General features: G+C 46.1%; 5 protein-coding genes and 1 pseudogene across 7 annotated transcripts in view; 3 read left to right on the top strand and 3 right to left on the bottom strand.

Moving 5' to 3' along the window:
• Positions 1-3,063, bottom strand: part of LOC140215816 (uncharacterized) — a 15,867-nt pseudogene extending 12,804 nt beyond the window's left edge.
• Positions 1-39,634, top strand: part of LOC126542982 (uncharacterized) — a 73,781-nt gene extending 34,147 nt beyond the window's left edge. Inside the window, exons 1-2 of one of the 2 annotated variants that reach the window (XM_055077530.2) lie at positions 4,116-4,292; positions 25,346-39,634. In XM_055077530.2, coding sequence (XP_054933505.1) covers positions 4,272-4,292; positions 25,346-26,830 — 1,506 coding nt within the window. In that variant the 5' untranslated portion in view covers positions 4,116-4,271 and the 3' untranslated portion in view covers positions 26,831-39,634. Of the gene's footprint in view, positions 1-4,115; positions 4,293-25,345 lie in introns of those variants that run through there. The other variant, XM_050190121.3, reaches the window with a different exon arrangement.
• A 9,119-nt stretch (positions 39,635-48,753) lies between these two features.
• LOC126542985 (uncharacterized) lies at positions 48,754-75,816 on the top strand. The gene is made up of 3 exons (XM_050190123.3): positions 48,754-51,002; positions 70,017-70,349; positions 72,479-75,816. The coding sequence occupies exons 1-3, from the start codon at positions 50,563-50,565 to the stop codon at positions 72,732-72,734; spliced, it is 1,029 nt and encodes a 342-aa protein (XP_050046080.1). The 5' UTR covers positions 48,754-50,562; the 3' UTR covers positions 72,735-75,816.
• Positions 75,817-91,989: 16,173 nt separating this feature from the next.
• On the top strand, positions 91,990-97,985 carry LOC126542986 (uncharacterized). Its single transcript, XM_050190124.3, has 4 exons — positions 91,990-93,047; positions 94,982-95,148; positions 96,412-96,598; positions 97,101-97,985. Exons 1-4 carry the CDS (start codon positions 92,790-92,792, stop codon positions 97,419-97,421), a joined length of 933 nt encoding a protein of 310 aa, XP_050046081.1. The 5' UTR covers positions 91,990-92,789; the 3' UTR covers positions 97,422-97,985.
• Positions 97,986-106,086: 8,101 nt separating this feature from the next.
• LOC126542988 (uncharacterized) lies at positions 106,087-136,196 on the bottom strand. 2 transcript variants are annotated; one of them, XM_050190130.2, is made up of 3 exons: positions 135,904-136,196; positions 126,317-126,560; positions 106,087-106,407 (listed from the first exon to the last, which is right to left on the bottom strand). In XM_050190130.2, the coding sequence occupies exons 1-3, from the start codon at positions 135,953-135,955 to the stop codon at positions 106,170-106,172; spliced, it is 534 nt and encodes a 177-aa protein (XP_050046087.1). In that variant the 5' UTR covers positions 135,956-136,196; the 3' UTR covers positions 106,087-106,169. The 2 variants fall into 2 exon arrangements, with proteins under 2 accessions (XP_050046087.1, XP_054933506.1); XM_055077531.2 differs by lacking the exon at positions 135,904-136,196 and adding an exon at positions 129,217-129,358.
• Positions 136,197-137,653: 1,457 nt separating this feature from the next.
• Tmtc4 (Transmembrane O-mannosyltransferase targeting cadherins 4) lies at positions 137,654-229,837 on the bottom strand. Its single transcript, XM_050190113.3, has 15 exons — positions 229,698-229,837; positions 228,308-228,696; positions 215,134-215,314; positions 211,850-211,937; positions 209,602-209,693; positions 202,871-202,960; positions 202,478-202,630; positions 198,741-198,943; positions 191,507-191,684; positions 183,337-183,393; positions 177,109-177,180; positions 176,509-176,696; positions 164,604-164,745; positions 144,491-144,788; positions 137,654-142,282 (listed from the first exon to the last, which is right to left on the bottom strand). The coding sequence occupies exons 2-15, from the start codon at positions 228,646-228,648 to the stop codon at positions 142,131-142,133; spliced, it is 2,235 nt and encodes a 744-aa protein (XP_050046070.1). The 5' UTR covers positions 228,649-228,696; positions 229,698-229,837; the 3' UTR covers positions 137,654-142,130.
• Between the last annotated feature and the right edge of the window lie 635 nt (positions 229,838-230,472).

Here is a 230,472-nt window from a genome sequence, read left to right as displayed (position 1 = left end):
ACAGGGATTCCACAGCTACCTTAATTCTCCACAAGAAAAGTAGGAAGATACCTATAATGAAAGATGTCAGACAAGGAGACACAATCTCTTCAATGCTATTCACTGCGTTCTTGGAAGAAGTATTCAAGCTATTAAAGTGGGAAGGCTTTATAGTAAGGATCAACGGCGAATATATCAGCAACCTTCGATTTGCAGATGAGATTGTCCTGTTCAGCAACACTGGGGATGAGTTAACGCAAATGATTGAGGACCTTAACAGAGACAGTGCAAGAGTGTGGTTGAGGGTTAATAGGCGGAAGAACAAAGATAACGACCAATAACCGGGCAAGGGAACAAGAGTTCCGGATCGCCAGTCAGCCCCTAGAGTCTGTGAAGGAGCACGTTTACCTAGGTCAATTACTCACAGAGGACCCTTATCATGAGAAGAAAATTTACAGAAGAATAAAAATGGGTTGAAGCGCATTCGGCAGACATTGTCAGATCCTGACTGGAAGCGTACCATTATCATTAAAGAGAAAGGTGCTGACATATAGGGCATAAACTTGGAGAATGACAAAGAATCTCGAAAACAAGTTAAGGACCGCGCAAAGAGCGACGGAACGAAGAACGTTAGGCGTAAGGTTAAGAGACAGGAAAAGAGCGGTGTGGATCAGAAAGCAAACAGGGATAGCCGATATTTTAATTGACGTTAAGAGACAGAAATGGAGCTGGGCAGGTCATGTAATGCGTAGGTTAGATAACCGTTGGACCATTAGGGTTACAGAATGGGTGCCAAGAGAAGGGAAGCGCAGTCGAGGATGGCAGAAGACTAGGCGGTGGGTTGATGAAATTAAGAAATTCGCAGGCGCTAGCTGGAACCGGTTGGCGCAGGACAGGGGTAATTTGACATCGCAGGGAAGAGGCCTTTTTCCTTGCATTGGGCATAAAATAGGCTGATGACGACGATGATGATGATGATGACGATAATGTATGTATGTATGTATGTATGTATGTATGTATGTATGTATGTATGTATGTATGTATGTATGTAGACGCGGCGGGCCACTGCCCCGGCTGCCGCTTATTCCCCCCCCCCCTCCCGACTCGTAACTACTACTACAGTGGCTAGAATAGGAGAAGTGTGATGAGCGCGCCTGCTTCGTCGTGGCGCTTTGCAGGGAACGGGACAGGTGGCGCTGTAACCCGCTTACACGTCAGGCGCTTGGAGCAGAAGCGTTGCCTAGGCTGCGCCTGGTTGCATTTCTTTATTCGATTTCGCGTTCATGCTGCTACACAGCCTAAAATAACATGGTGTAGCGCGAGGAAGTGGCAAAATCTTCCGCAGAAGTTTTTAAGCTAGCGAATGCGGCATGCATTTAACGGAATCCAAGCGACGGGCAGTCGCATATTCACGATTATGGCGTTTCCGTTCGCCCTGGATTTTAAGCAGTGCCCTAAAGAAAAGAGTGAGGGCCACAAATACTTTTATTGCCATAACAAGACTAAATTTCCGACTCACAATATAGAAATACAGACGCGAAGCAGTCCTTTTCAACTGAATGCTCATGTAAGACGACTGAGCTTCAGATGCTTTTTTTTTCTCGCAAGAAGATGCGCGTTCCTTGTTCAGGGACTTCGCGAAGAAGTGAAGGCGTGTGATGAAAAAGAACTTTATAATCTGGTTCGTAAGATCGATACCATGGCGTGCACAGCCGACCACGACATAATTTTTCTGCAGGCAGGAGGTCAGCTCATCCATACTGTCTTGGTGTAGTTCATCGTAGCTGAACCATGTCATGAAGGTGATCTCAAGGGCATCCACAAAGGCGAAGAGCTTCTCCGAAGGATAAAGGAGGCAGCCATTATCAAAAAATCTAAGCACAGCGAGATCTCTGTTCACCTTCTGCGGTGATACGAGAAGCTCATCAAAGCAGTCGCTGCAGCCGATTTTTACTATCGTCTTCCTGGCAACATACCCTGCTATGTAAAAGACAAGTCGGGCATCGCTTGTCTTTTCGGGATACACATGATCAGGAATGATCTTTGATTTCTTGAGAACCTCAGAAGCTTCTTCGAGCTTGCCTTTGTCAAGCAGTGAATCTACTTGCTTGGCCTCACTTCCATCGGCTAACAGAGAGGTACGTAAGCAAGCCTCCTGCACAGTTCCCGCTGCTTGGTGCCTTTACCAGATTACAGAAGCTTAGGCAGTTCACTGTGATTAAAAATTGGGTAGCTGTCGGGTGATCGTTGCACCCTGAAAGCTGACGGATAATGCCAAACAACTTTTCTGCACAGTCTTGGCTGAGTCGGCTTGTGAGGACGTACTTGAAACAAAGTTTCTCATTGAGGTACTTTAGAAGGCCCAGAGTAGCATCCAAGCTAACTCTGAGTCGCTCAGGGTTGCTTGCGGAAATGAATCCAAGCTTGGAACTGCCCAAGGAAGCTTCCCATTTATTTAGGTACTCTTGAAAATCGGTTATGTTCTTTTCCTGGGGAGAACCAACTTTCAGCCCTTTTGATGGGATGCGTGCTGTCATGGCCTCAAATAATTTTACCTTCATGAGCACAAATGCTTGTGTTGCTGCCGGTTCACCCCAATGCTTAGATATCTCCCTGTTGTTGAAGAATAGCCCACGGAGAAATTCAGCACTGAACAGGTGGAATGCAAAGTTTACTTTCATCTTTTCAAAGTTGTCGGGGAGAATGTGCGACATCGTGATTTTAGGCATCACTTTCAATGTTACAGCGCATTTATCTTCATCGTACGCCGCCTTAATGTGCTCCATGTAAATAGCACCATATCTGGTGTTTTGTAAGGAGCACTAATAAAGCCATTCCTGACACATTTCACCAAATGTAGAAAATCGAAAATGAAAAAAAAAAGAAAGGCGCCTCCCTATCTCGACAGGATGTGGCACGGATGACTTTATCGACGATGAGGTCCCCGATATCCCAAACTTGCGCCACATGGATCGATTTTACGAGGCTCCATCAGAGGTGATAAAATACACCATGAGGCCCGCTTTCTCTGTAAGCAGCACGGCTTCCATTACGATCTTCGAAAGCAGTGCAGCCTTCACAATTACCCTGGAAGCGAAACAACCCAGCACTTGGTGCCAAGAACCTGTCAATGGTTGAAACATAATGACCAAACCATGATCACAAGGAATGTGTCGTTCGGTGTCAGGTGTAAACTCTCCCAAGTCCACAAGCCCTTTCACCTTTCCTCCTGTGCCAACACGCAAGCATTCTGGCAACTTCATTTCATCCACTATGAGTCCGCCGTGTCGTTTGAATTCAGCCTGTTGTGCACCCGGGCACAAAACAGTGACGCTGCCTTCTAGGCATGAGTGCACAGACGCTAAAGCGGGCGAATTATGGAGTGCACGTACACTTGACACGAAAACTGCACGCACACGACGCTATCGAAACAGGCGGTGTTCTGCGCTGTGTCTGGGCATGACGTGTATGCGGGAGCGAGCGCCCCCACGCGGTTCCCTCTCCGTGGGCTTCAGCGCCTCCCATACGAGCCGCTCGGCGGTCGTCACACTTCCCTATTCTAGCCACTGTACTACTACTACTTAACCAACTTCTCTTTCTTAAGTCCACACGACCATTCACGCTGGCCCTGTGAAGAGAGGACGCACGCTTGCATTCAATCATTGGATAAAGCGGCAACATTTAATAATTGTAACGGACCGTATGTTTCCGGAAATGTGTATTGTCTATCCACGATAGGCCCCAATGCAAAGCTCGAGCTATCCGTCTATACGCGGATGCCAGGCCTCAGTGTCGTCGTGATCAAACAGCGGCGGCTCTTGAAGCAGAAAACGAGCGACGGTCATTTCTAGGCCAGTTTATGCCAAGTTGTCGCTCAGACGGATGACGTGAAAGCTGTCACGGTGTGCTAAAGTGGACATCGTTGTTGACAGCCGAGGCGGGCGCTTATCTGCCGACGACGCGACCGCTGGCAGGCCCAAGCGGCCTGCCTCCTCGCCCGAGGTGCCACGACGCGGCGATTTTTCCGGCTTCGCTATTGTTTCTTTATTTTTTGTTTTGTGCTCCTTCCTGTCTGACTCGGGCAGCGATCTCCTTCGACAAGAGCGTCGCCCGATCGTCGAGCATGTGAGATGACGGCGCAGTGGTCGCTGGCTTCGCGCGAGGATCGTTGGTCGAGCTGAGCACGCGGCCGCCCTATATACGCTGGCGAGCGCTTGCACGGCGTTAGCCTCACCTTATTCCTCCTGTTCGGCGAGGCCGCTGTCTTGGACTACAGGCAACTTGATCCGAGAATGCGTCCTACCGAACCACAGGTAGGACGCCCTTATTTTTTATACGTACGAGCTATGAGAGACATCTGCGGGGCTAGACCGTAATAAGAGGCGCCCCCCTCGGCGTAACTTGTACGTTCGTGTGCTCTGCGCCAGATGCTTTCTTCATTTTATGACATACTATCGCTGGCGAAATGACAGCCAGGCGAAGACACAGACGAGAGAAACAAATCGTGCTTTAAACTTCGACATTAAAACGGATTGTACCACCCTTGTTTCCTGTCTAGTACGCGGTAAAGTTGACGCGCTTCTCTAGTGATGAATGACACTTTTCTCTTTTTTCAACTCCCTTTACCTTTGTCCTAGGCAACTGTATCTCGTACAGAAACGAAAGCAGCTTCTTTCGAGAGACCGGGACAACGACAGAGCACGAACCCTTTCTATCTGCTTTGTCGTAAAAGTGATGGCGTGTACGCGAACGCGCTATCGTGAAGCGTCGGCAATTTCAACTGTGAGGCCGTAGATCAAAAGCACACGGTCGCATTGTGCGAGGCGCTGCGAGCAGCACGTGCCTTGCAGTCTGTGCCGTGTGCTTTCCTCTTGGTGTCTCTGACGACGTAGTGAGGTGAGGTCAACTACTCGCTTCTTCGTATTTTGTCTTAGCCATAAGGCAGTAATCCGCTAAGTATATGTCGCTTCTGTATAGCAAGATGACACCTGTTACCACCGCGATTTAAATAGTATCTATCTATCTATCTATCTATCTATCTATCTATCTATCTATCTATCTATCTATCTATCTATCTATCTATCTATCTATCTATCTATCTATCTATCTATCTATCTATCTATCTATGAGACATTCAGGCATTTGAATTTCGGGCTATGCAGAGAAAGACGCCATAACGGGAAGTCCCGGACAAATTTTGGGCATGTGGGGATCTTTAGTAGTAAAACTCTTGCTTGGGCTAGTTGGTTCATGCTTGAATGAGTAAAGGCAAGGCACAAAAGTCTAGGACTGAAGAAAGACACAAACGACAGGACCGGCGCCTGTCATTTGTGTCCTTATTCAGTCCTGGTCTTTTGCGCCTTGCCTTTACTTATCTTTAGTAGGAACGGATGTTTCTGTACACACGGGCCTTTTACAGAAGCTGTATGGGGAACACACACTGCGGGGTATTACGTCGACGTGATGGTGGCCAGACGTGACATAACTTTGAAATATACAAACAAATAGCAGTATGTGCACAAATACCACAGAGTTATCTGAAAAAAAAAAAATTAATCGACGGTTACGATGCTCCCTACTGCGAAATTTGAATGCAGCTCCTCAGGTGTTTTGAATTCCACCAGTTGCGCGCAGCTCATTGTTCAGAAAGAAGGCGCAAACACGGGAACGCGTGTCTCGCGTGGAGCGCATTCTCGTGCGTATTCTCTAGTGGCGGTAGCGCGCGCGAACTAGCGCAGGTGATGTGGGTCCGAAGCAAAAGCCAGCGCTATGTTTCCATATATGGCATAGGTGCGCGCGCTCGCCTAGCGCTCGCCGCATGCCTTAGTTATGACGCCATTGACGCACTACGGCGCATGCTACTATGGCGCCATCTGTTAGTCTTGTGCGGCACTCTCCGTACTCTTCTCCTCCGCTTTCCTCCTCGCGCTCTCCTCCACATCGCCGTTTTTAATTCCCCGCTGCGCTCTGCGTTCGCTCTTTGATCCTTCGCTGTGCTCGTTGGCTCGGTTACGCCGACGCTGACGCTCAACGTGGGAACGGGCGCCTAAGAGCTGCGCTCTAAAATCGTCATGGCACCCACGACAGTCAAGAGCCCAGCGAGTCGATATTTAATGTGTTTGTCATTTGATGCCCCTACGTCAAATTAGTCACTGATACAAGGACCGCAAATACACGAATCACTGTGTGTCACGACGAAACTATACCGGCTATGCATCATCAACACTCACAAATAAATAAATAGTAAATAAATAAATAAATGAAAATAAAAATAGAAAACATTGCTATACACTTTCCTCACTGAGACTACGGCACAATTCTGTCCGTAAATGGATATATTTGTAACTCATGTTTATCTATTCGCAAAGTGTAACTGCAGAAACAGAGTCGATCCATAGGTCCTTGCACTGAGCTGTACGTAATTTCATTCGGACGCGTTGTCTGGAAAACAGTATTAACGTGTAGATAGCAGAGCAGTTGCACGTTACATATTTAAAAAAAAACAGCCATTTCTTTAATTAAAAAGGGGGGGGGGGGGGCGCGGCCAGAACAGTTCAATGTCTTCGTACGATCACCGTATACAAAAACCACGCAATCATCGCGACTTTTCTTTTTTTTTTTGCTTATCTCACTTTTGTGCTCTGTCTTGGTTGTTTCGCGCCGTATAGAAGAATGTGCAGTAGTCAGCACAATTAAGCTTGTTCTTTTGAGATAAACGCACATCTGTCGGAAACAAAACGGGGCTTCTGAGCATTGGCAGTATCGGAGAAAAACGGAAAACTGACCGCGCGCGAACAGCATGCATCAGCGGTCCGAGAACGGCGTCAAAATAGGCGGAAAGCGAGCAGCTCAGAGAGAGAGAGGGGGGGAGTTGCTCAGTGTACGGAGTAGAGATTCGTGATAGTAATGGTGCTCCGCAAGAAGCGGCGCGTAGAACAGTACGTATACTTTCCATTTCTTCCTTCGTCAGTGGTGGACTTCAGTGACATATGATGTTGAAAGTGTGGTCACAGTGAGTCGAAAGTAGTAAAATCGGTGCTCGAGGCAACTGAGCCGAAAGACTTTTGAGACGCATGAGTGCCGAGAGAGAAAGAGACAGACTGGGAAGAGGCAGAGGCGCTATTTTTCGCAAACCTTTATGACGCACTACTCAACGCCTTGGGGAAGGTGCCGAAGAGGCGCAAGTACGAAGAGTAGTGAAGAAAGAGTACGAGGCACGGGCCTAAAGCGAGCCGAAGGTTGCCGGAAAGGAGCGCGTGCCATTCGGAGCTGAGTAGAAGGTTTTTTTTTTTCTTTTTTCAGGGAAAGCTGTGAAATCCAGTGCGAGGTTGAAGCGGGGGGTTTATCGCCTGTAGATTCTGTTGCCAGGTGGTTCGGATGAACTTATCGTTTGGTAGCTTTTTCATTTCTGGCATCGTCGCCATTCCAATATCTGGGCGGAGCTTGTGCGCGAACGAACGCGCTTAAATGCAGGAAGGAGCGTCAGCACGACACTCCCTTCAACCTGCGCTTGAGCGTGCTCCCGGCAGGCTATCAGCGGCCCTCACAAGCTGGTTAGCCTTCTCTGGACCGGTAGAATGTAGCTTGCTTTCGCTCGATTCTCTTCCTTTCGTATCACTCGCCGGTCGATTCCGGTGATAAGGTACTCGGAGTGGTGCTTGGACAATAAGCGCGAAAACGAGTAGCTTTGAAATAGAATCGCGACATTACCCCAGTCGTGCTTACAGTTTCGTATTACGTCCTTGCTCCCAGCTTTGTGAACTCCCTCTAACCTCTCTCGATTCTGCTACCACTCTCTGTTTGACCCATATGACTTTGCCTGAAGAAGTCATCGCAACCTCTTTAAAATACGTCATCATCATCAGCACCAGCGTCTTCAAGCGTTAGGCGTAATCATGAAAGTGTCTGAGTGTCCGAATTTTATCTTCACGCGAGAGCTCGCAGTAGTCATAACGTACACGTTATGAGGGTATACGCGTGGAGGGTATACGCGAGCCGACGTCCGCGCCTCTCTCAGAAATTCGCCGAGCACAGCGCCATCTTGTGCGCGACACGAATGCACAGTTCAGTATATAACGAAAGCACTGAAAGCATTGCGGAGGCGTAGAAGCCGCACGCCCACACAGTGCATGTATCGGCACGGCGGTGCGGGAAGTGCCGTTGACTCTTCTGCTCCGAAACAATGGTCCCTTCCATCAGCGGAGGCTGCGACACGAATTTGACTTTGGCAGGGGCGGACGCCCGGGGCAACCCTATCTGCGGCGCTTTTAACCGAGACCTTCGAGCAATTTTGAAAAGTTTCGAGCAAGGAACAACCGCGTACAGTATACAGATACAGTATATAACAAGTGATCGTTTAGTGGAAGCAGACGTGAAAAAGTATTACGTGGCAAATGGCGCGATCATTGTCATATCAGCTGCATTGCTTTAAGCATTTTTCCACTCCGTTAAATCGCACAGCGATTTAACGGAGTGGAAACGGAGATTACGGAGTGAAACGGAGATTATTCAATTTAGGCCACATTTACCGATTTGACACAAACTGGTACAAGTTTGAGGATTAGGACTATCGTCGCATCTGTGCTGGCGCAAGCATCGAATAATACTTCAATATAGTTTTGTATGTACGTGTGTGAAGGTCGTCCACGCGTGTGCGCGCGCGTTTTCGTGCTACACTATGCACACATATTTCTGTAATGAAACAGATGACATGACCACCGAAGCGTACAACTGAGGTTCCGAAGTTATTTTCTTTAGCTGCCTCACGAGGATTAACAAAACAGGAGAACAAGGATCGAAATTTCGCCTCTGGTTGCGTAAGTGCTTTTACAAAACGCATCACGTACGTTCTATCAATGGCATCTGTGTCCTTCCTTTCTTCTACGACTCTGCTGCGCCGTCGAGCAGCATGCAGTCACCGCAGTGCGCGTTTTGTTTTGTTCTCGGAGGAGACAAAGACGTACGGTGAACGTTACGCGCACGTGGAGTCCCGCCTCGTCAATAATGTCTGGTCTGCAGATGTGCGCTGGAGCAGAAACAACGTTCGCTTGCCTCAGCATGTCCTCCGAGACCGCGCTACGCCGCCCTAGCAATCTCGAAGGCTTCGACACCACGCAGGCGTGCGGTACCAACTGCTTCGCCGCTATCCGTTCAGCGCGTGCGCCTCTGCACTTCCTCGTCTGCGCTGCTCATGCGACAACGTCGCCCTCGATTCGAGAGACACATCGTAATGCAGCTGCCAGCAGGCTGACTTGAGCACCGACTGCGCGTATAAAATGATGCCTCTGCTGTGAACATCATACGCTACTTAGCGTTGGCTTGCCCGCGGCAAGGCATGCTGACGCTTTAGATTTTGAGCAGTGAAACATCGCAACATCATAGAGAAATGGCGAACGACGACGACCGGCGTGGTGTTTTCTCCGCTTATCTAAGCCAAGAAGCAACCGAGCGACGTAACCACACTTCGACTGCGGTCATGAATGCGCGCGATGGATTGGGTCCCGCCGTTGTCGTAAGTAAAGACCCTTTTTATCACTGAGCTATACCATGTAGAAATAACTGACTTATCAATGCCGAGAGGATAGCATGATATTCTTAGTCACGTGTGAGGACAAGGAAGGGTGTACATAGGGTGTACATAAAAGCGACAGCTCACTTTTTATGCTCAAGTAAAACTCTTGCTTGGGCTAGTTGGTTCATGCTTGAAGTAGGTAAAGGCAAGGCGCAGAAGACCAGGACTTAGGAAGGAGAACACAAACGACAAGACGGGCGCCCGTCTTGTCGTTTGTGTTCTCCTTCCTAAGTCCTGGTCTTCTGCGCCTTGCCTTTACTTACTCACTTTTTATGCTGGAACTTCGTACAGTGGCTTGTATTATACTGCAAGGCTCAGCGACTATGTTTAAAAGTCGTCATCATTAGTCTTAATGCATCGCGCGAAGAACTCGTCGTACCCTAGCACTTCCCTCTCAGCTTTAGAAGACCCGTGGTTAATAATGTATAGCATCGTCGTTGCGATCAGACGATGTTCAGACCGTGAAGTCAGCATTGCACACCTCAGCCCTTCGACTCAGTCCTACGCATTCTTCAGCATTTAGTACACGAACTAGCTTGTCCTGTTTCTGTGGTTAGTGAGTATAGATGGCTACGGATGACACCATTCTGCCGTGCTTACCAACACGTCCTTACAGTCACTACATAGCCTACACGTTACACAAGTTTCCCGCCATTTAACAAAAATGCACAATTTCATCCGGCGCTTTACATAGGACCACCCTGAAATGCAACTTGATTGTCATCGACGTCAACTTTTTCAAGAATGCACAAATACTGTATAAACATGAAGATCGTAAGGCTTCCTCGGCAATAATCTAAAAATATGTATAGTTTACTTTGAGTTGGGTTTCCTGTTCTCGCCGTGAAGTTGGTTTAGCTTACACCCATATCTAGCTTTTCTGGAGACGAGTGTTTAGTTCGCGTGTTACCACGTGGCGTACTGACCTTAAACTTTTCAAACTTCCGGCGGTGACACATTGATGACGTCAACAAAACAAAAATAAAATAATTAAAAGCTATCCCTGTGTATTGAACTTCGCCACAATGCTTGTCCCGCCGGCGTTATCAGTGATCTTGATAAAGCGCAGCCGCTCGTCGGCTAGAAATGACTTATCATCCTAAGAGCGTTGAGTCACGACGAGTGATTGATTCTGGGCTTTCGATATGGTTCTTTCATTGTCCTTTCTTTTTCTTCTTTTCCTTCTTTTTGATGTTACGGAGTAGACAAACTAAGGTAATCGTCAAAGCACTCCGTGGCAGCCTTTCTTCAGTCGGCACACATTCTACGTCCGAACATCGCACAGCGTCTACAAGAGACGCGTGGACGCTCTTGATTTTGACCTATCGATTTCGTTGTAGTGCCGCAAATTAGTGAATATTCTATCCGCATCCATGGGCTACCGCAGCAGGTGCAAATCGACGTGTGCTTAAGTATTAAGATATATAGATGGATATGTTGGTTTTGCACCTTGAGGCAAAAGGAACGGCACAAGAATTGTGCAAACTGTCTCTGTGTCGTCGTCCATTAGCACGATATGGGCGAAGCTGCTCGCAATATTACTTCACATTTACTGGCCACCGGGCCTGGTGGACCTTCGGGTATGACATATATAGTACTCGCAGTTACTTCTCAAGGTAGTCTCCTGTCACGGTTATCCACGTGCGTGAAGGAAGACCGCTATTTAAAATTATTTTGCCGTAATATATGCGAGATTTGTCTGTCCTCCATATTGTCTACCATGTTTCCGTTCCATCTTCATAATATAGCCGCCGTTTAGACTAGCAGACATCGAACGCCATAAAGGTTACCCACATACTCAAAGACCTCGCACACCACTCCTGACATTTACTTGTATTCAAGAGAGAGAGAGAGAGAGAGAGAGGAATACAGGAAGGCAGGGTAGTTAACCAGTCAATAGTCTGGTTGGCTACCCTACGATGGGGGATGGGAGAAGGGGAAGAGAGAGAAGGGAAAGAGAAGGTGTAGATACGTGTACGGACAGCACTTGAGTTAAAGCCGCTCGCGCAAACCAGAAGTTCTGAGAAAACACAAAAGTGCTTGTATTCAAGAGTTGTGCAACTGCCAAGGACATCCTTAAGAGGAAGCTTTAGCTCAGGCCCAACTCCGACGTGGCCTATTCAAATACATGCATGTAAAACGCAAAAACGCTTTTCTTAAGTAACCTTGGACCGATTTTAATGAAATTTGGTGTATTTGAGAAAGAAAGTTAATTTCTAGTGACTGTTGGAAGCGGAATTCCGATTTAGGGCCTGAAGCTTGTTTAAAAATTTTTCAAAGATTCGAAAGCTTGAAAAAAATGGAAGCATGAAGTTTAGATATTAATAGCACTGCATCAAAAACAGATATCGCGGTTCTGTAAATGGCACCCATTAGATCATTGAAAGTGGACAAAATTATTATGTCATTTTATATCTTACATGAATTTTTTACGTTGTACACAAGGGTTCTGCAAAACTTGTATTGACACATTACTAAATTTTTGAAGATTCATTCACAGAATTGTGGTATGATTTTTCCTTGCTGAGTTACAGAGTTGTAAACTTGATAGTTTCATTTTCTGAAAATTTTCGATTTTTGCCAATTTTCAATAAAGAATTGACGACCTAAATCAAAAATTAGAAACCGACAGTACTAGATTTTAAGTTTTTCTTTTAAGTGCAACAAACCTCGTCAAATTCGGCGCAGTAGTTGCCGAGAAGAACGAATTCTCCTTTTACATGTATATATATATATATAGGAGCACCCGAGCTAAAGCTTCCGCTTAAGGAATGTTAAATAATAAATTATGGGGTTTTACGGGCCAAAACCACGATCTGATTATCAGGCACGCCGTAGTGAGGAATTACGGAATAATTTGGATCACCTCGGGTTCTTTAACGTGCGCCTAAACCTAAGTAGACGGGTGTTTTCGCATTTCACACCCATCGAAATACGAATTAGTACATGACCGGGGTAGTTGGAGAAGTATGGGAGAGGCCTTTGCCCTGCAGTGGGCGTAACCAGGCTGATGATGAAATACGGCTGCCGTGGCTTGGATTCGATCCTGCGACCTCGTGGTTAGCAACCATACACCATAGCCACTAAGCAACTGCGGCGGGTAAGGAATGTTGGCAGTTCGAGAAAGGTGACAGTCGGCACGTGAGACAATTTGTTCCCATCCTCATTGCCCGAGAATCGGTACAAGCCTTCGAAGAATGACACCGTCGAGTGCACTGTATTCAATGCGATGGAGTCCGCGTCCAATATTTCAGACCTGAATCACCTTGTCACTACTGACGACCAGGCATCTCGCTTATATGTGCAGTCGCCTGACAGCTGCCGAGCGCTGGCGTCGGCCACAAGACCTACTTGACCTCTCTTCAATACTTGCCGACATTTTCGCCTTATTTCGCATAATCGAGTTTCAGCTCAACTGCTTCAACAACCTACTTATTTGTCCTGAAATTTGGTCACCCTGTCAACGTTATGGTTCTTTTTATGTCATCTTTTATATATTTAAGCTAGTGTTGACCTGACATTTCCAGCGGTTTCACCTTTCCCAAAATGCCCGCATTTTTGTCGTCCTCTGTTCATATTTTGGGGGATTTTTAATAGACCTTGAAACCATAGCACGGCCCCCTGACCACGCTGCTCAAGAATTCATTTTATTTTCCTGACGTCCTGTGCAAGCTTCTTCATTATTGCCGTTCACCAACCTCCTGATTTCCTTGTAATTTGTATCCCATTTTGACTAGTACGATCCCACAGAAGTTGGCAATGATGTAATGGCCAAGAAATTGAAGCCGTTTAAATCAATTCTACCGTGGACACGACAGCAGCTCACTGCGAATGAAAATATTGCATTAATGAGCGCCATCCTTCAGGATACAAATTCACAGTCTAAAAAATTATGCGGATCCCACGCACTGTGCGAATCGATGTAAGCGAAGCGTTCTGTGTTGTTTGCTTCGATTGACAATAATTAGCGGTAATGCTGATTGCGAATGTATAATTCCTTCAGCGTTTGGTACAATACGAGAGTAACGAGTTGATGGCAAATGTCACCTTGCATGCACTACAGCTGTTTGTCAACGTAGTACACAACATACAGCGAGCCGTGTTTGCTTGAGGCGTTGTTCTGCGCCATTGTTTGTAACCTATAAGAGAGTTGAGCATTGTCATTGCTTCACATGGCACATCGCACCGCGGCAGATGTGTTGGCAGAGTTATGGGGCTCTCTACGTGCAAAACCACAATCGGATTATAAGGCACACCGTAGTGGCGTACTCCTGATTAACTATGACACCCTGGTGTTCTTTAACGTGCTCCTAAATCAAGTGCACGACCGTTTTGATCTAACCTAACTGATCTAACTCTGATCTAAATCAAACTACGATCTGATTATGAAGCACTCCAAATTATTGTTAACTCCCAAATCGCTTGAAAAGCAATTCTTTCTCTTTAAAGAAAGACTAATGCGGCTCGCTGGGCAGGCCGGACGTTTGTACGCACAGCGCTACTATTTCTGCGATTTCATCGCCGAAATCCTTGAGACGATCAAAATAAGGTAATCGCGCTATAGCAAGGACCCTTCCGGCTTCGACGAAATACTTCAATTCTACGCCACAAACAAGAAACTTCAGCATAGCACACAGAGCACCAAGCGAATGTTCCGCCGTGAACCTTGATGTCGTATCCACCTTTGTTTATTTGGACAGTGTTGCCAGCACGAGTAATGAATCCTGGAGTTACCAATAAGTTGCCGCCTTGGTGAGTTGGTATCACGCTTTGCAGACCGCATGCAGTTTCCGGCAAGTGAAGCGGCAAACGGGGATATATAGAGAGATACAAAACAAGAAAAGGCAAGGAGGAGATGAACGTCCGGTTTGCTACCCTGCACGGAGGAGAGGGGATAAGGGAAAAAAGAAAAAGCAGAAGGTGAACAGACAGATAATTCACTCGCACTGCAGTTGGCGTAGGGTGTAGCTTTTCCCATTTAGCGTATAATAGCTAGTTCTTGACAAATGACATAGCATTCGCGCGTAAGTACGCTCTGACCGTGTTCGTCGCTGCAAAGCTTTCGCAGCGTAACCGCGTGTGCACGCTGAAAGCCGCTTAGAACATGACGCCTGCGCCACCGTCATTTCTCACTCGTCCGTGTTCTTTTATTTTCTTTTTGCGCAATTTTTGCGCTATCCTAACCTAACCAACCAGCTCAATGGAGGACCACGTGCATTTCGTAACGCGTGCCTTTGCCCGATTCGTGTTAGTTCTAACACCTTGAGTGTAAAGCGCGCACGTTTGACAGCGAGACAGGAACAAGAAGCCGCGAGCACGAGTGCAAATTTGCAATTACGGTGGTTTATCTCGAAGTAGCAACTATGCGGGTGCACACGAGATGTGTCAGCACAGACTGGACCAATCAACTTAGGTAGTTGGAACACGGGCGACCTCTGCTGTGAAAGGTTATCGAAGACTGCGCCCACCTTTTCGGATGGCCTGCTCGGGCAATTATCCGGCGCCCCCGGAGGGCTTCTAAAAACGGCGATTCCACTTCTCATTGGTGCGTCCGGGAATAGACAAGAACGGCACCGAGAGCGGCGCTGCTGCGCCGGCATTGAGAGCGCCGCATGCGAAGCAAAATTCTATTAGCGGGTGGTACCCCTCTACCATCTCTCGTTCGTGCCGCCTTGATTGCCTCCTGCACTGCGCGTGTTTTGGCACGTATCGCGCCGCGCGCGGTGTGTGCCTACGTGTGTGCGCGTAGAGATTTTGTTCGAAGGGCGGTGTACAGTCTGTTTCACATTTAGGGGAAAACTCGCAGCGCATTGCATCGCGATGCGGCGAGCGCTTGAGTCCGGCGGCGGCAGCAGCTCGCGCAGGTGCTCGAGGGGCGGGATCTTGAACGGCGTCGTCTGCTACGGCGGCGCGCGCTGGCCGCATTGTCGGGAAACGTTCTACTATCAGTTGCAGGGCGCCGATCTCATCGCTACGGCGTGAAATGAGCCGGTATTCTTTACTATGCGTTGTGCGACGCCAACTGATACGCCTCGAAGGTAAGTTCATCGCTGCAGGGCAGTCATAGACGACGCACTGATTCCATACATTCTTGACGGCCCGTTTCTGGAAGGCGTCTATATATTCTAACGCGATAGGTCGCCGATCCACACTGCTCGTGTGGTGCAACAACTGCTAGAAGAGCGCGCAGTCACTCTCTTGGAGTGGCCGCCTCAATCCCCGGGCGCCAACATCATTTAAAATGTCTGGGGCTCGTTGAAAGTATCGCTGGCGCACCGTCCCCTCTATCAGTCGCCCGAGGATAGGCTTCGATCCACCATCGTCACTGACTGAGACGTGCTGCGAATGAACACATCCCTGATCAAGTCATTCTGCACTTCACTGCCTTCCAGGATGAGCGCTGTCATCGCTGCCGCTGGGGACATGACGAGATACTAACTGAAGTTCCGAGCGTGACGTGTCCAATTCCCCGCCGGCGGGCAGAGTCTGTCTGGTGTAGCGAATGATTGTCGAGAAAAACCATTTCCAGCTCATTGTCTGAACCTAAAACATTCATTTAATCGTATCCGTTTGTTTCATCGTGTTCGACTCCCATAGTTATCATTGTTGAGTGCTTTGTTTTCCTTTCGAGTCAAACAAAGACTGAACACGTTGCGCGCACATCTTGGTGCGTCTTGTCGCTGCTTATTACGGTAGCACACACAGTGAAGAAATATACGTACACTGCTCCTGACAGTAGCACGCTTCCCGACAATGCGGCCAGCGCGCGCCGCCGTAGAAGACGACGCAGATCACGACTCCGCCCCTCGAGCGTCTGCGCCTGCTCGAGCTGCTGCCACCGCACGACTGCATTGCTTGCCGCATCGCGATGCAATACGTTCCCAGTTTTCCCCTAAGTGTGGAACAGACTGTACACGCTTCTATTTGCCTTTAAGAAGATCTGTAGGCTTGACGATTATTTTTATGGCTGCAATGCGGCGAAAGGGCAGCGTCTGCTTAACCATGTAAGTGACGCTGAGCAGGTGATTGGAAACGACATCGTATGTACCGCCGGAAAAATCGTCAGCACATACGATGCGGCACATACATACGGCACATACGAGCTAAAGTCATTTTTGCAGTTTCTCACAATATGTTTGCTACAAATCCGTGTTGTCTCTGATGGCGACAACGGTCTTCCATCGACACTGTGCGGAAATAAACAAAATATATCGCTGCATAGCACAAGTACGACATGCGCACACAACTTTAACTAGTGCGTCCCCTACAATATGGAATAGAAGCAGCAATGTAGACAGCTTGGCCATTTTTTAACAGTGCTCAAGAGACGGAAGTTGAAAGTATTAGTAATCATTCCTGCTTCAGCAATGCCGGCGCGACCAAGACGCGGGCCGCGTATCGTCCAGTAACTCGATCGATCGGTGCAGTGGTGAAGCGGGAATGAACTCCGGTCATGTTCAATGCATCGTGCTCATATTCAATTTCTCGGCACGCGTGAACTTCGGCCACTGCTAGCGCATACAACAGAAGTGGTTTCCATTCTTGGGCAGCGCACACATAAACGAAACACGAGAAAGAAGACAGGACAAGCGCTCGTCGAACAAAAGTTTTTATATGAATAAAAGGATTATGTACCGAGTAATTATTAAATTCATGTGGGTTACATATAAAAACCGTCATACACTCAGGAGTGATCAATGAACGAGCTCGCTTCGTTTGCCAGTTGTTTACTTCGCTCGGCGCACCGCAGTAATCCATGTGTGTCGTCTGCTTTTTTCGTACCATTTTCTTGTGAACCGGCAGAATTTCACTGGTGGCATCAACCATTTCGTGTTTACATTGCTGTCGTGACAGTTAACAACACAATAATAATTTCCGGTCATCCGAAGAGGCGCCCTCGCAAACAAGAGACGTTTCGCGCGCAGCGCGAACTGAACGCGGGCGCGACCGCTAAGGGAAGCGGCGGCGGAAACCTACACCCGTTGGAGATGAAATCGTTCCGCCAGGGGAGAAACGAGCGCTGGCGTCTAGGGTGAAACTTGGCGTGCGGTCGTCTATAGTTCTTACACCGCCACACGGTTCTCCCCGTAGCCGTGCGCAGCCGCACGCGCTGGTCGCGTGCTGTTAAAGCGGGACGCTGGCTATCTCCAGATTGGCCGCACTCGGAGCGGCCAACGGAGCGGGGCGCGCCTCGGTCAACGAGATAAGCGGAGTGCAGTGGTCGGCCCACCTGCTCCGCGCCTGCCTCGACGCAACCTCGAAAGCCATGGCTCATCCGGCGGCGTATAGACGCGAGCGCACTGCTGCCGTCCGCGAGTGCCTGGCGTTTATTACAAGCCTCAAAAACGATTCTGTGCAGCAGCAGGTGCGACTTCGCGGCAAGCTGTCAGAATAGCCTCCACCCCCCGAAAAAAAATAATAATAATAAGCAGCTCAATATATATATTAAGCAGGCTTTCTAGCCGTTTATTTTCTCCTTCTTTCATTTTTCTTTCGGGTGAAAATAAACGGAGGAGTTCTTGTCGTTTTGTTCGCTCGAAACGGCTTCTCCTTTTCGCTCTGTTCGTTAAATAAGATCACCTAACACAAAGAACACTACATAAATCTTGCATTACGCTGCGGGTGGAAGTGTTCCGGGAAAAGTTGCAGTTGCACCAAAGCCTGCGTACGCGCACGCGCAGACGCACGAATGCAACGCTTGCACGGGTTGCCGTGCCACTCACTGTTCGCCGCCCAACGTTGCCGCGGCCGGAGTGCGCTCGCTCTGCCCGCCGCGCTGTTCCGTCGGCTGAGGCGTTCCTCTGTCGTGCACGCTGCGTGCGCGGGTTGCACAGTTGGGGACGTCGTATAGTTGAGCATCGGTTTAGTCCCCCCGCGGTCCCTGAATGCACCCTAAGAACGGCACGCGAGCGTTTTTGCATTCTGATGGGGTCTCAATAAGCGAGCCTTCTTGTAATTCCGTTTAGGTGCATGTACGGAACCCATATAACTGATCGAAATTATCGCGTAGCTTTCCACTACGACGTCTCTGTGTTTCTTTGCGACGTTAAACGGCACTAAGTAAACAATAGACAGAAAATTATCAGTTGCGAGATAATATCGAGAAGCAAGACGCAGAAATGAAAAGCTTTACCTCACATGCTTCTACGTGTAAATAAAATTTAAAAAAAACTTACAACAAAAAAAAAAACTACTGCTAAAAACCTTACTACTAAAAAAAAGCTTTACTACAAAAATTACTGGTCTCGAGCCGCAATGCTCTTTGTTATCTATAAAATAGCCAAAGCACTGTTGTGCGCGTCATTAGATCACTTTGAGGGCAGTAAATAGCGCAGAAATTCGGCGTTTCCGTTACCTTTATGTGGCTCATGTGGCTGGACTTGTCGAGCGTCGGCCTCCACGGTATCCGGAAGCGCCAGTGATGCATATCTCGGAATTCGCTCTCACTCGTTCTTGAGGGATTGGCGAAGCCGTCAGATTATACGTGTAGACGTGCACCCTTCCGGCGGCTGCTCTTAGATAAATTTAACGGCCGACATTCGCAGGACCGACTGCATTAGTAGGACGACTACTGCGCCGCCCAGTTGAAACTCGTGGTTCAGTCCAACAGGCAACACAACCGCGACATGCCTTCTTGTTGCACCGTAAGCTGCACTGTTTACTTCTCCTGTCAGTATGCTATCCTCTTTTTGTGTGTGCGCTGAATATCGTAAGAAACTTCGTTTTCGAGATTCACTGTTCAAAGTACATGATAGCAGCAGAAATACTCTCAATTTCTACCTGACCGATATTGGCTAGATTCAAAACACAAAGGCAAAATCTACAGACTGTTAAAGTTAACGTCGCTTTAGATGTCCCGCACATGTGACATTTCTTGTTATCTTACAACATTTGTCTAACAATATTAGAAGAAAGAATTAGAAAATATAAACGAAGCTGCAGCATCCAGTTTAGAAACTTGACTCGCAAATAAAAAACATAGTGCACTTTTGCAAGCTGCATCTCTTGGGGAACTTAAAATGTACAAATGTGTCCCTCAATGTAAGTGACTGCAGATGACCCTGTGACATTGAGAATAGGAATCTTTGCAAAAACACGTAACTAAAGTCACAATTTCACGCAATCGGAAAATTAACACATTGAGTTTTCTTTCTCTTGAAGGTTCTATTTCCTTTCTTTTACTTCTTTTTTTTTCAATTGGAAGGCTCCCTAAAACTTGCTTGCATGATTTCTATATTGATTTCTCTTGCGGAGCTGCGACATTATAAAGCTGATGCTTGAACATTTTCTTTTACTTTACTGTCATGTATAAGTTTTCCTCAATGCTTGTAAAGCATGTGAAGCCTCAATATTGTCGCGTTTAATTGACAGGCGACTTGTAAGAGAGGCCGTTAAAGTCGAAGTCGTCGAAGGGGCAGCGCAGCACCGTCAAAAGACCAAGGCGCGAGCTCGTGAGCCAGACCGTCCTCGTCGTCTTCTGGGCGCAAGTGGCCCAAGCGCGTGGCAATATTAGACCTGTTTCCGCAACGGTATAATCAACTGCGATTAAAAAAGTTAAGGACAGGCGAGAATGTCAACGGGATCGCAGCACGCGCGGTTTTCACTCTACGCTGTGAAATGGATGCTTATTTGGGCGAAGAGAGAGAGAGATATATATATAGAAAGAGAGAGAGGCTTTAATCATACGCTGGAGATGTAACGTGGCTGCTCGCCTGACGTGCTACTCCAAGTACTGGGGCGAAAAGAGAGTACCGAATACCATAACAGCAATCACCCGAAAGGAAATTTCGTGATTAAGATCGAGAGTAGCCTTCACAGTGGCCCTCAGTAACCTTTATCGACAATATGGCATACCCTTCACGCAACGGAAGCAACCGACTGTCGTTATGGCGAGGCACGCATGGGTCTCGACACCCATCAGTTCGCTACAACTTCGAATTGAAACCTCGATGCAATTTTTTACAGCGCAAACTGCAATGCCTAAATTGAGAACTGAGAACGCTTCGCCACTATATCAAATAGATCCCCGCATATCCGCCTCATAAGGAAGACACCACAAGCCTCACATGAATTCATTTTATTTTTTTACCTGCACCGCGGAATAATATCTTCAATATGTCCCGTACTACTAATAAATGAGGCTTCAGCTTCTTTCCGGCTGCAGCCAAACGACTAAAGAGGCATATTTCACTCTAATTTGGGCCGAGCAGCCTGTGTCAATTCGCCAAACAGATTCGTCATGTCTGCTCCTCAAGCAACAAGCACCAGTAAATTGCTCAAATGAGCTGAACGTACAGCACAGAAAAGGGAATAAATATTGGTACATTCCTTTCCGTATGCTGCAAACAGCTGTAAGTCTCAATTAGCTTTACTTCAAATTGCTGCCACTTGAAAGTAACCGTAGAAAAACGGCCCAATATTGAAAAGTAGTTAAAGAAGCAAGTGGTCCTGGTAGAATCTAAATTACATGCACTGTTATTCTTGCAGTTAATAAACAAGAACAACAACAATGTGATAAGTCCTCGTGTGACTGCCGAGCGCTACTGTGAAGAAATTCAAACATTCGATATTATACCACGAACTGCTCGTCGTGAGCAAACATGTTTTAGCGGGTTAAAGTCAAGGTAAATGTTGTAGAAGTCATAGATCGCAAGCGTTTCTGAGATGGCAGGTATGATATCCTAAATGGATTCTTATGTGCTATGTGATTGCGTTTATGCTTTTATTATTCACGTGAGCTACCGCTGCAAAGTGTAGATCCACGCCTGAAAAGCCCGCAGTGGGCTGGTCTGAGAGCTGGCACTGTAGCGTTACCTTTGAGAAATATATTGTCATCTAGGAAATAAGCACTTTGAATAAGTTTTCGCGAACGATGACGTTGTAAAAATATATTTGAGACGACCGTCATGAGTATACAAACATAGGGAACGAGAGCGAACAAACCGAAACACTGCAGAAAGGGCCCGGACACCGCCCGAACTGCAGCAGACGACAGGCGCGAGTCCGTGCCCTGACGTCACGCGAGCGGCGGTCGCAGCGTTCCTGTAGGTCGTTATCGGGGCTAATACTCGTGGAACTAATGGCAGATACTCTCATAAGAAAAAAAAATACAGACGAAGAAAATGCTTTGACAGCTGCTAGCATTAGGATAAAGGTTGCTAGCATGTAGAGAAAACGAACTTAACAAAAGCATTTGCTTGTCGCCTCGCAGAGCATGAATCAGAGTTGTTCGCAGGAGTCAATGAACTTGAAGCAGCTGTTGGCAATGAAATCCGAGTGCGAAACTTCTCCAGTCGTGCCAACAATATTTGATTCCTAACTCGCCCATCTCTACAACTTGGGATTATGCAGCTACGTTACACATTTTTACAGCCTGGGATTATGCAGTTCGCCATAATATTAACAAAAAACAAGTGTCATTCAATTTTCATGTATTGGAAAGACCAATATTGTCCAAGCCATTCGGTTCCTATGGTTCAGTTTTTTTTGTGATGCCTAAATAATATTTTGTGCTCAGTAAAAAAGTTACTTTGGAATTGGGCTCATGAGCGGCTTACTGGACTTGCTGTGAACTTCTACATATTGCAAATGAGATGCCGTAGCCTATATGTATCTTGACTGCATGCAAAGAAATGAGCCTGCACCGCTAATTTCTGAACCCAAACCCAAGAGGAATGTTGCCACTATGTAGCAACACTCCTCTACGGTTAGGGTTCGTTTTTTGTTGGTTGTTTCTTGTTGTAAACCAACCATTTCGGTTGGTTTACATTTCTTGTTTGTTTCTTGGAATATTGCAGCTATTGTAAAAAGATACGTAAAAAAAGATAAAATACGTAAAAAAAAAACGGAAAGACAAGTGGCGGATTGGGGGGGGGGGGGGGTCTTTCATAAGTACACTAAGTTTTTATTATTGTTTCATCATGCCTGCTGCGGCGAATGCACTTATTGCGGTCGTAGGAATGTAAACGTATCTTTCTTTCGTGTCACTGCCCTGGATAGGCGTTTGCTTCCTTGACTAAAGTTATTCGAAAGGATTAATCCCTTTTGCAACAACGGGAAATATTGCGTCATATAACGTGAGCATAACCGAAACTCGAAAGCATTAAGTAGTCAATCGAAATTACGCATCTAATAAATAAAAGGACCTCTACTTCATTGGATTCCTTTAATCGCTGCGTCTCGCCCTGAATACATGTAAATATGTAGATACATCTATATTCCTACCAAAGTACGTGATCCTGGACAAGGGCGTGAATGTATGACGAAACAAAGCTCGAGAAATCCTTAATGGGTGACAGTACGTTTTAGCAGTACGTTTTGAAAAAAGTTGCACAACACATTTGTTTTCAGAAAACTGTTCTTAACCTTGTGCTTGGGACCTCTTTGGGTGCCACGTGTGACAAGGGTAGTTCAAGGGCGCGTTATAGGTCCCCGAGTCTACAGAGGTATGTGCCATTGAGCTTGGACCCTTTGTGCACTATCACCAGGATTGGCCCACATGATGGTTTGTTTTTGACAACATTTCGGACACATTTTTTTCCAGATCCTAGCCATAGACAGCTTCGCTGTAAAATGAACACTTTTCAAAGTCACGAAGCCATTTAAAGCCAGAAGGACGAAGTTTAGGGAAATCCATGTACTAGCCATGATTCCCGAGCTGGCTGAACTGCCCTGCTTGCAGATCCCGTATACATACTAGCATACAGTTCCCCCTAGTAATTGTATGAAACTTTATGTCTTCAAGTACTTGTGTCTAGATACTGGCTCGAGTGGGAACCGGCGTGCTCGAACGTTTGAGCGCATGCGCTTCTCCAAAGCGCATAAGTACATATCAGAGCTTGGCTGGACGCATGGAACTAAAGCGAATGTTGATTCAGGCGCGCTGCTATTGTAATGCAAAATGTCGTACCATTTTAGCGGCGGCCTTATCGGAAGGTGTCAGCATAATTCAGCTTCACACTAAAGCTGCCGTTGCGCCTCCTGGCCGGCGCTGGTTCCCCATAAATGTTCACCAATACGATATTGCTTGCAACATCACGTAGTTTTGTGCGATCTATTTGCAAAATGCTACACTAGGTGGCCATTTTGGCCGACAGATGGCCTACCTTATAGCTTCGGCTGTTCGGTAGTAACTGAAACAGATTATCGTGCAGTCATTCGGCACACTGGTTGTGTTTGCGAGACGCGAGCAAGCTACGCGCCCGTACGAAGGCAACGCAACGAGATTTTTGACCTGACTGATTAGTCCTGCAGGTTGTATTTGGGCGCTTTGTTGACCCTGAGCCAAGCCGCACTCGTCTGGCTCCTTTCCCACAGCTATCGCAACCATCTTAATTCCGGCTGCAGAGTCGAAACTCGGCAGAACAACGTGCGTAGTGTGCTGTGTTCTACTTTAGTCTTTAGATTTGCGCTGTTGCTCTTCCTTTCCTCTTTCCTCCCTTCCTTCCTATCTTCCATTTCTGTGTTGCTGTCACCTCCCTTCAGAAGGGTAGGCAGGCGTTGTGCCCCTTCCGGTGGCAGTTGCCAGCCTGCTCCTCGCTTTCCCTTTCCTGTTAACTGTGTATATGTGTTCGAAACAAATAATAATAATAACCATCTCTCTAAGCAAACAAAATAAGTCGCGTGCAGTTTTGTCTCGCTGCTGCCGAACAGCGATACCGAAGCAAAACGGCAGGTGGATAGTCCTCAAGTGCAGGGATCTGTAATACGTATAGCTCGTCGGCTTTGTGCGCCTTCATTTCGCTATTATCTTTCCTTTAAGAAGTATGGAATAACATGCACGTGTGAAGCGTGGTACTGCTGAAAGAACCTTCCTGTAAGGCCGCGTGTGTCATTTACTACGCTGAGAAATGGCTGACAGTGACCTGTTATGCTTCCTCAGAAGGGACGGGTTCCCTCAAGCAAATGGCCCGACTCTCGCTCTCCACAGGCATGTCCAAGCCCACAATTTGCTGCCGGGCGCTGAACCTTTTATTCCCTTGTCCAGCGGGAAGGAGAACGGACCGTGAATCCGATTGTACACCGCAGTCGCTCTAGTGTCTGACGGTCTCGACACCTACTGCCGACTATACGGGTGAAGCAATAGGAAGTCGGGTCAGTGTACGTAAGCAACGCCATAGGTGCGTCGGAATGCGAGAACCGCGAGCACAGAAAAGGGTAGTGCAGTTAGACAACTAGCGTTAGTAGCAAGAGAGGGCCCATTCGCGCTGCTGTTTTCTTTTCTCTAAGCCCCCCCTACCTCCTTTTTTTTTACATTACTTTCATAGCCGCAGTACGGATCACTCGCCGGTAGTCTTGAACGTAACCACGCAGTGGTAGAACGGTAAGGTTCCATGCCTTGTACTACGCATTAGCAGCGTCCCGGGCTCTAACCCCCTTGACAAGGTGCAGAATAGTGAGGGCCTACTAAAGCTCTCCGCATTCTGTGCAAATGTAAATAGTTTGCTTGTACGTACCTTTCAACATAGTTTCTCGACGCCTCCTGTCAACTAGTTCAGCCCCACCGGGCTACAAGGACCTCGTCCCTCAACATCAATGGAAAGCAATCATTACTTTTTTTTCTTTCTATGTTAATTTAGGAACAGAGATCATGCGACTGGAAAGAAAGAAAGGCTGTACAAATACAGCAGTCGAGTGCTTCTGTCTCTCGCTGATTGAAGTTTCCTCTTTGGCACCCATGTGCTGCGTGGAATTCTTTCGAAACAGGGTTCAGAATCAGCGTTTGTATTTTACTGCACGTCATGTGAGCTTAAACGTTCAGCCTGAACAAGGGTCCTCGTTTTTTTCCCCTCGCAGGCACGCGACCGGCCCCATGTGCACGTCCTGCGCGTGACACCTAGGATGCTGAGCCTCCCTGAGCGAAGGAGCAGCGGCAGTGTCACAGCCATGAAGCGCTGCCAGACCTTCTGCATGCGCGTGAGCATGCTCATAGCGCTCGTAGCCGTGCTGCTGGGCGCCATGTGTCTCATCATGCTGCGCTTCCCCGAGAAAGACGTGCACATGGCCTCCACCGACATGCGGCTCGTCGAGGCCGTCTCCAACGTATGGTGCGGCGGACAGGAATTTGTGTCGGCGCACCCGTTCAGTGTTTACCGCGTCAACGACCTTCCGCCGGCTGTTCCGGCCAACCACATCCATCACACCATAGAGCTGTCTGCCAGTGTGCCCTCGGGAAAGTTCCACTACCTACGCTACTATTTGTTGCCGGGCTCCAACGTGACAGCCGACGTGATGGCCGACGGGCCCGGGGGCACGGTGCATGCCATCCGTGGCGAAGAGGAGCTGCAGAGGTGCATCCGCACGCTGCAGGAACAAGTGGAAGACGACTACGGCAGCTCCGAGGAAGACGACGACGAGGACACATCCAGGCGCCTGCCTGCCTTCTACCGCTGGGCTATCAAATCGAAGCGCGTGCATCCATCGGACACGTTGGACGCGGCTCATCTCACCTTTCGGGCCACTGCGGCGGACCTCTATTACGTTCTCCTTGTAAACGAAAACCGGTCCTCGTCCTCGCTGGTGAACTTCAACATCCGCGTCGACCTGAACCGCACCGTGTTCGGCGTGAGCCCCCAGGACGTGGTGTGCCTCGAGCAGACGCACTGTGTGTACCACGTCCATTTCGGCGCAGAGGACAGGCTCATCCTACATGTGCCACGAGAGAGGGACGCCGGTAACGCCGTGTTCACCATAACTACGTCGTGCCGGCCCCGCGTGTTCTTCTACGCGCTTCTGTTCATCCTCATACCCATTCTATTCCTGGTGTTCTTGGGTGCCGTGATACGGGCCTTCAGTTATCTCGCAAATTCATCGACAGACGAAGGGAAGTACCTGCGCTTTCGACTCTTCGGCGAGGACGAGAGGACGCGACGGCGTCGTAGGAGGCTCGAGGAACTGGTAGCATCGCAAAGTCGGGAGGTCCAAGAGTGTGTCGCCGTCGGCAGTGGTGTAGCGGTGTCTGCCGATCCCGCTGCCGAGCACTTCCTCGTGTACCACGTGCCCGGCTTGGACCCGCCGCCCAGGACTCCACCGCCATGTTACGCGTCACTGCGGACTGAGCAAGAGCCTCCCGCGGTGCCTGAGGACGAATCTCTGCTGGGCGATGTTGTGCCTCCTATCGATGCCCCGACGCCCATTCAACCACCTCGCTACTCCGAAGTGCTGCGGCAAGAGAACGCAGTGGACTTGCTCATTCCCTTGGAGCCCACCTTGGCGCCGGAGAGGAGTGCCCGGGAGGCTGGACCCGGAGCACCGGCTGCTCCATCCGTCCAGCCCATGTGACCGGTTGTCTAGTCTTGTGCTCGCGTCTAGCGCCTGCGAAATGGACCCATTCGCACCAAGCCACCGAGACGGTTCGTCCCCAATAAAGAACGCATTTCTCGTCCACATCTGCGGCAGACCAGAACGCAAGCGATGTCCCCAACCGTGTCGCACTTGTGCTTGTGTCGTGCTAGCTGTTGCCAGGACCGGCAAGAAATGCTGGCGAATGCCCACCTTGTGCACGTATAGCTCCCGGCAGAGTGCGAAAAGACATGCCTGTGTGCGTGATCGCAATTTTCAGTCGGTGCAAGCAGTACTACGAAAGCATTGTGGTTTGAGGACACTGTTGAGCGTCCGCAGTGACGCTGACGCTTGACAAGTGCTAAGTAAGCCTATATGTGCCTGTGAAGCTACGAATGAACTTTATTAGTGCGCTGCGCTTTTTTCTTTCACAAGTGAATGTGCCATAACTCCTCGGCAGGTTGCTCTTAGCTATGTGAGAGTCTTGCAAAGTGAATAGTCAAATTACGTCTGGGCAGCACGTCCTCTTGCGATAAATAATATGCTTTCCAAGCTCTGCATAAGCAGTTAGCACATCCTTTTTTTTTTCTTTTTGTTGCCCTCGTTTTTTGTATCACTGTCTAATTAGAGCACCAATGCGAATGCTCGAAGAAGCCACAATGATTGAAATTATTCGGACACGTGACACATTACTCTTTTTTACGTTGCACATATTTCCCTCTTCCTGAAGATTCGGCAAACCAAGGGCATGAAATGGAAACACACAGCACGAAAAAGGCGTCAGTACTCCTTCGTAGACGTATACAAAAGAAACAACGGGAACTGAGAGGAAAGTTGAACGCATTCCGGGTGGCTTTAGGAATTCAGGTGTCCGAATACACCACCTAGGCAAAAGTTGCTAACAGTACACGAACAAGAAAGCAGCGTGCCTTCAGTATCGCACTTGTTTACGAGCTTATGGAATACGCACAGTTTGAGCTCGCGTCTCGGATTTCATACACGAATCATGACCGCGGAATTCTAACGTGCACTCGACAGCAGATGCATTTGTCCTGCGTGCTTCGTGAAACGAGTGGCGACAGCTTGGTGCTTACAATAAAGTGGGAGGCCTCCACAATAAGAACCTTCATGTGCCGTAGTTCGGTACGCGCTTTCTCCACACGTCATTCGAACGGTAAAACCACAGGCTTCCCATAAGGAGCCGCATGCACTAACTGGATACTTCATTGATTGATTGATTGATTGATTGATTGATTGATTGATTGATTGATTGATTGATTGATTGATTGATTGATTGATTGATTGATTGATTGATTGATTCGTGGGATTTAACACACTAAAGCCTCACACGGGCTATAAGAGACGCCGTAGTGGAGTCCTTTGGATTACTTTTGACACTTGTGGGCTTTTATAGCGGGCACTTCAATGCAGGTGCACCTGTTCGTTCTTCCTTTCTTTCTTTCTTTCTTTCCTTTTTTTCATTTATGCATTTCGATACCTGCGAAACCAGCAGAGGCGAGTCGGGAAAGCCCAAATACATGGCGCTTGCTGCATTTGTGCTCATACTTGGGCGATGTTGCGAGAACGAGGGACGGACTCTTGGAACAGACGAAGAGGAAACGAAAACATCATACCTTGCTGGTGAACCGGCGCACTGACACGGACACGGCGAAGAAACACAAGAATACACGACACTCGCCGTGTCCGTGTCAGTGCGCTGCTTCACCAGCAACGTATGATGATTTAGCACCAACTAGCCCAACTTTCCACGTTACTGAGGAAACGAAAAACTTTGTCCACGTACAATATGTTGTTAGGATTGGGGGCTCAGTTCCATCGCTCGTAACCCGTTGTCAAGATTGGAGTCGGGCATGAATTAGAAGGTAGCTGGCCCATGCCGTCGTCCAACTTATCCACGCTGAGGACGTTGTTGAAGGGAAGGACTGCTTCTCATCGAGAACGAGGAATATGGGTTTATTTACAGCATCTAAATCAGTCTAGCATGACTGCGAGAGAAAGTACCTCAGTCTAACAGGACTGCTTGAGAAAGTACACTGAGCATCCGCACAACAGCGGTTTATAAACACTCGGTCCTCTCCCTCGATCCCAAGGTGACGGAAACGTTCGTCCAGCCATCGTAAACTAGCCGCCTCTCTGCGGGACGGCTTACACACACACTTCCGCACAGGTTCGCGGTCCGGAGCCGACGTCAGACGGACTTCGTAGATCTCGGGGCTTGTGTCAGGAAAGGTGCCTTTTATTCCCCGAGCTGACCCCCGCAGCGCGGCCGGGTGCCCATTGTCCTGCGTCTTGGACGGCGCGTGGGAAGGATTGCTTGTTCGTGGCCTTTGACGTGTGTGGGGTAGCCTAGGCGCGCTAGGACTGTTCTTCCTGTTGGTGTGAGGGCTAGTCGTTCTCGTTGGCTTGTGAGGTGGGCGTCTATAATTTCTCTTATAGTATTATGTACTCCTAGGGCTTCAAGCTTGAGTGTCGCTGTTCGCGGTGGTAGGCTGAGCGCTTGCTTGTAGGCTTTCCGAAGAAGTACGTCTAATTGATCTATCTCCTTGAGAGTGAGGGGCAAGTACGGGGCAGCGTAGGCAATGCGGCTGATTATCAGGGCCTGGACGAGCTGTATTATGTCGTCTTCTTTCAGTCCGTATTGTTTGGTGGTGATACGGCTGACCATTCGCATGATTTGGAAGGTGGTCTGCTTGAGACGTTGGATGGTGTATGTGCCTCCGCCGTCCTGTTGTATGTGGAGTCTGAGAATGCGGGCGCGGTTTAATGTGTGTATTTCTTTGTCGTCGAGGGTGAGTGTGATGTGGGGTAGCTCATTGAGTTTACTTCGTGATTTCTGTCGAACGACTAATAGTTCTAACTTCTCGGGGGAGCACCGGAGGCCACTAGTTTTTGCATATTGCTGGACTGCGTCGGTCGCTTGTTGAAGGGCGTCTTGTTTCTCTCCTTCGGAACTAGTGGTGGTCCAGATAGTGATGTCATCGGCGTATATTGCATGCCTGATTCCTGGTATTGCGTTGAGTTTGTTAGGTAATTTCATCATAGCAATATTGAAAAGGGTGGATGATAGAACAGCACCTTGTGGGGTTGCTTTGTTGCGGGTAGGGAACGTCGGGGTTCTGAGTGAGCCAATGCTGTAAGGATTCGGAGGTCAATCCCATCGCTAGTAATCAGTTGTCAAGATTGGAGTTAGGCATGAATTAGAAGGTAGCTGGCCCATGCCGTCGTCCAACTTATCCACGCTGAGGACGTTGTTGAAGGGAAGGACTGCCTCTCATCGAGAACGAGGAATATGGGTTTATTTACAGTATCTGCATGCAGTTCATCAGTCTAGCATGACTACGAGAGAAAGTACATCAGTCTAACATGACTGCGAGAGAAAGTACATCAGTCTAATATGACTGCTTGAGAAAGTACCCTGAGCAACTGTACAACAGCGGTTTATAAACACTCGGTCCTCAATCGATCCCAAGGTGACGGAAACGTTCGACCAGGCACCGTAGACAGGTTGAGCAGGCAACGTATATGAGACGACCAGGCACCGTAGGCGAGACGACCAGGCACCGTAGGGGAATTTTATTCCCCGAGCTGACCCCCGCAGCGTGCCCGCCGGCTGCCCATTGTCTTGCGTCTTGGTCGGCGCGTGGGAAGGGGTCTCCGTAGACGTTCCCGCGGCAACTCCCCCGCTCATAGCAGATCAGGTCCGCGGTGGCGGGTTCAGGCACAAAGCCTGCTTCGTCAAACTCGGCTCCAGCGACGGAGAGTCGAGGACGCGCGTATTGTTGTTCACACACAGTCGACTTAGTGACGCCGTGGCTAGAGATTTGCGGTGGCGTTACAGGAAAGTTGCCGCCGCTGTCGCAACTGGCTGGCAAAACTTGCACTTCAGCTGGCCGTTCTTAACAATGTACAGATAGAAGATAGCGTACAAGTAGCGGTAAGAGCGCAACAGACCGGCGGGGCGACTGGTGGCGACTCTCTCCTCTATCAATGGGCCGGTTTTGCTTTATTAAATCCCTTCGGCGACCCGTCGTCGGCAGTAACGAGTCGGGGCGGGCGCCTACGTCGCCCGCGTCGCATTCCTTCTTTCGTCACGCGAGATGTCTTGGGGCTGCGTACCACCGGACTCTACGGCAAAGCGTCAGCAGTTCCGAGGAACTTTAAAGGTCGTCAGTGGATGTATGAAGCTCAGCACAAGGGCAGCCACTTCAGAAGAACAAGGGGTGAGGGGGAGGAGCGCCAGTCGTCTCGATGACAGGCACGTATTGTGGCACAATAGCACCCCCACCGTCAGATAATACATCCAGAAGTCGAGCTGTTCGACGCAGCTCGACGTATGGGATGTGCTGGTTGATTGACGTTTTTGATGGCATAAAGGGAATGGCCTTGCTGCCCTGTCGTCCGCTGGTCTTTCCTTTGCTTGGCTCTGAGAAAGCCCACTGCAGTGACTTAAAATCAACGTCAAACCACTTCGGCGAAAGCGATCACCCTCCTAATGCCCTCCACGACGCCAGACCAAACTGTACGAAAAGAAATGCTCTAACCGCGCTGTGTTGTCAACAGCACCATTAAGGTTATTATACTAAACACGAGACACGCACCCAATTAAGAGCTCGGGATACAGACCTCTACAAATAGTGCTCTCAAACAAAATGCTTTCTGAGAACATAAACAGCTAAAAAATGGGTTGCAAAGCAATTCTCAACAGTCATTTGGGCAAACTAGAAAGAGCTTGGCGATCGAAGAAAGCTTATTTTTTGCCCTGTTTCGCTCCCAGCGAAATTCTGTCACTTGGGTTGCAATGACAGCCTATTCGATCGGCAGCGGTAGGCTCTCGAGCGATCAGAAGGCTTATTTTAACCCCTGACACTAACCCTACGATACCCTTCACACGATGGTGTTTCGTAAGTGATTATACATCATTTTCAAGGTTGCCAGCCTGCTCTTTGCTTTCCCTTTTCGGTCAAACGTATATATATGTTTTTTAAAATAAAGAATAATAATGTAACATAACTGAAGCGAAAAGTATATACATGAAAACGCAACACTAAAATCTTGAAATTCTATGGAAACCTCTCAAATAAACAGAGGCTGCAGTGTAAAAAGCTCGGCTAAGTTCGCCAGCATTTGTAGGCAGCCTTGTTGTAGCAAACTGAGAAATTCTGGTGTTGAAGTGGCAAGCTCCACCTGAGTAGACGGCCATTACTTGGTGACTCGGTGTGTAACCAAGACAAAGGACAATGCTCCGTCTAAATGCGGACCCGGAAACATAACAACCAAGCCTATCGACAGCCCATACCAGGCAAGCGCACTCCTTTTTGCACATATAACTATACGCGTCCTCTCTGACAGTTAAGCTTCCGTTTCAAATATAAAACGGGCCGCTCGAGCCCGTCGGCATCCTGGTATGGCTCTTAGGCCGCTGTCACTCGCGTCACATTGTATAATAAAGCTTTTAGAGAAGTTAGGAGTCATAAGCACACGCCTTTTTTCCAGGGCTTGTTTCAGGCTCTTAAAAGCCTTCTCTTTTTTTTTTAACCCAAGAAATGATCGCTGGTTCTTATTTGCGGTGACAATCTGTCAAAGGGCCAGCGAAGTTCGAGTAATTTTTTCACTTAGTGCTGGTGATACCCCGCAAGTCCCAAAAACTTCCGACTTTGTAGTTGGACACCGGTACTCCAAAACGCCAACAACATTTAGCTCGGAGGGTCTACACTGGCCGCGCCCCACGACCTGTCCCAGGTCGCTCACACTACTAGCACACCCCAAGTGGCACTTCTGCGCTCTGACAGTGAGACCCGCGTCGCGCAGTCGACCTAGGACTGTGCGCGAATTATTTAACAAGCTCCTCCCAGGTGTTGGAGAAATATTTCTACATCGTCCAGGTACGGAAAGCGAAACCTCCCAACCCCTGCAACGCTCGATCCATTCGGCTCTAATAGCAATAGGCAGCATTCTTTAGGCCGAAGCTCAGCATCAGAGGACGGAATGCTCCTAATGGCGAGATGAATGCTGCATGCATTCACGTTCAGTCAGTGGGACTTGACAATACCCTCGCACTAAATCAAAAGTGGATATGTACATGGAATTTGCCACGGTCTCGACTTTTTCTTCGATGTTAAGCATTGGATACGCCGTGGGTAGGGCTACCGAATTTAACTGGCGATAATTCACGCCAGGTCTTGGCTCTTTACCTGGAATTTCAACCAGGATAAGTGGGGAAGTGTAATCGTTTTCTCCGGGCACAATGACACCCAGGTCGCACATGCGACGGATGTCGGTTTCCATGGTTTTCTTTTGCCGTGGCGAGACGCGGTACGGCTTGCTGCAAACCGGCCGTGCTTCGACTACTGAATATCGTGTTCAATTAGAGTTGTTTTCCCTAGCCGGCTCAAAAATGGCGGTTCAAAGTGCGGAACAATTGCCCTTAAGTCGCGGTTTCGTTGGCTTTCCGAGAGGCGCTGTTCCTCAGCGATACGCTCAAGAAACTGGCTACGGCGTCGCTTCGCGGAGTAAAACAGAAAATCAGTCTGTTCCTCTTCCGGCGCATTTACGGTTAAGTTTACTACTGCCTGACGCTGAAAGTAATGTTTTATTAGGTTGCTATGCTAAATTTTGTTTTGCTTTCTGCCGAGTTTTACCACGCAGTTCGTGTCGGAAAGCCTCGATACTACTTTAGCAGGCCATTCCCATTAAACAGCCATTTTGTTCTTCGTGCACTTTCTTAGCCACATTACCTAGTTGCCAATGTGGAACGTGCGCTTTCGTAACGACTTATCGTTAACAAGTCTTTGCTTGGCTCTGAGCAACTTTCATATTTTCTTCTACAAGCTCATTGTTTGTGACGGTCTTTCCAGCAGGTCTAACACGTAGTTGACCACACGTGGGTCTCCTTGATAAACCTCCCAAGCGTCTTTCAGTAAGCTCAATGGTGACCTCGGGTTACGCCCGTAAACTAGCTCGGCGGGGCTAAACCCAGTGCTCTAGTGTGGAGTTGACCTTATTGCGAAGAGTTCTGCCGGGATGCAAGCATCCCACTCTTTGTCGTGCTCAAAACAAAGTGCCCTCAATATCCGCTTAAGTGCGGCATGCATCCGCTCAACAAGTTACGACTGGGAATGATAAATATAGCTGTCGCTTATCTTTATTCCGCAGCGTTCAAAGTCAAGCAACTAGTAAACACGCTCCCGTTGTCACTTCGAATCTCCACCGGGAAGCCAACACGGACGAATGTGGAAAATAGTGCATCAACAATGCGCGGGGAGTTTAGTTCTTTAAGTGGAATTGTCTCGGGAAACATTGTTCCCACACACAGTATGGTCAATATATATCGGCAACCTGAACGCGATTCAGGGAGGGGTCCTACCACATCTATGACAAGCTTCCGGAACGATTCTGTAATAATGGGAACGGATTTCATTGGGGCCTTCCACTTGCCATTGGATTTACCAACTCGCCGACACGCGTCACACGACCGAACTAGCGTTTCAACCTCTTTCCAGCATCGCGGCCAGTAGAATTCCTGCGCTAGCCAAGCCTTTGTATTCTTGAGACCGAGGTGACCCGCCCAAACATTTCCATGAGCTAACTCTAAAAACTGCGGCGGGTATTTTCATGGCACGAGAAGTTGGCTGTATCGACGACCCTTGGATTCCTGACATTTCCGGTACCTAGCGTAGAACGAGATGTTCTTTCGGGCTACTCCTTTATTCCCATTAGCCTCCAGAACAGTTAGCGAAGGGTCACTTTTCTGAGCCACGATAAGTGCCTCTTGGTCAAGTTTACTAAGCTGCTCCCAGCAAGAGATGCGGGAATAAGCAGTAACCATTCTACTTCGTCCCAAAGTGCCCCGTTTTCCCGCGTCTCGAAAGGCTCCTCACCTTCTGTCACTGATCCGGTAATTGATTTTTTGCAAGTCTGGGACCTCTGCTTCTCATCAGCCGTATGTCCCGGCCTGGGCTACCGCTGTGAGGACGTTGCACTGTGAGTTGTTTCCTCGTTTGAAGATGAGCTTTCAAGTTATTTTGAGAGGACATGTGACCGCCATCGCGTTAATGCCATGCAAGCGATACTGGTTGAAAATAACCAACCCTCCTTTTCCAAAAGCTGCCCCTGTTTGTTCGAAGAAAGATAAGAAAAGTGTTCGGCAAACTTGGGCTTATTGCTGCCTCCGTTTGCAACCTTCCAAAAACGCTCTCGGGGGTTACCCTGGCAACTGGCAAGCACGCACTCGGCTCTTCTGCGATATGTCTGATCCAGGCGTATTCCGCTGTGTAGTCCCCGGAGGAAACATGACGGGTGAATAACATCCATGGTGGCGGCTGAATCGCGAAGTGCCCTGCATATTTTCCCGTTTCCCCCAATATCCTGCATGTATGGCTGGAGCAGCTTCAGATTTTCGCTGACTGACTAATGCTCACGAACGCGATTTGCTCCTTGCACAAAGTGTTGCGAGAGGAAAGCGGCTGTAAAGAATAGTCTTTTTTGCCTAACCTGTCTTTCTTAATAGGGTTTTCATAGTAGTTTCGGCACGTGTAATATTCCTCCGCGAGCTGTGCTGCCTTCTCGAGGTCTACCTATGGGAGCCTGTCCTGCAGCCAAAGTACTACTTCTTCAGGAAGAACTCCGTAAAACTGCTCTAGTGCTATGCATTCAAGCATCTTGTCGTGATTGCCATATACTTCTGCACTTTTTAGCCACTCTTCTAAGTTCGATTTTAGCTCGTACGCAAACACAGTGTGCGACTCGCTGCCCTTTTTGCCTGTCTAAACCACTGTCGAAGTGCCTCGGCCTAGAGGCGATATTTGCAAAGAATCGCGGCTTTGACCTTCCTATAGTTCTCGTAGTCCTCTTCAGACAAACGGGCGAGAACTTCCGCGGCCTCTCCTGGAACAACGGAAAGAAGCTTTTGGGACAAAAGGCTTTCGTCCAGCCTATATCTTTTCACACGTACGTTCGAAATTCACGATATCACCGCCTATCCTGTATACGGTAGCATCAGGTCCTGTATTCTCAGTTTAGGCGTATCGTATACGCCAGAAAAGGGACTTGAACGCGCCGAGCTGATTCGCGTTTGCCAGATTTCCAGTTATCTCATTTTAAGAGCACGATCTCGCTCTTCGCGCCTTTCTTTCTTTTCTGCCTCCTCACGCATTTCTTTTTTTTTTTCGAGAATTTCTCCCGAACCTTTTCGACTTCATCCTCAGTTACATTTTTTGATCTCATAAATTTAAGAATTTCATAACCAAAATGCTCGTCTCCTGACAAACGTCAAGAAGATGCTGTATCCTGAGCTTCTCTATCGTGATCTGACGGCTCGTCTCCGGTTTTGCCTGTAAATTAGCTTTGCTTCTGAAGCCGGAAATCTATGCAAGGCTTGAAGCGACGTAAGACAAACGGCTGCATCTTCCTTCAATATAATTGAGCAAATGCCCTTAGCATTTACTTGTGCGACAGAGGTAGGGCGACGTGAAAGGCAAACGTCGGGCACTCATACCATCGAAATATCTGACGCCGGTCGATATCGTGGGTGCCGTTGAGCGGTGTAGTGGGCGTTATCGGACGTTGAATCCGACAGCTTGCCATCGACAGTAGTGACTTCGGGGTGGAGAACGAGGAACGGACACTTGGAGAAGACGAAGAGGGAACGAAAAGCTGTATACCATATACAAGGGGCTGCTGTGGAGCAGCACGAACTGAGTTGCCGCGCTCACCACACAAACAGCCAAGTGGGTCATAAATTACTTGAGTCCGAACAAACCCTCGAATTGCCTTAACGCAGAAGAGGTCAATGCATAGAACTATGCAGACCACCAAAGCCGTCGGCCGTGCAGCGCGACCACACGAGGGCGCGTTGTCGTGTCAATTGATAGCTCGAGCGACAATTCTTCGCTCACTTCTGTTTTCCTTTCTCACGTACGTTGCATGTGAGTCTCTTGTTCCAACCGGGAATAAGCTTACCTTGGGCAGTGTCCTCTTTCATTTTCTTTGGAAAGGCACCACTGGTTGTGTAGCTCGTCAGGTGCTTAAGTTGCCCAAGGTTAAGGAAGGACTCGGAATTCCTGACTTGATCATTGTGGCTACTGCATTACATGTCAGGTGGACTCGGGTCGCTTTTAACTCGGATATGCTCCGGACGCGAAGCTTGACTTCCTTTTTCTTAGCATTCGAATCCGTTTGATATCGCAAAGCACATTTGCTCACTGTGTGCCTCGCTGAAGTTCCACCGGTTCTGGCTCTGGGTTTCACTGAGCCAAACACGACTGGCACACAAGGGCGAGTCGAGCGACCTTAGGGGCATGCATCATAAGTTGGAGAGAAAATGTCCACTTGACTCGTCAAAAATAACGGCAGGGCGAGCCCACACTTCGAGAAACTTCTCGCCCAAGTGATGCCGCTCCCGGGTGAGATGGAACCAGACCTCCTTCCGCGCTTTCGCAAGCACATCGGGAAGGCCCGGTGCCCGGCCCCCGAAAACCGCATCATAGCGAGCTAACCAAACTTGGTATGAGCACTCGCCAAGAAGCACGAACAGGTGATCGCCTGCTTAGGCAAAGGGTGCAAGAAACAAACAGTCTGATGAAACCCCTGGGGGACTAAAAAGACGCGTTATCCATTGAAGAAGAGCTGCGGGAAGCAAACACTGCGAAAAGATATGGACCGTATCCTCACGTCCACCACAAAAAGGACACACTCCACGAGCCGGGCTGGCTGTGGACCGCCTGTAACTCAACGGCAGACACCCTCGCGCCAGGCGGTACATGAACGTAGCTCTCCTGGCGTCGAAGAAACTGGCCGTAATGACCTTCCAGCTTGGCCTGTGGATGGACAGATCGTACCTTTGGCAATGCGGGGGGAGACCTGGGGTGAGGATATCAACTAGTTAGTTCTTGGAGTGGAATTGAAATTGCATCGATGCCGGGGTTAACCTTGACGGAGGCGCACCAGAGAATTGGCAGTTGTTGCATAAATGGCGGACGGGGAACCTGAACGAGGCACACAGTGAGAAAATGTGCTTTGCGATATCAAACGAAGTCGAGCACTAAGAAGAAAGGAAGTTAAGCTTCGAGTCCGTAGCAAATCCGAGTTAAAATCGACCTGGGTCCACGTGACATGTAGCGCAGTAGCCACAATTCCCAGGTCAGGAATTCCGAGTCCTCCCTTATCCTTGGGCAACTTGAGCACCTGCCGAGCTACACAGCCAGTGGTGCCTTTCCAAAGAAAAGAGGACACTCTCCAAGGTAAACTTGTTTCGGGTTGGAATAAGAGACACACATGCAACGTACGTGAGAAAGGATAACAGAAGTGAGCGAATAATTGTTGCTCGAGCTGTCAATGGGCACGACAACGCGCTGTATTCTTGAATCCTGGTTTCAACCTGCTCCTTAGCTTGCTGCCAGTTTTTCAGGAGAGAGACAGTCTGGATCAAATTGGAAACCTAGAATTCGCCACCGCGTTTTCACGGGTAGACCATGAATGGGCTGCGGACTGGATGGAGTAGAATTCAAGTAGATGGCTGCACTTTTCGACCTATTCAACCTTGCACCACTCGCCCTGCAGTAACTGTCCATGACATCCAAGACGGTGCAAGCTGATACCTCGTCCGGGACGACAATAGACAAGTCGTCCGCATAGGCAAAAAGTGCAACTAGAAGGGAGGCTCGCGGGAGTACGAATCTACCAATTCTACTGTCACGGGACAACCTCTGCAGAAGCGGTTCAAAAGCGAGTACGCAGAGAGCAGGTGAGAGAGGATCTCCCTGCCGTACACTACGACCCACAACAAAAGTCTCCGAGACGCGATTCTGTAGGAGAACAGCAGTAGTCGGTCGAGAATATAAAGCTTGGAGCATTCGCCGAAAACCTACGCTAAAGCCAGCCTCATCCAAAACCCGGTACAGGTGCCTGTGGCTAATGATATCGAAAGCCTTCTCCTGATCAAAGGAGCAGAGAATACCTAGAAGTTTCCTGGCATTCGCCCACAAAAAAAGTTCCTTACTGCTAAACCGTGAAGCTGAGTGGAAGGCCCCTGGACACAACATACCTGGTATGGACCCAAAACAGTGCTGAGCACTGGAGTGAGTCGCATACACACTTTGCTACGAGCTTGTAGTCGCAGTTCAAAAGTGTGACTGGACGCCATGCTCGTAGATCGGTGCTTCTCGACTCATCCTTGCAAAGGAGTGATCAGCACCTTTTTTTGAGAGGCTGACAAGGTTCCTTCACTGAGCAACCTTCACTCGCACTAACGAAATGTGCAGCAGACTTTAGCAATGATGTGAACAGCTTCTCTTACAGTTTCCAAAACTTCACACAAAATTCAACAGTCAAACCATCGGATCCTGTACCCCGATTATGCGCCATAGACTTCAAGGCCGAAACGAGCTCGTCCTCGACTATGGCAGAGTCACAAACTTCCTGCGGCTCAGTTGGTGAAACAAATGGAAAGATAGCTAGAGTGGCAGCTGGTTCGGCATACACGCTCATGTAAAACAGCCTCGCCAGTGCAAGAACTCTTATCTGGTGAATCAACTATGATCTCATCGCTTGGATCTACTATGGAAGAACGAGTTGTGCTCCTCCTTGAAAGATGCCTACGGAAGACATTTCCACTGCACCACGCTTGCATTTCCCACCGCTCTGCTTGGATTATGGCTCTCAAGCTATCCCAGCGTCGCTGCAAGAGAATTCTTTCTTTCTTTCTTTCTTTATTCAATACTGCAAACCTTGTACAGGTCCAAGCAGGGTGGGTCAAATGACAACAAAACAATAAACAATAATAACAAAGCTAAAAAAAAAAAACATCAAAGTGTGGCGAAAGGCAATAAGGAATCATTCCAGTCGGTTATCGTGCGAGGGAAAAATGAAAACTTGAATAAATCTGTTCGCGCAAAATATGGTGTCAGGGAATTAGGATGATGGTGGCGTGTATGCCTTGACGTTGAAAGCGACAGGTATGGAGAAGGGTTAATAGCTAGATCTTGATTCCAAAGCAAGAAAAGAAATTGCAAACGTAAATTTTTTCTTCGTTGTTCAAGACATTGTATACCGTTAATGTGCATTAATTCAGAGGGTGAGTCATACGGGGAAAATTTAGAGTAAATAAACCTTACAGCTTTTCTCTGTACCTTTTCTAGGCGGGTGATATTGTGTTTATTAAATGGGTCCCAGACAACGCATGCATATTCAAGTTTAGGTCTAATTAGTGAATTGTAAGCAAGTAATTTTACGCTAGGGGGAGAACTTCTTAGCTTATGTCTTAAAAAGTACAGTTTACGGAATGCGGAAGAACAGATGTTATCTATATGTAAATTCCATGATAAAGTATTAGTTAGTGTGACACCCAAATACTTATATTTAGTCTCTTCCAGCAAAGGTGACGAACCAAGCCTGTAGTTAAAAGAAAGCGGAGCTTTTTTGCGAGAGAAGCGAAGAAAGACGGTCTTATCTGTGTTAAGTTTCATGTCCCACGTTTCACACCATTCAAAAATCTTAGCAAGAGAGGAGTTAAGATGGATTTGGTCGTTAATTGAAGTTATTTCTTGAAAAAGCACACAATCATCCGCAAACAACCTGATTTGGACATTCGGATCAAGTTCAGCAGCAATGTCATTAATATATAATAAGAACAATAATGGCCCCAGCACACTTCCTTGGGGTACGCCAGAGCCGACCGGAAGGCAACCTGATTGCTGCTCATTAACTGTTACAAATTGGTAGCGATTGGTTAAATAGTTTGATATCCATATGATTAAAATTTCTGGGAGTCCAATGCGTCTGAGTTTTAAAATTAGTTTGTCATGGGGAACTCTATCGAAAGCTTTACTGAAGTCAAGAAATTTTGCATCAATCTGCCCGTTCCTATCGAGACATGAAGCGAGTGAATGTATTACTGTAACTAATTGTGTAATTGTTGAGTATCCTTTTCTAAACCCGTGCTGGAAATTAGAGAGGACTGCGTGTGCATCTAAAAATTCATTAATCTGGTTGGCAATAATATGTTCGATTAGTTTACAACATGATGATGTAAGTGATATTGGACGATAATTTTGTAATAATGTGCGGTCACCTTTCTTGTGTATTGGCACAACCCTGGCTATCTTCCAGTCGCTCGGTAATTTCCCATGAAGTAATGAAATACGAAATAAAATAACTAGAAACTTTGCAATAGATTCCGCATATCTCTTCAGAAACACGTTAGGAAGGTTGTCGGGACCACATGATGATTTAGTTTTTAAATTTAGTAACATAGAAACTACGCCAGGGTATGAAATAAAATTTACATCACAGGGGTGAAACACTGCGTCATTGGATGGACAAGCACCGGATTTAGAAAACACACTGTGAAAGTAATCATTGAATTGGTGAGCAATATCCCCGTGATCGGTAACCACAGAACCATCAACCAAAACTTGCGACACTGGTTTCTTTTTTTCACTTATATAATTCCAAAACTTTTTTGGTTCCTCTACAATGAAAGTTGGCAGCACTGTATTAAAATAATGTTCCTTCGAAGAGTGTACTGCACGTGCAAGACCTTCTTTTAAATCCTTTAAATGACCTAAATGCGAGCGCTGTTTCTTTAACCTTTTTATTTTTCGCTTTAAGTGGATTATTTCACGCGTCATCCACGGCGTTTGTCTACGAACAAATTTACGTTTGCTCGGCACAAATTTATCGATACAGAAGTGGCACATATCTTTAAAACGGCGCCAAAGTGTGTTCAAATCAGTATCATTAAAATCGATAAGGCATGTTTCCAAATGTTCTATAGTGGATGCATCATCTGCACGTGAGTAATCTTTGAAGGAACAACGTTTCACAGTGTTATTAGGTAGAGTACAAGCGACAATGAGTAAGTGAACACTGACAAGCAGGTGGTCAGAGATGCCTTCCACAATTTCAACAGTGTAATCAGGTAATCCTCTTGGCAAAAATACCAAATCCAGTACAGATTTGCTAGTTCCTTGTACACGTGTCGGTTCCTGAACTATTTGAATGAGGTCATGTGTTAACATTATGTTAAGCACACTGTTTAAATTTTTGCTGTTTTGAGGAAGGGATTCAAAACGATCCCAATTAACGCCTGCCAGGTTTAGGTCACCAATAAGTACCAATTTGTTTCTCTGGAACCGAGACATGTGCTCTTCAAGTTTTAACAGATAATCAGCCGATGCATCAGGAGGTCTGTAAATGGCAAACAGAATCAAGGTATGGCCCCAGCATGAGATCTTTATGCACAAACATTCAAGGTCGGGAATTTCCTCCAAGAGAATAGACTGTATGTGGTCTTTAATTAGAACTGCAACGCCACCTCCCCTGAAAGGCCGATCCCTACGAAAAACTTAGTAACAATTAGGGAAGACATCCTCGTCGGCTATTTCAGTCCGCAGCCACGTCTCGGTTATGACGGCAATATGTGGGTCATGTTCTAGTAAAGAAACCTCAAGGGGTTCTGTTTTGTTTACTCCACTACGAGCATTTAGGGTGATTATGCGCAAGTGCTTGTCACATTCTTTGGAAAGGCGTCAATGCTCGGGCTGCTGAGAGCGTTGATTGTTTATCTTGACGCGCATGTTTTTTGCCTCATCCCAAAAGAACAAATCTTTATTGACCCTAAGTTTATCATGAAGTAGGCGTACTTTTTTACCCTGCAGTTTTTCATCTTTCGCGCTTTCCCACAGAAGCTTCCGCTTTTTTAGCGTTCCTTGTGAGTAATCATTTTGTACAGACATGCCTGAATTCTTGAGCTTGCTGCAGTTTTCAAATATAAGTTTCTTTTCGTTAAAATCCTGCAGATAGATGATGACCGGTCGTTTGCTGCCTTGTCGGCCTAGCCTGTGAATGCGGCCGATTGATTTGCACTGTACTTGCAGCTTATCCCTCATTACCTCGGTGAGAACTTTTTCTTTGAGGGTTGCTTCCGTTTCGTCGTCACAATCAGAAACGCCATGAATAATTACGTTTGACCGCCTATTTCTGTCTTCGAAATCAGTTAGTTTCTTCGACTGGAAGCCAATAACATTTTCTATAGACTTGAGAGAAGTTTGAACCTGATCCCCTTCCGTCGGAGAAGATTCAGATAACCTTTTGTCAAGTTGAGTGTACGTCTGTTGGAGGTTATTTATCAATGTTTCCATGTTAGACAGCTGGACTTTCATTTCTGAAATATCGTTACGGATAGCAGTTTGACCCTGAAGCAACTCTTCAAACAATTCCTTCTGCGTGGGACCCGGGTTTGATTCAATGTCCCCACAGAGAAGCAACTTGCACACAAGAAGACATTCATAGGCAAGGTCTAAACACTTCTGTGGGCACGGCAGGACAATAATTCCACGACAATCAGTCCGTAAAGAACTACTGTAAGGACTAACCTGCAGAACGCAGAACAGAGTCCTGGTTAGCGTCATTGCCAGTACGCGTCCGCCGTGCCCACAGAAGATGAACCGGTGAGGTGCTTCTTTTATAGTGGTGTTCTCAGGTGACGTCACACCGCGACTACCAGGTGGTGTCGCTAGTGGAGCCAGGTCTCCAGGAAATAACCATGGTGTCATTTGGCCAACAGTGTTATCCAGACGAAGTTGATATACGTCGATGATATCGCTTCTATCCCGGCACGTGTAGCCGCTCGTTGCCGTAGATGTGCCGATCTGGAAAATGCCCTGCAGAACGCAGAACAGAGTCCTGGTTAGCGTCATTGCCAGTACGCGTCCGCCGTGCCCACAGAAGATGAACCGGTGAGGTGCTTCTTTTATAGTGGTGTTCTCAGGTGACGTCACACCGCGACTACCAGGTGGTGTCGCTAGTGGAGCCAGGTCTCCAGGAAATAACCATGGTGTCATTTGGCCAACAGTGTTATCCAGACGAAGTTGATATACGTCGATGATATCGCTTCTATCCCGGCACGTGTAGCCGCTCGTTGCCGTAGATGTGCCGATCTGGAAAATGCCCTGCAGAACGCAGAACAGAGTCCTGGTTAGCGTCATTGCCAGTACGCGTACTCCTTTCGGAGTGAGGCCAGGGCTGGAGCAGCACAAGTCCACAAGACCGTCGCCCCGAGAGCAGGAGAGTCGCGTCAGAGACGTCGTCCGGTCCAAAGCTACAAAAACATCATCATCAGCAATGGATTATACTCCCCTTAAGCAAGCGAAAAACACAATGACTCATACCTCTTGTAACGCAGTGGCTACAAGCACCCAGCAAAGTGAAGCGCACAATGCGTACATTCATTGCAATCCCGCATCCAACGTTAAAAAGAGCGGCGTCTAGTCGAGTGGTACAAAAAACCACGTGACCATCTCACGAGGGTTGCAATGTGGGCTTGTTGGTAATGCATCTTCAAGGGGAGTACGGTAGCGCGATTAAAAGACGGGTCAAAAGAAGACACATAGGGACACACACGCTGTGTGTGTCCCTATGTGTTTTCTTTTGTCCCGTCTTTTAATCGCGCTACCGTACTCCCCTTGATGACCATCTTAATAGCTCACACCCCCGTAAGCAAGCAAATAATGCCGTAGATCATACCCCCATAAGGCTGAGGCTACAAGCGCTCACCAAATTGAAGCGAACAGTGCATACATTCATTGAAATCACCCGTACAACACACAGAACCGCATATGTTTCAATCTCCTGCTGAGAGGATGCAACGCAAAGTCGAAGAGAAACGTCGTTGGCGCGAGTCTGACCCCGCTATACGAGCGCGCCAAGCCGCACCATAAAAGCCAGAGAAGCCGAACTGCGAAAGCAGCAGCGCGATGACGCGAGACGGCGCATTACCAAGGGTGCAGCAGGCTTTCGCCTTCACGTGCTACAGGAGCGTAACACGCTGCCGAACTTTTTGTTTCCGTTCTCTGCATCCAATTCACTGTCTCTGTTTCTCTCACTTTCTTTCTGATGACTCCTGGTGGTCTATTTACAATTTGAATTACCGTGTACTTGGTCGCCAATTTTCTTGGCCTCTTTCGACATTCTGTTTACGCTTTTCATGTACAGATAATTGTGCACTTTAGCCGCCCATTTATTTTGATCCATGTTCCTGATCTTTCTTTTTTCAAAACTTATATTGTTCTGCACTTCTCTGACTTCAGACGAGGCCCAACCCGTGTCTCCCTGCACTGCCTCACTTGTCGTTTTGCCGCGAGCTCGCAAAGCCATACCGATCTTTCGTTAACTTCCAACCCCAACAAGATATCCGATCTGAAGCACAGAATAAAATTTTCAAACGTTAGCGATGGCACCATTACTACTTTCCACATACCTCCTCCTATTTATTGTGGCCGCAAAGTGTTCTGTGTTTCATTATTCGTGCATTCCGCTTCCCCTTTACTCTCAGAATATCTTGGTGGATTCTTCGTTTATGTATACGCCGAAGCACTAATATTGACTGACTATGGGTACGACTAGCTGTTGAATTGACACCTCGTAATTACTCGTTTCTTCATTAAAGATCATAACTCCCGATTTCTCTGTGCTAGATTTAAAGGGACTGAGAACTGACGAGAATGTGTTGTAAGACCTTGATGGAAATGAAATTACCATGATTTATAGTGATAGAATCCAGCACGTTGTTCACTATTTAAAAGGAAATTATAATTTTAAACTTGCAAAGAATGTCTCAAAAACCAGTAAGTGGCGAGACCTGACGGTGAAATATTGGTACTTCGGATGTATTCCATGAGATTACTGTAGTTAGTCGACTGTTAATAAGTATAGTATAATTATTGCGTAAAATTTCAGCTGGTATATTGTTCGACACTCAAGCATTATTCTATGCTTCGGAAACCAAAACGCACGCGTGGCTACGCCAACGCCCTGAACTTCGTCTCACCTGCAAAGGCGCCGTTTCGTTTTCGATCCGATTGATTTCGTTTTGACTGGTTAAATACCAAAGCCGTTGGACAGGATACCACGAAAACACGTAGCTATTATCTCAGAAAAAATATTAACGATTCCGAAAACATGAATCGCAGGAAAATCGACTTGATAAACAAAATTATGCTTTGTTACAGCTACGGTCACACTTCTTTTTTATTCAAGTACTCTAAAGGCCCATGCGGGCATTACATAGGGGTGTTACAATAAATTAGTGATAGATACAGTATATGCATTTAAACAGATAATGCATGCTACAATAAAAAGAACACAAGCGGAAAAACAGGAAAAACAAAACAAAAAAAGACAGTAAGAGCAATACAACGGCACGTCTTAAACGTTGAAGATACATATAGATTTAAAATGGGTGTTACACAAGATCAGCGTAACTTGGTCACCTCATACAAGGAAAAATGCTTGCTAAAAACGTACACATACCAGCAGATACTGCATGAAACAATGAAAAGCACAAGCAGAGAAAATTTTATGCAGTAGAAGTGACTCTGTGCTAACCTAGAACAAAACCATTTGCGCAAGGAACATCAAAATATAGTGAGGAAAAATAAAGTAAAATACGATAAAATAAGAAAAAAGCGCGCAATAACACAGTGATGCCTATAACAAATGAGCAAGAGAATACTATGTTGGTGCGTTAAAATAGTGTTTTAGTTTTGCTAGGAAATCATGACTTAGAGCTGATACGATTTCATTTGGTAACATATTCCAGTGATATATCGCGAGAAAGAGGGGCGAGTGATTCAATAAGTTAGTGCGCGCAAGAACGGGCTGCACTTTAAAGGGATGATCAAGGCGCGGGAAGATACGATGGGCGGGCCTGATGTGGCATGCGCTGAAAGACGACCCGCAGTGACATAGCTTGTGAAAGTGGGAAAGAAGTCCTATCAGCCTTCGATTTTCTAGCGAGGGGAGATTTACAGATATTTTTATGTTAGTGATGCTAGAAGTTGGTGAGTAATTTTTCGTGACGAAGAGGGCTGCTTTGTTTTCGACTGACTCGTACTTGTTTATGAGGTACGACTGATGAGGATTCCAAATAAAAGACGCGTACTCCATTTTCGAACGAACCAGTTTAGTATAGGCTAATAATTTAGTGGACTTGTTTGCCGAGTAAAGGTTACGCCTAATGTAGCCAAGGGTTCTACACGCGCTGCTAGTAATCGCATCGATGTGATGATTCACGAAACGTTTGAAGATAAACGAATTCCCAAGTATTTTATTGTTTGCGCATGTGCAATACTAATGCCGGTCATCATGTAACGGGTAACCCTCGGGTTACTAGATCTAGTGAAAGCTACAGCCTTAGTTCTTGAAACATTTATTTTCATTTGCCACTGTTTACACCAGTCGGTAACTTTCGCCAAGTCAGATTGCAAAATGTCAGTGCCGAAAGAGTTAATTATTCGTCTATAAATTACGCAATCATCTGCAAATAGTCTTATTTTAGATTTAATATTAATGCTGATGTCGTTGACGTATAGCAGGAATAAAATTGGTCCCCAATACAGAGCCCTGCGGTACTCCGGATTCAACTAGTGATCGCGGAGAAGAAAATTCATTAGTAGTTACAAATTGGTACCGGTTAGTTAAAAATTTACTAATCCAAGTCGTAATCACTTGTCGTCTGCCTCCCACTAATGCCGGCGTATAATCGCTATCGCTCTCACCTATCACCGTTTTCAGCATGCCTCCGGTGAACGACTACATCCTCACTGCAGATCGAAAATTTTTGATAAGAAATGTTCCACGGCACCTTCCGCGTTAACACTTCTTGATTACACACTCGGACTGGTAAGCTCTCCATTGCACTAAAAAAACGTGTACCATGAAAATCGGTTGTCAGTCCCTTCAAGGCCTAGATTTGTCGCTGCGTTACCGCACATATTCGCCAAGTGCCTGTAAATATCTTGCATTGTCTGCTAGTAGTAGCACTATGTCGCCCGCATACTATGTCGTCCGCTATGTGGTCCGGGGAACTTCTGTTGCACCATTTGTCCATCACGCATGTATGATAAATCAAAGTCTAACTCACTGTTTTCCAGTCGTCCTTCTATGCCCTTAACATAAAGTGTGAACAGCAATGGAGACAAAGAATATCCTTGCTTTATTAGTCCTTGGTGAATATTCACAACTTCATTACATTTTCGGCCTTGCCATACAATTTGTACTTGGTTGTCTCTCTCTGTACAAGGTATCCCAGCTATCACGCACCAACATTTAAAAATATACAGATGCGACGTAACTGGATAGAACCAAGATAATGTTGTTTGCTGTCACTTGGAGATACTCAGATTATTTTTAGCATTCCGCCTAATTATATAGTTAGTCTTCATTAAGTAATCAACTTTTCAAATATCATAGTTAGATGAAAAGTGTCAATGAGAAAATTGTAGAGCAAGATGAAAAACTCCCCATATTTATGTTGCTCAATACGTGCCACATGAAAGTGTTTTTCCGAGCGTGAAAGAAGTGCGCGAATGCACGCAATATCGGAGCGCGACTGGCCGCTCGAGGCACTCCGCCTATAGCTGACGACAAGTGCACGGTTGACCCGAAGCAAAGAAGACCGGACGAGAACAAAAGGAAAGCGTTGCTGCAACTGCACTGATATCAGCATGACAATAATATGGTAACAGATGTAAGAGCATTCAAACCATCGTGTACTAGTCCTTACATTGCAGTGTTTTTATTTAGGAGTTTGATCGGATCAAGGTCAGGCTCTTTAGTCTTGCTCTAGAAACGTGGCTACGTGACTTTCGAGGTGTCGTGAGACTATTAGATGCAAATGGCGTGTCATTTCGTTCAATGTCGCAATAAGCCAAGTGCTCTTCCTGCAGGACAGACGTGCTGCCCCCCCTGAATGACAGTAGCAACAACACAATCTCCTTTATAGACCCGGCAAAGGTACGTGCCCGCAATAAAACAAGATTGTTGTTAACGGTGACGCGTCCTTTTAGAAGGCGTCATAAATACACTTGCTGCAGAAAAGTGCGACACCCGCGGCGCGCGAATCGCATCACCAAGTGTGATGCAGGCGCAGAAACGCCGACGCGACCAGCAAGCGCGCAAGCAGAGTAGCGGCTCTACTCGCAGATAAAGTACACAGGCAGCAAACGGTCCGCCTCCAGTCTGGCGACTCGATCGTCCGGCTGGGCCCAAGTCGAGGTCACACGCTGCGATGGACAAGCGAGAGGGGCGGCCGCTGCCAAGAAGAGGCCCCCGCCCCGCTCGCCACGAGGGGTGCAAGACGGACGGGGATATCAGCTCGTTCAGGCCGCTATCGGCGGACACGGCTCGAGCGCTAAGTGAAGAAATCGCCGAGCGGCGGTGCCAAAATGAAAACACGAGCGCAGAAGTCGCTAGGCCAGCTCCGCTGACAGATAACAATGAGGGCTTGCGCAAGAACGGGGGTTGCGCCGAGAGACGAGGAAGCGGGCAGCGCGCGCGCAGCGCCTCGAGCGAGGATTGCGGACCGCGTGAGAAGCAGCTGTCGGCGGGCGGTGCTCCTTTCCCTACTCCGAGAGTGGGTGAACACGACATTCACGCTGTATGTGCTACACATCGCGGACGTCGTGAGAAGGAGGCAACGTAGCCGACAGTTGCACGATTGGCTGGAATCGCTGGCTCGCCGAGGAAGGGCCAGGGAAAGCGAGTCGTACTCGTGGAAACCCGTGTGGATCCGCTGCCGTCGTCTCGTTGATGCGCGGCGCGGCATCGTCGGCGCGCAGATTTCGCAACAACGCGACCACGTGCTCCCAGGAAACAAGCGCGCTCCGAACAGCTGAGCGCCGCGCGCCGGGGAGTGTCGACGTCGAACAAAGACGGCAGGGCGCTACAACGATCAGAAGGCGGCGTCTGTGCAGAAGACGAAAGTGAGCGCCTCTGCTGCCGATTTCGCGAGCTGGCGTCCGTGCCTCTGCAAAAGGGTCTGCGAAACACCGTCGCCCGGCCACAGGAAGGGGTTCGTCCACTCTCGTCGCTGGCCCTTCCGCACAGCGAGCAGCACGCGGCTCTGTTTCTCCGCCGCGCGCGAGCTATTTGTGGCCCACGAAGGTTGCTCTCTCTCCTCCCCGAGTTCCGCTGAAACACTGCCTTGACGAAGCACAACTCGGAAACGTGGACGGGCCGTGGCTCTAGCTCGACGCGGCCGGGAGTGTCTGCAATTTCGCTTTTCGTAAGGACGAGCAAAAACTGCACGGGGGGAGAAAGGGGTCTCGCAGTTAACTCGCAGTTGCAACACTCGAGCATGTGACGACGAACCTCGGCAGCACGGCCCAAGTCTTTCACTCGTCGCGCTGGGAGGCAGCACGCTTGGCAACCAAGCTCCCCCTGCAGTGCCGCAAGCAAGGCCATCGGCCCGAAGAAGCCGTGCAACGAGCGGAACATTGCTGCAACAAAGAGAAACCCGAATCGTTCGTTAACCCAACCTGGGCTTCTCCTAGATCGAAGCTGGCAGTGCCTCAGAATCCGCCCCCGATGGTCACGTCGCTCGGAAACAACGCCTGCCATACGTAAAGCACGGCACATCTGGTGGCCTCTGGATCCTCGGCAGTCTATACTTGTACCGAAGCCACTGCAGAAAGAGGTAGTGGGACACCTTCACGATACGTTTCAAAATGACAGACGGAAAGTAGTGTGCAACGGTTTCTACAAGTGCGCCGAGATAAAGCTAGGTGAGCGCACCTGTAGACAAAAAAGCGCCCAGAAGGCGGCGAAAGGCAGGCGCCGTCTCCTCGGGCTTCTCCCACAGCTCGGGGTGGGCCCGGTGTCCGCGCTGCGAACGAGGCGACCACCTGAGCGGCCGATGTGTGCTCTCCTGCGGCGGCATGCACGTGTACTCGCACCACCCGTTTCTGGCGCTGGCCTTCGTGGCGGCGGCAGCCGTGCTGTTCATCTACCCGTTCGTGCTGCGATTCAACGTCTACAAGGAGACGCTAGTGGCGATGGCCGTGTCTGACGTCATCCCGGTGCGCGAACGCATCTCCACCGTCTGGTGCTCGGCCCAGGAGCTGGTGATGAACCACAGCTTCGACGCGCACGTATTCCGCGACTCGGACGGCACGGTGACGGCGCCGGCGGGCAGGACGCTGGAGCTTTCGCTCACCATGACGGTGCCGAAGCAGACGTACGAGTACTGGGGCTTCTACTTCGTGGCCGGCTCCAACTTCACGGTGTCCGTGTGCTCGCGCCTCTCCGGCGCCGCGTTCTCCCTCATCCGGGGCGCCGCAGCGCTGGGAAAGTGCCTCACGGCCCTCGAGACTAAGCGGTGAGTCTGCTGCGGAAGCGCGTCTCGCTTCCACCACCGTGCGACGCGCCATCATTTACACAACGTAAAACGCTTCGAGACTCGCGCGGCGGTGTCCCAAGCAAGAACTCCCAGACCGCGCGGACGCGACGAGGGAGGCTGGAACACGCGCACCGGCAGTCGTCTCGCTTAAGCTCGCCGCCTCGATTCGGCGCCCATCGGCGTTCTTCTCCCCGTACCTCTCTTGGCGTGTTCACGCCAATGCTATTAATGAGACGCGATCGGTTTGTGATTGCCTACGTTTACGTGAATCTGATGCGATATAGATCGATGCGCAAATGTTGTGTTCATCTACAGGGTGTTTCAGCGAACACTTTGATATTTTTTTAATGGTTGCCTGTTGCAGATAGCACAAGTCTAGTTCATGAGCTGGCGTACTCGTAGAGGCGGACATTCAATTCAATTTCAATTCAATTTTATTGATAAGTAAATTAATACGGAAACGGCTGTATACAGGAAGGGGTCCCAAAGTAACGATGAATTGTAAATCGTGAAATAAATCGAAACTAACAATGCATAGGTGAAAAATTAATAAGCAAATGAAAGACGAAATAAGTACATGATTTCATGCACAATCATATAATAAAGACAAGTTGCAAAAATAAAAGGAGTACGAAAAGTACACAGAAAACCAACACAAGATAAAAAAGTAATACCTCGGTATAACATGTATTCAGGATAAATTTAGTAAGTAGGCGCAGAACAATCAAACACTATGCCAACTTAATTAGTACAGTCATTTTTTTTATTCAGATAGGTAGTCCTATAATTGAGATTTAAAGATGGAAAGGGAGTTACATTGCTTTAAGTCGGTAGGCAGGGAGTTCCATAGTGATATAGCAGAAAAAAGAATATTTTGTTTCCCACAGTTAGTGTGTACCTTGGGCAAAAGAAGATTGCCCTTAGAGGAAAACGGGTGCAGTTAGCGTTAACCAATACGTATGATGGAGTTATATCGAGGTAGAGATAGTGATGAAACATCTTTAAAAATAATAGACCAAGATTATAGTAATAAGATAGGGATAAAGGTAGTACGCCATTGTTAAGAAAGGGAGTGAGTGTGATTGTCAGAGGGCTAAAGTAATAATGCGAATAACCTGTTTTTTGAAGGGTTAGGAAATGTAGATGGATATTATAGGTGCGGCCCCAGGATCCAATCAATAATTGAGATGACTGTGAATAAATGCACGACATAAAGTGACAAGTGTTGTGATATAAAAAGAAATATCGAACGCGAATGTGTGCCCGAAGGTGCGATTTTCCTAATAACCGAGAAAATATGGTCGCGGAATTTCAGCTTGAAGTCAATAACAACACCTAAAAAGTTAGTGCTGCTGTTAGTTTAGATTTCTTGAGCTTGAGTATATAGAGAACGAGGAGTTTTTTTTTTTTTTTTTTCTGAGGAGGCGTAGAAAGCATAAAGCACGTTTTCTTTACGTTAAAATTTTTAGCTTATCTATAGTGGACCAATTCTGAAGAGCGTTTAAATATGTTTGAAGGTTGAACATTAGATGGTCCAGGTTGGTATGGAGCGGAAGAATTGTGGTATCACCAGCATATAATATGCACTGCGAAGAAGCTAAACACTGGGGGAGGTCATTAATGAAGGTTAAGAAGAGAATAGGGCCCAAAATAGAGCCTTGAGGAACGCCATATTTTATGGTAATTGGATCCAATTTGGAGTTGTGCCATAACGCTCCAGTTTTATAAGAAGTACGTTATAGTATGTTATGGTGAATCCAGTCAAAAGGCTCTTGCAAAGTCAACGAAAATAGTTCCAGTACAAGTTCCATTATCAATATATCTTTTAATTATGTCAGCGAAGTTTGCAATAGCTATATTCGTAGAAAGCCTCTCACGAAAACCAAACTGACAATTTGAGAGAATATGAAACTCTGTGAGATTCATGATTTATTGCGCTTAGTGCTACACCGACGATATTAAGTGAAGGACAGGACGTGGACGTACGTTGCGCTACGTCCACGTCCACGGCCTGTCCTTCACTCAATATCGTCAGTGTAACACGAAGCGCTATATACTCATGAACGTCCACCAACTAGCCTCCTCCATTGCTTTACTCTGTGATTTATATGCCAAGGTGGATTTCAGTTAGTTTTTCTAAAACTTTGTATAAGAAAGGAAGCACGGAAATTGGCCTGTAATTTTGACAGTCACCTTTTTCTAAAGACAGGCAATACCTTTGCCTCCTTGAACTGTTGCGGAAACACCCCAGTCTTGGATACCAAGTTAAAGTTGTGTGAGAGCACAGGACCGATTAACGTACTGATTAATTTTATGACAGCACCATTAACGTTATCTAAACCCGGGCCTGTGGCGCGCAAACTGGTAGTAAGCGATTGCACTTCTTCAGGGAGAGTAGGATATAAAACAAAGAATGAGAATAACGGGGAATAGTACGAGAGCAAGGAGAGGTATACAGGTATCGAAGCAAGCAGACGAGAAGTGTTCAGAAAAAGCGTTTGCAATACCTGAAGCATCATTAATTCATAAGCCATCCTGAAGTCACTTGCTTATGTGGTTTTACTTTGTTAAAAAACTGATTAAGCAGTTTCCATTTTGTTTTGAGGTCATTTACACAATACTGAAGCTGCTGACTGTAATAGTGCCGCTTGGTTGCTTTGAGAAGGGAGGCTAATACAGCCGAATACTTTTCATAGCGTGATTTCAGTTTGCAGTTGAATGGCTGTATTTTTTTTTATAAGTTAGCCTTCTTCCGTAAATAAGAAAGAAGAGATTTAGTAATCCAAGGAACGCGTGGAGACCGATATCGCCTATTGTAAGATGTAGTTCTTGCACAGCTCTGTATCGCATCAGTAATGACGGAATAAAATTCAGACAGAGCAGCCTCAGGATCTGTCAAGTCAAGGAAATGTGACCAGTCAGTGTCCGAAATAATACGGACAAATTCATTGCTATCAAAGTATGCACGAAAGTGAGGCAAATGGACGGGAGCTACAGATGTAGTGAGGTAAAAAAATACACTGCTAGGTGATCACTGATATCGGAGTCGAGTGCACCAGAATAGACATATTAATCGAAATTTGAGAGTGAGTGATCTAGTATCGAAATCGAATCGTTAATGCAACTAGTAGGCAGATTTATCAGACTGCAGAACTAGAGAAACAGCTGATATAATCAATACAGACGTGGTTTAAGTGTCAAGTAGGTTAATATTAATATCACCCATTATAAATATGTTCTTGTTTTCGAAGGTTAATTTGTGAAGTGCCTCAGCAAAAGTGTTACAAAAATCAGCCACGTCAGAATACGGGGAACGGTAAACGGAGGCAAATACAGATTTCTCGTTATTTATACTGCTCAACGGCTCAAGTTGAATCCAAACGGATTCGCATTTTGCAACATTAATTTCAATGTCTGTGCGCTAATTAATTCAGTTTTGAGCAAATTATTTTCTGTCCCATATTGCAATTTGCAAATTCCAGCCATGGAATTCGCAAGGCGAATTACTTCCTTAACGAAACGTCCTTTTATGCATTCAAGCAGAAAAGTAACTGGAATGCCAATGCATTTCTCCGCAAAGTTCGGGAATCAATATCTCGAAACTCGTGTCATCCTCAGAATTCGTTCGAAGTGGATCCGCCTTGCGATCTCCACGGCTAGAACTTGTTCATTGCAATATGGGCCATAAGTTAATTAGTTGAAAACTTAATTCGTGCATTTTTCTTAATTATTTGATTACGCATATCAATTTTTTGTGCAAGTAGTGTGCAACGCTTGGAGCAGACCAGCTCGTGAACAAGAATTGTGCTGTCTGCCACAGACAACCTATAAGAATTTTTGAAAGCGCTCGCTGAAACGCCCTATATATAAACGTGGCTCTTTAGTAAACGCTGCATGGTATATTTAAGCATGTCAAACAAGTATGTGGCAAAGAAAGGTCAGGGAGAGATAAAGATTAATTTTATGTCTGCAGCGGTTACCCTATATAGCGACGGGCTTGGCATGGTGTACTCTACAGGCGTACTTGGTGACAGGGATGAACGAGAGAGAGACATGCGCAAGCTGACGAGCGAAACGCACCAGCCGACCTGCACAGCCTCACAGTGAGGCCTACCTCCCGCAGCAATGCTAGGAGGGCCTCGTGGTAGCGCACAAAGCAGCTATAGGATACCTCCACGGTCAAAGGTCGCGAAACGAGCGTCAGACTACTTCGTGGAAATAATTATTTACACTGCTCGAGCTCATCCATCACGGCGGAAAAGAGCACGAAAAAGAAATATAGCAACAATAAACGACCTTTCGAATACCGTGTTCTTTAGGTACGCATATGTTTACCGTGCATTCAACCATTGTGCTGATGACGTTGAGGCTCCAGAATGAACTTAAACAGGGTGTCAATCGGATGTTATACACGGTGCCCTTTCTTTAGACTATAAATGTTTTCCATAAAAATGCCAGGTGCACATCGAGCGTGGCGTTTTTGCAGAGGAGCTCCTAGGCTAGGCGGACATGCACTGCCGCGAATAGCGTATGTGTCAGAAGAATACAGTTAACGAATATTCTTAAATTAATTTTTTTATTGGAGCCTTTTGGGTGTTGTTTATATGTCATATATGGAGACAGCACATTTTAATGCTCCCAATTTCTTTTAAATTTTGAAAATCGCACCTAGTTCGATATACTCATCATCGAATTTCAACGCTCATTGCCGCCAACAAGATAAGACAGCCCCGCTATCATGTCAGACAGAAACGCGGCCGTGAGGAAAAACGCGACTGAGTTCGAACATCGCGGCACATACTGATACGCAATACCTGCCAACTCCTGAACGTGTCGTAAAGTTGACGAATTGGTGAGAATTGATGTACGATTTTCCGAATGTTGCCTCAAGATTGACGAAAAATAGATTTTGTTCGCGAGAATGCTTTAAAGGTGCTGAAGGATGGGACGAACAAGATAGAATTTAAATAAATTGCGATGGTAGGTGCGCCTCCCTGATTCAAGGAGCTAACCAGAGAGAGAGAGAGAGAAGAAACTTTATTATAAGGTGAAAGGATTTATGTGGTTGGGGCCCTCAGTCCAGGGCCCCAATGGCTGTCGCTACCGCTCGTGCTCGTCGTATCAGGGCCAGCCAGACCTGAGGCTCGGAGCGACGGAGGATCGCCTCCCACTGCGCATATGTTGGTTGGGGGGATTGTAGAAGAGGGATATCCTTAGGTGGTTTTTGGCAATCAATCGTGACGTGGAACGTCGTCGGTGGTGCACCGCACCCTGGGCAGGTGGTGGGATATAAAGTTGGGGAGAGCTTATTGAGAAGGAGGAGGTTCGGATATGAGTTGGTTTGAAGCCGTCTCAGGGATACGGCTTCATTCCGGGAGAAGGATTTGGGAGGAGGGTGATATTGCAAGCGCCCTAGTCTGTAAAAGTCTAGAGTGTCCCGGTATGTGTTGGGCAAATTCTGGGAGGCTTGATATGGGTTGCTCGCCTCACTGCCAGGTGCCCGGCAGGTTAGCTCTCGGGCAGCCGCATGAGCGCGGTCATTGCCCGACAGTGAGGCATGAGCAGGTGTCCAAATCAGCCTGATGCGTGGTAGTGAGGGATCTTGAATGGCGTGGAGCTTACGTGTGCTGGTGAGAGCGCGATTGGCTTCCTGAGGTATATGACCCCTGAGGTAGGCTCGACATGCGTCTTGTGAGTCTGTAATGATGATGTGGTCGTGTTTTGTTGATCTTTTCATGTGACCGACGATGTGGTTGAAGGCGAGTGCTATGGCCAACGTCTCCCCTGTGAGCGTAGCCTCGGTTTGGACGCTACACGAGGTGACGATATTACCCTGATCGTCCGCCACCACCGACACTTGCCTTTCTTTGTTTCTGGTCGCAAGAGCATAGTGGGCAGCGTCGGTATAATAGACGGTGCCCTCCGGCTGGGCGTTGAGCAGTTTCCGAAGGTATCTAACACGTGCATCCCGGCGACCATTATGATGCTCTGGATGCATATTGCGCAGTATGGGCGCTATGGTGAGTAAGGTTCGGATGTTTGATGGGACTGGGACATGCTCTCGCGTAGAGGGTGAATGCTGTGGGTAGCCCAGCCGTGAGAGCAAATGCCTGCCTGTAGGGGTCAGTCTCAATCGCTCGAGTTGTGCCATTCTGTGTGCTTCGATGTGTTACTCGATGGTATTGTGTACCCCGAGAGCAAGTAGTCGTTCCGTGGAAGCATATACAGGAATTCCGAGTGCTTGTTTAACGGCTCTTCTAATAATTGTGTTTGTGTTTATACGGTTGGTCTGAGAGAGCGTCAGGTTGTGGTATGGGAGGTGATAGGTTAGCCGGCTGATAATGCATGTCTTGACCAACCGCAGCATATCGGCTTCCTTGAGTCCTGAGCGGCGGTTACTAACACGTCTCATCATACCGATGATTTGCTCGCACTGTCGACCAAGGAGATCTACCGTGAAGTGAGCTTTGGCATTGGATTGTAGGTGATAACCAAGGATTCGGACCCTTTGTGCAGTGGGAATTGGTATGCCTTGTATTTTCACTTCAATCACTGGAATTGGCGTTTCATAGCTGCTTCGGGGTCGGATTAGTAATAGTTCTGATTTATTTGGCACGCATTCTAGGTCTCCAGTCGCGAGGTACGCCTGCACTATATCCACCGCCGTCTGTAGGCGGTCCTGAATGTCTCCATCCGAGCCGGTGCACGTCCAGAGAGTCAAATCGTCAGCATATATCGCGTGGTATAGCCCCTCAACCTTCTCCAGTAACTGGGGTAGTCTCGCCATAGCTATGTTGAATAGCGTCGGCGAGAGCACCGACCCCTGAGGTGTCCCCGCTCCGGTAACTTTAATGTCTGTTGACCGATATGGGCCCATTCAAACTGTGGCTACACGGTCCTTGAGAAAGGCTAGCACGTAATTGTACATACGGGAGCCACAGTGGGAGTGGGCCAGGTTCTCAAGGATGAGACCATGGGAAACGTTATCGAAAGCTCCTTTGACATCAAGCGCCAAAAGAGCTCTCGTCTGAGCCCTGATTGGGGGTCAACGAGATCCTCTTTTATCTGAAGAACATCGTGAACGGACAAATGGGGGCGAAATCCAAACTGTGTGTGGGAGAAGAAATTTTGCATCTCCAAGAAAGGTTGAAGCCGTTTTAGGATTACATACTCAAACAGCTTTCCGATGCACGATGTGAGGGAAATCGGCCGTAAATTTTGGATCGACAGGGGTTTTCCGGGCTTGAGCATGAAAGTGATCTCGGCACGTCGCCATTCTAGAGGAAGAGTGCCGGCGTGCCAGTGCTGATTGTACATAGCACAGAGCGTTTCCAGGTCCTCATCCGGGAGCTTTCGCAGTAGAGTATAACGTATCCCGTCCTCTCCGGGTGCGGTGTTCCTATGAATGTCTGCGAGGGCGGCTTTGATTTCTTGAACAGTTATGTCAGTGCCTAGCGGGTCACTTTCTTCTCTATATGGATAGTCCGGATAGCTTGGCTTAGAGCCACGGGAGAGATACCTTTGTTCAAGGTCCTTCAGGAGCTGGTCTCCGTCTCCTCCGTACTGGTGGAGGAAAATTTGAAGCTGCCGGTTTTTATGGGATTTCGTGTTTCTCGGATTTATTAGCGACCGAAGGGTTGCCCATGTTCTCGCGGTGCATGCCCAGCGTACCACTTAGCTTATCACAAAACGTTTGCCAGTTAGCACTGGTTAGCTGGTCTGCGTATTCCTGGGCTGCTCTCGTAATTTGGGATATTCTGTAGCGCAATTTTCGATTGAACTTTTGCCGCTTCCATCGCTTCGTGAGACCTCGGCGCGCGTCCCACAAATGTAGGAGATGCGGGTCAACCTCAGGGGTCTCTGTCGTCGTGGTTATGCGGCTAGTCGTTTTGTTTAGATCATTGCGTAAATCACTGAGCCAACTGGCATAATTTTTGGGGCTTTCATCTCCTGTGGCTCGATCCTTACGGATTTCGCGAAGTTTGGTCCAATTTGTAATGCAAATTTTCTTTTCAGGGCGTTTGTAACTTGTGTGATTGATGCGGATGATGAGAATGTGGTGATCGCTACCCAGCGTCTCGCCAGTGTTCAGCCACTCGCCCTGGACCCCCCTCGTGAAAGTGAGATCCGGGCAAGTGTCTCTCTCGACGCTATTTCCCTGGCGACTAGGCTGGGTATGATCTGTTATGAAGGAGAATCGGTGATTATGTGTGAGGTCCCAAAGCCGGGTGCCCTTTGGTGTGTTACTGCGATAGCCCCACGCCACGTGTGCAGCATTGAAGTCACCGCACACTACGGACACCGAGCCCAACTTGATAAGTTCCAAGAGTAGATACTGAAAATTGTCCCACCGAGCCCGAGGTGCACTGTATACATTTAAGATGTACAGGCTATTTTGTCTCGTGTCCGCGGGGACAGCCTCAATGATTTGATGAGGGATATCTGACGTGAGAGTAGTATGGGTATATGTGAGTTTCTTGGACACAAGCGCGCACACTTTCGCCTCGTCCGAGCCCCTAACGGCCTCGTAGCCACTGATAGTTACAAGGGTGGCGCCCGGCTCTTGGAGAAGTATGATGTCCGGCGGTTCTGACGATGCGGCAATGTACTGTTGCAGCGAGCCCCGTTTAGATCGGTACCCCCTGCAATTCCACTGCCACATCGTCAGTCCCGCCGTTCTATTTTGCATTTGCATTGCAGGAGCCATCATTCTGTAGCTGGGCTGGGCGAACGTACGGGTGAGCGCGCTCGCAGTGACGGCGCTGAGGTTGGTGTAGCGCGTGCGACTAGTGAGGATGAGGAGGATGATGATTTAGGGGGAAGGGGTTGTGCCGTGAGCTCTCTCACGCTCTGCTTGAGTTCGTTAGTAATTTCATGTAGCATTGGTTTCAGCACGGTGGTTCGGAAGTCTACAAAGGCGGCTCGGATCATTTCCTTAACCTCCGTGAGAATGCTTTCTCGCATCTCCTGTATAGCTCGGTGCAATTCTCGTCGAAGCTCCTGCTGGAGGTCGCGGCACAATGCAGTTGTGGACTGGGGAGGGATCTTCGCGTGAGGCGCCTGGGATTGGGATTGGGTTTGTGGTAGGGACTGAGGTTCGGATGAGTGTGAGGGAGATTTGCGCAGTGAAGGTGGCGGGCCCTCCGCCCAACTTACCCCTTTAGGTCCGGCTGGCCCTTCGGGCGCTGCTAATGGTAGCTCTTGCGGTAGTGGTGGCGGCTTCTTCTTGGCCGCTGGTGGTGCCATTAGTGGTGGTGACGACGGTGGTGGTGACGACGGTGGTGATGAAGATGATGGCGGTACCCGCTCGCGGTTCTTAGAACACTCGCAGGGGCCTCGGCTCCGAGATCGTGACCGGGTTTGGTACGGAGATCGGGAACGGGACCGCGATCGGCTTCGTCGCTCTCTAGATTGGGCCAGAGGACGATGCTGTTGCCGTTTTTGTTTCTCGAGTTCCTGGCGCACTCGTTGCTTGTTGGGTGGCTTTCGTGCCCGGCCCGGACAGCTGGGATCGGTTGTCGGATGATCCCCTTTGCACGTCATACACCGGGGCTGGCACTGGTGAGGTTCGGTGGTGGATGGGGTTTTCAGTCCCACATGTGGTGCAGCGCTTGATGCTTTGCGTGGGGTAGACGTCCGCACGGTGGCCCACTGTGAGGCATATGCTGCACACTTGGGCCCTCGGGGTGTGTATGTAGCATCGGTACTCGGCCCCATAATACCTAACGTAGCGCGGTACCTTGAGGCCAGCAAATGTTATGATGGCCGTGGTTGTTCTCCCCATCATGCGAGCATGGAGGATTTCCACCCAAGGTACCAACAGGTGGTCTAAAAGTTCGGTTGATGTAGTCCCTGTGTCGGGACCCGTGATGACTCCTTTGCAGGAATTATCGGGGGAGGCGATGTATGTTGAGATGGGATAGCGATGCGGGCCAAGTGCAAGCGATGTCATCTTGTTAAGGCTGGTCGCTATTCTTTCACTAGGCGTGCTGATGAGGGCGATGTTTTGGGCACGTTGAACACGTGGGTGAAGTTCGTCGACATCTTGTTCCTTGAGGCGCGCCTCGATGCCGACGGCGCGAGTCAGAGTGTGGCGAGGCCACTCACCGAATGTGAGACCGTTTCTCGGGCGCAGGATGACTTTAAAATCGTCAATGGGCAGAGGTGGGGGCCTCTGGGGTCGTCGTGGTACAGTTTGGTTCGAATGCTGCGTCTCTTGGCGGCGGGCTGCTGGGTCAGACTTAGCGTCGGCGCGGCGTCTCCGCCGGCCGCGAGCAGTGAGCCATGATCCATCCGCCGGGTCTTCTGGATATCCTTCTGTTGCTGGATCGTCGCCGTTGGTAGCTTCCACATCCATAATTGTGGTCAACGGGTTTTCGCGGTGTTGGACAAGGTCGGTTACCCCTGGACGCCGATCCTCGCGCTAACCAGAGATCTACTTGCTCCGAACAAGCCTATCCAGGCAACTTCCTGGCTAAATCGACAAAACCAATGCCACCGACAGAGTCACTGTGATCTAAAAACACTGGTGCTTCTAAGTTTCTACTGTGTCTAGCTTGTTGCTCCTTATACGTGCTGCGTCTAAACGTAAATAATCGTAAACAAAGTTCGCAGGTACCCCGAAAAGGTCGAGGCAAATATAAAGAAAAATGCGCGCTACTCCCTTCCGCCCCTCCCCTTTGTCCTGTACGCATCAGTGTATTTATGGATTGTAATGTTCCCAGTTTAGCAGTTATGGATACGGGACACGTCTTGCCTGGCAAGCATCTGCCGCATCGCGGAATGTCACTATTTGTCGCGGCAAGCCATCATTCAAACTTCGGCACGCAATGCGTCGCGGGCGGGGGGTCGTATTTTTGTTAATTAGACTTCTGTAACTCACGTAATTAGCGCCAAAATATGACCGCCTCGCCTTAAAACCCTTCCGCAAAAGCGCCACCATTCGCTTTGCTCATAGCTGTCGACACTCTATAACCAAAATAACTTTTTATACGATGCCGAACGTGTACAACAATCTAAAAGTGCACCGCCGACTTAGACGGCAAATAATTGCACGTACGACGCATTTTGGGTGTGATTGTAGATACAAATAAATTACGTGCACTCTTGAAACTAAATTTTGTTCTGTGACGACTATTGTGTCACGTAGTCGTGAGACGCGCCATGAGACGCTCGCCTCGCAATTGTTGGTACTTTACGAAAGAAGTTTTTTCTCCTTTTATTCCCTTTACCCAACACAGGGTAGCCAGCCGGTACTTACACTGGCTAACCTCCTTGTCTTTCCTCCATTTCTTTCTTTCTTTCTCTCTCTCTCTCTCTCTCTCTCGCGATAGTTCTAGGGGAAGCTCTTCGTTTTCCAGGACGGGAGTTATGCGGACTAAGACGTACCCAGTCAAGCACCAAGAGATAAACACGTTATGCGGGGCGCTTGGAGATGAGGAGGAATGGCTGAACGCTTGATACTTTTCTGTGAATGGCTTCGCCCTACATTTCGAAGCAACGGTGCTGTCTTTTTTCAAAGCGTATGGGTTTAGGGACAGTGGAGGCAAAATAGACCTTAAGCGGGCAAAAATAATCATACGAAGGTTATATCCCACTGGTGGCTAAGACCAGGGCAACACAGAAATTTCATCCTCCGCTAAGTACAAGATATATCGCTACTCACGGCTAGGTGGCGTGAGCTGTCGCCCGATTTAATGAAGGCCTTATCCATCCATCAGTGGCAGCGGCCGTGCGGGGGAAAGAAGCAAAGGAAAGCTCGCAATGAGCAAGTAAACGCTTCTTGCGAATAGGATCGGTTCGACTTGCGCTACGCACGTGGCGCACGCTGCCTCTGAAAGCACACGGTGCGTTCAAGGCGTCCGTCGTGCAGCCGGCAACCGAAGGCTCGGCACAATTCGTGTGCGCTTGTGCGTGCGTGAACTCACGTTTCGACTCTTTATGCACTCGCACAAAGCTTTGCTGTACATAAATCCCAGCTCGTTGGATCTGCTGCATTTTTTTATACAATATTTATTAACCTTGTTGTCATTAACGCGCAAATATTTTTCGTTATGTAGAATGTTTGTACATAGCAGTGTTAAACTATTAATTAAGTTCTTCGCTTACTTCTTGCATTACGATGCCTTATTACGAAAATGAATAGTTCGGACTGTAAGCGAGTTTGCAAAGAGAACTGCAAAGGCTGCTTGAAGGAAAATGAAGCCAGCTGTTGCTTTCTGAATTTCAATGTGAGCTAAAATGACGTTGAGTTTACTCGCGTCTATGGTGCACCGAATAAAGTTGTTTCACTCGCTCACTCAAGTCGCTCGATATAACGATTTCAGATGACTCATCAATTTAAATACGGTGAAGTTATATTGAAGCGTTCGCAAGTGATATGCGAAGTGAGGCCTATAATTGCCGCATGCTGTGGGACGAAGGTGCTCGGATCACCTCACTCATCATCACCGCATGCGTGTAGTGAACTACGTGGCCTAATCATCGTCGGCTCGAAACAACAGCGGCTGTACGACTTCAGAGCGCGCAATGCATCATGTAGCAAGCGGCCTGGAAAAACGGCGGGAGAGGAGTGACATCGAAGCAGCTTCTCTCACTCTCTGCACCAACGTCTCCTGCGCCGTTAAATCAGTTTCGAGGAGAAGTCGGTATATTGCTAATGTTCTGCAAAGGCGGAACATTAGCATTAATTCAGCCAACTGACGCCACCACAGTAGAAAGCTATACTTGTTTCAAATCGCTTGTGACGGAAATGTAGCGGAGCCGTTGACAGGGGTTGCGACTGCACGGAAAGAAAGCGGGACAGAGAAGTAAAACGCAAGCACGTGTGGGAACGAGTTGTTGACGTTAAGCCTGGAGCAGCGTATACGCTTTCCGCGGGGCGCTCGTGAACAAACAAACGCGAGCGAGCGAGCGCGTGGCTGGGGCTCGCGCGCGAATGCGCCGCCCGGACGTGTCCTGCAGCTGAGCAGCACGAGGCTCCGCGGTGAGCCCGTCCGCGGCTTCGGGTGGGGCTCAAATTGTGCGGAACCGATCGTCGACCACGACTGAGTGCAGATGAGAGAACGAGCGAACGAACGAACGGTTTCCTTGCCGACCACCGACCAGCCACTACGACAGGCGAAAGCGGCAAAGAAAGCTATTCGTTTTAGCTAAGAAAGAAGAAAAGACCATGCACTGACATATCGATACATATAAAGGAAACTCAGACTGGAAAAATTAATACGAAGCTATCCAATACGCCGCACTACACTGACCACGTGTTGCTCCCGGATGCATGCAAAAATAAACGAATACGTGTTTTTCCACGACAACCGGCCATTTATGCCATCGTTCCTAGTTTCCATTCAGGTGCGCCTTTACAGTGTGCCACTGCACGATTGCATGCTCGCAAGACGTATTCAAAGTGCTCCATTGGAAGTGATTAGGGTTAAGAACTAACGAGGAATATTTGAGAAACTTAAAGCTTGCAGACAACATTTTCTCGTTCAGCGACGCTCGAAATGACTTAAATGATCAAGTAGCTGAACCGGCTAGGTCAAATGGCAGATTTGAAGATTAGAATAAAAAAGACTAAAACAATTTTAACAGCATGGCAAGCACACAAAAGATTATAATGTTCACATTGTGGTGGAGTACGTTGATCCACAGGCCGCCCGAATGATAAAACGTCCGAACGAACAAAAAGAGCTCGGAGGGAGATGGCAGACACTCTCAAGCATACCCGCGAAAACTTGCTAATTTTTCGTAAAGTTTACGAATTTGCGCTTTTTTTACGAGTTTACGCAAGTTGCTTAAGCTCTGCGAATGCACAGGGTGTCCCAGCTAACTTTAGCCGGAGTTTAACAATGTGCGAATGCCACGTAGCTGGACATAACCAAGCTAATGTCTTTTGCCGTCACTTGGAGATATTGACGCTATGTTTTTCATTCTGCCTAATTAGATAATTAGTCTTAATTAATTCATTAGCTTTTCACATATTATAATTAGATTAAAAGTGTCAATGAGGAAATTGTAGAGCGACATGAAAAGCTCCCGATGCAGCTTTCCGTTCCTCAATGCGTGCCACATAAGAACGATTTTTCCGAGCGTCAAAGAATAAGCCCGCGAATACACCCAAAGTGCCTCGAGCGGCTAATCGCGCGGCAATTTTGCATGTTTTCGCGGGCTACTTTCACGCCCGGAAAAACACTTTTATGTAGGACGTATTGAGTAACAGAAAGCTGTATCGGGAGTTTTTCATGTTGCTCTACAATTTTGTCATTGACACTTTTCATCGAATAATAATATTTGAGAAGTTAATTAATTAAGATTATCGAATTAGGTGAAGGGAAAAAAATAATTTGAGTATCTCCAAGCGACGGCAAACAACATCACCTTGGTTCTGCCCAGCTACGCGGCATTCGCATACTTTTAAACTCTGACTAAAGTTAGTTGGGACACCCTGAATAAGTTCTGGCTGCGAAGGAGCTTCATCGTCTCCGAACTTTCCCTTCGAATTCTTCTGATGGCGAGAGGACGTAGGCCAGGGGCTATTTGCTTCCGGCAAGCTTGTACAGACGAGTTGCTGAAGCAAGCGAAATCGGCGGCAGCACATTCTTTCACCCTTATCTAAAAGCCAAGGTGTCGCTTGTCAGTCTCTACAAGTTTCATGCTGCTGGTGCGCTGCGCTTAAATGCAAATAATCGGTATTGAAGTGCATATGTGTCTCTCAAAATGCGTGTGTTCGTAGAAAGCTTTATCAGATAAAACCAAGAACTTTGCACTCCTCCTCTAGGTGTGTTGATCTGCGAGATTCAGCAAATCTTGAAATTCATAGGGTGGCAGGTCAACCTCAAGTCATGTACGGCAGCCTTTACGGGCATCCTCAACAATGAAGATGTTCAGCACAATCTGGCGTCTAAACTTCTTTGGTAGTAAAGAAACTTGAGTCGGAGGACCACATGCAGAAGGGAAAATGATAAGCGCGTCGTTGAAGGACATTTCCCGTTCTGTCGCTCTTTCTGTGGCCCTTCCTGTCAGGTTTACTGGCACATTTTCAAATGTGCAGAAAGTGAAACGCACGCTTCTCGTACGTAAAGGGATGCCACTTAGAAAGTATGTACGTTGAGAGACAGTAATAAGATACGTTAATGTGACGCTAAAGTAGATCTCAAAAGCCAGACCTATATTGGCATCGACATTATGGCGACGCTATGACACAACACATTTTGCTGACGTTATGCAACAATAAGGCTAGGTACGACATCGTCGCTCATAAAAGACAAATGTACACAAAAGTGTTTCGCGCGTACTCTTCTTCTTCTAAAATTAAGAAATGTAGACAGTCATTTAACGCAAGAAAATGACAAGTTCAAATTGTCATGTCAGTGCCTTTTAAGGGGTAGCAGCATAGGCTGGAGCTGAAAAGAACTCTCGAATATTTTGTTTGTTTATTTGTGCGCCCAAAGTGAAGTTAACAATAAGGTATACATGGCCTTCTCTCGCAGGCTTGAGTACTGCGTAGCCGAGATTCTTGTATATGAGCAACTTTCCGCTCCGCCGAACACGATGCGCACTGCCAGCGAGCTAGGCCTCGGACAAGCGTCACTTTGTGGGTGAATACAACAGGAGTGACTGACTGGGAGAGTATGCGATATCAACCTGGGCGATCAGCAGGGAGCGCTGAAAAAACCGCTAGAAGTGACTCTGCTACAAGACACTGAGTGCCGCGGCAGTCTCACAGATTGATGGATAAAGGAATAAAGAGCATTATCTATCCCCTGAGAGAAAAACGGAACAAGGTTGATGGGAAGAACCCTTGACGCACGGAATCAGCCTGAATTTTCAGAACACGTAAGCCGACGCCGCGGCGGACAGGTGAGGTGACGGCTTCCAATAATATGGCATAATGCGAGAGCGATTTGCATAATTTGCATAATGCGAGAGCGATTCGAGCGCTCGCCCGGGAATCCAAGTAGCTGCTCCATAGCGAACAGCACAATTCGCCAATAGTTGCAGCGACCTGTCAGAGGCTACGCTTACACGAACCCGATGCGAGCGGGTCGGGTTGTAAATTGGGCGGACCGAGCTCGGCGCGTGACCGCGTTTACGTGAACTCGCCCTCTGACGATTGTGGACAACGACGGCACCGTCGAGCCGAGAGACCAGTGCGTTCGAACTGTGCTTCCGGTCCCCGCTGCCGTATGCTCTGTTTCGTGGGTCTTATCGCTACGACGAGGATGCGCTGCACTGTGCTTATTCCGATGTTATTCCCGCTGGATACGCTGTGACGTCGCAATATAAATCGAGGGCGTCACAGCGGTGCCGCGCAAGTCTCGGCGCTGGCGGTCCCGACCCGTCCGCGTTCACAAGCACCCTGCAAGCGGATCGGGCTGGGTCAACCAACCCGATGCAGTCGGGCTGGGTGAGCCGCACTCGACGCTCATTGAGCCCGACTGGCTAGCGTTTACGCGAACTCGACAGGCTTATTCCAGCTCGACAAGCTGACTGGACCCGTTTCTGTCGGGTTCGTGTAAACGCCCCGAGAGAAGTTCTACAGCGAGGGCAGACTCGTGACTTGCGAACAGCCGCTCACCGCTTCGTACGCTACAGACTTCCCGGCAGCTTAGGTGCGACCACCGTCATATATATACTGGGAAATGCGTGCAGCGAACCCTATGCGCGAAGGCGAGCTTTCTGGTTCCTTTCTTTTTGCGCTTAGTTCTTGTATTAGTGGTGTTACCATTTGTTTGTTAGTAAAGTTACTGTTACGTATTATGGTAGCATTGTGCTTTGTTAGTTTCTTGAATTTATGTTTGTTTTCCATTGCAACACAAATGGCATTGTTTCTCTTTTTCGGTTCTACAAGTAAGAGTGCACGTTCTTAATTAATTTATCATGATATTCTACTATCTCTGTAAATAACATTCGTGTATGATGCTCTCAAACATCTGTTATCAGTTTACCTGTCAGATATCTCGCCATGTATGTATGGTCTCCTGTGCCCCATCAAGCTGTTTTCTTGCAGCTTTTAGCCCAGGAGTCCAGCCAGCATATTTCCTGGTAAACAAAGAGAATTCAATTGAATTAGAGAATATACAGCTTCGCTGTAATATAAGGATTGGCCAACCTTCCAAAACAAAAAAGAATACATTTAGATCTTTAATAGCATATGTTTCTGGGATAGTTGGCTCATTTTTGTGTGGAATAATAAGCGCAAATTTTAGACGAGACAGTGGGACAGACGCCTGCCCTTTGTCTGTCTCACTGTGCCGTCTAAAGTTTGCGCTTATTATTTCGCACAACATTTAGTTCTGTCGACGAAGCAAACCGTACATTTGGGGTAAAATAAAAAGAAAAGTAAAATAACGTAATGTATCCAAGAATTTTGCAAGAAGTCACCTTGACACAAATAGAGATACCTCGACGGCTGAGGAAACATCCCTGTGACATTGTCCAGGAGGGGAAGCTCCTACAAAAACAATGTCGGCAATGAAAGGATTCAGCCCATGTACAACCAAACGGTGCCGGTAAAAGTGTGATGGGGAACATTTCGCGTTGATGCCATTTGCCGCGGTGTACAGCGTTCTTCCTGTCCGAACCTTCTTCGGCTCGAGGGAGAGCAGACCAGCAGGAGGGGGAAAATATCGCGTTATTTTCCATCTAGCGGAGCCTTCTAAGAAAGCAGGACGAAGTAGAAGAGCGCTTAATTATACGCTTTCTCGTTCGAGTTGGCATCGTTCGCGCTGCTCGATTGTCGTTTTGTCTGCGCTTCGCGCACGCTGCTGAAATTGCACTCGAGTATCTCGTACGTGTTGGGCAAACCTTCGGACTTTCAAGTGACTTAGACTGGACGCCATGTGATCGAATCTTTAAACGCATTCGATAGCGGTGACCGCTACAAAACGATTGTATACAAGCAATAGCGGCAGGAAAAAAAAAACGAGAGAAATATGGAAAGAGGCGTCCTTGATTAATGGCATATTGTCCTAAATCAACGCTGGGTTTATCAGAGACGCCGTAGTGGAGGTCTCCTAAATAATTCTGACCACCTGGGATTCCTTACCGTGCGCCTATGGGCAAACAAAAGGGTGCTCGAGTCTACGGTACCGACGTGTCGCAAAAGTGATTTGTGAAAGCGATACTATGACGGGGATTTCCTCCTCACTCGTACGGAAACGTAGGCCCGTTGTCGACCACAGTGGCGAATGATGATGCGCGCTATGTAGGGTTTTCCGATCTGGCAACGACACGATTTTAAAGAGACAATATTTAGATACGGGAGCCTCATACATGATCATGCATGGAGGCCCTTGTATATTTGACATTGCGTAACTCACATAATGTATAGGAGGCGACAGTGCATACACACGGTCTCTACGCGCAAGCGAGGATATCAACTGTACAGATTGAACGATTAAAGTGAAATTGCGCAAGGTGTCTCTTTGCTAACTTGACACCGGCATGTGGGCAAGTTATATGCCTGTGTAAGCGATACGGCGCAAAGGGCGGCAGTGCATTAATCGGTGTATCTGCTGGAAATCCTATATCAGTCAAGCTTACTTCTGGGAGAAGAAAAAAGCCTATGCCATTCTCTCGACCACGAAAAAAACCATTGCAGCAGGGAAAATAATAATAATAATAATAATAATAATAATAATAATAATAATAATAATGACGCATCGCCAAACATGAGAGAGAGTAAAAGTGAATAATTGGGCACGCTTGAGTGCTGTAACACGAAGAGCGTGCCGCGGTGCCAAATGCGGCGCCATTTTTCACGCCCAGACCACAAGCGCCGCTAATTTAGCGCGACGTCGCCTTTGTTGAGAAAAAGATATCTAAAATTCCCTAGGGGTTTGAGCCTTTGGTTCCTTTGGAAATAGATGTTTATCGATGAACTATTAGCCGAGCAGGCGCTCTTTAATTGTCACGACGTCTCATGACGTCATGAGAAACTGTCGCGGCAGCTTGACGACTCCTTCCTTGCTCGGCCGCACGGCGGCGCTGCAGGCGCGGCCTGGACGAGTCGGACGAGAAGACGGACTCGGACGAGCCTGGCGAGGACGAGTCGTCGCCGGAGTCGGACGACCAGTCGTCCACCATCTCAAGCAGCGAGGGCCTGATGCTCAACGAGACGCTGGGCATCAGCGTCTGCAACAACGCGCTGTTCCACGTGCCCCTGCGCTGGACGTACAGCTGCGGCACAGCCAACGACCGCCGCGACCACCGGCACAACATCAGCTATGCCGTGCCGGCGTCCGACTTCTACTACGTGTTCTTCGCCAGCAACCCGCCGCTGTACGTCGCGTCCAACACGATCGTCGCCGACTTCTACCTCGACAGGTGGGCACCGACTCGTCCCGACCTTCGTGCACAGTGTCGGCCCCGCGGCCTCGTGCAGCACACTGACACCGCAGCTGCGAGGCAGACTGCGAAAGCGTTGTTGGGCTTCCACGGCGCTGGACGAGCGGCTTGAGCATATGGCGCGCGCTGTGTAATGTACGTGCGTACATATACGCATCTCCTTCCTTCCTTGTTTACCCCCCCCCCCCTTCTCTCTGCCACAGTACAGAGTAGCAGCCGCACCAGCTCAAGCCTACGTCTTTCCCTTTCCTTAAATAATATTTTTTTCTCCCTCTCATGTCGCTTGGAAGTGCAGCATCCTGTCAGCCTCGATCGACGAGGTGGCATAGTCATACGGTTTAGCGCGAAAGTAGACCCGCACAGAGCACCGATGACACCGTCTACTTCCCTCGGCCAACAGAAGAAAGACAGAGAAAAAAAAGGTACAATAATATGAAGAAAGACATGTACACGCGAAAACAGCACGATAATATCCGTTTCGAGGAAATTGTCTCAGCGAACAAGGAGCATATAATGCCATTAATGCGTTGGTTTTCTGACATGATCGAACACTGCGCTGCGAAGCAATGCTTTCGACACGGACGTAGAGAACTAAGACATTACATAGACAGACAGGAAGCGACGTTGTGGACGTTCTGCGCTTCATGTGCGTCTGTACAATGTCTTAGTTCTTTACGTCCGTGTCGAAAGTATTGCGTCGCAGCTCAGTGTTTGATTGTGTCAAAGCACATAATGATGCGAAGAAGATAGCTTGGCAACGGCCTATTTTCTGCCACAACGCCATCCGTCAATGGGAATTGGCATCGCACTAGCAATTTCCCTTTATCGCGGCGCCACTTGTCGCACAGGCAGGAGAACGGCCTGGAGAACGATCCTGCCGGTGCACACACTGGTTCTCATAGTCATGCGGCCTGTGAGAAATCGCCATATGACACGCCGAAGTGAAAATCCCCTCGCAAAAAGAAATGTTTAACATTCTATAGAAAGTCTACAGATGTTTTTCTGTGCAGTCAACTCATTGTCTGTACAGGAAGGCTGTGTGCTCCAGACATTACACATTTTGTTGGCTAATGTCTGTTATAGATCATGGTAGACCAGCAAAAATAGTCAGACATTTTTTTGACATAAACACATTTATAACAAGATATACAACTTTGTAAAAAGGCAAGGTTGTCTGCGAGAAGACTTTAGAAGTGATTCCTGTTTGGCTAGTTGATGTTCTTGATTGACGTTCATGCTTTTAGTGGCGCAGAAAAACTGACAGAAAGGAGATAGGACGAGCGTCTGTCTTGTGTTCTCTCTCTTTTGTGGCTCTAAAAACACAAACGTTCGAAGACAATGAATAGACCCTCTAAATTTATCTTTATGAGGGGTACGCACCTTCTGCGCCCTGGCTTGTGATGAATCTTAACTTAGGGTGAAGCTGGAGCCAGCGACTTTCGTGTAGCAAAAATTGCAGCGCAGAGAAGCAGGCTTCCGAGTTCTCAAATATAGGTACGTGCCGATTGTTTAAGCGTGCGCGCACGCACGCACGCACGCACGCACGCACGCACGCACGCACGCACACGCACACACACACACACACACACGCGCGCGCGCGCGCGCACGCGTCAGTGACGGACATCAAAAACCTTGCAGCAATAGTCAGCCCAAATCAATACGCATATGTGATAGAGTTGACAAAGCACTTCTTTAACTAAAGTCCGCTTATAAACATTTTGAATAGGTAATGACTTCAGGGCTCATATCGCAACAGCGGAAATTCAAGCTGGTCAGCGTTGAATGCGTATATATTTACGATAGGAATCCCAAGACGCGTATTAGTTCTAAGACATCGGCCTTGAGATTTTAGACGACATGACTTGGCGTTCCACGTAAAGCACTATTTATTTAGTCGATGACCATCTTCAGTTCCGCAAATGTTATAATAAAAAGCCAGTTGGTGAATTTTAGTCAATTACAGAGCTTGTTGGCGATTATCATGCAATCTTGACCAACAGAAATTATCGTTCTCTCCCGAGCCCCGTATTTCTTGACATTTGTTGATAGTGCACGAAACGCCTCGCGCATTGCGCGTACAAATGTGCATGCGTGCATGTCTCTTGCAGGATGGCGTACGACGTGTCCAGGAGCTACAGTCCGGATACGCACTCGTGCGTGAACACGACCAACTGCTCGGTGCCTCTGGACTTTCTCTCCGGCGAGTACGTGGTGGTGGACATGCAAGGCGAGCCCAGGGGATCCACGCACCTCAACTGGACCTCTGACGTGCTCACGTCGCGCTGCCTGCCGCGCAAGGGCGTCTACTTTGTCTTCTACTTCGTCTTCGGACTCCTCGTCATGATGGCCGCCTTTCAGGGCTGATGGCGGTCGGCAACGGATTGTGAGCGTGTGCATTCGTGACGAAGCACGCCAGCTGCCGCGTGTTACGGTGACTCGCGACATTTGCGCTCTTGCAGCTATGCGAGGTTAAACGGCCTTGTCACACAGTAGCGGCCTTGCCTCGCAGTAGCAAATAAAGCTAGCCCGTATGACGCGATATAATGATCCGCACAATTGTAGAAAATTGCTGCAGTACAGAGCGTAGCTCCTTTTAATCAGAGAGCTGTCGTGATTGCACCTCCACCTCACGGACGCCCTGAAAAAAGAAATGGTCGCTTTACTTCACCTTTGTCCCACGGTGCTGCCTGCGCGATGTTTTTATGATCATGTGGGCTGTCTCTCTCGGTCTCCTTCATTTTTTTTTTTTTTTTAAGCACGATGTCTCAGGCACGTCAGCCAAACTTAGGCGTTTGCCAGCGGAGACTTCGCAAAAGGGCGGAGCTTTGCCTGAAGCGACTTCGCTCGTGACGTGGCATGCATGAGCTCAGCGCTGTAATGACCAACATTCAATGCTGAATGAATCGGGCGCTTAGTGAACCGACCACGTGTCGTCGCACACGAGACAATACGAAAGAATCTCGCAAGGTGCACTTTCAGAGAGCATGCGCAAGATGCTGGCAAACACTGATAAAAGCCTTCGCTTCGAGACACCGTGGTTCGAAGATAGTGGATCCCTATCGCAAGGACGTCAGTCGCCAGGCATGTCCTGCATGCAACTGATGGGTCCTTCCATCATCCGTGCCAGCGGACACTTCTGTGCAATACCAATTCTGTGCAGTGCCGATTGAAATCTCATGCGCACTGCTGGCCAATGGTCTCCCTGTGTCAACTGCCCTCAGCTTCGTCATATGGGCGGTCGCGGGCAGTGAAGCACGTGCCACCAAGACTTGACTGCGCAAGTCGTTTGAGAGCCATCTCTGCGTTTCGCCAACTTTCATGCCAAAGCAGCCAGCACAAATCGCATGCTGCAGGCCAAGTGTGGTGTGTGCACTATATCGGGCATGAACGTGCGCTGTGCATGCACGCACGCAGTCCGCGTGAATGCGGGTGACCTTTGCAAAGCGACTGCACTGATGACGTAGCCCTGCCACTTTAGATGCAGAATTACAGGCACGTGCACATATCTCCAGCACTTCAAGGTACAAAACCTGAACGCCCTCTTTCTCCGACGCCGTCCCTCTGCATGTGTTCGATGCCTCCGTCGGAAGAAAGCACGTATGCCGAAATGTTATTTTTTTCTTCCTTTCTTTTTTTTTCACACTGCGGCATTACGCTTACTCGTGAGTGCGATATAAGACATACTTTCGATAAGATAATGTCAGTTGCGCACACATTCACAAGGGCTGCACAGGTCTGCGACTGAGTTGCGCAACTATTTTCAGATCGGAAGGAAAAATTCGTTACGTAATGTGCGTCAAATCAAAGACTCTCCACGTAGTTTGCGCAGTGAGTCGTGGCAACGTGAAAGGAGCAACAGGAGAATGCACCAACGGTGTTTAACTGCAAGGGCAATTTGGTATCGTGGAACTGTCGCGCGTCGGCGAAGCCCATATAGATAAAAATAAATAACAGTTGGCGTTTACGGCTGAGGAGTCCCGTAGCCCGTTTAAATAAAAGCGTCGGGATCTCACTTGCAATTCCCGCCTTGATATTTACCAAGGCTGAATTGAAGCTGTGCCCTTATTATACCCATACCGCTGTCAAGAAAAGATGCAGCCACAAGTCTTCGCTCCCACGCACGCGAGCTTACGCTAACTCTGTGGAACACCAGTGAATTCACAAACACACGTCTTCACAGATTGGATCCAAGTTTGCAACTCCGTCTTCCAACAGGGTTGCCACGAGCGGAAGCAACACTTCTGTGCCGCCTATGGCTCGGCGTGGTATTCACGAACTCTTATTCCTTCCGCATTGGAATGGCCAACAGCCCTGCTTGCGACACCTGCGGCTGCGAAGAGACGTTCGCGCACCTCCTCTGTGACTGTCCACGTTACAATGGGCCAAGAAAAGTGCTCGTGACCGCGCTCGAAAAACTGGACAATCGCCCCTTCACAGAAGAGAAAGTTCTAGGACACTGATCCAGACGGGTTTCGGCACTCAAGGCCTTAAGGGCTTTGCTCAAGTTCTTGAGGACATGTGAATTGTGCGACCGCCTTTGACTATTGTTGCGCGTGACATCGCGTTACTGTGTGCATCTTTCTGGTTTTTTTCTCGCTCTCTTCCTTCTCCTTTTGTTCCCTTTCCCCAGCACAGGGTAGCCAGCCGGTATTTACACTGGCTAACCTCCCTGTCTTTCCTTCCCTTTTGTCTCTCTGAATTGAAGTTGTCGATGAAGCTCAAGGAATATGTCACTCAACATCTCGACCAGCAATGACATCTGCGTATGCCTATATCGTAAATCTAAGTAAGCGGGTGTTTTCGCATCTCGCCCACCATCGAAATGCGGCTGCCGTGGCAGGGATTCGATGCCGCGACCTCGTTCTTAGCAGCCCAACGCCACTGCCACTAAGCAACCACGGCGCGGGTCATCTAAGGCTGGTGTATATAGAATAAAAGTCATCGCTTGCTAAAACAATGAGGGGGTAATGTCTGGGATGCGAGGGCAGTCGAGAGTTCTTTTGCCGACCATGTCGACTTTCACACTAAAGATTAAATTCCGCGGTTAAGAAACGCCTTAGAAATGCCCACATGCTACAGATTAGTGTAGGCGAATATTAGTCACCGCGATGGGTGTCGTTATGGCGTCTTAAAATGTCTAGATGGCGCTGCATACATAGCCCGCGTTCTGCAGTGCCGCATCTACTGCTCGAAAACATTACGCCTGCGACCTTCGCTCATTTTGTTTGACCAGACAACTGGCTGCGCCAGGTGACTGATTAAAGTGGGACCAAGCGGCATTCATCAAGAATACATTTCATGAAGAAAAGCGGTACACCTCGTTGGTAGTCCCTCGCACAGCACATTGATTCTGGTGTAATGTTTTCTCACGGCGTCTATGTAAAAAAAAATGTTTATAATGTACAGTGTACATGGCTATGAAAGAATAAAAAGATACTTAGGAGTATTTTGTTGCATTTCTTTTGGGCCAAGCTGTGCTTGCTAACTATACACCTTCACTGTCGCTGAGGAGGTGTATACACACGGCGCAAGCCAAAGAGCTGTGTTTTATCTTTCCCTTCGCACTGTATGCTACTAATTAGAGCTTAGTAAAAAAAAAGTCTGTGGCGATTTAGCGGTAAATGCGACCGAAATGCGTCAGCATTACGTCGCACCTCTTCGCGGTCCAGGATCTATGATTTAAACCACATTCGCCACATTGCAAAGCGTTGTTCAGGAGCTTAGTCGCCCCGCACGTCCTGCCACCGTCGGATGCAGTCTATATACGATCATCCCCAGCAGGGGCGTAGCCGGGGGGGGGGGGCGAGGCTTATGGGGCTTTAGCACCCCCCCCCCCCCGACATTTTTTCGTGCTGTCAAGCACCGCCGACCGAAACAACCCCGGCGCCGGAAATTATTCTGGATTTTGTCTACAAATGTCTGTTTTATGCTCGAAAAGACATCTCGGCACGAACATTGCGAACTCGGGCTGGATTTCGTGGCAAGTCCCATGCACCTGGACTCACATAAGGCAAGAAGCCCAATCCGAGCACAGTTTCAAGGGCGTTTTGGTGGCGAGCGGTATCATCGCGGCATCCCGCGGAGGCCCCAGAATCAACGGAGCGCATGGATTTCAATTGCAAAATTTTATGGGCATAAAATTCTTAGAAACATTTGATACCAAAGGTGCATTGACTTTTCTAAAGTCGTACATCCGACCATACAATGAGACAAACCAAATGGACACCTTATCATACAAGTTGGCAAAGGACGCAGCGACCTCCTAGGAAACGAAGCGTTGTGGTAGTTGACTTGCGCCGTTGTGTAGCAGAAAAAAAATGTCAACATTTTTTTCGCCTGAGCCAAAGCATCAATGTCAAGACAGTAAAGCCAGCAAAGGTAACTACTTCCTTATTTATTTTTTCTACTTTGACTTTTATTCGCGAGGACACATTCAGCCTCTTCTTTACTTTTTTTTTCTTTTTTTTTTTTTTTGTTCTCGCTACTCGCGGGTTGCCAGAGCCAGCCAGAACGACGGAGAACCGGACACAGTCACCAGACGCTATGGAGCAATTTTAGAAAACCAAAGAGCCCTAAGGAGGATATACCCCCTTTCCACAAAGACCTTAGTAGAGAGCAGTCGGTTGCCTGGAGACAACTGCAGACTAATGCATACCCCAATCTGAGTCTGCTCAGCAAAATCTATCCGTCAACATATGACAGTCAATGCCCGCTATGCGAGGAACACGCAACGCTTTACCACGTTACATTGGCCTGCCAAAATCCAAAGGTAGCGCCAGTACGCAAAACACCAACATCGGAGCAGTGGGAGGCTGCGCTGTCCTGCTCGAAGCCTGAAGAACAGCTGAAGCTGTTCGACAGAGCTCGCAAGATGGCAAAGGCCACAGGGGCCCTGGACTAAGGGCTCCATCTTCGCCGGTATACCTCCTTTGTGAAAATAAAGTTTTTCATTCATTCATTCTCGCGTTGCCCCGACCACCACGCTGCGGACTTTGGTGCGCGGGTTCTTTTTTTTTTTTTTTTTTTTTCGGGCCGAGTGGATTTTGGCCCGCCAGAGTTTTGGATACTTCCTAGCTAGCAGACGAGAATAAGAAACAATGGTCGCTCGCCGCAATCACTGTGGGCGCTCGTTGGATTGCAACGTCTCCGCTTGAGAGCATCACCTTCGCTTTGATGTTTTGCAATCTCTCCCTAAAGTCTTTTGTCTCGCCGGTGTAGGATACCGAGCAGTATGCGTATGGTTCTCTGTGGACCAAGCGTCTCGCGTTTTCTTCGATATTCCTTCGGTAACCACATTAGGTGCCCCTAGGCATCCGATTGCGGCAAACATGCTTTCCTTCTCGTTTTTTTTTTTTTTTTCACTTCGGTGCCCCTGGCCGAAAGAGAGGGGCACCGAAAGAAAGATATTGTTGCGGCTCAGGAAACTGTTGCATGGTGAAAGTTCGATTTTGTTACTTCTTTTGCGGAAAGTGATGGGCCACGGAACTCTGATGCTCTTATTATATTATTGCGATAGAAATTATATGGACACTTCAGGCGCATTTCTGCCGTCGCCGTCATGTTCCATGTACACTCCAAGAGCTGAAATCAAAAGTTTCACGGTAGCCCGTCTGGCCGGAAAAATGTATGTTGAATAAACGCGAGAAGACTGCGTGATTTTAAGGGCTGAACGACTACTACTACAAGCAAGAATATAGGAGTGCAAGGCTAAGGTCCGCATGCTGGAAAATGATACCTTCTATGCCCGTCGCCGACTAGAGTTCCTGTGCCCTGCCTAATTTGCTTCAATTCAGCTACACGCTAAAATGTTAGGTCCCGAAGTTTACCAAGAGAGTATTCTGTGATCTGTTAAAAAATTAAATTATGGGGTTTTACGTGCCAAAACCACTTTCTGATTATGAGGCACGCCGTAGTGGAGGACTCCGGAAATTTCGACCACCTGGGGTTCTTTAACGTGCACCTAAATCTAAGTACGCGGGTGTTTTCGCATTTCGCCCCCATCGAAATGCGGCCGCCGTGGCCAGGATTCGATCCCGCGACCTCGTGCTCAGCAGCCTAACACCATAGCCACTGAGCAACCACGGCGGGTTCTGTGATCTGTGATTGCGCAACATGCTTATTTGCTTTGTTTGGTGCATTATATACAGTGACTTTTGTTTAGATACGCAGATTTATGGAGACTTATACGTATATATATATATATCTTGTTGCGAGATTTTGTGTATACATGCAATGAACTTTGTTCCCAGTGACACCTTTCTGCCCTTTATGAAGCTGTATCTTCGCATTTTTATATTCCATTGTATCTTCGCATTTCTAATGTATATGTTGCAGAACTCCTGCTTTTTATATGTGCTTTCTGTTGCGACTATAATTTTGGTGCAATTACTTACTATACACGACCGGTGAGAGCTACTCCTGCGCAATACATTGGAACGAAGGACAGCATCATTGAGATTTTCCCTGGCCGTCGCATATGCACAAAAATGTAAGGAAGGTTCTTGAACTACAAAATTTCATTAAAGTATTTGTCCTCAACTTGCTCATTTCATGGGCTTCACGTTTTTCATATGAGCGGCATGTACTCCTTTTGCTGGTTTCAAACTAATATAGTTCTAAAGTTCGTGTGATATTTTCTTTTAAATAGACAAATATGGTGGAAGCATTGATATCAGTTATTTCTGGCACAATCTTTTGAGGCATACGAATATATTGTTTTATTTAAAAAATTAAATTATGGGGTTTTACGTGCCAAAACCACTTTCTGATTATGAGGCACGCCGTAGTGGAGGACTCCGGAAATTTCGACCACCTGGGGTTCTTTAACGTGCGCCTAAATCTAAGCACACGGGTGTTTTCGCATTTCGCCCCCATCGAAATGCGGCCGCCGTGGCCGGGATTCGATCCCGCGACCATACTGTTTCATGAATAAATACATATTTTACATGTCCTTACGGTGCGTAGCGCTCCGAAATTCGTTTCCAGCATATTTGGCAATGGCAATGCAGTTATCATTGATGTATTTTATCCCTCGACAAATTCCATAAGGAGCACGCCGATCTTGAACGTTCCTTCCGCTTCCTTCTACGTCCTTGTTCAGTCTATCTTACACATTCAATCATGGGTTCAAAGCAACTAGCCCGTCAACGTGTTCCAGCCAATTTAACCAGCACGGTGTCGCGCATGCACAGGGAAACATGAACACATCTCGCTCAATAAGCGCGGAAAGTCACTGTGAAAATTCTAGAGTGAGGAATCGCGGTAGCAGCAAGCGAATTGACCTTCATGCATGTCTCGCTTCAGCGCGAACGAAATGTCGAAAGCACAGCGCATACGAAGCTACCGGCACTACGCGCACTCTGCAAACATCGCAGATCGCTTTGAAGATGAGGCCCGCGCGAGCGCGCACTGTAGCCACGTCGCAGATCGCTTTCAAGACACACGAGTGCCGGTAACGCGTCCCCACGGCGTCCGCCAAAGCGTCCACTACGGCGTCCTCGATTCACGCGGCCAACGCCGTAGTAGACGCCGCGGTTAGAAAACAGCGCCTCTTCCAATTCACAATCACACTATCTCTCTCCTCTGTACGGAGCGGCGGGTGAGTAGGACAACGAGGCACCGGAGAAGAATGCCCTCCTCCATCGCCTCACCTCCCTTTCTCGCGCGCCACAGGAGAGGGCACGCATCCGGGCCACGTTCCTCGCGCGCGCACGCGAGATTGAACTGCGTTCGCCAGCTCACCCTCACAAACTTTCACTCATACGGAACCTCACGGCGACGCCGACGGCAGAAATGCGCCTGCAGTTCCCATACAATTGTTATCGCAATAAAATCGTTAATGTCCAATTCAACGCCGCTGAGCGGTGTTTGTAGGGATGAACTCCTCGCGGGCAAGCGAGCGCGTTGAGAAGCTTGGCGCGTTTTCATTTGGCCTTACCGAGATGCAGTTTTAAAACACAGGCGAGATCGTGCGCGGACAAGGAACGCGCAAAAAGAAACATTTCATCGAAGATACTATAATTTTTTTCGCATTCCCACACGTAAGCAGTCTTAAATGTCTCTGCCGTGTTTTTATTTCTTTTTTTTCTCCCCTCTCGCTCTCTTTTTTTTTTCTTTTGCAGCAACGGGTTGCTTATAGGATCACTGTCTTTTAGACCCCTTTCGCGGAGGACCAGTTTGCTCGGAAGGAACGAGATGGCGCTTTCGGGGGCACGCCACACGTTGCCTCAACTGAAGCGCACGAATACGAAACCATTACCTATTCTGCCCTGCTTCTGTGCGATCAGCTGTCGCAAACGCAACTGGATTTTCCCTAACACATTGTGCTCCATTCATGTTGCAAAATGTGGAACCGTAAAGGGAGGACATATCCTGTAATTGGCTGCCGAAATAATGATTGACATATATTAACAAATGGATTGAATTAACATACGTGGCGAAGTTCACAGACCACCGCTACACAAGTACTGCCCGTGTTGCAGGCACATCGCGATGCAGTCTTCCTCGATAATAACTTTCCTCTGATTGATCCGTCAGCGTTGTATCCTTATAACCTCAAAAAAAAAAAAGCACGTCAACCCCGTAAGATCACTAAGAGTGAGTACCGCTCGTTACACAGTGACAAGTGGAGTAGCGCCGCTTCCTAGCATAGCAAGTTTCGCGCACGTTATCGACACACATCCACGCAGACTTGCACCAACTTGAGCCGTAGCATGGGTGACAGCGCCTACGCCGACTACACGCGAACTCGAAATTGAACTTTTCGTGACAGTCCACGTGCAGAGTAAGCGTGTGACTAGCGATAATACGTCTTTGCTATAAGCACCGAACATCTACGTTCCAAGCCTTGTACGTAGCAAGGAAAAGTATATAACGACTGAGCACACGAGCGATTATGCAGAAAATTAATAGTGGCCACGCCGAGGAATATTACTGAGCCAGAAAACATGAAAGCCGCTGATTGAAAGTGTTTGCCAAATAAAGAACGAAGCGTGAAACACACTAATCCTGATTTAATACATAAGCGTGGAGTTTGGAAAGCTTGGAATACATTTCAAGCCCTGCTTTTATTACAAGCAGCATATACGTATACGCTGCTCGCGCCGTTTGGACAAGGCGTATTGAGTTCCGAAATCGCCTGCATGTACTCTGAAGTTGCGGCCAAAGCTTTCTGTCGTTCACCCAGTCACCGTCCACGATATCCGCCGAAACAGAGAAACAGAGGTTTGCCGAGTTGCGACGGCGTCATGCACATGCGTTGTAAACACGAAGGTAACGGGGGCAGCTGAGGCAAGCAATGGACGCGTCACCACGTGATTAAGCATGGCGGCTCCCACGGCATCGCCGCGAGAAAGGTCTATAGGACGTATTAGACCAGCCAATGCGAGAGCGTCAGACATGCATGCGACGCTCTTGTAGATTTCGCTCCCGGTTACGTTACATATATATTAGTTTTGCTGTTCCGAATATTCAGTCACATCTAAATCTGATAAGCATTGAGCCGTCAATGCGGAATGGATTAAGCGTTCATGATGGCAACATTTCTGGTCCGCACGTCATGGTCACTAACAAATGAAAGTGCGTGTTGCCTACTCTGCGTAATTATTCCAATATCTGCTAGCACACTAGCTGTCCTCACTAACCTTCCACGTAATTAAAAAAAATATATAGTATTTATTCCACCTCTTCGTTCCCTAACTGGGGCAGATTACAAGAGGGGTGCAACGCGAATAAATAAAGCTATAGTGGTTGCTATGTGAATTGGCTATGCAGTCACTTTTCTTCACTCGTTGCCACTTTCTTTTCATAAGTAAATTTATTAGCAAGATTGTATTGTTGGAACAGTTGACGACTGCGAGGCTGTGCCTTGAAATAAAAACGGAACGCCACGAACGCTTACAAGCCGCAGATCCAAGTTACTGTATCCGTTGTCGGGGTTGGGGTCGTAAGGAGGAACTAGGCGTACGGCATTTATTTACACATTTACATTAAAACAAAAGATACATTCGACAGTCTAGCGTGACTCTCAAATGGAGCACGCTAGACGAAGCATACAGTACACGAGCACAAAGCTCCAAGCAGCCTGTACACACCGCTTGTCGAGCACGAGCACACTCTAGCAGCCGACAAATTGCTGCTTAAAAAGCCTGTCCTCCCTAGATCCCTAGGGGAGGCACAGTGCTGTCCAACCTTCGTCCAATCGGACCCTCCACAGTCGTTGGGGCGTAGTCGACCCGCCTTTGAGGGGGAGGGCTCACACACTCACATCCGCACTTTGGATTCCCAGAACCCGAGTTGAGCAGGTCCTCGTAGCCAGATGGTCACGCTGGCCCCAGCCGGCGCCTCTTAATTCCAGAGCTGGCTTTCTCCGGTAGTCGCCACGAGTGTCAGCAGACTGTGGCGAATCCTGGGGCTCGAGGAAAAACGTACCGCAGAGCACCCTTTTGTTAGAGAAGCTCTTCTTACCGAAAATAGAACATGCAGGCCACAGCAAATCAACCAACAATACACGGTCCGCCAAACGTGGCCAGCCCTGCTGCCGTCGCCGACTCTCCGAAGAAGGCGCATGGTGGATTAACGCTGCCGTAGTATCCAGTTTTCCGAAGGAAGTTCATGGTCGTTTAGCGCTGTCCTCTTCGCCTGTTCTCTGATCGACCTGCCACCACCGCGGGTCGATCGAAGCACCTGCAGCGGGCTGAGATGGCTTTGCAGAGCAGTACCCCTGCAGGCCGATCGTAACACAGTGCGTACAAACACGCCATTGTTCCTCACGACTTAAAACAACGACGTTTTATCTATCTATCTATCTATCTATCTATCTATCTATCTATCTATCTATCTATCTATCTATCTATCTATCTATCTATCTATCTATCTATCTATCTATCTATCTATCTATCTGTCTGTCTATATATCTATCTGTCTATCTATCTATCTGTCTATCTATCTATCTGTCTGTCTGTCTGTCTGTCTGTCTGTCTGTCTGTCTGTCTGTCTATGTCTGTCTATGGCTGTCTGTCTATGTCTGTCTATGGCTGTCTGTCTATGGCTGTCTGTCTATGTCTGTCTGTCTATGTCTGTCTATGGCTGTCTGTCTGTCTGTCTGTCTGTCTGTCTGTCTTCAGAGACAGGAACGAAAGAGTGACACTAGGAAAACGACCAATCAGAGCGGGAGCAAATTATGTCCCGCGTGTGTCACCGGCGCTTGTCAGCAGCGCACATAACATGGCAGTGAAATAAAGTTCAACAAGGCTGATTCTTTGGCTAGTTGGTACGGTTTATAATGACAAAGCCTTTAGTACAATTCGAATAGACAGGGATGTGACAGAGACGCAGGACAGCGCTAACTTTCAACTGACGTTTATTGAAACGCAGAGGCCGATATATAGCGACGCAGGTATGGAAAGATACAAGCGATACAAAATTGCAAAAGATAAATCAAAGTCTACGCATGCGCACGCCATTACCGTCCAGGAACGCGGTTTGCTTGTCAGAAAGGTTAACTGAAGGTGTACTAACACACTCTGCACCCTTTTTTCGAGTCAGCCGGGCTTCGATTATTTCACGCATGCAGCGTACTTTGCTTCTGGCCTCCACTGTGCATGCGCCGAACATTGGCTTGCACATGTTGCCGGGACAATCATGGCAATGTTCAGAAAGGTTCCCGTCCCTTGGTTTTGCCACATTTCGCTTGTGTTCTACAAGCCTTTCATTGAGGCATCTGCCAGTTTGCCCTATGTATACCCGAACACAAGTTAACGGAATACGGTAAACCACCCCTTGGCAAGCACTCCACAAACTTATCTATATGCTTCACTTTACATCTCCTTGATCGTTTGGGTAAAGGGTCCGTCAACTTGCGCAACTTTGATAGCTTGTCTGGGGCAGAGAATGTCAACTTCACGATCGCCTTATTGGCAACCCCCTTCAGCCTATGGAAGATACCGTGCACGTACGGAATCAACGCAGTCTTTTTTCTTTCGGTGGATTGTTCGCCGCAGCTCTTCTTGCACTTCTTCACCAAGCCTTCCGCCACGGAAACAAGCACATATTTGGGATAATCAGCCGCAGAAAACCGACTGGCTTGCTCGCGCAGCCTCACGGGTATCATGACAGGACATTATTTTTTAATGGCGTTGGTGAAGCACATGTTCACAATTGCCCGTTTAACAAGCTTCGAGTGGGAGAATGAATACGAAAGAAGTGTTTGTTAGCCCTAGAATGGTAATACCAGCTTATGTGGGTTTCTGCGAGAGTTAACATTAAATCTAAAGATTGCAACTTGTTGTCAGCCGGTAGTTCATGGGTCAAATCAAGTGGCTTAAAGCAGTGCTTAAAAAGTCTTAGGAAGGATGTAAGGTCCTGTCCAACGCTAGCTGTGCCGTTGTCTATTAAAATTGAAAAAGTCATCAACAAATCTAAAAACCTTTAAAACCTTAAGTTCTTGTTGGTGGGTGGCTAAGTCCTGTCACGGTGAGCTATAAGAACAATTCGCTAAGAACCGGCGCTATGCAAGACCCTATGCAGACACCACGTTTCTGTAAATACACACCGTGATCCCATTCCGCATAGGTCGAGTTTAGATAAATATATAAAAGTTCCGTGAAACCTGCCACTGATACACCAGCAGCGTTCTGAAACGCGACAGACCCAAAGCAATCGATGCTGCCTTCCACAAAGGCAAGCAACTGGTCATGAGGGAGCGAATAATCTTTTACGTCTACAGACATGGCAGTCATGCGCTTGTCGGAATTACCTACTAAAAATTCTACAACACTTTCTGAATTATTTACCACAAACGGATCGTTAATGTCCAGGAGATACAATTTTTCTTTCAGAAAACCGGCAACAGCCTTCTGCCAGGAATCACATTGAGAAATTATTACCCTTAGAAGGCATCCCACTTTGTGAGGTTTTGCGAAAAACAATACCTGCAAACTGTTTCTTTCACTATTATCTACATGCTTAGCTAGAGGTCAAAGTTTAGGCTATTGCACAGCTTTTTTGCGTTTGTCTTCACCTTAGATAATGCAACTTTCCGCTGCTTGTTGAACAAACAGAGACGTCATGGCAACCCTTGCCTTGCTGGTAAACTGACCTTCGGGTAAAATGACAAATCACCCCTCTTAGTCAGCGGAAATAACAAAAGGGAATTTTCGCGCAGACACTCAGTCACCTTGCGTATAGGCAGTTTCGACAAGTTGGGCTTGTGGCGCAACACATCCGCGCCTTCGGAAATTGCGTCCCTTTCACCTACCGCTGCACGTCCGGACACTTGCCGCACATAAGACAGCAGTTGCGGAGCACTTTTCTTCGTTTCAAAAGCATACTTGGGGGCTAGGCGCAGAACCCGTTGCACGTCGTTCAGAAGAACATCCCCGTTGATTGTCCGGATCTCTCGCCGATCTGTTCCTGGCTTCCGAGGAAGGTTGGCTCTCACTCTGATCAACGTGGCTTGCCACAAAAATTCTGTTGTCCAGTCAATCAAGGCGAGGTACTCCCACAGCGCTCTGCCAGCTTGGGCGGGTGGCACCAAAGAGTAGCCTGACTCGCGAACAATCCACCGAAAGGAAAAAGACGGCGGTGAATCCGCACATGCACGGTAGCTCTCATAGGATGAAGGGACTTGCCAATAAGGCGATCGTGAAGTTGACATTCTCTGCCCCGGACAAGCTATCAAAGTTGTGCAAGTTGACGGACCCTTCTCTCAAACGATCAAGGGGATGTAAAGTGAAGCACAGAAATAAGTTTGTGGAGTGCTTGGCAAGGGGTGGTTTACCGTATTCCGTTAACTTGTGTTCGGGTATACATAGGGCAAACTGGCAGATGCCTCAATGAAAGGCTTGCAGAACACAAGCGAAATGTGGCAAAACCAAGGGACGGGAACCTTTCTGAACATTGCCATGATTGTCCCGGCAACATGTGCAAGCCAATGTTCGGCGCACGCACAGTGAAGGCCAGAAGCAAAGTACACTGCATGCGTGAAATAATCGAAGCCCAGCTGACTCGAAAAAAGGGTGCAGAGTGTGTTGTACACCTTCAGTTAATCTTTCTGACAAGGAAGTCGCGTTCCTGGACGGTAATGGCGTGCGCATGCGTAGACTTTGATTTATCTTTCGCAATTTTGTATCGCTTGTATCTTTCCATACCTGCTTCGCTATATATCGGCCTCTGCGTTTCAATAAACGTCAGTTGAAAGTTAGCGCTGTCCTGCGTCTCTGTCACATCCCTGTCTTTTTGAATTGCACTAAAGGCTTTGCCATTATGAGTGAAATAAACTTGCCTTCGTTACAACCTGCGTCTCACGTAGAACGTCTCCCCGTGCTTTACATGACACTACACGCTTCTAGGCACGGGCCTGTTTGTGCGCGCTTTGTTCGGAGATCGAGGAGAGCGACCCCGGAAAAACTGCTGACTGTCACATATAGCCACACTCACGGGTGAGTATACAAAACCAAACCTCCCGTAATACTCATTTCAATAAAAAAAACGATATCAGAAAAAAACTGATAACACCGTCGCGCAGTATGGTTGTAGCACATATAAGGCGGTTCAGGAAAGCAACCATTAGGCTCATTACACTGTAAATGGTATTATACATATGGCTAGTTTTACAGCGTGTATGCCTGTATTCGTAGGTCCCGCAACAACATATGCTCCACCATTAGTAGAATGTGTAGTTACAGTCTGCGTATTAAAAGGATTTCGTCTTCACCCTCAGCCAGGGTGACGTGAGGACAGCTTATATACCTAACGTATAGGAAGCTGGGCTGTTTGGTCTGAATATAGTTTGACATATTTGCAGTGGTGAAAAACTCGGGAACGCACAAAATGAAGCACACAGAACGGGCGCTGTCCTGTCTGCCTCGTGTTGTGTATTCCCGCTTTTTTTTTTTTCGGCGGTGCAAAATATGTCAAACAGCTTGTACACCTTGTCGGTCCCTGGAGTATGCCATTATGGTACCTGCTGTCCCGTCAAAACGGGTCTGTACTGATCGCGTTTCACACAGTAAAAGAACCGTCTTTGCATGATGTACGCGAGACTGCGTGCGCGGCAAAATTATTACGCCGGCAATCTGCTGCGTGCGAAAAGGCGTCACGAGCTCGGCCTGCGGCGGTGCAGCCGTGAAGCGACACGCAGCTCGCTTCGCCCGCTGCTGGCGGCGGGTGTACACGACGGGCGCATACTTGCGCGTTGCAGTATACGCCGAGGCAAGCCATAAGTTGCGCACTGACTCCTCACGTCGAAAAAACGTCGGGAAAAGCAAAACCTGCTTCCTCCTTCAAGACTCTCGGAAAGGGCTCGAGATCGCGGAGTGAGCAGGCGATTTCTTAACGGAGCCGGACAAACAATGACCATTCTGTCCAACCTGAGCAGACGCTAACGGTGGTACCCTCGAACTTCATCCGCGATGCCAACGCGCAGTGTCCAGCAAGGGCAGTGCGACCACGCATGAGCGTAGCAGTGACACTCTTGGAACATTATGAGCTCGCTGACCCGGCGTCAAACGGCGCACTGATCAGGCAGTGTTCCTCCTAACGATCTAGGGCTTTCCGCACGGCAATACCGGAGATAATCTAGAATGCAGTGTCGCAAAGCTTTCTGCCACTGAGCGCAAAAGGCGCGGCTACGATTCTCGGCGACGGAACTTCCAGGTGGCGGAATGCAAAGAAGCACACGGACGTGTTGGATTTATAGGCGCACGCGCCAAACAACTCCGGGTGGCCCAAGTTTATCCGGAGCACCGTACTTATACGATGCTCCCTTTCTGTAGCCTACAGGCGATCTTCCTAGACGTCAAGGATCGTCAATGCCATCAATCCGGCCCCAGATGCCGGAGCCGCGGCACGTTGCACGAAGGGTAACCGTGATCGACCTTCCATGCAGCAGTTGTCTGTTGCTCAACATGGCAACAGAGTGGACGCTGCAAATGCACACCGGAGACGGCAACGTAAGCGAATCAGGCTTGTCACGCGTTATCGCTTTGCGTGCAGCTGTGCCCATTGTCAAATGCTGGACCAACTGACGGCCCGCTATCTTAGGCGACGACGCACAATATCGGCGCGTCGTGCCAAGAAAGCGGGCGTCGCGATAGGCGATCGCGCTTTCAGCGGTTAAAACTAACTTTTTTATGTATATGTATATTTATTTTAACGTAAACGAAGCCTCAGACAATCAGGGCTCTTACACCGGTTGTAGGTGCTGCTCCTGGCAGCACGCCATCTTCTCGCAAGGCACTCATTTTCCTTTCTCGCAACAGGCCCACAGAGCCATCCTTTCCATAACATTTATTCTGTCTAGCAGGCTTCGTGAAATGAAATGTGCTTGGCTGGTGCGACTCAATATTTTTTGCCCGCTTACATTCCACCGCTTATCGACCACGCAGCTGCCCGATCCGTCTTCATTAGCTGCCTAAGACCACGTGTTCATTTTTTTTAAGCGTTAACAGAAGCTTTAAAAATAGCCTGTAATACACAGCACAAGTGTACTCAATGAGCTGAATTACTCGAAAAGGCGGGCATTAGTTAGACTGGAAATGAAAATGTCTAGTTGACTTATAAACAAAATTTCACTATTCAACTTTGTAACTAATTACTTTGGAGCACATATTGCAACATTAGAGCCAGTGATTTCGCAAGGCACATCCGCTTGGAACGAACATTGTAACCAGCAACAGTCTTGAGATACGGGCTGTCAAACTTCCGATATAGATGCATTGTGCCCCCATTTACTTTTTTAACAAAACGCCTTTTTATGCATTGCAGCTCAAAAAAATTCTGCAACGTCGGTGCATTGCGTCGCAAATTTTGGGAACGCATATCTCGAAACTGTTGTCATTCTCAGAATTCGTACAATGTGGATAAGAGTTTCGAAGTCACCGGCTCCAATTCTTAAATTACGATGTGTGCCGTAACTGCTGAACAGATAATCAGCGAAACTTAAGATCTTAAAACTAGCCAAATATTCATTTTAATTTCTCTTGCGAATAATGTCCGCCTCTGAGTGAAATCTAGCTCAAATAGAATGGTGCTACATGCCACAGTTGAATTTAAAAAAAAACGTTGATAAAGAAGAAAAAAACCTGGTATATGGACTACTTATCCGTATTTCTGGCTGAATCTCTAGCTGTAGCGTTAGTTTTGCGTAACTAAATTCAATATCGACGGTAGTCATAATAACGGACTCTTTATGTACATCGCTCACAACAAATAGTGGTGCTAACTTTCTACGTACACTTCATTTTCTAGTGCCTGCCCACATAGATTACTTTGGGTGCCTGGACATAAGGGGTTACTCCTGAACGGCATGGTTGACAGCCTCGCGAAAGCGGCCCTCAATGGCCCTACACTATCATCACTTGCTACATCAGCTTACCGAACTATTGCTAGATTCGGGAGATATGCAATTGCTCAAGACTTTTTGAAGCCAGCGACGGCAAATTTTTCACAATATCGACACCTCCTATTCCCGTGGTACAAAAATTCTTTTCACACCAGAAAAACTGAAGTAATTTTTGCCCGATTACGCTGTCGAGAACCAGTGTTAAACTCTTATCGTCACAGGGCTGGTCTGGCACCCTTCCCTCTGTGCCCAATCTGTGCGAAAGATGAGACCACAGATCATTTTTCTCTTATTCTGCCGCTGTTTTTCTTCTTTAAGGAAAACATTTTAGAGCCAACGTGCTGGCAACTCGGTTTAAATTTTTTTCCCATTCTAAATGTTATTTCTCTAGGAGCTTCCTTTCTTGGAAACTATCACAGGGATGTTTGCTCAGCCACGGAGGAATTCGTGGTTGTTTCAAGGCAATTCTCTTAAATTCTTCAAAATTATTTTCATCCATTTCCACCCGACACTTTACCGATTTTTTTATTAACAGCATCTTCCTTTAATTCCATCCACATCTCGGCCCATCCCCCGCAGTGGGTACGCGCCATCGTAGAAGGATATACTGTCCTATCCTATGGGAAACGTGGCTATGACCGGCACTCAAGAGACTAGTTTGCCAAAGCCATATACTAAGAAGGATCACTGAAGAAGCCCCACCGAAACATGGCCGCCACATGTGCGTGTCAAGTATGCGGCATTACACGCTCCCAGGATGAAAGCCGTAGTCCCTGTGCCACCGTGGCGTGTCTATCACACAATAGCCAGTCGAACAGTCAACGTTTTTGTCGCGTTTCTTGAGCATCGCGGGTTCAGTTTTGCAGTCGCTTTCGGTAACGAACAATGTGCTTGCCCTACTATGCATGCAGCCCCGTCGCTTCGACCGAGTAGTGCCGGGTACTGAATGACCTGAACAGGACTGAAAGATGGTTCTCGGACTGGTAAATGAGCGTAAATAGCTCAAAAACTAAACTTAAAAACTAAACTACTTGCAGTCAAATTACGAAACACACATACTTTCTTAATGGTGAGGCTCTAGGAACTGCACAATCATTTAAATATCTAGGTGTTCATCTTTCTCCGACTTTGTCTTGGCATAATCATGTGGGTTGCATTGTTTCCGCTGCATGCAAATCACTTGGCTTCATTCGTCGAACGCTTCGTCAGGCTAAAAGTGATACCAAGCTTTTTGCATATACCACCGTACTTCGTTCAAAGCTTGAGTATGCCTCATTTATATGGAACCCGCACCAAACGCATCTTATTAACAAATTAGAATCTTTTCAGAACAAGGCAGCGCGAGTTATTACAGGTAACTATTCACAACATTCAAGCATCACCAACATAAAACATGACCTAGGACTCATCCCATTGCAGACTAGAAGGAGGATACCTCGGTTAACTTTCTTCCATCAGCTTTTTCATCACCCAAATATCTTCTCTCAGGCACACATCTTACCAGCCAAAACGAAATTCCCACGAATTGATCACGAATTTATGTTCGAACAACCATTTGCACGTACCAAACTATTGCAGTTTTCATGTCTGCAGTTAGCCATTTCGGAATTGAATCATCTCTCAAGTAATATAGCCGAAATAACTGACCATATTATATTCAAACAAGCACTTAATGAAACGTTAGGAAATTACAAATATTAACATTTCTTCCTGCATTTCTTCAGATGCCAGAGGATGTAATAATATTGTTTATATAATGTAAGAAATATTGGCGTATGATGTCGAATGAGAAGTGATGTAAAGGTTACATAGCATGTACGACTTCATATAAGGATATTCGACTTACATGCAAGTTGCTTTATACCTTCGTATATCAATTGCTTCCCCACCCCTCCACTATGTAATGGCCAAGCTGGGCCTTTAGGGTAAATACATGAAAAAAGAGAAGAAATAAAATACCATGCTACGCCATTGCAGTGGTAAACCCGCAAGGCGGTCTTGAACTACTGTGAGACCTTTTTATTGTAGAAGGATATAAATTATGAATGAAAAAGAAGTGTTCGTGTGATTTGCGAAGGACTGAAAAGATAACTTTCAGCTATTTCAAATAAAAGAAAGCTGACTGGCATTATCTAGCTAAACAGCCACGCTTGATAGCTGACCTCCGAACTAACAACACCGCTCGTAAAACGTCATGCTGCCAATAAAGTATCTTGAGCAAGATTTTGTGAAACGTACTTGAGTATGCATTACGGCTTTCTTAATGCAGCTGTCTACATGCAGCTGTCTAATGCAGCTGTCTAAGTGGCATGTCCACTTAGGCTCCTCGACAGTGGAAGCACGCGCTTTATTAAGAGTGCGTTTTCCTGCATTAAGACCCCTGCCTCCAGCGCCTCACTTGAGCGTAAAGAAAGCAAATGGGATTATGCAACGTCTAAAATTCACAATTGCACGCTGAGAAAGGTTGGCGAGAAAAACACACAAACTGCAAAAGTAAGCGGACATTACGTTTTGAACGTAGTAAAACGCTAGGATGCCCCGCCCACTGGTGGAAGACGAATACGCGCGCGTCAGGAATTCCTGATACCCACTGTCATCGGACGGTGCATTGCATAATGCTACGCAACCTGCCGGTACACTTTTTCTTTATAGCGGCGCCTTGCTTTGAAAAGCATTTCGAATTAAGCCGGCCAGCCGAAGGAAAGAAGGCTGCGTTGTGCATGCAGCGTTGCAATCTTCGTAGACAGCTCGCTGCGCGTGGCGGCCCACAGCCGAAGGAAGAAGCTGGAAACACTGGGCGCGTCACGTCCGGGCTCGGAGCGGACCAATGCAGCCTCGTCGGCGACGCTGCAGCTACGGCAACGCACGGGACTAGGTCCACGTATCGTTCCTTCTTCCAAAAGCAGGTCGGAGAACGCCGACGAAGGTGGCCCGTCCGTCTTCGGCTGCTCCTGTCCGAGCGCCAGCGCCGTTCGCGTGGACCGCGCCAGTGGAGACAACCCTGCGTGTTGCGCAGCGAGGCACGCCTGGCGGCTTCGATGCAATGCAGGTCATGAGCGGAGGCGGCTCACCGGGCTATGGCGTTCTCGCTGAAGAAGCTCTTGCTGGCCTGCTTCCTGGTCGCGTGCGGCGTGGCGCTGCTCAGCACGCCGCTGCTGCTGCGCTTCTCGGTGTACTCGGAGCGGAGCCTGCCCATGGGATACCAGGACGTGATCCCGCTGCGCCAGTACAGCTCGACATTCTGGTGCGAGAACATGACGACCATGTCGTCGCACACGTTCAATGCCTACCTGTACGACGGCGCCGAGCCGAACGTCACGGAGCACTCCGTGCAGGTCAGTCGGCTCTCGCGAGGCTTATGCGTGGCCTCCCTAACGCCACTATACTGCGCGACAAGCCTGTTCGGGGATTCACGTTTCTCAAGCAGTCAGTACACTATTGCGCGAATTATTTTTTTATTAAATCCACTCTCCCGAGCAGTCATGTTCACTAATGCCATGTTTTCGTGAACTGTGGAAATAACGCTTTCTTTTTTCAGCGAAGTATATAAGCGTCACCGGCGGATGGATTACTAAAACTACCGCAGAGCAAGTTGTGTGTGCGCGAGCGCACGCGCACAAGGCAGCGTTCCGTGTGTTACAACAGCCGTGATATCTTCTGAAACAGAGCAGAATTTTACTCTGCATGACGTAGAGCTCGGCGGTGAACAAAGGGGCCGGACTATTTAGGTGCACGTTAAAGAACCCCAGGTGGTCGAAATTTCCGTCGTCCTCCACTACGGCGTGCCTCACAATCAGAAAGTGGTTTTGGCACGTAAAACCCCATAATATAATTTTTAAGGGGGCCGGACGTGCGGCATGAGATATGATGATGCTTCGTACGTGCAATATAAGTCATTTCAGCACGGACTGTCACGGCAACGGATTCCGCTCTGATAATCCAAGGTATTAGGGGAGAAATGTTTCTTTTTTTTAGTACTCTTCTCATACTTCGTCACTGACACCTAGCTGTTATCGTCGGAATCGGTCACTCGGGTCGATGGATTGGTGGAATAATAACGGTCAACCTCACCGGATTCGCCAGTTCTGCCGTCGTTCAACGAGGCTTCAAAGTATGACACCCGAAGCACGATCGACCTTCAGGCGTGGACGTTTGTCAAGCGTTCATGCAATACGTGAATGCTTGTTCTGCACTACCTCAATCAACATTGCGAGAAATACAACGGCAGGAACACACTACCGATGACTACAAGCGAGCACCAAATATGGCCAGTCAGCGGGAACAAATCTCGTAGATAATGCTCATCCTGTCGTGCGCGCGCATACATGTGCCCGCCTACATTGCGCCATAATCGCGCTAGAGAGCCGCGCTAAAGTAGTTTAGTCCGTTGAAGCGTTCTTACAAGACTTGTTGTTCTTTTACTTGACGGGAATGTAAGCGCGGGGAAATGACAGGTAAAGTTTTTTTTTTTTAATTTGCCGCCGAAACCACTCCGCCGGTACGATAGTGTGACGGCATAAAATTCAATTGTGAACAGCTTTAAACGGTGCAACACAGCACACAACAAAATAACCACAGCAGTGTGATTTTGCTGTCGCGTGTGTCGCGCTGGTTAAAGCTGCTCTTTGCAGGATGTAGTACCAACCAGCTCAAATGAACACGCTGTTAACAAATTTCAAGGCATGTTCACAAGTCTGGGCAGCCTTTAATGCGTTCACATTAGAAATGTCAAAGTGGAAAAAAGTGTGTGTGCGTGTGTGTGTTCAGAAACAGTTCTCCAATATTAGCTAGACTTAGCATTTTGTTCCTATGGAATGTAATTCATTTATTTTTATTGGTATACGATTACCTAGCCGCGTGTGGACGCTGTCAAACTCTGTGACGTCGCCAGTAGCGCCTTTAAAGTTAACCTTATCATGAGGAGGTTTTTGCTCATGATTTTAAGAGCTGTTGATTTGGGCTAGTTCTCTCCTTCGTTCTTTTTTTTTATTCGGACATTTCAAGAAATGCCCGATGAAGAGAGGCAAAAGGAGACAATCTGTCTCCTTGGAATTACAAATAGCTTTCAGCGCAGAATACTCGCACGAGGCACAAGAATCGTTGTGTTTGTCCTTCGTGCGGCTATTCTGCATTGACAGGTATGCTGTGAGCAAGGCTTACTTTTGTTCCAAGGAGCGCAATTTGCCAACACGGCTCACCTTAACGTTCACGTGGCGTCGTTCGGCCCGCACCTTAATGTTTCCAACAAGAACGCTGCCGCCGTGCGCAGAATCGGCGCGTGCACGTGCGGGTGGCATCGTACTACTACCTGGGCATGTACTTCCTGCGAGGCTCTCGCGTCTCCGTCACCTGCTGCCCAGCCGGCCGAGGGACGAAGCTGCACCTGATCGCCGGACTCGGGAAGCTCGAACAGTGCCTGAGCACCGTCGCGGGAAGGTACGTGCACGCCGCAGTTCAGTCTTGGCGACAGCGCTCCGCACACCATCGAGAAGTTAGGTGCTGCGAGACTGAGCAACTACTGCGCCAGCGTGGTACGCTGCTGCTGGGCCCGAGGTGGCCGAGGGTTGTGATGCGAGGCTGGGGCATTTTCACGAACCGCGCTCGCACTGCTGCGAGGTCCCCGGTGCTCGAAGATGATCCGGAGCCCTGTGCGGCGTCTCTCGTATCCGTCAACAGCAGTGTCGGGAAGCCTAAGCCGCAGTTGATATAGCCTAAGCCGCACGGCGGTTGATATAGAAATCGCCAACGTGAATGTGCATTATAGTTCCCCGTCATTTGCTCCTTGAACGAAAAGCTTCGAAAGCGGCGGACGACGGCTGGGGCTGTACGTTGGAGTCCTTTCTATTTACATGATTCTTTAATTCGCCCTTCATCGCGGGTTTCGGACCACGTTTGTCGGGCGCCGCCGCACTGCCGTTATCGACGAGATTGGCTCGATAGATGGCAACAATGTAAAATGTCAAGAACTGCCACAAAATAAGGCCTCCGAACTGAAGATTTTTTTGCGTCGTCGTGTGTTGGTATCAGTGTAGGCCTTAAGTTGCGAGCCTCATGCCTCAACTGCGCGCGTCTGCTTATCGTAGCTGCGCTTCGAGGGTGTTTGTTTTGTGTGTGTGTGTGTGTGTGTGTGTGTGTGTGTGTTTGTAATTGTGACAGCTGTGTCTTGCCAGTACTCACGTACGGGGCAGAAACATGGAGGCTTACGAAAAGGGTTCTGCTTAAATTGAGGACGACGCAACGAGCTATGGAAAAAAGAATGATGGGTGTAACGTTAACGGATAAGAAAAGAGCAGATTGGGTGAGGGAACAAACGCGGCTTCATCACATCTTAGTTGAAATCAAGAAAAAGAAATGGGCATGGGCAGGACATGTAATGAGGAGGGAAGATAAGGGTTACGGACTGGATTCGAAGGGAAGGGAAGCGTAGCAGGGGGCGGCAGAAAGTTAGGTGGGCGGATGAGATTAAGAAGTTTGCAGGGACAACATGGCCACAATGCACATGACCGGGGTAGTTGAAGTATGGGAGAGGCCTTTGCCCTGCAGTGGGCGTAACCAGGCTGATGATGAATTGTGACAGGATGTCTCAATCACACTGTCATGAATGGTCCACCGCTGGACTAGTCGGCGAATTAATCGTGCGACTGAAGCGCGACACAGGCCTTCCCTTCTACATCGCAGCGGTTTCACTGTTCTATGCAGGAATGGCTCCTCGAGCAACGACTTGTTCCCGGTGCCGCCAGTGCGGGGCCCTATCTTGGACTCGCAGATCCGTCGCAACAGCACGGGCTGGTCCGTGCGCTGCGCCTCCGAGGCGTCCGTCGACTTGGTGCCGGACGCCTGCGGTGGTGCCGGCCCTCTTAGACCACGGCCTGTGCTGTGGCACGAGGTTTGACGTCCTTTGAGCTTGCACATTCGGGCGCAAAGATCTTTCTCGGCAATCACGAACAGATAATTCCACACGCCCTCAGGAACACGCTGCATACTAAAGCCGTCGCAGGTGGCTGAAAAAATGAAAGCTATAGTCCCGTTGACTCGATTGCCCCAACCGTGTACGCTTGCATTCCATGCCGCGAGAAAGCGCGTGTGCATAACAGCAGTGCACAATTGGTGTAGTTTGTGCCTCGGAGTTGCTGCAGAAGTCAGCAACCAAGCTGAGGCACTCCATGGCAAAGTGCACTGCTCGTGACACTGATGGACACGAACACGCAGTAACTATCGGACGTAAAGAATTGGCAAAGCAACGAATCATTAACCAGGCCCGTTTGTAGCCCTGCTATAGACTGAACGCGCACGTACGTTACAGCTTTCGGCTGATAAGTATAGCATATTGTTGTGTATTCTGAGCGTGTGCTATAGACGCAGCCCGCCACATAACACCTCCCGCGCAGACTCCGGCGGACGGCTACTACTACCTGCTCTTCCTGAACGACCCGGCGAGCGAGGCGTACAACGACGTGCAGCTCGGGGTGACTGCGTGGCGGCGCGTGTTTGACCGCAACCAGACCCTGGACGCGTGCCGCGAGGCGCTCAACTGCAGCCTGCCGCTGGCCTTCTTGTCGCAACAGTTCGTGGTGGCCGAGCGCAGCCGCAGCACGCCCGCCCGCACCGAGCCGGTGTTCCTGCATGCGCGGTGCGAGCCCCGCCGCAAGGTCTACTTCCTCTTCTACCTGACGTTCGCCGTGCTCTTCGTGGTCGTCGCCTTCCAGTGAGCCCACGGCGAGAAAGCCTTCACCCGTCGTGCCTTTCTTTCCTGCGGACGACTCGAACAGCCAGCGGCATGAGGGACACTGGATTCAGATGAAGACTGCGACTTTCGTCACCTGTGCACTCGAGGCTACTCGAACGAACTGCAACGGCAGCTTCTAGCAGTGGCTGCAATCAGACTGTCCGTACGTCAGACTTGTATCATCGTTACGACTCGGGTCAACTCAGCCCTGGGTTGTGGTTCTCGTTAGTGTTTACAGGCGTTGTAAATACAGCGAATGATATTTTTTTTTATCTGGCACTACTGTGCTTTTAGTATTCAGAGCTTCCAAGAACTGCTAAGACAACGCTTAATAGCAGTAGCTCGTGACAGATCTAGGACCGCTGTCTTCTGAGGCGTTTTGGATGGAAAGGTGAAGTCTGTTGCGTTTGTCAGAACTGCGTGCGAAACTGATGAGAATCACGCACTTGGCCCTGCGAAGCCTGTATGTATATGTTTGTCGCTATTTCCATTGTTACGTTAAACCGCAGCATAGCTGCCAAAGTGTGCGCACACACTCTTCACAGGCTCTATGCGTTGATTTGTTCTGTTCTGTCGCGCATTACATTAACGGTGCAGATAGTGGCGTTTTATAGCACGCTTTTCGTTATGCTTAATTGGTTTTTTTCGTGTCACTCGGGGGCTCGCGTCGTTCAAAAACGACAGTTATGCACATGTTTTGACGTTCTATAACCTTCTATTAAAACTTTCACACTGGAAACGCCGTTCCTTCGTGCATCTCGCGCGGTGTCCAGTGGGCCAAGTTCGGTCGCAGAGACGACTTTGTTCATTGACGACTCTATAGTCCGAATCGTTAAAGCCCCTTAAACTTCGTAAAGTAGTGCCACGCTTTAAAGAATGCCGCCCTCTGCTCGCGCGCTCTGTCCGAGGCCGACGCCGCGTCGCTATTGGCCTAATAGCATCACGTGGGCCCTCGCGCCGTGCATCAGCGCCATTTTTGCTCGAGAAGAGTCTACGGAGTGGCGAGAAGCGCATGTTGGCCCCGTTGCTACGCTCGAGCAGTGTAGGCGGCGCCACGGTCGAGGAGGGAGCGGGAAGGAGAGGAGAAACGAGGAGGAGTGAAGGCGGAGGAGTGTCGCTACTTTACGAAGTTTAAAGGGAAGCTGAAGAGTCTATCGAATTCAATAAGACGCTCATATACGGATGCGGGAACCTTATAAACCATGTAGGTAAAATTTGGGGGGGGGGGGGATTTTTCACTTAGGAACGACGTAATCATCGGTTAAAATTGCGCTGTAGCTCCGCCCCCCGTCGCGGGCCCACGCTGCTGCTGACGCTGACGATGCGAGCGGAGACCGGTAACCGCGGCGTAGTGACGTCAGCACTGGTGCTCCGTTCCTTCGCAGTCTCCGCGATCGTGACTGACCGTGCTTATTTCTGCGTGCGTGACGTCCCAATCTGCTTCGCTCGACCCTACATTCCTTTGTGTGTATGTAGAGTGGTAGTTGACGTGCGTAGCATCAATTGAACTTGTAGGCCGATCATGCCGGCGTTCTGTGCAGCCTACGGTTGCACGAACACCAGCGGCCGCGACGATGTTCCATTAGTTCCCGCAAGACAAGAAGCTTTCAGCAAAGTGGGATGCTGCTGTGAAGCGAAAGAACTTCAAGCGCTCAATAACAACAGTGCTGTGCTCTAACCACTTCCGTGACGACGATTACCACCAGAGTTTATCAATACTGCGTGCTTTGGATTCTCCTTCGTGTTAGCACGCTGAACGGAAGGTGCATGTTTATCTCCCACCCTTAACGCAGGTTTCATCGCCAAGCGCCGCGAATTTTCTATTCGCACGTGTGTTGTGAAACAACCTGCATGCAGCTACCATAACGCAGTGCAAGTGTAAAGTTTGCATGTGTTGGGAAAGCCGGCTCACGCCAGGACGCTGCTCTCCCCCTTCTCTCGCACACATAGAGAAACCGACCATCTCACGTAGCCGACGGGATTCACCGGTTACGAGTAGCGTGCGGATGACGCACTGATGTAGGTTCTATACTACACGTGCTACAACAGCCAGTAAACTTTTCCCGCGTTTAAACAGTCTGTGTAGATTGCCGACAGCTTTGGGGCAGCGCACAAATGCCGAAGGTCGCATCACCGCTTACGTTCTACGAGGAGGCATGCAGGAACATAACACTACAGTTGTTTGCCCGGAAACGTACTCACTGGATCGCTGAGTGCAGCTTAGATCGCTGAGTGCAGCTTAGCAAAAAACATTTCCAACACAAGGAGATGCTAAGATTTCGCCTTCGTTCGCGTCAGAAGCACTGCTTGCACCAGCTTATTTTGCTTCTTAAAGAGGCCGGCTCTTCGCAATCGGCTCGTACATGTAGGGAGTAAAGTATAAACCCCATACAAGTGATCTTGCACGCGACAGAGACAAGGGAGGCGATGGCTGTCGCGTTTACTCGTCGCCTACAAGCCGAACTCCATGCTATGGTGGCTAGAAGTATCCACGCGAGCGACGGCTTTGAGCGTCGACTTCCCGGTATGAGGGCAGCAATATACGCGCCGAAGCGTAAAATATTTCTGAAGGTCTTGCACTAGGTTCTTATTCTTGCACGTGTAAAATTCAATAGTTTGCTCGTTTCGTGCGACAAACAGTAGTATTTGAGTTATGTACATCCAGTTCCGGCTTCGCACTATTGGCTAGTCGCTCATAGCACTTCCGGGCGACGAGTTCTAGATTTCTAGAAACGAGCGATCGAGCGACAACACCGAGCGATCTGTTCAAGCGACCGCCTGTTTTGTCGCTCGAAGCCGTCGCCGTCGCACCCAAAATCGCTCTCGTGGGGTTTGGACTTAACGCCGAACTCCTCAGAGAAACGCAAGCTCTCGAAATTTTCCATGACCGTCTTAGTAAAACAGCACCAAACTGCCTTGCACCGTGCTTCATGTGTAGCGACAGCAGTCGGTCCGGACGAACACCATTGTTGACGTCACGAGGCGCCCGACCAATCGCAGGCGGAAACGAGGCGCGCGAGCTGCCCAGTCTGCTGCTGCACTTTTCGTCGAAATAAAGTCTGTTTACGCTTTCTTTCGCTCAATTTCGATGCGATATTCGAATTCAGAGGGTTGAAAACCATGATGTGCTGCTCTTCACTTATTTTTTCTGGAAAAGCTTTCAGCTTCCCTTTAAGGGGCTTTACGAATCGTCTCCATAGAATAAAGAACCAACTTTAGAGAAGGGAAGCTGTACCTTCCGCAGTGGTTCGAAAATAAGCAGCGGCAGCGCATGGAACTTACCTAGGTGGACGCCAGATGGCGCTGCTAAATCAAGAAGCGGAAATGTAGTTTTTTTTTTAGCGGCAATATTCAATATGGCCGCGTTTCGCCGGTCGTGTACGCTTGTATCCGCTCGTACACGCCGTGCTCGCCCTGCCGGCTATGCGGCATGCCTCGATGCCTCGGCTGCCGCGTAGCCGGTGCGTTCTAATTGCCAGGAGACCAAAGAGCCTCTACTGACGCCCATACAAACAAGCCACAAGTGAGTGAACAGAACGTGCGACTTTATTGGCAGAAGACAAGCAGTGTACATTCTCGTGCAATAGCAGAAATAAAATTTGCATGTCAAGATACGCTGGAATCATTGACGCGAGCTCGTAAACGGCTCACCGTCGTCGTCCCACATGGCGGTCTAGTAACGAGCGACAACCAGCGGCGCAAGCAGATTGGACAGAGTGTCCCACCTGTTTGCAGCGGCAGTCGCCGTTAAAGATGAGCAACTTGCATTGCGATGCTATCGGGTGACGCAGGCATCTGCTGCCGCAGCCAACACAGCGACATGGACTACCCGGCATTTTAGCGTTGACTCCTTTCCAACCTGCACGTTTCTTTTCTTTCGGGGGCCGCTAATGTGTGGCTCACACTTGGTGTCCCACATTGTCTCAATATGGACAAGTCGCTTTCGTGGGCATCACCATCAGCCACTTTTGCGGGCCTTTCCACCCATGTGGCTATCAACTTCATACACGTCGGACCATGTAAGCACGTATGCTGGTCTCCGTTCGCGCTTAATCGCAGCCGAGAAAGGCCACAGGCGCAATTTTCTCATGGCTGCAGCAGAAGGTGAACAGGGAGCACGAATCACGAGGTGTGCAAATTGGGAGTCTGTGTCGCTGTGCAGACTGCAGGAGCAAATGCTTGCTTCGAGAGACTGCTTTCCAATGCAACTGATCAGGCTGCCACACCCGCGAAGCATAACACGGCGACCGTAACCAAGTGAGATAACAGCAAAATTAAACAGCAATCAATCACCGCATAGGGTTCAGACAATATACATTGGCTACGAACCATATGGCAACAGTGAACATTCACGTACATGGGTCTCTTACGGTACATTCAGCCACCTACCTACAGGCATGGTGCTTGCCTTCGTCGCATGTGGTGGTCTGGTAACGAGCGACAACCAGCGGTACAAGCAGATTGGACAGGTTGTCGCACATGTTTGAAGCGACAGTTGCCTTTGAAGATGAGCAACTTCCATTGCGAAGCAATCAGGTGACGCAGGCATCTGCTGCCGCAACCAACACAGCGACATGGACTACCCGGCGTTTTAGCATTAACTCCTTTCCAACCTGCATGTTTATTTTATTTCGAGGGCCGCTAATGTGTGGCTCACACTTGGTGTCCCACTTTATCTCAATATGAACAAGTCGCTTTCGTGGGCATCGCCTTCGGCAACCATTATTGCGGGCCTTTCCACCCATACGGCTATCAACTTTATACACTACGAACCATGTAAGCATATATGCTGGTCTCAGTTTTGAGCAAAATAACGCCGAGGTAGGCCACAAGCACAATTTGCCCATCGTTGCAGCAGGAAAGAACGAACGGGGAGCACCAGTCACGGTGTGTGTATACTGGGAGTCTATGTCGCTGTGCGGACTGCAGGAGCAAATGCTTACCTTGAGAGACTGCTTACCAATGCAAATGACCAGGCTCCCACATCCGAGAACCGTAACACGGCTACCACAACCAAGTGGGGCAACAAAACCAGATTCTGCAATCAATCACTTCAATGTAGCTTGCGCAAAGACCCAGGCTATCGAGGAAGAAGAGTAATCATCAACGAGACTAGGAATATGGAAAATGAGAAAGCTTACATTCAAGAGAGAAGCCACTCTGCTCTGCAAGCATTGAAGGCTTTAAACATCAAGAAAAGTAAAATGGTACATAGCAAACGGTGTGTAGGTTAATGCAAGACCCATGCCGATGCTGCATCAGCTATTTCAGGAGAGGAATTGTGCATGACCACATACACTAGAAGATACTGCTGCAGATATGTTAGGCTACTAGACAATGACTGGTATTAAGTATCAGCGAAGAATCGGTTGACCTTTATGTTTGGATGAGGATGAATGATCTCTAACGAGAATGGGCAATGAAAAAGCTTGAATTTATAGAAGAAAAATAACACTTGGCACAAATGGAATTGACATGGCCAGGAAGCTGATTAAGGGCAAACTGACGAAACTCTTTTGGCCAGCGTCGTCCGTGCTTGGTCAGAAGTTGCAGGTGCATCTGAAGGTTCTGAAGAATTTCTAGAAAGTCCTTTTTGAGTTACCGGGATGACTCAGCTAAATGTTCGTGCTGGTGGAATGGTGGCTGAAGCTCTTTTCAGCCTTGGCACAGTCATCTGCAGACTTGATATCTCATCCAAATTCTTCTGCATGCGCTTCTTTGTTAGTGGTCTAAAAGCCTTGCAAATTCAGCTCCAGCCCCTTCCTGTTGGTGTAGATAGGAGCTCCTGTGATGACCAATATGTGCTTGCATAGACTCTGTTGGGGCAGAACGGTGACACGAGATACAGCACAGATTAGGCAAACTCATGTGTGTTTTCTTTTGTGTTCGAACCAATTATACTGAACCATAATTATGAACAAACATTCATATCTGCTACAAATAGCAAGCCAATACAGCATATATCAAGCATATTTATTTCTGAACCATGTGTTGTTTACCTTGTAATAGCAGCCAACGTCCACACAATGGCCTTGTTGTAGCAGGCAGCAGCTTCTGTTTAGCGTGTGGAGTGTGTTGCTCTATACTGGTGCCGTCCTCATTACTGCATGTCTGGAACAGAAATTTTGACTGAATCAGAAATTGAAAAAAGCACAATTTTGCAATTTGAAATGCAAAAAAGTCTGACATATATACAGTAATGGTTTGCGACTACAGAACACATGCAAATGTACACTGTTTGTTCTAGGGTGCTTAAGCAGCATGTTAAATAAATGTTGCTATTGTCCATAAAATTGATGTCTGCCTAACTACAATGCATGTCAACAGCTTAAGTATCATTAAGATCACAAATGAGAACATTTGTGCGTTCATTTATACACTAATCACAATGCTGGTTCCACAAGAAAATTCATGAAAATCATGAAGCTATTAGAACTGATGCATTATTTTTCTGCACGAACGTGATGCACCGCTTCACTACTGCAAAAATAAATAAATGCCCTACGGTAAACCAAACTGAACAACAAGAACATTTGGAACCAACAAGTACGAAATATGGGTGAATTATCATGCTTGCAACTGTTTAATACATTAAACTCTGTACGTTCACTTCATTTTACCAAAGGATTATTCGGTTTTGTGGACGAAAGAAGTTGCCGGCGGACTCGAAAAAAGCTTTATATGTACATCGATAAGGCTACTCAGTCACCTATGACCACGGCTACAATACGATGAAAAATGAGACGCGCGTTCTGATATCGCTCTTTTTTTCCTGATTGAGTGTGTATAACGACAGCCTCGCAAGTAAAGGTTTATTTAGAAAACAGCAACTGAGATCCTGACTGCTCATATGTAATGCGGGATCTAGTTCGTAAACTTGTTCCCGCCTGTAAGTTAATCAGACGGATATTATATAAAGATTCAAGGAGCGGTGTTAAACGACTCACCGTTATTGCCGTTGTCAGCCGCAGCAAAATCCAGCTCCCGTTGCGATGCAGACGTGTTCCGAATGGCTCACGACCGAAACCCAACTTTCGGGCTTATATGTCCGCTTGCAAACACGTCACTTCACCCCAAGTTAAATAACGCGAGACATCGAAGCGGAATTAACTAGTTTTAGAAACAAAGAAGCAGCCAGTCTGAGTGTACGAACGAATGAATCCGTGCCGCCGTGCACTCGAAAATACCGGTAAAAATTTTAAATCAAGGCCAGAGGTCACGTGAAAGAACAATGATGCTGAACGCTATTTGCGTTTATAGGCGCAAAGAAACAATAAACTTGCTAATAAATAGTGCAATATCTAATTATCAATGATAATTTTGCCCAGTTTTTTATGTACCAGAAATGCTTCGGTAATTGTATGAGAAAGTTTGTAAGATAATATTGCGCTTATTACGGCGCCTCTAGCGGGAACTGTTGGAACTAACGTAAGCATCCCGAAGTGATTCTACTATGCTTGTTTTGTTAGCAGCGGCGCGCGGTCAATTTTTTCGCCCTCTGTGGCCATTTGTTGAACTTTAGAGTGTGCGGGGCCTGTCGTCTCTGTGAGACTCCCCCTGGTCGTGGAGTGCTAGCGATATGTCATCGTCCCCTGGACGTGACGCACCAGGAGCCGGCGCGGGGGTCTGGCGCAGATCTTCGTGTGGTGCAGCCAAGCTCGTTCAAGTGTGCCTCCAACCTTCTCTTCACATGTGGCCGTAAAGCACGTGGGCTAAGCGACAACGGTTGTAGAATCGACACACAACGGAAACCATCTAGATCGTGCGGTTGCACGAAATGTAAAATGCGATGGAGTGCGAGTCCCTGTCGATTTCTTTTTTTCCTTGTCATTCGCGAGTGCATTAGCTGCAACCTTCGTGAAAAACAAATTGCTCGGTAGTGTATTTTAGCACGATGGTCAGCACCGCTATCATGATGTAACAGCGCGGTAAAGACAAGACGCTAACAACACACGACTCACTAGTTTAAGGTAAAATTTCTCGTGATACAGGAAACAAGAACGAAGATGGGAAACAAAACACCAGCGCCGATATGCTATAGTGCTTACTGCGCAGTCAGTTACACCACAAATCCGTATCAACGTGTCCAGTTTCCTCTGCCCCTCAATGTCACTGTGTTGGTGAACTTGCGATGTGGTCGAGAGGCACCTGACACTTCTACAGCACGTTGCAAAATATTGCGAGACCTGCATCAGCACCCGAAATGAAGCCCATATATTCCCGATCGATAACTCTCAGAGAAGCGCTGCTTGGCTGAGCCAGTGACAGATTGGATGCCTGTGGTTTCAGTGAGCCGACGCGCTGGCCGTTACGTGTCCAAGAGCACAAAATTTACTCGAAAGGAGCCGATTGAGATAACGCGCTTTGCGCTCAATTTGCGCGGGCGACGCGGCAACCCAGCAACAGCTCATCAACATTCGCAAAAAAAAAAAAAAAAACTCTGTGCCCCTCCACTCTGTGAAGAACGATGACCAGCGAAGCTGTGTATGTGGGCTCCTTAATGGCGAACTGCACTTCCGCCACGGGTCAGCCCGGCATTGCACCATCTCCGGGATCGGCCCACGTATGGGGAGTTTTGTGCTTACCACGCCAACAACGACACGAAAATTTCCTTGGACGGTAGATGTATACAGATTCACTGTAAAAACTCAACAATCAGAAGGTGTTTACTTCGTCGTCAATCTGAAAGTTTTCGCCTAAGCGGCGAGTGGAATGAAGTCAGCAGCGCGTGTCACACCCGCCACTCGTACCGCAGGCCTGGCGACAGCGCCCGGTGTTGAAACTGCGACGGCACTGCGGGCTGCAACTCGACGAACGGCGTGGGTGGCCTCGCCGATGACGGCTTCAGGAGCCGGCGACGCTGCACAGGAGCCTCTGCGAGAAGTTGCGACGACTGCATCGCCGACGCAGCCTTGGTGTAAGGCGCACTCTTCCTCGGCCCACGGTCAGTCGGTAAGAATTTGGGCTCGCTGTTAAAAAAGAAGAGACAAAAAAAATTGGCCGACGATTACACTTCTTGGTAATGCCATCTTTTAGCGCAGCTGCTTCCTTATTTCAACAACAGGCAACCGCATAAAGAACACGCAGTGCCGAACGGAGGCGGTTCCGCGTTTCAGATTGGGCGGCGCTGTAGGATTTGGCAGACGTAGCTGTGGAGATGAACTTGGGACGACAGGGCTAGGCGAGCAGGATTTATTTACATATTAACAGTTTAAGCAAGATACATTGGCAGACTAGCGCGACTCCCATATGGAGCCCGCAAAACTAACATACAGCAAACAGTTTACGAGCACACAGCTCACTAGTACATTTCTAGTATGACAGAGCCCTCAGCTGCCGACAATGATCACGACACGAGCACGACGCGAGCACACTCTAGCAGCCGGCAAACGCTGCTTATAAGCTCTCCGCTTGACGTCATAGTTCGACGTCATCGTTCGGCGGGGACGGAGCAGGAATGGTCGGGAAGGTTCGTCCAATCATTGTAAACTTGCCGCCGCCCCGCAGTATGGCTCACACACACAAAGGCACACACGTTCGAGCCCATACACACAAAGGCTCTGGAGTCGACGACCGAGGGCTTCGTAGAACTGTGCTCCGTCTCGGGTGGCGCGGCGGAGTACCACATTCCTGAGCTGACCGCGCGCCACGTGGCTGCCGGTCATCCGCAGTTCTCGGTACCGCCCAGCTTTCAGTGCCGACGTCAGAGGGCTTCGTAGAACTGCTTTGTCCCGGATGGCTCCGCCAAGTACCAATTTCCTGAGCTGATCGCGCGCCACGTGGCTGCCGGCCCTTCGCAGTTCTCCGAAGGGCGCCCCGTCTGGTGGGCTTGGAACACGTGCAGCGGGCTGAAAGCTGGCACGTTGCCACCCCGTACGGCCATTCTTAACAGCGCACACCGCGATCCGCCGCTATCGAGCCGGCGCTCCGGCGACGCGCCATGTTATAGTGGGTCACCGCCGCGGAGAGGGGGGCGAAATTAGCAATGATTATTGAATGTTTCTTCTGAGGTGGGATGAGGAAACTGGTGGAGAAGAGGGGTGTTGAGTAGAGGTCACACACTCATTCGCTCACAGGCAGGTAGGTCTCAATGTGGCCGCACAGGGTTGAGGTGCGAAGTAGAAGTAAGGGGACGAAACGCTATAACTGTATTTCGAGTCACCACAACGGCACTGCGCCAGGAAAGGGGAAGTATAGGGCAAGAGTACAGGCGGGAGAAGGGGACAGCCAGGCGCAAGCACTGCCTGAGGCGACAAATGCCACTGAGGAACGCACCGCGCAAACGGGGAAGCGAGAGACACGGCTGAAAGCCGTACAGCCACGCGACGCGGAGACGGAGAAATGGAGAGCCATGGATCACGTGCGATGGCGGCAAGGAGCGCCCGCCGCCGGCACCGCGGCAGTGCCGCGACAGCGGAAGAAGGGACGTCGAGGGCGGAGTGGACAGTAGCGGCGAAAGTCACCGCAACGGCGCTGCGCGGAGGAAAGGGGCAAGAAGATAGGCGAGAACACGTGATCCGGCTTTGGAGGACAAGGGGAGAGCAAGGCTCGCGCCGTGCGCGAGAGATGGCACCAGAAGCGCGCGCAGCTGGAGCAGCACGGTGGTCCCGGCTACGGAGCTGGTTACGGCGAGGCACAACGGCAAGGCCAACGGCGACGCGAAACGCGGGAACGGGCGCCAAAGAGGTGCGCTCTAAAATAAAGTGCTGTTCCCGCAGAAGATGTCACGCACAAAAGCGCCTTCACGGCCTGCTCGGTGCACTTCTCGGTTGATGTCAATGATCGTAAAACTCACTGCCTTAGCCAGCGACCAAACTTCACTTACTGCAAGCGTTGCCCTTTCAATTGCATAGCCCTGCCTTTCAAAATCTCGCACCATGCACACTGCCATTAACACCGCCTTTGAAACATTCTGCAGGTCCGTAATCCCGTTTGTTAGGTGCTTCGCGACGTGTCCTTGCAGTACGTCAATCACCCCGCCCATTATCACCACTATACTCACGGACAACTTTCTGTGGCCATGAAGGGAAAGCTACGGAGGCAAAGCGCGCACAATTGAGAGCGCTTCTGAAAGTAGTTCCGCATTATAATCCACGTTCGTTTAGGCTGGAGAAGAGAAAACATAAACACCTTAAGCAACAGTTAAATACGACGGAACACACCACTGAGTGTAGAGGTTTATTCATTTTGCAGCTTTTCCCTTCCGCGTCTGAAGAAATGCGAAACCGTCGCACGTGTAAGCTAGCGTCTGTTCCGAGCAACCAAAACCACTGTCAAACGCTGCCGGGCTACTTGGCGCGGTAACACATGTGCAGCAGCCACGTGCCTGTAGCTTTCCCTTCATAGCCACAGAAAGTTGTCCGCGGGTATAGGTGCCTCTCCTCCATTGCGTCCCACATGTATTGGTTGGCTTTCGCTATCACTACCTTAATCGGTTTCACCGGAAGCGCGCTAACCTGGAATCGCTCGCCTGCATCTACCATATTATCGCCGGATTTACTTTATGCATGTTTGAATCCCCAACAAAGGCAACTCGACGCGTGTTTTTCCTCCTCCTCGCCGCCGAAAGCTGCACCTGGGACCGCGATGCCCTCCCTCCCTCTCCCCCTCCCCCCGTCGCCCTTCGCTATGCTGCCTTCCGCGGCCGGCACAAGGTCGATTCAAATAGGTCGCGAAGCTTCGGGCGAAAAGCGGTTCAGTACAGATTGTCACCGACATCAGCATGGGGGGTTATGGGAGCAGCGATTGAAGCACGACTATGTTTGGAGGGAACAAACAATCAGAAAGAAAAACGCGTTTTTTAATTCAAACGAGACACAGTTAGATTCATTCAACGAAAATAAAATTCCTAGTCAATTTTATACATTCTGACGAATTAAGAAAATACAAGTTTAATTTTATTATTATTAATAAATGCATTTCTTTTCAGCGCCCATCGCTACAGGGGGCGTTGACGCCACTATCCCTCGCAATGCAATGCACGTCTTGAAATAGGCAGAAAGGCGCACTCGTATCACGTGTTGAAATACGCCCCCCCCCTCACAGTTTGTGCTTTCTTGCTTGCCGAAGTTTGTCTGAATTTGGTGACGCGGGTAGCTTCATTGCTTTTTAATCTGTTCAGTCAAACGTAGTGAGTTACGACCGCCAGATAATTGTGTAGTTGTTTTAGTGCGACTGCGCTGGCCGACGGGCTTGGCATCCAACAATAGGATCAGCACTCTACACCTAAGCTTTCGTCGGCCTCCAAAGAAAGTACGTTCTGTGCAGGGATGCGATTTCGACAACCGCACGGCTGGCCTTTTCCTGCATCGCTTTCCAAGCTGAAAGCTCGAAACGCCCATCAAATCGAATGGCGGGGCATTTAGCATATAGCTCCAAAGGAAGAACAACAAAACAAATTTCGCGCCTTCGAAAACAAAATGACGTCACTTCTGCTTTTAACGGACATGGTGTCACGTTATTTTTTCTTCCGCCGGAAGTGTTCCCACCACATACAGATGGCGCTAAGCCCCGTGGACCGCCGATGGGCCACCATGTTTTGACCGTATGGGCTCCTATGGAAGCTTCGCTACCAGGCATATTTACCTTGGCCGGCACGTCAGCGACAGCACCGTTCGCCCTGCTTGCATCGAAGCGCTCACCATTGCTTTGTGGAATGGCGGCCCTTCACTTCTATGTTGGCTAGCTTATCTTCTACCACCTTCCTCTGCTTCTGTACGCTCTTGAGTTCCTTTTCTAGCTTTCCGACCCGCTTAGCTATATGCTTCTGCTCTATAGACGGTTTGGTGGCGACCCTAGCACACACATCCTGCAGATAAAAAATTTGGAACACGCTTAAGCTTCGCCTTTAAGAGCGGAACGCGACAGCCATCCAAGGACCCCTTACTGCTTTTCATTCTTCCCGGCAACTGCAGCTTATGTAACCGTAATGTTTACCGGGAAAAGCTGGCTACGAACGCTACATGCAGAAAGGCAAGCTTTCTGGTAGAAACGCAGCCTCTTGCGTGGGTCAATCTCCTGTTATTGTTTCGCGCTTTTAATATTTCGGTCTGAGAAGAGCTAACAAAAGATATGCGCTGTCGGTGTCTTTTCCATTACATTTGTTTGTGGGCTGCCGTTCGCAAAATTCTGAGAAATAACTTTGTAAAAAATGAAAGACAAGATACGAGCAACTTTGGTAGTAGAAGAGTGGTTGGGTATGCGTGGTTCGGAAGTTGGTTCGAAATCGTTGCCGGAGCGACGTCCGACGCTGGACGCAGGAAGCTGACGCCGGATTTTCTGCGACACGGGGTTTCACATAGACGGAAACAATGCTAACTATAGAACAGTACAACATATCTCGAATAAAACAGATGAAGTCATTAGGTTACTAAGGAGAATTACCAATAGACACAGAGGCTTAGGAGAGGACAGCGCTTTGAGGCTAATACACGCCTTTGCTCTCTGTCACTTCACTTATGTGGCTGGATTATTCAAATGGAAGCAGGCAGAACTTAACAAACTTAATGTGATGCTCAGGAAGCTCGTTAAAGTAGCCCTAGGGATACCCAGTAACGCTGCAACTGACAAACTCATGAGTCTAGGGGTGCACAACACAATGGAAGAAATCGCGGAGGCCCAACAGCTAGCGCAACACGAAAGATTGACAAAATCACGAGCTGGCAGGAACATATTACAGGCAATAGGTGCAGAACTGAATACATCAAGGAGCCCAATAGAGGCTGAAGTAGAATTAAGGACTGACGTTAGGAACAAGATCAGAACCAACCCTCTCCCCAGAAACATGCATCCAGAATATAATGTCGAAAGGAGAAAGGCAAGAGCTAAAGTACTCTTGCAGGAAATAGAACAGCAGAACCAATTGGCAGCTATAGTTGATGCAGCCTGGGTGAAAGGTAAAGAAGCATATACGGCCATTGTCTCAAATTATCAAGGGAAGGTGCAAGATGCTATCACTATTTTTACCAAGGACCCCATGGTGGCGGAACAAGTGGCAATTGCTCTAGCCATCAGGAGTAATAAGTGGGCCTGCATTTACAGTGATTCGAAATCCGCTATAAAGTGTTTTGATAAAGGCTACGTAGCTGGTGTTGCAGCTAAACTTTTTGAAAACATTGGGATTATGAGAACTGAAATTCGATGGTTTCCTGCGCATATGGGAAAAGTGGACGAGACTCGGATAAACCTCAATGAGGTTGCTCATGACTTGGCACGAGGACTTGCTAACCGTGACAGTCACAACCGAGCCGTTCACCATCAAGCCAGGGAATCTAGAGATCATTTAATAACATACAATGACATTACCAAACACTACTATTTAGGACGCAGGCAATTCCCATTGCCACATTCAAAACTCAACAGGGCTCAGGCAGTCTCACTGCGCTTATTGCAAACAGGTACATATCCCACACCGTACACCATTCATAAAATATATCCAGAGAGGGAGATTAAGATGGACTGCAACGATTGTAATGGCATCATTGGAATCAGACATATGCTGGCGGGGTGCCCCGCGACTCTCCCCAACCTCGTTGAAGAATGGACACAGTGGGAGAAAAGGATTCAAAGCCCATTGTTTCAGGACCAACTAAGGGCCGTCCAGAGGGCCCATGATGTCGCTGAAAGGCTTGGCCTGACAGTGCCAACGTGGGAGCGGCCCGCCTTGACTTAAGAAGTCGAGCCTCCGGACCTCATTCCAATAAATGTTTTCACACACACACACGGGGCCGCTATCGCGTACCGTTTGCTTCGCGTACTGAATCAAACTGCGTCTCTTCCAACGCGTATGATCGCTCGCACTCAGAACGCAAGCGTGGGTTCCTGATCTTGTACTAACAAGGCGTAGTGTACAAAAGTAACCCAACTTGTAGAAAAAAAAGATACCACAGTTATTCGTTACCTACTTCAACTGACCAAAAAGACCAAGAAACTTAGAAGCACGAAAAAATAGTATATATAGGTATTACTCGACGAACCTAACGCTTCTAACAACCAAATGAGCGAAAAATCAAATTTAAAAAAATCATCAGTCCTTCCACTCTGAGAAGGACGAGCAGCGAACATGTGGTGTGTCTCTAAGAAAAATCCCGGGGAAAACGGGAGTAACTGGGCCGTTAGTCCTAAAAAGGGCGCTTTCATCCCTCAAAGGACTAACTGCATGAATGTGCGTGCCGTGTGCAAATTTCGGGGAATAAGTGTTTAGTCCCTGGTCGGAAAGAGAGCAACGGGAGGACGAACGACAACAGTTACTCCCCATGCACTTCGCTTTTTTGTCCGTGTCATGGAGCGATGCGGCGAAAACGGTGCATAGCAGCACCTTGCCTCTTCGTGAGAAAATTGCGTGAAACTTAAAAGCTGCAATGGGAAGAGCCATGCCCTTTGTAGGCACACCATAAGTGAGCGATACACATTAAACGCGCAAGTCATTGATAGACTGCTTGATTTTCTTGGTCAATAGTACCTAAGTTCCTTCCGTTCCAAGGAGGTTGCGAACTGAAGCGATGTGTAGCTCAAACGGAACACGCTAAGCGACATAGAAATTGGCCTTCTCTGTTGTCTTGGGTGCCCCGTTTGAGCTCGCTACACGTATACATCGCGTAATGCCTCAGTTTAAATCACCCTAAGAATACTCGGGCTGATTTCTTTTCGCAGTCGTTTATGATTGCAAGTACACTCAACGTTAGACTCTCACTGCATAGCATGCACAAAATACCAAGTCACTTTTATATTGCCACACTTGCGCTGAGATGGTTAAGATCATCTAAATAAACGGTCCTGTCAACCGTGCAGCGTGGTGAAGTGGTTAGAGTGCCTCACTTGTGAGCGAGAGGACGCGAGTTCGAATCCTACTTGGGGGCACGATTTTTCCTTTTCTTCTTCAGCTCATTAATTTTTTTATTAGGGTATAAATGCCTAATTTCATTATTTCCACCTTTGCGGAGCATCCGAAATAATGACCGTTACGCCCTTGAGGAGCATCGGAAAAGGGCAACTGTTAGTCCTCAAAGGACTGAGCGCATGGGGAGTAACAGTTCATCCCATGTCAGTTAGTCCCCAAAAGGATTAATGGTTGTGGCAAATCAGTTAGTCCCCAAAATGACTGACCTCCCTATTCCTTTTAGTCCTTTTCTTCTTAGAGTGTAGGTATTATTATTGTTGTTTTTACGAACATGGGGCTGTCCGTTTGCCTTCCGTAGAAGCCTATGAAGGGAGTTCCACAATATTTACAACTTCACTGTGAACTACGTGATTGAAAAGTAGATGAAACTCGGCGTAATGTTAGAGTCGTCTTAGCGACTAATTGTCACATAATTTGTTTGAGGATAGTTTCGATAAAACACAATTTACAGCCGTTTTCTGTAACCATACTCCCTCCGTAGACGGCCATGTATTGCCAGCAGAGGGGAATTCTGTAACGTTTACAACTTCACTGTGAACTAAGTAATTATTATAAGTAAATGAAACTAGCGGAATGATTAACGCAGCCGATTTCAGCATGATTTTTTTCAAAAATGCCTACATTAGATTGATAGCTACAGAGCATTCGCAAGAAACTGGAGACGAAAATTCTTTCTTGTCGAAACAACGTGTAGACGGACAGACATTGACCACCGCCGGAGGACAGCTATATATACAGCTTCGCTGTCAAGCTTATAGCTTGGGCGCGGGCACTACCAGTCGGCACGTCTGTGCCCTTCGGCGTCACTCGAAAGAGTGATATAGAACCAAGCAGGTTGTACACTAAAGTTTCTGGAGTGGCAGCTGCTGCTGCCGCCTACGGGAGCGAGTGAAGCCACCGGCGGCCATATTGTCCGGGGCAAAAGAGGGCAGGCCCATCACACAGGCCGCCGTGGAATACGCGCGGCACTCGAATGCGTTTTCGGTTCCCCGATGGAAAATTGCAAAAAAATATTTGTTTATCTTACATAAATATTTTACTGACAATGGGCCAATTTAGCTGCAGGAATATGTGATACATTTGTTTTTTGTATGCGTGAAATCATTTTAATGATTTAATGCGTAAGCATTCTTTCGGGACTATCACAGCTCCACTATACGCGAAAAGTGTAATTAGTACTACAAATTATAACACGAGGCGTCAGTCCATGCTTTTGTTAGGCGCTGTAAATATGTTTTGCGAGGACAAGCTGTTCACTACCAGTGCAAATGATTTTGACTATTGTGAGTAGGCTTTCACCGCTTCGCCGGCTCGGCAGGATAAAGTGGCGCACGAGTTTGCTGGCTCATACTGACTTGGAACTGCGCAAAGGAGGAAAGCGCTCATTGATGGAAACCATTTCCATGTGTAACTTTCGTCCTTGCATACGCTTTGTTCACAAATGAAGTACGGGTTCCACTGTGATGTTTGCGCTTGAGAGCCAACGGCATCAGTGTGTCATAAAAGCGTAGGACCAGTTTCACCGCATGGAGAGATGCCAGCGTCATGACGAAACGACGAGAACAGCTGAGATGCTCCGCGTTGATCGCGCATGTTTCTAATGGCGCTCGCGTTATTCAGGCGAATATGTCATGCGCCTTGCCTTCGGTCATCGTGGTACTAAGATGATTAAATTATGAAGCTGCACAAACTGGACACACGGCAGTCGATTGGGTACACGCAAGTACAGGCGTACGCACTTCGAGCAGTGCAAACGCATCCGAGTTGTTGAATCGGCAGGTATACATAATGCTGCAAACACGCGAGCGCATCGCCTTTGGCATGTACCGGTGAAACCTTCATCGCAGCCCTTTCTCGCCGGGCAAGTGTCTCTAGAAAGCGAAATGCAATAGAAATAACTCGCGAAGCGGGTTGATCTGTGCAAGCCGAGAGAACGTTCTTGCCTACGAGCACAACGCACGGCCGTAGACGACATAACGCTCAAACAAAGATCTGGCATGTGTACAAGCATCGTGTACATAACGTATACATTATTGGCGAGACAAAGAATTCTGATTTTTGTGCTAGTACTCGACACTAAAGCGAATTTGTGCACCAAACTAACCTCAAAAGCCTTCTTTTTTTTTTAACTGGAAGCAGGCAGCCAACCCGAAGCCACAAAACAAGCGCGCAGTTACGCGCCGTAAAAGCATAAAAGACACCTGCTTCTGCCAGTTTCATAGCGTTTCATCATCGCTCCTAGAACAGCACACAATGATCAAGCCTTAAATACGGTAAGAATTCATGCGCCAACACCCAACAATGTTTAATGTCTCACCTCGCGTAATCTATGGGCGGTTTCCGAGCAAACGACCAAACTGCGAGGGCGAGCTACGAGAGAAAGAGCGAGCTGCGAGGATGCCAGGAGAAGGAGAGGCCGGGCGAGGAGGAATGTCGCTACGTTTCAGTTTTATTCAGTGAACTTATGTGGAACCAAAGCCCCTAAATATATGGAACACGCCTGAAGCGCCATCTCTTAGTTATGATGCGCCGGAAACCGTAGGTTTCCTCCTCACCTGGTGTGACGCCATTGCGCTGTACATTGTCGAGAGCGGCAGACGCACGTCCGTGCATATGCCCTTCCTTTACACTCCACTTTAAGCGGTTGAGGTGTCCTCTGTTGAGAGACAGTTGCTGCTTCGCTTTTTAACGCTCACATATAATCTCATCTCGCCGATCGGACAGATTCCTCTCTTGAAATAATTATTGCGCCATGTCCGGAACCAAAATATTTCATCACGTTAGTCACGTCTGCTTGGGCGCCCGACTGTAAATGAGTTGCACCTTTAGTGCGTGATTCATACATAGACTCATGTTTGATCTCTTTTAACCCGACAGCGTTAAGGGCCCCGTGTCAGCGTCTTTTCGCGAAAAATCATTCCGAACTGCGCAGGTCCTTCGTGTAACGGAAAGAAGTTACTGAACCAACTGAATTTCTCAAAGTAAAATGCCTAGAAAAATCGTAAAGTAAGAGTCACACACAACCTACAGACACGATGGCGTTGGATTGTAATTTGAATATACAAGGAAACAAATTCTGTAACGCGATAACACAAGCCCCTCTCCAGCGTTTCATAGAGCGGCGCGCCTGATTCCTTGCAACACCTTCAGATGGCGCTCACCTCCGCGTACCGCGTACGCATCGCGCCCCGCGCAAGAGGTCGCGTTTCTACCAAGAAGCTCGCCTTCGTGCATAGCGTTCGCCGCTAGCGTTTCCCGGTAAACATCGGTTACATAAGCTGCAGTTGCCGGGAAGCGTGAGAAGCAGTCAGTGATCTTTGAATGCTATCGACGTTCCACTCTTAAAGGCGAAGTTTAAGCGTCCTCGAAATTTTTGCTCGCCCATCGCCTTTTCCACGTGTAGTGTAGCAAACTGGACAATGTCTAGTTAATTTCCATGTACTTTGTCTCTATCACGCCTGCTTTCCGCTGAACGAACCAACCAAGGCGGGCGGAAAGTGATGTTACCGAAGTGAGATCTTTGGAATATCACTCTAAATAAAGACATCAAAATCGGGAGCGCTAGCGGTTAATAAACTCAAGGGTGTATAATTAGAATAATTAAGTCGTGCCTCATTCCTTATTTTCCTTTTTTAATACAAGTACAGCCGTGGACTCACCTATCACAGCATTCGAAGCCCCCAAGTGCTCAAGAGCGCGCAAAATTTTCTTTTTTCTATTTTGCCTATATTACTCTCCACACTCACACACACACTTTTTCTCTCTCTCTAATGTGACCATGTGCACATGATCAAATATGGTATATCGCGAAACCACTGGCCATTTAACGTGACCCTTCAAATATGACTGACATTAAATAGATGTGTAAATAGACGTCTCAAAAGCAGCATAGCTGGCTTACCATCATCAGAGCCTATATGCAGTCATGCGACGATTGAGGCGCAGAAGATGAATCACGGCCTTGCTGGTCCGCAGGCGGAACCGAGGAAACAGCAACAACAACAACCGAGGGAGCCGGATTTGGACGCAGATTGCCCCGAAATCGTCGATAAGTGCCAAGATCGCTACACGCCGTTTGGCGAGGATGCGTTCCAGGTACGCTCGCCGCTAATCTCGGCGACTGTCGGCGGCGTCTGTTTCGTTTATTCAAAGATCCTGCGGCTGCCTCTACGAGAGAGGGACCAGTGGTACCTGCGGCCGGCCGCCTTCGCCGGGCTGAGCGTGGCAGTCTGCAAAAAAATGGCCATTTCACGAGACGCCAACGGGAATTGTATTGTCCGCCGGCGCACAATACGGGACCCGCCCGACGAGGGCCCCTCTGCCCGCGTGGTGCCCTGCACCTGGTGGGAGTTCGCCGAGTACGGCAACACCATCGTCAGCGAGTGGTGTGCTGTCGCATGTGAACGACGGACATCGCCCACTTCGTCGCCTACCCCTTGACCATCTTGTCGTTGCCGCTCGCCGGAGCGGCAGCCAATCGCGTCGGCCGCAAAGCAGTCGCCGTCGTGTCCCTCTCTGGGCTACTGCTGACCACCCTGGACTTCCAGACGTACGTCGTGATGAACGCCGAGGCTATGGCGACGTCTTCCACCCTCGTCATGGTGTACATCACAATATACGAAGTCGCGGCCAAATTGATCAGGTTGCTCTAGTGTACCATCGCGCCGGCGCTTTCGGCCACCCTGGTACCGATGTTCTCCGTCCTCGTAGACGTGTGAAGGCTTGCATTGCACTTGCGGGTGGCGGCACTGGCCACGCTGCTCCTGGCCGCCTTCTGCACGGTGAAAGAGACACACCTGGCTCGTGGCAAAGAACCACGAGCCAGGTGTGTAGGCCGAGCAAGTCGCCCTACGAGCGGCGAGGATCAACGGCCTGGCGGCAATCGAGTGCCGAGACCAACTCAGGAGAGAACTGCAGCAACTTGAGATCCTTGGAACCTGGCCTACGCGAACATCAGCACGATCCGCTATGAAGGCGCTGCTGCGATACTTAAAAGACACGGGACTTTCTGACAAATTGTGACTGTACACTGTGTGACGTAGTACTATACGGTGACACTGCGTAAGACTAGGAACGCCTTTGCAGGCTGCGTGACAGTGCGCACAGAAATAGTTCGTGTGTAAGTGCGTGTGTGTGCTTAGGTTTTGTTTTTCCTCTTTTTATCCTTCTTTCTTTCTCACCTATTGCATCCCCTTGCCCCTCCCCCAGTACAGGATAGCCAACCGAAGAAAATCTCTGGTTAACCTCCCTGTTTTTCCTTTGCCTTTCTCTCTCTCTCTCTCCCTCTTGAGCGAGTCGAGACATCGTCGGTGGAAGTCGCGAGCCGAACGCGGTCGGCATCGCTGAGACGCAGGTGGCTCCAGCTAGCCTTCATTTGGCTCGCCATCAACAACATCAAATAGAGCAGTTTTATGAATATGTGGAATTAGCGATGCGAAAAGTGCAAACTCAGTATACTGCAGTCACGGGCGACTTCAATGCAAAAGTGGGGAAAAAGCAGGCTGGTGAACAAGCAATCGGCAACTACGGCGTGGTTTCTAGGAACACTCGAGGAGAGATGTTCGTAGAATTCGCGGAAAGGAATAAGCTGCGAATAACGAACACCTTCTTCAGGAAACGTTGGAACAAAAAGTCATATTGATCATGAAGAAACAGGCCAACCTAGACGCAGTGAGGGTAAAAGCAGATCAATTCAGGTTGGCACTTGCAAACAAATATGCAGCCTTAGAACACAGAGATGAAGATCACATGGAGGCAATGAATGAAACCGTAACTAGGCTGGCTTCAGAAGCAGCAATTGAAGAGGGAGGTAAGGCACCAAGGCAACCAGTAAGTAAGCTCTCCCAAGTAACAAGGGACCTAATAAGGAAACGACGAAGAATGAAAGTGTCCAACTCAAGAGATCAGATAAAATTCGCGGAACTGTCAAAACTAATCAACAAAGCGAAAATAAGTGACATTCGAAATTATAATGTGGGAAAGACAGGAAGCAGTAAAAAATGGACGCAGCCTGAAATCAGTGAGAAGGAAACTTGGCATATAGGACAAACCAAGATGTATGCACTGAAACATAAGCAGGGTAATATCATCAGCAATCTAATATATAGTAAAACCAGCGGAAGAATTATATAATGACCTGTACAAGACTCAATATGAATAGGGATAACTTTAATAAAGTGCCGGCAAACGACGGTTTAACGCGTCGTGACGCTGGCCAAGCGTCGACCCGGGGTTATACCCTACTCTGCACTAGCCCAGTTGGGCCCGTTTGTAGTGGGTCATGAGGCTTGTGCTTTTCGAGCGCACCCCGGGCCTGCTGGACGGCCCATAGTTGTGAGTCCTTGTCTGCAGACTGCAGTACACCTTGAAGTTCGGGCGGGTAAGTCCTGGAGGTAGCTTCCGTCGGGAACCTGGCACTGTCCCACAAGACTCAAAGCAGCCACGATACCTCCATTCGAAGTAGTAATGAACAGGTTACAGAGGATCCTTCTATAACTAGCGACGAAGTTACAAGGGCCTTGCAAGGCATGAAACGGGGAAAAGCGGCAGGAGAAGTTCGACTGCCAGTCGATTTAATCAAAGCTGCTAGAGACATAATGCTTGAAAAACTAGCGGCCCCTTATACAAACTGTCTATCGACTTCAAGTGTTCCAGAGAACTGGAAGAATGCCAACATTATACTAATCCACACAATTCACAATCCACAAAGAAGCCACAAAGAATTGAAAAATTATAGGCTCATTAGCTTACTTCCAACATTATATAAAATATTCACCACCAAGATAATATCCAATAGAATAAGGGCAACATTGGACTTTAGTAAACCATGGAAACAGGAAGGTTTTAGGAAGGGATACTCTACAATGGATCACATGCATGTCATCAATCAGGTAATCGAGAAATCCGCAGAGTACAATCAACCTCCCTATGTGGCTTTCATAGATAACGAAAAGGCATTTGATTCAGTCGAGATGCCAGCAGTCATAGAGGCATTACGCAATTAAGGAGTACAGGACGTTTACGTAAATGTCTTGGAAAGTATCTACAGAGATTCCACAGCTACCTTAATTATTCACAAGTAGGAAGATATCTATAAAAAAAAGGGGGTCAGACATGGAGACACCATCTCTCCTATGATATGCACTGCATGCTTGGAAGAAGTATTCAAGCTATTAAACTGGGGAAGGCTTATAGAGCAAGGATCGACAGCGAATATCTCAGCAACCTTCGATTTGCAGATGACATTGTCCTGTTCAGCAACACTGTAGACGAGTTACAACAAATGATTGAGGACCTTAAAGGGACACTAAAGGTTACCAGAAACTCAAGTTAAAGTCGTAGAGCAATGTTCTAGAACGTCTAAGGCGTCAATATAATCGCGAACAGAGCTTTAGTAACCGAGAAATTGAGGTAAACGCATGACACGATTTGAGACCCCCCAGCGACATTCCGGTACTAGCCCGATGACGAAAGCACTCCTCATAATTTGTGTTACTAATACTCAGCTACTCGTATTAAAAATATCATTTCATTCGGTTATAAGACGGAAGAAAATGCTACTTGTCTACGTCTATTTGATTCTAAGAAAAAATAACATTTTGACGTTACCCTTCAGTAATAAGGGTGTTCGAAAGGTTTCGTTTTCGCTCGACTCTTGCGCGCTCGACTCTGTGCCGCGCACGCTTTGGAGTTTCAGTAGTTTCGTTATCGCGTCGTGCTGTGAAGGTTCTGCTGGCTCGCGAAACTCATTTGGAACAAGCAGCGAGAATGCCACGTCCATGTGATGTCGTGGGAAGCCCTCGTTGCTTCCCCGCTCCGGAGAGCCGGTGACGAGGCCGCCGTCGTAGTACGCAACGACGCCGGCAGTGCGAGCCCTCAGCAGCAGGTCGCGCTCGCCGGTGCTCAAATCGCTGAAGTTGAGCCCACCATCGCGAGCCAATCTGTCGGTGTCAGGGTCCATTGCGACGAGCGTCGAAGTTTGCGTCATAGAATGAAGTACCAGCTTGTGGGCTTCTTGCGCTGGAGTTTGAGGTATAGTAGCGGCGCCTGGTGGCGGTGCGGGAAACGACATCTGGGTCGTGCCAGCTTGGGTCGTATTGAGCCCTGGCTGTGGCGAAGCACGTTTGTAGGCCGAGTTTTGCGTCGATTCGCACTTTTTTTATGCCCTGTTGCAAGTGCGAAAAGGCTCGTCACTTCTCACAGACCACGCCGACCACGCTGCGAGCTCGCCGCAGCCTATAGTTTAACGAAAATGGACTCTCCGTGTGCCGTGGGACGTAATGTGGGACGTAATTCGTTTCTCCATCCGCTAGCCACCATACTCCCGCTTTCGCTCTGCTATCGGCTCTGTCTTGGCTCTGTTTCTGGCCGCGCGTTTGCGTTTTGCGCAGAAAAGCCGTAGCGCCGTCTGCGGACGCCGTTCTACTCACCGATGGCGCAACGTCACTATGAGACCATGATGTCAGTACTCCTCGATCGGAGGGCGGGCGATTTGAACTGCGCTAGAGGTACGCGGACGCTTCAGAACGCATTTTCTCTTAAAATAAGTCTCTCCTTGGCACGAAACAAGCGTTTCGAGCTTTCTGTGATGGTATTTCAACAGTCCACGTTGACTTAATAGTAACCTTTAGTGTCCCTTTAACAGAGAGAGTGTAAGAGTGGGGTTGAAGATTAATAAGCAGAAGACAATGTTCAGTAGCCTGGCAAGGGAACAAGAGTTCAGGATCGCCAGTCAGCCTCTAGAGTCTGTGAAGGAGTACGTTTACCTAGGTAAATTACTCACGGGGGCCCTGATCATGAGAAGGAGATTTACAGAAGAATAAAAATGGGTTGCAGTGCATTCGGCAGACATTGTAAGATCCTGACTGGAAGCTTACATTATCATTAAAAAGAAAGGTGTACAATCAATGCATTCAACCGGTGCTGACACATGAGGCAGAAACTTGGAGACTGACAAAGAAGCTCGAAAACAAGGACCACGCAAAGAGCGATTGAACGAAGAATGTTAGGTATAACGTTAAGGAGACAGGAAGAGAGCGGTATGGACCAGAGAGCAAACAGTGATCGCCGATATTCTAATTGACATTAAGTGAAAGGAATGGAGCTGAAATGATTATGATGATGATGATGATGATGACGACGACGACGACGACGACGACGACCAACTGGCCGGATAGACGCTTCAGTGCAGCACGCGGCGTCTCTCTCGACCCTGAAGTGCTCGTCGTCGCCTATCTATGTTTTGTGCAATCTACCAATAAAACCAGTTGGAAGTCAGCGCTCTGTTCCTTCTGGCGGGCTCGGCCTGTTCCCTTCCATGTTGCGCTGTACCAGTTTTAGAATGCAGTACCAACTCGCCCAATCCTCAACCCTAGCGCCTACCTCAGCACGCGCCTTGCTTTCCTGTTCGTGTGGCCTTTCCTGCAAGGCGGTCGCATAGTCAAGGCAGCCGTGGCCACGTTCGCCCTCGTCACCAGCGTCTTCACGGCCCTTCTGGTCGCCGCAATCACCGATGATGAGTACTTGTGTCCATGCGGCTATCGCTCAGCGTTCCAGTCACACTGATGTTATACCTCGCGGCCAACCTCTATGCACCGAGATCCGCTGCTCGGCTGTCAGCGCGGGCTACGCCTTCGCCCTGCTCGGTGATAGCGTGGGGAACACACACTACTGACTCCTCTTCGGGCGAACCGAGGACTCCATGAGGCTGGCGATCGAGACGATGCTTCCGGCGCTGGCCTCTGTCGCTCTCGTCCACCTATACGTTCGGGCGATGGTTCCTACAGAGAGCGCCGTTTCTGGTTGATACTCATCTGTATAAAACGCCCCGATCAGCTTGACATGCGCAAGTAACTGACATACAAATAAAGCAGGGGTAGGCATTGATATTTTACCCGCCAGGAAAGAACTGACACAGACTGAACCGGACGAATCGATTTACAAACGTCGCACGTGTACGGTGTACATGCAAGTATACGTACACATGCGCGATACATGCACAAATGTTGACTAATACCCGTGTCACACGGGCAACTCAGATCTCCTTCAAACTTCCTTCCCTTAAAGGACCGCAAGGGAGTTTCACCTCAAAGAAGTTAGCTCCGTGTCACACGGCCTATAAACGAGCTTTTGAAAGCTGCCGCTGGGGACCCATTAGGCGCTGCTCACCTCGTAGGCAGTCATGGAAGAAACACGTTATATATTGCTAAAAAGTTTTGGTTACTTGTCTTTTCTTACAAAATACAATTATTTATGCATTGCATTTTAAAAATGTGAAAAATGTGAATTCCGAGAACGCCCGGTTCGAGAGTCGAATGTAGCTGCTCAACTCAAATATCTTTGTCAGTGCTCAAATACTATATTATATGCAATAAAAACAGTTATAATTGCTGGTAAAAGTGAAATTAATAAAAATGACGGTGATTTCTTGACTCGAAATTAAAGCACACTGGGAACAAGAGTACTTCCTTCAGTCTGCAAGGGAGATCTTCCATCTCCTTTCGCTAGGAACTTCCTTAAACTTCCTCTGCTAAAGGACTGCCGTGTGACACGGCGCGCATCTCCCTCGAGATAAAGACGTCCTTGGTTGAAAGGAGTTCAAGGGACTTTAGCCGCGTCCGTGTGACAGGGGTATAACGCATACAATGACTGGTGACAAATTTAGGTGGGAAAAAATAACTTTCAAAACTTTCAATAATTTTAGGTGAGGTCATTTTTGGCGTACTATTAAATCCGGCAATGCGCACCAACTGTTATGACAAGTATAGAGCGAAAGAGTTGCGGGTTTTTAACGGCCGACATAAGGGTTTTGTGTTGAGTATTTCAATTTCCGGAGACCATAAAAGGGAGGGACAAGGGGTGGGCGGCTCTGCCATGCCTGAAACGCCGGTACGCACGCGATTGATTGACACATAAGCTGGCGCCACGAACACTGGACGGTCTCCTATTCAGCGTTGGCAGGCAACCACTGTCGGAAGGCGTTGTTCTCAGCCCGTGGCCACATTCCACAAATGCAAATTAGCAAACAACAATAACTTTACAGAAATTTCTACATGCATACTACCGGACCCCAATACGCCGACGACGACTTAGCGAGAAGCTTTTACGCCGCTATTTCGCACCGAAATAGTCCATGTTGTGCAACTTAAGCCGTTCTACCAGCGCTAACGAACTTTGGGACTTTGCATAGCTGAGCGCTGGTCCTTCTTTTCGTGGACTTTGTTACTTTGAACTTTGTCTCTTAGTTGTTTTGTTACTTTTGTTTAATAAGTGTCCTGTTGTGCTTCGCTCTCTTTTATGTTTGTAGCATCGGGACGAGGCTTTTTAAGAGGGAGGTGTTGACACGTGTGTTTGTTTATCTTTATCGGGCGACCACGTTTCACCGCCTAACAAATGTTATCGCACAGCGCAGGACGCGCCTGCATGTATCGGAAGTTTCTCGAAAGTTATCGATGATTCTATCCGTTGTCTGTTTCACCGAACCTTGTGTGATCTGATTTCATCGCACCCGCCGTGGTTGCTCAGTGGCTATGGTGTTCGGCTGCTGAGCACGAGGTCGCGGGATCAAATCCCGGCCATGGCGGCCGCATTTCGATGGGGGCGAAATGCGAAAACACCCGTGTGCTTAGATTTAGATGCACGTTAAAGAACCCCAGGTGGTCGAAATTTTCGGAGTCCTCCACTACGGCGTGCCTCATAATCAGAAAGTGGTTTTGGCACGTAAAACCCCACAAATTTTTTTTTATTATTATTTCATCGCGCGACGCGAATGGTGTAGAACTTTCTGGAAGACACGCGGGCATCAGCGATTACTCTGGAACCTTCGATGACTGAAGTATAAAAGCCGACGCGCTTGACCCGCTGATCAGATTTTCGACGATCACCGACTTTGTTCGCCGCTGTCGCCATTCTTTGAGTGTAGCCTGTTTTTGAGGGTACAAGTTCGCCCAATAAAGATTTAGGTTCGCCATTTATAGTTTTGCTACTGTGTTCGTCACAATCACTACCACGTGACAATATTCAATCTCTTTCAGACGCATTTTTGGCCGCACACGGTATTTCAACGATTCAGCATTGCCACGCGTCATAGCACTATGGAATAATCTTCCTAATGATATTGCGTCGATAAGTGATCCTGCTGAATGTCCCAAACAATTGTAACTTCATATGTCGTTTTAATTTTGGTTAACGATGCGTATTTCCGCTTTGTTCTGCGCTTGTGTATACATTGTTCTTTTTTCTTTCAGTGTAGAATTTTTCTTAGCGTGTTTTTTTTTTTTGTTCTCTTGCACTTCGAATATTTTTACGTGGTGTTCGCTCCTTTCAAAGGGAGGAGGGGGGGGGAGAGACTCTCATTGTTATTTTCTTACTCCGCTATTGAATGCTCCTTTGTCGCCTGTAGGGTAATATGAATAAATACGATAAATATCACCCTTATTGTAGGCAGTATGGCCATTTTAGCGATTTTATCGCTAGATTTAGCGACTTTCGTGTCTATTTAGCAACAAATTTTTGTGTTAAGTGACCGGCGAAATTTTTTAGCGACCTGACAAAACAATTTGCGGCATTTAACCGACTTGAACCATTTCGTGCCGTACCGATAGCCGTAATTTTTTTTCGGTTCACGTTCGGCTCGGGTTCTGGCACCTTCTAAGAATATCGGTTCTGGTTCTGGTACGGTTTTCGGTTCGGGTTAGGGTCCGGTTTAACATCTTGGTTAAAACACCCTTCGAGGAGTTGAGCACAGCGTTAAACCTTATTTTTGCAGTTTTGATCAAATACTGTCAAAAATATTTGGCAGTTTCGGGCAACACTGACAAATTTTTTAACAACAAATTAACACTTCGTGGCTGTTTCTTTTCTCGCGACGCGAGCTGCTGCGGGCTTTGTCAGGGCGTGACGCGTGACTGTCGGCGTCATTGGTTCAGTGCCCAGCCCGCAGTCAACAATCGACGTCGCGTTTCCGTAACAACGACGCTGACCTGAGTGCGTAGTCCGGCCGGCCCCGTCTCGAGCTCCAGTTGGACGGGAAGGCCGTCGGCACGGGTTTCACGGTTCGGAGCCGCGGAGGCTTGGCCGGTGCAAGTGCTGTCCTAGCGGCCGGTACAGCAGCGTTCCTGGTTGAGCCGGAAGAAGTTTGCTCGGGAGGCTCTGGCTCCAAGTCGCCAGAGAGGCGAACGTAAAAGCCGGTCACGTCCGCATCCTGTTCCTGAACGGCCATGACACCTACGACGGGGCCAATACAGAGATAGCCGAGGCTCTGACTGGTGGTTACCACCATTTTCTCTCCCAGAATAGCAGACATATTTGGGTGGGAGGGGGGGGGGGGTATTCTGTAAGAGTCCACTTAGTGGACAGTCCATTTCGGCCGCTGCTGATTGGCTAGGGCCGCTCATCTCCTCCTCACTCGTACAGCTGCATCCAATCAGCAGCGGCCGAAATGGGCAGTCCACTAGGTGGACTCTTACAGAATACCCCCCCCCCCCCACCTGGTTAACCTCCTCGCATTTCCTTTTAGGACGCTTTTTTAAGTATTCAAGGACTCTAGAGCTACTGTGGTTCGAACAATAGAGTCGAACGGGATGCAATGTGTGTGTGCGCGCAAGGCCTTACTGCCATGCTCGTGAGCAATTTCTCTAAATAAAGGGGCCCAGCTGAACCACTATTTATCGAAGTGGAGAAATGCATTCGAAGTTAAATTAGGCTATTTCAGATATAGTTTGCCGCAAAAACTACTTCAATACGTTCAGCAAAAGCGGAGTTATTGGCAATCAAACCGAGCATGCCCACAGCGCTCCGCTTACCGAGCGTCACCGTGGCACGCACTTCAAATTTTATTTTGAATGTTCACGCAGACACCACTATTTTCGATTTTGGCGCCTACGATGCACCAAACGTGCCAAACCAACACCACCTAGACAAGAGAAGGCCTGAGCGCTCGGCGAGTGACGTCACGGAGAGGAGGCCGGCGGCATGCTCGGGGATACGGGTTGAACGAAGGAATCGCGCACTTACGTGCAACGTTAACCAGAGCGCAGTTATAGTTTTTTTTTTTAGGCATAGTTGAACAGATGGCCCGCAGAGCACAGAGGGCGTTCCAAGGTTATGTTACTTATGCGAAAGTATTTACGCGCTACTTTATTAAAAATCCCCTCCATAAAAAAGGAAATGGTTCAACCTTATAATTGAGAACGAATTTCGGGTACACCATGACAGGGAGCATCGCTTATATTGAAAAGTCACATAGCTGCCTTCTTCTTCAGAGTAGCTTCGACCCTTAAAGGTGGGTCGACTGCGCCCCAACGACTGTGGACGGTCCGATTGGACGAAGGTTGGACAGCAGTTTTGCCTCCGCTAGGGATCTAGGGAGGACAGAGGCTTTTTAAGCAGCAGTTTGTCGGCTGCTAGGAGTGTGCTTGGTGCTTGGAGCTTTGTGCTCGTATGCTTTTTGCAGTCATGCTAGGCTGTTGAAATGTATCGCTTGTTTTAATGTAAATACTGTAGATAAATCCTGTACTCCTAGTTCTCGATGAGAGCAAGTTCCTCCCTACAACCATGTCCCAAGCGTGGGTGAGTTGGATGATGGCATGGGCCAGCTACCATATAGTTCATGCCCGACTACAAACCTAATAACTGGATGCCAGTGGTGAGATCGTCCTACAACTCTAATAGCGGACACAGCGGCCGCGTCGGCTGCTTCGGAAGCGCCGAAGCGAGCTTTTGAAAACGAAAGCTTTCAGTCCCACCTGCACTGCGGTTCTGATTAAGTGGTGAGGCTTTACCGCTTTGAGTGTCTGCTTGAGAGCATTTGAAAGTACTATAATAGGTAGTGGCTGTCTTTGGAAGCGTGCAGCATGATAGGCTACTGCTCGGTGCCGCAGTGCCGGACGTACGCAACGGAGCCCGGTATCAGCCTTATTCACACGTAGCCGCAGGACAAGGAGCTGCGTGAAGCTTGGCTCGCGAAACTTAGAACCGGCAGACAGCCATCAGCTACAACTCGGGTATGCAGCAAGCACAGACGCGAGGCAGATCTCTGCTATGGCGCCGGGACTGCGCGATGTTCGGTGAGTAGCAGAAAACGCACACTGAGACGCGCGCCCGCTGCCCGGCTAATGTTATGACGGTTTGGTCTATGAACTTTTCGATGCTAGATACTGGCAAGTTGACTGGAAAGGAAATGGAGCGGTAAGACGCACACTAAAAAAAAAAAAAGGCAGGGCATATGGTCATGTTTGTGTTATGAATTGATGCACTGGATTACTAAAAAGAAGCAGAGGGAAATCGCAGGCTGAGAAGCCCCATAAACATACAGCGCGACGCAACTTGAGAAATAGCATTGAAATGTCCAAGAATTTAGAAGACAACAAAAGAGTGAATCGTCGCGACGGCACATCAGAGTCGCTGTAGGCGTCGAAGTCTCTATAATGAGTTTATTTTTGAACAGTTCTGATAGCGTCCGCGCAACAATGGTTGCTAGTGTACTGTCAAATGCTCATATGCTGCGGCCTAAAGCTCACGGCACGATGCGAAAACACGCTCACAGCGAAAGCAAAACAATGCGCGAACATTCATGCAGACGCGCAGTCGGTCGCTGCGAACCCGCGCGATCGCTGCATTGAGGCTTCATTCTGCTATGCTCCATTTGGTTATACAGACAGCCCACTACAAGAACATATTTCACATAGTTTACTCTCAGCGTATGCTACACCTTTCAGGCATGAAGCCGGTTCGTGAGACTTCATCGTGGCGACCGCGCGCAGTGGCGTTCACTGTACGTATTCGGTAAAGAGATAGCGTCTGTAAACGATTCTGTGCTTTCAGTTTGCCCAAGATTGTTACATCGACAGTCAAAAACGTCCCTCGTTTTGAGAGTACTTACATAAATGTCCAGGAGGGCTGCCGCGTGATCCCTCATACTACGCAAGGGAGGCGCTTCTGACAGATGGCGACTCCGTAACTCCTCGCCCCCAATAGCCTTGAAAGAAAGGGCGTTAGCCCTTGAATGTCGGCAAGAGTGAGTACCACTCGTTAAACAAGAGAGAGATTTAGAATTGTGGCCCCAAGCGTTTTGGGGCCCCAAGAAGATACCGGGCCACAACTGAGCATGCGCAGAACGCAAGGCAGCCCTGCGTTTTTACATTAGGGTCAACCCAACGACCCTAAACTCGAAAAATAGCGTGGTTTCCCAAGCCGCCTTTCGCGCGGGCAACAAGCAGTTGCGTGAAAGCCAAGAGAGACATACGAGCCGCAGTCATCCAGAGCTCGGATCGCTCAAAGTTATGGCGCCAAGCAAGACTGGCCACCACAGGGGAAGGAAAAATACAGGAGGAAGCATTATGACCTCTTGCATCGAGATCACGGAGCAATAATCGAGATTCGCTGAGACGTTTGGTTTACAGCAGCCACTAGGTTTTATTCGGTGCGCGTTTGTTCGCGCTGCCCTGCCCTGCCGTACCAACCGCGTACTTTGACGCGAGATAGCGCGCTGGGCCAGCAGGTTGGCTTCAATCGCGTTGCGGTATGCTCCCTTCTTTTATGCGAAGCATATTACTAGAGCTCAACCCAGCTCCTCAGGCGCGGCGGTGTCGCCTTCAATACCACGTGACACCGTGACGTCACGACAGAGGAGAAACGGGGCTCCAACTCGCGCCGTCGCTCGCGGCGTCGCGGCGGTATATAAGCAGCTGCGCTTTTTCTAGGTGGCTTTGGCTCAACTCATGCAAGATGGGCTGGGTGGGAATCGAACCAGGGTCTCCGGAGTGTGAGACGGAGACGCTACCACTGAGCCACGAGTACGATGCTTCGAAACGGTACAAAGGCGCCTCTAGTGAATGCGGTGTTGCCTTAGAAACGAGCTGTTTCTAAGGCTCAGGCGTGCGTCGCTTGCTCAGGCGCACATTTCGTTGCCGCGCCGAACGCTGCGTTGCTCGACGCTCACCGCGTCCAATGCGGGGCGCGTAGTCGCTGCGCCGTAGCCCATTGTCTTACACCCCTTGGCGGGTCGACGGGAACGCTGTCGCGTTCCACTCTTGAAGGCGAAGCAGAGTAACGCATGAGTTGTTTCTTCTACTAGCCGAACCAAATATAGCCAAGCAACAGCAGTTCACCAGGCTAAACAGTGGTTCAACAACTAAAATAAAGGCTAGTATGCTTCGCATCCTGGGCTTAACCTTAGCTAAGCCACAGCCATTTTTTTTTCCTTCCTCCATGCTGGCCACAAAGCTTCGTATGCGCGGTCGTGTCTCACTCCAACTTAAATCGGCATACAACAGTTGGTTGCAGAGCAAAGTTGCCATGTTCCGTGTGATTTTCGGCATATTTAGAGGCAAGGAACGCAGCACAACACAAGAGGACGCTAGCTGAGATCGGGTCGGCGCAGAAAATTGTCAGGTAGAGACCGCACCGAGGTAGAGTCAGAAACGTGACAAGTTGCTGCTTCAAAATATTTGCCAAATAAAGAACGAAGAGCAAAATACACTAATCTCGATTCGATTCGTGATAGGAAAGTTAGGATAGCTTGGAGTACATATTTTGCCCCGATTTTAGAACAAGCACCATATACGCTGCTGGCGACGTTTGGACATAGCTTAATCAGCTCCGAAAGCTATTTTGTATGTTATCTGAAGCTGTGGCCAAACTTCATGTCGTCCACCCAGTCACCGTCTACGATACATCCCGAAACAGAGGCTTGCTAAGCCGCACCGGCGTCATACACACGCGCAGGCAACGGAGGCAGTTAAGGCAAGCAATGGACGCGTCAGCACGTGATCAAACATGGCAGCTCCCGCGGGATCACGGCGAAAAGGGTCAATACGGAATGTTCCAGGACACTGTTCCCTGCGAAATCTAGCGGAGTCGCAGTCGTCACCACGCTTGGACTTCTAGCGTCGTCTGCTACTCATCATCGTGAATACGTGCGCGTACGGCGGTGGTTCCTCGTCACTGCACTTACGTTGTCGTGGCGCACTGATAATGATTTGTCGGCCCATTTTTGACGATGAATTGCAGCAGTTGGCCACCTACAGTGTCTGCGCTGCAATATCGTGTTTCGCTGTGCACCGTGTGCTGCGTGTTCGGTCGCCTGCTCCGTTGGCCGCAGACATCCCGATTTTGTTGCTGCCCAGCGGGTTAGGCATGTCACCGTTCGATGCCATTCTCGGTAAACTACGTGATCGATGCGGCGCGTTAATGCATGCACTGCTTTAGCGGCATTGCAGCAAAATGCGGTCTGGAACGGCTGATACAATGGCGGACAAAATCAGTGGGCAGAAATTACGTAATCTTGCGCTGCAGTGTTGACCTTCGCAAGGAAATTTTATTTAAACTTGATTACTTTCACCGTGACACAGCTCATCCCTGCATGTCAGTCGGCTCGGCGCATACCCCTTTCTATTCTTGGCACCTGCCGTACATGCCGCGAGCGCACTGCACGGGCGATGGTTCGCCCATCGATGAAAATTGGCGCTCTCGCGCAACGAGCGGCGACCTTTGCAAAGACCTTCAAAGTGTTTTGTTCTATGAACGCGTCCTACGTATTCAGAACTAAAACAAAAAAATTGAGAAGGTTTGCCGGTACTTGAACGCACACCGCATCAACACACACAAACGAAGGCACAATAAAATGCTCACAGTCTTTCCGGCGTTAATTTTCTTTCTTTTTATAACATACTATTTTGATAACGATGACAATTAAAGTGATGTTTTCGGAGTCGTTTCCGGTAGTGTGAAAGTGCGGTGATCAGAAACTGTCTTATGCTAGCCTAAAGAAACATCAAAATTGTGCCTGAGGAAGTCGTGATGAGATTTATTTGCAAAAAAAAGAAAAAAGACAAGGAATAGTGTAAAGCATGCGTGAAGACTGAGTGAAGACTGCGATGTTCAAGAACAACCGCTTTCCAATAAAATTATGATAGTTTTCTTGTTAGAAAAAGTTTGGTATATGCAACACCAACTGACTAGAATTATGTGCGAAATCTAAAATTTCTATTCAACTACAATGCCGTTTAGTCGATGTGAAATTTTACCAATCAGCCTTGCGATCGCGTTTCATTTTCAAATGTGTATAGACTTTCATTTACTCGCTCGGCGCGATGTTTTATGGCTCAGTCACGAGTGTAATGACATTCCCTGCTCACGAGGGATGTGGCTATATGAAATTTGATTACATTACAAATCATATTCTGGGGCTTTAGGTGCGAAAACCATGATGGTTATGAGCTCCGCCGTAGTGGAGGACTGCGGTATAATTTTGACCACATGGTTTCTTTAACGTGCATCTAAATCTACGAGCGTTCTTGCATTTCGCCCCCGTTGAAATGCGGCCAGGGTCGAATCAGCGACCTCGAACTTGGCAGCGCCACGCCATTACCACTGTGCTAACACACCGGGTGGTTACATAGATGATACGTTAAATATATTAAATTAGCGAGACCGGACGGCTTCGACACCGATTCAGTAGAGTGGCCAAAGTTTAAATCCTACGCGAGCGGCCGAGCATGAGCAGGTGTTAAGTCGGATAGCCTGTACTGTACGCCTGTGGGATGGCATGTAGCAAACGAATTCGGTACCTACCAGGGTCGTTTAATGTATTTTTCCTGATCCACTTGCTGTGGACTGAGGAGAACAAAAGTTTGCATATTTATCTTCCTTTACGTGGCTGCCACCGAGGCCTGCCCACACACTTCTGTCATCATCTTACGCAGCTGTTAAGACCATGCCCGTAGAAGTCCTGAGGTTGGCCTTGGAGCAATGACTTCACTTCGGCGATGAGCGCGTATTTATTAGGAAACTACCTGCGTTTCAAGAATAACTTCATATGGGGAAAGGAGTGGAAACCTGAGGGCCCAAGGTCGGGAGAGTATGGAGTTTGGCGATTCAAGAATTTCATAACCACAGGAGCTTTCTTCTATTTATTTGCCCCAAATGCGAGTTGTGAGCAGGAGCATTGTCTTGCAGGAGCAGGATGCCTTTTTACAGCATGCCACGCCTGCTGATTTGCATGAATTCCCTCAATTTCAATAGCGTAATAGGTCCCCGTACGGTCGCATCTTTCGACAGGAAAGTTGTCATCACCAGGAGTGACCTGCAGCCGTGAACTCTTGATCACGTCCAGAAACTAATAGCCCGCCTCACCGCGGTGACCATTTTGATAATGTGCCTTAAATAAACAAGACTTACTTTGGAATTAGGATGGACTACACTGTATGAAACATGGGTTCTACATCATGACCCATAAACTAAATCCGAGTCTAAACAATGACAGCTCTATGACTCACAATCACCTTGTGAATATCACTGTCACCAGCTCTTGAAAAAATTGTTAAGGTTTGAGAAAGAGAAACTTAGAGGAAGCTTTAGCTCGGGTGCTCCTATATAAATACATGAAAAGGAGAATTCGTTTTTCTCGGCAACCACTGCACCAAATCTGATGAGGTTTGTTGCATTTAAAAGAAAAACTTAAAATATAGTGACTGTCGGTTTCGAATTTTTGATTAGGTCGTCAATTTTTTAATAAAAATTGGCGGAAATCGAAAATTTTCAGAAAACGAAACTATCAAGTTTACAACTCTGTAACTCAGCAAGAAAAAATCATACCATAGTGAATTCCATCTGATAGTACATCTAAAGCGGACAATACTGATATGTTACACCTGAATCTAGAAAAATTTAGTAATGTGTAGATACAAGTTTTGCAGAACCCTTCTGCACAACGTAAGATTCACGCAAGACATAAAATGACATAATAAATTTGTCCGCTTTCAATGATCTAACGGGTACCATTTATAGAACCACGACATCTGTTTTTGATGCAGAGCTATTAATATCTAAACTTCGTGTTTCCATTTTTTTCAAGCTTTCGAATTATTAAAAAAATTTTAAACAATATTTAGGCCCTAAATCGAAATTCCGCTTCCAACAGTCACTACAATTTAACTTTCTCTCTCAAATGCACCAAATTTCATTAAAATCGGTGCAACGTTATTTAAGAAAAGCGTTTTTGCGTTTTACATGTATTTGAATAGGTCACGTCGGAGTTGGGCCCGAGCTAAAGCTTCCTTTTAAGCCATGTGTTCCGCTAGCTCCATGCTCCCACCCTCCTCAGTCTTCAGACATGTAAAACTAAGAGATCTATTAGGAAAAAGCTGAATGTGTGTTTTTCTTTTTTTCTGATCTATAGAGATACAAGTCTATCACTCCGAAATTTCTCTTGTGTACGCCTAAGTGAAGTAGGCCAGGGGAAATCTTTATTGAATGTTTACCGTAAAACCTAATCGAGTTACAAAGCCCGTCGCTGCGTGCGTGTAATCGTCCTTCATAGCTAGTGTAAAATTATGCAACCAAACTTACTTACTTCACAAGAAGTTACCGTGAGACCCGGAATCGAGCACCGTCCAGGAAAACGTACGGCATTGCAACTAGATATCTTATTTTGTTGTATAGTGCAAGCTGAACAAGGACTACAGGAAGACGGATGTGACGCACACAGCTCTAACTTTGGCTAACTATGGACGACTCTACATTGGTCGAACAGGTAGATGCATAAATGACAGGCTACGAGAACACTATAACAAAGTAAACAACGTGGCTGCCAACGGCTTTCTTGTCATCCATTGCCAGAGGTGCAAATGCAAACCAAGATTTAAAGAAACAGTCATCATGAGTAGAAGCAGGTGTGAGATGACGCCTAGAAGCTAGACACATATAAGACACATAGAAGCTAGACACACATTAACATTTGGTGCCACATGCGTCAGTAAGCCTTCCATTTCATTATCCGCAAAAGAGCTCGATTATCTTTGTTCACGTTGAACGTGTACATGTCTATCAATCTGTGCGGCAAAAAAGCGCTTGCGCGTGGTTCCCTGTTTTTTTGTTCATGTTTACCGAGATTCTACACGTGTATGACGTTTCGATGGTGTATATATAGCGACAAGAACTGGAAATAAATTTATTTTCGAAAGTTAACGCTGTGTGCGTCAGATGTGCCTTTCTGTTGTGCGTGTCGTTCAGCTTGGGCTACAACAAAATAATATATGCCGTACGAACAAGCCCCTATAGCTATCCCCATTGCAACTAGAGATGCTCAAATACTCAAAATTTCATGATCATTAGTTTAGTTCGAAAATGCGCGGCACAAACCTGCGCAGAACGACCCATTAAAAGAATGTGCTCGCAATGTAAGTACGTGTGTTTCGAGAGTCGCCGATATTCGAGTGCATTCTCAACAGTCAGGGTATGGTACAGACGTTGACAAGGGACATTACAGAGAACCTGCTATTACTTAGACGATTTGGGCTTCGCTACCCGTGTGTTCACACGTGCGTCAGGCCTGGATGCACTGCGGGACTCGGAACAAAGCTCACTCACACGCTCCGCCAAGTATTTTAACGTACTCTGGTCGATACTGATCGCATTTATTAGAAGTGTTGGCGTCTCAGCCTGTTCTGGGGAATGAAGAACTTAATACCGCGCCTCCGTAGCCTCTCATGGCTGCACGAGACAGCGCACGCAATCGGCATTCCCGCATGGTTCATGCATACACGACGTCTGCTTGATAATGACTTACAAGGCAGTCGACGCTGAAGGAAATTGAGCACGCGTTCGAAGAGCGAGCTCATGATGCCGCCGGCAAGACACAGTACAATCGAACTGGAGAACGTTCACTGATGCAATTGTTTTATCACAGCGTTTTAGGTAAGAAGTTAACATCGCTACTCTCCTATTTTATGAATATCGCCATGGCATTTAAAGCAACAGCCTGAAACAAACGTTTAAACACTGCAATCTTTAGCTCAACCGATTAATTCAATTCGTCCAACAACGAGTTCAACGCGCGTTTGTTTTTCCATTGTTGCTAGACTACTAATAGCATACGACTGCACATGAAAGGAAAGGGTTCTACCACTGAGTGGCTAAGCGGACAGAATAACTTGCGCGCCTGGGTCAAGTTATCCCGCAGGCACTTTCATATGAATGAAATGAAAATGAGATTACTGTTTATTTAATACTTTACGAATAACGAGGTCGGCTAAACTAGAGTTACTGTATATGGCTAGGGTGGCTAGAAGGGACCCTAATATGGCTCCCGCAGGGAGCCAACAGGTAGCCAGAGTTGAGTTGGCCATAGATCCGCCATCTTGCAATCCAGTTTTGTGCAGTGAAGCCACCTCTCGTTCGCGCAGGGACTAAATTCTTTGCTCAATACTCTGCTCAAGACCACAAAAGGTATTACAGAGGGGATCCATCTCACAAGCTGGTTACAGCCCTGTGGAAACTACACGAATTCTTAGCCAATAGGAAGGCCGAATGCCCCTCGAGATGTGCTCATCCGCGCCGCGTCGTCCGCTCAGCGTCTGCTTGCCATCATGTTACATACTCCGTGGTTGTTGGATTGGCGGAAAAAATGTTTTGACGCCGCAACTATATGCTGTGGTTACATGCATGCGGCAGCAGGGCTTCGCTTTACCTAGGGTTGAGGATTGGGCGAGTTATACGCTTCCCTGCAGTTGCCTTGCAGCCTCCTTAGCAAGCAGTAAGGGCGAATGCACTTACAAATGTTAACCTGTGCCGCAGCGTCTGCTCGGCGTCTATTAGGCGTTTGCTCGCTACCGTGACCACGTTCGTACCATGCTAGAGCGGGGTAGTAAATTAGTGCAACGCCTCCTATAACTTTATTAGTGATGCAGTGAACTGTTAGACTTTTATAGCTTTCCGCATCGTCAACGCACCACCAATGCTGATGCTGTGGCGCCATCTGCTAACTAGAAATCAAACCAGTTTTACGGCTTGGTGCCGTGTCTGCAGTCCTAGCAGCATGAAAACAGCCGATCTCAATTATTACGACAAAACATACCTAACGATTTGACCTCAGCTTGACATTAGACTTGGCGATGACAGATTTTGCCACTTGTTCCTTGCTGACAGGGCGGAGAACCAGTAATAAACGCGAATTCGTATCGAAGAAGTGGTTGGCGCTGTATGGGTGCTGCCATGTTGCCACAGTTGGGGTGGCTTCTCCGCAGTAATTAACGTGACTACGCTTGGTGAATGACAACGCAGCGGCACGTGGGTGCTGGCCACACGTTGCCACTGTTAGTGTGGCTTCTCTGCAGTAATTCAGAGTTCCACGTTACTGCTCTAGGCGAATGGCAATGCAGCGGCACGTGGAAAACAGAAGCCCAACTCTGGCTTCTGCAGGAGCCATACGCAGTGCCTCTGGGCTAAACTGCACTTTTGTGCACTGCGCGGGTGCCGGCCACACGTTGCTTTATACTAACAGCTTGCTGGCTAAGGGACATGAGCGACACCACTGCACGTTTTGTTACACGAATATTTTATTCTGCAGGAAACATTTTAAATACAGTTGTGCTTCAACACACGTCTACCATGTTAACAAAGTGCAACACATTGTTTTGAGCACACACACAGTCGAGGTGGGCAACAGACAGCAACATCAACAGTGATATGTGCAAGTTTTATGATTGTGCATTTCTGACATCAATCAGGGTGATATGTGCAGGGATCTAACATTAACATTCTTTTTTTCTTGCAGGAGGTATTAATATCTCCTTAGTGGAGGGACGTCAAACAATCTTCTATTGCTACTTGGACTCTTTTTACAAAATAGTTCTGGCTTTTCACGGAAGGATCATGCAGAAATTCTGGTAAACACTTCATTTGATTATTACAGCTGTATAACACAGACACTGACAGCTTGATAATGTGACAATGGAATATGTAGCTATGTATGTGACACACAACTAATGATACAAAAAAGTATAGAAGAAGAACATGAAGGCAATACTAAATGCAGACGTGCACAAATAACGAAATGTCTAAGATTTAAAGGCAAGTTTACCGACACAGTTCATGAACAAAAGCATGGATTTGAATATGATACCCAACACAATCATAAGAGTGAATGCTAAAGTTAACAGTATGCAGATAAATTCTACATATAAAAATTCCTCGCAATACACTTTTTTTCTTTAGTGGCCAAAACAAAACATCCAAACAAGACAAGGAAGATGGAAGCTTGAAGCATTGGTGGAACAAGGAATGTTGCTGGAGTGACAAGTCTACTTCGGGTCCCTGACAACGACAAGTTTCCTTGTGCAAACTTTGTTTCCAGTGACATTTCTTGTTCCAATACTGCTTATCACTTCAAAACAAAACATGGCACACATGAACGCAGCAGAGCTCTTGAAGGGCAGAAAAACATTTTGCTGCATGCAAAGGAATAAAAACATACCGCAACTTTTCAAACTTTGAAGCAGCGCTTGAGCATTACAGAAATCACATCGTTCTTCACGTTAGTTTTTCGTGCAGTCATAGCACACACATTGCTTGTGCTGCCATTAATTCGGGTGCAACAGTTCTTTTTCATTTAAAAAGGAGTGAAGAAGTGAAAGACTTGGTTACATTTCTTAGGATCAGGAGGCTTAAGGAGGGCCGACTTCTCGTACCCAATTACAAGGTTACTTGGCAGCAAGTTGTTCCAAGCATAAGTTTTATGCTGCAACATCATTTTCTTGTGTCTAAGAGCAGAGCTTGTGTGAGGCACAGTCAAGTAATCTCAAAACAGCATTGAGTAACTAGCTATGAAAGAAAAGCTGAAGCCTAAGGTGCTTCCTCAATGACTGTCCATCATCACCAGCCACTTTCCTATCACTTCAGCACTTCTTATGCAGTGAGTTACAAGAGTCAAAAATGAAAACAAACACACACAGCTTCATCTGCAGATAAGCTGTTGTTACAGCCACAAAGAGTTTCAATATAAGCAGAAGCTGCAGAGGATGATTTACTACTTGACATCAGTATGGGAGAAACCCCAAGTTAAATAGCAACACCAAATTGGTTCAGATCAGTGAAGCAGTCTTTAAAGATGCGATCTGCAGTCACTTGGTAAAAAGGAGCTGATTACGAGCAAAAAGAATGTAGGCTAATGTTTTGTTTCTTGAATTTGGCACCTAAATAGCAATGCCAGCAGTTGAGTGAGGTGTCAAAGACTTCAAAACATTTTTGTGCGCTTAGGCTATTTTTGTATAGAAGAATTCTCAAAGCTTGCTAAGTTCCATCTTTGGTTCCATTACAATCTAATGCACTTATTGTTTGTCAAATCCCAAGCAGAGGCTGACAAAATTCCATGACACCATGGGGACAGAATGTGGGAACTACAAGGTGGCACTTGTAGGCTCATCTGTGGTTCATTTTTACATCTTTTCTAGCCAATCCTACACTCATGTTCATATCTGAAAAGTGATTCAGAACGATGGGCAAATCAAGGTACATACATATGCCCTCAATCTAAGTGCTTTTTCAAAGATGACCCTGTACCTATGCACTCAGTTTGACATATATCATCAACCTACACTTGCAATTTCTGGCAATTTTTGTATTCCAGAAACGTATTTATCAAACCAACTAAACTTGGTATTTCTCTTTAAGCAAATAAATGCTTGGCGAATTGCAGTAAACTTACAGCCAATACTCAAAGGATGTCAGAAGCCATTTTGCATGTCTCTCTTTATGTGAAAGGAAGAATAGTTAAAGGTGCACTATCATGTTTGTTTATGCACCTTCTCTTTCTTACACTATTTACATATTACTTTGACCGCTGGTATAACTTTACGTTAAGGGCTCATCAATAATTTAATAATAATTACTGATTCTGCTGAGTAATTACAGCATCCAACAGCTAAGTCGCATTTACACCCCTGAATGGAGAGCAACTTTTGCAGCATTATTGCTTTTGGACATCTGAGAAGAAGGTCATCAACAATGTTCCCGTATCACAAACTACTGAGAAGGTTGAGATCAGGACGGGACATTCACTCCCTCCATTATGCTACTGTGCTGCTAACATCAGTACTTCTGTATGAAATGGCTCGGCGAGCTATATTGTCATCTCATTTCCCTTTTGTTTTGAACAAAAGCTTTACTACAAATTCATATGAGAAACATAACAACATTAATTGCAGGCAGCATATGAATCAGCAGAATTGATGCATTAAAACTGTAAAAAAAAAATGTTTGCGGGCTGTTGTGTAGCAGACAGACGTACTAGATCCAGCTGCAAGAAAAACTGATACTTCAGAACTTTACAATGGGCGGACATGCAGTGCATGGCACATATTCTGTAACATCACAATGTAGTATATACACGTATATTACACACAAATAAAGACCACATGCACCCAGAACAGCATAAAAGCATGTACAGTGCTCACGGACTAAAGTGTTTTAATTTAGGGCTAACCAATGAAAAAACTTTTGTTTTCACCTTCTGCAGTGCGTGTAACATCAGCGCAGTTTTGGCTCTTGTACTTAAGTCAAAATATGCATCAACTTTAGTGACCAGATTCGTAGCGACATGACATGGTACCCTTGAGTAATTAGACATGTGGAGTGTAACATTTAAAAGAATTCCTGTTACACTTCATTCCATGAGCATAGTACTTTATTAAATGTTAGAACACACTAAGATACCATGGGATAGAAAAGCCTTTTGCTCTGAAAATCACAGGCAAGAACCTCATCTCAGTCATCTTGAGCACAGCATATATTTCATGTGCTCCTTTGCACTGGATTCGACATAATGGTATACAACTTTCACTGTGATGTCCAAGTAAAACGCATTCTTTAAAACACCTAAACTAGATTGGTTCCTCAGGCCACTGCAGATCTGGCACTTCTTTTTCAAGCACACTTGTTCAGCTTCACAGATGTGCGCATTTTTGGTGCAAGAAAGCAAGACTAGCAGATTTCACTGGTTTATCTGCAGCAGGTTCTACTGTTACACTGGGTTGTTTCAGATCAACTTGCTCTGTATCCTGGGCACTCTCTTGCTCTTCACTGTCTCGGCGTGGATTCAGTTATAAACTCAATGTCACCTACTCAGGGGACAGATATGCGTGGCTTTAGGTTATGTAAACATTGGTGCACAACATCCATTTTTTTTTTTACATAATGACTGTATTTTCTGTCTGTGCAGAAGAGCTCAGCTATTTCACGCAGTGCAAGATGCAGAAGTGGCAACACAAAAATTACCATACGTTGATAAGCTTACAAAATCAGCAGAAACTGGATAGTGTTTCTGGAACCAGCAACACATAGCAACTTCTGCCAGGATTTCCTCTTGAGCAGTTTACTTTGCCACTGCCAAATTTGCCTAATGAAATGACAGTGCTCGCTTGAGTATTTGTGCAACTGCTGCAGAGCAAGCAACAGAAATCACCATATATGTTATAATAACTTAGAATGTGTAAGAAAAGGCCGCATAAGAAATTTTGGTGCAATACCATGTACGCATTTCAATATGGCTCTGCACTCTAGAAGGAGCAGGCTAATAAAAATAATGCAGAAGGTGTCATTTCCTTTTTTTTTTAAGTCTCCCACTTGGATTAGCCATCAGTGATTTATAGCCACATTTCTAAAGCACCTAAAATGGCATCAATGAGCTGAACTGAGAAGCTCGAAATTATTATGTTAGTTTTAAGGGACAAATAGTGCACTATCCAAGTGATTTCTAGGAGACTTAACAGCAGTTCACCTGGCATAAAATTTCTGATATCCGCACTAGCCCATCCATATGAGATTCTTTACGTCTAGTCACAAGATTCACAAGTGGTCATGGACATCATCACTGGAAATTTGTCGTTAATTTGTCATTTGTGTGGCTAAATTTGTAGAAAAAGGTCAGTGAGACACTTGCTAAACTGAGCCAGCAATACGTATAGCTTGTGACACAATGCAATGAGCATATCCATGGTCATTCAATTGTAAACCACTGGATCAACGTTTTGTTTCAACAGGTTGCAGCCTCGTTTGTTGCAGCAGCATGTTCAGGTTGTCACGGGCACTTTTCAGGTCAGGATTGAGCTTCAATGCGTATCGGTAGCACTCCTCTGCCTGGTCGTATTTCTTCCAGCGGTGGTAGAGCACACCTTAGTGAGAAATGAAGCCAGAAACGGAGAGTCTCAACATCTCGAAATACTGGATTTTGGAATATCTAGCAGAAACTTTTATATGAACTATGCCGCCAAAGGACCAACCTCAACATGGGTTATAGAATGCAACAAATACTGTCAACAGTTATGGTTCTCAGCAGGCTAAATGGCAATTAAGGTTTGGCATCTGTGTTACGTCTCATGTTAAATGTCTGGGAAATGGAGGAACAACAGATATTCCAAAAGGATGAAGGGCTGATTACAGAAGTGGGGGAATAGTTGACAAGGTAATGGCATTTTTGTTGCCTTATTGATGGAGCTTTAAGGTGCCAAAGCAACTCTTCGCCTGTGAAAGACAGTATAGCCTAACCAACTGAAGTTCTTTATTGTGCACTTAAACCTAAACCTGCAAAGTGCCACCTTGTAGTTCCCACATTCTGCTCCCATGGTGTCATGAAATTTTGTCAGCCTTTGCTTCAGATTTGACAAACAATAAGCGCGTTAAGGAAACGTTAAGCAGCTCAAACTCTTGTTCTTGCGTAGTTCAAAAAGGCATATCATCACTTAGCAGGTGAACAGCATATCCAAATGAATGATAAGTTATCTTTGTTTCGCTATGTGCAATTCTTAGTGCAAGGGCTTGCAAAGGCTTATGGCAATAGATTAAACTAAGTGTTTAATGATAAACAGTGAGCAATTGGCAATTGTGTATAAACAACTACAGATGTCAATCTGTCGCACTGCTGCCTTACCAGCTCGCACACCAAGGGTAAAATTCCCAGAAACGTCCATAAGATTTGCCCTTTCCAATGCTAGCAACACATGCTGTCACACTTACAGAGCTTCAGAAAGTCAGCATTGTGCACTTAAACATGACAATATTTCTAATCAGCCGGTTCTGCAGTACACTTCCTGAAAAGGGCCAGCATTCAGCGAGCACACCCATACGTATGAAACTTACTAAACCTTTTATGATTGTGTACTTGAGTGCCACTTCCTTTACCATAAAACAAGGATTAAAAGAAGGCACACGAATAGAAAAATGCGCAATCTGACGCCGCATACAGCTCGGCACTTGTCTCGTCTGTGAAGTCCCCTGAAATATGTAGCTTTGCAGGCTGATCTCAGTGTACTGCGTTTTCAAATCTGTTGTGTCACTGAACGATTGAAAAATAATGTGTACCAAGCATGCAGGATGATGAGGCCACATTTGCCATTGTGGAAACATAGCCACTAGTAGCACACACTCCAACGCAAAGGGGCGTGCGGTCACTTAGATGGGAAAAGAGGGGACCATGGCCTCCGCAATCATCCGCCGTTGTGTTATGGCAACCCTAAACATTAGAACCTGCCTGCTAGGGAAGCAATCGGCATTGGCATCATGGGCATAAACTCAAAGCTGCCTCGTCAATACACAATGTATCTTTCTATAGATAGGCACATTTCAAACATTTTGCTCTGTGATAACCATGGAATCTAGCATTAAATCACGTTTAAGCATGTGTCAAAATTTACAAGGAGAGCAGATGCTTTTAGCTACCGGGGGCCAACTGGCTTTATGCCTGTAGTGCGATTCCCTCCCCCATAGCCCTTCAGATTGGTTGCAAGCTAAGACTGTCATGTGGTCATAGAGTCCTGTATGCTTGGACCGAGCGAAAGAGTGAGGCAAGAATGCCAGGACTGGAAAGGCCCAGTGAGATTTTGGAGCAGATGACTGCCAGCAATGGCCAAGGGAGGGCCACAAGTAAATGTGTTGCTCCTCTCTCTTGTCATTACCTGCATTTTGTTCGCTGTACGACCCAAATGAACATCTTGGGTCACTACTGGCCCACCTCAGCCTGCATCCCAGCGATACCTGCGGCTTGTAATAAACTTTGCTTTGGGCAAAGTATGTTTGTGTTGTGTTTGCTACTTGCTTTTGTACCATCAAAGCGCAGGCACGCAAATTAAGTGCTCCGGGGTTGGCCAGCAACCATAAACTTCAGACGATAAAAAGAGCCATAGTTAGAACCCAGTACACAATTAGTACATCCCAAATATGTTTGCCACAAATGTCCTGAGTGAACTGGTTAAAGCTCTTCGCATATGGAGTGCAGAAGTATTCTTTCAAATTCAATATGTATGGCGTTCTGAGGTGCTCACTTAACCAAAAGTAATGCATTAAAAAGGTTCCACCGTGCCACCTTGAATTGAGGAGCAACTTACCAAGGTTGGTGTGATAGCTGGGATTGTCCAGTTTAAGACGAATGGCTGCCAGGAAGTGCTGCTCAGAGCGCTGATATTTTCCTGCCTTTCCGAGAATGTTGGCCAGTTGGAAATGAAGGGCAGGTTCGTGGGGGAGGTGCCTCAAAGCCTGGAGTGCGGCACGCTCAGCATCGGATGCGTGACCTCGTTGGTCCAGCATCAGGACGAGGTTGTTCCATGAGACGAGGTGTGTTGGTCGCTGCCGAGTAGCATTGCGCCATGCACGATAGGCATCTTCATACCGCTTTTGCTCTAGGTACTGTAAAGAAACAACAACACAGATGCGTCACTCTGATTCAGTGGTGAAATAAGCACATTCAAACTCGCATCTGCAAAATGCACTTGCTACAGCTAATGCCTGAAAACACATTTCAAAACTACTACCAGAAGTTGGACCCCTGGCACTCAATTTCATCATTTGGAAGTTTTACTACACTAGAGGATGGCATGAGCATGGTCAGACATTGTAATACTGAGCTTTCATGCCTTTTCTTCATTGCTACAAAAATTTTGAGGAGGCTGATGCTGGGCAAACATTAAATGGGCTTGGGTGAGGGCAGCTGAGAAGTCAGTGGCATTGATTTGCAGCAAACAACACAAAGCACAACAGCTACCTAACATAATATATTGGCACCTGCTGGACTTTCACCCTTTCCACTTATAATAATGAGAGCATGCGCTAGGGCCACATCCTTTGTCCCCCATGTAGAGAGAGAGAGAAAGCTCTTTAATGGAATGCAGAGAATTGTGTCGCCATGTGTGAAGTCGCCTGCATGCTACTCTGCATGGGGGAGGGAATGAGGGATTTGAAAGGACAAGGTGTGCACAGGATCACCACCTAGTCAATGCCACTGGCCACTTCATTACATTCCAGTGGGTTCCACGACACTGTGGCTTTCACAGAAATAAGATAGCAAATGAAGCTGCCTTCAGAGCTCTTCAGTACAAGAAATACATAAATATATACTTTACAAAAAAGTGGTGCATCAGCAATGATGAAAAGTCATGCTAATGCAGAAAGAAACCGCTTCTGGACCCAACCAATTCACACCTGGATTTGAGATCAAAGCTTCCTCTCTAATGACCTGATATGCTTCTCGGCATCAGTGGTGCCTGAAAATTTTTGTACATTTCGTTTTCATAAAAGGTTATTTCATTTCTATAGGCTGGGCACTCTAACAGGATATGCTCTAGCACTTCTAATGCCCCGCATTTGTCACAGTAGGGATTGGTAGAACATCCAAGTCAGCACAAATAACTGCTTATAAATTCAGCATGCATGCAGAATAATGCTACCACTGACGGCCGACTATGAACACACTTATTCAATCAATGTCTCTTTTAGGACTCTTACCAACGTCTTTTTTCAGGACTGCCTGAACGATGCATTGGCAGAGTTGTGATGGTTTACCACTCCAGCCTTGACCTTCTCTATCCGAGAAATGCCTAATGAGAACAACACGGAATCTCCGGGATTTGTGACCACAGGCTACAAGCGCTAAGTTGCCGTTTTGCTTTGTTATAGGTATGCATTCAGTCCTATTTGGGTAGTGTTGTTGTACTTGAGTGGCTGTTGATCCCCTTTGGCTGTTTGAAGTGTTTTGCTCATGCAAATGAAAACTGCACCATGGGCATGGTGCCATGGGCATCTCAGTGTCTATTGTGCTCGTATTTCATTTATTTTACCCTCAAGGTACACAGTACATTATAGAGGGGAGGGGCTAAGAGAATACAAAGTGAACATTGGTAAAAGTAACTCAAACAAAATAAACAACAACAGTAACGATTCCAAATTTTGAGTTGACATCTGATGATAACAAATAGTGGTACAAAAGGTACAAATACAAATGTGACGTACATGATGGTAAAGAGGTTCAGAAAACATACTATGTACAGTGGATTTACAAAATGCATTGTTAACTTTTTTGATCATGATGCTGATGAAAACGCTGCAATAGAGAAAGGTACATACACATAAGCAAGACAAATGGTAAGTATATTACAAAAGTTCATTTTCATGTGCATTTCTAAACATAAGTGGATAAATTATGTCTGTTAATGAAGGGGATAAGCTGTTTCAGTCTTTGCTAGTCATTGGTAAGAATGAATTCGCACCCATGATAGTATTGACATGCGGTATGCTAACTTTCTGATTATGATCACAGCGAGAAGAAATGAAAAGTGCTGGCCTGATCCAAAGAGTGTGTAAAAAGGTGTTATCATAACATAAGATAACATAAGATAACATAAGATAACAGCACAAGATAACTCCATTATAATAAGTTCTTAAACTTAAAGTTGAAGGAAGAAGTACTGTGTAATGCTAGCAAACTAAAGAACGTCGAGCCCAAAGTATAGATAGAGGACGACTTCTCACAGAAAGTACAATTGGCCCGCAAGAACGTTGAGAAATTTTTCTAAAACCAAATGCAAGGGAATCGAATGCTTCACAATCAGGTTTAACAAACTTAGGCTGCATGGCAAGGCGTTCAAATACAACGCAGTCTTAGGTAAGGTAATCAAGACAGCCGTACAGGAGGTGCATCTTCCTAAATGACAAGGGCCATTGCGCAAGTCAAAGCCACACGGAAATTGTCCTCTTTCTGTGCTGCTCACAAGTTTCCACAGTATTCTTCCTAAACTAGACGCAGTGAAAAGTATGATACACACATACACCGTGTATATTATTATCAGCACAGAAACATGGCTGACCACTGATATCCCGAATGGTGAACTATCCCTCCCGACTAACTTGACAGTTTTTCGCAGATAGCAGCGATTGCAGAGGAGAAGGTAAATGATCGCTACACAGAATGATTATCAGCCATCACCTATGCGCACTGACACTACTGTATGTTATGTTTAGACATAAAGGCATCACATACATTGTAGCAGCCAGTCAGACTTCACTGATCATTTGCATGACTCATTAAAATACATGTTCAGCATGCATCCACAATGCGTTCTAATACTAGGCGGCAATTTTAATTACCCCAATATAAATTGGACGATGTCCTCTGTGAACCTTCGACTAATCGTCACGAGTGTTCCCACTTTCTTCACACAATAAACATGCTCGATTTGGTCCTGCTGGTACACGAGCCGACTAGAGGCGAACATATTCTTGATTTGCTATTCATAAATACACCAGGCAAAGCTCATACAAATGCACTTCAGGAAATTAGCGACTACAGACTTGTTCCCTATACACTTCCGCTGTTCCTCGGAGCAAGATCTACTGTCACAAAAAAGATACTAAACTATTCCAGATCCGACACTACTAAAATGAAACGAATGCTGGATGAGTTTGCCCCCATGTTTGAAGTCATGTTCCATACCTGGGCAACAAATGACAACTGGATCACCTTCCGCAACAAAATGAAAGAAATTGAACTTGCTTGTATCCCTAAAATAACCATTAAAACCAGAACAGATGCGCCATGGTTCACACGAGAAGTTAAGGAACTCCTTAATAAGGAAAAGAGAGCATACCAAACAGCAAACAAAACAAACCCTGACAGTGATTGGCAAAAGTACAAACAGACGCACGCTACTGCTGAGACAGCAATTAATGAAGCTAAAGACAATTTCTTTAATTTTATGTTACCTAGCTTGTTAAAAACAAACCCTACAAATGTTTTGGCAAGTGATTAATCCCAAAGATGAACACACAGTTCCTTTAATAAACGATGAAAGCGGTAACGCTGTACCCGCGGAACCCACGGCCGATGTCTTTAATAAATACTTTTTTGAAAATTTCACACGTGAGTCACCTTTCCAGGCTATTCTTCAAGGCACTAATTCAGCTCTTCGTCACCCATCATGGAAGCACAAGCATGGAAGCACAAACAGGATGACAGGCTCATGCCGTATTTTCTTATTCGTGCAGTTTTTGGCCATTTTCACGAGCTGCGGTCGGAATCCTGCAGCCTCTGACGGTGTCTTTAACAGCACTTCTTCGACAATTGCTTTTTCCAGGCGCGCCAATGAGACACAGTCCCACTCGCCAATGATCGAACATCCTGGCTTCGCCATTTGGAGCGCACCTGACGCTTTTCCCAAATACTGTCAGAACTGCCACCTAGGCACAGTGATGTCCACACTGGTAATATCGCCAAGCATAAAAGCCAACTTCACCTGTGTCGTCACTAGTAGGCATAGAAGCACAAGCTGGATGACAGTCTCCTGCCATATCTTCTTATTTGTGCAGGTTGGTCGTTTTTCCATGCTGCCTACCTAATGCTTCAGGTCTGAAGACTGCTTTATAATTGTGCTTCCATGCCCAGGAGCAGTGTTTGATCCATTTTGCAATTTACTCTTGTTTATGAGTGGTAACATAGAGCAAAACCTTGGTCCCGATGAAAAGGTTATGTCCAAACTGCTTAAAATAGTAAAAGAAACAAACGCCTGTTGTATCCGCATTGAAACAAACCAATCAAGTATGTCACCGGCGATAGAAGAGCTTAAACGTTCACAGCAGTCCATCACAGCCAGCATCACTGATATTAATGATCGCCTGCAAGATCTAGAATGTCAGACTGTTGACTTTGAGACTTTACAGCAAGAAATGAGTGACACGTGTCAAAATGTAAAACGTGTACAGGAAGAGACTGCAACACTTCTCGTGTGGCTCGATAACACGGAAGACAGATCACGGCGAGGAAATCTCATATTCTTTGGGATATCTGATAGCCCGTCTGAGAATGCGCGTCAGTGTGAACAAACAGTTATCTCCATCGCCTCAGACAAACTGGATGCACGTCTACCACTAGACAGCATAGAGCATGCACACACAATTGGTAAATTTGTCAGCGGAAAATATTACAGGGTCTCTTAAGATCTCTCTTAAGAGGTGTATGACAAAAGCCTACTCTTCCTCCTCTTATCATTTGCCTCTTTCTCTTTGCCGCTTCTCTTTCTCTTCTTTTCTACTAAGCATTTTTAGGCATTTGTAAGAAATTGTTGTCGTTAGACATATGGGTCATTTCGTAGTCATTAGTAGTCTTTACAAGTCATTACTGCTCACTAGAAAGCATTTTTAGTCATTTGTAATCAATTGTAATAGTTACAATTTGTCATTAGACATATTGGTCATTTCATAGTCATTACAAGTCATTTCAGTCATTACTAGTCACTACTGGTCATTACTAAGCATTTTTAGTCATTTGTAATGAATTGTAGTCGTTACAAGTTGTCATTATACATATTGGTCATTTCGTAGTCATTACTGCTCACTACTAAACATTTTTAATCATTTGTAATCAATTGTGGTCATCACAAGCCGCCGTAAGGCATGTTGTTCATATCATAGTCATCAGTAGTCATTACTAGGCATTTCAGTCACTAATTAATCATTACTGGTCATTACTAAGTATTTCTAGTCATTTCTAATGAATTGCAGAAGATACAAGTTGTTGTTAGACATATTGGTAATTTCGTAGTCATTACAAGTAATTTCAATCATTAGTCATTACTACCCACTACTAAGCATTTTTAGTCATTTCTAATCAATTGTGATCATTAAGAGCCGTCGTTAGACATGTTGGTCATATCATAGTCCTCAGTAGTCATTACAAGCCATTTCAGTCATTATTAGACAATACTGGTCATTACTAAGCATTTTTAGTCATTTTAAATCAATTGTGATCATTACAAGCTGCTGTTAGACATATCAGCCACTTCACAGTCATTACAAGCCATTATAGACATTTAGTCATTACTATGCATTACTAGACATTTCTAGTAATTTCTAATAAATTGTGGTCATTACAAGCCGTCGTTAGACATATTGGTCATTTCGGAGTCATTAGTAGTCATTACAAGTAATTAGTAACCATAATTAGTAATTGCTAGTTAATTACCTCTAACAATCTCTATTATAACGTTATCATTCACTAACTGTCACTATCAATCATTTTTCATTCTTTAATCTGTCTTCATATGGCGTGATGACGCTTCGGCAGACACTCCCACGGTCAGGTCTGCTGACACAAACTTCACCATGGGCCTAGAAAGGCTTTCGCCTTAAAAAATAGGCCTTTAGTAATGAAGTTTGACACTTGGAAGACAAAAGAGCTGGTGTTTTCCAAACGGTCTGATTTTGGGGGAACTGGTATCAGTGTAAACAAAGACTTTTTCACTGCAACACGGCACACCTGGAAGAGGCTTCTGGAATTCAACAGAGGCTTAAACGCTAATTTCAAATTAAGCTACAAGAGATTATTTTTGGAGGGAAAGTGCTACATGCTCAATACTGACAAATTCTGTTATCGAAGTGAATCATCATCATCATCAGCAGCAGCAGCCTGGCTATGCCCACTGCAGGGCAAAGGCCTCTCCCATACTTCTCCAACTACCCCAGGCATGTGCTAATTGTGGCCATGCAAACTTCTTAATCTCATCCGCCCACTCAACATTTTGCTGCCCCCTGCTACGCTTCCTTTCTCTTGGAATCCAGTCCGTAACCCTTAATGACCATCAGTTATCTTCCCTCCTCATTACATGCCCTGCCCATGCCCATTTCTTTTTCTTGATTTCAACTAAGATGTCATTAACTCGCATTTGTTCCCTCACCCAATCTGCTCTTTTCTTATTTCCCCCTTAATGTTACACCCATCATTTTTCTTTCCATAGCTCTTTCCGTCGTTCTAAATTTAAGTAGAACCCTTTTCGTAAGCCTCCAGGTTTCTGCCCCGTAGGAGACTACTGGTAAGACACAGCTGTTATACATTTTTCTCTTGAGGGATAATGGCAACCAGCTGTTCACGATCTGAGAATGCCTGCCAAATGCACCCCAGCCCATTCTTATTCTTCTGATTATTTCAGTCTCATGATCTGGATCCGTGGTCACTACCTACCCTAAGTAGACCTTACCACTTCCAGTGCCTCGCTACCTATCGTAAACTGCTGTTCTCTTCCGAGACTGTTAAACATTGCTTTAGTTTTTTGCACATTAACTTTTAGACCCACCCTTCTGCTTTGCCTCTCCAAGTCAGCGAGCATGCATTGCAATTGGTCCCCCGAGTTACTAAGCAAGGCAATATCATCAGTGAATCGCAAGTTACTAAGGTATTCTCTGTTAACTCGTATCCCCAATTCTTCCCAATCCAGGTCTCTGAATACCTCCTGTAAACACACTGCGAATAGCATTGGAGAGATCGTATCGCCCTGCCTGACGCCTTTCTTCATTGGGATTTTGTTGCTTTCTTTATGGAGGAATACGGTGGCTGTGGAGCCGCTACATATATCTTTCAGTATTTTTACATACGGCTCGTCTACGCCCTGATTCCGTAATTCCTGCATGACTACTGAGGTTTCGATTGAACCAAACGCTTCCTCATAATGAAAACTATATACAAGGGTTGGTTATATTCCACACATTTCGCTATCACCTGATTGATAGTGTGAATGTGGTCTATTGTTGAGTAGCCTTTATGAAATCCTGCCTGGTCCTTTGGTTGACGTAAGTCTAAGGTGTTCCTGATTCTATTTGCGATGACCTTAATAAATACTTTGTAGGCAACGAACAGTTAACTGACTGGTCTATAATTTTTCAAGTATTTGGCATTCCCTTTCTTATGGATTAAGATTATGTTGGCATTCTCATAGGATTCAAGTACACTCGAGGTCATGAGGCATTGCGTATACAGGGTGGCCAGTTTTTCTAGAACAATCTGCCCACCATCCTTCAACAAATCTGCTGTTACCTGATCCTCCCCAGCTGCCTTCCCCCTTTGCATAGCTCCCAAGGCTTTCTTTACCTCTTCCGGCGTTACTTCTGGGACATCAAATTCTTCTAGACTATTCCTTCTTTCGTTATCGTCGTGGGTGCCACTGGTACTGTATAAATCTCTATAGAAGTCCTCAGCCACTTGAACTATCTTATCCATATTAGTAATGATATTGCCGGCTTTCTCTCTTGGCGCATACATCTGATTCTTACCTATTTCTAGTTTCTTCTTCACTGCTTTTAGGCTTCCTCCGTTGCTGAGAGCATGCTGAATTCTATCCATATTATACTTCCTTATGTCAGCTACCTTACGCTTGTTGATTAACTTAGAAAGTTCTGCCAGTTCTCTTCTAGCTGTAGGGTTAGAGGCTTTAATACATTGCCATTTCTTAATCAGATCCTTTGTCTCCTGCGATAGCTTATCGGTATCCTGTCTAACGAAGTTACCACTGACTTCTATTGCACACTCCTTAATGATGCCCATAAGATTGTCGTTCATTGCTTCAACACTAAGGTCCTTTTTCTGAGTTAAAGCCGAATACCTGTTCTGTAGCATGATCCGGAATTCCTCTATTTTCCCTCTTACCGCTAACTCATTCATCAGCTTCTTATGTACCAGTTTCTTCCGTTCCCTCCTAAGGTCTAGGCTAATTCGGGATTTTACCATCCTATGGTCACTGCAGCACACCTTGCTGAGCAGGTCCACATCTTGTACGATGCCAGGGTTAGCGCAGAGTGCGATGTCTATTTCATTTTTAGTCTCGCCGTTCGGGCTCCTCCACGTCCACTTTCGGTTATCCCATTTGCAGAAAAAGGTATTCATTATCAGCAAATTATTCCGTTCTGCAAACTCTACTAATAACTCTCCCCTGCTATTCCTATAACCTATGTCATATTCCCCCACTGACTTGCCTCCAGCCTGCTTCTTGCCTATGCTGGCATTGAAGTCGCCCGTCAGTATAGTGCATTTTCTTTTGACTTTACCCATCGCCGATTCCATGTCCTCATCGAAGCTTTCGACTTGCTGGTCATCATGACTGGATGTAGGCGCATAGACCTGTACAACCTTCAATTTGTACCTCTTATTAAGTTTCACAACAAGACATGCCACCCTCTCGTTAATGCTATAGAATTCCTGTATGTTACCAGCTATGTTCTTATTAATCAGGAATCCGACTCCTAGTTCTCGTCTCTCCGCTAAGCCCCGGTAGCATAGGACGTGCCTGCTTTCTAGAACTGTGTGTGCTTCACTTGTCCTCCTAACCTCACTGAGTACAATTATATCCCATTAACTGCCCGCTAATTCCTCCAATGGCACTGCTACACTCACCTCACTAGATAACGTTCTAGCATTAAACGATGCGAGGTTCAGATTCCAATTGCGGCCTGTCCGGATCCAGAGATTCTTAGCACTCTCTGCTACGTCACAGGTCTGACTGCCGCCATGGTCAGTTGCTTCGTAGCTGCTGGGGACTGAGGGCCGGGGTTTGATTGTTGCATTCATATAGGAGGTTGTGGCCAAGTACTGCAGCAGGGTGGCCAATCCTGCTCTGGTGAGGGAGTGCGTTACCATTTCTGATCACCAGGATCAGGCCGCACTCCAGGCCTGTTTATGCAATTTTATTAACATGCGTTTCTTTTTTTTAATCCAGTGGAAAATTGCGTGGCATGGGGTTTGAACCACGGACCTTTTGCACGCAAGGCAGATGCTCTACCTCTACGCCATCACTGCATCTTCGCTGCATACTGACAGACAAACGATCAATGCTGTCATCACGTCCCAAGGAGCAACCCGTTCCAGACATGTCTATGCGGAAAAAAAGTAGGCACATGCGAGAAGTGGAGGCTCATAATCAACATCATCCGTAATTTTTTCTAACATTCGGAGCGTTCTTCTTAAAAGAAATAGTTTAAACAGTCTAATAACGATACTGGAGCTGAAATTGTTGTGCTGCCGGAAACCTGGCTCTCTGACAAAATAGAGACAGGCGAGCTGTTTCACTGCAACGAAAAATTTACTGTATACCGGCTAGACCGTGCCGATAGGATAGGCGGTGGTGTTTTAATTGCTATTAACTCTAGTTTTGAATCGTTCCTTTTAAGTGTGACTACTAATCTGAAATTACGCTGGTGCTACCTATCTATCTGTTTCAAAAGAATAATCATAAGTGTCTGTTATCGTCCACCTGATGCCGATCGTGATTTTGCGGAAAACATTCATGACATATTAAACGAAATATCTGTTCGATTTCCTGGTTCACCCGTATTTCTCTTAGGAGACTTTAATTTCCCTACTATCGACTGGTCACGTTCCTGCCCCTTTGCTAATCTGGCATCTGCAGAGGCTGCAAAATTTCCCAGCATTTACTCAGATTTTAACCTGTTGCAGCTAGTTATCAAACCAATATATGTCATATCTACTACATGTTCCTTGCTTGACCTGATTCTAACCAATCATCCTGATAATGCTTCACTAGTAACCCAAGTGCCTGGCCTAAGCGACCATGACACCTTAAACTTTAGTATTTCTCTGCCTTCTACAAAAGTAAAGAAACACACTAAATATATCAGACTACAAAAAGACTAACTTTAATGCTATCAACTCTGAGCTATCAGCCTTCCTTGACTGCTTCCTTGTGACACATGTAGACTTATCAGTTCAAGAAATGTGGCTGTCTTTCAAAACTACAGTAATGCATGTCATCAGCAAATATATCCGACTTCAAGTAATTAATCAATCATCTAATGCCCCTTGGTACAACAACCATCTGAAACGATTGTACAACAAAAAAAGCATACTTTTCCATTCAGCCAAAAGATAATTAAACGCTGATAGATGGTTTGCATACACATCTGCTGCCAAAACCTATACAAGCGCTTTAAGAACATCCAAATTTAACTCCTTTAACTCGACCCTACCGTCTCTGATAAAAACTAACCCAAAACGCTTCTAGAACATTGTTAAATGTACCAAAGACAGCAGTACAAGCATCGTAAACAATTCAGGAGCTCCGGATCATCTTTGCGCTTCCCTACTTAATGGCCCGTTTTCCCAATCATTCTGCACAGCAAATATCTATGACTATCCACCTTTGCCATCCGTAAACCTTCTGGCAATGGATCCCATTACCCTCAACCCAGCAGGCGTTCAAGCCAGCATTTCCAAGATAAAGCAATCATCATCGAGTGGCATTGAAGGTACCAATTCCAAGTTCCTCCAGAGCACTGTAGAATACAGCTCCATTATACTTACCCTTATTTTTACTAGATCACTTAACGACAGTTGACCCATTGACTGGAAAACCGATAAGGTGATCCTGCTGTTTAAATAGGGGAACCCACATAACCCACTGAATTACAGACCTACTTCATTAACCTCGGTACCTTGCAAAATCTTTGAACATATCATTTTCCCTCACTTTGCAAATTTCCTTGAATCAAATAATTTTTTTAGCTGTTATCAACACGGGTTCCGGAAATCATATTCTTGTGAAACACAACTATTAACATTTACTAATGACTTGGATAGGTTTTTGAACTTGGGTTTTGCGACAGACTGTATATTTTTAGACTTTTCAAAAGCCTTTGATAAAGTTAATCACCAACTACTTATTTATAAGTCAAGCCTTCTAAACATTGACCCTTTAATATTAAAATGGATTTGTAACTTTCTTTCTAGTCATACTCAATATGTAACTATTAAATACAATGACTCACCAGAGGTACGAGTAGGATTTGGTGTAGCTCAAGGTTCTGTGTTGGCGTTTTTACTTTTCCTCATTTATATTAATGATCTGCCTAATCAAATCACCAGTTCTGTTTGTTTATCTGCTAAGGATTGCATAATTTACCGGAAGATAACTAATTATTCTCCCATGATTACGTTATAATCAGATTTAGATAACGTAATAACCTGGTGCTCTCGCTGGCACATGAATCTTAACGTCTCAAAATGTAAATTCATGATAATCTCACGTAATCAAGTAACTTTTCCTAATTACTACATTAACAACATCTCACTCGAATCAGTATCATGTTATAAGTACCTCAGAGTGCATATTACAAATGATCTCTCATGGAAGTGACATACTGGGCTACCTCAAGTGCAATTTCCTGCTGGCACCTTCTCCTCTAAAGCAAAAACTATATGTCACCTACATTCGATCTAATCTAGAATATGCATCATCAATATGGGACCCTTATCAATTCACACTAATTAACACTTTAGAAGCTGTACAGAATCGTTCCGTTCGTTTTATTCTTAACAATTACCAGGGCACAGCAAGCGTAACTAGCATGAAACTTGCCCTCAAGATATGTCCCCTTACTAAATGCAGAAAAGTTCCTTGCCTTTATTTGTTCCATAAAATATACCATTCAATTCCCACACTCAAATCACACTATACTGAACCAGCTTCCTTTACTTCTGCACGCTTGGACCATCGTCATAAGGCGAACAACCCATTCCACAGAACGACTACCTATGGTAACTCGTTTCATCCAAAAACATGCCATGAATGGAACACCTAACGGATCCACTAGTCTGTATTACTAACACCGATGACTTCCATAAGGCACTTACTAACATTATGTAGTATACCTTGACTTTATTATATTGATATGGTTAGAGTAGCTCTGTTTTCTTCTGACCAGCAGTGTTTATAAGTTATTTCCATTGTGCTACCCACCTAATCTACATACAGTATACTTTGCATTATGATTCATCTTCTATCAATATGAGCTTATCTTCTCACCCTTTCACTGTATATACCATGCATTTACATTTCGTGTGTATTACCCACCTGTATTATATTTCGTCTATATTTTTATGATGTGCCTATTGTGTCACTATAACTTGCATTATTTTCACATTGTACTATGCACGGTTATGTGATTATTGTGTTTTCTTCTTTATATAGTTATCTGTATCTATTAGCCCCTTCACAAGGGTGGAGGGGCTAAAAGTGCCACAAGGGTCAGTTATGGGACCATTGCTTTTCCTCATTCATATTAATTATATAACTTATATCATAGTTTCTCAAATGAGACTTATTGCTGATGACTGCGTCATTTACAGGCAAATATTAACTCCCGAGTATGTGACTCGCTTACAAACGGACCTAATGCAACTCAGCAAGTGGTGTAAGGTCTGACATATGGAGATAAACGTATAAAAAACAAAGCTTATTACATTTTCTACACTTACTAGTACTCCTCTAAACATTTACACAATAAACAATACAGGTATATAGAAAGTGCAAAGTTTTAAGTATCTGGGCGTCTATTTAACTACAGGTCTAACTTGGCAAAAAACACATAGAATATATAGATAACCAAGATGGCACTTAAGAAAATAGGATTAATCAAACATCATTTGTATCCTGTCAACTCAGAAACGAAGCTTCACAGTTACACATCTCTCATGCGGTCTTTGTTAGAATATGCATCCATAATATGGCACCCAGGTACTGTTGCTTTGCAGAACCGCATCGAGTCAGTACAGAATAAGGCAGTAAGATTCATACTTTCCTCATATTCACCCTATATGAGCGTATCATAGTTAAAAAGCAGGATCAACATTTCCGCTCTGAACACCCAACGCACAAATATTTGCATTTAACATTCTTTCATTCTTTATATTACAGCGAGCCAACATTTGCAACTAGTCGCATTCAACTGGCACGTCACATTTCATACAGGCAGGATCATGAACACAAAGTGCAATCCATATTTGCTCGTACACTAAAGTACCCATGTTCACCTCTAGTGCAAGCCATAAACGAATGGAACGCGTTGCCAGAAAACATTGTCATTTGCACTGATGGAGCTAGTTTTCAAAGGGAACTCCTGGAGCATCTCCATGCATAATGGCTGTTTTTATGTGTATGCGTCTCTTAGAACTATATAACTCTTTTCTTTCTTTCTTTTTTTAATTACTCGCGCACATTTAAATGTGGCACTATATTATAACACTGTACTTACCAATTCTGAGATTCATTTCAGTGTTTCTGTTATTTATGCACATTTGGAACTGTGTAATATTTATCTCATTGCACCTGATTTCAATTTGAATAGCATCTTGAATGTTAAAAAAATTAAATTTAATTATGGGGTTTTACTTGCCAAAACCACTTTCTGATTATGAGGCACGCCGTAGTGGAGGACTCCGGAAATTTCGACCACCTGGAGTTCTTTAACTAGCATCCTGAATGTGTCATGAAATTTCACACCACGGTGTTTTCTTTTTACCTAACTCATAGCTTTCTTTTTCTTCTTCTTGTTTGTTCAGGTGTTTCTATATCTGACACAATGATTTTGTAATGCACCCCCCTCTCCCTTTGAGTTTTAGGGTACATAAATAAATAAATAAATAAATAAATAAATAAATAAATAAATAAATAAATAAATAAGATGGTGTGTTTCGTGCATGCATTTGTTTGTTTTTAGCTGCCCAATGTTTTGGACGTTTTCGGGGTCCCTAGGCAGTCCCTAGTGAATTGGACATTGACTGTGTTGCAAATGTTTACCGTAAGCCTTCTTGCATTTCTGGTGCATCTAACATAAATGTACCCCATAAGTATGCACTAAATATGGGGGTTAACTTGATACAATTTTGTATTATTCGTCATTACACATTTTGGCATGCTAACTTGCTTGCAATGTTGGCATGGCACCTGCATCTACCTCATGACAGCACTGTCAGTGCACTGCCTGTAAATTGTTTACACAGTGGGTTTTTCAGCAACAGAATAAACTAGTAAGTGTGGTAACGCATTTTTAACAAAAACCAAAGGATATGAGTAGTAAAACAAATCAGTCGCAAAGAAAATACCATTAACCTTACATATGGATAAAGAGTTAAATAAATGGAAAATAATGTCCACAAAGTAAACATTGACAACACTGAGAACACTTGTGTAGCCATTAAATCAGTCAATCAATAAATCAATGAATCAGTTTATTATTGATGACAAAATGGAATTCAGTGCACCATATTTATACAGTTTGGCTCCCAGAACTTTGTGGAAGGGGTCCCTATGATAGATAGTGTTATTTATATCTGTGTAACAAGATCATATAGATGGGTGTACACATAAAAAAAAAAGAAAGGCAAAACGTTATACAGTACACAAAAGGAAACAAACTTTTTGTGAACTTCAGTACTGTACAGGAAATACTAGTGCAGTGAGTTTGAAAAATACTGAAACGACGATGATGAAGTTATGTCTTTAAGAAGGGTGTTCCAAAGACTGGCTGCAGTATTTGTAAAGGAAAATGTTCCATAATTTGTGCATGTATGTGAAACTGTTAACAAGGTAATAATGAGGATCGTGTTGAACACTGTGTTACGTGTTGATGAAATTGAACTGACAGACTTAGTATAATATTTTTCAGAAATTTGTACATAAGAACTGCAATATGAAAACGAGTGTGATTATGCAACATTAAAATATTTAATAGAAGGTAAGCAAATGATATAGACTCAGTATGTTGGGAAAAACTGATTATTCGTAGAACTGTATTTTGAGCTACCTCAATTGGCTGTAATGTTGTCGGATGCGCAAGTCCACAACTTGAAATACAGTATGACACATGCGATTCGACAAAACTATGGTAAAGGATTAGAAGGGCTCATAGTGGAAATAGATGCTGTTGCTTATAAAGTATTGTTACCTTTTTTATAAAGCTTCCTAGTTACCTCATGTGCAGTAGCCGACCGATTTTCTGGACCTGGAGGGGGCCGAAAAATAGTCTGAATAAGAGAACAGTCCGAAAAACCCGTGAGTCACAAAACCGAACTTTATTCCAGCTAAACTAGACTGAAAAAGTTGCGGATGGTTCCTTGTTTTAAATTCCTGCTTTTTGTAACGACGTCTGCTTGCACCTGTGCAAGCGACACGTTCTCATCATACACACTAGACAACAATGTTGAAGCATTGACAATGTCTTGCATTGATGGTTGCAGGCGGCCAAAGGTGTTGGAGTTCGAGTCGCTTTGCGGCGGTGCTGTCACATGGCGCACGATCTCGTCGTACATAAGCTCCGTGCACAACTCTATGTTGTTGTCAATTGCTGCAAACTCGTGAAAAGTAACAGCAGTCGGAAGGTCCATCCCACTGCTGCTCAATTCGGCAATCAGCTGCTCATCAGTGTCGATGTCTTTAGCGGTGCCATTTGTTTCTTTGGTCACAGGTTCTTCAGAGTTGCAAAATCCAGCATGCCTAAAACAATCTGCAATCGTCGAACACTGAACAGCCTTCCAGGCATCCACTAGCATGCCAAATGCCAAGAACAGGTTTAACGGAGTACGTCTTCCTGTTGTCAAAGCACATGAGTGTGTGGCCAAGTAAACGGGCCCGGTAGTGCACCTTGAGGTTTTTAATGACCCCTTGGTCCATCGGTCAGAGCACACTCATTGTATTCGGCGGCCAACCGCATTTGCCCCGAACATGACAGTTTACCTCTTCTTACTATGCTTCCCACCAGCGCAGGCCTCATTAGTAAAGGAAAGTGAATGGTCTGGCAGCATCTTGAAAAATAGGCCTGTCTCATCACAATTAAAAATGACTGCAGGAGCATACTCTTGTAGCAGAGCCTTCAACTTACTTGTCCGGTAATCCATGACAGTATATAGATCCATGGCACTGCTCTCCCAGCAAACTTTCTTGAAAGAGACTCCGTGCCTTTTCTTAAACCCATGGATCCACCCATTGGTGAACTTGAAGTCCTGAATGCCCATTTTTAAAGCGAGCATCTTGGATTTCTGCTTGAGCACGTTGCCCAAAATGGGGAGGTTCTTTGCTAGGACTCCTTTCAACCACAGCTGCATGGCCTCTTCAAGCTCCGAATGTTGTCCTTTCCGGTCATTTTTTTATTTTTTTTTAGTTTTGCAGTGAGACTGGTCGACTGCAGGCAAGATCTTTTCTTTGTTTTTCATGTAATCAGACAAGGTCTGTTTGGAGATATTAAACTCCTTCATGACGTCGACTTGGGTCCGTCCTTGCTCAATAAGCCAGGTGATGGTGGCCTTCCTGTCCAGCACCATGGCCGAATATTTTTCACGCTTCTTCAACACATTCACTGGAGGCGTGTGAAGAGCAGGGGCCACGGCATTGAAAACACGATGGCGTTGCGCTGAATGAACGGCCACAACACACTGAAATAGCGATGATATATTGTACGGCGGCTAGTGATGGCAGGTGATGATTTCAACTGCACTGTACTGGATAAAAGCCAGTGGATCACTGCCGGACGAAAACGTGCGTGACACCACCTAGGACATTGAGGTAAAACTGATGATGATGGTGGTTATCGTGAATGTCAGCTGGCGTTCATAGGTGGTGTCCAAAAGTGGCTGCACATTACCAGTTTCTGGCTCTTAAAATTGCTTCCGCCGCAGGCTACAGGCAAAAGCATGGCCTTTAAGATTGGCGTGCCTTACAACAGGCGCCACCGTTGCCGCATGGATTTGGATGCCTCCTATACTGCTAATCAAATTACTATACCGATCCAAGCCACTTCATGTTCGACCCGAAGCTAGTCAGGTGGCTCAAGATTCAAAATGGCATCCTTCCCGACTCATAGGGCTGGTCCGTCACGGCAAATTTTGTCCAGAAAATCGAACTTCTGGCTTTTGTGTTGTCCGAAAAATTGGTTGCAATAATGCATTAGCTCTATGCACGGAGTAAGACATATAGGAGGTGAAACTCCCGTCAGCGCGAGCGAGCGCGGGCGACCAGATAAAGTCACAATTGTTGCATGCGCCGACGCTACCCTATGCAGTGGCGGCACCATGCGGCGCGTCGTAGAAGCCGCAGCGGAAAAAAAAAAAAAAGCAGCGCCCGGCAGGCGGCTCCGCAGCTCCGGTGCTCACTCCGGCGGCGCCCGCTCAAAGCAGACGACAAGCAGACGACACGGGTGTTTGCTTCAGCGGGCACGCCGTAATCGAACTGCGTAGGTGCGCGCACTCAAGAAAACTGTTTTGTTGTGTGCCCATCAAAAAAGCAACACGTGTGGCAAACTTCCGCTAATCTTCCTCTTATCGCCAAGCAGCTAGGGCAACTAGTTTTCGCGAGTCTTAAAAAAAAGAAATGGAACGGAAACACATGCACGGCGGCATCCTTCCTACGCGCACCCCTGTGAGCACTAGAGCGAGAAACAAGCGGTCGCCCTTTGAGCGATTAGGAACGAGATAGCCATCAGTTTCGCAAGCGCAAAAAGCCGAAAACCGCCCGCCACGGAGCAAGATAGCCCTGGCTGCAACCAGAAGCTACGTATCATCTTATAGCTGTCATGGAAAACGCGTTTTATTTTTTACTGTGCTCAAATGGCTGAAGCGTAGCAGCAGTTGCTCTTCGGGCTACAAGCGGTAAAGAAGCGCGCGAGAGTGCCCTGAGTAGAAGTCAGGCGCGCGCGGCCGAACGGGAGCAACACGCTCGACCGGTTGCCCTGGCAACCGAAACGGCGGTAATTTCTTCCCATGCCGCCAGGTGCCGCCAGCATGAAAATATATCCGCGCGCTTGTGACCTTTTGTGGTCGCCGCAAACAGCGGAGTTTCCCCTCCTAAATATTTCTTGCTCCGTGGCTCTATGGGAACCCTGATGGTGCATTTATGAAGTCCGAAAGTTCAAAGTATGAAGTTCGAAAAATCAGTCGGCTACTGTACATGATAGTGCCACGTCAGATGTTCGTCTATCACTAATCCTAAGAATTTTGTTTGACTGCCTAACTTTTTAGAGGGCTACCCCATTAAAGAGCAACTCGCCATCCTCACTAAGCAGCGTGGTTTTAGCAGAAAAAAACATAAAACAGCTTTTAGTAACATTTGGAATCAACTCATTTCTGTGTAACCAGTTAGAGAGCCGGTTGAATGTAATTAGCTTTTTTGTATAAATCTTTCTCATCCTTAGTCGCTATGAACAGATATGTGTCATCTGGGTATGGGACAGATTCTCTCTAGTATGTACGATGGGAGATCATTTATGAATAGAATGAACAAGAAAGGACCTAACATAGACCCTGTGGGAAACCTGTATTTAATGTTTTTTTTACCAGAACTTCGTCCAGTGATGCAGACGTACTGTTGCCTATTCATCGGATAGCTTTCTATGAACTTTTTAGGAGTGCCATGAATACCGTAGCCTTCTAATTTAGACAGCACTTTCTTGCAATTGATTACATCGAATGTTTTTATCAGGTCAATAAATATCCCCATAGTGAGGAGCCTATTTTCAATATTCTGCCTAATTTTTGCAATCAAGGTCAGCAAGGCTAGTTCTGCACTTTTCACTTTCATGTCATATTTGTGCTTGATAAAATTTAGTTGTTTTCGAAATAAAGTCTAATTCCCCTGTTTAAGTAGTACCTAGTTTCTCAATTATCTGGGATATAGGCAAAGGCAATGTGATGGGCCAGTAATTTCCGACTGGTAGTTTGTTGTTCTCTTTAAATAGTGGTATTATTTTGCCAAGCTTCAAAGGTATCGGAAAGGCACCAGATAATAACGCTGTATTTGTTACGTCTGCTAAAGGCTCAGCAATAAAATTCACTGACTGTTTCAACAAGGCTACAGGTAAGTCATCATGTCCTACAGAATTTGTGTTGTTTAATGAAAGCACAGCACTACGAACCTCAGCAGGATCAGTAGGAGCCAGATAAGAGGAGCTGCAGTGATGGTTTATTATGGGTAAATTATGAGGGTGCTCAAAGTTCGCAGGCTGTTGTTCTGAGGTAAGATCTGCAGTAACCTCAGCAAAGTAACTGTTAAATCTCTGTGCAAGTGCATATGGTTCAGTTATAACAGTGTTTCCATCAGTAATAGCTATCGCTTTAGTTTGATGCATTACGTTATTCACTGCAGAGTTTAGAACTTTCCATGTTTTAGAAGTATTTTTAGTGGCACGCAATATTTGTGACTGATAATAATCAGCCTTCAAAATATGCAATAACTTTTCAAGACGTTTCTTATATGTCTCGTAGCTCATCTCTAAGTCTATAAGGACAGAGCTTAAGTTTCTTATGTAGATTATTCTTATGATTTATTGATATTAAAAGGCCTTGTGTAATCCACGGCTTTCTCTTCAAACCTTTTCTACAGTAGGATATCGTAGAATAAGAACTGCTCATGTGACTGTGACCTATATTAACAAAAGCTTGAAGATTTTCATCAGCGGTAGTGACATTATTTTACACTGTCCCATGTTTCTAACCCTAATTTCGATGTTATGGTTTTGTAGTCATACACTTTGTGGATATATATTTCATTCTTAGCAGGGAATGACAAAGTAGGCACAGTAAAGATGGGCATATGGTCTAACCTTGTTACACCCACTTTCAGTACTTACCAGGTTTCCAAGATTGTAGTAGCAGTCTGGATACTTGGTTCTGTGGCTTATGGCAGTTCGGTAGCTCTGCTCAGCATCATCCAGCAGGCCTAAACTGCTCTGAACAATGCCTAGGTTCATCCAGGCAGCTGCGAAATCTGGCCTGCATGGCAAGGGGACCATCCTTGTCATTTGGCTCACACAACTAAGGTAGCAAGGCATCAGAGCAGGGAAATGTACAACAGAGATATAAATGGAGTAGAAGAATAACCTGGCCATGCAGCAAGACTGACTGATTTGTGAAGTTAAACATCCCAAGGCAACAGTGGAGATATGAAAGCTGCCTCAGCGGAACGCTCCTGATTAATTTTCCCCACCTAGAGTTTTTAGAGGTGGGCAAATATATAAACTTTTGCGAATACGAATCAAATACAAATAGTAATTGTATTGAATATCAAATTTGAATATTGAATAGTCAAATGCAGATGTATCTATTTACAGCAAGAAGAGTTCTTTCAAAATCATTAGGTACTATGCCTGTACTGACTAGCACACAAAAAAAGATAAACTATCAGGGACAGAGGATAAGTTTTAAAGACAAAATCACTAATTGTCATGGGAAAATATTCACTGACAATTATGATACTCCTTAATGCAAATATTGAGCACAGCGGTTTAGGTCTTTTGAATTCATATATTGTGGCAAAGAATTTGATGCTGAATGACAGGGTCCTCTTGGTGGCAGCTCTGAGCCTCTGCTCCGGCAGCTCGTTTAGCAGCAGCAGCAGGCAAAGCATTTCCATCAGTTGCGACATTCAATGTTCAGAAAGAAAGCATGAACACGGGAACACATGGCTCGCACGGAGTGCATTCTCTAGTGGCAGTGGCAAATGAAAAAGCGTATCCACACTGGGTCCAAAGCCCACGCCAGTGCTTTGTTTCCATACATGGTATCGGTGCGTGCGCTTGCCGCATGCCTGGTCGCCGCCAGCACTCCGCTTTCCTTCTCACCCTTTTGCAGTAATCTCCTCCTGTTTTCCTCCTCATGCTTCCACTGCGCCCTCCTGCTCTGCTTTCCTCCTGGCACCCTCTTCGTAATCGCAGTCTCATCTTCCACTGCGTTCCACACTCGCTCTTTCATCGTTCACTGTGCTCGTGCGCTCGATTATGAGAAACACTGACACTGAAGCCCAACGCAGCGACGGGCACCCAAGAGCTGTGCTCTAAAGAACTGCTTGAAGATCTTTAGAGCCTGGTTTCAGACAAGCTTTCAAAAAATGAGTGGCTGCTGCACGATTAGCTTTACAAAAATGCCAAATAAATGTTTGTTGAAAAATGATCAGAAGTTGCAGAACAAGAAGAAAAGAAAGCTGGGGAGGGACTTGTGTCTTAGACACATGTAAAAAAGCCCCTTGCAAAAAAAAAAAAAAAGTCACTGGTTGCAGCATAAAATATAGAACTGGTACATGATTACACTGCCAAAAACACTAAATGACACACTACAAACAAAAATTACATGCTGTCAAGTAGGCTAACACCATGAAGCCGAAATCAAACCTTGCATAACAGATTCTGTTTCTGCATTACTTGGAAAAGTTTTGTGGTCTCGCTTATGATTAAGAGCGACATACATAGTTTAGCAGACAGTGAACAGTAACCAGGCTGTAAAAGTCAGTTGTTGCGAAATATTTGGTCAGTTTCGATTATTCAAAAATACCGAATATTAGTTCCTTTACGAATACGAATAGTTGGTGAGTAGTACTTCCACTATTTACCCATCCTTAGTTCTTTAATGTGCACCCATATCCTGGTTTTTGCCACCTTCTAAAGGTGGCTGCAGGAGCCAGGAAATGAACTCACCCGCCGTGGTTGCTCAGTGGCTATGGTGTTTGGCTGCTGAGCACGAGGTCGCGGGATCGAATCCCGGCCACGGCGGCCGCATTTCGATGGGGGCGAAATGCGAAAACACCCATGTACTTAGATTTAGGTGCACGTTAAAGAACCTCAGCTGGTAAAATTTCCGGAGTCCTCCACTACGACGTGCCTCATAATCAGAAAGTGGTTTTGGCACGTAAAACCCCATAATTTAATTTTTTTAAGGAAATGAGCTCGTGACTTTAAGCTTAGCAGCAGAACCAGGTTGCAATAAAGGAAAAATTGGCCTCTGACAATGAGGATATGCACAAAATTTGTTTCAAGCCCCCCTGACAAATTCTGGCTTCATATCCCCAAAATACATACTACAGTCAATGACCGATCTTCTGGACGTCGCCACGAACCCCATGAGTCGATGTATAAGAATGTCTGAAATTTTGGATGCAAAAGCTCTTCGCCGTCTGATTTTCCGGAATTTTTGCCATGACCGCAGGTACAAAACGGCATCAGTCGAAGCCACCACCGCCGCCATTTTGATTATCCTGCTGCCTTGAAATGGCGCTCTCGCACGTAGATCTCCTGGTAGCCGTAGCCACCTAAATTAACTTCATCAATTAAATTATCGGGTTTTATGCGCCAAAACCACGATCTGATTATAAGGCGCGAAGCAGTGGGAGACTTCAAAAAGTTGGACAACCTGGGGTTTCTTAACGTGCACCTAAATCTAAGTACATGGGTGTTTTCGTATTTTGCCCCTATCGAAATGCGGCCGCCGCGGCCGAGATTCGGTCCCGCGACCTCGTGCTTGGCCACATGCGGCAACATTAGGCCTAGCTGCCTCGACGTTCGCTACAAAGCTTTTTGCTCCTCAGTGCCGTGTTTTTCATTGAAAGAATTCGCCGCTGTCAGCAATGGCACAGACTCCGCCTTTGTAATCCTCGCCGATGGCGAGACACGCGCAAAGCACGGCTCGCAGCATAACTCCTAGTCCCAAAAGTCAGCTTCGCCGCAATACAGAAATGTTACTCGGTGAAGCATACTAAGAGCGGAAAGGGGCAACTGTCACGGATCACGATATCTATTCTTAATTTATGCGCACGTCCACCCACCACCTCCTGTGACAGTACGAGCACTGGTACGCCTAATATGTGTATCAGCAGGCCTCCAGGGCCATTTCAGACGTGCCTATGGCAATTTGAGCCCTTCGGAGCAGTAGAAGGCATGCATAAATTTTTTCGAACTGCCCAACTTTTCGGACGTTGACTTATATGTGTTCGCACAATGCGCACAGTATTACAGCCATCTTCGCGAGTTATTCTTTGGTGCACACCCAGACCTCATTATCTTGGAGGACCACAAAGGTTACCAGGACCATTGTGCAACAACAGCTCCAACACGTTTTGATACTCATCTCTTCCCATTCCCCTGCTACGTCACACGCCCATCCAAACACCAGCAAGAATTTCATTGTGTGCATTGTTTTCAAAGCATACCCATGGCTTTGAATGAATTTCACTTACCACAAACCTTGCTGCACCTCGCATGTTGTCTGTGCTCTGTTCCTTATTATTCGTATCGCCACAGTTTATCTAGGATGGTGTGCTCACAAAGTCATCAGTATTAGCTGTTATTGCTCTTGCAAAAGATGTGCCTGCTGTACTTGAGCCTTCACGAACCTTGTCATAACTTCAATAGCAAGAAGGGCCTATCATAAGCAGATTAAATTCATCTCACGAAAGCTTCACTTGTATAGTACACACTCAAACCCAAATGAGTACCACCATGTTCAGGATTGTACAATGATGCACATACAATGGAAGAAATCGAGCAGTGTGGTTCACTTCAAAAATGGTTGACTAAGCAGCTATTATTTGCCTCCCTAAACAACGATCATGCTATTGAAGGCTGCAGCAGGGATTGCACTTCCAGTGGTTTATGTGTTGGGCGTATAAACGACTCTTCGAACAGTAGCACTGATGATGAACGGTAGCAGTGTGGTTCACTTCAAGAATGGTTGACTAAGCAGTTATTATTGCCTCCCTTTTTGGGCACAAGACCCTCACCTTGTCTTATGCCCGCGTCACACAAGCACCAGTGAACCCCTTTTGACACCTTCGTCTCTATCTCAAGAGAGATTCACTTGGTGTAACATGGGAACTCTTGAGTTTAATGAAGCTTTCATAGAAAGGAGGTCGGCAATCTCCATAGAAGGCTGAAGGGAGTAGTGTCGTTCCCACAGTGCTTGAGGTAAAAATGAGTTTTATTTTACAGTGAAACCGTTTACCTCTATGCATCCCCCGCATGCATTCCCAGAGGGGTACCCGGGGCATCTTGCATTTGTATTGTGGACAGGAATGCACGCGCAGCCAACCATTTGGGGGAGAGGGACAAAGAATGTGGTGACGGCACTCGTGCACACGGCTTGCACTACTGTGGTTATAACATCACGCACGTCAGAGGTATCGGCACTGCTAGAATGGAGATGGGCGGCGGAGAAGGGTAAAGAATGTGCTGACAGCACTGCAGCAATGAAGACGGGCAGGGAGAGATGGGGAAAGAGTGTGGCGATGCCGCCTGTGCACGTGGCCTGTGCTTCTGTGGTTTTAACGTCACATGCGTCGGAGGTGTCGGCACAGCTGCGGAAGTGGTTGCGGCAGATGCGTTGGAGGTATGGTGACCACGGCAGTGCTTGTTTTGGTGTAGTGTGATGCCGTATGAAAAAAAATGTGATTTCATAATGTATGCAGCCCATGTATGCAGTCTATGTTTGCAGACTAAGCAGCTTCCCTGGTAATCCGTTCCCATATGAATGTGCTTGCAGCCCCATGATTCTTTTTGTTTGTCATAAGCTTACCCTTGCTTGTGACTATAACAATTTTGGTTCCATAAACAGTTCAAGCACTGCTTGATCCCACTTATGCTTGCTGCTCCCCTCCTCTTAATACAGAGCACCCTTTGATTGCATACACAAACACCAACTTTCTCTTGATCACTGCGAGGTTTACTGCATATATTGTCACGTAGTAGTGATGGTGAAGAAGGCAGCAAAACTGTGATTAACGAAACTAGCATTTTATTGGGCAAACCTGTGCCTTCAAAAGCAGGCTAAGCTGAAAGAACGAAGATAGCGGCGGACACACTCGGCGATCATCGAAAATTTGATCAGCGAGTCAAGTGCGTCGGCTTTTATACATCAGTTGTCGAATGTTCCAGAGTAATCGCTGGGACCCGCGTGTCTTCCACAAAGTTCTACATTATTCACGTTGCGCATACATGCAATCTGATTACACAAGGTTCGGTATAGAAAGCGGATGGAACCACCGTTAACATTCCAGAAACTTCGGATACATGCTTGGCGTGTCCTGTGCTGTGCGATAACATTTGTTAGGTGGTAAAACATGGTCGCACGGTAAAGATAAACAAGTACACGTGTCAATATCATGTCATGTCCCTCATCATGCTAGGCACCTGTGTGAAGAATGTCCAGTCTAGAACTTGTACAGAGTTCATAGCAAGGAAAGATTGTGAGATTACCAGCACAATATTTACAGTGTGGAGGCACACGATCACAGCAAGAAAAGAAAATGTCGGCAGCCACACCACACTGTACACAAAAACACATGTAAGCACAAGGTTGCCAGTATTGCCATGTTTAGCAAGTGCACTTTACTTTTTAGAGTCGAACCAACTTATAACAATATTTAAGTGGCCAGGAAAATCCCATTGTTATAAATGGGTGGAATGAAAAAAGCAGAGGGGACAAACATCCCAGCAGTTTAATTGCACAGAAAGAAGTGCAGTCGAACCAACTTATAGCATTACTGGTTTTAAATATACTTGAATGTTAAATGAGCAACTGCTGCACAGTGAACTTCTGTGCTGTAAAATAAACCACTTACTACAATGTTCCCATGCTGCATCACTGGCTATAACAATTAAATCTGGCTACTGGGTGTTTACACAAAAAAGGAAAGGATAAGGAAATCCAGGAAAAGAAAGAAAAAATATATGTCAGCCATTTCGCACACCCATGTTTTGTACTGCGCAGCCTGCATGGCACACGTTCATTGCAGTTACACCCTTTTGAGCCTCTCTCCCGCCTACCTTCCACCCCTCTGATGTTGGGGAGAGGGTGGAAGGGAGAGGGGTGCATGAGGCCAGCAATGTGATGCAACGAAGGCATGCAGCGTGGGCTGCACGGCATAAAGGCAAGTGTGACAAGGTAGCTTGCATTTTAATGCGAGTGCATTATACGCCCCATCCCGTGAAAATCCTTTGGCTTCAACGTGACCAAAAGATGGTACCGATAATGGCCGCCGGCGCAGAGTAAAAACACATAAAAGAAAAGGTAGTGACTACAGCAACGAGGCCTGGCACTTTAACATCTGTACTACCGTGACGAGGCCCGGCACTTTAACATCTGCACTGCACTGATGTGCCCGGCTGCATTGAAGCTTCTTTCTGTTATGGTCCATTTGGTCGCATACAAAAGCGAGCATGACGCACTCGAGAACCGATACACCCAGCAGGCCGCTGTTCAATAAACTAAACATACTGCCATTCGATTTTATGCATGAGCATAAAACAGCTACCTATGTAAACAGTGTTGCGAAACGCAATCATCCTTTCCCTGTGTCCATATTCTTTTTCATCATCGCGTTCTACCAGAAGTACTGCCGCTGGAAATTTCAACCTGCCTCCTGTACATAATGGATATGGCAAAAGACTACTCGAATTTGATGGAGTTAAAAAATGGAACAACATATCCTCTAAAACAAAAGAAACACAAAATTTCAGCAAAGCACTATTTATTAGCTATAAACCACTGATTTGGTGCCTGTGTTCTTGTTTGGCATTCTGTTCTTTGCAGTTTGATAATTTATGTAACTGGCAATAATTTTTATGCATACTGTAAAAAAAATTTTTTTTTCTATTTTTAATGTGCTAATGTGTTGCATTCATCCTCTGTATTGATCCCCCAGGCTTGTACCGAATGTCTATTATATTTCGCATATGCGGACGCATCCGCTAGCCTGTGGCTATTGGGTCCAACAGTCTTTTGCACATGCACTGTAACAACTATGACGATAATAATAAAGAAAGAGAGAAAGAAAGTTCATAGGAATGGAAAGGGAATGGTAAAAAGCACATTAAAAAAAGGCATCGTACATGTTCATGTTGAATGGACAATGACTATTGTACTGGATTAAGACAAAGAAGCAGCCGGTAATTGCTCGCTTAGAAGACAGACAAACATACAGTGCAATATGCAACTTGAGAAATAATGATATTGAAGCTTCCAAGACTTTAGAATAAAAGAAAACACAGCACATCACAAATCGACTGTCATAGGCATCGAAATCCCTAGTTATAACAAAATTATTTTTGAACAGCTCTGATAGTGTCCATGCAACATTGGTTCCTTGCGTACTGTCCAATGTTCATATGCTGCGGCCTAAAGCTCATGGCACAATGCGAAAACGCACTCCCAGCGAAAGCGAGACGTTGTGCCCGGACATGCATGCAGGCACGCATCGGTCGCCACAAACCTGTGCAATAGCTGCATTGAAGCTTCATTCTTTTAGGCTCCATTTTGTTACACAGACAGCCCACTATAAAAACATATTTCACATAGTTTTCTCTCAGTGATTGCCTGCCTTTCACGCAAGAAAGTGGTTCGGGGGAATCGATCGCGGCGACCGCACGCAGTGTCCCAGTTTACTGTACAGGCGCAGCCACTGTTAGAGGTAACACGGAGTGGGTGGCTGCACTTCGCGGAGCGCCACGTTGGGCGCCGCGCAAGGTATTGCGGTGCAAGCGCAATCAGCAGCAGAGGCGGAGTTCGCTGCGCGTCGTCTGCTACGATTCCTCCCACTTCGCTGCGAGCAGCGAAACCTAGATTGTGCGCACGCTTTGGAGTACACAAACTCTGTAGCAATGGTGTGTCAACAGGTAGTATTCTAAATCAGTTATCAAAGCACACAGGCATGCTGTAGACCTAAATCTTTAAATGCGCCTTTTACTTCTAAAAGGTCCCTTTTGTCACAGAGGGTCGATTTCAGAATTTGCTTGCTAAGGAAGTAAAAAATCACACGACAAACAAGGCATATTTATAAATCTATGCTTCAGATTTATTATATGGTAAATACAAAGCCCAGACCACGGCTTCACATGAAGCTTAGATGAAGGTCTCCTTTTTTTTTGAGCACCATGGATACAGTCTTTTTGTACCAGAGCCCCTGTGGCGAAGTGGGAGGAACCGTAGCAGACGATGCGCAGCTAACTCTGCCTCTGGCGCTGATTGCACTTGCGCCACAATACTTCTCACGGCGCCCGCTTGGTGGTCCGAGAATTGCGGCCAAGTGCGCGGTGTTACCTCTAACAGTGGCCGCGCCTGTACATAGTAGATTAAGAGATAGCGTCCACAAACCATTCTGTGCTTTCTATTTGTCCAAGATTATTATTTTAAAGGTAAAATACTTCTGTCATTTCGAGAGTACTTGCAAAAATGTCCAGGAGGGCTCGCGCGTAGTACATTTATTTAGCGCCGATAGCCAAACCTATGCGGAGCACGCCGCGTTATCCCTCAGACTACGCAAGTGAGGTGCTTCTGACAGATGCCGACTCTGTAAGTCCTCGCCCCCAATACCGACATCGTTATAGTGACGGCCCTGTCGCTACAGTGTTGTTGTTAAAGTGCCAGGCCCCGTCACTGTAGTGCAGATGTTAAAGTCACTACCAAAAGAAAATGCTTGGATTGATGCTACATTCCTCAGGGAGGTTCCTGTAAACAAAGTGAATTAATGGCTTAGACAAGAAAATTTGGTACATTTTGGTCTAGGTGGCAATTGAACCCAGGTCTCTGGGGTGCAACTCGAGCAAGCTACCCTGACGCCACAGCGGCTCCACGGTTCCAGCTGACTAAAGGTGTGCCTAATGTGTGCGTTCATGAACGCATTCATGCGTGCAACGAGCATGTTAATGACGTCCTGAGGTCTACCGACGTCTGAGGTCATGTACAGCGTGGTTTCAGGTGTGGATTTAGCACAATAACACAACTTGTCGAGCTCAAGCATGACATAACTTGTCACCTGGATAAGAGATTTCAAATTTACACTATATTCATAGATTTTTCTGAAGCTTTCGATGCTGCACTTTATTCACAACTACCTACTGTCCAAATTAAGTGCCATTCTTAACAACAATCATTTAGTGAACTGGTCAGACAGTCTCTTGTCTCACCATTCTCAATTCGTAAGATTTAACTCACTCAATTCCTCAGTGGTAGATGTCTCATTAGATGTCCCTCAATGATTAGTCATCGGTCCTTTTCTTTTCTTACTATGGCATATATTAATGATTTACCATGTGATATATCATCGAAAATCCAAATATATGCAGACGACTGTGTGTTATATGACATAATTTCATCTCTCCTTGATCATGCTTGCCTTAATGAATCATTCCTCAAATTTTGCAAATGGTGTGGAACATGGCAAAATGAATATTAACTTCCGTAAGACTGTTGTTATGCCCTTCTCTAATAAAGCTTGCCCATTCTTTTTCAGCAACGAATTTAAATATAATTCCATTCAACGTGTTTCTGAATATAAATACCTTGGTCTCACTTTCACCACTAACCCGTCCTGATCAAAGCACATTGATTCCATTACAACTAAAGCTCTACAAGAACTTGGCTATTTATGCTGTAGGCTGCTTAATCCTCCATGTGACACTAAATTACTATTATATAAAACTATTGTCCGCCCTATACTTGAGTATGGTAGCACTGTTTGGAATCCCTACAAGCAGTACGAAATAGAGTTGAGGCCGTCCAAAGGAACGCCAATAGATTTATCGACCATTGTTATGGCCGCCAGTTCTCACCATTGTCATCCATGTCATCACTTAATCTAACATCTCTCGCCGAAGAGCGACACGTTAATTCTCTTAAAAAATTTTCACGCCACTATTCATTTATCCCATCCGCCTTTCCATCACCTTAGCTAAATTCTCCTTTCTACAACTACAATTCTACAACCTTCTATACGCGCACTAATACTTTCAAATATAGCTTTTTCCATAAAACAATTGAAACTTGGAATTCACTACCAGGTACCAACTGTTCTCTCCCATTAAACAAATTCTTGTCTTTGCTTCCTCAACATTCGCTTAACTCTTGTTGCTATATTTCTTTGTTGCTTGTTGTATTTTTTTTAGTGTACTGTATTATCCACTCCTGCTATAGCTCCACCAGGTGCGCCAGCATGTGAAAACAAATAAATAAATAAACAGTATAAGCTTTCACATTCCCACAAGTAAGCAGTCTTAAGTGTCTCTGCCAAATTCTTTTTTTCTTCCAGTGTTCTTCTTTGTTTTGGCGCACACACCCAGTAGCCAGATTTCATTGTTATAACTGATAACGAGGCATGGGAGCATTGTAGTAAACGGTTTCTTTTGCCATATAACACATATGAAAGTTGACAGTGCATCACCTGCTCATTGTTATATTCTAAATATGTAGTCTTGTTATAAGTGGGTACGACTACTAAATTTTTCACATGAACTTTGTGTATTAGGCTTCTTTATTGAGGCATGTACCATTAGGTAAAATAGCTTAAAGGCATAACTTGTGGGAATCCATGTTCTAAGGTGGTGGCCCACGCGGTAAACGTCAGGTGGAAGCACCCCAGCAGGTTACGAGAGAGGAAGAAACTTCCCTGATGCCAAGTGCACATGGTAGGCGCAAGCACTATGAGCGCTACCAAGCGAGTCACGCAAGATCCCACAGCGTCACTTGAGGCTTTTTAGTCCCCAGCAAGCGGTGAGTGCAAAAGTCTCCGCTGCCACTTCCGTTTTCCGACATGTGGTTAGCCAACCATGTTTCTGCCGTGGTAGACATCACAGCCGCTCATACCCCAACCGGTAAGTCAAAAACTCCTCTCTACCTGTCTTTTGAAGGAAACCCTCAATGATGAAAACTATAGCTAGTTGACCTGCTTGAAGTGTCAGTTGCGGGCATAATAAATTATTTCCAAATGTATACGTGGCTGTTGTTCATTGTTTCCTCAAGCTTGAACTGTGCCGTGATCGATGAACAGGCGTGTGGCCAAACGCGTTGCATGGTGTGTCGAGGAGTTGGCATTGGCACCCCCCCTTATCCCTAGAAACTAGAGGTGAATTTTTTGCATGCTTGCGTAGACCGAGCAGAGCCTAATGGGCCCCTGTTGGCTTTTGTTAAAAGCTAATTAGTGGCCATGTGACATGACCAAACCACCCCAAAGTCAAACTCCTTTAGCAAGTCTTGTGCTCATTTGCTGCCAAAGCCGTTGAGTCATCGGACAGCTGTATTTTATACTTCTCAAAGCTATTGACGGACGGCAGCACATGTCGGTTTATCCAATTATAGTTAGATATGTTACCACTAGATGGCAACGCACCTGCATTGCTTGAAAGCACTTTTGTATGTTTCTGGTTGTTTCTGACCATCCCGAGTGGCAGTGTCTGGTGGCTGTCGTACTCTCTCCGAGCATGATATATTGGATATTCCCTTCGACAGTGACAACGATGACAAGCTTTGTGACAACAGCACTTTCTCTGAGCCTTCTTTTGATGAACAAAGTGAACCTGACCGTAGGCATGGCTCGGATTCACCAAAGGACGACAGCCCATGCCGAGCCGTAGTGCTTGAAACATTTTCACACAATTAAATGCCTTTGACTTCGAAAACTGCACAGAGTAATATCTGAATGATCCTCCAATGTAAATAAATGTATGTTTCATAATTTTCCCACCACATATTTGACCTAGGCACTGAGGGCACAAAGAAAAATGAGCGTACAGCATACTACTGCGATCGGTAAAAAAAAAATGTGCAGTGCAGAATGCCCGCAAACGCATGCGGCGGGTGGCAGCAAATGGGGTAAGGGAGTTCAGGGTGCGTGTGTGACATTAGCATTACCAGCACAATTTTTTTTTCTTTTTTACCAAAACAAAAAGAACGAAAATGTATAAGTCAGCATGAGCTGGATGAGGAGGAAGCTCTGCTCACCTAAGCTGGACAGCCCTCTGGAGCAAAGCTCGTGCCTCTTCCAGTTCTCCAGTGTCCCGAAGGATGTTTGCCAGGTTGTTCATTGCCTGGTCATAGTCTGGGTGCAGGCGCAGCGCCTCCCGATAGCCCTGGATGGCCCCCTCTCTGTTCCCGCTGTCACCCACATTCTTGGCAAAGTTGTAGTGCACCTGATAAGCAGCAAAATATAAAGAGTGCCTACAATAAAAAATCATGACTATGCAATTGAGTACACAGCTGTTTTCACTTTTGGCATGAATAAAATATTGGTCAATTGCTTGAGCTGACGCTTAGGGAAGCAAGGTTCCCAATTATTTCCATGATGAGTTCAATAGCTTTTCAGCTGCTGGGTGAAAATCAGGGGGCTGAAATCAAAACTGAACTCCATCATAATGAAGTATTTATAATAATAATAATAATAATAATAATAATAATAATAATAATAATAATAATAATAATAATAATAATAATAATAAATTACACTTCTCCCCAGGGACACAAGGAAGAGAGCTCGCTAGGCTGGCATAATGAACCAAAAACAGCACAATGACCGCTGCAAAGAAACACCACAGCAGTTCTCACCTTCGCATTTCCTGGACATACTTTGAGACCAGACTCGAACAATGAAGACTCTTTGGTCCATTCACGACACCTCTGCAACAAATAATGATTCCTCCATTGTCTCAATAGTTCTTTAAATTGAATGATGCTGCAGATCAGGCTGCATAATGACAATAGGCAGGTACCACAAATTGAAACAGTCAAGTCAAACAAGCAAACACCATTAGGAAGTACTGACATCATATTTTTATTTTTATTTTGTAAATGAACGTATACAAATGCTCGAAACCATAGAAAGATACTGTGAAGTGCCAGAGCAGCTTAAATAATTTACCAGAACGCTTACCGTATAGATTCGTGTAAGGGCCGCACTTTTTTTCACAAGTTGGCAAGGTGTGACCCTTACGCGGGACCAAACCTTCTGGTCAAAATGGTGCAGTGACTGGTGAATACCCTGGATGTACCACTGCATCAGAAGTTAACATGCAGCTCTCGCCATCTAGTAGTGGCATGCGGTAGTACGCAGTGCGCAAGAATTCACTGATGCGCACGCACAGCATAAGGGTCGGGGCACTGAACGCAATTGCTTTTCTGTTGGAATTTTTTTTTTTTTTCGTTACAAATTTTGGGCTGCCAAGTTGGGGGTACAGCCCTTGCATGGGTGTGGCCCTTACACAAGTCTACACAGTAACTCTGTGAACCAGTCTGGGTTTCTGTACCCAGAAGGTGGTGGATGCATCAATAACATCACGATACAGTGGCTAGCTTTGTCTCTGCAATTGATGTGGCTGCCACATGCAAGTGCAGCAAGAACAGACACACGCAGCACTCTCTTTTATGTGTTTATGAACAGCACCATCATAGCTAGCCCAACTGCTACTTGCCATCAGCAAATTTTGCTCTGGGTGATGATCGCATGATAATGTTCATGCCACCAGGTTTGGCACTTCAAGACAACTTTAGTATCAAATCAATATGTCTTACAAGTGTTCCCAAACTTTCATACTTACAAGGTGTGGTCTTTTCATATGTGAGAAATGTATGGTATAGTTTCTATAACTTCGAAAATACTATGTGTCAACCACAAGACACATATTTCAGGATCATCTCTGATGCAGTATCGCCCAGCATTGGCATATCTATTTGTGTTGCTCAGCATTGGTATCACACAACGACCAAATGTTGTTACGCTGCCCACCTTATTCAATAGAAGCTGATATACTTTATTCAATAGAATAGAAGCTGATATTCAATAGAAGCTGATATACGTGTGGATTTCAATTGTGACAAAAGCGTGACATTAGGCAGCATAATACGGCACACCTACAGCAGGAGGTACTACACTTAAAATAAGTAAAAAATATAGACCGTGCAGTTGCCCCTTAAAGGGCCCCTGAAATGGTTCGGACAAATTTTTTAGATGAGTAGGGTACAGCTAAAGTTAATCATTCGCACTACAATTAGTGCGAAGTGTCTCATATCAAGAGAGCTACGGACGATTACAAGTTACCCTCCCCCAGGGTCATTCATTTGCTCCTCAACTTGTTCGCCGAGTGATCGGGGCTCATGTCCCACTGCCTTGCAAAGGGACTCGATGTCACAGCTTGACATATTACCAGTTGCTACGTTTGCAGCCCACAACACAACAAAGCCGAATCATGGTGCTCACGAAAAGACTGAGACCGACTCTGACCGCGGAGCTCTCATCAAAATGGAGCATGTTGTAACACAAGTAGACGGCGCTTGCTGTGCGCCGGAAGTGCTTAAGTGTAGTGAGAAATTGTTTTGCATTCTCTTTCTGTTACTTTCTTTTTATAGAAACAAATAAACATTCCAACTATTATGAACAACATTTGTTCTCTATAAAGCTAGAAAAATTATTGATGACGCGCCCTGGACAGCCAATAGAATAGCTCACTCTACTAATGTAAGTAGGGGTGGCTTAAAATTCAGCCGAGCGATGTGCTGCGATCGGCAGTGATGTACATTTTTGAAACCTTATAATAAATTGCACTCTTTACCCGGAGCACTTAGATGCGTCAATTAATGATCAGAAGGACCTACTCTAATGACTTGGTCATCATCATCATCATCACCTTGTTGTATGTCCACTGCAGGACAAAGGCCTCTCCCTGCGATCTCCAATTACCCCTGTCCTGCACCAACCAATTCCAGCTAGCACCCACGAATTTCCATTATTTCATCGCTTCCCCTAGCCTTCTGTCATCCTCAATTGCGTTTCCCTTCTTTGGTACCCATTCTGTAACCCTAATGGTCCAGCAGTTATTTAACCGGCGCATTACATGACCTGCCCAGCTCCATTTTTTTCTCTTGATGTCAATTAGAATATCATCTATACCCGTTTGATCTCTCATCTAAACCGCTCTCTTTCTGTCTCTTAACATTATGCCTAGCAATCTTCGTTCCATCACTCTATGCGCGGTCCTTAACTTGTTCTCAAGCTTCTTTGTCAGTCTCCAAGTCTCTGCCCCATATGTTAACACTGGTAAACTGCACTGATTGTACACCTTCCTTTTCAATGATAATGGTAAGCTTCCAGTCAGGAGCTGACAATGTCTGCCGTATGCGATCCAACTCATTTTTATTCTTCTATGAATTTCCTTCTCATGATCAAGGTACCCTGTGATTAATTGACCTAGGTAAACATATTCCTTCACAAACTCTAGAGGCTGACTGGCAATCCTCAACTCTTGTTCCTTTGCCTGGCTATTCATCATTATGTTTGTCTTCTGCATAATAATCTTCAGCCCCACTTTTACACTCTCTCTGTTAAGGTCCTCAATCATTTGTTGTAACTCGTCTGCATTGTTGCTGAATAGAACAATGTCATCGGAAAACCAAAGGCTGCCGAGATATTCGCCGTCAAAACTTGCTCCTAAGCCTTCCTAGTTTAACAGCTTGAATACTTCTTCCAAGCATGCAGTGAATAGCATTGAAGAGATTGTGTTTACCTGTCTGACCCCTTTCTTTATAGGTATCTTCCTGCTTTTCTTGCGTAGAATTAAGGTAGCTATAGAACCTCTGTAGATATTTTCCAAGGTATTTACGTAAGCGTTCTGTAATCGTTGATTACGTAATGCCTCTATGACTGCTGGTATCTTTACTGAATCAAATGCCTTTTCGTAATCTATGAAAGCCATATAGAGAGGTTTATTGTACTCTGCAGATTTCTCGATAACCTGGTTAATGACATGGATGTGACCAATTGTAGAGTAATCCCTTCCTGAAGTCAGCCTGTTCCCTTGGTTGACTAAAGTCCAGTGTTGCCCTTATCCTAGTGGAGATTATTTTGGTAAATATTTTATATAATACTGGGAGTAAGCTAACAGGCATATAATATCTCCATTCTTTAACGTCTCCCTTTCTGAGGATTAGTATAATGTTTGCATTCTTCCAGCTTTCCGGGATCCTTGCAGTCGATAGACACTTCATATAAAGAGCCGCCAGTTTTCCAAGTCTCCTCCATCGTTGATTAAATTGACTGTTATTCCATCTTCTCCTGCCACTCTTCCTCGTTTCATGTCTTCCAAGGCCCTTCTGACCTCATCGCTAGGTATAGGAGGAGTTTCTTTGTCCTGTTCACTACTGTTTCTAATGGAGGTATCCTGACTCCTCTGGGTATTGTACAGGTCAGTATAGAATTCTTCCGCTTCTTTTACTATATCTTCGAGATTGCTGATATTACCCTGCTTATCTTTCAGTACATACATCTTCGTTTGTCCTGTGCCAAGTTTCTTTCTCACTGATTTCAGGCTTCATCCATTTTTACAGCTTCTTCAGTCTTTCTTAAGTTATACTTTTGAATAGCACTTATTTTCGCCTTGTTGATCAGTTTTGACAGTTCCACGACTTTTATCTTATCTCTTGAGTTGGACACTTTCATTTTTTGCCGTTTCTTTATTAGGTCCTATGTTACTTGGGAGAGCTTGCCTACTGCTTACCTTGGTGCCTTGCCTCCCACTTCAATCGCTGCCTCGGAAGCCAGCCTAGTTACGATTTCATTCATTAGCTCTATGTCATCATCATCTTTCTGTTCTAAGGCTGCATATTTGTTTGCAAGTACCAGCCTGAATTTGTCTGCTTTTACCGTTACTGCCTCTAGGTTGACTTGTTTCTTCTTGACCAATTTTGCTCTTTCTCTCTTCAAATTGAGGTGAATCCTACTAGCCCTCACTAACCTATGATACTGCAACATTACCCTACCTATCACTTCTACATCCTGCACTATGCAGGAGAAAGTGTGAAGTCAATTTCATTTCTTGTTTCACCATTAGGGCTTTTCTAGGTCCACTTTCTGTTGCTAAGCTTCCTGAAAAAGGCATTCATTATTCAAAGCTTATTCCTTTCTGCGAATTCTACCAGCATCTCTTGTTACGATCGGCCTGCAGGGGTACTGACCTACAAGCCTTCCCCAGCCCGCTGTAGTTTCGATCGACCTGCAGGGGTGGCGTCCTTCGGAGAAGCAACCTTCGAACCCTTCCCAGCCCGCTGCGACAAGTCGCTTTGGGAAGCCAACAATGCGCCTCCTTTGCAGAAGCGACCTTCGAACCCTTCCCGGCCCGCTGCAACAAGTCGTTTTGGGAAGCCAATAATGCGCCTCTTCGAACAGCCCAGCAGCGCCGGCGAGGCTAGCCACGTTCGGCGGACTGAGTATTGTTAGTTGATTCACTTTTGCCTTCACGATCTACTTGGAGCAAGAGAACTCCTGGAAAAGGATGTTTTGCGGTGCTTTCTCAGGGGCCCCAGAAATCGTCCCAGTCAATTGACAGAAGCAGCGGCTAACTGCGGGGTCAGCTCTGGAATCAAGAGGCGCCTGTTTGGTTCAAGCGTATCAACCCGTCTACGAGGACTCGCTCAGCTTATGTTCAGTGAAACCAAAGTGCGGAAGTGAGTGTGTGAACCCTCCTCCTTAAAGGCGGGTCAACTACGATGACTTTGGACGAAGGTTGAATGGCAGTTTTCCCTCACCTAGGGATCTAGGGAGGACAGAGGGTTTTTAAGCAACCGCTTTCGGCTGTTCCATCTGCTTCACTTTTCAGTCTTGCTAGACTGATGAAATGTATCTCCTGTCTTCATGTAAATATTGTACATAAAACCTGTATTCCTCGTTCTCGATGAGAACAAGTCCCTCCCTTCAACAACGTCCTTAGCATGGATGAGTTGGACGACGGCATGGGCCAGCTCCCACTTATCTTATGCCTGACCCCAACTCTTACACTCTCCTCTAGCATTCCTAGAATCGACACCGTAGTTGCCAATTGCTTGTTCACCAGCCTGCGTTTTCCCCACTTTTGCATTAAAGTACCCCATTACTAATGTATACCACGTTTGCACTTTTCTCATCGCTAATTCAACGTCTTCATAAAACTGATCTACTTCCTCATCGTCGTGACTGGACGTTGGAGCGTAGGTTTGCACTACCTTTAATGTATACCTCTGATTGAGTTTGATTATGACTACTGCTACCCTCTCGATCGTTGATGCTGTAGAACTTGTCAAGGTTGCCTGCTATGTCTTTATGGATTAGGAATCCTACCCCGTGTTGCTTCTTATCCGGGAGACCATGCCGAAATTCAGCAATGTATAAGCCTGACCAGTTCTAATCTCACTAAGGCCGATAATATCCCAAACAATGTCTGATAGTTCGAAGAGTCCTGCTAAGCTTGCCTCACTCGAGAGGTTTCAGGTGTCAAACAATGCAAGGGTCAGTTTCCATTGGCGGCCTGTCCGGACCCAGGTATTCTTAGCACCCTCTGCTGCATTGTAAGTCTGAACGCCGCCTTGGTCAGGTGCTCCGCAGCCACTGGGGACTGAGGGCCATTTCATTGAGATTATTTCAATAGGGAAGTTGTGGCCGAATACCGCACCAGGGAGGCCGATTCCTGTTCTGGTGAGAGAGTGTCTTGTTGAAGCTTAATGGGCCTTCCTAATTTGGTTGTACCTGGATTAGTATAGCCCTACTCGCTCTCAGAATCTTTTGCCGGTGACAGGTGTCACTCCAGGCCTGCAGATGTTGGGACTTGGTATGTTTGTACAAAATCATCAAAATCGTTTCAGGGTCCCTTTTAAATTTTAGATTTGTCTCTTTTGTGCAATGTGCAGTGTGTTTCAAATTTCAGCCATTTCTGTCAAGAAACAAAATGGTTAGTTCTGATCCCCTCCTCCTCCCTTAACTCCACCTGATGACTTCAGGTAACAAGGCAGAAAGCATAGAGATGACAAACCAACCTGTGTGCTTCTGACAGTGAAAACCAGCAGTAGCACTATCAGACAGTACTGCAACACCTGTAAGGGGTAAAAAAAAAAGAACATACACCAGAACAGTCAGGTTCACATGCAATTGACAACTGTGAGAAAAATGTCTGAGCACTGATTCTGTTGATAAAGTGGAATGTATTTAATGGTGAACAATGATGAGGTGGGGAACGGGTTTATTGGTGGTGGCTTGTTGGTACAGTCACGTAATATGAAGAGACCGCCTCTCTGCTTGGGTAGGCTATTTATACCGTTGTGGTGGCACGCTGAATTGCAGACGGGTGTGGCCCCCTGCTGGTAATAACATGCAACACCTTTCCTCCCCTTATTTTGGATCGCTAGCAAGCAATCATTGGTGCCCATACCTTTCAGACACTCACCAGGTCCTAGTGGATTGCCGCAGGGGCACTGGTCCTACTGGCTGTCCTACTGGCTGACCCTCTCCCAATGATTTGCAGCTATTGGCCACAGTTGAACCGGTACTGACTGTGCAGAATTTCGTACACTTTGACAGATCTCACATGTTCATACTATGTTTTCTAGATCTGTATCCAGATTTGGCCACCAAATCCAACTTCGGGCCAGCATTTTGATTTTCATCATTCCTGGGTGGCCCTAATACATTAAAGACAGAGCACCTGGCCTGAGAGCTTTGAGGATAACAACCCGACTGTTCCACAACAAACAACCCTGCTCTATCAATAACTTGTGTCGTTGATTAAAATAGGAACAGTATTGCTGTTCTGTTTCTTGTGGCCAACAGCGCCATGTCATGTCCATTACTGTGCCTGAAACCTCATCCCTGCTTGTTTCTTCAGTCACTTCCTGGGCTGTAAAGGTAATTTCTGAAAGTGGTGAAAAAAAATTTTCTTGTTCGTCACCCGCAGTTGTTTCCAACAGCAGCCTTGATAAACCATTTGTGTGGCAATAGTTGTTGACCCTTCTTGTACTTGATGATGTACTGATAACCAGCCAAGAAATTTTTCCATCACTGCACTCTTGCTATCACTACTTGACTGCAGTGTATCTTCAGATCGAACAAATGTGTCAGCGGCTGATGATCAGTCACTATTTTGAACTGCCAACTGAGCAAGTACTTATGAAACTCTTCAATGCCAAAGACTATGGCTAAAGGTCCACGCTCAATTTGTGCACCGTTTTTTTTGCCCACGGTAAGCATGCTGGACACAAAAGCGATAGGTCTTTTATCATGACCTTCGGTATGTGCAAGCACCGCTCTGAGGCCTTATGCCAATGTGTTACACGTCAGGCGCAGTGGTTTGCTTCTGTTGTACAAAGCTAGCACTGACTCCTCGCTTAGAAGCAGCTTGAATTTTTGAAAAGTGTTTTTACACTCTTTTGTCCACTCCCACGAAGAATCTCGAAGAATCTCTTCTGAGCAGCTTGTAGAGTGGTTCTAAGGTCATTGCTATTTGGGAAAGGAGCCTAGCATAAGAATTCACCAGTCCTAGGAAAGCCATCAGTTCAGAGATGCCGGTCAGTGTTGGAGCCCTAAATATGGCTTCCACTTTATTTTCTGAGGAATAAATACCAACTGCGTCAATTTCGTAACCTAGGTAGGGGACATGGTCTTTCGAAAATTTACATTTATTGGCATTGGCACGTGTGCCATGCTTCCGTAGTCTCTGTAGCACCTGCTTGGTACATCTTAGGCACCCGTGTTAGGTCTTTCCTGTTATGAGACCATCACTGAGACAGCAAACTGCAGCCTACAAGCCAGCCAATACCCGATCCATTACCGACTGGAAAATTTTTTATGGCAGGGGTGCTCACAACATCAAAAGGCAAATGCACGAAATGAAAAGGGCTGAGGTGTGTGCTTATCGTTAGCAACTCTTGCAAATGGCTAGCCACTTGAAGCAGCAAATGCGCTTTCAATAAATAAAGCACACTAAAACAGGTCTCCTCTTCCAATGACACGAACACATCCTCTGGCAATGGCAATGGATAGTGGGCTATCATAATACTACAGTGGCTCATGGACACATGGTAGTCACCACAGAGTCTGACGGCCTATCTATCACTCTTCAGAACAGCTACGACAGGGGTTGCCCATTGACTTTTGCATACAGGGTGCAACACACCTGACACTTCCAACTCCTTCAACTCTTTTTCAAGCTTGTCTTTCAGGGCTTATGGCACTGGTCTAGCTTTACAGAATACCGGTTGTGCTCCCTGTTTCCCAGTGGCGTAGCCAGAAATGTTGTTTGGGGGGGGGGGGGGGGGGGGGGGGGCCTCAAGTTGCAGTTCGGCCTCCTCCTCAAGAAGAAGCTTTAGCTCGGGTGCTCCTATCTAAATACATGTAGAACGCGAATTCGTTTTTCTCGGCAGCCACTGCACCAAATTTGACGAGGTTTGTTGCATTTAAAAGAAAAGCTTAAATTCTAGTGACTGCCTGTTTCGAATACTTTATTTAGGCTGTCAATTCAATATTAAAAGTTGGCAAAAATTTCAAATTTTCAGGAGACTAAGCTATTAAATTTAAAACTCTAACTCAACAATAAAAATGATATCACAATTCTGTGAATTGAACCTAATAGTGCATCTATAGTGTACAAAATTGATATGTTACAAATGAACCTCAAAAAAATTTAGTATTACGGAAATACGGCTTTTGCAGAACACTTGTACACAACGTAACCAATTCATATAATATATAAACTGACATACCAAATTTTTCCGCTTTGACTGTTATAGCAGATGCCGTTTACATAACGGTGATATTTGTTCTTGATGCAAACCTATTAGCTTGTAAACATTGTGCTTCTATTTTTCTCGAACTTTCAAATTTTTCAAAATATTTTAAACAAAATTCAGGCCCTAAATCGAAATTCTGCTTCTAACAGACACTAGAATTCAATTTTCCCTCTTATATGCAACAAATTTCATCAGAAGCAATCTAGGGGTTATCTCAGAAAAGCGTTTCTGCGTTTTACATGTATCTGAATAGATTGCGTCGAAGTGTGGCCTGAGCTAAAGCTTCCTCTTAAACAATTTGTTGAGGGATCAAATACATGAATAATAACTGCATTGCCATTGCCAAAGATGCTGCAAACGAATCCTTCAACGCTACGCACTGTCAGAACAAGTAAAATAATTAGTTTTTTTAAATAAATGAATATACTCTTATGTGCCGAAAATTGTGCCCAAAGTAACCGATATCAATGCTTCCATGTTTTTGTCTATTCAATAACTAAAGAAAATATCACACAAACTTTAGAACTACATCAGTTCAAAATCAGTAAAGCATTGCATGCCGGTGATATGAAAAATGTAAAGGCCATGAAATGAACATGTTGAGGACAAGTATGTTAATGAAACTTTGTCATTCAAGAACCTTGTTTACATTCTTGCACACATGCAACGGCCAGTGAAAAATCTCAATGACGCTGTCATTTGCTCCAATGTATTACAAAGGAGTAGCTGTCAGCGGTCCTGTATCATGAGTAATTGCACCGAAATTATAGTCGCAACACAGATCACGCATAAAAAGCAGGAGTTCTGCAAAATATACGAGGACGACCGTAATGAAAGTGATCCAATGCGAATATATGACAAGTGGAGTACTTTATTTCAATGTAGTCTCCATGAGCAATCAGATATTTGTCCCATTGACTAACGATTCGCGTGATTCCCGTCACATAAAACTCCTTGGGTAGCTGCTTCAAAAAGTCTGCAACTGACTCTTTCACGTCATCGTCCGACAAGAATCTGGTTGCCTGGAGCTGTTTCTTTCAGTTGCCCCAAAATGTGGAAGTCGCAAGGCGACAGATCTGAGCTGTATGGCGGATATTGCAGCGTTTCCCACTTGAACTTTGCCAGTTTTGTATTAACCACATCAGGGACGGTCATTGAATGGAGCAAGATGACCCCATTCCTCAATTTTCCACGTAGTTCGTTCTTGATTGCGACACGCAGCCGGTCCGATGTTTCACAATATCGGATACAATTGATAGTCTATCCAGGTTTAGCAAATTCAATCAATAATGGCTCCTGACGATCGAAAAAAAAGTCAGCAACCCCTTTCCAGCAGAAATGATTGCCTTTACTTTTCTTGGGGTGGCGAGTTCAAATGTTTCCACTGTAAGCTTTGTCTTTGTGTTTGAAGCTCGTAGTAGAGGCACCATGATTCCTCCCCGGTCACAAGTGCAAAGAAGAAATCAACCCCTCATTCTCATACCGCATCAGATAAGTCAAGGCAGCGCCGAACCTGTCGTCTTCTGGCGGTGGTTCAAAATCTTGGGCATCCATTGCGCGCACAAGAGCCGATAACCGAGACATTCATGAATTATGGTGTGACCCGAACCATGACTGATGTTCACGCGCCCTACCAATTCATCGATGCTTATCCTCCGTTCTTCTCTAATCAGCTCATCAGCCTTTGCAATTGTGTTGGGGGTGATTGCATGGTGGCTTTGGCCCGGCCTTGGATTGTCTTTGCAACTCTCACGTCCTTCTTTGAACCGTTTGCTGCCACGCTTCACAGTGTCCAATAAAATGCAATGTTCAACGTACACGGCAGCCATACGGTGACTAATTTTTTGGGGGGAAACACCTTCAGCTGTCAGAAAACTCACCACACCACACTGTTCAACTTCTGGAGCGTCCATTACGTCACGCAACTATTACGTCACGCAACTAGTGTATGAGAGCATTTAAGAACATTTATCCTCACACCTACTCATCACTTTTGTAAATGAGAGATGCCTGTGTGCTACGTACATGCCTCGCAGATAATAGAGAGTTTTAGAATAGGGGCCCCAAACGTTTTGAGGCCCCAACGAAATAGCATCGAAGCCACTGCGCATGCGCGAGACGCAAATTGCGTTTGGGTTTTGCGGTGGGAACGCTATTTCACCGATTTAGCGAAAGCCCAAATAGCGGCCCCAAAAGCTTTGCGTCAGCAAACATGGCGACACCCATCAAAGCGACGGCTCGAGCAAACCTAGCGCCAAACTGGGTTCGATTCGTGGTAACGCGTGAACTTCGCAGACTAGGAAAAGTGACTGCGGTTATCGCTTTCTCTCAACTCGCGTGTTATGAAGATTGATTCATTAGACGCCGCCGACTCCAAATTCGATTGTGGATCTTATGGCTCGTAGGCCTAACAAGGCTAAGCTTGGCTGGTGAAGGCACGTAAAGTTGGTTTGCTCAAAACTAATCACAACTAATTGTTTGTTGCTTACAGAATAACCTCTAATTGTAATTAAACGTGAATACACGCAAGTCAAAATTACTATTCCTAACATAAAATGGTATATGTTATTTAGTTATTTCTAATGGCTTTTCTTTGATGCCGTAGGGGCGCTGCCAGCGCAAGATGCTATCCGCAAACGCAAAGCCCTATTCTAAAACTCTTCATGCCTGCATGCCCCAATGCTAACACCCGTAAAGCTCTTTGGGGCCCATTTCTAAAACTCTCTAATGAACTGAACTATAATTGCGCGGGGTGGGTGTACTCACTTTCATTTGACTCACCCTCGTACATTAGAAATGTGAAGATACAACGGGATATACAAATTCGAAGATGCCATGCCACCTCCCACCCATGCCACCTCCCCCCCCCCCATAAGCTTTCACTCGCACATACAGTATGTGGGGCGCGGTCCCGATGTTATCGCCCTTGGACTTTATACGGAACATGAGGGCGACGGCAGGAATGCGCCCGTAGCGTCCGTATAATTGAATAATATAATAAGAGTATACGGCAAGTGAAGCGTCCCGTGGCCCACTGCTTTCCTTTCCGCAAAAGAAGTAACTAAATCGAACTTTCACCATGCGACAATTCGCTGTGCCACAACAATGTCTTTTTTCTTTCCTCTTGTGGGGCGGGGCACCGAAATAAAAAAAACGCGAAGGAAAGTATATCCACAATCGAATGCCTACTTTGGGCCCCTAATGTGGCTACCGAAGGAATATCGAAGAAAACGTGACGTTTGGTCCACTGAGAACCATGCACATACTGCTCAGTGTCCTACACCGGCTAGACAAGTCTTTCTGGAGATGTTGCTCTCAAGCGAACGCGGTGCAATCAGTCGAGTCCCCACAGTGATGGCGGCGAGTGACCACTGTTCCCTTTTCTCGTCTGCTAGCCAGAAAGCGTACAAAACTCTGCATACAAAACTCTGTACAAATCCACTCGGCCAGAGAAAACCAAACGCACACCGAACTGCGCCGCGCGGTGGTCGGGCCAATATGAGAAAAACGCATGCGCTCTGGTTGGCTCTGGCAGCCCGCGGGTAGGGTAGCGAGAACAAAAATATTGAAGAGGCTCAAATTGTCCTGGTGAATAAAAGTCAAAGTAGAAAAAATAAATAAGAACGTCGCTACCTTTGCTGACTTTAGTGTCTTGACATGGATGCTTTGGAGTAGGAGTAGGTTTGAAGCCCCATAAGCCCCCCCCCCATGGCTACGCCCCTGCTGTTTCTAAACAGTAGAGCCCACGAACCCCTTAATAGTTCCAATTAGGCCCCCAAAACATATTCTTGTGCTTGTCTAGCAGCCCATCCTTTTAGTGATTGTGTTCACTCGGAAAACCTGTGACCAGTTTAGGTGTATGTGCTTCAACCAGTTTCAGCCAAGCAATGCCGGTACCGTGCACCTTTGTTCATTCGCAGTTACCATGAGCGGCAGTCTCAAAGAAGTGCCCTCATGAGTTACACTTACAGTGGCACTGCCCTTCAATGAAACACTTCTATATCCATAAGCAGAACTGCACAGGCTGATATGGCTGATGTCCAAAATATTTCACAAATTCACCTTCAGGAATAACAAATACCACTGAGCCTGTCTCTATTCTCGTAGCAATGGTTTCCCCGTTTACATTCATGTCAACTTTGTATGGCTGAATTCTTTCTCCTAGAGCATACTATTCCAAACTAGGCAACCCTTTCCCCAATGAAATTTCTCTGCATTGTATTGCCCATGCTAGCTAAATGTCCCATCCGAGAACAACTGTACTTGCATTGATGTTTAGACAGTCCTGCTGGTGGTGGCGACCCCCACAACGAAAGCACGACAGTATCCTGTCCTTGTCAGCGGAACCTTTTCTTGCGCCCGCCGTCACATGTCGCTGACTGTCATTAGTTGACCGTGTAGTCAGCGCACTGTCGCCGCGTCGCCATTTGACGTTCTCCTCTGGTTCTCATGTCACGCTTGGTCCCTGTAGCATCTCCCTCGCGTGGTTTTCCGCGGCTCTCATGGACATGGCGATAACATGCGCTTTATCCAACATTAAGCCCTTGTCGTCTTCAACGGCCAAAAGCTTACGCCAAATAGCCTGGCTGTGCACACCCATGACAAGCTGGTTTTTGAGTACCTCAGTTAAAAATGTTCCAAATACACAGTTCGTCACCAAACGCTTCAATTCTACGATGAAGTGAATTGCCTCCTGGTATCCCTGTGTGTGTTTACGGAAGTTATATCGCTCCATGACTACTGGCCACTTCAGCGTGTAATGATTTAGACGTGCTTGTTTTATCTCTTCATATACGTTCTTTTTAGAGACCTCCGGAAACATCAAGTTCCAAGTTCCGCAGCGCGGTATATGCGCCGCCACCCAGTAGCGTGATAAGCATGTCAGTCTTGCTTTGCTCATCCGGCATATTCACTCTCGTCAAGGCCTTGAACCGCTCGAGATAGATAGCCATGTTACCTGCAGAATTCCGACAGGTGCCCAATGGCCAGGGGATGGTGCTGATTTTTGGGAGTCGTCCATGATGGTTGCTGCGGTTTGATGCTTGAGTCATAGCAAGCAAGTTTGCGGCTTCCTTGTCGCCATTGTTAGAGAGGAAACGACAGGCGAGGTACAGGTTTATTGGCGACAGCTTGTAGGTACAGTCGCATAATATGATGACAATGCCCCCCTGCTCGAGTAGGCTATTTATACCGTTGTGGTGGCGCTGAATTGGAGACGAGCATGGTCCCCTTCTGGTTATAACATGCAACAATGTGGAATTCAAAGCTACTCACTCTAGCAATACTGAGAAGGCTTGCTATCAGCAGCAGCGATTCTGCTGAACAAGTGTAATGCATTTAATGATAAATATGAATGACAATGATAATTATTTATGGGATCACAAGCTACTTGCTCATTTCTAGCAGTAGTATTCACAAGGCTCACCTGCCGGTGTTGAGGCAAAGTGGCAGCGAGGCGTGCCATTCCTAGCACGACCAGCAAGCAGAAGCCCAGGCTGGGAAGGTAGAGCACTCGCTCAGCCACGACAAAGCCCACACGAAAGAAGATGTTTGAAGCGGGCAGAAATGGCACCACCAACAGAGAGAGCGCTATGCATAGCAATCTGCACAGAACAAGGTATGAGAACATCTTGGGGTGTTTTTGCTATCTCCGTAGTGCAGAGAACGAATTAGTACCTTTGTGTGACTTAGTGGAACAAAGGGGCTCAGATCTTTGTTGGTGAAAACATAAGAAGTCAATAGACAGTAAAGCTTAGGAAAGCATCTGCCACAATAGCCGTGAGTCGTGCAGGCTAACGCTCCCAGGGCTAGTTTTAGTACACATACACAAATGCCCAAGAATGTGGATGGGGTGACAGCCACCGCCATAGCTCATTAGTAGAGCATCACAAGCACATCATGTGGAGCTTGCAGACTTGGCTCCTACTGACTGCAAGTTGTCTTTTCTTCCACTTTCATTTTCTTAATATTTCTACACTTCAAATAAAGGTATGCCTAATTTGCACTGTGCTTTCCATGGCTTCATTGTCTGCTGGCTTAATGTAATTGTGACCTTGAAACTAAAGTACTAACCACATGTACGAGTCAGCATAAGGCATCTGATTGTGGAAAAAGTGACTAGTATTACTTCAAGACAAAAAGCTTTTGGAACCACAGCACTCCATACAATAAAGTGTTTCCCCCTCTACTTTAGGGAAGACGCATGCCATTGGGACCCAAATCTGTCCCTGACAGGAAATCTGCGTACACGTCTGAGAGGTTGGGGGAGGCAATGGCAAATTGTGTGCCCACTTCAACACCTCCACACTGGCCCTTGAACAAAAGCAGTAGCACTGCAAATTTCTGGACTCTCTCTCTACCACGATGGTTTGTTGATCCTCTTTGCTTTTTCTCCCCGTAATTTACATTCCCTTTTGGTCACGCCCACCTTCTAGTCATTGTTCAGCTGTTCAGTTGTTGCAGGTGCAACCAACAGAATTCTGTCCCTTCCGTTCTTTCTTCTAATAGCCATAGAGATACTATCTTTTTCCAAAATCAGACTCGAACGGCAAGTATGTGCGGTTAGCAGTTTTGTCACGTATATGTACGGTGTGGCTTTGTTATAGTTCAGCAGCATTGCACATATGATTTGTTTGTTATAACCCAGATTAATTCTAAGAATATATTTGTTAAATGCTGACATGAGTGAGAAACACTCTATATTAACCTTATCATGAGAAGCCAACAAACAAGGACATCAAGGAATACATAAGGAAAATTACTTATACTTACTATAGTTGAATTAAAGAAATGATAAATTAATGGCAATGAAAGTGGGTGAAAAAACAACTTGCTGCAGGTAGGGGAACGATCCCACATCTTCGCATTACCCGTGCGATGCATTATGCGTACGAGCATTGCACGCGTAATGCGAAGATGTTGGATCGTTCCCCACCTGCAGCAAGTTGTTTTTTCATCCACTTTCATTACTATTAATGTATCATTTCTTTAATTAAACTAGTAAGTACAAGTAATTTTCCCTATGGTTTTCCTTGGTGCCCTTGTTTGTTGGCTTCTCATGATATGATTAATAAAAATCGGGCCCCTTGGTTAAACCCATTTCTTCTCGTTTTTCCATTAACCTTGTGATATCAGGCATTTTGTTGGTAAATACGTTCATTCTACCAAGGTTAGACTGTATCGCTTGTTAACAGCAAACATAAGTATATGAAACAGCCTCTTGTAGTAAACACACCGCAATACTCGTACATGAGCAGGTGATATGTATCATACACAAACGCGAGCGAAATAGTGCACACATGAACTATATGTGCAGGTGCCTTAAAAGTACCAAGTTAAAAGGGCACGGATGTACCTTCTTTGGAGGAATTGTGCTTCATATACAGTCGACTTCCATTACTTCGACCTTTACGGAACTGATGAAATTTATCTAATTATCCAGCGGGTCAAATTAAACAAGACACAGAAAAAATGCCGAAACACCCCACTGATTCATTTCGCAGTATTTTCCTGATTCTAACACGCCCCCAAATCAAACACGATGCACTTTCTATGTGTTCAAAGTAGAAAACTACAGTAAAAATGACATTAAAGCCCCCAAACGAAGTAGAAACCAAACGCACACCAAATGTTTTAGCAAGAAAAACGTAGCATGCCTCTGATTATGGCAATAAGCAAAAAGATGAAATCAGCTAACTTTACCTCCACAGAATGGAAATTTATTTACCTAATGTCCATCGTCATCATTTTCAAGCAGCACTTGACTACTGTATATGAAGAACCACGACATGGTGTCCTCAGTAAGGTCCATAGTGCGTTTTATATATTCCAAATTTATCGAACAATTCTGCAACAATCGCAAATGGCATGGTGACCTGAACCCTGACTAACCATTTCACTAGTCCCACGATGCATCAATTCTGAGGACCAGCAAGAACACATGACATAACTTGTTGTCACTAGTTAAACATGTAAAGCAACTTATCGTTTCAATGAAGATTCGTAATTAGTATGAAAGTCAATGGCACGCTTACGTTGTTATGCTATGCAAGAACTCATTCTGTGCGCATTCCTCCATGGTCAGCATGGAGGAAGGAAACAAGACTAGGAGGGAGCGTCGCATAATTCCACTAGCCTTGGCAAGCCATCCTCCTGTGACGCCGCCCCTCCCGCTCTTCAGGACCTTGTGCGTGGTACCTCTTGGGTAGGAGTCATTCCACATGGTTGCCCATTCATTCGAGATTGCTTGGTACATGGTAACTTTTAGTGGCACCTGCCATCATGTAAAAAGCAACGGGTGTTATTTCGCTACCGTACGCATCGTTCTTCGCTTCAAATGTGTTGCCTAGAAATGTGGAGAAACACTGGGACGCAGTCTCTCTCCACGTTGACCGATGACGACAGAATTTTTCAAACCGTCATTTGCGCTCCTCCGGGATTAGTGGAGTTGCAAGTGCTCTTGCCTTGAAACCCATCCAGAATACCCGAGCACAGTCTATTCTTTCATCTAACCAGCTGTTGTGCACCTTAAGCTGCGGTGCGTATTTTTTGCTAATATTTGCCCAGCTGTCTTGCACGTACGAAAAGATTAGATGTCTTGCGGGTCACTTTTTTTGTCACGTTTTCCCTTAGTAAAAGGTTCTGCTGCGTGTCTTTCATTGTGAGACAAATAAATAGCATTAGCCTGCACTATAAACACCGAATCTGTCACCTTTCCTGCAGATGTACATGCACTATTTTGTAAATTTCTGTGGTGCAACATCATTCCGCTGTTGAGTCGTGCCTATTGACTTCTCGTCAGTCTGCTGAGAGGCTGAAGACTGAGCAGAAAACGACAGCATCATCCGGGACCGTCTGCCTTAACAATGGGCCGGCACAGGTTTAAATATGTTTGGGGTCCCCGGCTCACCAGTCTTCCAATTCACCAATTCGTCCCTTGTTGGGCACAAGAAGGGACGAGTTCTTTCCCCATGGGTAAGCAGTCTCTGCGGGCCCTGGACGTTCGCTTAATCGCCTGCAAATGTTTGCGGGGGCGAAATGCGTCATTGTTTCCCAGAAGGCGTCCCCAAACGCAATGCATCATCGTCAGAAGGGTGGCTTGGTTGCCTGGACACGCTTGCAGGGTGAAAAGTTTCCTCGCTTCCCTGAACCGCCCCGAAACGCAATCAGTTGTACTTGGGATACAAGCATGTGAATCAAATATAACATATTCCTGGCTGTGTGGGAGCAAACACGGTTCTTAGCATTTGTTTCTATATAAGCTGAAAATATCGGGGCGACTCGTGCTGAATTTTGTGATGATTTCGTGCTACTAGCGAAATTTTGACTGCAATGTCCACTTAGCCACTAAACATTCAAGTTATGCGAGAAAGCCAGCCTTTCAGCACCAAGGGGCACAGGTTTGCGAGCAAGCAAGGGCGCACTTTTTTTTCTTCTTTCTTTTTTTCAGCGCTACCACCATTTCTGAGCTTATTGCTTGACAGCAAGTGAGATGACTGGCGACTGGCACAGGGTCAAATGCCTCCGAGTTTACAGGCATTTGGTGCGGTATAATAAGGCACAGGCTGGCAAGGACAGCTAGAGGGAATTACTAAATTTTCCAAGTTAACATGAGCCAAATACACAATGTTTCAGTATAAAAGCTTACTAGTCTAGTTTTTTAACAGTGAAAATTTAATTCGAATGTTCCAACATAACAAATTAACCGAGCTTGCTAATAAATGAATGTGCGTATCATCATTCAATATTCGAAGCTAAGTATTCGTATTCGATTGGTATTTCAAAATTTTGATATTCACACACCCCTACCGAAAGAAGGCATTTTCGATGGGAAATGACATGTGTTCACTGTACACTAAGCAGCGCCGAGACATGTGCTGCCACTAAAGGCATCACTATTGGGATCACCATAGGGATCAGGCGCTTGCATGCTAACTGGTCAAATACCAATTATTTGGTGAAGACAAATTTTAAGATCGAAATAACAAATATTTGGGACCATAGAAATGTATGGGCACTGCCCAGGACCTTTGGTCAGGATTTAGCTAACCAAAGTCAAATTAGTCGAAGTCTAGTGTATGTTACTAGCATCCGCCAACTTGATTCAGGCTATATCATCACCGAATGGTGTGGCATGACTCAATTGTGCTTCTGTTCTTGTGCTGTTCCTCATCTCAAATCATACAAAAGTTAATAAAGTTCAATTATATATGAATCAGTGGAACATATTTACTTTATATTGTCTGGCAGAAGGCCAGGCTATATAGAAAAAAGACATAGCACCACAGCAACATAGGCTGGCCACTGGGTACAGAGAAGCACAGTAGACTTTAGGGGTGGGCAAATAGTGATTTTTGAGACCGAACTGAATACGAATCAAATAGTGCCAGAAATGAATCGAATCGTATCAAATATTGAGTAGTTTTCAAATAATAAACAGCCATTACAACAATTATGCAAAACAATGTTCACATCCTAGTTTTCTTAATGCTAGCAAGTTTCTGTCATTACATAGCAGGCTATGAGGCATTGTTTGTTAAATATGGCCGTGGCTTAGCTAAGGTTAAGCCCAGGATGCGAAGCATACTAGCCTTTATTTTAGTTGTTGAACCACTGTTTAGCCTGGTGAACTGCTGTTGCTTGGCTATATTTGGTTCGGCTAGTAGAAGAAACAACTCATGCGTTACTCTGCTTCGCCTTCAAGAGTGGAACGCGACAGCGTTCCCGTCGACCCGCGAAGGGGTGTAAGACAATGGGCTACGGCGCAGCGACTACGCGCCCTGCATTGGACGCGGTGAGCGTCGAGCAATGCAGCGTTCGGCGCGGCAACGAAATGTGCGCCTGAGCAAGCGACACACGCCTGAGCCTTAGAAACAGCTCGTTTCTAAGGCAACACTGCATTCACTAGAGGCGCTTTTGTACCGCTTCGAAGCATCGTACTCGTGGCTCAGTGGTAGTGTCTCCGTCTCCCACTCCGGAGACCCTGGTTCGATTCCCACCCAGCCCATCTTGCAAGAGTTGAGCCAAAACCACCTAGAAAAAGCGCAGCTGCTTATATACCGCCGCGACGCCGCGAGCGACGGCGCGAGTTGGAGCCCCGTTTCTCCTCTGTCGTGACGTCACGGTGTCACGTGGTATTGAAGGCGACACCGCCGCGCCTGAGGAGCTGGGTTGAGCTCTAGTAATATGCTTCACATAAAACACAAATGGAGCATTAGGAGAAAACAAGTACTAGCTTCTTCCCATGCACAGGACTCTTCAGAAAGTGCGATTGATCACTGTATAGCCTGTAAAGTATGGCTACCTAAGCAACATAGCCTGCTTCACTATGCAAGTTCTCATTTTTTATTTCTGTACTATGCACGCAAGGGTCAAAATTTACTGCACTTTTGCTCCGATTCTATGTTTAATTGGGTGCAGTGGACGTTTTGAAATATTTGAAAAATATTTGAAAAATATTTGCATTTAAAAATAGTGACTATTCAATTCAAAGACCATGTTGAATAGGACACTACTCGATTTGTTATTTGAAAATTTCGAATATTTGCACACCCCTAGTAGGCTTGCTTACGATTAACACCTTGGAAATCTGTTGGTTTCACTGCAACCTTGTCTAAACAGAGGTGCACTGATTCTGTGAAAAAGTAAAAGAGGATGCTCAAACTATTGTGCTTACATTATGGAATTTGCATTTTTATAGAAAGTCTATTGCATGTCTTTGCCAAAAATGAAAAATGATCAAAACTGCAGGTGACCATTCTAATTGGTCCCATGATTCAGATTACTGCCAGTCCAATTATCTACGCGACATAGGATGCATGATAGGTAGCGACAGTCGAAGCACTTTAGTTAAGAGTTGTTTTTGCACAAGTGTCTCATTGCAACTTGTGGGGAGCACACGCGCCCTGCTTCCCCCGCATACTTATGTCATCGCGGTCGCACATTGCAGGCGCGAGAGCCGGTGTAGACATGAGAGAGGCGCACTATGCCCTCTCCTGGTTCTCCCTTGCTCTCGCGACATGCGCACCCTTTCCTCCCGACTCGGGGGAAGGTATATGATGGGCGAGGAGGACATTCCCCTCACCAAGGTAAAAAGGTATAGAACAGCGTCGCTGTGGGAGACCCTCTCTCTCTGGTTCCCGGCCTCTAACCTGCTGGATGTACCTGCTGCAACCCATGAGTGAGGTCATTTGCCTGACTATCCCAGGCAATGAGACAAGCCTATTTATTACTTATTACAGAGAGGACTTCCCGCTGTCAGTGTTCTTTATTGCTTATAGCAATAAATGTTGTTAGAGCTGACACAGCTGGTTGCCTTATTTGTTCGAACCGGACGTAGCTGCGATTACACATGCTACAGGTTGGGAAATACCACGGAACGACTGTGTGTGTGTGGCTACATCCAGAGCTCGTCTTCCGCCCTAGCCACACACACAGCGTACCCCCACAAACTTGACATATTAAGCATGCCCTGTAGGTTACTGCCAGGTCACAAAGATCAAGTAAATTTTTTTTTTGTTCGCTGTTTGTGCAGTCACATCCTAAAGCCGCCTCTGAAACCAATGCAAGGAGTTGGCTAGGCCTACTTTACATAATTTTGTTTGAGCAGATAAATTTCACACAAGCATAGAGCTCAAAGCTTTTCCAAAAGAAAGGCCTACCTTCGCAGCTGGGTATCTGCTGCCAGCACCATTTGGCTGATGAGCACAGCAAGGGAGAGCCAGAAGGCCACAACGCTGGCAATGCGAACGTCTGTGATGGAACGGATGAGGGACACGCAGCCCATGGACCAGTCAAAGCACAGCCATTGTGGACACAGCAACAGCCAGGTGTTAAGGGCATACACATGGTTGTAGTTTGCCACCTGCAACCACGCGTCCACACACATTCATATACAGCAGCAGAGCACGCTTTTCCACAGGTACAATGCAATGCATTGTTTAAACACTGGTACAAGAGTGCAGAAAAAAAGCGCAGTACAGTGTTCACACTGTAAAACAGGAAGTGCAAAATTATGTTTACAAAAAGAAGTGGACAGCACATTCATTAATTCTCAAATGACACTTCTATTGCAATGAGCTGCTTGTATACAAAGTAGATAAATGCCAGAAAAAGCATTCACAAAAGTAAAGTGGTAGAAACATGAATAAATAATACTAAGACACACAGTGACCGCAACCACTGCTTATTTATGACAGATGCAACGAGGATCGCTTCATGGGCTATATGCATCTTTTTAAAGCTTACACCTGTAACCTGTAAAAGAATATTACGCCGACCATTTGTTTGTTTTTGCTCGTATTTGATAACGAAATCAGATATTATGGTTTGCTTTGTTCAATAAAGCATTTAGCATTTTGGCTTGTGTTATTATTCCTGAACAAAGTGAAAAGCCACAGCTGTAATCTGCACTTTGCGAGTGGATAAATGGGTTGCTACAGAGAAATAACTTGGTCTTGCTGCATATGGTAAAGCAAAGGAGCAGCGAAGCGAGGCAAACAATGATGCCATGCGTTTGATTAAAAGACAGAAGTCAAAGCTTGTAATAGCATTGCAAAATTTAAGTAAGAACAAAGTTGTGGTAAGAGACCTTAAAATGTCCTTAAAGCAAGAACCCAGGTCCCCATACAAGCTTCATTATACAGTCGAATCTCGATATCTCGAACTCAAAGGGGCCCAAAAATTTGTTCGAATAAAAGGAAGTTCAAATTAAAAAGAGGACTTGTTCTTGATCTACTTGTGCACCGTAGCACGATACATAAACGGTGCAAGTCGTGAAATATTTCGGCACACAAGCACACAGCGAGCAAGGACCACGAAACTGCCCACACCGGCCACTGCTCACTTCCCAATAATGACAGAAAACGAAACTTCAGGGAGCAGATGAAGCTGGCGCCAGGCCAGGAGGCGAGTGAGCACGGTGATTATCGAAGGTGAGGGAGCTAAGAGGGAGTTGAGAGGTAGGATGAAGGGAACGCAGTTGCGAGTAGGGGCGGGCAGAAGGCGGATTTGTTTTCCCGCCAGCTTGATGGTCGGCACTAATTCCCTCTGCCACCTAAGACTGGCACCAAAGCTGCTGAGTTGCTTCCCGCTGTTACCCTCTGCGTGCTCGCATGCTGTTTCCTTCGTCTGCTGAAAGATTGGTGCTGCGTTTACGTTCTTCGTCCTGCGTTCTTAACGCATCATGTCTTATGAAGATGACGAAGTCAGTTGCCACTGATCATAATCGTGTTGGTGTGCTCATAATTGTGTTGGTGTGCTCCCTTCTGTTGCAGTGTCGCCACATCCAAAAGACAAGGAGAATGAGGTACTGGGTGTCGCCTTCACGTCCTTGTATTCAGGGTCCGTCTTGTTGTACAGAATTCGATGTGGCGCACTGCCTCTAACAACCTTTCCATCAGGACGTCTCGGTTTAGACTCCTCATTGTAAAGAAAGTTGCAGTTTCAGCCGAAAGGCGAAGCATCGATTTCGACAGCAAATTAGTGGACAGCTATACGAAGCAAAAATAGTAGTTTTATCAGCCATACAAACTTGTAAACATAGGCATACTAACTAAGTTAACAAGCATGGTGTCATGCACGCACAAACAAACAAACACATTTCACTCAATGACCGTGGAAACTCACTGTCAAAATGCTGGCATGAGGAAACGCAGCAGCAGCAGCAAGCGAAATGACATTTGTGCTGTCTATCGCTTCAACACAAAGTGCGTGCCGAGAACACGCAGCCCACACAAAGCTACGAGCTGCTGACGCACCTAGACTGCCCTAGACGTTGCCCCCAACACAGATCACACTCAGGATACAGCCGGGCAACCGCGCGCAGCCCCCCCAAGTGCAATCGCAGCCGGAGTAGATTGCCGCCCCCTTGTCTCCCCTGCCCCAGGTGCCTCGCAACGTTGGGTGCCTCGCGTGATGGAAGATGGCGCACTTCCTCCCCACTTTCTCTCTTTCATATCAGTGAGATTGAGCCGCAATCATTGTCTCCCCTCGCACACTTTCACTCACACACACAGCGTAGGGCATGCAGCAACGTTGTTATTGTCTTTGGATGTTATATGGAACTGCACGCGCTGTGTTGGGGGGTCTTTACTAAGCTTTTCCTCTATGGCAGGGTCAGAGCAATGCTGGTCAGAGGCATTGCCACGTCATTTGACGAGCTGCTGAGAGCATTGTCGAAGCACGGTATGTTCGAATGAACCATTGCAAATGCTTGCGCGTTCGAATTACCAGGCGTTTCCATCCATTGGAATGCACACAGCTTTGACGGGACCACAACATCGATTCGAATAAACCGGAAGTTCGAATTAGGCGTGTTCGAATTAACGAGATTCAACTGTATATGATTGCATGTGATTATATGTGATCTACTCTTGCACAAGAGCTCTGTCATCTTGTAAAATGATGAAAGAATGTTCAGCATCCTGTAAGAATGCTGAAAGCATCATAAAGCTCCCGATATACTTACATGCACACCTTTAAACAAAGCACGTTGTTATTTAGTGCTCTTAAGAAACACGATCCCACATGGGCCTCGGAAGCTCTCGTGCACAGCCCAATTGATGTTTCCAGCCTTCCATTCTCACGAGTTGCCAAACCCTTCATCAACAAAAGTCTCATTCAAAAGCCTTCTATATATGCTATATTCAAAAGCCTTAGAAAACAACAGCAAAAGAAACAAGTGTAAAAATTGGGAACAAATATGTATACTCTTGTCTGAAACATTGTTGCTATTTGTGGAGTTATCATTATGTCTTCAAATATTCAGTGCACCTGGTATGCACAGGTTACAACATTCTCTGACAACAACAAAACTAATCAAGAACTGTTAAGTATGAATGCCGCATGAAACATGCTAAACTAGACTCCTTTTTTAGATAAAGATGTGAGGAAACTTGAGAAATCAGTTTGTCTTGACAGAACTGCACTACCCGGCATATATGGAAAACAAAACATAGGGTATCAGCGGGTTATTTTGGACTGCTTCGTACATCTTGTTAAACAGCAGAATTTTGTACAGTGTTACACAGTACACAGAAAAGAGGCACAGGACAGATTGCTGTCCTCTGCCTCTCTTTAGTGTCCTGTGTCACATTGTTCAAAATCTTGCTTATCAAGCTGAAGAACATTATTTAGCAATCGAAAGATGGACACAAAAGCAAGAAACATGAACGATAACGTGGGTGGTGCCACCATTCCATTTTGTTGCGTTGGTATTCATCTTTTCAGCAGTAGATATGTCTTTTAGACAGAACCACCTAGGCAAAAAAACAAAAGTTCTGCCACCAAGCTGACCAGCTTATCAGGCATTCAGGCTTAACAGAGCTCACCTTAACAGGAGGCTCTTAAAGAGCCATGGTGTGAGAAATCAGTTGCATAAAAGCAGCATTTCACATACCCTGACAAAGAAGTTCTCCTCAAAGGAAGCCGGATTGTCAATCCTTTGGAACACAGGTGAAGATGAACCCATGACCTTCCAGCGTATAGCCAGTGCTGCACAGGCCACCGTGGCAAGAGTGCCTTGCCGCAGAGCTGCTCGGAAAAGTTGCCTCTAATGGAAAAAAGAAAGAAAGAAGCAGTTTGCCTTGACTTTCTGTGTTCAGTGGCAAACACCCAGCAGCTTATAACGTGATGAAAACCATACAACTGAAGCATCAGTGCCGCGTGGCTTATCCAATGAATATACAGTGGCTTTGAACTGTATTGGTGTTGCCTGTTTCAATATACAAAAATCACAAAGCAAGTAGGTGAGCTGTAGTACCTGCCATAATACCAGAATCACAATTCGTACCTTAAGTTGAACCATGCCACTTCTTTGCGTGATGATGTAGTGCGGATCAAGTTTACAGATGACAACTGTATCGTATATGAAGATTATTCCCTGCAAAAAGAAAAAAAAGAGACAGTCATGCTCTTTTAACTTGGTACAAATCTCACAATTGATGTGACGTGTTAGTGAAGAAGGGCTGTTTGGTGTACTTGGTTGGCTAAAGTTCACCAAGCAACACAACTTTTTCGCTATCACAAAAGCAAGTGAAATGAAATATTAGAGGCAGTGTAAGTTTACGAAACAGCAATGGACTCAAGTTAAACGCTGCTGCATCTAGCAGGCAAGAGAGAGAGAGTGAGTCTGTATGCATGTCTGTGAGTGGCATGCATAAGTATTTGTGTGCGTGTGCACACATTATTTATGAGAACATCCAGCCTTTTCAAGGCATTATATACTTTTACGCTGTTGTGTATTCTTTATCCTTGTGGGCATGCATTGCTGCCTATGTGACATCTTGTGCATGAGTTAAGCGTTGATTTTTCATCATTTTAATCTTAAACCATTTGCTGAAATCAGTTTTTTAAAACTGTAAACCCCCTCACTTTGTACATACAGCTTCCACTGCAGGACCACATGTAAAGCAGTGTGTAATGCCGCAGCTATCTTCAATAAACAAACAGCTAAAGGTTACTGGACAAGTATCAACAGTTTTCCTTCTCTTTGCTCTTATTGAGAAGCACACATCTTACAGGAGCCAGCATAGTGGCTACAGTGCTCTGTCACTGATTTAATTCTTGGCTTCCCCAGCCGCCTTCCAATGGAGGTGGAATGAAAAACAATCATGTGCCAAGCACTGTGTGCACATGGAGGAACTCCAGGTGGGCCAAATTTATCAAGCTCTGCACTATGCCATCTCTCATAGCCCCCCACGTTGATTTAGTATGTTCATCATTATTATCATCATCACCATCAGCCTGTTTTATGTTCACTGCAGGACGAAGGCCTCTTCCTGCAATCTTCAATTACCCCTGTCCTGCGCCAACCAATTCCAACTAGCGCCCGCGAATTTCCTAATATCATCACTTACCCTGTCTTCTGCCGTCCTCGACTGCGTTTCCCTTCTCTTAGTATCCATTCTGTAACCCTAATGGTTTAACGGTTATCTAACTGGCGCATTACATGACCTGCTCAGCTCCATTTTTTTTCTCTTGATGTCAATAAGAATACCATCTATACCCATCTGATCCAAACCACTTTCTTTCTGTCTCTTAACATTATGCCTAGCAATCTTCTTTCCATCGCTCTATGCGCGGTCCTTAACTTGTTCTCAAGCTTCCTTGTCAGTCTCCAAGTCTCTGCCCCATATGCCAGCACTGGTAACAGCACCTTCCTTTTCAATGATAATAGTAAGCTTCCATTCAGGAGCTGACGTCTGCCGTATGCGATCCAACCCATTTTTACTCTTCTATGAATTTCCTTCTCATGTTCAGGGTTCCCTGTGATTAATTGACCTAGGTAAACATACTCCTTCACAGACTCCAGAGGCTGACTGGCAATCCTGAACTCTTGTTCCTTTGCCTGGCTATTCATCATTATCTTTGTCTTCTGCATATTAATCTTCAACCCCACTCTTACACTCTCTCTGTTAAGGTCCTCAATCATTTGTTGTAACTCATCTGCATTGTTGCTGAATAGAACAATGTCATCAGCAAACCGAAGGGTGCCGAGATATTCGCCGTCAATCCTTGCTCCTAAGCCTTCCCAGTTTAATAGCTTGAATACTCCTTCCAAGCACGCAGTCAATAGCATTGGAGAGATTGTATCTCCTTGTCTGATCTCTTTTTTTATAGGTATCTTCCTGCTTTTCTTGTGTAGAATTAAGGTAGTTATAAAACCTCTGTAGATATTTTCCAAGGTATTTATGTAAGCGTTCTGTACTCGTTGATTACATAATGCCTCTATGACTGCTGGTATCTCTACTGAATCAAATGCCTTTTCATAATCTATGAAAGCCATATAGAGAGGCTTATTGCACTCTGCGGATTTCTCGGTAAACTGATTAATGACATGGATGTGATCCATTGTAGAGTATCCCTTCCTGAAGCCAGCCTGTACCCTTGGTTGACTAAAGCCAATGTTGCCCGTATTCTATTGGAGATTATTTTGGTAAACATTTTATATATGCGTATAATGGGCCTATAATTTTTCAATTCTTTAACGTCTCCCTTTTTGTGGATTAGCATAATGTTTGCATTCTTCCAGTTTTCTGGGACCCTTTCAGTCGATAGACACTTCGTATAAATAGCCGCGAGTTTCCCAAGCAGCATGTCTCCTCCATCTTTGATTAAATTGACTGTTATTCCATGTTCTCCTGCCGCTATTCCTCGTTTCATGTCTTACAAGGCCCTTCTAACCTCATCGCTAGTTATAGGAGGAGTTTCTGTATCCTGTTCATTACTGTTGCTAATTGAGGTATCCTGACTCCTCTGGGTACTGTACAGGTCAGTATAGAATTCTTCCACTGCGTTTACTATATCTTCGAGATTGCTGATAATATTACCCTGCTTATCTTTCAGTGCATACATCTGGGTTTGTCCTATGCCAAGTTTCTTTCTCACTGATTTCAGGCTGCGTTTATTTCTTACGGCTTCATCATTCTTCTCACGTTATAGTTTCAAATATCACTTACGTTGTTGATCAGTTTTGACAATTCCACGAATTCTATCTTATCTCTTGAGTTGGACACTTTCACTTTTTGTCGTTTCTTTATTAGGTCCTTTGTTACTTAAGAGAGCTTGCCTACTGTTTGCCTTGGTGCCTTGCCTCCCAGTTCTATTGCTGCCTCTGAAGCCAACCTAGTTACGGTTTCATTCATTAGCTCTATGTCATCATCATCTCTCTGTTCTAAGGCTGCATATTTGTTTGCAAGTAGTACCAGCCTGAATTTGTCTGCTTTTACCCTTACTGCCTCTAGGTTGACCTGTTCCTTCTTGACCAATTTTGCTCTTTCTCTCTTCAAATTGAGGTGAAACCTAGCCCTTACTAACCTATAATCACTGCACTTTACCCTACCTAACAATTCTACATCCTGCACTATGCTGGGATCAGCAGAAAGATTGAAGTTAATTTCATTTCTTGTTGCACCATTAGGGCTTTTCCAGGTCCACTTTCTGTTGCTACGCTTCCTGAAATATGTGTTGATTATTCGAAGCTTATTCCTTTCTGCGAATTCTACCAGCATCTCTCCTCTAGCATTCCTAGAATCGAAGCCATAGTTGCCAATTGCTTGTTCACCAGCCTGCTTTTTCTGCACTTTTGCATTGAAGTCGCCCATTACTACAGTATACCAAGTTTGCACTTTTCTCATTGCTAATTCAACACCTTCAGAAAGCTGATCTACTTCCTCATCATCGTGACTGGAAATTGAAGTGTAGGCTTGTACTACCTTTAATCTATACCTCTTATTAAGTTTGATCACGACTACAGCTACTCTCTCATTAACGCTGTAGAATTAATCAATGTTGCCCGCTATGTCCTTACGGATTAGGAATTCTACCCCATATTGCTTTTTATCTCAGAAACCTCTATAGCAGAGGTCATATCCATTATTCAGCAATGTATAAGCCTCGCCAGTTCTTCTAATGTCACTAAGTTGATGATATCCCAAACAATTTCTGTTAGTTCCTCAAAGAGTCCTGCTAAGCTAGCCTCACTCGAGAGGGTTCGGGTGTTAAACGTTGCAAGGGTCAGTTTCCATTGGCAGCTGTCCGGACCTAGAGGTTCTTAGCACCCTCTGCTGCATTACAGGTCTGACCACCGCCTTGGTCAGGTGCTCCGCAGCTGCTGGGGCTGAGGGCCATTGGGTAATAAATTGAGTGAGCCATTTGGGAGGGAGTGGCCGAATATTGCACCAGGGAGGCCGATTCCTGTTCTGGTGAGGGAGTGTCTTGTATGTGGGGAGTATGTTAAACTCTATCAACAAATAAATCAATCAAACATGTCACAGGAGCTGCTTTGCAGCCAGATGGAGGAACGTGGTGGGGAGGAGCACTGGCCTCCCTGCGATTATAGTTTTCTCACACCAGCTCTGCCATCCCCCTATTTTGACTTTTTTATGCCACCCGGTTTGAACAATTATCGGTTATAACAATGGAATTTTCGTGGCACTTGAATATTGTTATAAGTGGGTTCAACTTTATCTTCACCCACTCTGAAGCATTTCACTACTTCAACTGCACTGCTTCAACGGTACAGAGATATTCACACATGTAGCACTGACTTATGGCTAATACACCGTTTCAATACTTTTTATAAATTACAGTCATTGAAACATAACTTTCCCTTAATCCTTAATAGATGTGGGCAAACTTATCCTGCCATTATTTGTAACATGCCATGGTTGCTTAGTGGCTATGGTGTCGGGCTGCTAAGCATGAGGTTGCAGGATTGAATCCCGGCCACGATGGCCGCATTTCAATTAGCCAAATACGAAAACACCTATGTACTTAGATTTAGGTGCATGTTAAAGAACCCTGGGTGGTTAAAATTTTTGGCGCCCTCCACTACGTCCCTCATAACCAGATTGTGGTTTTGGCATGTGAAACCCCATTACCTAATTTTTAATTTTTATTTGTGCTTCACATTGTAGTGTTTCATACAGTGAATAATTTCACATTGAATTGTTTAACGCTTAATGTTTATCTAATGCATTTCTGCTGATCTGTTATTTTAATGCTCTGTTACCTACCGATACGTTTCCTGTATTCTCTGTGTTACCATTTATGTTAGTATTTTTTACAACATGCTTACTTAGATATCTAGTATTGCATACTTTAGTACCCTAACACGTTTAATCTATTCTTTGTGTTATAATTTCTTCTTAGCATTTTGTATGATGTACTGTATTCCACTATTCTTATTTCTGAAGATTTATTATTTTTAATGCTCTGGTAACCTACTTAATGGCCCTTTTCACGTAGCAGTTTGTTCAAGAGAAATGGGATGGCGCTTTCAGCGGCGCACCGCACGTCACCTCAGCGACAGCGCATGAATATGAAACCATTACTTTCCACCTTGCTTCTGTGCAATCAGCTGTTAGAAATGCAATATAACTTTTGCTAACGCACTGTACTCCAATCATACCAGATTGAATCATGTGGATTGAAGACGTGCGCAGTAGTTGGCTGCAAAAATAGTTATTGGCAAAATAAGGAATGGAATGAATCTATGCAGCCACGTTCGCAGACCGTTGCTGCAACTGTCCGTATATGTTACTGGCAGTTCGAGATGTACGGCTTTCTTTGAGGGTGCAGTAATTTACTAATCCACCAGCGTTGTATTGCTAACCTTCAAAGAAAACGCTTCAGCCCCAGAATGTCGGCAAGAGTGAGTACTGCTTGTTAAAGAATGACAAAAGGAGTAGCGCTGCTTCCTGTAATAATAAGTTTCATGCACGATATCTAGACACATCTACCCCAACTGGCATGGAATCTGAAACCCACTCTATTGTCAACATGTCAATAAGTAAATGAGCGCGCATTTGAATATATGTGCACCATGTATGCAAAATAAATTACGGTCTACACCGACAGCGCACAAATGGTCGAAGGTGAATGTTTTGTGACGGCCCACAAGAGTAAGCGAGTTACTAGTGATAATACATCTTCGCTACAAGGTATTACAATGTACAAAACGGCTATGTTTCAAGCCCTGCACGCAGCAAGAACAAATCTCTCGGAACTGAGCACACCCACAAGCGATTAGGCATAAATAATCAGATAGTGACCGCACCAAAAAAATTTACTGAGTCAGAAATGTGACAAGCTGCTGCTTCAAAATATTTGCCAAATAAAGAACAAAGAGTGAAACACACTAATCCTGATTCAATTCATGAACGGAAAGTATGGATAGCTTGGAATACATATTTAGCCTCGCTTTTAAGACAAGCACCACATGCGCTGCTCGCGCCATTTGGACATAGCTTAATCAGCTTCCAAAGCGCTTTTGCATGTTCTCTGAAGCTGTGGCCAAAGCTTCATGTCGTCCACCTAGTCACCGTCTACAATAACTCCCGAAAGAGGTTTGTTAAGCCGCATCGGTGTCATACACACCCATTGTAAGTGCAGAGGCAACAGAGGCAATTGATTGAGGCAAGCAATGGATGAATCACCACGTGATCAAACATGGCAGCACCCACGGGATCACCGCAAAAAGGGTCAACATGTATCTGCTCATGGTTTGACATGGCCGTCAAGGACAGGCACCACATGCGCATGAATTAAAGTCCTGCCTTGTATTTGGTTTCTGGGTCTTTGTCAAGCTGCTGACCACAGTTTTAGGCCCTAAAAGCCATTCCAAACATGTTTGGAAAAATAAAGGATTTGAATATTATCAGAATATTATCAGTGTCCCACACCTACTTCAAGCTTTACTGCACTTATAGCAGGACACATGACTAAAAATACTGGAAAGATAAAGAAAGAAAAACAAGAAGAAGCAGAAAGTAGACAAGATGGTATGAGCAATGTGTTGTCTACTTTTCTTTTCACTTCATTGTTCTCTCTGCTCAGTTTTCGGCCATGCATTCCCGTCAACTTGCCATATGTTCATACCAGAACACTGGTAATTTCAAACCATCATGTTTGTTTGTTTGTAGTGTGCTCAAATGTAACTTTAGCACAAAGATTGCTCTACAGGAATACAGAAGCAGCCAACAAGGTCACAAATAAAAAATAGGACAAATTGATGCTTACTATGACTGTAATGCCAGGTTCCTTGCAAAGCATGGACACAATACTCAAAGATGCAGACGTCATAAGCCAGACACAAGATGACCAGGCATTCTCTGAAGAACCAAAAATTGACAGTCAGTTAAGTATCCTTACGTGATTTTAATGTGAAAGCATTAGGACTTGTCTAAGTTACCACCTTAAACTAAAAGTCCACTTTAATCCACCCTGCTCTAATTTGCACCAACCTTAATCTATCTTAATCTACTTTAATCTGCCTTAATACAATTTTGGGAGTGGGTCAAGTCCAATGCCATGGCTGTTCACTGTAGGATTTCGCAGTGCGAGCTGCAGCAGGTCCAGCACTGGCACTGTGACGTCATCACTTGATCATGTGGGTTTTGGTACCATCAGGTGATAACAACGGGCACCGTATTTTCCGCTTCGTGGGGCATATAATGCTTTTGCATTAATAAAAAACATGAGTATTCTTTCCACTTCTACTATTAGAAACATGACAGCCCAATTATCGCAACTGAATAAAAAAAAAAGCCTTTCCTAAAGCTGTCCACTGATCTCTGTCATGCTCCCACCTCACTCACCATATCAAACCCACTATCAGTTTCAATGTTCCTTTATAACTATGCTGAGAACAGTGATACTAGAAAACCACAATTTGCACTGTTAGAATACACCACACTTGTCCCCTCTACAATAGAATATGCCACGATTATGTGGAACCTGCATTAGATGTGCCTAATCACACAACTAGAAGAAATACAAAATAAAGTAACAAGATTTAAGAAGTATGTACTCACACAGCAACAGCATCACTGAAATTAGGGAATGGCTTTTTTTTTTTTTTACCTACTAATGCTGTTGTCACATTTTCACATGCTTCATCAATCACAGTAAATCCTAGTTAAGTAAATCTTATGTCAACATCAAGGACATCATGTTTTTCAGCATTTAGAGCCCCTTTTTAAGTACAGCCCTGTTTTGCATGCACTAACCTAAGTATATCGCTATTCACCACTTTTCTTGGCAATTCTGTATCATTGGTATAAGGCCACAAAAGGACATAGCATCCATAACTGATTATGATGTCTTTGTTTGCAAGCTGAAGCTTCTTATAAAAGTTAAATTTTTCTCTCAGCTCAGCGCATTTTCATGCATATGTAATTTTGCTGAAAGGTATTTCTGTCGCTAGGTTTTACTAATGTTTTTCAATTGGCACATTCCTTATAAAAGTTATCTCCCTTTACAAAGTGCCTAAATAGGCCCTTGAATGCGCGAATAAAGAAAGAAAATAAGTGAATTCAAGAAAATATGCGAACAGAAAAGAAAATTGTATAGAAGCTGAACGGTTTCTCTGCACCCTCCACTGCGGCTCAATGAATCATGATTTGCCGTATTTGCACGAATATAACACAAGAATTTTAAAGAAACTTTTGGCCTCAGAACCCATGTCACATTATGTTTGTGTTCATGACACAAACAGAATAGATTCCTTTCTCTTTAAATATTTATGCCTGCTTGGCAAGCTCTCTGTGCCCGCTGCCACTTCATCTAGCGCAAGAGTGCCGAGCTGGAAGCTGTCACTGTGCATTTTGCGCTGTCTTTCTTCTCCTGATTCAGAACGCTATTAGTAAAGCACCAATGTAGTTATGGAGTATTAATTGCAAACTTAAGCAAGACAACCAGCACTGTTGTGCAGGCACGTCAAGCAAGCGGTCTTCAAAGTCATGGGGTACATCAACGTGACTTGTGAAAGGCTTTGCCGTGTTCAATTGTGTTGTGGCCATTTCTGAAGTGCTGCTTGTCCTATAACCTCGGTGGATGCCACGGAGGACAGTGCCATTCTTGCCAACAGTGATAAAGACATCAGCACTTGTCTTCTTAATTTATTTTGTGATGTCAATGTGCAGTAACAAGTAAGGCCCTGTGGCTATCTGCTTTTGTGCGTCGTTTCTTTGCAGCATCATTTCGTGCTATAATTGTAACATACTCTTTGTTTTGTTTTTCTGAGAGACCAATAGTCCCCCCTTGTGTTATATTTGTGGTAGCATTATTTGCGTGCAAATATGGTGCCAGCCTTGGTGGCCATATTCCGCAGAAACATGCACGTGTGCACTGTGTTTGGATGCTCAGAACCTAGTGGACAAAAATTAATGGGCCATGTTATGGTTTGGGGCATTAAACCCCATGAATCAACGAATGGATCAATAAATTTCAATGCCATCATCATGTGTTCAAGATGATGCACACACACCTGATGAGCAGGAGCGAGTGAAAGACAGGAAGGAGAGGATGAAGAACACAGCACACAGCAGGTCTGCCCTGCCCACCACAGCTGCCACCTGCAAGGTGTATACATGAGCATTCCGCTTAAAGGGCCCCTCACCTGGTCTGGCTATATTGAGCTGACAAGCGCAGAGCATACAATGCGTGCTAACGATTGTGTTCGCAAAGAATTACATCGCTATACGCCGTGGAAAGGTCTGAAATTTCAATCCGAATGCCATTTTTCCTTTCCCTTGCGGTGACCGAGCTCCAAGCCGGACGGTGACGTACTCGTGTCCCTGCGCCTGCATACTCCTGTCCGCAGTGTGACATCGCTTGTGGTGACACGTGACTTCGAGAATTATTCAGGGCAACATCTGTTATTTGTGTGATCTGTAGCTTGAATTGATGAATTGAAGTTTAGAGAAATAATAAAACACACAAATAGAATGCCTGCTTGTTTCTTGTTTTACTTCACACCGAAGCAAGGGAAATGTACTTCCGCTTCATCTGCTTGTTCCCACGGTCGTGCAGTCATGTGCGTAGGTACCGAAACTATGCCATTTTCTACCATGTTCCAGCGTGTGATCATGCTCTGCAATCCGCTTGTTCTGCCTAAGTATTCGTGTTGCACTGAATTATACCGCTAGTCATGGGTTCTTGTGCACAGCACGCAAAATCGTGCACTGCGCAAAATGAGACAATCACAACAGCTCGTGCAGAATGCTGTCAGCGAAAGTGAGCAGCACCAAAAAAAAAATAAAGTGAGGAGAAAAAGAAAGTGAAGGCGGGGCCCATGATGTATGCATCATGCGATCCTCGAGGTCCGATATGGGAGAACACAGGGAAGGAATTTCGCTTGCGGAGGCTAGACGGGGCGTGTGGAGAGATTGTCTCACTTGGCAGAGGAGCTTGCCGCCTGAACTCATGGGTTCGCAGCACAGAAATATTTAAATCTCGGCTATTAATAAGCCGATTTGAAAAATTTTTGTGGCAGAACACTCCCTCGAGGACACGTAACAACTCCCAGCTTATAACCAACATTTGCTATGGGGCCTGGTGAGGGGCCCTTTAAAGCAACAGTAAACCGAAAAATAGCTGCATAGGTAAATTATCCTCCCACCTAAAATGCCAAAACTAACACACTTCCTGTGAGAGGAGGCTTAGTAACACAGAAAAGGTTCAAAACAAAAGATTGGTGGCAACACCACTTTCAAGTGCCGGTGGCATGCAATGAATTTTGAGGACATCTGGTCGGACCTAGTTGATTTTCTATCAATAAAGATTGGCTGTATTTTAATCTAAAGGAACCACAGACTGAACTTGCAAGCTTCAAGTACTTCTTACTGTGCCCACAAATACTTTTACTGTGCTCACAATGGCCACATATAAAAGATATCTTGAAATTCATGATGTGACACTGACATAACAACACTAGAGGTCTGGTGTGAAATTCAAGATATGGAAGTTTGGCCTTAATTCTCTCTTCTGGTAATCAATACTCTTAGCGCAAAATTAATTAAAAAAGACTTACGAAAAGGTGCTTTACCAGCCTAGACTGACGCAACAATCAACAAGGGGTATGCAGATCAAGAATTTACGCTTTCTTTTCCAAAACACAGCAAATATGAGAGTGCATTGTCTTTGAATATGAAATTATGCTTTCAACAGTATGCTTTTTAACAATGCAGTTTTGGTCTCTCGGAATGTTGAGCCTAGTCCAATGAACATCATCATATTCCACAAGCAGCTGAAGCAGAATCACAGTGAGGCGCAGAGAACTGGCAACCACGAATGCATAGAATGCTAAAATTTATGCACTGCAGCTTTATCAAGCTTCAAGAAAGGCACAGTGAGTCGCACCATTTACTAAGACCCCACAATTACCAGATTTCCCAGATCTACTTTACAGGTTATACAATGAGAATGTGTAAGGCTGAAACTGGACTGATGCAATAGAAGAAATTTGTTAAAGAGTAAGTCTGGATGTGTGTGCAACATTTTTATGCAGTTATCCATTGTGAGCCATGGTTTTCTACACACCAAGAAGAACGAAATGAAAGTTCAAATGAAAGTGAGAAACCTGCATATGTGTCACCAGTTACCTTGCTAACACTATTAAAAGTGGGCCTTTATTCTCAAATGACTGCTGTCAATTATTTTCTTTCTTTTTCGATATGTATGTGGGTACTCTTTCCCTATATGTAATCTTCATAATGAGTGACCATGAAGAGCAAGTGCACTGACAAGACCAGAGACATGAGCTTAGTGGTGTCAGGAAGTGCACTTCACTGTTAGGCACACATGCCACAAAGAACCACAACCATAGTGTACATCTGAAAACGATGCCAGATTGCATTAATGTGACTGCCAAAACTGACCATTAGAGAACACGCTCACTAACTTCAATCTCAGCCACTTGATGCAACATCAGCAATACAGAGATTTAACCATGTCGCCAATATTTTGTTCCACTCGCTGTAGTGGTGTGGTGGCTTTGACGTTGCGCTGCTGAGCCAGAAGATGCAGGATTGAATCCTGGCCACGGCGGCCACATTAGCATGGAGGAAAATGCAAAAAACGGCCATGTAACATGCATTGGGTGCACTCTAAAGACCTAAAGGTGGTCTAATATAATCAGGAGTCCCCCACTACAGCGTTCCTCATAATCATATCTTGGTTTTGGCATGTAAAAGCCCAGAATTTAACATTTTGTTCCAGGCTGTTGCAGGCAGTAGCTACTACATGTACATATGCACAATCACTGATAAATGATTTCAAGATGTAAATGCTTAAACATAGAGAAAAACAAAACAAAATTGGAATTTCTTGCTTCATAAAAGTACATGCAAAAAAAGCAGGTTGCTAAAGCATCAACTTTTTGTCAAATATTCACATTCATTCTTCCCATTGCAGTCAATGTGTAAACTTCAGCATTGAATGTTGAATTGCAGTGGGTCACAGACACATGTACAAATTACATGTTGTGATTACTGGCTTTGGACTTTTGCTGCACAGCTTTCCTCTTTTGAAAAGTTCTGCAAGTGGCTGTGCTGCTTCAAACTTTTCAGCAAAAAATTTGAACAAGTACAACCACGAGAATTTTTAAGAAAAATAATTTTTCACACAATAAGGTTGAAGCAGCTAGATGCAGCTACACACATTTTTTTTTCAATTTAACAGCTGTACATAAACAATACACTGATTCTACACAACATAAATGCAGCTAAACCGTTCTTAAAAGTTTTGTGCAAAACATGCTCTTATACATACACTTTCTGTATGGACTGGGTGCACAGCAAACAGTAGGGCACAGAGGAGGGAGGCACGTGGTGCCCCCTGAAGAAGTACCCTGAAGAGATGCAGCGAAAGTAGTGAGACGAGTGCATGGAGGACCACATTGACAGCATGAAAGTGGCTGGCTATGAGGCCTCCAGCCAACATGCAGTTGAGCCTGGAACAGAAAATTAAGGAAAAGTTGCAAAGAGAAACCACAGCTGGCAGTACAGCTGGGGTAAGGGGGCAATTTCAGTTGGTTAGCAAAAGCCAATTTCACTGCACAAAAACATGTAAACCAGAGTGCTGAACCAAGAAATTCGGCAGAGACACTTAAGACTGCTTATCTGTGGGTGTGCGAAAGCATTACAGTCTCTTTGGAGAAATGTTTTTTTCCGCACGTTCCTTGTTTGCACAATATCTTGCCTGCATTCTAAATGCACCTCGGTAATGCCAAATCAAAATGCACCAAGTGTCTCAACGTGCAAGGTGTTCATAAACATGATGTGTGCAATGACGCACGCACTAAGCACACCTGTAGTCAGCCAGAACTGTGGAGCCGCCGTGGCGTTAGGGAAGCGTGCTCGTCTCACGCCTCGGAGGCCCGAGTTTGATTCCCACCCAGATCGAAGGTTACCAAATTTTCTTTTCAGAGCCATTAATTGACTTTGTTTACAGGAACCTCCTTGAGAAATGTGACATCGCTTCGAGCATTTTTTTATGTGTTTTTACTGTTTGCGGTATTGGCCATTTTTGGTACCATCTTTCCGCGACACCGACGGAATTTCACGCAATGGGGCATCCATTACTTTTGCATTAAGAAGTAACGATTTGGATTTGGGTTCAACGCACTTCAATAATGTTCCAGTTCGGAGAAATAAGGATTTATAATGGTCTATCCTGCACCACGGCAGTATGCAGAATAATATTATCGACTTGCCCACATGGCGCAAGAGCAAGTCTATCAAGAAGAAGCAAAACTTTACGAAGAAATTTCACAGATATGGAGGAATATTCATGTACCTATTAAAAATAGAAGTGATTAACGAGAATCCCTGCATCAACGTAAGGTGTGCTTAGCTTCCACATTCATAACTTTGACAGCGGCAGAGTCAGTTAATTTTCGTTTTGCTTCAGGTTTTTACTAGACTGGTGGTGAGCAAACTGTGACATGTGATCTACAATGTCGAAGACCCCACTAATTCACATTGTTTCCCTAAATTACACAACTTCAAAACTTCTAGTCTGTAGCTGCCTTGGCTTGGTCCACTACACTATCCTCCCCTCTGCCTTTAATCAAAAGTTCCAAAACGAAGTTCAAGAATATACAGGGAAAACATAATGACACGATAAAATGAAGGAATGTGCTAGAACAAGAAAAAAAATTGGAGGACGCTTAAGCTTCGCCTTTAAGAGTGGAACGCGATAGCGTTATTGCACCCTGTTTGCACCGCCCACTCAAAACGACCTACGCGAGCCAAACGTCATGATCAGCACGGACAGCCAGGCCGCGACGCGCCATGAAGGCAGACACAATCATGGGGCGAGTGGCGCGCCACGTGTCTGGGCAGCACCGTACATTGCAAGGAGGGCGTCTTCTGTGTTTGCCGCAAGATGGCTTTGCATGTGCGCAAAGCGCAGAAGAAATGTAGCAGAAACGTACTTCGCTAATCGTGTAACTGCAACTTCTGTAATTTACATGTGCTCGTAATTACCGATATACACCGCAGTATAACTTTCTATGGCACATTTATAAGGCAACACTGCATTCACTAGAGACGCTTTCCCACTTTCAACCATCGAACTCATGGCTGAGTGGTAGCGTCTCCGTCTCACACTCGGAGACCCTGGTTCGATTCCCACCCAGCCCATCTTGCAAGTTGTTTTTATTTATGAATTGCCTTCCGAGATTTTTCGCTCATGGTTAACGCCACCGACACCGACGACACCGGCAATTCTGCGACACGAGCTCCTTAACGCTCTCACGTTAAAAGTTGCACACAGCAACTTGACGGGCCATAAAACCCTGTCTGAGGGCAGCATCGGTAAGCACAGGCACTGATTCAGGACCGACAACACAAACAATAGAATACGACACAATGTTGGCTTCATCTTATGCCGGCAAAAAAGGCAATTTCAATACAAGAAAAACATTACAAAAGATCAAGCAATTCACAGTGTACACATGAGAAAAAAGCAACAAATGGCAATTTCGCAATTGCACCGACGCCGTAGACACCGGCTTTTCTGCGACATGAGCTCCTTAACGCTGTCGCGTTAAAAGAACAATGCCTGTAGAGTTTTGCTCATGAAGTCTGTAGTGCAACAGCTTGATGCCTCTTGACACTCTCATGGGGAATCGTGCTCGACTTCCTTGCTCTTGAGTGTTTTCGTTTTCATTTTGGGATGGAGTGCTCTCTGGGAGCAACATGGCTGCATTCCTTGGGGGCATGGGATCTTCTTCATCGTCCGATTCCTTACGTCCACACTGAATTTTCTTGAAGAAGTTTGCATTGCCTGTTATTTTCTTCCCCTGTTTTACTGCAGTGACTGGATCCTTGCACTACTGCGACAATGTATGGGTCAGAGTCAAGGTATGGTGTGAGCTTATTCTGCCTGACTTGCCGAGTCTCCTTGCTTAAGCCCATTTGGCATGGTGCTATGCCTTTTGTCTGCATATAATTTGGATTTCAGTTTTGCAGTGAGGTCATCTTGGTGCACTTCCTCATTACCGCAACCTTCATGGTCTGGTGCAGGTCATGGTAGTGCTGTCTGCATCTGCCTGCCACATGGAGACTTTCGTGCTGCTGCGTGTAAAGTTGCTCTATAATGCGATAGGAAGTCATCCACGCCTTGGACCCAGTCTCTTTCCTGGACATGCAGTGCTTTGATGGGTTTAGTCTATGTTCTGACAGAACATTCTGCCTTGCTATTTGCCTCAAGCCAAAGCAGTGTTATTCTGTTATGTGCAAAACCATACTCAGCAGTAAACCGCTTAAAGTTGGCTTAACTGAAAGGTGGTCCATTATCGCTCTTTACTTGGACAGGGACACCCATTTGAGCCAATATTCGGCGAAGCACATTAATTGGTCGAGTTGAGCAAGCCTCGTTCACATGGTCTTCTGCACTTTACAGTGGAACGGTGTGCAGATAAATATGGAAGTGGACACAGGATCACCAGTGTCGATTATAAGTTGGCTGATGTACCGATGGCCTGGGCTGAAAAATACACTTTTACCATTTAGGTGTTTTCTCGGCAATCTTCCAATCAAGGGCCAGCTGAAAATTCCAGTTACCTACTCTGGAAAGACCCTGGAGGCTACTTTGATCGTACTTGGTTGCTCGGAACCCAATTCATGCAGCCGTGACATTATCAAGGCTTTCGAACATGAAGGCAAGCACATACTCAACTTTGAATCAGCGATCGGTAAGCAACATCCTGTTACTGACTCCCAATTAATGCAGCTGTTGAATGAGTTTCAAGAGTCGTTCTCACCAGGGTTGGGACTAATTAAGGGACCACCTGTACATTTGCACTTGCACGCTGACGCTCAATAAAAGTTCTGTAAAGCCCGCTCTGTACCCTACGCAGTGAGGGAGTAAGTATTTGTAGAGATAGACTGTCTCGTTGAGGCTGGCATTTGGGCACCAATTGTTCATTGTGAACAAGAACGGATCCATCAGTCTCTGTGGCGACTTCAAGGCAACAGCAAACGCAGCCTGTGTCACAGAGCAGTATCCCTTGCCGAAAATTCTAGACACCTTCGCAAACCTTGGTGGCAGTGAAGTCTTTATTACCGTCGACCTTAAGATGCCTACAATCAGCTGCCATTAGATAAAGACATGAAAATTTTTGTTGTGAACACAGCAAAGAGATTGTTCTGCTTCGAAAGGCTTCCTTTTGAGGTGGACTCAGCACCAGCTATTTTTCAAAGATTCATGGAGGGCATACTACAGGGTATTCCAGGAATTCAAGTTTATCTCGGTGACTGTTACGAATTTCAGCGTTCTAGAAATGGACAGAGACACAATGCAAACACATTAAAAAACATTTACCCTAAGAAACAATTCTAACCCAAAACAAGTAAACAGCAAACTCACACAGCATAAACCATATACACGCAAGAGACATTCACAAAACTAGCTATATACATAGGAAAAACAAACTAGATATTATGTGTACACTGTTCCTAGTTTGACTAGCCAAATGACACGTAGTCCCTAAGACTCTAATGTTCTGACCATCATAGTAGTGGTAAACGTTGGCCCAGCATGGAGTAAGCCGTCAGCCTGCTCAGTTCTGATGCAGCATAGGCATCAACCCCCACTGCGAGCAACGGGGCTACATCCTCTTTCGAGACCCGCTGGCACATGACACGGTCTGGGCCAGTCAGGTATTGTGCCACTGACATGGCCAGGCGATTGCATCCGTGGCACTGGACAGTGATTGGTTACAGCAGCGTGGGGCTGGACTGGGGTCGTGGAGCACTGCCACGGCATTAGGGCTCAGGAGCTGGAGCTGTCGCCAGCCGACTCTTGGACGTCCCCTCTACAGTCCGTAGTCCTTGAAGCTGCTGCTTCCAGTCTCCAGAGCACAGCTGGAGATGCATCTGCTGTGCTCCTCATCCACATAAGCAATTCCAGCTCCTCCGCCTTCATCTCTTTTTTCCTCATTCTTCCTTTCACGCTTCAAGCACTTCATGTGCTTCTCGCATCACATGTCCACTCTCCGTTTTACTGACCGGCATCAGTGTCTTCTACACATATTCGCACATGCTTTGCCGGTGACTCATGAGCATGAGATGGTGGTGAAAAAACAGGAAAGTTGTGAAAGGTTGCCCCAAGTATTTGCGAGGTTAAGAATCCTTCTGTGTGAAGCTGCAACATAATAAGTGTGCCTTTCGACAATAACAGATCGAATTTGTCGAGCCTCTCATCACTGCAAACGTACGGTTCCCAGACAACACAAAACATCCCGTGGATGTCCCAGAAAGATCCTAATGTCCTAGCTCTTCATGGCACATACTGAGGATGTCCACAGCACCATGCCCACGATGAACTTTAAACACATCTACTGCTGGGCTTATCATGAACCTAACTAGACGTATATCCGAGAGACATCCCCGGCAGGATATTCTCAATATGTTGCTTCCAGGTGCGTTAATTTGGGAGCTTCATGCTTTCCCAAACAAAAGTGAGTATAACCAAAAATGAAATACAAATGGCACACTGCAAAAAATGAGAGAAAATTTTTTTATTTGTAGACGATATTTACGATATTTTTATGGGCAGGACATGTAATGAGGAGGGAAGATAACAGATGGTCATTAAGGGTTACGGACTGAATTCCGAGGGAAGGGAAGCGTAGCAGGGGGCGACAGAAAGTTAGGTGGGCAGATGAGATTAGGAAGTTTGGAGGGTCAACATGGCCACAATTAATACATGACCGGGGCAGTTGGAGAAGTATGGGAGAGGCCTTTGCCCTGCAGTGGGCGTAACCAGGCTGATGATGATGATTTTACATTATTATTATTATTATTATTATTATTATTATTGGTCATGGTCGCCAAAGCACACCTTCCATCTACTTTTCTCTTGAAGTAGCAAAAGCAGATCTTGAAGGCTATGCTATTGTAAGTGGCAGAGTGGTTGTGCAGCACCCAAAGTAGTTCGTTTGATACCAAAATTATTTTTAATGAGGGCAAGAAAGCAGATGCAAAGTTTCTGAGATTTCAAAGCACATAAAAGCACACAAATATCAAAACAGAACCCTACAATATGGGTTCTCATATCCAAGCTGTGTCATGCATATAATAACCCAATTTGTAAATAATGAATTTCCCTCTAATTACAGTGTGAAACAGTAGTGCTTTGGAGCATGCCCTGACATCATCCAAAAATGGTCCTGCAAATTATGTACCTGGTATGTTCTCAGTATCTACTTGGGACGAACAAATAGCCTTGATCAGGAGCCTTTTAGGATTAGTGCAGGACATCCTAAGGATATACGAATGTCCTGATGCCGACATCCCAGAGACTTAGTGAGGATGCCTTTGCATTGTCTGAGTTACCTAAGGAGGGAATATAGATGCAGTGTTGAAAATGTGTGTGTGTGTATGTGTTCTTAAATATTATTATTAGTATTATTGCGTTGTATTACATACTACATTGAATTTATATTGTATTTCATAATAACCTTAGGTGTAATGTTGTATTAAGTACTGTATGTTTCAATATTAATATTGTGTACTATTATGTATTACATGTATCCTTTTGTACCATCAATCATCTGTATTTTAACATATGTATAATATTCCTTCCCCCTACTCTAATGCCCAAACAGTGGGCGCTGTAGGTATGTAAGTAAATAAATAAAATTAATTAATAAACCATCATGCATATCAGAGTTGTGCTCGTTTATCAGCTTTGCAACATATTACAAAGCATTTCTGAAGAACCTCGCAAGAGTGCTTACACCGCTGTATGAACTGCTGCAGAAAAATGTGCTCTGGCCTGAATTGGCTTGAGGTCTGAGTTGCAGTGAAAAGTTGAATCTATGCAGTCTGGTGCACCTTGTATGTACGGTGTTCCACTCACCTAACGAGAGTGTGCATGCTAGAATGCAAAGCTGTCTCGCAGCATCTGTCCTTGAGAGAGGAATGGAGATGCAGCAGTCTTCTTGGTTTGATGTCCGAGCTGCCTTATCTGTGTCATCATTTCCTATGATACCGCAACGGCCTGGTATCCATTGACAGTGGGCTAATGACGTCAAGTGGTTCAGCAAGAATAATGATAGAGGATGGTGCATTAATGAAGGCCAAACAATAGATTCATGATGGCTGGCCAAGTAAATTGCAGGGAAGAGATGCAGGCTGATGCACATCTTTTCACAAGAAGAATAAGCCAATTTGTAGCAATGGTGTCATCTAGAGTCATCAAGCTGCGATTCCAGTCACGGCACAGAAGTCGATGCTGTGTGTACTACAAGACATGCACCAGGGTATCACTGCTATGAAAAGTCTTGCTCACTCGCTGTTTGGTACCCAGGTCTCGATAAAGATATTGAAGACATGGCCAGGGCCTACCCGACTTGCATAGAATGCAGCAGCATGCATTGATTATATTGGTCCTATTGAGGGCCAAATGCTGCTAGCGGCAGTCTACTTCCATATGAAATGGATTGAAGCAAGCTTATTGAAAACTGCCACCACAGTGAAGATGTTGGAAGCACTGCAGACAATGTTCGTCAGGTTTGGTCTGCTGCGAACGCGTCTCGGACAATGGGCCACAGTTTCATTCTTTCATAAACCAGAATGGCATCAAACACTTGTGCACCGCACCATATCACCCATAATCGAATGGATCGGCAGAGAGGGTCATTAGAACGCTGAAGCATGGGTCCCACAAGAATTCATGGGGAACACTGCAATTCTGATTAGATCAGTTTCTTTTGCGCTATTGGCGCACCCCCTTGAATAATGTGAAAACACCGGCGGCTATGTTACTGGGGTTTCAGCCACGCACTTTTTTGGATAATGTCGTGCCCCGACAAACTCTTATCGCAGGTTCCGGACGCACATCTTCCCATCAACCTGACACGCCCGTATGGTTCAGTAACTTTGGAAAAGGTGCCAGCTGGAGCCCCAGTGTGGTGAAGTCCACGGCAGGCTCTCGTATGATTGAGGTTGAGTCAGCCAGTGGGGATTATCACCACCGCCATGAGGACCAGCTGAAGCACCAAAAGACCATAGAGTCTCAGTGTTCATTGGGTAGGCCAGCGATCCAGATGGACCTCGGTGCACAAACACCATCAGAAGACATGAAAACATCAGACAACTCAGTTCCACAATACAGCGAAGATGTTGGTGGTGAGCATGCCGTCGAATAGCCAATGGAAGACCTTGCTTGTACAGCAAGCCAGTAAGCCATCAGCATGGCTACAAGTGAGCCACTCAACAAAAGTCAACTGCACAGGTCTGTGAGAGCCCATCAACTTCTGGACTGTTATGCACCTTGAGGGGAAGGAAGACTGCTATATCAGCATCAGCAATCTACAGATCATGACAAGCTACTCTCAGCATCGAAGCGGTGTCATTTCGGCTTCAACAGTGCATGCTCAAGTAACGATGTCATGACACAAAAAGAGCCTAAAAACAAATTCTTTCAATAAACATTGTTCAGTCCCTGTAAGCATGTCAGTCTTTAACAGTGTTTGATGATGGCACAACTTCTATGGGGAACTGGGAATAATCATGAATGAGTATGAGTACGTACTTGCCATTGGGAAGTGGACCAGCAAAATCGGTGCTAAAATTTTCCTAAGGTCCATTCAGAAGGGGAGCTGGTACGACAGGATTGCGCTGAGAGCTTGGCATTGAAGACTGACATGGGATGCAGTCACATACTGACTGCTCAACGAATTTGTCCACGTGGAGCAACCAAACACAGGTGTGGAGCAGTTGCTTGGTTTTTACAATTCCCATGTGTCCCTTGTGGACAAACTCTACTGCACATTGTTGTAAGCTGGCTGGTAGCAGAAGTTTTCTGCCCCGAAGGATGAGACTGTCGGGTGATGTCAGTTCTGGTTCAACATTTTTGTGCAGTTGTAGTGCTGTATCACGCAACAGGGCATGCCACCTAGTACCTACAGCTTGGATCGCTTCTCGTAGTTCACAGTAGGTAGTGTCACCGTTGGCTGTTTTGGTTACCTCTTGTGTCATTATCTCTTTTTGCACTGTTACCTGGGACAGGAGCACCTAATATTCATCAGGCACCTTGTGTGTTCTGTACCGATTCTGAGTAAATTTGAGTGGATGACTTGACATGTAGTCGGATGGATTGTCTGTTGTACGGAGAAGCTATAGAGTTAGATCCTGAAACGCAGGCACTCTATTCTAGCAGAGGGTTGAACAGAAGGATTAGACAGGATACTGATCAATGGTTCGTGATCAGTGTGGAGTATGAAGTGAGTTCTGTACAAGTAAATGCTGAAGTGTTCAATTCTCCACACAACAGCCAAGGTTTCCTTTTCGATGTTGGAGTAGTGCTCCACATCAGTTAGCCTGCAGCTTGCATAAGTCACAGTTTTGATGTTATCATCTACCTGTGCCAGCCAGCATGGCGCCTGGACCTTCTAGGCCTTCGTCAATAATGAGATGGGTTGACTTCTTGCTATAAAAGTAGGCCAAAGCATGGTTACCTGTCAGGGCTTCTTTTAGCTTGTCGGGAGCCACTTGGTGTACGTCTGTCCACCTCCATTCAACGCCAATATCCATTTGGGTTGGGAGAAGCAACATTTCATTGGGTTGAGTGTTAGTCCACAGCTGGATGGATGGATGGATGGATGTTATGAGCGTCCCCTTTGGAACGGGGCGGTGGGTTGCGCCACCAAGCTCTTGCTATTATACTGCCTAATGTCCTACCTAGGTGCTATAAAGGCACTGCAGCGCCATCTTCATGCAGTCATTGTGTTCTGTTTCTGTTTTGTCATACACAAGAATGTTGCCACTAATGTTGATGGCTCCTGGGATGCCTGTTATAACCTGTTTGTGTTTAGGAAAAACCCTGCTATAGCATTTATTCCAAAGTTCAAGTGCTTGTAGCAGTATAATTCCATGGGCATTGTATATGTTGTCATGTACCCTGACTCTTCAGGCAGCGCCAGTTGGTGACACTCATCACTTAGTTCAAGCTTTGAGAAGATTGGTGCACAAGTCAGGCTAGTGACAAGATCTTCAAACATTGGGGATGTACGCCACTCTCTTGTTATGGCTTTATTGGCCCGACGCATGTCCACACACATTCGTACCATGCCTGGTGAGTGGTGTTTGGGTACCACAATAGGAGAGACTCCTGTGCTGGGCCAGTTACATACTCAATTACATTGAATCCTTTGAGCCATTCAACCTCTTTTGTGACTGGATCTCGGATGCTACTGGTAGAACAGACTTGTCAATGTGTAGTTTCACTTCAATTCCTTCGAGCTTCTGTAGTCCTTCAAACAACCTGGAATGGTCACCTTGAATGCTCTGGCGCGATGAGATGTTATACACATGGGCTACAAGTTCGAGGGCTTCAGCTGGTTTGAAATGTTGCAGGGACTCGCTCGACGTGCTTGTGACCAACACGGTATCTTGAAGCTTGGTGCCTTTATATGATATCTCAGCAGAGAATTTCCCTAGCTAGGGGAGCTCAGTTTTTGATCCACAGGCAAATACTTTGGGCCCTGGGGCACTCAAGATTAGCTTGTTGGGCAGGGTGTCATATGTCTCTCAGCTGATGATGTTCAGTGTCGCTCCTGCATCCACAATGAATTCAATAATGACGTCATTGAGGGACGCCATCATTCTTGGGGCTTTGGCGTTGCTGCATTGTATTGCAAAGGCCTGGTCATCAGAATCCGCATCTGAGCTTTGCTTCACTCATCTGTGTGCTGTGCCTTGGTGTTATTTCTTTCCTTGCTGCCTCGATCTTACCTCATACGTGCACCCCTGGGTCAGTTGTTCCAGTGTTGCATCGGTTTGGAGTGCAAACTGTTGAAGTTTCGTGGACGTGGTACCAAGCACAATTTGTACCTTGATTTCAGTGTCAACATCAGATGAGCAGTACCTTGCCATGGGATAGAGGTGCATATAGAAAATGTTGATCGTCTTGCTATCTTGTTGAGTCGCTCTTCATAAGTTGAAGATCTCGTACTCATGGTTCACTTTTGCTCTGAAATGATCGTGGAGGCATTTCTTGACCTGCTCATACTCATGTGGCTGGATTCACCTTGACCGGCGTTGCTGCTGGAGGTTGTTGGGGTCACTGGTACTACGAGCGTCAGTGAACCATAGACATCATAAATCTCTTCGCCGATGTAGTGGAGGAGAAGCGCCTTCTTTTGCACAGCGTTGTAAATTTGAAGTCCCAACAGAAGGTTTTCAAACCTATTTATGCACCGTCGCCATTGGTGACCAATGGCTGCTGGATACGTAACATGTTCAAAAGATGGGAAAAATGGCAAGGATGGAGCAAACATCATCTTGTTTCCCTCGCTGCTTGAAATGTGGGCGCTGAAAGTCCTTTTATCACATCAAAGCTTGCTCACTAGTTGCAGCACTTCACCACAGCTGAAAGTGATTCTTCTTGCAGATGTAGCGCACCGTCTTCATATCATGTCACCAGTTGTGTTTAACTTTGTGTTTAATGTTACAGATGGAGGGAAGCTGTGGATACCGCCATCATTTTCAAAACGACACTGACTTTATTCTCTTATTCTTGCCGTGGATCGCTGCTGGCTTCTGGGTTGTCTTGGCTTGGCCCACTACACTACAGTTCTTCACTTAATAGATACTGATGGGCTAGTTGGTGAGCCATGACACTGATGAACCAGCGCACTTAAAGCAGACACATTCATGCACACATGAAAAAGGACATTTATAAGCACCGAGTATGTCCTCTTTCATGTGTGTGTGAATGTGTCTGTTTTAAGTGTGCTGCTTCATCAATATCATTCTTCAGGATTGTCAGACAGAGAACAAAGAAAAAAATGAAAGGAAGCTTGAGGAAATTGGCGAAGGAGCTTAGCATGAGTCACTCTTAAAGTAGAAACATCACAAAATGCTGTCTGGGCTTATGTGTGAGCGCACTCCATAACATACGTGTTTTGGATGACCTTATCAATTCAAACTACCCTCAAGAGTACTTTACGCTTCCCAAGTGTTTCCCTCAGGAATGACATGGTGCAGTGCTGTTCACTGACGAGCAACGTTCACCAATGAAGAAGTTTCAGCCACCAAAATGACAGAAATCTGGTTCTGCTGGCCAAGGAAGTGAATGAATATGATTGCTACGCTAATCGGGCGGGAGATGTGGATTCAGTCATGCGCCAGTCATGTTGATTGCAAGATGCCCTTAATTTTCACTTACCAGGGAGTGAAAGTGAATGTTCAAAACTACTTGAATGACATTCTGGAATACTAGATGGTATTTCCCTAGAGACACCCTCACTTCAAAGGTTGACTGTAGGGGTTCCAGCAAGATTCTGTGCCTCCCCACAGTATTAAAGTGGTTCAACAAGGGTGCAACGCAGTCTGCAAACTTCACTTCACAAGAGCAGCCTTCTTGTTTAACTGACTTAAATTTACTCAACTTTCCTGTGCTGTCCGTGCTTGAGAGCAAGGCCTGCACTACTCCCCAGAAGGATTCGAATAGCACTTCCGAAGGTGTTGGATGAAGAAATTGATGACCAAGACCTCCATTCCACGGTAGAAGCATACCCAAAGCGATCTGAAGGCTTGCGCCACGGCAAAGGGCGGGCTTTTCGATCTCTGACCGTTGCCTTGTTCTCAGTGTTTAGCCCCTTAACTGCCGATGACCAGGCAACTCGTCATCACAATGAGCATCTGCTGGTGCCAATGAGAAGTTAACTCGCCGTGAACTTTCCCCAATTTTTGCACACGTGTATATGTTGTTTCTTGTAATCTTAACAAATAAATAATACATGATCATGTTTGGTATATTTGTTCAACAAGATCAGTAATAATGCAATAGGCATTCCGGTACCATATATCTGAGAAAAAAAGCTATAAAAAAATTTCACACTCGTGATTTTTTTTTTAATTTGTCATCCCAGTTAAGAGGTCAAATAAATTGTTGGATAAGCTGAATGTCCATCTCACTGCTTTGAAGATGAAAATGTCAGGGCTTTTTAGCCACCCGATATTGTTGGTTGTTCTCGTTAATTTTTGTCATGCTTACTGCTTTTTCTTTTTGTAATGGTTGTGCCATTAGTTTTTCCCTGTCATATACTTTTTTGCAATTTAAAGAAAAGTGTGCACACCTCATATTCCAGAGGTGGCAGAATGATTGTTTCGTTTGTTGCGCCTCCAGGTGGCGCATGTGATAAGTATGCCTTTACATTAGCTTCCTTATGTTTCTTGCAATAAAAGTTGGTGGTCTATGCTCTGTTCTTTCTTACTTTCCACCCTTCTTTTTTTGTATTTTGCACAGTACATTACTTGTTTCATTCCTTTGATAAAGAAAGGTCCAGTAGAGCAAAGCATGCTAAAGCATGCAAAATGCATGACACAACTTCATGAGAGACAGTCACTAAGAAAACAAAATACAAGACAAAACACAGACAGCCTTCTAGGTACATCTTCCTTTCTTAGAGTACAGGGTAACTTACTTGAAAGTTAGTGTGGTAAGGGGCCTGTATGACTTATGGCTTGACTCGGACTGCAACTCGGTGCCCCAGAAGTCATCTTCAAATATGCGCCGCAGTGGAATCTCTGGCTGTATGTCCGCATTATGCACCACCGCCTCTGTGTCGTCAAATACAAAGTCACCAGCTAGGCTGTGGCCAAAACAAACCAATGAAGCTCCTGCCACTAGCCAGGGTCCACAGCGTATGGCCCACTTGGGTACCGGAAGTGCTTGGTCCCAGCTGCGATCGATCTCTCTAGTCCATTCTTTCTTGGGAAATTTGAGTCCCGTCGAGTTTCGATTGTGGTCGAACATGGTGGCCATGGCTTTGTTGCCAGCGGTTCACATTGGTCATGATGATACTCTGGATGCCTGCATGTGAAATGTAGCATTCAGTGACATGACGTGAAATGTATATACTATGTAGCACAGTTACGAAAGGCACTATATGTAAACATATCTCATGTTCTTTTCAGCAGTGTATAAGCAGGTCAAAACCAAGAGATGCAATTGGAAAATGTTCACTGATCTCTAAGTACTAAACTGCTACACGGACACACAATAAAATGCAGAGACAAGAACAAAGCATAACATAATGCTGAAAAGTCAAATTTTGACTCATGAAGACACTTCGTCTGAATGTTCGTACTCAAAGCATCACCGTCAACATCAGCAAGCTGGGGAGCATACGTGTGTTTCGTCTACTGATTTACAAGCATGTGAAAGCGTCTTATCGTTGTAAGACACGGAAAGATGTGCGGGTTTAAAAATAGGCGCAAATGCGAATGAGATGAAGAAATCTCATGCAAGATAAACAAGAACAGTACGGCGCTGTTCTTAGTAGCGTAATGACTACATGCAAACGCCTGCGATGGTTATGCAGCGATATATATGTATGCATGTGTAGAACATTCCTATTGGGATAAGAAACCACTTTCGTTCGGAAGAAGCGCACACTCATTCGAAGAGTTGTGTTTGTTAATCACTCAGTCGCCAGTGAATCGCTCAAACACAACCCAATTTGCGATGGAGACGTGCAACAACCTCCGCAACGCAGTCCTATTGTGCTATTGTGAGGAGATGACCTTTCTGCGTGTCCGGCGGACGGCAGCTGTCTCTGTTAACTACGTTTTTGCAATGCTATGCTACGCTATGTAGTAGCATTTCAAAGTAATTCGTAGATATACATCAATAATTAAAAAGTGATGCTATATTGTCGAATTTACTTTGAGAGGCTTCTCAACTGAAATTATCCACATGCTCTGCACGGCGACAGCCTCGCACGGACACTGTACTGATCAGCGGTACAAGTCCTTACAATGCTAAGATGCGCTTACACGTACAGATGTTGCGAAAAAGAAGGCGCTACGTACCGAGTCCATTGTATAGCTACGATTGCAAACTTAGACGATCATTTTAAAGCGTCTGCGCCATTCCGCGAGCCCAACCATTTGTTTAACTAGCGGCGGCCCACCACCGAAGCCGTACACGTACGAAGTGCATGGGTGCACGAGCAGCCACAACTTGCCAGCGGCTTGTCTCACGTGACCGGGGCAAGTTCCGTTTTCGCTTTCAAATGCGGCGCGTCAACTGATTCGTCACAATCTCTGCAACAGAAAGCTTTTGCGTGTTTTTGCTTTGAGTGCATGGCTTCCTACAACGCAGCAGCAAGTGAAAGTGTGCCTTTATGAAAGTATAACTCAGCACAGTAGACGTGGCCCAAAAATATTGATTTTAACCTTTATCCGGCAAACTACTCTAAAAGGAAGCTCTCGTAATTTGTGCGATTAAAAACTAGAACCGTGATTATATCTATCCGAACGAAATGATGATTGATTTACAAGCTCAAGAAGGCAACTATTCTGGCATATTTACAACATTGCGTATACAACAGCGCGGCCCCGCTGCCAATATATGTATATATCTGCATAGGCGCCAACTATACGGAGAGACTCCGGTGCCCGAGCCCCCTCCAAAGTTTTCCGCCCTCGCCCCTCAACGATGCCGTAGCCCCACCACCCCCCAGAGTGTCATTACCAGAGTTCTGTCACCCACATCACTTCTTTTCAGTTCCCTCTACCTTTTCAGTTAAATTTTTATTGTGGCTAAAGCTCACTGCATCATTGTTGGCGTGAACGTGCACGGCTT

The sequence above is a fragment of the Dermacentor andersoni genome, chromosome 2 (genome assembly GCF_023375885.2).
Source record: "Dermacentor andersoni chromosome 2, qqDerAnde1_hic_scaffold, whole genome shotgun sequence".
Lineage (NCBI taxonomy): Eukaryota > Metazoa > Arthropoda > Arachnida > Ixodida > Ixodidae > Dermacentor > Dermacentor andersoni.
Note: the sequence above shows the minus strand (reverse complement) of the source record. Positions and strands in the feature narration are given on the sequence as shown.

Coding starts and splice junctions, on each gene's coding strand:
- LOC126542986 (XM_050190124.3), top strand. CDS start 92,790: ATGGCGTTCTCGCTGAAGAAGCTCTTGCTGGCCTGCTTCCTGGTCGCG. Junction 93,048..94,981: donor TCACGGAGCACTCCGTGCAG/GTCAGTCGGCTC, acceptor CGCCGTGCGCAG/AATCGGCGCGTGCACGTGCG. Junction 95,149..96,411: donor CTGAGCACCGTCGCGGGAAG/GTACGTGCACGC, acceptor TGTTCTATGCAG/GAATGGCTCCTCGAGCAACG.
- LOC126542985 (XM_050190123.3), top strand. CDS start 50,563: ATGCACGTGTACTCGCACCACCCGTTTCTGGCGCTGGCCTTCGTGGCG. Junction 51,003..70,016: donor ACGGCCCTCGAGACTAAGCG/GTGAGTCTGCTG, acceptor GCGGCGCTGCAG/GCGCGGCCTGGACGAGTCGG. Junction 70,350..72,478: donor GCCGACTTCTACCTCGACAG/GTGGGCACCGAC, acceptor TGTCTCTTGCAG/GATGGCGTACGACGTGTCCA.
- Tmtc4 (XM_050190113.3), bottom strand. CDS start 228,648: ATGGCCACCATGTTCGACCACAATCGAAACTCGACGGGACTCAAATTT. Junction 164,746..176,508: donor CAGAGGGCTGTCCAGCTTAG/GTGAGCAGAGCT, acceptor CTTGCCATGCAG/GCCAGATTTCGCAGCTGCCT. Junction 144,789..164,603: donor ACTACAATCTTGGAAACCTG/GTAAGTACTGAA, acceptor GTTTCTTTACAG/TACCTAGAGCAAAAGCGGTA.
- LOC126542988 (XM_050190130.2), bottom strand. CDS start 135,955: ATGAGCTCGCTCTTCGAACGCGTGCTCAATTTCCTTCAGCGTCGACTG. Junction 126,561..135,903: donor CCTTCAGCGTCGACTGCCTT/GTAAGTCATTAT, acceptor GCCCCGTCGTAG/GTGTCATGGCCGTTCAGGAA. Junction 106,408..126,316: donor CGGCCGGACTACGCACTCAG/GTCAGCGTCGTT, acceptor CTTTTTTAACAG/CGAGCCCAAATTCTTACCGA.